Source organism: Felis catus, chromosome B4 (assembly GCF_018350175.1).
Source record: "Felis catus isolate Fca126 chromosome B4, F.catus_Fca126_mat1.0, whole genome shotgun sequence".
Classification (NCBI taxonomy): Eukaryota; Metazoa; Chordata; class Mammalia; order Carnivora; family Felidae; genus Felis; species Felis catus.
The window spans coordinates 55936113-56170708 of NC_058374.1; the positions used below are offsets into that span (position 1 = coordinate 55936113).

The following is a 234596-nucleotide window of genomic DNA, read 5'->3' on the forward strand; positions in this document are numbered from 1 at the left end:
CGTCAGGCTCTGGGCTGATGGCTCAGAGCCTGGAGGCTGTTTCCGATTCTGTGTCTCCCTCTCTCTCTGACCCTCCCCCGTTCATGCTCTGTCTCTCTCTGTCCCAAAAATAAATAAACGTTGAAAAAAAAAATTAGAATTCTGCCAAATTTAATGGAAAACATCCAGGCTAATAAAATTTATATGCTAGCCATTTTCTACGTTTAACAGTCACCTGTTGAAAAACCAAACAAACAAAAAACAGCAATAAGAGTGAAATACCACTAGATGTGGTAGTTAATTGCAAAAGTAGGGAAAATGACAAGAAGTGCATGGAGAATCCTCTACTTTCCATCTCCAGTCAGCCATGTCAAGGTAAGATAAGCTTTTTATTTTTATTTTTTTTAATTTTTTTTTCCAACGTTTATTTATTTTTTTTGGGACAGAGAGAGACAGAGCATGAACGGGGGAGGGGCAGAGAGAGAGGAGACACAGAATCGGAAACAGGCTCCAGGCTCTGAGCCATCAGCCCAGAGCCTGACGCGGGGCTCGAACTCACAGACCACGAGATCGTGACCTGGCTGAAGTCGGACGCTTAACCGACTGCGCCACCCAGGCGCCCCAAGACAAGCTTTTTAAAAAGCTTCTACTTGGGTCTGATTCTCTGCACAGTAACATACATTTGGATTATGATATATCAGGGGCTTTCAACCAAGGAGATTTTGTTCTCCAGGTGACCCTTGGCAATGTTGGGATGGAGACATTTTTGGCTGTGATAACGTGGGAAGGGTGCTACCAGCATCTAGTAGGTAGAGGCCAGGGCCAGGGATGCCTCTGTACATCTATGGTGCACAAGACTGACCTCCACAATGAAGAATTGTCCAGTCCAAAGTATCAAGAGTACCAAGGTTGGAAAGCTGTGATCCATAACTATCAACATGTACATCCTTATCTGTAACTATTTTTATATCAAGTACTTATTTGGGGTCTCTGCTTGTTTCTGTAGTTTTGATCATTGGCATTTCCTGATAACTACACTTGGTTCTGTATAAGAGACCACAGAACCCATTAGTAGACTCTTCAGAGACCGAGAAAAAATGTTTTCAGTAATCTTGAGCATTGCAGTCAGCTTCTGACTCAAGCTACGGAGCCCTGGCTTATGTAGCCACATAAACTCTGAAAAGGAACAGACCCTGTGACTGGGAATGGAAACTTCCACAGTTTTGAGGATTGCACATGTGGTCTCCACAGGAGACCTGTGGCACTTATTAAAAAGAATAGCAAAAGAAAGGGGCAAAACAGCTTTAAGTATGGAATGCCAATAGAATTATATTTTCAAATATGTGGAAACTTGGTACTTCTTTACCTGCAATAACAGTAAGTTGTAAATTGAATTTACTTTTTTTTTAATGTTTATTTATTTTGAGAGAGAGGGAGAGCATGCCGGTGTGTGAACAAGGGAGGGGCAGAGAGAGAGGGAGAGAGAATCCCAAGCAGGTTCCACACTGTCAGCACAGAGCCTGACGCAGGGTTTGTGAAGCCACAAACTGTGAGATCATGACCTGAGCTGAAACCAAGAGTTGGATGCTTACCCAACAGAGCCACCCAGGATCCCCATTAAATGGATCTTTAGACTCAGGTAATATTGTTCACCTCTGAGAGGCACTGAAAGTATAAAACTTAGGTTTACCTTGTTAAGTGGACAGATAATTTATCAGAGAAAACTTATTTTTTAAAGTTGAGAAAATCTGAAGGAGCAAAACTCTTTTTCTGACAAAAGTGTTCAAATGGATGAGGGAGAAAGGTTGAAACTGAAGAATTCTCTAGCTTGCACAGACCAGATCCTTTCTGTAAGAGAAAAAAGATAATGCTCAATTCTGAGTCATGATATTAATAATTTAAAAACTGGTTTGTATATAAGAATAAAGAAATAATTTGTTTATAATCGCTGTGTTGCTTTATGCCCATTTTAAAAAGACTTTAAAACATTTAAGAAAATTTGCTGTGTTAGACTTACGAAAACATTATGATTACAGTCTATGTTAAAATATTTGGAAATTTTAATTGACTAAATAAATAACTTTTTATTTATAGTTGTATAAAGAATGTGGGAATATTTGAAAAAAATTGTATGCAGGATTAAAAAGACATTAATTGACATACAAATTCCTCTACACACATAAAAATTCCAGAAAACTGCTTGTTTTATAAAATATCACATGGTGTCTGCCCCTACTTTCGGTCTATCTGATTATATTGTCCTAAGAAAAGGAAGAATGCATAGAGAAAAAGCAATTATCAGAAAAGATCAAAGGAGGATTTTAAAATCCTTTTCCCAGGGTGTCTGGCAGACTCAGCTGGGAAGGCATGTGACTCTTGATCTCAGGGTAGTGAGTTCGAGCCCCATGTTGGGTGGAGAGATTACTTTTTAAAAAATTAAATATATGGATATGTAAAACATTGAATTCTTTAAAAATAAGTAAATATAATCCTTCTCCCTCCAAATCATAGCATTTTGAGTCCATGTTTGAGAACCAGACTTCCTGGGTTTGAGTTCTGTGGCTCAAGCATTTAATAATGGTTTCACTTTGGGGGCACCTGGGTGGCTCAGTCAGTTAAGCAGCTGACTTCGGCTCAGGTCATGATCTCACGTTTTATGGGTTTGAGCCCCGCATCGGGCTCTGTGCTGATAGCTCAGAGCCTGGAGCCTGCTTTGGATTCTGTGTCTCCCTCTCTCTCTGCCTCTCCCTGCTCATGCTCTGTCTCTCTCTTTCTCTCAAAAATAAATAAAAAAACATTTTTTTAATAGTGGTGTCACTTTGGGCAAATTATCTTACTTATTTAATCATGCTCTGACTCAGTATATTCATTAATAAATGGGAATAATAGAACCTACCCCATAAGATTGCTATAAGGATTAAATGAAACAACATTTTAAAGGACTTGGCATAATATGTGAAAGATGGATAACATTATTATATTACTCTAAACTCTGAAACCCTTCTCTTATATCCTAGAATAGGCAGAAATTTGTTGTTGTTGTTGTTGTTGGTTTGGTTGGTTTTAGTTGTTTTACATTTAAAAATATTTTTTTAAGTTTGTATTCAAGTTCCAGTGAGTTAACATACAGTGTAATATTAGTTTCAGGTATATAATATAGTGATTCAACACTTCCATACAACACCTGGTGCTCATCACAAGTGCCCTCCTTAATCCCCATCACCTATTTCACCCAACCTCCCACCCACCTTCCCTCTGGTAGCCATCAGTTTGTTCTCCATACTTAATGGTTTGTTTGTTTGTTTGTTTGTTTATACGTTTTAGAGACCCAATCTTGAAAATCAGAAGGAGTATTGGCCAAAAATTTTTGAATTTTACCTTTGACTTCACCAAACTGTAAAAGAGAAAAAAAAAAAGTTCAGTTACTTTTAATAAAGTATTCTGTCATATTAGTGCAAAAAATTTATAGAGTTGGGAAGAAAACATAAGATATATCCCTGAGTTCTGTTTCATATTGAAATGGATCCAAAAGAGACAAAATTCAGATGAAAAGAGACATATGGATTTTTACAATGATGGTGACAGAGATGTGGGATGATTCATATTTGTATGCTTAAGGTACACCATACCCTCTCCTGAGAGTTTGACATATCCACTTAACTGGTCCCCCAAACAGCCTTCTATGTGGACACTACTTAGACGTGACATCCACTTTTGTGAATGGAAAAGCTAACACAGTGAAAGCTTTAGTAGCTTACCAGGTTGGGAGGGGTGGTGAGTGGCAGAAAAGTCACTACACCAAAAAAGTCTGAGACCTATGGCTCTGGGAACATAACCGTTTTTTACTTACTTTTATTACAGTAATAATTACTTGCTTGTATGAAACAATAAGGTTAATAAAATGTTCTTTCCATTAATCACCATAACAGGTAATACTTAATGCTTACTATGCACAAAGAGCTGTTCTAAATGCTTAATGTGTATTAACTCTCTTAACACTCACATCAACACTATAAAGTGGATTACAGTTCACTTACCCAATTTGTTAACAAGGAAACCTAGGCACAGGAAAGCTAAGTGAGTTACCCAAGGTGTAAACATGTCAGGTGAGGAAAGGGGTCAGGTCACACCATGTAAACTGCATCCAAGGAGTATACTGCCTCTTACTATGAAAGAAAGTCTCTAGTCTCTCCACTTTGAAATATTAAATAATACCTATTGTATATTTGAGAATAATGAAAAAAAGGCTAATTATGGGGAAAATAAGTTAATTCCAATACTGGTTCATAAATTCATATTTTCAATGAACTCTTTTTAAACGTATACTAAAATCATTTTCCTTTGTGACAATCCTGGCCCAGGTAACTGAGATTTATACAAATTAGATACAAAAATCTATTGGGGGTGCCTGGGTGGCTCAGTCAGTTGAGTGTCCAACTCTTGATTTCAGCTCAGGTCATAATCTCATGGCCATGAGATTGAGCCCTGAGTCAGGCTCCACGCTGGCAGTGGAGCCTGCTTGAGATTCTCTCTCTCCCTCTGCCCCTCCCCCATTCTCTCTCTCTTTCTCTCAAAATAATAATAATAATAATAATTTTAAAAAAGAAAAAATCTTTTGTTTAAAGACAGAGCCCAAGAAATATTTCTCTATTTGAATCAGATATTAAATAGATTCCTAAAAATTTCATTGTCAAAGTATACATAACATCATATCTTTTTAAACCTTTGTTTATACAAGGCCAAGTGAAACAGAATATTATTTGGATTAAATGTCTTTGAGACATGTATAAGCTTCACCATTTGCAGGGAGATCTATTTTACTGAATTTGAAAATGGCACTGAAAAACAGCAGTTGGAATGTTAAGACTTTCTATTATTTTACTCTTCAATTATTTAAAATATTTATATTCCATTACTTTTCTATTAAGGATGATCTTCATAAACTATGATAGAAACAATCTGGCATCATACCCAGACTTCACTGATATTTCAAGCAATGGGGATAAAAATAATATGGTTTGGGTTAGTTTGAGACCTTGCCTGGAGGCCACAGCTTCTGTGGCTTCTGAATTGTTTAGAAAAGAAGTTGAGGTTTGAATTACTCTTTTCCTACATTCTTTCATAAAAGGAGAGCGGAATGTTAAATGGATGATACCAATCAAAGAAAAAAAATGTTTTGGAGTTAGTCAATGCATCAGAAATTCAGACACCAGGAACCTGGAAAAAGAAGTGTTAAGGTAAGAGGGTGGTCCTCAAACTGAAAGCTGATGTGTGGTGTTCAAATTCAAGCAAGACAAGTTTTTCCCATCCCTGCACATGTAGAGCCTGGACACACCCAAGCTGACAGGACCAATTTAAAAAGAGAATGTCAGAAAAAAACTGGAGAAAGAGAGCATCACCCGAGAGTGAGAGGCAGATGCAGGCTAGAATGAGTACAGCTCTTCCTTTACTTACAATGGGCTTACATCCTGACGAACTCATCATAAGTGAAAAATATCATAAGTCAAAACGCATTTAATACTCCTACCCTACTGAACACATCACAACTTACCTAGCCTACCTTAAATGTGATCAGAACGCTTACATTCGCCTACAGTTGGGCAAAATCACCTAACACAAAGCCTATTTTAAAAGCGAGTATTGAATATCTCATGCAATTTATTGAATGCGGTACTAACAGTGAACAACAGAATGGTTGTGCGGCTACAGAGTGGTTGGCCGGTGTACCAGTTGTTTCCCTCATGGTCATGTAGCTGACCAGGAGCTGCTGAGGCCGCTGCCTGGCATCACCAGAGAGGATCATACCACATATCGCTATCCCAGGAAAAGATTCAAATTCAAAATTTGAAGTACAGTTTCTACTGAATGTATATCACTTTCACACCATCATAAAGCCAAAAAATCCTAAGTCAAGTTATAATAAGTCAGAAACCATCTGTAATTTTGATTAGCCTCATGAAAAGGCAGATCATCTTTGCCCCGGAGAGATAGATCAATACAAAAATACATTGCACCCAAAATCATGCGATACAGTTAAAGCAATGCCTACAGAGAAATTATTAGCTATAGACATCTACATTTAAGAAAGAAGAAAAAACTCAAATTAATAACCTAATCTTCCACCTTAAGAAACTAGGAAAGGAGAATAAACCAAAAAAACATAAGCAAAAGGAAGGAAGAAAACTTAGTGTGGACACAAATGAAATAGACAACAGAAAAACAGAAGAGGGGTACCTGAGTGGCTCAGTCAGTTCAGTGTCCAATTCTTAATTTCAGCTCAGGTCATAATCTCATGGTTCATGGGATCAAGCCCCACATAGGGCTCTGTGCTGGCAGCATGGAGCCTTCTTGGCGATTCTCTCTCTCTCTCTCTCTCTCTCTCTCTGTCCCTCCCCCACTCGCATGTGTGCACACAAACTCTTTTCTCTTTCTCAAAAATAAATATTTAAAAAAAAAAGAAAAGAAAAACAACAGAGAATACCAACAAACCAAAAGTTGATTCTTTGAAAAGATCAACAAAATTGACACACCTTTAAGTAGATTGACAAAGAAAAAGAGAGAAAATACTCAATTTACTAAAATAAAGAATGAAATTAAGAACATCACTACTGATCTTACAGAAATAAAAAGAATTTCCCCTCAAAATGCTATAACAATTACTTGCCAAAAAATTAGATAATCTAAATGAGGTGGATGAATTCCCAGAAACACATGAGCTATTAAAACAGATTCAAGAAGAAAAGAAGCTCTGAATAGTCATATCACAAGTAAAAAGATTTAATAGGTAATTAAAAAAAAAAAACTTCCCCCAACACTAACTCACACACACACACACACACACACACACACACACACACACAAGCCAAAAATTAAATAGATTCATTGGCGAATTCTACCAAGCATCTAAAGAATTAACACCAATCCTTCACAAACTCTTCTGAAGAATAGAACAGGAGGGAACACTTTTTCAAGTCATTCATTCCATGAGGCCAGTATTACCCTAATAACAAAACTCAGACACATCACAAGAAAAAAGACTACATGTTAATATATCAATATGAATATAGATGCAAAAATCCTCAAAAAATATTACCAAATAATCCAGAAATTCATAAAGATTATACAACATGACCAAATGAGATTTATCTGAGGAATGCAAGGTTCGTTTAACATGAAAATCAATCAACATGAAACACCGTATTATGGACTAGCAGGGCCAAACCTACACAATCATGTCAATAGACACACACAGAATAGACAAATCATTTGCTAAAATCCAATACTCTCTCATAATGAAACACTCAGTAAATCAGAAATAAAAGCAACTTTCTCAACCTGATAAGTCATCTACAAAACCACACAGCTGGGGACACCTGGGTGGCTCAGTTGGTTAAGCATCTGCCTTCAGCTTAGGTCATGACCTCATAGTTCATGAGTTCGAGCCCTGCATTGGGCTCCATACCTGCTTGGGATTTTCTCTCTCCCCTCTCTCTCTGCCCCTACCCTGCTTGTGCTCTCGCTCTCAAAATAAATAAATGAACTTTAAAAAGAGTTAAAAAAAATAGCTAATATAATTAATGGTAAAAGAATACCTTCTCCCTAAGATAATGAAAAAGAAAAGGATGTCCACTTTTACCACTTCTATATAAAATTACACTGAAGATTCTGGAGAAGAATTTTATTTATAAAAATAAAAGGTTTAATATGTCATATCAAAAATATCAAATACAATTCATATATCAAAATATCAAAAACAATTTTAAATATTTTTCTATTAATATAACCACAAACTAGAGACAGGAAAGTTGTACACAACTATAAGAGAGAGTTAACCATCCATAATCAAAATAGAAACATTTTTAACACACTTTTTTCAGTATCTGATAGAATACAGATAAAAAGAAAAGAGACTATAAAATACTGAATAGGGACTCCTGGGTGTCTCAGTCAGTTAAGCATCTGACTTCTGCTCAGGTCATGATCTCATGGTTGGTGAGTTCGAGCCCCACGTTGGGGTCTGCACTGGTTGTGCAGAGCCTGCTTGGGATTCTCTCTCTCCCTCTCTCTCTCTCTGCCCCTTCCCTGCTTGTGCGCTCTCTCTCTCTCTCTCTCTCTCTCTCTCTCTCTCTCAAAATAAATAAATGTAAACAAAATAAAATAAAATAAAATAAAATAAAATAAAATAAAATACCGAATAGCACACCCTACAAACCTGACCTAATGGAGGAATATCGAACACTGCACAAACACTGCAAACTACATTCTCTCAAATACATCAGTCATTTACATAAACTTCTATGACTTGGCCTTCAAACAACTCTCAGATAATTGCAAAAGTTTGAAGTCATATAAATAATATATTATGATCAGGGATGCCTGGGTGACTGAGTCGATTAAATGTCAGACTTTGGCTCAGGTCATGATCTCACAGCTCACGAGTTTGAGCCCCATGTTGGGTTCTGTGCTAACAGCTCAGAGCCTGGAGTCTGCTTTGGATTCTATGTCTCCCTCTCTCTCTGTTCCTCTCTACCCACACTCTGTCTCTCTCTCTCTCTCTCTCTCTCTCTCTCTCTATCTCTCAAAAATAAAGATTTCTTAAAATTTTTTAAACAAAATTTTTTTTAATAATAATATACTAAAATCATAATTCAGTTACCCTAGAAGTCAATAACAAAAATGTAACAGGGAAATAAATATTTCATGTTTGGAATAAAGAAATATCATTTCAGCTGAGTCAAGGTACAATTAATAAGTCATAATTGAAATAGATGACAAGGCAAGTAAAATGGAGAGGAAGTGTACAATAATATAGTGAAAGAAAAAGAAAAGAAGTGAAAGAAGGAGTTAGGAAAAGAAGGTACTAGGTGGGGAAAATTGGGAATATCTTTACAAATAATAGAAGCAAACATAAAATAACAGGAACTATACATTTTCAGAAAGCAAGGCAGAGTAGAAAAATGTACTATCTAATCCTGAGTTTTAAAATGCACCAATAGGAGTGCAACAAAATAAGAATTTATGGATATGTCTTTAACATAAACACCACACACAGATTTCAGACCAGTAGTCTGACTAACTTGCTATCAGAACAGAAGTCAGCAGAAAAATGAATTATGGAAAGGACCCAAATATCCACTGACAAATGAATAAAGACGATGTGGTATGTGTATTCAATGGAATATTACTCAGTGATCAAAAAGAATGAAATCTTGCCATTTGCAACAATGTGGATGGAACTAGAGTGTATTATGCTGAGCAAAATAAGTGAGTCAGAGAGAGACAAATATATGATTTCACTCATGTGGAATTTAAGAAATAAAACAGATGAACATAGGGGAAGAGAAGCAAAATAATATAAAAACAGAGGGAGACAAACCATAAGAGACTCTTAAGTACAGAAAACAAACTGAGGGTTGCTGGAGGGGTATTGGGTGGGAAGATGGGCTAAATGGGTGGGGCGCCTGGGTGGCTCAGTCGGTTGAGTGACCAACCTCGGCTCAGGTCATGATCTCATGGTTTGTGAGTTTGAGCCCCCCGTCAGGCTCTGTGCTGACAACTCACAGCCTAGAACCTGCTTCTGATTCTGTGTCTCCCTCTCTCTCTGCCCCTCCCCCACTCATGCTCTGTCTCAGTCTCAGAAATAAACAAACATAATTTTTTTTTAAAAAAAGGAGGGCACTTGTTGGGATGAGCACTGGGTGTTGTATGGAAGTGATGAATCACTAAATTCTATTCTTGAAATCATTTTTGCACTATATGTGAACTTGGATTTAAATTTAAAAAAATAAATAAGAAAGAATAAAATAAAGGAAAGCAAGTTAATTAAACTGAAGGAAGATTTTTTTAAGAAGATAGAGGGCAAACTAGAGAGACACAAAAGGGAAATTGTTTTACAGCAAAGCGTAAATAGTGATTGGAGCCCAAATAAATCTGACAAAGGAAGAGAGGTGAGGTCTCAGACAGTCATCTGGAAAAGACCCACCCCGTGTCCTCCACTAGAGACAGAGTTAAAGGTGCAAAGAGGGCATAGTAGGATCAGCTGGGAGAATTACCCTTGAAGATTGGGAGAAGTATGCAAAATTGCTGAATAAAATTTTTGGACAGATTGGGGGGGAACCAAGAATAGAGTAAAATATTCAAAGAATTATTGGGTGAGTTTCAAAGTAACATGAAGTTTATTGTAAGTGGACAATGCAAGCATTAGCTATACCCTGTGGGGACATGCCAAGAAACGCATGGAATTTGGGACTCTTAAGGAAAAAAAACACAACCAAGATGAAGCGAGATAAAAGGGAGCCAGACAGGACAACAATAGATCAAGTATAGGCCTGCATTAGATTTTTGGTGGTGGAAAAATACCTCCTATATCAGATTAACCAATTTTAAAACAGCAAGACGGATGAGGTTTGTTTCAATAGTTGGTGCTTCTAGTAGATCCGTAAACTAATGGTTTGTCTCTCTTTACAATGGGAGACTCCCACGAAATCAAGTCTGAAAGAGTACATGAGATAAGAAACAGTAAGGCTGGGAAGAAAGAAGAATTAAAAACAGAAATGCCCTCGATTTTGAGATTTTCTGCAGTAGAAAAGTAAAGGGTATGAATGATTTTTTAAAAATTTTTTACTTATCTTTTTTTTACCAGTTATTTATTTTTAAAAGACAGAGAGAGAGAGAGACAGAGCATGAGCAGGAGAGGGACAGAGAGAGAGGGAGACACAGAATCCGAAGCAGGCTCCAGGTTTTGAGCTGTTAGCACAGAGCCCGATGCAGGACTCGAACTCACAAACTGCAAGATAATGACCTGAGTTGAAGGTGGACACTTAACCAACTGAGCCACCCAGGCATCCCGATTTTTCTTAAAGTAATTTAAATGTGAGAAACTCTGCTGAGGCTTTCTTAAAGGAGTAGAGGAGGAGCAGAGGGGAAAGAAATACTTGAGATATATACCACAATTGGGAAAATAAAGATATAAGTGTAAGAAATGCTACTCAGGTCCCGAAACAAAGGCTGAGGAAAACACGTCTTGAGGAGCACATGGCAGAAACATCCATCTACCTTACACTCCCAGAGGCAACTCCTTGAGATTCAACAAGGAGAACTTCAGTTAAGGAACCTGCTGCGGCTGGGGCACCTGGGTGGCTCAGTCAGTTGAGCAACCGACTTCGGCTCAGGTCATGATCTCACGGTTTGTGAGTTTGAGCCCCGAGTCGGGCTCTGTGCTGACAGCTCAGAGCCTGGAGCCTGCTTCGGATTCTGTGTCTCCCTCTCTCTCTGCCCCTCCCCTGCTCATGCTCTGTCTCTCTCTGTCTCAAAGGTGAATAAACATTAAAAAAAGGTTTTTTTTTAATAAAAAATAAATTTAAAATAAAGGAATCTGCTGAGGCTGATTCCCTAGTTGGAAAATAAGTGGAGATTATGTGAAAATCTTCCAGTGGAAGCAGATTCCACATGCCCTTCCATATAGCAAGAGGAAGTTGAAGTGGCTTCTGTAACATGAACTGAACTTGTGGGCTCACAAAAGTATGGTAACTGTTGCCAGAGTGCCCATGCTCAAAGGGTAAATGGAACTGAAGAGGTTTTGAATATTCTTGTTGAGGCAAAAATAGAGATCCACAAAAAACCTGGTAACTTGTGGTAATGCATAGGTGGAATTTTTCCCCCATCATGTGCAAACACACAGTACCCATAATTACCTCCAGTGAACTGACATTCAAAGATCATGGATCCAAACAACTCACTTGGAGGGACAGACATTCTGATGAACCTGAAACCAAAGTTTTCTCTTTTCAGTCTATCTCCTTCACTCACAGTTCCCATCTTTGGAGTTTACCAAGCACTAGGTTCTGGGACCATCATTTTGTTTGGGATAGGTCTTCTCTCTGAGCTTGGGAATATTGTGTGTGTGTGTGTGTGTGTGTGTGTGTGTGTGTGTGTGTGTGTGTGTGGTGTGTATGTGTGGTGTGGTGTGGTAGGTGTGGGGAGCTGAAACTGTGATCGTGTTGCATAGCCTGTTATTTAAAGATGAAGCATGTTTAAATTAAATTTCTGAGATTCTGAAAGAACCACACCCATATCCATTAAAGACAGTACCCATTGAAGCTTTTCTAGCAGTGATTAAAATCACCTCCAAGCCTTTAAAAATATCCAGTTCCATAGTCCAATGATTATCAGAGTGTGGTCCCCAGACCATGACCAGAACCATCAGCATCACCTGGGAACCTTTTAGAAATGCAAACTGGGGGTAGGGTCCAGCAATCTATGTTTTACTAAACCTTTGCAGGGATTCTAAGGCACAGTAAAGTTTGAGGACCACTGGTCTAGTTTATCCCAAGCAAATGAAATCAGAAACTCAGGAGGAGTCTGGACATCAGATTCAGAATCACTGTATTAAAGAATCCCTGGGGCGCCTGGGTGGCTCAATCAGTTAAGCAGCTGACTTCAGCTCAGGTCAAGATCTCACGTTTTATGTGTTCAAGCCCCGCATCGAGCTCTGTGCTGATAGCTCAGAGCCTGGAGCCTGCTTTGGATTCTGTGTCTCCCTCCCCTCTGCCTCTCTCCGCTCATGCTCTGTCTCTCAAAAATAAATACATGTTAAAAAAAAAATTAATGAATCCCTGAATCTGGGACACCTGGGTGGTTCAGTTGGTTGAGTGTCCCACTCTTGATTGCAGTTCAGGTCATGATCCCAAGTTTGTGAGATTGAGCCCCATGTCCGACTCTGCATTGAGCACTAAGCCTGCTTGAGATTCTCTCTCTCCATTTGCCTCTCCTTACTCATGTTCTCTCTCTTTAAAAAAAAAAAAAAAAAGTAAAACAACACATTTTTGTAAATTTCAAATTAAAAAAAAAAAAAAAGAATCCCTGAATCTGTCTAGGCAGTGAACTGAGAGTCATCTGACTGAGACTGAGCAGAAAAGATATTGGGAAATTAGAATTGGGGTTGGGGGAGAAGTAATTTAAGACATTTGTATTATAATTTCTTTGGAGTTTTGAAGATCAAGTAAATTTTATTATGACTTTTTTTATTATTTAAAACTCACAAGAACAAAATCTGGTTTCAGATTTTAAATCCTGTGGACTTCAGCTAATTTGTAATAATTAGAAGAACTTGAGATTAAAGTTGTGAGACACACGCGGAAGTAGAGAGAACAGTGTAACTCACCTGTGTATTTCTCAGATTAAACAATTATCAACATTTTCCCATATTTGTTTCAACTACTCTTTTTCTTCCTTCTTTTTTTGCTTTTTTGTTTTTGGTTGTTTTTTTTTTCTTTTTTGTTTTTGCTTTGTTTTGTTCTGGGGGGAATGGGGCTACAGCATTTTTGAGAAAATCCCTGGTATTGTTTTATTTAGAATCATAGGTACTTTCCATAAATTTCACTAAAAAATAGGGCCATTTTCTTACATAACCACAATTCTATTTTCTTTTGTAACAAAATTAATAATTTTTCAGTATCATCTAACATCTTGTTTGTAATAATATTTCTTCAAACATCTTAAAAATATCTTTTGCAGGGGCGCCTAGGTAGCTCAGTCGGTTAAGCGTCCAGCTCCAGCTCAGGTCATGATCTCACAGTTCATGGATCTGAGCCTCGTGTCAGGCTCTGTGCTGACAGCTCAGATCCTGGAGCCTGCTTGGGATTTTGTGTCCCCCTCTCTCTCTCTCTATCCATCCCCGCTTGTGCTCTGTCTCTGTCTCTCTCTCAAAAATAAATAAACATTAATATATATATGTATATTATATATATTATATATATATATTGCAAATTCATTTGAAACAGGAACCACACAAGGACCACACGTGGTATTTGAATTACATTTTTTAACATTTTTGACTGTTAATTTTTAACATTTTTGACTCTCCCTTTTGTATTCATGTCATTGACTTATGGCTGAAATAAGATGGTTCTTCTGTAGAATGTCTTCATTCCGGGTTTGTCTAATTGTTTCCTCTTTGTGCTATTTAACTGTTTCCCTTCCTCTCTCCTCCCACTAAACTGGAAATTAAACGTTAGAAACTTAGATTCAGGTTCAAGCTTTTTTGTGCGACTAGTTCACATGTTCTCTGTACTTCACAAAGTCTGGTTGTTTGGCTGTGTTGATTTTAAGACTAACAAGTGCATTCAAACAATGGCTATCTGATCCTTCTGTTATAATCATCAACTTTTCTCTTCAAGATTTTGACATCCGTTAATGGTTACTGTTTGAATCGATTACTGCTTTGAACGTCACAAAATGGTGCATTTATAATGCTACTGCCCTACCTATAGTTGCATTTGAAATTCTATAAAACCAACTTACTCTCATCAACTACGCCCCCTTAGTTAACTTGAAATAGTATACAAAACAAGACGAATAGATGTTTAGCTCTTTCTCTCTTTGATAACATTTATCCAAAATTTGAGAAAACAAATTTAAGGCACACATCCTTCACTCAGCAATTATGCTTCTAGAAATGTTTCCTGTATATAAACTTAGACAAGTGTGGAAAGAAATATGTACAAAGATTTTTACTGTAGGATTTTTTTGTAATATAAAAAATAAATTTATGAAAATAACCAACATATTTCTCAATAAGATATTGCCTAAATAAATTACAATATATTTGTACATAAGAATACAATGCAGCTATTAAAAAGTGTGCTTCTCTTAAGAAACTAAGAAAAGGAACTTCCTGAATTTAATTTACTATCTATTGCAAAGCCACAGCAGTCATCTGATTTCATAAAGGCACTTCACATAAACATCATCTACTATCCCATTTATTCTTTAAAATAGTATTAAAAGCCCTGGACAACATAAGAAAAAGAAATAAGAGATGTAAGAATTGGAAAGGAAAAGACAAAATAACCAATATTGGTGCAGAGAATGAGGGAGTTCAGCAAGTTTGCTCAGTACAAGATCAACATGTAAAAATCAACAACCTCTAAAGCAGCAGCAACCAACTAGAAAATATGCCAGGAAATAGAATACCTTGAACAATAGCGATAAAACTACAAAATGTCTAGCAAATAATCTAACATATAATATATAGAATTTCACGAAATACTGAGTAAAGGAAAGGGCTGTGAATGAAAAACAAGAAAACAAAGGTACTGGTAAATATCAATGAAATCTGAAGTCAACATTTGGATGATGACATAGGTTTGGACTAGGCTCACCATACTGCTCACTGAAACTTCAGTTTCAGCCACAGATTCTAGCTGCTGCCCTATGTTCTGGAACAATGAATAGGGAAGGAGAATAAATTTCAGGTGACAAGGGCTCTTCATATATCTGCTCCCAGCTGGCTGAAGAAGGCTTTGTGTTCAAAATCTTGGCTCATCTCATGGAATGCCCATCTGCATTTCTGCCATGTGATGGATTTCGTGCTACAAGAGGCAAGTTTCACGAGTCATTAATTATACCAGATGGTGATGAAAGACTTAATAGACAACATAAATCTGCTGGAGAAACAAACATCAACAAATCACTTCAGGAAATAGCATCCGTCCCTATATTATTATGGACAACACTAGTTTTGCCACAGTGGGTATCAGACATCGAAGTTGGCTGGATAGTCATAAATTAAGTTATCCAGAAATCCAGATAGGAAATTCTTATTTTTACAAAATATAAAATCTCAGAAGATCACTTCTAGCAGGAGAAACATATATTATTCCTTGAAATTCAAACAGAAATATAACTCAGTGTGATACAGTCATCGTGCAGCTTGCTTGAAGCCCTGTGAAAACAGAAAATTGATTAGGAACATACTTGTTACAGGAGCAGGGACCTATTATCTGTGACAGGCTTGTTATTTTGAATAGAAAATGGTGCTAATGTACAGTAATGAGGTCAAAGTTCTATGGTCAATCCCCTGTGGGACAATTTTTTCTTTTTTGTTTTCAGGTTACATTGTATAATTTCCCCTTAAATAGGACAGAAAGGGGGTGGGAGGAGTAGGAATGGATAAATCTATCTCTATTACTGAAAAGACACTCAAATGACTTATTCTGCAGGTGGCAGATCAGAACCATCTTTAAAATGGAAGACAGCTGGAGCTCTGTTGGTTAACGGTCTGACTTAGGCCCAGGTCATGATCTTAAGGTTTGTGGGTTCAAGCCCCACATTGGGCTCCATGCTGACAGCTCAGAGCCTGGAGCCTGCTTTGGATTCTGTGTCTCCCTCTCTTCCTGCCCCTTCCCCACTTGCACTCTCAAACTCTCTCTCTGTCTCTCAAAAATAAATAAACGTTAAAAACTTATTTAAGATTGATTTTAAAAATAAATAAATAATAAAATAAAATGAAAGACATTCATTATGAACACAAATGATACTTGTCACTCCTATCAGTGGTGGACAATGTTAAATATTATTTCAAGCAATGTAACCTGTTGTTTTACACTTGATATGAGATATAGTACTTTAATACCATGTGGGATCTAGTAACAACCCAATTCACACTATTTTCCACAGAAAATTGTGTCTTCTTTTGAATTTTCCTAGTTCAGCATTAAACATTGAAAGAACTCACAATAGTAGCTCATGGAGAAGAAATATATTCTGATGATCTTGCTAGCTTTCCCTGGATATTACAAAACATCATACTGCTAGCTCTTTTCCATAACAGGCATTAGTACAATATTTTTAACACTTGACTTTCCCATTATGAGTAAAAGAAATAGCTATTAGAAACTTAATAATAGTAATGGTATACTTACTATTACTATTAGTATATAAACACTAGTATATTAAAAGTAATAGTATTTATTATGTTTAACAATGGTTCATTGAGACAGCTTGAAAATCTTTGTCAGTTTGTCAGAATTGCCACTAATCAAATTTGTCATATGGATATGTTTAAATAAGAAAATTAACACTGAACCTTATAAAACTGAAACTTTGATACTTGAATTTTAGTCATAAATTTTTAGAAAAATAAAGTTACTTTAGAAAAAAATGAATACTTTCTTTAGTCTAAACATCTAGCCCCTGGATATTTATTAGCTGTAGATAGAGAAAATGAAGCATAAGACAGAAGAAAATAAGGAATTACTGCTAACTTCTGGGATAAGCAAGGAAGGTTCTTCCCAGGGGACTCTATGTATCAGGCAGGATAGGCTAATTGCTACAGAAACCCAAGATCTCAGTGGCTTCAGCCACTAAAGGTTGGTTTCCTGCCCAGTTCTGCAGGGGCTCTGAATATCACTGCAAATTTTATTAGTCATGTCAAGACTCCCAACCATTCCTTACCAGGGCCATTCTCAGAGTCACACTTGCTGTGGGCAACCTTGAAAAATGAGATAATGTCTTCTCCATGACAAAGCACAGTCTTGCTTCTGCTTCCTATCAACATGGTAAATTCCCCAAACTCAGTGTTCCTTTTCCGTAATGTAGCCCACCACATGTGAAGACATCTCTCACGTGTCCTGTGTTGCATGAATGGAACTTGGGAAGCAAGAATAGATACAAGCCAATATGAAAAACTGGCTACTAGTTTTGCAAGGAATAGAAAGTACTTTGTCTCTGACTCAGAAGATTTGAGTCTTCTGCCAGGATCCAAGGAACAGTAATAAGTTTACTTGCTATCTTGCGAGTAGAGTAAAATCCTAACACTTCACAATTCTTGACAGGTGGAGATTGGGGCTCTGTCTCATGCAGTCATTCAAGGGACCCAGGCATATTCCATCCAGTGGCTGTTCCAGCCAGAGTCCTTACCTAGATCTAGCTGATGGGTGAGGGAAAGACCAACATGGACTGCATAGGAAGTTTAGGGTACTGGCTTAAAAGTGGCCTATATAATTTCCATCCACATTCCATTGACTAAAACGCAGTCATATGACCTCACCTTACTACTGGGAAGGCTGAGATATAATTTAAATGTAATTTAACTGTGTGCCCATGAGGAAAAAAAGAAACAGGGCTTGGGAAGGATATAGCAATGTCTTTGCCACAGACCATAACGCTGGTGTGATAATGGAAAATATGAAATTATTTTCTCAATGGCAGCTAGTGCCTGCACAAAATAAATTAACAAATACATCTAGAGTAATGTTTTGTTGTGGAGGAATCAGTATTTCTGCAATACCATGAGATGAGGGCAAGAGTAAGAAGGAAGGTGTAGCATTCTCTATTTTTCTAGAAAATAAAGGAGGCCTACTTATCTTGATCTGAGGCCCTTATCCTATAAAGACTTGAAGCAAAAGTGGAATTAAACTTGCCAATTAAAGGTAACTTAGGGGCGCCTGGGTGGCGCAGTCGGTTAAGCGTCCGACTTCAGCCAGGTCACGATCTCGCGGTCCGGGAGTTCGAGCCCCGCATTGGGCTCTGGGCTGATGGCTCAGAGCCTGGAGCCTGTTTCCGATTCTGTGTCTCCCTCTCTCTCTGCCCCTCCCCCATTCATGCTCTGTCTCTCTCTGTCCCAAAAATAAATAAACGTTGAAAAAAAAATTTAAAAAAAAAGGTAACTTAGGCTCTCTTATTTTTTAAAAGCCTATTTTGGTTTACCTTCATTTATTTCAGGTAATTGCTCAGTCATTTATTGTCTCCCCTATCAGAGAGTATCTGAGTATAGAGGTGAAGAGAAAAGGATTCTTGGGTCTAGAGCTCTAGGCGAGGTCCAGTATTGTGCTCCTGGCCCTCCCTGAACTCTGTGAGGCCATTTCTCATCCTGCTTGGACACTGGGCATCTTCCTGGTATCTGCTGCTGAAACTCACAGAAGGGAACTTGTAGTCTTTTTTCTGTCCTGATCAGATCCTTGTGCTGGTCCCTCAGTGATTTGAACTTGGCCTTGGTAGAATAGAAGAGGAATTGACTCCCTATACTCTGGTGAGAGCATCCCCTCAACCATTCCAATCTGTCACCTGGATGCACCTTGTTGGTTGTTCTTTTTCTTTGACAGGACCTGAAATCCCAGCCTGTGCCCAGGGAAATGAGGAGAAAGTCCATGTGCTCCCATTTACCTGAACCTTATCTGATTTTGTTTTAATGTTCCACCCTAGAACTTGACCTGGAATGGGGAAGAAGAAGTCACAGATCTGAACACGTCCCCTTCCTTCTTCCTTTCCACTTACTTCTTTTCCTGGAGATCTCCCATTCTTCCCCATGTCAACTGCAGCCTTCCCACATCACAGCTTGTATTCTCCCTCTTCCTGTGCTCCCTAGTACAATTTTAAGTTTAGACTTCAAGGAGTTTGGAAATAAAGGAATCCTCTTCTCTCTCAACAAATGTTTCCTCCCAAGAGCCTACTTTTACAAGAGCTCTAAATGCATCCATGCAATAAATAGTGTGTTCTCTGAAGCCCTGAAACCCACTGGTTCACTAGGTGGAAAGTCCCAGAACATTATAATTTAGAGGAAAGGAAAATATATCACTTCACTGTTGCAAATGTATATCTGATACATTCTCACTCTTTAAGGAAAACTGCTAAAAATATTGATAATGTTTCCTTCCCACACATACCTCCAGTATAACTTGTAATGAATATTACCTTGTGGTATTTGGGGATGTCATAGCTTTCCATTCTAGGACAACGCTAATATCTTGGATGACTTTCAAATCCAATATTACACAATCAAGTTTCAGTAATTACTTCTCTGGTCCTTTTTCTCTTATGAGTGTTGAGTAGTATCCATTGTCTTAGAGCCACACTGGGACCTTCAATGTGGTTATTTTATGTTTAAAAAAAAAAAAGAAGAAAGCCTTTGTCTTATTAGAGTTTTAATTTGTTTGGGGCCCCTGGGTGGCTCAGTCAGTTGAGTATCTGACACTTTTTTCTTTTTTTTTTTTTTTTAATTTTTTTTTCAACGTTTATTTATTTTTGGGACAGAGAGAGGCAGAGCATGAATGGGGGAGGGGCAGAGAGAGAGGGAGACACAGAATTGGAAACAGGCTCCAGGCTCTGAGCCATCAGCCCAGAGCCCGACGCGGGGCTCAAACTCACGGACCGCGAGATCGTGACCTGGCTGAAGTCGGACGCTCAACTGACTGCGCCACCCAGGCGCCCCAATCTGACATTTTTTTCAACTCAGCTCATGGTCTCACAGTTAATGGGTTCAAGCCCCTTGTCAGGCTCTGTGCTGACAGCATGGAGCCTGCTTAATATTCTCTCTCGCTCTCTCTCTGTGCCTCCCCTGCTCTCTATCTCACTCTCTCAAAATAAATAAACAAAACTTAAAAAAATTAAATAAAAAAGAATTTTAAATTGTTTATGTCAGTATTACAATTAAAAGGGCAAGTTTTCTTGATTACCATTACAATTTTTCAATGAGATTTCTGAAACAAGCCTGCTCTTTGTGTTAAAAGTCTGTCTTTTAAGGTCAGAAAAACTAAGAACTGTCTTAAGTAGACAATTAGGAAATGTAATCATAGAGGTTTGCTATTCTAAACATTCTTCATGAAGAAATTGTTCTTTGTCAGAGTCGGCAGGGTGGTGACACTGGGTACATCACTGCATTGAAGTGTGTCCCTCGATTCAGGTCCCTGTCTTAGGGGAACATGGAATAGGGCACTGGCATTTGGGCAACCTTGGGTCCAAACCCAGGTGTGGAGAGAAAGGAAGAGATGAGGAGTCCTTTAAACTAGTAGTTATACTCAAGTCATGATCCTTGGGTCATGGGATCGAGCCCTGTGTTGGGTTCTGAGCTGAGTGTGGAGCCTGCTTGGGATTCTCTCTCCCTTTTCCACTCTTTCTCACACTCTCCCTCTAAGAAAAACAACAACAACAACAAACCACCACCACCACCACCACCACCACCACCACCACCACCACCACACACACACACAAACAGAAAAAAAAACTAGTAGTTACAGATTCAAAAGCACATCCTGGCTACACCTCTGTCAGATGGACATTAGTTTAGCCACAAACTATGAGGAATATTTTGTACTTACATATCATGAAAACATTTTCTGACAATTACCTAATATCAATGTTCTGATACTTCAGTTTGTCTTTTTAAAAATAGAATAAGCTGCCTTGTGCATAGTAAGTTTCTTTTCACAGGAACTATTCAAACACAGGCGGTTGATGTTTATAATTGAAATATGAAAATAGATTCCTTAATAATTTACATTTGACAAGATCTGTGGTCCTGTGGAAACTCAGTCCAAAAGACCAAAGAGACAAAATCAGTCCTTTGAATTTGAGGATAAAAAATTATGTCATTCAAAAAAAACCTTTGCTCTTAAGAATGGAAATATATTTGAGGGGAGGAGCCAAGATGGCGGAACAGCATGGAAGTTTTTTGTGTGTCTCACGTCCATGAAATACATCCAGATCAACACTAAACCATCCTGCACACCTAGAAAACTGACTGGAGGATTAACACAATAATCTGCACAACCTGAACCACAGATTTCAACAGGTACATGGCACAGAGAGGTAAACTTGGGGAGCAAGAAGCCACAGTGGTCAGGGAGGTGCTTTTGCAGGCAAAGAGAGGACAGAGACGGGGGTGGGGGGAGAGAATACGGGAAAAGCACCCCTCCCCAAAAGCAGCTGGAGAGAAAGTGGAAAATTGGAAACAGCTGCAGGGGCTAAACTAAAAAGGGAGAAAGGAGAAAGGAGAAAGGAGAGGGTTTAAATTGCATTAAGCCTGTAAACAAGGGGAGTGCAAAGTCTGCAACTCCACACCTCGATACCTGGCAGTGCTCTGGTGGGACGGGTGAATCCCCAGGAACAGAGTGGGGTCCGGGAGGTTCTCGGGCCACACTGGGAAAAGCAGTTCCACTGCTGGAAGGACATTTGGTAGAGACTGTTGAAGCCACCTGGTCCCAGCAGACCCCAGAAAATGGCCACATTCACTGGTGCTGGAACAAGGTCATTAAGGGTGAAGCCTGGTGCCAGATGTGTGTTGTGATTTTCCGTAATCCCTGAAATGCTGCTTCTACACTATCTCATGAACTTTTTCTGGGGCGGGCTGGCACCTGGCTGCAGTCTCAGGGCACTGGCAGCAGCAGGGTCCAGCAAGCATTCCTGGGTGCAGCCGACATTCGGCCATTGCTCATTCGGCCATTGTTCAGTAAGACCCTCCCACAGAGGGGAAGAACAGGTCAAAGCCCCAGTCCTTCAGAAGTAAGGGGATGGGGAAAACAGCCACATCTGAGACAAAACTTGGGAGAGAGTTACTGCCTGGGGCCTGGTCACGGAGAGTGAAAAAGTGGGGAGTGGACGAAAGCTGAACACAGAGGACGGGTGCATGATTGCTGATCGGGGAGAACAGACTGGGTAGCTGGCTGGCGTCATTTTCACTGCTCCTGCACATGCGTGCACACACCTATGACCACTGCAACACTCCACCCCAGTAGGCTAGCAGCTCCATCTAGTGGAGAATGGAGCCACTACACTGAGCCCCACCCAATTGGGGCAACCTTGCTCTTCAAGAACACGAGTCTCACTGTCTGCTTAGTTTATGGACTAGAAAGCGCTTCATAGTCTGACTTCTAGGGGAAAACAAAGTAATTTCAGTCCTATTTCAATCTGTTAGCGGGTCCATCTATTCAATTTTCTTTCTTTTCTTTTTTTCTTTTTCACTTATTTTCTTTTTCTTGAATACAGAAAGAGAACATTTCATTTTTATTTTCAGTGTTTATTAAAAATATTTTCCTTTAATTTTTTACTATATTTTTTACTTTTGTGTAAATATTTTCAAAATCTACTTTACTTCCATCATTTTATTTTAGCCTACTTCAGTGTATTCACTTTTTCAAATTTTCAAACTATTTCCTTTTTTTTTTCTTTTTTCTTTTTTGTTTCTTTTCTTTGTCTTGAATGCAGAAAGAGAAAAACTTCATTTGTACTTTCAACTTCTACTAAAAATATTTCTCTTTAATTTTTTACTATATTCTTTACTTTTGTGTAAAATTTTCAAGTTCTATTTTACTCCCATCATCTCATTTTAGTCTACTTCAGTGTATTCATTTTTTCAAATTCTCAAACGACTTCCTTTCCTCTCCCCCCTGTTTTTCTCTAATCTCTCGAACTACTTTCAACACCCAGACCAAAACACACCTAGGATCTAGCATCACTTATTCGATTTGTGTGTGTGTGTATGTGTTTAATTTTTAAATTTTAATATATTTTTAATTTTAATTTTTTTTAATTTTAATTTTTCTACCTTCATAATTCCTTTTCTCCCTTCAGAATGACAAAATGAAGGAATTCACCCCAAAAGAAAGAGCAGGTAGAAACGACAGCCAGGGATGTAACCAACACAGATACAAGCAAGATGTCTGAACCAGAATTTAGAATCACAATAATAAGAATACTAGCTGGAGTCGAAAAGAGATTAGAATCCCTTTCTGCAGAGATAAAAGAAGTAAAAAATAGTCAGAATGACATAAAAAATGTTATAAATGAGCTGCAATCATGGACGGATGCCACGGCAGCAAGGATGGATGAGGCAGAATAGAGAATCAGTGATATAGAGGACAGATTTATAGAGAATATGAAGCAGAAAAAAAGGGAGACATTAAGACAAAAGAGCACGATTTAAGAATTAAAGAAATCATTGACTCATTAAAAAGGATCAACATCAGAATCATAGGGGTCCCAGAAGAGAAAGAGAGAGAAATAGGGGTAGAAGTGTTATGTGAGCCAATCATAGCGGAAAACTTTCCTAACCTGGGGAAAGACACAGACATCAAAATCTAGGAAGCACAGAGGACCCCCATTAGATTCAACAAAAACGGACCATCAACAAGGCATATCATAGTCAAACTCACAAAATACTCAGGCAAGGAGAGAATCATGAAAGCAGCAAGGGAAAAAAGTCCCTAACCTACAAGGGAAGACAGATCAGGTTTTCAGCAGACCTATCCACAGAAATGTGGCAGACCAGAAAGGAGTGGCAGGATATATTCAACGTGCTGAATTAGAAAAATATGCAGCCGATGGGGTGCCTGGGTGGCGTAGTCGGTTGAGCGTCCGACTTCAGCCAGGTCACGATCTCGCGGTCCGTGAGTTCGAGCCCCGCGTCGGGCTCTGGGCTGATGGCTCAGAGCCTGGAGCCTGTTTCCGATTCTGTGTCTCCCTCTCTCTCTGCCCCTCCCCCGTTCATGCTCTGTCTCTCTCTGTCCCAAAAATAAATAAACGTTGAAAAAAAAATTTTTTTTAAAAAAGAAAAATATGCAGCCGAGAATTCTTTATCCAGCAAGGCTGTCATTCAAAATAGAAGCAGAGATAAAAATTTCCCAAACAAAAATTAAAGGAGTTTGTGACCACTAAACCATCCCTGAAAAATTTTAAGGGGACTCTCTGAGGGGACAAAAGATGAAAAAAAAAAAAAAAGACCAAAAGCAACAAAGACTGGAAAGAACCAGAGAACACCACCAGAAACTCCAACTCTACAAACAACATAATGGCAATAAATTCATATCTTTCAGTACTCACTCTAAACGTCAATGGACTCAATGCTCCAATCAAAAGACATAGGGTGACAGAATGGATAAGAAAACAAGATCCATCTAAATGCTGTTTACAAGAGACCCATTTTAGACCTAAAGACACCTTCAGATTGAAAATAAGGGGATGGAGAACCATCTATCATACTAATGGTCAACAAAAGAAAGCCAGAGTAGCCATACTTATATCAGAAAATCTAGACTTTAAAATAAAGACTATCCAATGGAGTACTACATGGCAATGAGAAAGAATGAAATATGGCCCTTTGTAGCAACATGGATGGAACTGGAGAGTGTTATGCTAAGTGAAATAAGCCATACAGAGAAAGACAGATACCATATGTTTTCACTCTTATGTGGATCCTGAGAAACTTAACAGAAACGCATGGGAGAGGGGAAGGGAAAAAAAAAAAAGAGGTTAGAGTGGAAGAGAGCCAAAGCACAAGAGACTCTTAAAAACTGAGAACAAACTGAGGGTTGATGGGGGGTGGGAGGGAGGGGGGTGGGTGATGGGTATTGAGGAGGGCACCTTTTGGGATGAGCACTGGGTGTTGTATGGCAACCAATTTGACAATAAACTTCATATATTGAAATAAATAAATAAATAAATAAATAAATAAATAAATAAATAAATAAACAAACAAACAAACCAAAAAATAAATAAAATAAAATAAAATAAAATAAAATAAAGACTGTATCAAGAGATGAAGAAGGACATTATGTCATAATCAAGGGGTCTATCCACCAAGAAGACTTAACAATTGTAAACATTTATGCGCCAAATGTGGTAACACCCAAATATATAAGTCAATTAATCACAAACATAAAGAAACTCATCGATAGTAATACCATAGTAGTAGGAGACTTCAACACCCCACTCACAACAATGGACAGATCATCTAATCAAAAAATCAACAAGGAAACAATGGCTTTGAATGACACACTGGACCAGATGGACTTAACATATATTCAGAACATTTCATCCTAAAGCAGCAGAATATACATTCTTCTCCAGTGCACATGGAACGTTCTCCAGAATAGACCATATACTAGGACACAAATCAGCCCTAAGTAAGTATAAAAAGATTGAGATCATACTGTGCATATTTTCAGACCACAACACTATGAAACTCGAAACCAACCACAAGAAAAAATTTGGAAAGGGAACAAATACTTGGAGACTGAAGAACATCCTACTAAAAATGAATGGGCTAACCAAGAAATTAAAGAGGAAATTAAAAAGTATATGGAAGCCATTGAAAATGATAACACCACAACCCAAAACCTCTGGGACGCAGCAAAGGCGGTCATAAGAGGAAAGTATATAGCAATCCAGAACTTCCTAAAGAAGGAAGAAAGATCTGATACACAACCTAATCTTACGCCTAAAGGAGCTGGAAAAAGAACAGCAAATAACCCCAAACCAGCAGAAGATAGGAAATAATAAAGATTAAAGCAGAAATTAATGCTATCAAAACCAAAAAAAAAAAAACAGTAGAACAGATCAATGAAACCAGAAGCTCATTCTTTGAAAGAATTAACAAAATTGATAAACCACTGGCTATTTTGATCAAAAAGAAAAAGGAAAGCACCCAAATAAATAAAATCAAGAATGAAAGAGAAGAGATCACAACCAACACAGCAGAAATAAAAACAATAATAAGAGAATATTATGAGCAATTATATGCCAATAAAATGGGAAATCTGGAAGAAATGGACAAATTCCCAGAAACATATACACTACCAAAACTGAAACAGGAAGAAATAGAAAATTTGAACAGACCTATAACCAGTAAGGAAATCAAATTAGTAATACAAAATCTGCCAAATACCAAGAGTCCAGGGCCAGATGGCTTTCCAGGGGAATTCTACCAAACATTTAAGGAAGAGTTAACACCTATTATCTTGAAGCTGTTCCAAAAAATAGAAATGGAAGGAAAACTTCCAAACTCTTTCTATGAAGTCAGCATTACCTCGATTCCAAAACCAGACAGATACCCCACTAAAAAGGAGAACAATAGACTAATTTCCCTGATGAACATGGATGCAAAAATCCTCAACAAGATATGAGCCAACCAGCTCCAACAATACATTAAAAAAAATATTCACCACAACCAAGTGGGATTCATACCTGAGATGCAGGGCTGGTTCAATATCTGCAAAATAATCAATGTGATTCATCACATCAAGAAAAGAAAGGACAAGAACCATATGATCCTCTCCATAGATGCAGAGAAAGCATTTGACAAAATACAGCATCCTTTCTTGATAAAAACCCTCAAGAAAGTAGGGATAGAAGGAGCATACCTCGAGATCATAAAAGCCATATATGAATGACCCAACGCTAATATCATCCTTAATGGGGAAAACTCTCAGTTTTTCCTAAGGTCAGGAACAAGACAGGGATGTCCACTCTCACCACTGTTATTCAACATAGTATTAGAAGTCTTAGCTTCTGCAATCAGACAACACAAAGATATAAAAGGCATCAAAATCAGCCAGGAGGTAAAATTTTCACTCTTCACAGATGACATGATACTCTATATGGAAAACCCAAAAGATTCCACAAAAAAACTGCTGCTAGAACTGATTCATGAATTCAGCAAAGTTGCAGGATATAAAATCAATGCACAGAAATCAGTTGCATTCCTATACACCAACAATGAAGTGACAGAAAGAGAAATCAAGGAATCAATCCCATTTACAGTTGCACCAAAAACCGAATAAATCTAACCAAAGAGGTAAAAAATCTGTATACTGAAAACTATAGAAAGCTGACGAAAGCCCTTGAAGAAGACACAAAAAAAATGGAAAAAGATTCTGTGCTCCTGGATAGGAAGAACAAATATTGTTATAATGTCAATACTATCCAAAGCAATCTACATATTCCATGCAATCCCTATCAAAAAACACCAGCATTCTTCACAGAGCTAGAACAAATAATCTTAAAATTTGTATGGAACCAGAAAAGACCCTGAATAGCCAAAGCAATCTTGAAAAAGAAAGCCAAAGCAGGAGGCATTACAATCCCAGACTTCAAGCTATACTACAAAGCTGTAATCATCAAGACAGTATGGTACTGGCACAAGAACAGACACTCAGATCAATGGAGCAGAATAGAGAACCCAGAAATGGACCCACAAACGTATGGGCAACTAATCTTTGACAAAGCAGTAAAGAATATCCAATGGAATAAAGACAGTCTCTTCAGCAAGTGGTGCTGGGAAAACTGGCAGCGACATGCCAAAAAATGAACCTGGACCACCATTCACAAAATAAAATGGTGAATGGACACCATTCACAAAAACAAACTCAAAATGGATGAAAGACCTAAATGTAACACAGGAAGCCATCAAAATCCTAGAGGAGGAAGCAGGCAAAAAACCTCTTTGATCTTGGCCGCAGCAACTTCTTACTCAACACGTCTCCGGAGGCAAGGGAAACAAAAGCAAAAATGAACTACTGGGACCTCATCAAAATAAAAAGCTTCTTCACAGAGAAGGAAACAATCAGCAAAACTCAAAGGCAACTGACAGAATGGGAGAAAATATTTGCAAACAACATATCAGATAAAGGATTAGTATCCAAAATTTATAAAGAACTTATCAAACCCAACACCCAAAAATCAAATAATCCAGTGAAGAAATGGGCAAAAGACATGAATAGACACTTCTCCAAAGAAGACATCCAGATGGCCAACCGACACACGAGATAATGCTCAACATCATCAGGGAAATACAAATCAAAACTACAATGAGATACCACCTGACACCTGTCAGAATGGCTAACATTAACAACTCAGGCAACAACAGATGTTGGCAAGGATGCAGAGAAAGAGGATGTCTTTTGCATTCTTTGTGGGAATGCAAGCTGGTGCAGCCACTCTGGAAAATGGCATGGAGGTTCCTCAAAAAACTGAAAATAGAACTACCCCACAACCCAGCAATTGTACTACTAGGCATTTATCCAAGGGATACAGGTGTGCTGTTTCGAAGGGACACATGCACCCCCATGTTTATAGTAGCACTACCAACAATAGCCAAAGTATGGAAAGAACCCAAATATCCATCGATGCATGAATGGATAAAGAAGAGGTGGCATATATATATGGATATATATATGGACTAATGGAGTATTAGCTGGCAAACAAAAAGAATGAAATCTTGCCATTTGCAACTATGTGGATGGAACTGGAGGGTAATACACTAAGTGAAATTAGTCAGAGAAAGAAAAAAATCATATGACTTCACTCATATGAAGACTTTAAGAGACAAAACAGATGAACTTAAAGGAGGGAAACAAAAATAACATAAAAACAGGGAGGGGGACAAAACAGAAGAGACTCATAAATATGGAGAATAAACTGAGGGTTACTGGAGGGGTTGTGAGAGGGGGGATGGGCTAAATGGGTAAGGGGTACTAAGGAATCTACTTCTGAAATCATTGTTGCACTATATACTAACTAATTTGGATGTAAATTTAAAAAAATAGAAAATAAAATAAAAAAAAATGGAAATATATTCAATAATTGGGAAGTACTTTTATTGATTCACTTACACATTTTTCTACTTTATAACTTCCACAACACAATTATCAAACACCTCGGCTTTCACAAGGAGTATCAGCAAGACGTTACATGTAGTCAGTAAAAGACCATCAGATTTTTTTCCACATCTGCTGAGCATTCACAGTAATTTCTATTTTAGCAGCTTCCAATGATCTAACATGGAATAGAAGTCACTGCACATTTTTCTTCTGAAAAAATTATAAATATCCAAAATGTTGCTGATTCAGGAGAACTGCAGATACCCTCAAACCTTCCTACATTTTTGCATATCCCTCACCCAACTCCTAGTCCAGACACTGCCCCCCACCCCACTCACTACCTTGATGCCCTGCAGTAACACCAGTCATTTCTTGTTCTTGTTGCCTTGTGGTCTATAGTAGGCACCCCAGGGGAGAAGCACTTATTTGTTCTATACTTGCCTTTTCTGTCCTTTTCTTGTGACAAAAGAGGAAGCAATATAAAAGAATATTAAAATGAAAAAATAGGGGTGCCTGGGTGGCCCAGTTGGTTAAGCATCTGACTTTGGCTCAGGTCATGATCTTGCAGTTCATGGGTTAGGTTCTAGCCCCACATCAGGTTCTGTGCTGACAGCCCAGAGTCTGGAGCCTGCTTTGGATTCTGTGTCTTCCTTGCCCTCTGCCCCTACCCTGCTCATGCTTTGTCTCTGTCTCTCAAAAATAAATAAACATTAAAAAATATATTTCAAAAAACTTTTTAACGTTTATTCATTTCTTGAGAGACAGAGAGAGACAGCACGATCAGGAGAGGGGCAGAGAGGGAGACACAGAATCGGAAGAAGGCTCCAGCCTCTGAGCTGTCAGCACAGAGCCTGATGCAGGGCTCAAACTCACAAACTGCAAGATCATGACCCAAGCCGAAGTCAGATGCTTAACAAACTGAGCCACCCAGGCACCCAACATTTAAATTTTTTTAAAATAAAAAACAGGAGCAGCTGTGGTCATTCATGTTGGTAAAATGGAGCCATAGAGCTTTGTTGCAATGGCATTATTGCAATGAACTCAGAGAGTTTAAATTGAAATGATAGTTTTTCTAAAACTAGCTATGTGACTTTGGGGAAAATAATTCATTTTTCTGTGTTTCATGGAGAACATGACACAAAAATTGAGGAGAGTAAAATCCTTCTCTCACAGTATTGTTGTGAAAATTAAAAAGTTAACAGATAGATGTAGGGGCGCCTGGGTGGTTCAGTTGGTTTAGTGACCAACTCTTGATCTTGGTTCAGGTCATGGTCTCATGGTTTGTGGGATCAAGCCCTGTGTCAGGCTCCACACTGAGCATAGAGCCTGCGTGAGATTCTCTCTCCATCTCTTTCTCCCCTCCCTGCATCAAAGTAAATAAATAAAATTTATTTAAAAAGTTAATAAATACAAAGCATTCAGAGTAGTGTCTATATATAACAAGCATAATATAAATGTCAGCTATTTTTGCTGTGGTTTTTTCAGGTAGGAAAAAAAGGACAACCAGCATGAAGCTGATGTCCTACCTTCTCTTATGATTTCAGTGTATTTCTTGTGATTTGGTCTTCAGGAAAACTAGTGACTCACTCAATTCACCTTGAGGTACTCACGTTCCCTTTTCAATGATTGCATTTTCTTAGAGCTACCCATCAGCCAATTGAGGCAATTATTATATGACCCCTTAGCTTTCTTTACATTTACAGTTTGACATCCCTAAAACCCACCTCTTATATTTTCATAGTAAATGGAGGATTATAAAATTTATACCCTAAGGTTACAGCCCACAAATTTAACTCTAATAACACTGTATAAGCCAGGAACTGTCCAAATTACAGTCAACAAATAATAACCAAGAATGTTATTGCTAATAGAATTAGTTTGACAACCCCAAGAAAATATTTAAAAAATGTAATTTATATGTCTAAACTCCATGAAGAAATATTCTAAGAAATACTTAAATTTTCATACACTGGGAAGCTAATCCATGTGAAATACGATAATGCCCAATTAGGCAGGATTTTTTAAAACTGGCCATTTAAAGTTCCAAAATTCTTTTCTCTTTAGATAAACCCAGGTGTTCAATTTGGTCAGCATTTCCATTGTTCTAGGAAGAGACCTGAAGGCTCCATATCTCCCAGGTTTTCCACAGGAATGCTAACTGGCAGTGACAAGTAATAGCAGCTGAAAAACAAGTCTCCCAATGGACTGTGAGAGTCTTCAGTTCCTTCTTCCCCTGGCACCTGCACAGAAGAATGGCCCCTTTGCACTAAGTGAGTCTCTAGGTTCTTACATATTTGACTGATGACCTGAGAACAATCCATGATGTCCTACCAATCTGAGCAAATGGGGTACTAAGCAATTACAATGAACATTGAAGGAGATAAATGTTATGAGAAAGCCATAGAAGCCAAGAGAAGACAGGGGTCTGAGCAAAGCAGAGTGGTAAACAGTGTCCAGAGCTGCTGAGACTAAACATTGCTCAAGATGCTTTTTAATCATCTCTTGGATCTATGGTTTAGGTCATCCACCTTGTAAGCACAGTTTCCGTGGAAAGGTAAAGGTGGAATCAGATTTCCACGGATGGAAGAATGAATAGCAAGTGAGGATGTAAAGAGAGCAAAATAGGGCACCTGGATGGCTCAGTCAGTTAAGCATCCAAATCTTGATTTCGGCTCTGGTCATGATCTCACAGTTTGTGAGATCGATCCCTGCATCGGGCTGTGTGTTGAAAGTGTAGAGCCTGTTTGGGATTCTCTCTCCCTCTCTCCCACTCACATTCTCTGTCTCTCTCTCAAAATAAATATTTTTTTAAATAAAATTAAAATTTAAATTTTTTAAAAAGAGAGCAAAGTATATTACTTTCTCAAGAAGTTTGTTTGACGAAGGGAGGCCCAGTAGCTAAAGACCGACCTAGGGAAGAGGGGGAACAAGTTTATATGTTAAGAAGAAAAACAAATAGAGAGAAAGCTTGAAAATAAAAGGGATGGGCTAGAATTAGGGAGAGTTTTAGGAAGAAACTAATGGATGAGATTTACAATTCAGCAAAGGGACTGGCCAGAGAAAGAGGAGGGCTCCCCCCATCCTCTGGCAGAGTGGGGAGCAGTAGATAAAGTTTTAAAAAGCTATTGAGAGGAAGGGGAAAGGGAGCCGGTCAGAGACAGGATGAGGTCTACTATGTAATGCTCGTTGTCCAGCTCACATTGTTCCAACACCAGTTTGCAAGAAAATGGGAGACGGCTAGCCTGGTCCAGAGTTGGGATCTTGTCAGGTGGAGTGGCAAGAAAACAGATTTCAAATTTTCCTGGCCAGTCACACAATTGTGTAATTCCTAGAAATCAATGTCTTTTCGGTATGTGTGTGTGTATGTATACATAGTTAGGAATAGATCTCCTAGTAGTTCTCTTTCTCTGGTAGGTCCCTGACTGATACAGACATTAGTAGCTTATCCAAGGGCACACTGCTGGTAGGTGGTAGAGCCACTCTCCTGACGTGGGCAGTCTGGGCCTTGAACCAATGTTCTTACCCACCTCCCCACTCTGCCTCTCCTGTAATTTCCAGTCATTAGCGGTCTAATTAAATATTCAGGACTTGGCCCTGAGGGAAAAAAACAAAGAGAAACAAAGACAAATCACACCTGAATGAAGAGGAACACAGTATAAATGAGTTCATTGAGTGTAGGGATATGCAGAATAGGAAGAATAGCATTAGACCCTAGAGGAGAGATTTTGGGTTATGCCAGGAAATGAAAAGGAAAAATATGTATTTGCTTAGAAGAGGAGAAGAGCATTCCGTGTGGAGTGTATGACACATGCAGAAACCCAAAGCAAGTCACGTAGAACATGGCTATGGGAAGCCTCCAAAATGAAAGTTAATGAGCAAAGAACATGAAATCTGTATCACATATCAATTGCTGCATAACAAAGTGAGAGCTGGAATCAAGTGAAAACTCAGTCTCACACATGCCTGGCAATTATGCGGTGTCTTCACATTAGCTTTTTGAGCTTCTCCAAAACATGGTGGCCAGATCCCAAGGCCGAGTATTGAGAGGGAGAAAGAGAGACAGTCAGACAGACAGACAGAACTGACCTTCTTCTGATGAAGCCTCAGAAGTCGGGTAATATCTCCTGTACTTCTTTACTCCTTTAATTCTATTTCCAATTTCAAGTGGAAAGCAACAGGGAAAGGCGAGGTGTGGAGAGCATGTGGAACATGAAATATTGCAATGTTAATTTTGGAAAATACAATATCCCACACAATAACTCATGGCAGATTAGTCCCAGTGTGAGCTGATCCATTATCTCTTTTAAATGCTTCCTGATAAAAACTTGGTGGGGGAGGGGGAAGGCTGTATCACCCTCCTGGTTGTTTACAGAACCTTCATTCAACATTCTTCAAAAAGCGGCCTAGCTTTTTTTTTTTTAATGCTTTTATTTATTTTTGAGACAGAGAGAGACAGAGCATGAGCAGGGGAGGGGCAGAGAGAGGGGGAGACACAGAATCCGAAGCAGGGTCCAGGCTCTGAACTGGCAGCACAGAGCCCGACGTGGGGCCCAAACTCACGGACCACGAGATCATGACCTGAACTGAAGTCTGACGCTTAACCGACTGAGCCACCCAGGCGCCCCATTGGCCTAGCTTTTAAATCAAACCATTTAACTTCACACCTCGACCTCAGAGACCTGTAACACATAAGCACTTTCTGTTGATGTTCTGTGATATCACTAGTGAAGGGGAGAAAGCTCCGAGCTGAGCAAGTGAGCACAGCAGTATGGCCAACACCCAGCTCCTCTGTAGACAGGCCTTGGAGCCAGGAGGAAGCAGGTAAGGTAGTTCCCATCTGACCTAGAAAATGACTTCCATTTATTGCAGAAGCATAAACAGAATCTGAACACATATGTTAATTATTTTTCCTATGGAGGGCACATGAGCCTGGGTTTTCCACTCTCATCACCTGGTACCATGATGGCATCATCACCTTCATACAAATGAGGCTTAAAGACACAACAGGCTTTTCAATCGAAGGATGCATGACTTTTTGCTCTGGTCTGAGGCTGTTGTCTTATGATTCACAAGGTTTCCTTAAATGCAGTTTCTTCACCTTACATGAATTGAATCCTGGCTAGCTGCGTCCCTCCATCCTGCATCTGTGTACTTGGTCTTAACCTTGTTTCCAGGACTTTCTGTCTGACTCTCCTAACTGAAGTCACTGACTTTTTCATGTATTTCCTGACAGCAATAAATGAACTTTTCCCATCGATTTTTGGATTAAATTATTTTTTCAATACCCCCAACAAGCTGCATTGATTGAGTCAGGTTTTTTTTTTTATTAATTATTTCTACCAACTACTTATGCCCTAATAATCTAATGAGTTTTTAGAGAACTGACAGAAAGAAACTGTTAGGAAGTTTCTGGAAACAAGATAGAAATCAAAGGAAATAAGTAAACGTACTTTGAAAACTATAAAACACCACTATTCAAATAATCACACACATATGTGCATGCAAACATATATATATATATATATATATATATATATATATATATACACACACACACACACAAATATATATATGAAACTTCTCTGTTTTTTGTAAACTTGTAAAAACATTTATTAAATACAATGAAACCTTGGATTGTGAGTAACTTGTTCTGCGAGTGTTCTGCAAGACGAGCAAACATTTCTAATAAATTTTAACTTGATAAATGAGCAATGTCTTAACAATACGAGTAGTAAGTGATGCCGAATGTCACATGATCACCACTGAACCAAAGGTTTTTGAAATTTGCTTTTGATATACAAGTGCTTTGGATTACAAGCATGTTTCTGGAACAATTATGCCCATAAACCAAGGTTTTACTGTACTTACTATGTAAGGGATGCAGTGATTGCAGGCACCTTCTGATAGTTGAAGTAGAGGAAGCCAGGAACACTAGGAGAGAGTAGTAGGAACTAATTAGATAGGGTGGCAGGGGACAATTCATATAAAATTTTGCAGGATTTTAACTGCGTTCTAAATTTAATGAGATCTCAGTACAGGGTGGTAGAACAAATGGAGAGAGCTTGACTGGAGGAGATCTGTATTCTAGATATTTCTAATACAATTGTACCTGATTTGTTATTATTTAAGTTTTCTCTGAATTTGTTCAGGACTCCCCAGGGTTTTTGAACACTTGTACTTGAGACTAGTTTTGAATATCTTTCCCTAAAAACTACACCAAATAATGAACTTACTGACAGAAGACTGGTCTGGGGTGACCTGAAAACCCCATCCAGGCATATAATTGGATATATTATGCTTTGGGAAACTTTCATATGTGGGGAGCAGGGCATGTAGCAAAAGTTCCCATCTAATCCCCTCGTAGGTATTGCCCACAACTGGTGAGTGGTGTCTTTCATGTCCTCAACTGGGAAACACATCTCTTACCACCTCCATTTCAGGGCTGGCATCTGTACAAAATCAAAAGCAAGAAAGACTTACATTTTAACAGTTGATTCAGCATGTAGATCTCTTACTCATCCTCCATTTTACTTACTTATCATTCTCTAATAATGAATTGTGTCAAATTTTCCTAATTTGTTATTTTTCTATTTTGTAAACTTTGCCTTCACGGTTAAACACACACACACACACACACACACACACACACACACACAGCAAAAAACAGTTGACTAGGAATGAAAGATTGTTCAAAATGCTCTTAATATGTATTAGTATACATGTGTTTAAAAATGTGACAGGTAATTAGTTTTCCATAATGTAGGATTCTGGAAAGCTAGTTTACAATGAATAATGTATCTGGAAGAGCACAGCCATTAGTCTGAACCTCTAGGGCTTTTCAGTTTCAAAAGAGAAAATATATTCTGTATATAATTGCATGGCATTTTCAGTGGCTGCAGAAATACCAGTAACTAAGTACCTTTGATTATAATATTAACAAAAATTTGGCAAGGTACTTAGCAATTTTTAGTAAATGCAATACATTCATAACTAGCAGGATATTGTAAGTATTCCTAAAGTGGTCTTTAAATATTAAAATGAACATCTTTCTAATCCTTCTTTGACTCTAATCTAGAAGTAGAAATTCAAATTTTGCTAAGAAGAGAAGATTCCCACACCAGCCTAAAGGATTAACATCATACCAAATATACGAAGGAGTCTGTAGGGGAAGTTTAAGAGAGCTTCTCTCTGTGTCATATAACCAAAATGAAATGTTTCCTGAGGCATCAAACTGTGATAAATTATCTGTTCCAGAATGCTTAAAAAAAATAAAATTATGCACTGATTTTAGTTAATAATGTACTCCATTGTTCTTCCTCAGTTCTCTGGGGCGTATCTCATAACCTAGGGAAAGAAACAGGCAGGAAGCAATTAATTACAATAGAGTCAGATACTTTCAGTAGTAGAAGAAACAAAGTAGAAACCAATCCTGATTTTCCTATTCTAGTTTCAGTCCTTTGACTGATGTGCAGGAGGTCACTGTATCCAAGATAGGGCTTCCTGAAACATAGTGAGATGTATAGTATGTGTAAGGCCATGGAGATGAATTGGTGTAAGTAGCCATGCTGGGTAGAGCCTATAGATATTTTTAGCTGGGTGGTATGCATATATACAGGTTATCTGGGGTTCATGAAGTTACCTCCCCAGTTTGTAGGCATTGGCTTCTGGTTTATAAAAGAGCAATTCTGTATTTACAAAGTGGCAATTCAGTCACATCTGGAGTTAGGATTCTGAGGACTATGTACAGACAGATCTTATTTAACAACCAAGATTTTTTAATTTCTGCCCATTGGATCACCTGCAGCTAGGCCAGGTACCCCCATGTTGGATAGAGAATTTCCCATGGCTGCAACAAGAGGCCTGGTCACTGGCCCCTCCAAGTACTTTGTAACCTTGGCAATGAATTCAGAGGCCATCCCTTCTCTACATCCTGGGAACTGAGCTATATAGAGGTTAGGCATACATTTCTTCCTGTGTGTAAATCCTCTCACTGATTAGCTCCTTTCTCTCTGATGACGGTGCTCTGTGTACTATATACTAACCACCAACAACCAGGGAGAGAGAAAGGGGCCAGCCTAACGTGGCAAAAATCCTCAGGCTTCACATAACACATCTTTTGATCTGTGGTCTGGCACCTCTTATTAATTATCTGAAAGAACAGCTGAGTGGAGGGAGTCTTACTGTTTGCCCTAGAACCTTGAACCCTTGAAGAGTAGGTTGATCAGAGTTTTGGTTTTTGTTTATTTTTTAAATTGTTCAAAATAAGGCTCAAGGAAAAACTGGCTTGCTCAAGAACATGGAGAGTTGACAACAGTCATTTATTCAAGTATTCAAAAATTATTTATTGAGGGGCGCCTGGGTGGCTCAGTTGGTTAAGTGTCCAACTTTGGCTCAGGTCATGATCTGGTGGTTCATGAGTTTAAGCCCCACGTCGGTTCTAGGCTGACAGCTCAGAGCCTGGAGCCTGCTTCAGATTCTGTGTCTCCCTTTCATTCTGCCCCTCTCCAGCTTGTGCTCTGTATCTCTCTCTCTCAAAAATAAACATTAAAGAAAAAGAAATATTCAAAAACTATTCATTGAGTACCCCCAACCCTATTTTTGAAACTTTAAGATGTATATTTTTTTCACATTTTGAAATTTCTGAAATCAGGGTCGGTCTTAGAGTTGCTGTCTACTAGGCTTTGACTATCATAAGCACCAAAACTTGCACACTGAATGTCACCTTCTGGGAAGAAAATCTCAAAGACAATAATGAAGCGATCTTTCAAGAAATACTGCTTCACTGACACTCTTGATGGCACAGACAATGGTAAGGTGTGGGAAATACTGTATACTGGCAACATGTCATTGAATATTAATACTGAAAACTTGCACTTCAAGTTGTTTCAAGAATAGCTTAACCAGGGCGCCTGGGTGGCTCAGTTGGTTGAGTGACTGACTTCAGCTCAGGTCATGATCTCACAGTTTGTGGGTTCGAGCCCCACGTCGGGCTCTGTGCTGACAGCTCAGAGCCTGGAGCCTGCTTCATATTCTGTGTCTCCCTCTCTCTCTGCCCCTCCCCACTCATGCTCTGTCTCTCCCTGTCTCAGAAATAAACATTAAAAAAAAAAATAATAGCTTAACCGATTTATTTTGCTTATATTCTCATTTTTAGAGTGTGTACACTAATATATATGATAAATCTATGGTCTTTCTAAGTAAATCTAAAAGAGCTTCTCAGTAAATTAAAACAAAAAGTCTAACGTGACAAGACAGCATGTCCCATAGTTTAAATGGCAGCATTTTTAAATTCTGACATACAGGAAGTGATGGTGTATCTTACAATTGATGTCATCTTAGATTCAATGACATATGGTATATTCCTGACTCTCTTCTAGATGCTGACTGTTCAGCCATAAAGAAAGACAGATAACACCTCCGAAGCTTAAATTCTAAGAGGATAATCAAAACAAACAAGGAAAATCTCTAGTGAGTGGTAAGTGCTAGGTAGAAAATTAGGATTAGGTGATGTAAAAAAGAGGGCCTGGGTGGCTTCTTTAGATGACCAAGTTTCTCACCTTGTGGTGGTGACTTTAGGCTAAAGAAGTAATAATACTAGATGGGCAGAAGAGTCAGGACCAGAAGAGTTTCCTAAATACCAGCATTCTTGCCAACATACCTGGGCTGGATGATGGCTTAATGATTGTGCCAAAGCCTATTTTAAAATTTCACTCTGGTGGCATTATTCTTATTTCAAAGTAAATGTGGACTTTAGAGCAAACCACTGCATCTGGTCATTTTAAATGGAAATATAACTATCTTAGATAGGTGGTATTTTAATGCGATTAAACACATCCACGTTTTAATGCAATAAGTGATATTGGGAGAATGAACCTTGAACATCTTTGTGAAATGCAGAGAAAGGAAGGAAGGATGGAAGGGAGGGGAGGGAAGAAGGGAGGAAGAGAGGAAGAGAGGAAAGGAGGAAAGGAAAGGAAGAAAGGGAAAGATGGAAAGGAAAGGAAAGGAAAGGAAAGGAAAGGAAAGGAAAGGAAAGGAAAGGAAAGGAAAGGAAAAGAAAGGGGAAAGGGAAAAGGAAAAGGAAAGAAAAAAGAAAGAAAGAAAAGAAAGATGAAAGAAAGAGAGGCAGGCAGGCTTCATGTCAACTTTCGTACCCAACAATACTTTTGCCAAAGCTTTAAATAATTAGAGAAAACTAATATCATAATTGAAGATTACCAGTTTGGAGTTTGGGCAAAGGAATAATTGACTCCATTGGCTTTTTATTCTTTCCAAAATTGATTGTTGTTTAGATAGCAGATATTTAAAACCAGGATGTTTATAAAAGACTCAAATAAAACGTTCTTGGTCAGAGATCTTTTTAAAATATCACATTGAGACTCCAAAAACAAGCCTACAAAAGAATTGATAAAATTTTCAGACTTTGAAACATTGAGATCAAAGAATAAAATGTTAATAAAAAAGACACACAAGGTAATTCCTAGATAGATTAAAACTCAGATAGCATGACACTAATATGGTAACAAGGTAGTAAAGATACATAAGCACTACAAGAATTAATTGGTTTTTTAGCTTAAACATCCTTTTGAGAGAGAGAGAGAGAGAGAGAGAGAGAGAATTCACATTCATGCAAGCAGGGGAGAGGAACACAGGGGGGGAGAGAGAGAGAGAGAGAGAGAGAGAGAGAGAGAGAGAGAGAGAGAAAATCCCAAACAGGCTCCATGCTCAGTGCGGAGTCCCATGCGGGGCTCAATCCCATGACACTTGGATCACGACCTGAGCCAAAATCAAGAGTGAGACACTTTATCTTGGCCTCTAAAAAAATAGTAGTTCAATTTTTTTAAAAGAAGAAATTAAAAGTTTTCATTCATTTTACATGTAGTGTTTACTTTCCTCTCTTCTGTACCAATCACTGTGCTCATGGCAATAGAACCCTTAACATGCCAAGATTAGCTGAAAAAATATAAAAGCAATTGTAAACAGGTTATTAGTAGTTTGAGACCTAAAATCTGAGGGGTAAAGTTGTACCTGTGTCCATCCCAATGAATATCAAAGAAAATTGGTCTCTAGTTGGGACATTAAGTGGCAGTCCCTTAGGTTCATGCCTCTGCAACATGATGAGAATAAATCTTAAAGGTTTCTCTGGAAAATGCCCAAGGGGACAAATAGCAATCAACCTGCTAAACCCAGCTGCTACCCACCTCCTTCTACCCATTATGAACTGATGCTTTAGCTTCTATTTCCACCATTATAACCACTTTGGTAAATGAGGTGTTTGTGCCAAAGTGTGGAAGAAAGCCTTACAGACCAATAAGCATTTCTAATATCTATGTTGGGAACCAATAACAGCTGAGTATTTTATTTCAAAGTGGAGGATTAGGAAACTGATCAATTTAAACTCTGAGGAGGCCCATCAAACATAACTGAGTGTGACCAGGCAAAAACAGAAATAATTTCTCCTCAATTTCAGGGGGTGACAAAGAGATAGGGATGATAATCTGCAGATAACCAGTTTCTCTAAGTAGCTGAGCAAACACCACCAAGACAGACAAGAATAATTTAACTAGATGACTCTTCTATTAAAACATATGTGTGTGTGTTTGTGTCTTTGTAGGATATGGAAGAGTTAACTCCATCCTTATGCCAAAACAAATCCATCTTGTTCCCTCAACCTCATCTCTAATAGCTTCTTTGAAAATCTTTTCTGTGAGGATAAAATGCTTGGTGTGACTGATAGCAATGCAAAGGGAAAAAAATGTTTCTAACCATTATGGATTCTGGGTCATTATTCATTCTAAACTACATATGTAATCAATTTGCTAAAATAATCTCATATAAATAATTTCCTGTCAAGAAAACATTACTGCAAAGGATATCAAGTTTTCCAATTAAGCATTTATACTTAAAGTTATTTCAAAAACCATCATAATGAAAGCACTATATTGATATACTAGAGGAGAATCTTTAATTATACAATGTCTGTTTATGCTGGGGCAGTACACTTTTTATGAATTGATCTACTTAAATTCCACAGTTGAGACTTACGTCTGTGAAACATATATAATTCTATTGTATAGCAATGAAAAATAAACCAACCTTATCAACAATTCTAAATCATAATAATAATCAATTACTAAGAAGCTGTACAATTTCACCATACATAATTTGCAAATTCACTATTTTTTTTAAGACTGACAAGGATGTTGTGAATTAGGGTGAAGACTATTATTCCAATTTTCAAGTAAGATTATTATGTTAAATGGCTTTCCAAAGCCTAATTGTAATAAGTAGAAGATCTGGCATTTAAGGACAGTTTTTCTGACCCCTAATCCAGGATTATTTTCACTATTCTATTTTCCTAATGTCTGCCAAATTCATTCATTCATCCAGAGGTTCTAGTTCTCTGCTAGGAACTGTGGTACAATTCTGAGGAAAAAAACAATATCATGAACCTAAAATTCTATAATCAACTAAATTAAATTGAAAGTGAAGGTGGATTAAAAACAATTTTAGATACAAATTTTTATCGAAAGATAAAAATCGGAATAAACTAACTTCTAAAAAACATACTTGAGATGCAAGGAAAATGAACCCAGAAGAAAGGAATGATATGCAAAAAGTAGTAAGTAGACATCATAAAAGCACATTGGTAATCTCAGTAAATATTTATAATAGTCAAATAACCATAATGTGTACATTTTAAAATGTTAGAATTAAAAATCATAGACAACAACATTAAGTCCCGGCTTATTTGGGAGAAGGACAGAAAGGAGGCTCTAAGTTTAGACTTGTTGGAGAAATAAAAATGTTAACTATATATGGGCGCTAGGCTGAGTAATGGCCCTCAGAGACAGCCATGTCCGAATCTCCAGAGCCTGTGAATATTATTTTATATGACAAAGGGACGTTGCAGCTGGGATTAAGGATCCCGAGACGGGACAACACTGGAATGTTCAGGTGGGTCTTAAACGTAATCATAAGTGTCCACATAAGAAATGTGATGAGAGCAGAGACAGAGTCAGTGTAATGACCAAAGCAAGACGCTAAACATCTGCCTTTGACGATGGAAGTCTCAGAGGTGGAAAAGAAAAGGAAGAGATCCATGCCCAAGAGCACCTGGAAGAAGCATGACCCTGCTGTCACCCAGGATACTGCTATCAGACTTCTGGCCTCTAGAACGGTACAAGAATAAATGTGTGTTGTTTTAAACCCCCTAATTTGTGGTAATTGTTACAACAGCCATAGGAAAGATATACTAAAAATGTGGGCATAATAACTAAGAGAACAGATGTGGAATATACTATTTATTTTCTAAGAATACCTATGCCTCCACTTGTGTTTCTAGGGGTGATTTTTATTAAAATAGTATTCCTGGGCACTCGGGCCACTCCTTCTCACTCTTGTCTGGGAGAGTCAAAATTACTTCTCTGAATGATAGTTTAGGAAAGGCAACTTGTTGGTTTGCAAACCGGCCCCTGTACACTGAGGGCAAGGAGAGACTAAAGAAAGAGCCAGCCTACTCCAGACCGGCAGGTAACAGTCTTAATAAGCAAGGAAACCTGCATAGGAGGCTTGCCATAAGACAAGAAAGTTTCCATACCTGCCCGCCGGACTCTTAGAAGTTTAAATGGAGGATTTAACTGGTTTCAGTCATGTATACTGCCCAGATGGTCTCAACAACCCTTTACTCTCATAAGGCTATGTCCTTGGAACAACTCCCACTTGGGAATGGTGGGCAGAACATACATTCCAAGGACAGGGAGAGAGTGAGGAGCCTCTAACTGCCCAGATCCAGCTCGTGAGTCAACAGTGGTCATATCCTCTCGATGACCTCCTCCAACATAACTGAATGCTTAGCTCAGCCCCTTCTAATCTTCTTCCTCCCTTGGGATCTGCTTATCAGGAAAGAACATACATTCTGTTCTGCTCAACTTTGTTTGTCCCTGAGGAAGGAGTTCTGTGGTTACTCAGCACTACTAGGGACCAGGTAATTCTGCCTAATTCAGAGACAACAGACTTAGAGTCACATTCTCCAAAACCTTTGTTAGTAATACAGGTGGTATTTGACCTCTGTCTGCCTTACTCTCTTGTCTCTCTCTCAGTTGCTTCAGAACACACAAGAGGAAAAAGCAAGATATTACTTATTAGCTTTTTGAAATCTGAATTTTCAAACAGATAACAAAAGAACAAAGTGGAAGGACTTGATAATTCAACGGAAAACACAGAAAGAGACAACAAAAAGCAAAGGAATGGTGGACCACACATAAGAAGACACAATCAGAACAAAAATCCACAGAGCATTTAAATATATATGAGTTGGGGCAAAAAGCATACCAGCCAAAAAGCAACCCAAAGAAAAGTGCTACATCAATGTTCATATTGCTCAAAATATAAATGTGATGTTTACAGGGAATGCATTTCACATGAATACAAGATACACTTACATTGGTAAAAGATGTAAAACACAAAGATGATAAGAAATCATAAAATTACATACACCTGAATTCATAGCCTCAAACATATAAAAAGTAAAAGTACCAAAAGTATAAAGAAAAATTGACAACTGCATAATTACAGGGGAAATGTTAATGCTATGTGTCAGTTGGTTATTGCTCCATAAAAATTACCCCCAAACTCTCTGGCTTAAGATAATTGTCAGTTATTGTTATTCATGAATGTGCTCATCAGCTAATTAATTCAAGTGCAAGATGAGCAGTTAAGATGACTTATCTTTGCTCCATGAAGTTTCTCATCTTCTAGCAGACTGGCCAGGGCTTGTTTGCATGGCATGGTAGAGGTTCCAGAGAGAAAGCAGACACACACAGTACTGGGATCTAGGCTCAGAATAGGTGCATCAATACTTCTACTGTGTTCTGTTGGCCAATGAACGCAGAAGGCCTACCCAAAGTCACCACACGGGGAAATAGATTAGACCTCTTGATGGGAGGAGCTGCAAAGTCACAGTTTCACAGAGGTCATTATGCAGGGCGTTCAATGTAATCAATATACCATGCTCACCTCTTTCAGATATTGATAAATCAAGGGGACAAAAATATTGGTAAGGATGTAGAAGAGTTAATAATTAATAAGTTTGATTTTATAGATACTTGATGATAGATGATGAATAGATGATACAGAGATATACGATCTTGTATGCAACAAATAAACAAATTTTCTTTCCAAGTACATACGAAACAGTTGCACAAGTTGAACTGAAAAGCAACAGGGAATTTTCAAGAATTTCCAAAGAATTTGTCACTTAGATCACAATATTTTATTATAGTGCAACTTAATTAGATAACAACAAAGTGAAAGAAACTCATACATTTGGAGATTAGAAATACACTTTTAATTTATAGACTAATGAAGAAATCACAATGGTAACTATAATATTCAGATTTAAAATAAATAAAAATGCTGTAAAAAACTTGTGGAATGATAAAAGAACAACTTCAGAGGAGTTTATAACTTTAGATACAGTTATTAGGAACTAAGAAAGACTGACAGTAAACAAGTTAAGCACTCACCACAGGAAGTTGATAAAGCCTAAAGAAAGAAGAATGAAAAAAATAAAAATAACTTGATTGCAATCATTTAGAGAATATTCTCCAACCACAAAGTAGTTATGCTAGTTTTCTTGAAGTAAGAAATACTATAACTTATTCCTAAGTATTTCATATATTTTCAATATACAAATCTTGCACTTTTGGGATGGGGTGCCGTTATACCTAAGCACTTCATAACAACGTACTTGGGCTATTTGAAGATAGACTGTGGTAAATTAAAAGTATATATTGAAAAATCGAGGGGCGCCTGGGTGGCTCAGTTGGCTGAGTGTCTAACTTCGGTTCAGGTCATGATCTCACAGTTTGTGAATTCGAGCCCTGCAAAGGGCTCGTTGCTGTTAGCACAGAGCCTGCTTTGAATCATCTGTCTCCATCTCCCTCTGCCCCTCCATTGCTTGCACTCACTCTCTCAAAAATAAATAAACATTAAAAAAGAAAGAAAGTCTAGCACAACTAAAACTTTTTAAAGAAGAGATATCACTTGTATGTCAATAGTGAAAATAAAATGAAATCAGAAAGAACTTGAGGGCATTATGCTAAATGAAATTAAATCAGACAGAGAAAGACAAATACTGTATGACATTACTTACATGTGGAATTTTAAAAAATCAAACATGCTTCTTAATTTCCATATATGAGTGAAATCATGATATTTGTCTTTCTCTAACTTACTTCACTTAGTATTATACTAACTCCATCCATGTTGTTGCAAATAGTATGATTTCATTCTTTTTTATGGCTGAATAATATTCCATTGTGTGTATGTGTGTGTGTGTATGTGTATATATATATATATATATATATATATATATATATATATATATATACCACATCTTTATTCATTCATCTATCAATGGACACTTGGGCTGCTTCCATAGTTTCACTATTGTAAATAATGCTGCAATAAACTTAGAGATGCATATATCCTTTCAAATTAGTGTTTTTTTATTCTTTGGGTAAAAATACTTAGTACTGTGATTACTGGATCATAGAGTAGTTCTATTTTTAATTTTTTGAGGAAACTCCATATTGTTTTCCACAGTAATTGCACCAGTTTGCATTCTTGCCAAAAGTGCACAAGGGTCCCTTTTTCTCCACATCCTCTCCAACACTTGTTTCTTGTGTTTTTAAGAAATGAAACAAATGAACAAAGGTGGGGTGGGGGGGAAGGAGAGATAAACCAAAAAACAGACCCTCAACTATAGAGAACTAACAAGTGGCTACGAATGAGAAGATGGGTGGGAAGACGAGTGAAATAGGTGAAGGGGATTAGTAGTACACTTATCTTGATGAGCACTGAGTAATGTATAGAATTGTTGAATCACTGTATTGTACACCTGAAACGAATACAACACTATAATGTTAACTATACTGGAATTTAAGAAATTTTTTTAATTTTAAAAATTTGAACTTCTATAGTAGTGACTATAGGAATCAATACTGTATTATGAACATCAAATTTGCTAATCAAACTATATCTTAATTATTCCCAAAACAAACAAAAAAAAAGAAATTATATTTATGTGAGCTGATGGGGTATTAGCTAACACTACAGTGGTAATCAAATTGTAATATATAAATATATCAAATCACCATGTTGAACACCTTAAACTTATATAATGTTACATGCCAATTATATCAATAAATTAATTAATAATAAAAATTTTAAAATAAAAAAGCTGAACTCATAAAAACAGAGTAGAATGGTGATTACCAGGGGCTGGGCATTGGGGAAATGTTGCTTAAGAGCACAAACTTGCAAATAGTAAATAAATAAATCCTGGAGATCTTAGCACAGCACACTGATAATAGTCAACAATACTGTACTATAAACTTCAAAGTTACCAGAAGACTGTATCTTAATTGTTCTCATCACAAATAACCTATCTGGAAAATCCAAAATACTTGGAAATTAAACAACATTCTTTTAAATAAACCATTAGTCAAAGAGAAAGCTAAAAGTATTACAAAATATTTTTAATTTAAGGTAAATAAAAAGAAAAACAATGCATCAAAATTTTTGGATCCTATTAGAGAAGTGTATAGGGGAAATGTATCAGATTAAATGCTTGTATTAGAAAAGAAGCAAAGCCTCAGTGATGTTTTCACCTTAAGAAAGTAGAAAAATAAGGGCAAATTAAACCAAAAGCAAGTATAAAGAAGGAAACATAAGGAGTAGAACCAAATGAAATTGAAAAAAGAGAAAAACCAAGAGAGAAAAATCAATGAAGTTGAAAGCTGATTCTTAGAAAAGATCAATAAATGAGATGAACTTCTACCTAAACTGATCAAGAAAAAAAGTGAGAAGACACAAATTCCCAATATCAGGAATGAAAGAGGATACATCACTACAGAACCCACAGGTATTACAATGATAATAAGGGGTGCCTGGGTAACTCAGTCAGTTAAGCATCCAACTCTTGATTTCTGCTCAAGCCATGATCTCACAGTTCGTGAGATTGAGCCCCCCATCAGGCTCCGCATTGACAGCATGGAGCTTGCTTGGGATTCTCTCTCTCTCCCTCTGTCTCTGCCCCTCCCCAGTGTATTCTTTCTCTCTCAAAATAAATAAACATTTTAAAAAATGATTTAAGAATGTGAACAAAGTTTTAAGACTCAGCAAGGAGTATGGAGCCTGCTTGGGATTCTCACTCCCCCTCTCTCTCTGCCCCTCCCCAACTTGTGCCTGCTCACACACACACACGCACACACACACACTCTTTCTCTAAATAAATAAACAAACAAACAGACTTAAAAAGAATTTTTTAAAAGATAGTAAGAAAATAGTATTAACTTTTTGCCAATAAATTTGAAAATCTAGAAGAAATGGACAAATTCCTTAGACACGAACTACCAAAGGTTGCACAAGAAGAAAAAGATAACCTGGATAGCCCCATATCTATTAATAAAACCAATTTATACTTACAGATATTTCAACAAAGAATACTCAAATTTGCCAGTTTTGTGGCAAATTCTATCACGCATTTATGGAAAAACTAGCATCGATTATAGACAAACTCTTCTAGAAAATAGAAAAGGAGGGAACATTTGGTTTAACATTTGAAAATCAGTAAGTGTAATTCACCATATCAACAAACTAAAGAAAATTCATATGACCATCTCAGTAAATAAAGAATAAGCACTTGACAAAATTCAAAGAAGGTCTTGGAAAAACCCACAAATAACATCATATTTAATAGTGAAAGACTGAATGTCTTCCCCCCTGAGATCTGGAAGAAGGTTAGGATGCCCATTTTTACCGATGTGGGGAACAAAGGCAGAAAGAAATGCAGATAAAATTAAGTTTCCTTATAACCTGCAGCCCATAGACAAACATTTAAGACAGGCAGAATAAGACATTCCTCCAGGAGCTCCCAACTGTTTTAATGCTAATGCTTTGCTAGAGGGAAAAACAACCTTAGTCTGACAATGGGTAGGCTTCCAGGATCCTGTGATTCTTCCTTGACCTAAGAAGGTCCTATTGGAAACATCCCCTTAACTTTACTTCCCCCAACTCCCAAAGGCATAATCAATTGCTCTTCACAATCTTCAGGTACCTACATCCTGTACCTGTCCCTGCGCTATAATAAAACCATCTTTTTTGTACTCAAGAGGTCTTAAGAATTCTTTCTTGGCTGGAGGCTCTGAACCCTAACATTTCCACATCACTTAGCATTCCACATTATACTTAATATTTAAACCACTCTACATAATACTTAATATTTTAATAAGGTAATTGTTAATAAGGCCAATTAAGTATAGAAAAAAAAATAAGTAAAAGTCATTCAGAGTCTCAATGAACAATCATGACAATGAATGTCTACATAAAAATCCCATATAATAACAACAACAAAAAGCTACTAGAATCAATGCACAACATAAAAAAAATCAATTCTATTTGTATACACTAAAAATAGCCACTGAAAATTAAAATTAAGGCAGTGCACCCTGGTCCCAAAAATCTGTCTCTTGCTTCAACAATATTTAGATGAAACAAACCCAGGGCTGCCCCTTATACTAGCCTCCTGCCACCTGCCCCCAACCTTCCAGAGGCATCTTCTCTGCCACCCTCTGCCCCTGGGATCAGCCAACACCCTATTCTGAGCTTAGCTCCTTATTACCCATCAAGCATGAGCTCCCAGGTTCTTCGATATTCCACTGGTGGGGGCCACTGTCAACCACCTGGTCCACATGTACCTAAGGGCCTCCTACAGCTGCTACCATGTGGCTTGAGAGGGTGGGTGCCAGTTGGCTGAGGAGAAGTGGGAGGGCGCTGAACGTCTCTAGAAGATGAAAAACCAGCACAGAAGTGTGGAAGCCTCTTTTCCAGGACGTGCAGAAGCTGTCCCCAGATGAGTAGCATAAAACCATGGAAGCCACGGAAGCAGCCAGGGTTCTGGAGAAGAACCTGAACCTGGCCCTTCTGCATCTGCGAGCCCCAGCTTCTGTCTGCACAGATGCCCATCTCTGTGACTTCCTGCAGAACCACTTCCTACATAAGGAAGTGAAACGCATCAAGAAGATGGCCACCACCTGACTCACCTCCACAGGCTGGACACCTCCAGGCTGGGCTGGGAAGGTATCTCTTCCTCTTGGAAAGCCTCCAGAGCTCTGCAGCCTCAGAGTGCCCCTCTAGCATCCCCCTGGTGCCAGGACTTGTGCCTGAGACTCTCTCCCTTCAGCCACTAGGCAGCATTTTCAGCATCCCAGAGCCTTCTCCCAAGCTGTGAACCAAATGTAAACAAAAAAGCTCTTTACAGCAGAAAAGAAAAGATCATTGCAGCTTCTGGGTGGCTCAGTTGGTTAAGCACCCCACTCTTGGTTTCCGCTCAGGTCATAATCTCACAGTTCATGGGTTTGAGCTCTGCATGGGGCTTTGTGCTGACAGCGGGGAGCCAGCTTGGGATTTCTCTCTCCATCTCTCTGCCCCTTCCTGGCTTTCTCTCTCTCTCTCAGTAAATAAATAAACATTTTTTAAAGAAGAAAATTAAAATTAAAATTAAAATAGTACCACTTATAATAGAACCAAAAAAACATAAAGTACAGTGTGGAAAATCAAATAACTATGTTCTGGGTAAGGAGATTATAGGGAATGCATCATACTGCTTTCTGGACATGATGAAAACAGCTGACCAGTATCTAGTTTATGTGTATTTGGGGGTTGGGTCATGCCTGTGCTCATGAATTCCTTAGACTATGTGATCTATGGAATATCTTATAGTGTTCTCCACCCAGCTCTCAGCGTCTGCTCTTTTGTAGTCTCAGGAACCCCTTGGTTTTTTTTGCATGTTTTCTATGCTTTCTATACATTCTTACTGGCATGTTGCATAATGTTTTCCCTACATCGTATACCTAACATACAGGAGCTTGAGAGCAGCTTAGGGAGACTTCCCTTAGCTTCCCTCTCACCTCTCTTGACTTGTGGAGTCTTGAGTAATCCTTTCTGCCATCCTCGGTTTTGATGGACAAAGTCAAAAGCTGAACCCACAACTGGTGACCCTGACATGACAGTGATAGGTTCCGGAGGAAGCTCATCAGGTGGCAGAATCGACACATTCAGGAGAAGAAAGTTCCAGACTTCAGACAGACCTCATCCCAGTAAGGGACAGCAATACCCACTTGGGATAGCTGCCAAGGTGTCTAGTTGAGAGTATTTCTTTTCTCTTCCTTTATCATGGGCCAAAAAAGACAAAGGAACAGCTATTATATTTAAAAACTTTACAGCAGCTTTTAAAGGCAGCTCATTGTACTGTCAAAAAAAGATCAATTAAGTAAATTGTTATGAACAATATGAGACACCTGCCCCTGGTTCCCAGACCATGGTACAGTTGATTTAGATCTATGGGAACAAGTAGGAAATATTAAAAAAAAAAAAAAAAAAAACATGAAAAAGGAGAGAATGTTCCTGCTTCCATCTTAGTGACCTGGAGTTTCGTCTGAACGGCATTATGTCCCTTACGTGTTATCTCCAGAGAAGGAAAAAATTAAGAAAGATAGCCTAACACCCACCACTCCTATGGCACCTCCTACAATGGAGGACAACTTCGCTCCACCACCTCTTCCTGTCCCTATTCTTCCCAATATAAAGCCAATACCTATATTGGAGGGACATAAACCATTAGCTATGCAGCAATGTTTACAAGAGGGATATGCTGCTGGGGAGTCTCATAGTTTCCCTGTCATTACCACTGCTGGACATCACCTTAGGCATGAGTCCCTCCTTTTCACTATCTTTAAGGAATTGAAACAAAGTGTTGCTGAGAATGGTATCCAAAGCTCTTTTACTAAGGGGATCATTGAAACAATAAGAAATGGTTATGAAATGACCCCTTGGGATTGGAAGGCATTAACAAAAACCATACTTCCTCGCACCCTTCACCACCCTGCCCCAGCTGTGTGGATTTTAGAATATCAAGAGGGTTGTTGGGGCGCCTGGGTGGCTCAGTTGGTAAAGCGTCTGACTTTGGTTCAGGTCATGATCTCGCAGTTCATGCATTCGAGCCCCGTGTCGGGCTCTGTGCTGACAGCTCAGAGCCTGGAACCTGCTTCAGATTCTGTGTCTCCCTCTCTCTCTGCCCCTCCTCTGCTCATGCTCTGTCTTTCTCTCTCCCAAAAATAAATAAACATTAACAAAAAATTTAAAAAGAAAAGAAGTTGTGCCACACAGGCAATTCATAATCAACATTTGCAATTTGAGTATTCCGACAGGAGTAGAAATGCTACAAGGCATTCCCAGACTACAAAAGAGCAGATGCCTGCCAAAAGCAGGGTGGGGAACAGATAAGATATCCCAAAGATAATACGGTCTAAGGAATACATGAGCACAGGCAGGACCCAACCCCTAAATACACATTAATAGATACTGGTCAGCTGTTTTCATCATGTCCAGAAAGCAGTGTAATACGTTCCCTATAATCTCCTTAACCAGGACATAGCTATTTGACTTCCCACAGTACAGTACTTAGATATAAAGCCCCCTCACATGCACAATGTGCAAGATTTGTGTATTGAAAACTACAAAATATTGATGAAATACATTAAACAAAACCTAAATGAAGAGAAATAGCGTGTTCATGGATTGAAAGACTCAAGATTAAGTTGTCAATTCTCCCTAAACTATAGGGATCTATAGATTCAGCACAATCCCAATTTTAAAAAGCAGGTTTTATTCATATAAATATTAACAAGCTATTGAAAATCTACATGGAAAAAACAAAGGAACTAAAATTGTCAAAAATATTTTTTAAGAATGTGAACAGGGGCACCTGGGTGGCTCAGTCGGTTAAGCGTCTGACTTTGGCTCAGGTCATGATCTCACATCTCGTGGGACTGAGCGCCTTGTTGGGCTCTGCACTGACAGCGTGGAGCCTGCCTGGGATTCTCTTTCTCTCTCTCTCTCTCCCCCTCTCTGTCTCTTTGCAGTGCACTCTCTCTCTCTCAAAATAAACAAACATTTTAAAAAATGATTTAAGAATGTGAACAAAGTTTTAAGACTCACATTCCTTGATTTCCAGACCTACTATGAAATTAGAAGAATCAAGATAGTTTAATATTAGAAAAAGGATAGATATATAGAACACAGGACAGTCCAGAAATAGACCTGTACGTCTATATGTGGTCAACCAATTAATCAATTTTCAACAAAGATGCCAAGTCAATCAAATGTAGAGAAGTTAGTCTTTTCAAAAAATTGTGCTCAAGCAGTTGGATATCCATATGCAAAAAAGGAAAAAAAAGAAAATAAAAGCCTTGACCCATACTCATACCACATACAAAATGTAACTTGAAATGATCATGTACCTAAAGGTAAAGCCAAAACCTGAAATTCCTAGGAAAGCTTTGCAATTTGGGGTTAGGCAAAATTTCTTAGAACACAAGAAAGCACAGCCCCTGCTCTGGCCCCCAGTGCCGACCGAGTCGGCCTGGCTCAGCCATGATCAAGGCGATCCTCATCTTCAACAACCATGGGAAGCAGCAGCTCTCCAAGTTCTACCAGCCCTACACTGAAGATACACACAGCAAATCATCAGAGAGACATTCCATTTGGTATCTAAGAGAAATGAAAATGTTTGTAATTTCCTAGAAGTAGGATTGTTAATTGGAAGATCTGAGAACACAGAAAGTACAAACCACAAAAGAAAAAAAATGAAGACTTCATCAAAGTTAAAAAATTTTTCCCCAAAAGACAATGTTTGAAGAATGCAAAATAAGACACAGACTGAAATAAAATGTCTGCAAAATACATATCTTATTTAAAAAACAAACAAACAAACCTCATGGCATGCCTGGGTGGCTCAGTCGGTTAAGCAGCTGACTTTAGCTCAGGTCATGATCTCCCGGTTCCTGAGTTGGAGCCCCACATCAGGCTCTGTGCTGACAGCTCAGAGCCTGGAGCCTGCTTCAGATTCTGTGTCTCTCTTTGTCCCTCCTCTGCCCATGCTCTGTCTCTCTCCCTGTCTCAAAACTAAATTAAAAAAAACATTTTTAAAAAATTAAAAAAACAAAAATCCCTCATACGTAGAGTTCACAGGAAACTCTCCGCAACTCCATTGACAGTTGGGTTGAGCACTAGAAAGTGAAACTTGGCAGGTTTCCTTAGATGGAATAGGCGTGGAGGAAATAGAACTACCTGCTAAGGAGTCATGCAAACCTTTGCTGTTGTTTTGGCCACTTAGGCGTCATCACTGCAGGAGACCAGCATCTTCTACTACTCTGGGGAACCCATTCCAACAGCGACATCATGCGGCAGTGAGAAGCAAATGCAACAGCGTAACGAAGTGGTTCCTGTACTCTCTACAGCGTTGGTGGAGAAGCTGAACTTAAAGTTCTGGGGACTGCGCTGAGCCTCTAGAGTTCTTGGACAATTCTAGAAGTGGAGACGACCTCAAAGGTGGGAGATCCTGAATTTATCCTAATTAGTTGGGTGGGTATTCAAAATAATTAATTACAAAAAAGAGATATGACTGTACTTATATCCTGAGTTTGTGAAGCATTTCATATTACCATAAATAGCACTATATTGTAACTTTATGCTTTATATATAGCCATAGTTTAAATTTAGAAGAATTCGTGTTAGTCTTCTATTGCTTCCATAACTATTGCCAACTTAGTGCTTAAATAAGTTTATTATGTTACATTTCCATAGGTCAGAAATCTGATATGGGTCTCACAAGGCTAAAATCAAGCTTTGTTCCTTTCTGGAGGCTCTAAGGGAGAATCCATTTCCTTACCCATTTCAGTTTTTGGCAAAATTCAGTTCCTTGTGGTTATAGAACAGAGAACCCTATGTACTTGCTGTCAGCTGAGGGCCATTCCTGGAGTCTAGAAACCACCCACATTTCTCGGCTTGTAGCTCCCTTCCTTCTTCAAAGTGAGCAATGGCATGTTGAGCCCACCTCTCATAGACTCTCTCTAACCTACTCTTCTACCATCTTCCACTTTTGAGGATTCATGTGATTAGATCCTAGGACCCCTTCAGATAAACCTAGGTAATTTCCCTATCTCAAGGTCTTTAACTTTGATCACATTTGCAAAGTCCCTTTTGTTCTGTAAGGTAATATACTCACAGGTTCTGAAAATTAGGCTGTGGATATCTTGGAGGGAGATTATTCTGCCTACCATAGACATATCGTGTTTTTTTTTTTTCAAGGATTTTTAATTTTCAAGTAACCACACACAACAAGGGACCCGAACCCACAACCCCGAGGTCAAGACTCACATGTTCCACCAACTGAACCAGCCAGACACCCCTGGGTTTTTTAATATTTAAAAATCTAATCTTAAAAATGTCTTGACTTTCCTCCGGGGAAAAGGCTAGGTTTTTAGGATAGCATTTATGTAACTATTCCTAACTTTTACTTCAGCCTGGCTCCTCATTCCCCTGTATTCATTCTATATTAGGTTTAAGTCGGGGTCAGTTGGGTTTCAGTATTTCAATAAATCTCCTGAAGCAGTATGCAAAATTTCATGTGTATGCTTATTTTTCTGGGGAAAAGTTCCAAAGTTTAGGTCAGATTCTCAAAGTACTCTGTGAAAGACCTTCCCCTGGGGGCGAGGAGAGGGGACTGCAAAACTGCTTGTAAATAAATGTGTTGCTTTCATACAATATACATTTTCATGCTTCCACACTTTTACGCCTCCTGTTTCATGAAATTGGGTTGTGTAGTGGAACAGGCATAGGCTTTGGATCTCCCTCAGGTCTCTGACTCAAGCTAAGACTAAGTGTGATGACATTTATCTAGGAAGAAATAATGAAGGGTATCAAGTTTGATGGGGAGCCACAAGATGAGAGCAATTCAGGACATGTTGTTTGATGAACCTTCAAGATAGCCAAGAACTCAAGGGGAGATCATCTTAACTAAGGGAATCTAAGAAAGAAAAGAGTCATATTGTCCACAATAAAATTAAATGTTTGGATATGACAAAAGGTACCCTGAACTGTGTTGATGCACAACAAAATAAGGGGAAATTTTGTCACATATGTGGCAGATTATCAACAAGAAAAAGCAAACTCTAAAGAACAGAAATTCAATTTTCATAGAACAGTGCCAACAAATAAAAAATCGCTTTATTCATGAGAGCCAAAAATGTTGTCCATATATAGATGCACCTAGAAATCATTGCACAAAATAAAAGCCATCAAGCATAAGATGTCATTTACACAGAAGGGGTAGTGGACTGACTGCAAAAGAACAGTAGGGAAACCTCCTGGGGTGATGGAAATGTTTGTGTGTGCGTGTGTGTGGGGAAAATGTTCTTTTGTGTGACAGGTATGTCCTTTACCTTGGTTACACAACTGAACCCATTTGTCATAGCCCCTTAAACTGTACATTTAGATTTTAATGAATGTAAATTATAACTCATCAGCAGATTAATAGAAATGTGATGGGAAAGTGGGAGAAAGCCAGGCAAAAAGGTAGAAAGTAAAGCCACTCTATTTAAAAATTGTGTTTATGGGGGCGCCTGGGTGGCTTATTCAGTTGAGTGTCCGACTTCGGCTCAGGTCACGATCTCACAGTTGGTGAGTTCGAGCCCAGCATTGGGGTCTATGCTGACAGCTTAGGGCCTGGGGACTGCTTCAGATTCTATGTCTCCCTCTCTCTCTGCCCCTTCCCTGCTCACGGTCTGTCTCTCTCTCAAAAATAAACATTAAAAAAATTTTTTTAATAAAAATTTAAAAAATTGTGTTTATGATCCCATTTATACACTAATGAAAAAGTGTATGTGTATGTGTGAAAAAGCTTGTCAGCAATCCAATACTGCAATCCAATGCTTGTATCATTGGCATACAAAGGACAGATCAGGGGATGGAAGCCAGACCGTAATGGATTATGGAAGAGCGGGAGGTGGAGGAAGTGCTCACTGCATGTAGCAAATTGGTTAAGTTGTGTAGTTTACCTCTGGAGCAGCACTTAAGAATGAAAGGGATACATATGAGGCATGCTGTAAACACTGTAGTAAGTCCCAGCACATCTGTTCAAAATGACCATTTTTGAGGGAATCCACACAAAGAAAAGAGCAGCAACTCTTGAGGTACAGTGTAACATTAGTTTTTCTGGAAGGAGACAGCATGGACTGATTATGCTTCAGAGGTGGAGCACAGGAGCAAATGGCCCATGTGAGCAGACAGAGGGTTAAGCCTGAGTAGTTAAGGAAACTCCAGGTTTTCTAGAAATCAGCCAGGCCTGATAATGCCACCCAGTCAGTTTTATGTTTATAATGGAGATAATGCCACATAGTCAGTTTTATTTTAAGAATTAGTAATAATGTATCTCTATGCATAGGACATGGCACAACATAGATACTCAATTAGTGATATTATTATTCCTCTGCCTAGAAAGGACTCTAAAACATATTAAGCAATCACATAACAGCTGTTGGATGAATGGATGGATGGATAAAACTATGAACAAATAGTCAATTCCAGTGAACTGCACATTTTTCCAGACTGAGTTTAAATATCATTTCCTTTGGGAAGCTGGCTCCATCTCAAGCTACACACATTTTTCTCACTTAATAGTGTAAATTTCAGAGCCAGATTGCCTGTGCTTGAATCTTGGCTCTACTATTTATTGTGTCTTTGGGCAAATCAAACTCTCTACTCGGCTTCCTCAACCACAAAATGGGGCTTCACTACAGTATCTACGTCTACCTCATAGGGTTTCTGTAAATATTACAAGGGTTAATACAAAAATCTATTTGTGACGCTGCCTGGCACATAGAAAGCATTCAGTAAACATTAGCAATTGCTATAGTACCATATAGCACAGTTTACAGATTATTCACTTGTGTAGCCATGGAAGATAAGCTCCATGATCATAAGAACTTAGGTGTGCTTTGGTGACTGCCTAAAACTGTGCTCTGGGATCTAACAACCATTCAACAAACAGATGCTAAATGTGAATACCTACCAACCAAAGACCATGAAAATGCCACAGTCCCAGCAGATGCACAACAGATGTTTGCTGACTGAAGGGAGGAATGGAGACCATCGGATGGGAAGGGGTTTCAGACTACTGGCAGTACTGCACAAGGGAGGTAAGCAGAGACATAGGGGATATTCCAGTTTATAAACTTTTTATTTAAAAAATAAAATTATAAACAAAATACAGAAAAATATTGACACCTGTGATAACAAGGAATTGATTCCTAATTTTTAGGGTAGTTTGTTATCCTGAAAGAGCGAAATCATGAGTTTTATACAGAAATTTTATTGTGCAAAGGAGGAATGTACTTTTTAAGGTTCATTTGCACTAGGTATTTGGCATTGACAGAAAAGGTGTTTCTACGTATACATTCAACACTCTGCAGCATATTTACATTCAAGTTACATCTCCAAATTCTATGCCAAATACAATCTAACTTACCATCAAAAATGCCTAAGATATAAATCTGTTTATTTGGTAGGAGTGCAGTATGATTCTATTAAAAATAATTTTATACTCCTACTAGGTCAATTATATTTTAACTATTTCAACAAAACTCACTGACCTTTTTCTTCCCAGTTGAAGCCAAGCCTCTTCTAGACAAATTAAACACTAACAAAAACACTAACAAAATTTGGCCAGTTGTAAAGTTATGTAGTTAATTTCTTCCTCCCTCCTTACAAACATTATTAAAACTTTCAATGGAAGGACACTCGTTCTAATAAATTACATTTTCTTTTACAGCAGTTAGGACACAATATGGATCCAAGTTACAGTAATTTTAACTTTTTAAAAGATGGCTGAAGCACTCTTCCCCTTCAGTTGTTACCAAATTCCAAACTCAGTTATCAAAATAAAACGCATTAAGAAACACATAGATTTCTCAAAACTGTTCTCCATTTTCCCACACATTCCTCAAATCAGATTATTTATTCATTAACAATTTATAAATTTCTTGTTTAGTTTCTCTCAATTACACCAGGGTAGTTATTATAATTTCTTGATAATCTCACCATTTTGTGTTTCAAAGTATGATTTTATTAAAGTCAACATAAATTACAGACAGCTTCCATCTCTGCTACAGTTCTCTGAGAAATCTATCTGAACTTAGTGAAGGGTCAAGACTTCATGGGGCGTGGCCTGGCAAACAAAACACCATGGTTTAAAAATTCTCATGCCTCCAAGAGATTAGACACAAATCAAATCTACTCAAAATGTACCAGTTCTCTCTTAATGATCTGAAATTAAGTTCACTTTTAAAAGTCCAGTAAGATAATTAAAGACAAAACAATGGAGACAGATGAATTTCATTTAGTTGAACTCTTTCTAATTTACTTCAGGTGGTAACTTCTCCTCCAGTACATGATGGCTGGCAGTTGGCGGTAGGCTGCTGGGTTGATACCACTTCTAACTCGGATTCACGAACAAAAACCACTGCATCACCACTTACATTTATAAGACACTGTGCCTAGACAAACAACAGGACATGTTTAATCACCAACTCAATAATATGCTTACAATTTTCTGTTATATTAGGGGCAGTGTTGCATAGCTGAAAAGCACAGGCTTTGAAGTCACTAGAGAAAAGACAGACAACCCAATAGAGAAATGAGCAAATGAAAAGAAGGCAACTCACAAGAAAACTGAAAAAAAAAAAAATTAATAAGTTTTTTAAAGGAACAATACTGATAAATTTATTATAAAACTGATCCTAAGTAATGGTCTTTTGCTCCCACTAACAGAATTATTTATTAGAGATACATCAATAGGAGCGCCTGGCTAGCTCAGTGGGTAGAGCATGTGACTCGATCTAGGGTCAACAGAGCCTACTTTAAAAACAAATAAACAAACAAACTCTGATGTTATTACAGAAATAGATAAAGAGTGTGGCCCCATCGGGATGTACTCTTCACTAGTATGGCAGTTAGAACTGGACAGTTCATAGTCCAAACTAGAGGTGGCTTTCACAGTAACTTAGGAGCAAAACTTCCAGAGATATTTAAGAAGATCTGGGATGTGAAAACAGTATGTGATTTATGTATGACCATGGTTACTAATATAGTTATTAAAACATGTTTTAAACATCTAGAATCCAAAAGCTCTGAAGAGCAATTCCCTTTGGTTGGGAGATGAATGGGAGGATGGGAAAGCCACAGCGGAAATCCTCAGGTTCCCTCACTGGATGTTTCCAGCTACATCTCACCTGGTTTTTATTTGGGTTCTCCATGAAGACACACTGCTTCATTATGTAGGAGACAACAGCATTGCCTCCTAATGCAGCGACATGAGCTCTCACCATTGCAAACACTTCAGCAATGAAAGCATGGAGAAAACCACTGACTCCTCCTTCCTAAATAATAATATGCAAAAAATCAAACTATATACGTGGACATGAATGTATATAAAATGCCAAATAATATATATTAAAACATCTTAAATGATCTTAATAGATGATCATTTTAATTTTCCTCATAACAGGGATCTGTTGCATGAATGAACAAACCTTTACTGCACACATGTCTGTGATGGAGATTAGTACCCTTACGTTACAGATGATGAAACCAAAGCTGTGGCCCTGACTAGCTATGACCACATAGCTAATAAAAAAAAAAGGCAGAGCAAGAATTCAAATTGTTTCTCCATCTTCAACATCTCCATCAAATCGTTCCTATCATTCACACAAATTGATGGCAAATATACATAATAAAACTTCTCTGCTATCCATATTCCCCATCCTGAAGCATGTTCCAGGCACACTTGCCTTTTTATCAGTTTTTCATAGGTGTCAAGCACTTTTCCTTCCTTGGGGTCATTGTACATGCTGTTCCTGAAGGCTCCTCCCCAGTTTTCCACCAGAATAACTCTTAATTCCTCAGGTCCCTGTTTATATGTAACTCTCTCAGAGAAACCTTCCCTGACTATCAGATCTAAATTAAGTTTCCCTGTTATTTCCTCTGATAGCCTTTGTTGCATTTCTTTATATTACTTAACATCACTAGTAATTATACATAAGTTACATGATTATTTGTTTAATGTCCACCATGCTCCAGTTCTACCAGACTGTAAATTCCATCAGGTCAGAAACTGTCATCTGTTCTGCTCACAACTATATGCATCTGTTCTGCTCACAACTCAGTATGTGCACAACTCAGTATGTGCACATACTGAGTTTTCCATACATATTTGTCAGGGAATGAAATCCAGTAGTTTGGGGAATGTTTTGAGTGTTCGAAAACAAAACAGAAACCAAAGTCTAGCTGAGAGCTTAAAATGCTGTTCAACCTCAGCTTTATATGAATTCTACTGGAGGTTATTTACAGTCTAGGAAGAAATTTCAAACTTTAAACTGGAAGTGAATGGCAAAATTTAATGCACTGCTAGAAAAAACATTTGACCAGATCACACCTTTCTAAAAAGCAGTAGTTTTGTAAAGGCAGCTCTCTTTGTAACTGAGAAACTGAGGCATTTCAGCCTACTTCCAATTCATCATAGCTCAGGACATTTTTTCTTTCACTTATATCTGTTTCCTTCCTGCCTTTTAAATCTAGACATTCTGATGGCAGAGTTACAGAGACTACAGAGGGTAATTCTTAAAAGATTATATAATTGTAAGCAAATAACTTATCAAGTAACAAATAAATTTGGGATATTATGCCATACAGTTAATATTACAAATCTCTGTTGAAGAGAAATCCACTGTGAGGCAACATTTTGGGGCGTGGCTCTCAAGCAATAGAGAAAGCACTTAGGAAACAAAATTTTATGGATTAACATAGTGCAATAAGTACGTGCTATTAAAAACAACTGGTTGGGGCGCCTGGGTGGCGCAGTCGGTTAAGCGTCCGACTTCAGCCAGGTCAGGATCTCGCGGTCTGTGAGTTCGAGCCCCGCGTCGGGCTCTGGGCTGATGGCTCGGAGCCTGGAGCCTGTTTCCGATTCTGTGTCTCCCTCTCTCTCTGCCCCTCCCCCGTTCATGCTCTGTCTCTCTCTGTCCCAAAAATAAATAAACATTGAAAAAAAACAACAACAACAAAAAAAAAACTGGAAAGTTAATTTACCCATCCATACCAGCTTCTCACACCCAACTTTTTTCGTCAAATTTAAATGGACCTAAAAGCGTCACCTAATTCTATATTAAAAGGTTTTTGAGAATATATTAAGATAGCATCTTTTCTATCTCAACACAATGGAATATGATTTCCTAATTTATCATAAAGAAAACATCTACCTAATTAATCTGTCAGAAGTCATGCCCTCATTTACAGAAAAATATCTATGTCTATTCTCTGCCAGACACTGTGCCAGGTGCAGAATGGTGAGTATGATATTAAAAACATCATGATAGGGGCGCCTGAGTGGCTCAGTCAGTTAAGCATCCGACTTCGGCTCAGGTCATGATCTCACAGTCTGTGGGTTCGAGTCCCACATCAGGCTCTGTGCTGACAGCTCGGGGCCTGGAACCTGCTTAGGATTCTGTGTGTCCCTCTCTCTCTCTGCCCCTCCCCTGCTCTCTTTCTGTCTCTCAAAAATAAATAAACGTTAAAAAAAAAATTTTGTTTTTAAATAGCAGCCTCCCCATTAAAAAACAAAAACAAAAACAAAAACCAAAACCAGCATGAGGGCAGGGTGCCTGGGTGGCTCAGTCAATTGAGGGTCCAGCTTAGATCATGATACCAGGGTCATGGGACTGAGCAGAGCACTGGGCTCTGTGCTGAGAGTTCATTGAGCCTGCTTAAGATTCTCTTTCTCCCTCTCTTTCTGCCCCTCTCACTGGCTCAGGCTCTCTCTCTCTCTCTCTCTCTCTCTCAAATTAAAAAAAAAAAAAATAGTATAAGGGTTATTATTTCTAAGGAAGTACAGAAACACTGATGATGACACAATGGGAAAAAAAGCATAGTTAAGGCATCTTTATAATGCATAGACTTTAAAAAAAAAACAAAGTGCTGAGAGTTTATTAAGTTTCATACCTCAATAATTTAAAATTGTCCCTATTCACAATATTACTTTGCTCTAGGAAGACACAATGTAAATACAATTTTTCCTTGAGTTTAAATTCCTATGTAATGAAAGATATAATAGACTGATTCTTAAATGTGACCACATCAAAACATTATAATTACTGTTACCCACTGTGGGGTAAGAATTTGAATAAATGGCATCCTCATATACTTCTGGAGGGGGCAATAAAATGAGCAGCCACATTCTTTTTCAGGGGGAGAAAAAAAACAGACATAAACTATCCACAGACATCTATCTATAATATAGTCCCCTACAGTTTCTAAATGTAAAACCATGAAAACTGCCATTTAAATAATAGCAGGCAAATAACTACTTGAAAAAACTAAACTGTTCTTTCAGGCTATTTTAAATCTCTAATCCAACATGGATCAATTTACTTGTTTTACTTATGATAAGGGTCTGGAATCTCTAATAATAAATGAAATTAAACCCAACACAATTCTTGTGCTAATACTCGGTGCTATATGAAATTTGGTAAATCTAATCTAGAATCAATCCAGACAAATTACTGAAAAAAAGAAAAGAAAAAAGAAAAGAAAAGGTACGTGTGTGTGTGTGTGCATGTGTCTATACTTTAGCAAAAAATAACAACCTGAAATTCGTTTGGTTTTGATACTAATGTCTTCAATCAGAAAATGTACAAAAACAATGTTATAAAATTACCTACCTCACGAAGAGAAGTGGTTTCCCGGATAAAAAACATGTTAATTATCCCAAGATATTTGGTTATTTTTGCTCCAGGAATGAAAGAAAGAGGTGTCATCTTAACAACCCCAACTGTAGAATTTGCACAAGGTGGAGCAGAACGGTTCCGGAAATTTCCTTCACCCATTGGACTTGCTTTTTCAACGGTGACAGCTAAGTTTGGAGAAAGAAAAGAAAACCTCAAGATCAGATGTTGGTAACTCAATTATTCCCTAAGGTTTCCAAAAAAGTGGTGACAACATTCAGCTGTCTGTGAGGGTAAGCCATGTCATGAGAGTAAAGAAATTATCATGCACTGCATGCAATTAAAGAGAGAAAGAAAAACGTGAGAGGAAATGCTGAAATGGAATTCTTTTGGAAGAAAAATGGCATTCCTGCAAAAGAAAATGCTGATGCGGTATAGCTATGACAACACACAATGATCGTTATAAAGTGAAGAAAAAGAAAAAGCAGGAGAGCATTAAAAATTATCTGCTGTAGGAACAAATTATTACAGAGAGTGTGAAAGTTGTTATATTTCCCAGTGCAGTTTTTCCATCTGTTTCAGACAACTTCATCACTGTCAACTTGTAGATAAACCTTATGTTAACAAGTTGTAATGGGTTTCTTCTCCAAACCTTTTTGATCAAACTCATAATTTTAAAAACAAATGACCTTGGCTATCTAAAAGTTTAACTGTTTATAACATAACAAATAATAATAGCTAGCACTTATCAAGTAACTACTATAAGCCACACATGCATAGGTATTATCTAATCCTTACAACCCAGCAACATAGATATTATCCCCATTTTACACATGAGCAAACTGAGGCTCAGAGAAATTACATAACTTGCCCAAGGTCACACAGCTATTAAAATGACACTTCTAGGATCCCAAACCAGATCTGTCTGGTTCCAAATCCTGTGATCTTTCCTCTAAAACATCATTCGTTCTCTCTTAATGTACTATAAATTCTTTCACTCAAATATGTTTACCTCAAAGTCTATCAAAACACATGGAGTATAAAGAACACGTCAGTAACGATCCTGATTCTAGCAGTGAGATAAGAGTTTACTACTTTCTATCCAGAAATACCTCATTCTTTTGGCCCTCTTTATCACTCTTAGGAAACTAACAGATGCCATATACTACATAGTAGCTAGGGTCCTCAAAGAGTATCTCTTCTATAAGAGAGCTCATAATTTCCTTCCATTAGGAGGATATAATATCTATACACTTCTAAGAATACCTTCACAAAAAGTAAAATTTTTAAAACATAATTCTACAGTTAAAATGAACAAATCAAAGGCCCTTCAATAACTTTTGCTAAGTGACCATTAGAGTCTGCAGCTTTCACACTCCAATACATGATTGATCGGCAATGTTATTACAGGGTAGAAAGGTCTAGCCTTCACCACTGGGAAATCAGGGATATGCTTCTCAGATCATAATGTGGTAGAAACATCCGCCTACTTGTCTTAATTGATCCGCGCCTTATGGTCTGAGCTTTCAGTTTAATGAGCTCTATCCAGCTGCTGCATCTGTCTGCAAAGGAACTGTAATCAACTGACGTTGCTGAAAACACAGACAGAAAACAAAAGAAAACACAAAGAAAAAATATGGATGACGTCTCTTACTCGTCATAACACTCCTTCCGATGATGTACTTTAACTGTAACTTAGAAAAAGAATGGTCCTTTTCAAGTCAGATATGAGAGATAGTAAAGAGTCAAGCTTTAGACACTGATTTGTCCAAAACCAAGTTCTTAATTAGCTGGCTGAGCATTTTTGGTGATGTCATAGTTGTGTGGTGGTCTCTTAGGGGCAATGGAAGCAAGGTCTTACCAAAATATCACTGCAAGGACCATATACCGCTTTGACTAATGTTATTTCCCATTCTTTTTCTTTACAAGGTTTTAACTGTCTATATTTTAGGACTTTAATTCCTTATTTTTACCCTAAAACAAAAATAATGAAAATCAAATGCTGAAGAAGAACACATGAAAAAAAAAAAAATCACTGGTTGACTTATCTTTTATTAAAACACATTCTTTCTACCATAAGTAACAGAAAGGCCAAAGGATTATTGTGGTCAATATTCTGTTTTCACGTCTGATTTTGGTAACAAGCTTCTGACAACATTGAGTGGGGAGGCAGATGCGAGTCTAACAAGTTCTCCTTTTTAAATAAAATAGCTTTTACTACTACTAAGCTAAAAAGAATGTCAAAGAGCTAAAATTTTAGTTTGAGAAACAGGGAAACTATTAAGATGCTAAAAACTTAAATATTAGGTTAATTAATATTTTTAATGACACATTCTAACTACAATAATGCCACATTTTGGTGTTTATTCCACTGTCCAGTGCATTTCTCCAATGTCTGTATGTTTATGCACCACCACACTAGAATTTCACACCTTTGGTGACTATTTGCTTAATTAGACAAACTCACCTCTCTGTGCAGCTGGTATACCTGAGTTAGAACTTGCACTCTCCAGGTGTTCTAATAAGACAATATGAACAACATTAGCTCGGATGCTAAGTACAAGCCAGTATCTCTTCTTTGCTGTTTGTCAATACCATCTATAAGCCAGATGAATAGGAGGAAATCTTTATGGCTTCATTATAAAAGCAAACCAAATTGAAGAATTCAGGGTTTAAGTGCAGTTTCTACTGATATATGAAAACTAGCTCAGTTAATAAATAGCATGTCAAGGAAGACTGTTACTGTAACACAAGAAGAGTTTCAGAAACATTATAGACATGAGAAAATATAAACATAGTAACAAATGTTAGTAGGATGAAAGCAGGATGAGAAAACTGAGCAGAGAAATTAAAGAAAACCTGAAATGAAACTTGGAAGGGAAAATGTTTGGGGAGTGGGAAGGGTCAATAAGATTACAAATTACGGACAAGGCAATGACCTGTGTCTCACAGATAAACACAAGCTGCTTACTAACCATAACCTTCCCCCTCACTACCACAATCCCCTTCATTCAAGGACTTCACTGTCAACAGTTCCCTCTGGTGGCATTAAGACGTTGTGGAACCAAAAGTACTCTCCACAGACATGACTAGGGTCCCAAACTAGAATCACTCCCTTTCCAGGAACCTCACAAAAGGAGCATCCAGAATTTTCCCTAATATTTCATATTTTTATTATAGCTATTTAAAGTATTGTACAAATTTAAACAGCACTACAAAAACTTCTGAGAATAATTCGAGTCATCCAGTTTTTTTTTAATTACAAATTAAGTAAATACATATTTTTATCTCTGCTTAATGTATTAATCTTTTGGTAATATTCTTAAATTAACGAAGTTAAACCTTATACCAAATAAGGTTTGGACAGGTTCTTGCTAATTGGGTGCATGGAAGTATGCATACTCCCTCTCCCCATTTTTATAAGGCAAGTGACCACCAGTTAATACTGCAAAGTGTAGAGTGGCTGACATTCCTCTTACAATACAGAGCTGTTGAATAAATGGGCTAAGTAGGGTCAACAAAATGACTGTGAGGTACCATGCTGTGGGTGTGCCCCTGACCATCATGCCCTCAAGACCGTAGATCTAGACAGGAAGAGTCCTCCCTGATTCAGGATCCTGAGCTTTGGAAGTCCAGGAGGAGATGGAACCCACAGGAAGGAGACTACAACAGAACAGACACTCAGAGGCCTATCACATCTCCAGGGACAGCTAGTTCAGCACTGAAACAGACACGGTGCAGAAGGTGGGACAGCAAATGCCCATCCTAAGCCTCCATATCCCAGGTGGCTCCCAGGGCTCTCCTATGTCCTACGTAGTACAGACTTGTGGGGCAGAGACTTACAGAAAATATACTTGGCCTTAGGAATTCTGTGAAAGCTTTTAAAATGAGGGAACAGGGGTCAAAGCTTTAAAAAAATGTGAAAATTATTACCATGAAATTATCTTCTATAATTCAGTATTATCTGGGTAATAGGAAACTCCCCAGTGAGTAGCAACTACATGTAATTTAATAACAAATGTCCACCAAAAGAGCATGTAGAAAGTATCTATTACCAGCTCTAAATATCAATTTTAAAAAAAAGAACCAAAGGTACACATTGATCTGTAAAATATTTGTTTTTTTAAAGGATAAATAGTATATCTTTGCAAAGACAGACAATAAATCTGATTAAGAGTAGTTGCCTCGTGAAAAGGTAAATGAATGGAGAAGGGGGAGCTAGATTTTGGACTATTTGATTTTTTCATAAGATTTGAATGTTTCACCGTGTACATTTATTACTTTTCCCAAAAAATTTTTACAAAGGGTGGAGAAGGGGGGGGGGGGAAGAGCAAGGGAAAATGTCTATTCCCTGCCTTCATATATGTATGTATTGAATTAAAATTTAAGAAAAAAAAAAGTTTTTAAATTGCAGATATTCTTAAGGGAAAGGTTAAGGGAGATGATTTTTGATCTCAGTTCAGGACAGCAGGTTCACCCAACATGCTTGCCAAGATCTTAATTTTTCTCACAGAAAAAAGGCCCAAGATGAGGTGGTCCAGGGAACAGGTGATCAGCACCTCAGACGTTTGCACACCTCAGTTATCTAAAGACCTCAGATTCTCAGTCACTCTGCTCCTCTAATTACAGTTTGGCTTTCAAGGTAATAGGCTTTTCAAAAGAGAAGGTACTACAGATATCGGTTATCTGGCTCACTGGCAAACTAGCAATTCTGGTGAAAAAGAAATAAACACATATGCAATCTCTAAGCCAATACTTAAAAAAAAAAAAAGAGAGAGAGAGAGAACATATTTCACATTCAGTAGAAATCTTATTAAAATCTTTTGAGATTTGTTGAGTAGCTAATGCCCATTGCCAGCCATTTGTATATTTGTCTACATGTGAAAGTCTCTGCTCCACATGTGAAAGAGTTTGAGACAAACACTTCTTATGTTAGGTATCCCCATTCTAGCTGCAGAAAGTCTCAATGAAGCCACACAGTAGCCCACTTCTCTTACGATTTCCTTTCCCACTGGATACAAAAAAATGATTATTTGGCTTCATTAAAAAGTCACCAGTAAGTGATAACCCTGTTATCCACCCCCACCCCCCCCCGGCCAATGAACAATCCTAGAAAGTCAGCAAGACAAATAGAAAATAAAGTTTTATTATTCTCTTAGTACACTACAATTGTATTTAACAAGCCCTTATCAGTGTGGGGCGGGAGACTAACCTAGGTTAAAAGCAGTTGAGTGAAAATGAGCATATTGATGACAACAGAAAATAATGTGGCAAGGACTCTTTCTCCCTCAATTATACATGCTCCAATGCTTCTGAAGTTTGAGACTTCTTCCATTCTCCTAAATAACTTGTCATAACCAAGGACAAAGGTATCAGCTGGCGATGATAAAGCTCTACAATGATCAATAACTCTTCTGACAACTTATTCACATTAGAATCTACAAATCATCTTTGCTTTGAATAATTAAAAAATACTTGAGATAATCTTATCTGGTCATCTTAAGGAAATTACCAAAACTAAAAAAAAGGCCCTGAAACTTATGAAGATTCTCTGGCAGATTAAAAAATATGCAATCTGGAATGCCTGGCTGGCTCAGTCAGTAGAGCAAGCAAGTCTTAATCTCAGGGTTTGTAAATTCAAGCCCCATGATGGGCATGGAGCCCACTTAAAAAAATTCATATGCAATCTGAAGTCTTTAAAAATGTCTGCTTTATTTAGCTATTTAAACATTCTTAGTTTTAAGTTATTATGATCAAAATTTCACTTTATGTCTGTTTCAGCATTTCTGTCACTCTATAATATACTGATTAGCTATATCCTATAACTATAAAATCTGGCCTAATGACTGAGTTAAATAAGACAAATTATGTGTATAAACATTCAGTAGAAACCTTGTCCATAATGATATTCAAATACTGGTGGATTGATAATGAAATTGCCATATTATAGCTAAAAGATATTTAAAGCACAGAGAAAAATATAAATAGCTTCAATTTGGAGAGTCCACTATGGGAAAAACTCGACTACTATCACAATATGTACATTAGATGACAAAGACAATTAGCTTCTCTATTTGGATCATTAAAGCTTCCACCTTGTACAATTAAAGGAGTGCAACAGCCTAAACAACCTGTCTTCTTTAATGCCCATTTTCTGTTTTCCTGCCTGTTTCCAGGCATTCACTTCTCCCCTCCGTCCCACCCTTTATATCTTCTCTTCTAAATAACCCAGTAACCCAGTTCCATTTTCTTTGCTGTTTACTCCCTCTTCCGCAAACTCTGGATTTCACTGAACTCAAGCTGCCTTGAAGAAGCAAAGATTCCTTATCCCTACTTCTCCATCAATTCTCTTTCCTTCCTTCTTTCCCATATCTGGGATGAGTTTCTCATATATTTTCCACTCTGCAGTTTCTCTTTTCCTCTCAATCTCCTTCCCCTCAGCATCTCTCTCCTTTCAGGACCTCCCACTGATGGTTGGGGCCATCAACAACATGGAGAACTTCAGTGTTTGGTACTGTTGCTACCATTTGGTTGTAGTGACAAAATAGATTTTAAAAAGAAAGAAAAAACAGACATGCAATGAATTGTTAATACATAAAGATATTTTTAGTTAGTGTAAAGAACTATGTAATAGTTGTAAGAATTTAGAACCATTAGTTGGCAGGATAAAATAAAAGCTAACTTTGTAGTTTTTATAGGGTCATATTTCAAATGGCTAGTTTAAAGTAATGTGAGGCAAGTCATTTAATTTAAAAAATTAAACTATCTTCTAAAATCAAATTTGTCTTAACAAAGAATAACCCTTATAGCCTCAATAAAAATCAACATTAAAAAACTTCAAATGTGAAGATCTAATTATGGAGTACAATGTATTGAGGATATAAACCAACTTGTTTTTTTTTATACCGAAATCCAGAATTTGACCTCTGCTCGTCACATTAATCAGCAGCTGCTTAATGCAAAGAGTACTCTCCTTCCAGCCTATAGCTTATGCCACTGAACCTGAGGCTTTCCTCCCAGCACAAAGCAAAATGAAAGCAGGATCAAGTTAGGTACAAAAGACTTTTCTTCTACACAGTTTCATCTGACAGTACATAAAAAACTAAATTTACCTAACCTTTTAAAAGCCTTAAACTCTCATAATTTTAATGAAAACTATTATCTTATTATAAACCTATAAAGTATTTGAAATATATTTATAGTGGCATATGATTCACATACATTTGTCTGAGATCTTAAGAACCACAGTATGGTACCTAATATATTGAGATTTAGGGCTTTAGACATATATCAAAAATAATTTGCTAACCTTTTATAAAAAGTATATGCATAAAATTTTTGAGATTTTCTACAGTCTGCAAGAAAAATCCTACTGATTTTTTTTATTTTTACCCAGATTACTTTCACTCAGATTCCCCATTGTTACTGTATTTGTTCTATCCTTTTATATAAATTCATTTATATATATAGATTAATTTATATACATATATACATATACACATATATATGTGTATATATATGTATATATGTGTGTGTGTATATATATATATATATAAAATGGTCTCTTAAAGCCATTTCATAGTGTAAAAGTAAATATTTAGAAAACTAAAGTATAGATACTAATGATGAAGAAAAAACATTATGAGAGTGGTATAAAAAATTTGCCATTCTTTTTCTCATAATATAGCCTCATGTGAATATAAGTAATTTATGTTGATGGAACATCATCTATGTTCCTCATAATATTCATCAAAGAATTCTGATGACCTCCACATGATAATTTCCTGGAATAAATTACTCAGGCTCAGCACCTTTTAAAATTTCAAATCAGAAAATCAAGACACCTAGCAAGGTAATTAAACCGGCCATAAATTTGAGACCTACATCAAACTATTTTGTTACCCTGAGAAATAAAACCAAATATAACAAAATATGAAAGGACAAAAATGAACATGGATGGACAATTCAGGCCCAGGCTTACTCTACACGGTGAATTAGATTAGGATACACATAATTGAAGCATATTTTCTTCACATAATATTCACTCATTTTTCAGTAACACAAAAAGGAAAGGTTTATCTACAAGTTAAAAGATGGAAGTATAAATAAATATGCTGTGCATAGCTCTTGAAACTACTCTGTCAACATACAAGAAGTAACGATTTTTAATAAATTGCCCTGTCTGTAATAACATGAAAAATTAAGTAAAACTTGATATTAAACTTAAAATAAAATGAAGCTTAATAAAGTTTTCAGAATTTAAAAAAGGGAAAAAGCTCCATCAGCTTAGCTAACTGACCTTAACAAAAGTATAAAAACCATAAAACTATATATTTACTTATTTATCAATATTAGTAGTCGACTTTTAAGCCTCTTGTGGTTGCATATAAGAAAGTCAAGAAGTTTTTGGGCTTTCCCTAGCACTATTTATTTATTTATTCATTCATTCATTCATTCATTCATTCATTCATTCATTCCTAGAACTCTTTACCTTTCTCTCTCTTGCCTGTTACTTCTAAATTGCTAAGCTTAACTTTTGCCAGATATTTCTATTCTCTATTTAAAACTTCCCTTCACGTTACAATGCTCAATTACTACATTCATGTATTACACTCTATTATTCCACTCTTCAGACCTTTTCAAAACCCATCCTATCCTCAAATCTTCCAAAATACTTTGTGATAACTTCTTCAAGTATATTTAGTATAACCGATGTCCTCCTGAAAAGACTTGAGGAAGCAAAGACAATAAATAAGCATGCAACAGAAACGACACTTACAAAAGTATTCACAAAAAGGTACTACTAAACTTTTTAGTAGTTACTGATGATTCTAAAATGTAATATTCAAGGAAAAACACATAGTTTTTGCACATAGTTTTTGCAGTTAAGTACTTAGTATAAAAGTTTCATATATGTTAGTATTAGATGTGATGCTACTAAACATTATGAAGATGATGATGATGGCAGCATGATCTGATTCGGTGGTTTTCAAACGTTTTGAAACTCTTTCTTACAACAAAATCAGATACAGAAAATCGGTAAGTAAAAGCATTACTGAATCGAAGCTGCTCTAGTTCAGAGGTAGCGGGTCCAGAGACCTCCCCTCCCCTCACTCCCTGCCCACCCTGCCTCCTAGAAGGCCATGAAGCACCTATGAAGAAACTCCATGGCTTGGAGAAGTTGAATTTAAAAATTATTGATTTAATAGATTTGAAGCTATTCGGAAATTTTTAATTTAACTTAATTCGGAAATTTTTAATTTAACTTAATTAAACATTAGCCTCTGATTTTGATTAATTAGCTTTTGATTTATGTTTTTAATAACAGGAACATGTTAATTATTGAAGAACCATTTGCTATAGAAACCCAAGGAATGAGAGTTAAAGGCTAGAGAGAATATTAATCCTTTCACATCTTGCAGATGAGGAACTGAGGCTTAGTTGGCTTATTAGAGGTTAACCGGCCCAAGTTCTCACACTTGATCAGTCGCAGAACTGAGAAGAGAACCCAGGTCTGCTACTTTATTACTCCACTTTAGGGCCCCTCTCCACACTCCCTGAAATGAACTGCAATGTTTTAAGTACTGTTCAGATATGACTTATTCTACTCAAATTCTTCTTTCCTCATTCTACAAAGTATCATTTGTACAAAATAGACTCATGACGCCAACAAGCACTAGTTTTAATTACCTTTGAAAATACTTAGCTACTGCAGAAACTGCAAGTTATCAATATAGATACGAAAAATTTAAAGAATTTAAATCCAATTTTCTTCAGAAATCAGTAACTGCTAACAAGGTAAAATTGAGCTCAAGGAACCCCATATCCACAAGTATATATTCCTATAGATTGCCAATTGATCAAATCTTTTTGTTGTGATTACATTTTTTGGTTTTGGTTCCCCCTCCACACCCCACCCCACCCATTGCAGGGTAAGGATAAACAAAATGACACCTAAAAGTGATTTGAACTAACCCTGTGGCTAAATACAAGTTTCCTGTACAAATAGGTGTTTTAAAAAAAAATTGTATCTAGTCAGTACAAGGAAGATTCTTCACAGTTCTTTTTGTTCTAGAAGCTATATTTAATTGATAAATCTGAACTCAGATTATCTTTGGATTTGATTTTTCCTCTCTCTTCTTTCAAGGAGTTGAACTATGCTAAAATTCTCTATGGAGTTCTAAAGTAGAATTTTAACTTAAACAAGAAAGAGGACCACAGTTACCATGTTAGAAAGTTCAGAATCTGAAACGAGCTTATCTTTTCATCTTCAAAATATGAGACAAGATCTATTTATCTACATAGATAAGCAGGCCTAGTGATTTAGTAAAGACTCTATATGCAATGTGAATATAATACTATTCTGTATTATAACTAATTGGTATCAGATGAAATAACTGATAAGTACAAATCATTTAAAAATTTCTCTTGCATTATAAAATGTAAAAATTAGAAAAGCCAATTTTGATTGAAATAACAAATGCATCACTTCTCAGAATAAAAAACTATGAAAAAACAAACTACACTTATTGTATATGTAATGCTATAAAATAAAGTATAGTAATTCTGAAAATTCTTATAATAAAAATTGCCCTGAAATCAGAAGAGAAATAGAAAATACTACCTCCCATTTTTTTCCAAAGATTGTACAGATCTATGTAGATGTATTGCTATTAAGAAAGCATCATTTTGCATTTGAAAATATGGCAGTATCTTTAAGCACATAACAACGTTCCTCAATAATAACCAAGACACTCAAAAGACAGCTCATCCCTTTTTTACTTATACTACCCCCACCTAAACCTCTCCACACACCTTCTGAAGAAAATAAGTATTTTATTATCCATAAAATGTAAACATTTTTGAAAAGATTCAATCGTTGCTGGAAAAAAACCTTACCAGATAGTATCAATATATCATGTGTGAGTAGTTACTTAGGGAAATACAGATTTCTGAAGATAAAACTTTAATACATTTGAAGTGTAAGAATGGAGTATCACATGAAAAATTACCTTAATAATTTATGATGAGATTACTTGAGAAATTAAAATATGAGGAATATTACTCTCTCCCCTGTACAAACATGAAGAAACAGACCATGAGGGAATGAAGAATAAATCTTCATCTCAAGAGTAAGTAAGATTGCCTACAATGAAGAAGTAAAAGGAACGAAGAAACTAGGATTTGTGTTCACATTTCCCTCATTTAACCAACCTTTAGCTGGTGGAAAAGGATGAGAAGGAAGCGAATCTGAACAGAGCTCCAGTGGAAACTGCAGAAGTTCTTCATTATCTGTAGAGGCTTGAGAGGCAAGAAAAACACTAGTTATTTAGTAATGATCCAGTATTAATTTTTTTTAATTAAGAATCTGGGATAATATATATTTCCCCCCAATCCAATTTATTCTCGTTATTTTCTTTTTGGTTTCTCCCATAGAAACCCTTCACCTGCATAATGTTGAGAGATGCTCTCTTCCCTGCTAGGACTGTTGTGAGATTTAGAAAAACTCCTAAGTATAAATCTCTTAGCATATAACAATAAGAACTCAATAACAAATAATAGCTCCACAATTATCATTCTACTTTTTGTACCATACTAGTTCTATGATACTTAAACAGTTATTTTCTATCTTCTTAGATAAATATCTGAATGCAATCGTTAAATACATCTGTTTGACATTAATTCATGCTTTGCATGTAGAATGTAATCACCTTTAAAAATTTTAGACTAACCATGTATATTTCATTTAGCCAGGTAAGTCCTTAAAGTTTAGAAAGCATACTATTTCCCTGTCCTTTTTTTCAGAACACATAACAGTTTTTAATAATGAGTTTCTTTGGAATATATTAAGGATGGTACTTCCTAAATTTTACTGGATAAAGGACAACTCTGAGAATCTGCTGGGTACCAGGGAACCTTTCTTGAGAAGAATACATGATGTTTACTACATCAGTAGGTTCTCAGATGCCTTGAGGACCTCCCCAAAGACTCCAGGACAGAAATCACAAAATTTCTGCAGAATTAATATACTATAAACTAAGCCTAAAAAACAGCAGCATTCTTTATGGAAATAAATACCAGTGAACCACCTATTCATGTGTGAAAAATACCAAGTCAATCACATTCTTCTTATCCACCACGTTATAAAGATAGAAAAAGTGACATATCTCTTCTTCAAGAAAAAAGTCATTTATTTAATCTACCTTTTTCACTGAACTATAATGTATACAAACATGAACTATGCTCCCATCCATCACAGGTTTACCTCTTTGCAATGACTTTTCAACATGTGTTTTTGTGGTCTGTAAAGCCTGATTTTTGTCAAAAGTTATTGCAACTGCTGTGACTGTAACCTAGAATTACAGAAACAACGTGATTAGCAAACTAATCATTGCCACAAAAAGTTTCTCACAAACCTTCTTCAGTAGCATGGAACAATTTATACTAACTGGCTAACTTGCTTTTCCTGGTTAAGACTCTCAACCAGAATTGCCAATAACTATTCAGATATTCAGACTACAACTGAGTCTGACATGTGTACCTAAACCTAGATATTCCTGCAAGAGCTCAAGTACCTTCTCTAAAATATGGGGACAGGAGAAATCCCACATAAGTACACATTCTATGCTAGCCATATGATTCTACCTTTGGATTACTAGAGTTCAGAAAAATAAAACATACATGGGCTGATTCATTCTAATATGTTTAAAAATATTATAAAGCAAAATCCTTTATACTTATTCACTTATGGCAGGTTTATAATATTAAAACAGATCAGATAAAAGCTAGAATTCTTCTTCAATAATAATTGAAACTTGGGGTGCATGGGTGGTTTAGCCGCTTAAGCGTCCGACTCTTGGTTTCAGCTCAGGTCACAATCTCATGGTTTTGAGTTCGAGCCCTGCATCAGACTCTGTGCTGACTGCACAGAGCCTGCTTGGGATTCTCTCTGTCTCCTTCTCTCTGCCCCTCCCCTGCTTGTACTCTCTTTCTTAAACTAAATAATTAAACATTAAAAAATAATAATAATAATTTGAATCTTAATTACCTGTATTAATTCATCTTCAGGCAGAGATACTGTAAAATTTACATGGCAAAGGCAGCAGGGGATCATAGACCGTAGTTTAAAATACAGGCTCTACACAATAGGAAATATTAGTAATATCATTTCTTTTGATTAAAACATTTTTAAAAACTGATTTTTCACCACACACTGCATTATGGCAAAAGGGACATTTAAAAGAGTAAAACAAAGCTGGTCCACTTGTTTTGTGTATTCTTACATTAAGAATATTATTTTAAATATTTAAGCAGACAATAAGATTTAATCATAATAACCAATAAGTCATAAAAAGTAATATAGGAAAAAAGCCTTTTTTAAAATTTATGTATATACAATAGATTCATATGAAGCTTAAAACTATGAAACAACTTAAAATATATGTCATCAATAGTGTGGCACATTAAGATGGAGAGGACAACTTTAGCATTTTACCAGATGACAGAGTTAAGATTAAACTAGTATGTAAATGAAAATAATTTGGCCCACAACTGTGTAAGATATTCCAGACAACACATACACTTTCCTTTTTTAATTTCATAATTCTTAGGAGTTTTAACTAAAATATAGTTAGTCAAAAGATTCATACCTTGAGCAAATTTTCACAGAGATCATTAAAGTTCTTATTAAGGGCTTGATTAGTCAGGTTAAGGCTGCTTAATCGGATTACTCTTACTGATGTGAACATCTAAATATGGGGAGATATAATAGCATGTCATTTAATATTTTTAACTAAATAATGTAACAGTTGATAAAACTGCCAAATAATGAATAATAAATAATGTAGTATGAAAAGGGCTAATCCAAAAAAAAAAAAAAAAAAAAAGAAAGGCTAACATTTTAATTGCAATAAGGAGGTCAAAGAAAAAGCATATATTAAGAAGGAACTCGCTAAAATCACATACATTGTATTTGTTTAAAATTGTGAAAGGGAAAGGTTTACCTGTATTTCTGATGTCCAATTGTTTATACCAGGCATAATTTCTGTATTACAACTATAAAAGCCTGTTGAAATAAATCATAGTTAAACTATATGATAACGCTTCATCTATTTTTATGTTAAAGAGTAACATTTTTCAATTATCACATGGAATTCTAACTATAAGATCCATTTATTCTTTTTTCTAAAATACTATACCTTCAGTAGACTTTAGACCATCTCAATAAATTATCAGTTTGGTTTCTTTTTTTTTTTAATGTACGACCATAAAAGGATTAAAAATCAGTTCACCTAAATTTTTGTGGTTCTTTCTTTTTAAGATTTTATTTTTAAGTAATTTCTACACCCAGTAGGGGGCTCGAACTTAAAACCAGTATCAAGAGTCACATGCTCCACGTGCCTGGATGGCTCAGTCGGCTGAGTGTCAGATTCTTGATTTCGGATCAGGTCACGATCCGAGAGTCATGAGATCGAGCCTCATGTCAAGCTCTGGGGCTCCACACTGAGCATGTAACCTCCTTAGGAATTTCTCCCTCTCCTTCTCTCTCTCTCTCTCTCTCTCTCTCTCTCTCTCTCTCTCGCTCTCTCTCTCCCACTCTCCCACTCTTGCTCTCTTTCTCCAAAATGAAAAAAACAATCTTTTTAATAAAAAAAGAGTCACATGCTCTACTGACTGAGCTAGCCAGGTGCCTCCTTAGTTCACCTAAATTCTAACATAAATATTTTTAAAGTATGTTTTTAGCCTTGGAGAAGCAAAGCACATGATAGGATGTGACACTGATAAAACCTTTAAAATAACATTACTACTGTAATAATTATGAACTAAAATACTGATACGTAAAACTAGTGTCATCTCAAAAGTAAAGTTTCTTCCACTCACCTGAAGGGGGAGGAACATCAGTAAGCAGAGAATGTACATCTTCCATAGCATCTGTGTCATCAATCTGAAAATAAAGATTAGAACTATTATGTAAGTATAAATACATAGTAATTTCAAACTTTAAAAAAAGAAAAAAATCATTGTTTTTATTACTTACTAAATAGAAAATATAAGAATCAAGGAAAAATGGAGCTATTTTTTCCTAAGTTAAAATACAAAACTTGAAAAAGAAAGTTCTGATATCTGTAAATTTCTCCACAGTAATTATTATAAATACTTCTAAAAAAATATTTCACATTATAAAGTATATTCAATTAAGAAAAAGACAGCCTTCTATTAAGCCTTTATGAGGCATGTTTCAAAAAGCTTACAAAGATACATAAGCAATTATTATTTCTATTTTTATTAGCTAATAAAGAACAATTTCAAAAAAACAGGATCTTTTGCCTTAAATACAAAACTGCTTTAAAATTGAACTATATAGGGGCGCCTGGGTGGCGCAGTCGGTTAAGCGTCCGACTTCAGCCAGGTCACGATCTCACGGTCCGTGAGCTCGAGCCCCGCGTCAGGCTCTGGGCTGATGGCTCAGAGGCTGGAGCCTGTTTCTGATTCTGCGTCTCCCTCTCTCTCTGCCCCTCCCCCGTTCATGCTCTGTCTCTCTCTGTCCCAAAAATAAATAAAAACGTTGAAAAAAAAAATTTAATAAAAAAATAAATAAATAAAAAATAAAATTGAACTATATAGGGATAAAAAAAATAAAACTGAATTATATAGGGATAAAATTTAATAAATAAATAAATAAATAAATAAATAAATAAATAAATAAATAAATAACATTGACTTACATAGGGATAAATTTAAAGGCACATCTAAAAAAATAACTCCAAACCCCATTTCTCTTATATCACAATATTTCATTGTGAATAATTAATAGTGAAAATATCCAGCTAAACAAAGACTGACATTCATCTGCACGTTGGGAGTCTGACTCTCACACACTTCAATTGTCCCCTCACATTATCCTTGAAACTTCAAGAACCATTTTTAAACTTTACTTTAGAGACCCACTGTCATAGCCATACCTCAACTCATTATTCCCCAAAACATTCCACCCCAGATCCAACTACAGTGTCCTGTCTGTTCCTTCTCTTACTTCATGAATCTGCACCTTGTTCTCAGTTCTGCACAGATCTAAAGCACTTTTGTTCTCTACTTAGCCAGGATCCAAGACCAGAAAGATCAATAAATGCTCCAGATCAAACTTCAGGTAATGCTAAGAATCACCTGAAGAGTAAGATTCTTGGGCCCTACCTTGAAATTTTCATTTACCAGGTCTGAAGTGGGCCCCCAGAACTTGCATTTCTTCTAAGATCCCAGATGGTGCTGATGCTATAGGTAGTCACAGCACACCTGGAGTGACACTACTCCAAACAGTACCCTGGAACCTTTTACCTCCTTAGCCTGACATATTCTTTCACCAACCTCCATTTTTTTTTTTTTTTCATTTTCAGACTGTAGAAAAATATGAGAAACAGGCACACATCCATACAGTTTGAGTTTTCTACAAATTCACACCCTCGCCTTAGTTCAGGCTTGTGCATCTTGCATGGCTGACATCCTGATCACATTCATGGGCATTGTTCTAGATTCTTCAAACTTCCAAACTCATCCCAACACAATCTACCATCAGCTTCCTGCTTTACTAAAATAAAGGCATCTGATTTTTTCTCTCAACTGGCACCTTTCTAGAACATTTCTGTGTATCCTCATTTATTTTCCTTTCCTTCAATATCAAAGGAAGACCATCCTTCAAAGCTAACCATTTACAGAGGAGGGCAGAGAGAACAGATTTGCGAGGGAGGAAGCCCCATATATCTTCTGTGTCACATTTATCCTCCAGGAAAGTTCTGAGTGTATTTTCATAACCAAAGTTCAATTATACCTTCTGAATTCAGTAAGAAAACACTACACTCAGAATTCACAGTACTTATCATATTACATGTAAAAAGGATACAATTATAATAACATGTTATAACACATGAAGCAAGTAGATAATAATTATAGTAAGTGAAAGAACAGCATTTTAATTTCTTATTTAAATTCATTCAAGTTTACAAAAATAGCTCCAATATCTATCATTACTATTTTAAATTTTAGCATCATTTTATTTTAACCCATCCATTAATTTTTCCAGAATCACCTGCATTATTGTATCTGGTGAACAAAAAATACATTACCAAGTTCTGATATTTTCAAGTCAATGGTCATTTCTGTAATAACATTTTTAAATGGATTTATAGCAGTTGTAATAATACAAAATCACATCAATTTAGGATCCGATTGTAAAAAATGTACACCTCATCTTCCAAAAACCTTAATTAATTTAATGCAGTAATACCTCCAAAACAAAAGCATCTTTTTTCCCATGTGAAAGGTCCAATTCTGTAACTTCATCAGAGCTTTCTGACTGAGATCTTAAAAGTCTTGAGCGCTGTCTAGGTTCCGGGATGGGTGACCCTATAATCTCTTCGGATATCTCCTGAAAGAAATATAATTGCTTTATATCACATAAGACTGTCTTTTTCAGCTCTGGGGTTATTTTGCAAACTGTAGTCTTTTACTTCTTTCTTTTTACTCAAGTATAATAGAAATATAACATTATATTGACTTCAGGTATACAGCATAATGATTTGGTATTTGTACACTTCAGTTTGGTTTTAAATTTTTATATTAATAGATAAATATCTGTGGAGAAAAAAATCTGTAAAATATATTCACACTCTATATTTAATTATAACTTTTATGACTAATTAACCTTTTAGAGAGTACATGGATACTTCCTTTTATCACTAGTAGCCTTGATACACTAATCCATAACCATACACGACTGTCATGGACATAGCAGGGCAACACTGACATCTAGTGTATAGAGAGGACACCACAACGAGTAGGGAATCAGCAGCCCATCCAGTTCATGTGGTATTTTCTACCCAATATTTAAAAGACTGAACAGTCCAGAAATCATTAAAAATGTAGTTCTCCAGATGGATTCTAACCTTTTATATCTTTTCTTATCCAGTGGTAATTTTTCAAAGTGTCACATAATAAAATGAGGAATATGATAAATGTGTGTATGTGTGTGCAGACATAATACATAATATTATGCAGGGATTTGCTGTACAACTTGTTAAGCTAAACAAACTGGTAGCTACAACAACAATCTTTTTTGAGGTCAGTGTATGGTGCAATCCTATATGGGTTTGCAAGCTCTCACCTACTGTATAGCCAAAGATCAGAGGTAACCAGAGGTTCTAAATATCTGTTGGCTATAAGGACTATCAGGAGAGTGTGAATATGTGAGCACAAATAGAAAAGGCTTAGCCTATTGCTGGCATAACAGAGCTATGTTTTTTAAAAAACAAGGAATATAAGAAAATTTTTTTTCAAAATTACAGCTTTAAATGCTCATTGTTAGCACACACCTTACATAAGACTACCACCACACTTTCATAATAGCTACCTATAGAGTAATTTCACATTCATATCTCTTATTTGTACCCCAAATTAACTTGCCCTGTATAAATTTGACAGGGTTCCTATTATAATGACCACACAATGAGAAAGAGTTGCAGTTCAGAGGTAAAGCAGTTTGCCCAGGTTTGAAAACTAGTTTAAGCGATGAACCTATCTAGATCAGTTCTTTTGCTCTGAGTACAATGTTCTTCTCTTTGTAATGTTTTTAGTAGTTTATTTTTTTTTAAATTTTTTTTCAACGTTTTTATTTATTTTTGGGACAGAGAGAGACAGAGCATGAACGGGGGAGGGGCAGAGAGAGAGGGAGACGCAGAATCGGAAACAGGCTCCAGGCTCCGAGCCATCAGCCCAGAGCCTGACGCGGGGCTCGAGCTCACGGACCGTGAGATCGTGACCTGGCTCAAGTCGGACGCTTAACCGACTGTGCCACCCAGGCGCCCCTGTTTTTAGTAGTTTAAAACTTGGTTATGCCTCTGCTCACTATGTCCTGGACCTAATAAAAGCAACTATCTGGTATTTAATGTATCTTAAATTTGTAATGAGGTTCCACCACGGGTACCTATGGTATTTTGACACCTTTAGTTGACTGAATTTTCTCCATTTTAAGTGGTACTACACCCCTGCAATAGAAAGATTTTTCAATATTGAGGGAAAAAAAAGCGTATTCACTGCAGCAGGAGCTACCTTCATAAGAGAAGAAACACACTGATTCACATTTTCAGTGTGGGCATACATTGTCTTAGAAACTGAAAAGACAAAATTGTAATATAAGTGAGTAGTGGCCTACTACACTGACTTCATCAAATTCCGAGAGGTTATGCTGAAAGACTGTAAGGTATTCATTCACTACCTGAAATAGGAGAGACATATTAGAAAATCTATTAAGTAGTCTTTTGTGAAATATGGTCCTTTTCAACACATGAAATCTGTATAAGCTGAAATTTTAAGAATCATAACAGATTTATTCCCTCTAAAATGTACTTCTAAAACAGAAGTTCAATAAATATTTATTGAATAGATGAAGTGAGTTAATTCACATTTTCTAAATGTGTCTCTGACTTTAAAAGGCTCACATTATTAAAGAAAGACATGCAAAAAGTAAGTGCAGTAATATGTAACAGGCCCTAAGACAGAAGCACATACAAGTACAAGAAGAATATAAAGGAGGAGGGGTCAATTCTTTCTGTGAGAGGTCAGCATGGAAGTACTTAGTTGATAAATACCGTTAAGCAAAAGAATTCAGCTTATATCATGGAGCCCTAAAATAAAGCTCTGCCAATCATTCTCCCCAACAGGCATAAACACTCTTAGAAAATGTTCAAATATCAAAGCATAATTATAAAAAAAAAATAATGTACTGCAAACAAGCAGTAAAGTGTTGTGCAGAAAGCTTTTATAGAGGCTAAGTATTAATATACTAACACACGAATTTTCTCAGTGAATTTAAAGAAGCTCTACATTAGCACTGCTCAACAGAAATATAAAGCAAGTCACAGGTAATAAAAAGGAAATAAAATAAATTTTAATAAAATATTGTACTTAGTTCACTATATCCAAAAGATTACATTTTCAACATACTACCAATATACAAAACACTCATGAGATAATTTACATTCTTTTTCATCGTAAGTCTTCAGAATCCAATGTGTATTTTATACTCACAGCACATCTCAATTCAGACTACACACACTAAGTGCTCAACAGCCACATGCGACCAGTGTCTACCACGCTTAGCAGTGTAGCTAGTTGTAGGTCATACCTTTAAAATTCTTCCCAGCTTAACTACTTTGCTAGAAAGCTGTAAGTCGGAAGCTAGAATACAGATCACTGTCCCAGACAACCAAAATTTGATAGTGTGTATAAAATCAAATAATAAAAACCACAATAATAATGTTATCTAAATACTTTCCTTTTGCAGAAGTATTTCATTATCAGAGACTCGTAAAGACAAACAGATTCATTCTAACTCAAACACTTCTTTCTTTCAATTCAGACCCTGGCTGTAAGGCGTCCTCAGAGAAGGAGGCCCTGTGAAACCTACTGCAAACCTGGTATAAAAGACTGATTACAGAAGTGACTGGTAGGAAAATTCTCAAAAAGAAGCAAAAAGTGAAAAATGGTGTATCTTTCACATTTTTATCATAGATAAGCAATCTTTCTTTTCACTAAAAATGAACATTTAAACCATTTATTTAACTGTTCAGCAATATTTATCAAGAGGCTACTAGGAGGAACTGTCTGGGCCTCAGGAATACAGCCCCGGGGGGGCCTCATTTTACTAGGAGTAACAAGCAATTAATAGAATCAAAAACCTACTTCTTTGTGTTTATACATACACACACAGAGATAAAAGAAATAAAAAACAGTAAAACACAGAAGGGGGTTAGGGAGTATCAAAAATTGATGGGAGAGTATAATTTTCAAATCAGGCAGTCAGAGTCATCTCCCTAAAAGGAGACATTTGAGCATGAATGCAAAAGGAGGTGAAAAGAACGAGTATTGAGGAGAGCGAAATTCAACAGTGAAAAAAAAAAAAAAAAAGTCCAAAATAAGACAACTCAAAAAATATATTAACTCCTAAACAAGAACTTATTCACAATGTAAATTTATTTTACTTACCGGAGGATTAATTTCATATAATTCTTTATTCTTAGCAATTGTGTCATTTATCTTCTTTTGCATATGAGATATGTGCTGTTCGTAGGAGCCATCATTAGGAGTCTTCCCAGCAATCTGAATACCACCGGGCGTTGGTAAAGCAGCTAAATATACACCTGTGGCCGACTTGTAAAAATAATGGAGAAATAATAAGAAAAAATGTCTAAAGAATAACAGTCCTTAAATTAGGAAAGTTGCCTTTGCCTTACTGGCAAAAAGATCATTAGCATCAATGCATGCATTTGGACATGTTGAAAGAGCACAGAAACATAACTGGCAACAGGAATTGGTTGCTTTTGGTGCGAAACCTGGGTAGGTGGGGACAGCAGTGAAAGAAGGATTTACTTTTCACTGCACTTTAAAATTTTTACTTTATGATTGTAAAAAATAAGTTGCATTGAAAAACCAGTTTAGAAAAAAAGATTAAAAATTGTTAAAAATAAATTTTTTTCATAAGTGAGTAAATAATTTACCTTTAAAGTGGAAAAAATAAAAGGGAAACTTTTGTAAAGCAAGTGAAGAAACTGAACTTCAGAAAGGATAGGAAACATACTCAAGATCACACTATCAATAAATTTGGAGAAGAGATGTGAATATATTTCTCACTCTAAACCCCAAGAACTTTTCATGATACCACCCTACCTCCATAATTACCAAGAAAGAAAATTTTACTTAATACAGATTTCTTTTAAATATTTAATTGAATGACTATTAATTCCTGACCCTGTAACAATACTACATGCCATCAATACTAGAAAACTACTAGGGGAAATACAAAACATGATATGTACACATACACACACACACACACACATACACACACACCTATGTGCATTTACAGTTAAATATGCTTATATAAGCAAAACAAAAATATGTAAGTATAAACGTCAAATTGTTAACACTGAAGGAGTGGAATGCAGACCAGAGAAGACATTTCTCTTAAGTCTGGATATTTGTGCATTTTAAACTGTGTGCATTATCATTATTCTTTTTAATCAATTGCCAATTTTGTGAAAGTCCATCCTAAAAACGGTATGATACTCTATGATGATGTCTGTGCAGTAGATGAGACTGATCCTCAGAAGCTCTCTCTCCTATTTTGCTCATTAGTGTCCATGACTATGTCTATGACCCAGTCTCTGATGTTCATCCTGCCACATGAAGCCCTAGCACACTATCTCTAGCACATTCTTAACTGCTCGCGAATGAGACAACAGTTCAGAGTGGTTGAGAACAGACTCTGGAATAAGACAGGCCTGCATTTGAAATCCAGTTCCAGTACATGCAACCATATCACTTTGGACAAGTGTCAATCTATCATAGCATCCGTTTTCTCCTCTTATAAAGATAATATTGCATTCCTTCTCGGGTACCACAGTGCCAGAAACCCAGCAGGCATCAGACATCATCAGAGAGTCCATCAGAGATCAACTATCAAGGAAGCTACTCTTGGGACCTTGAGATTTAAATGCACAGGCTAAACCACAACACAAAGATCAAAATCTCAAACAGTTATAATGAGTGTCACCAGTGGTCAAGAAGGAAAAGATTGGCAAGAAAGAAAGATTTCAGGCAAGCACTGAAAAATTACACCAACACCACAAGCTAGTTTCCTGGGGCACAACTATCAGAAGTGTTTGATACGGTTGGCACAGTGTTTTTAAATCTTTGAATCTAAATCAAGCTTAGTTCCCACAGATACCCACCAATAACTAGTATTGTGTTCAGGCCAAATTATACATTTGTAATTGCTAAGCATGTGAGTTTTTAGACAAATGAATTATAATGAACACTTTTTTCCCAAGTTGATCTAGATCTCAAATATTTTAATATAAATCAGATTACTTTCATTAATCATTATAAATTTCTCTTGTCAAAAATCATGATTACCTGATTAGTTTATCATCATTGCACAATTATCCCCTACATACAAAAATTTACATATTTGTAAATGTATGAACAGGAAATAAGTTAGCATTTTATCTGCAAGTGCATACTGAGAACAAACACAAGTTCTATAAATTTCTTAAAATGTTTATGCATGTCAGAAAGATGGCAGAGAATTCCAATTTGAAAAGTGCCAGTATCACAAACATTCTAGCTAGCAAAGTGTCTAAAGTATAACAGGACTTCTATAAATACTGTTAATCAGTTTCTATCTGATCAATATAAATTTTGCCTTTGCCCAGTTCTCTGGGTCTCAGACTACTTATAAAGACAACTCTTACTTCCCCACAGACAACTTTCTAGTCAGAACACACTTTGTAAGAAGCCTAGGTGAACATAAAGCTGAGATAAAGAGCTTTCCACCACCTCACAATTTATTAGCACTTAAGAAACACATTCTTTATTGCATATTCTACTGCTGACTGCAGGTGCACATTCAGTATGAAACTTTATTCTCTGTCCAGCAGTAAGCAAGCAGTAAGCAGTGTTTCATATGTATTGCTTTATTTTCTCCATACAACTAAAGATTGTGGTCCTCCCCCTCAGAAGTGATTCTGACATCTGGTAATGTCTGGAAACATTTCTGGTTGTCACACTGAAGGGAAGCTATTAGCAACTAGTGAGTAGAGGCCAGAAAGGCTGCTGAGCACCCTAAAATGAACAAGACAGCCCCCTACAACCAAGAGTCTTCCAGTCCCAAATGTTAACAGTGCAGAGAAGAAACCCTGTTAGCAATGCTAATATTTAGCATAAAAAAATAACATATTTTGCACAAAAAATAATAAAGTCCAGAACAGTGACAACCAACTTAACTAAACAAGCCACACATGATAATTTTTAGAAACTTGACTATTGACATTATGGTCAGAATAGAAAAATACAATAATATAAATAAATTTTACCTCATAATTTTATTAATTTAATTTTAAATAATAATTCATAAATAAAGGTAAAAATAATATATTTTAAAACTTATCACAAGATTTTTCACTTCTTATAATGTCCCCAACCCTTAAAGGTCTTAATGCCCATTTCTCTAGATAAGTCTTTTTAAAAGACTTAGAATTGCACAAAACAGATTCTACTACAACTATAGAAATTATGAAACAAAATCAAAACTTCTAAACTTACCGCTAAGCCCATCAACATATTTTCACCCACTGTGATCTGAATTCTCAGTCCAAATAAAGCATTCATTCCTTTCAGTTTTAGTTTATTCATTAGCTGAGTATGTACTTCATATTCCATAAATGGCAACAGATTACTGATAGCTGTGGCATTTGCTTCTGCCTGTGCTTTCTTTTTTAAACGACATAACCTGTTAAGGAAAATAATTTAGTCACTGGAGAGTATTCTTGGTATCATCTTAAAAAATGTCCAAGTTTTAAAACTTTCTATAAGTGTGCTTAATAAAACATTGACTTGTGTCAAATGGGGTTTATTAAGTTATATCAATAACCTTTTCTGCCACTTTTTTCAATGTGTATGCTTTTGCTAAAAGTCCTATTTTAATAAAAGATAAAGAAAAATCTCAAAATCTCTGGAAATGGAAAAAGTATTGATCAAAATCACTAGAGAATATAATTTAAAATCTTAGGTTTTATAACTCCATGTGATCATACAATGAATGGATAGCAAAGGAAAGAAGTTAATTTACTCATTTAAAGAACACAAAATTTGGGGCCTAGGTGGCTCAGTTGGTTAAGCATCTGACTTGATTTCAGCTCAGGTCATATCTCATGGTTCGTGGGATTGTGCCCCATGTTGTGCTCTTCACTGACAGTGCAGAATCTGCCTGGGATTTTTTCTCTGCTCTTCCCTCACTCATGCTCTCGCTCTCAAAATAAATAAATTAAAAAAAAAAAACAAAACACAAAACTTACCTGAGTATCTATAATGTGCCAGGCACTATTCTAAGTGGTGAGTACTCATCAACAAACAAAAGAGTCCCTTTTCTCATGGTTATACTCCAGGGCAGAGGGGTGGAAATAAAGAAACAAGATAACCTAGGATTATGTTTAAGAATCAGATGTCTGGGGCACCTGGGTGGCTCAGTCGGTTGAGTGTCCGACTTCGGCTCAGGTCACGATCTCACGGTCCGTGAGTTTGAGCCCCGCGTCGGGCTCTGTGCTGACTGCTCAGAGCCTGGAGCCTGTTTCAGATTCTGTGTCTCCCTCTCTCTCTGACCCTCCCCTGTTCATGCTCTGTCTCTCTCTGTCTCAAAAATAAATAAGCGTTTAAAAAAAAATTTTTTTTTAAAAGAATCAGTGTCTGGGGTAGCTCCTGGGTAGCTCAGTCCATTAAGCATCCCTCTTGATTTCAGCTCAGATCATGATCTAAAGGGCATGGGATCAAGTCCTGCATAGGGTTCTGTGTACTCTCTATCTCTGAAAAATAAATAAACTTAAAAAAATCAGGTTTCTGAAGAAAATGGAGTAGGTGAAGCGAGTGGCAATAACTAGAGAGAAGGCCTCACAAGAGAGATGATACCTGAGCTGGGATCTTAAAGACAAGATGGAACCAAGAGCGTTGGAAAAAGGCAAATATGGAATGGAGCTGGCATATCAGAAGAGCCAAAAAGAGACTACTACACTGAAGTGAAATGAGCAAGGGTGACAATCGTATGGATGAAGGTGCAGGTAAGCAGGGGCATGATCATGTTAGGGGCTTGTGGGTCATGGTAAGGAGTTTGATTTTATTCTACCAGCAATGACAAACTCCAGGTAGGTTTTAAGTAGTAACATGATCCAATTTATGTTTTAGGATATCATTTACATTGCTACACAGAAAATGGAATAAGGATAACAGAATTGATGAGGGGATAGCAGACAAAAAGCAATTTAGGTGACAATGAGAGCTGAGACTAAAAAGGTAGCAGTAAAGATGAAGGAAAAGATCCCCAAACTGGCAAACCAGGCTATTTACACCAGTAGTTATCAAACTTCATCTTGAGAGCTCATTAAAAAACAATTACTAGTCCCCATGCCCAGAGTTTCTGATTCAACAGGTCTGGAGTGAGGCCGAGAATCTGCATTTCTATAAGGTCTCTCAAGCATCATGATGCTATTGGTTGGTCTGGGGACCACATTCTGAAAACTGCTGATGGGCACTATTCCTTCCTATCTAAAACAAACACAAAAAGCTGGATAAATTATATATTTTTACAAATCGTCTTAAAAGCTGGGGTGCCTGGGTAGCTCAGTCAGTTAAGCATCTGACTCTTAGTTTTGGCTCAGGTCATGATCTCATGGTTCATGGGTTCCAGCCCCATGTTGGGCTCCACACTGACAGTGCGGGGCCTGCTTGGGATTCTCTCTCTCTCTCTCTCTCTCTGCCCCTCACATTCTTGTGCTCTCTCTCACTCTCTCTCAGAATAAATAAACTTTGAAAAAAAATCTTCTTAAAAGCATCACAGGACCAGGGCAAGGGGTAGTGGGGTGTATAAACATAGGGAAATGGCATGAAGAAGTTCTTTTGTGATGATGGAACACAGTTTGTGTCTTCACTATGGTGGTGGTTACACAAATCTGTTTGTGGGATAAAGTTGCACAGAACTATACATGTACACACAAATACATAAATGAATGCAAATTTAAAAAAGTATAAAAACTGAGTAAGGTCTGTAGTATAGTTAGCAGTATTATACTGATGTTAATTTCCTACTGATACTCTACTATGGCTGTATAAGATGTCACCAACGAGGGAATCTGTCACCAATACAAATGGTATTATTTGTACCATTTTTGCAACTTCCAGTGAGCCTATCACAGTCTAAGGAAATGAAACACAATAAATAATAAAGAACAGAAATAAGAGAATACAAAAATATTTCAGATATTAAAATTATCAGTTAAAGAATTAGTCATAGGCTGTAACATAATAAATTTGAAAAAGAACAAAATAAAACTTCTAGAAATAAAAATAGATATCAAATATTTAAAGCCCCAATTATTGGACTTACTACAATATTAGAGACAGTTGAAGAGAGAATCAAAGAACTGAAAGATAAGAAAGTATTCAAGATATGGCATAAACAAAAATAGAAAATTTAAGAAAGTAACATACATAAAAGAAGCAGTGAGAAAGTCTAACATTTTTAATTATAGTATCAAGAAGAGAGATGAAACATGGGAAAATATCTAAAAATTTTCTAAAACACATGAAAGAATCCACAGATTCAAGAAGCCCAATATATAGCAATTAGAATAAAAAATTCCATACTTAACATTTCATAGGGAAATTGCAAAAAAACAAAAATACATAGAATAGCTCACATATAGCCTGGGGTTGAAGGGCAGCTACCTTCAAAGGAATAAAAGTTAATCTAATAGGTTATTTCTCAATAGTAGTAATGAAAATCTGGAAGGCAATGGAAGGGTATCTTCAATGTGCTGCAAGAAAATAAATGGCAGCCCAAAATATCTTTTAAAGATAAGTAAATATTTTCAGACAAGCAAAACTAGTTCACCAAAATAAATGGTCTAAAGTCTATACCTCAAGCAAAAGAAAAACAATCCCAAATGGAAGGTCTAAGATGTAAGAGGAAATTGAGCAAAAAAAGCAAAAGTAAATGTATTAGAAATACAGGCATGCCTGGGTGGCTCAGTCAGTTAAGTCTCTGGCTCTTGATTCTGGCTCAGGTCATGGTCTTGCCTTATGTGAGACTGAGCCCCACGTCAGGCTCTGTGCTGACAGTGCAGAGCCTGCTTGGGATTCTCTCTCTCTCCCTCTCTCACTCAAGATAAATAAACTTAAAAATAAAAACTAAAGGGGCGCCAGGGTGGCTCAGTCAGTTGAGCGACAGACTTCAGCTCAGGTCTTGATCTCTCACAACAAGGTTGAGTGACCGACTTCGGCTCAGGTCTTGATCTCACAGTTCATGGGTTCGAGTCCCATGTCAGGCTCCATGCTTACAGCTCAGAGCCTGGAGCCTGCTTCAGATTCTGTGTTTCCCTCTCTCTCTGCCCCTCCCCCACTCATGCTCTGTCTCTCTGTGTCTCTCAAAAATAAATAAAACGTTAAAAAATTTTAAAAATAAACAAAAATTAAAATATATATACATTCAAAAATAAAATTCAACATGACTCTGTAAAATAGCTTTGATGCAGGGAGGTTAGGAAAGAGGACAGTGCCAAAGAATACCATATTTGGCATAAAAAGTGGACAGAGCAAGGTATCATTCATTAAAATAAAGAAGGCTAACATGAAAGAAGTGGAGAAAGCCAGCAGTTCAATATGGAACAAGTATGAGTTGCCTACAAGACATCAAAATAGGGTGTGAAAGTATATGGGTCTGAGGCTCAGAAGAAAGTTCTGGACTAGAGTTATAAATCTGGGAGTCACAGACATATAGAAAGCACATCTGTAGGAGCTGATGAATTCAACCTGGAAGAGAGCTTTGAGAAGAGAGTCCAGATCCGTGGCCCTTCGAGGATTAAGAAAACGAGGAAGAATCAACAAGGACACTGAGGATTATACATAAGGTAGGAAAAAGCAGGGGTGGGGGGCAGGGCACTATGAAGTCAAAGGAGTATCAAGGAGAAGATGATCAACTGTGTGACTACTACTATTGCTGAGATGTCAAGTAAGAGGAAGAGAGAAAAGCAAATCAATGGATTTGGTAGCCTGGCAGTTGTCAGTGACCTAGACAGTTATCATTGCTCCCTATATGCCAACCACAATTTAGCATTTCCTACTCCAGTACATTTTAAAAGGAACTGTTAAGAGCTAAATTAAGTAGTAAAAGAAACAATACATAGCACTGTTCTTTAAAAGAAAAAAAGATAAATTTCTAAAATGTATTACATATTCAATGTCCTTAAAGCAGAGTCACGTTCCTAGCCTGAAACAAGTTAATTAATAATCTTCATAATAACAGATATTTGTATAGAATTGAAATGTTTACAATTGCTTTTGCATTTAAACTTATTTGAGTTTTATAAAATGGGTACTCTTCCTCCCAATATTCCATGTGACTAAATACAAGGTCCAGATAGTACTGCCCAGCCTGCCAGGTAGGAAACAGTACAGCAGATATCTGACATAGACCTATTTGACTCCATACCTCATACTTTCTCAGGGACCCCAAATATTGTTTACACAAATATACCTTGCTTGAATAAGACAACCTTTTCCAATAACTGTTGCATCTGTTGGGAGGTCAATAGTTGTAAAGAGAACATCAGGAACTTTCTGTTTCCTGCAGTTATAGCAGTATGTGAGATGAGCTGGAAATGGCATATTCAGTTCGTCATATGGTATGTGGCAAAATCCACAACCTACAGGCAAATTTTCTTCTAGCCTATATGAATACATCAAGATAAAATATGAAGCATTCTTAAAAATTCTATGCATTTTTTCAAAAGCATATGTTATACATATAGTACTAATGTATAAACTATATAACTTCTACCACTATGAGAGTTATGACAGTCCCACTATGACTATTAAGAATTAAAAATGACCATGAAATCAAAACCATACACTTTTGTATGAGATAAAAGACTTATACAAGTAGCCATTGAATTGCATCAATTCATACGTTTGAGAATGTCCCACCTGACAAAAACCACTATTATTCCAAAGCTAGTTCATAAAAACAAATGGTTAGATAATAAGGGTGACATTTTCCTACTGTCTGACAAATATAACACAAATATAATCACCAAATATAATCACAAATATAATCGTGGGTTTGAGCCCCTCGTCAGGCTCTGTGCGGACAGCTCAGAGCCTGGAGCCTCCCTCAGGTTCAGTGTCTCCCTCTCTCTCTGCCTCTCCCCCACTCGTCTCGGTCTCTCAAAAATAAAATAAACATTAAATTTTTTTTTAATTTAGAAAGTCAAAAATAGGCATAATCTAACATTTCTAATTTCCAATGACTTAAGAATTTGTCAGAATTAAACATTTCTGAGAAACCAAAACAACTGTGTTTCACAAACAACATAAACCACAAGTAAACACACAACCTTCTCAATCAGTAAAATGTTTGCTGTAGTAATGCTTATGAATTCACTTCAGAATGGTATTTTTTTCACTCATCAAATCTGAGGAAATTAGGGAAACAGAAATGGAAGAAGAAAGCTCCATGGAGAACTCCAGACATTCACACAGCCACACCTCTAGAGCTGTGGAAAGATATGGGTTCTCAATTCATTCCAATCTAAAGTGACCTGTTAGAAGCTGAAACTTGGCAATCGGACACATTAAAAAAGAGAAAGGAAACTCATACTGTATCTACTAGGAGTCAGGCTTCCTGCAGATTCCTTGTATACATTACTGCACTGAATTTCCAAAATAACCTTCTAAATCAAATTACTCCCATACATTAATTATTCTTTTGTTGGGATGGCATTCTGGTATAAGCAACAGGGAAATCAGATGCTAAGTAGAGCTGTGTGATCTTATACAAGTTATTCAATTTCTCAGAGCCTCCTCTATATAACCAGAATGACAGTATCTACCCAGAAAGGCTTTTTTTTTTTTTTTGAAGACTAAGCAGGAAAACATAGATAAACACCCCCCCCCACACACACACACAATATAATAAAAAGCAAAGAGCAACAAAAACTAGTTCTTCTTGGCCTGAAACCAACCTGAGATACTAAGTGACTTGTTCAGTCACACAAAATACAAGGCAGAAGACCTCAGATTTTAATGTTGGTTGGTTTGAACCAAAGCCCATGTGTCACAAAGGGGCACAAAAGATTGAACACTGGGGTAATTTTTAACTAAACACCTCACAGAAATTCAAACATAAATGATGCAATATCATAGGCATAAAAACAGAACTATTTAAATTCATGGAAGCATTTAAAATATGAAATATACAGAAGGGATTATCTCAATACTGAGTTTATAGGGAATGTTTTCTTCCTTCTACTCTCCCATACTTTCCAAATTTTCTCTAGTAAGCATAAATAATTTTATAGCAAGAAAAAAGACATTTTCCTCTTTTATAGATAGGGATGGTATCTGTTTCACTAGATTGGCAAATAAGAGAATTCACTGTATCCATCCAAGCCACAATACCAAAATAATCAAGCTGCAGGGGAAAGGCCATTTTTAAATCAGGCTTCTATCTACTCAATAATGAAATCCACTGACATGAGAGAACTATACTGCAGCACTGGAACAACTCAAAATAGAACACTTTGACTTTTAATATACTTTAAAATGTTCCACCTTCTTTTTCCTATTTATGCTGACTTTTAATGCTCTGTAATATATTACAGTCAAAATACCTTTTTAATACAAACTAAAGAAGAAACCGACTAAGGTCTTCTATGTGCCTACCTGAGCTAGAATAACTTTGTTATACAGAGACTTGCAAATTTATACTAAATTTGATCACATATAGATTTTTTTTGCTGTCTTCCTTAATATACAAATACTGGGGGGAGGCGGGGGAGGGGGAGGGAAGCAAATATGCACACAGTGAAGTAAGGGGTAATTAAAATTTATATTATTCAGGTACTCTGGTACCAAACTAATAGTTTTCTGTATATATATATTTGATAATTTCATCTGTTTATGGAAAGTATTTTTGACATTTATGGAAGCTAAGAGATTAAGAGATTAATAACCAAATAAACTAAAAAGTAATCTATTTTACCTAATAATTTCACTTTTACTTTCTCTTTCATACACATTAAAGTTATATTTCACTTTTTAGGAAGCTTTTATATATAATTTTGTTACAATACAGTGTTTCAATTGTTCTGTAAATTATGAATTTTCTTTATGCAAATTGTTTCATGACCTTTTTCTGTTTCAGAGGTAGACAAGGGGGAAAGGAAAGGAAGAGAAAAATCAAAGGAAATTACTTCTATACTATAACAAACAAAAAATATACACTTGAAATTCTTTCACTGATAGTTATACATGTAACTTACCAAGATACTAGAAAAATTATAACAATGTGTGTCATATAGTGCAGAACTCAATACTTCTCTGTTGCTATAGGTTACACAAAAAGCAGTGAAGTGCCTGGTCCTCATTTCTATATTAAGCCACTCTCATACAGAAGAACTATCCCAGCTCTAAAGTTACAAAAGTTAACCTCTCCCTTCTTTGCCATCATAGAAAATAAGCCAGGCTGCCATGACAACCTCTGTTCCAAACAGCCCTCCACGGTGCCATCCTGCAGAAATCTAGGGTTCAGTACAGCTGCCGTGCCGGATGCAGATAAAATACAGACCTCTTCACTATAAAAGAAAAAAACATAAAACAGTTAACATCTTCAGGCAATCTAACTTTGAAAAATGTTAAATATCAAAGTGATTACAGGGTGACAATTTAAATTCAAGTTAGACTCCACAAATATTAATGGTATCATAAGATTATCTCCTATCCTAGGATAAAAAATAAAAATAATGTTATTAAAATGAAGAAGGTGGGGTGCCTGGGTGGCTCAGTCAGTTAAGCGTCCGACTTCAGCTCAGGTCATGATCTCACCATTTGTGAGTTCAAGCCCCATATCGGGCTCTGTGCTGACAACTCAGAGCCTGGAGCCTGCTTCGGATTCTGCGTCTCCCTCTCTCTCTGTCTCTCCCCTGCTTGTGCTCTCTCTCTCTCTCTCAAAAATAAATAAACATTAAAAAAAATTTTTTTAATAAAGTAAATAAAATGAAAAGGGTAAGAATTCTTTATACTTAAAAAATTGTAAAAGATAAAGCACAATATTAATGACAATAAATTCCTTTAAAATATGGTAAACCTGATAAAGACTGAATATCTCAAAGTAGTAACAAATTATTTTGCGGAATTCAGCAATAAACCATTAAACTGTATTAAAATACTCTTTAAATGCATACTAAACTTCATTAAAATCATTTTAAAAGTGTAACTATGTAATTATCGATATCCCTATAGCTTAAAGTTAATAATCAAAAGGTATCTGAAACAAATAATACCCAAAATATACTAAATGGAGCTTAAACTACATCATTATATGTATGATAAAAACCTCACTTTCAAAAGAATTATTTGGAATTCTTTATTACATATCAACTAATTTTAAATAATCCACAAAATTACTGAATGAGATCATACAAAGCAAAAGAGAAAAGTTGCAGCCTAGGGACAAAATGTTGGAAACAGTATAAGTGGACCAGAAGTCTGAAAGGACATGAAAGAAATGGTCACTTGATCTGTAACTGAGTAGAGAGAGACCAGGCTCAAAATGTTTAAGTGGGCACTGAGAATGTCAAGGAAGAAGGTGGAGCCCCTGATGTGCTGAATTAAGGAGCTCTAAGAGCAGAAGTACATTTCAAAGAGTTTATCCAGTAATAGTACATAGGATGGATCAGAACCAAAAAAATTAGTAAAGATGGGATTTAAACACAAGATTTTTTGAGGTCTGGAGGGAAAAAAGAAGCTTGTATCAGGTGAATTCAAACTTCTACGTAAATCAATTTGACTCATTTCTGTACACTCCCGCATCTACCTGTGACCTATTTCCTGCCGCACTGAATGTACACCTCTGGCCTTCTCTGCCTGCTACTCTACTAGCCTTAAACACTCCCTTCATGCCTTTCTTCATTTATATAATTCATACTCATCCCCTGAGATTTAGTTTAAGCTTCAGTTACTTCATTAACCCTTTCTTCCAATCTTACTTCTAAACTCCAACCCTCTGGGCCCCACAGCACCCTGGGATATCTCTGCCATAAAATGTGTTCTATTTGTCATAATTCTCCAGTAAAATGTGAAACCAATAACAAAAACTATGTCTTTTAAAACCATAACCCTATGACCTGGAAGCATATGACACTAAATCTATGAATGAGCTAAGATTATCTACTGGGGAGTAAGGCAGGATAAGCATAACAAAGTTATTACTTTTAACAAGTGTAGAATAGCTACAATGGAGACAGAAAGGTGCAAGAATACCACACATGATCCACAGAGGAAAAGAAAGGGCCCTCAGAAGATGAAACAGCATGGCTCTCCACATATACCAGAGTCTAATCATTTTTCTGTAAAAATAATGACCACCACAAGCACAAGAGAATTACCCATGTAATAGATGACAGTAAGGATTAACCAAGAATAGGAGGTGGAGGTGCCTGGATGGCTCAGTTGGTTAAGTGTCTGACTCGGTTTTGGCTCAGGTCAAGATCTTGTGGTTGGTGAGATCGAGCCCCACATGGGCTCTGCACTGACAGTGTGGAGCCTGCTTAGGAATGTCTCTCCTTTTCTCTCTGCCCCTCCCTCTCCTCTCTCTCTTGAAAAATAAACAAATAAACATTAAGAGAAAGAAAAAAAAAGAATAGAAGGTGGGCAGCAAAAGGTCAAACAGTTTCTAGATGATATCTATTATAAACTTCTCAAGGGGTTGAAAGTAGGGTTAATTGATGGCAGTCAGCAAGTCAAATCAGAGCCCAACTAAGAAACTGAGGAAAATCTTGGTTAAGATAAAAGCCAAAACAAACCAGGTATAAATGTGCAAATGAGATAAGTGAAAAATATTAAGTTGTGATCCAAGAGTGAAATTTTATAGTTTCAAATTTTTAAAGGGGAACCATTTTGGGCAATAATGAAGCCTAAAATACAGTTGAAAGCTGAGGGATAGAGGAGGACATGAGAATGAGAAGGTACAAAGTCAGGCTGTTAGAAGGGAGGTAATCATGTTCAACTGGAGGAGACAGCAGAGAATTAAAAAAGGCAGAAGAATGTTTTGGAGGTAGGAAAGTCTGAACTGTGGAATGGCATGGACTTTAAAGTAAGAGAGATTGTTCAAATGAAAGGTAGGAGAAAAAGAAATGGAGAACTAGGGGTATGGAAGTCTCTTCCTAACTCGGCAGAGTTAGGAAGGATGATGTGTTGGCAGAAGAAAATTAAGTTGCAGTTAGGTAAAAAGAGTTTACAGACAAACCTTAAAGACACATTAGATCAAGGTTTCCAAATATCCCAGAAGAAAGAGTTAGTGGGGTCACAAACTGGAGTAAAGTAGGCCTAGAATTAAGACTTGCTATGTGCCAGTATCAATTCTCATTTAATTCGTCAGTAACCTTAATTGATAGATGGTTATAATTTCCATTTCAATGTATAAACTGAGGCTCAGAGGAATAGTTATTTTCTCAAAGTTTCACAGCAATTAAGTGGCAAAAATGGCATATGGACCTCAGTCTGATGTACTCCCAAGTCCATGCTCCTGGATCACTCCATAATTCTTCTTTTCTCTATATTTGCATAAAGCTTTTAACCTTTTAGATGACAATCCGTAAATTACAGCATCTAGAAAATCAAGTTATTATCATTTACCAGATGCTAGTTGATTCACTGTAGCCCACTACAGCATGACAGCCTAATGCTTTAGCATGTGATTTTATTTCTTGTCTGATTTCTGCCCACCACGCATCTCGAGTTTCTGGTTCATCTGAAAGATAAATTTTATATCAGTTCACTACTCAATAGCACATTGTTTATATGAGAAAGAAATGTTTAAAATAAACATATTCTGGAAGGCAAAGACACACTAGTCTATAACAGATTTTAAAACTAACTTCACATGTTTAAAATATTATTTCTCAAAATGCTTATTAACATTTTAATTTAATGCTACTTCTCACAAAATTTAACATTTTTAAACTTGATTGCTAGAAAATAAACCAACTAGTTTTATTTGCTTTATTACTTTAGGGGACATCTATAGGAATATATTTTATTAGATACAACTTCAAATGTAGACCCAGAGTTTCCAGACTCTAATCCTAAAACTGAGGATATTCTATGTCTCACTCACCTCGCTCAGTGAACATTGTGAGTCATATCCATACATTTAATTTAAATTCTGATTTCATTTCCTGGTACCTATTTTTTATAACCCACTATATTCTAGGTTCTTTCCAAGGCAAAGATTTGTCAATGTTAAAAAAGAGAAAGCCATCTGTAGCCATCCTTGGGGGTCCTAAAGCAAAGTAACAAGAAATGAAGGGACCAGCCAATTTAAAATAAAGAGAGCAAATATGTTGAATTTAATACAAGTAATTGGGTTAATGTAAATAAGGACAAATTTCAGGCAGTACACTGTAACTACATGTATGGTTCTATAAGTAAGAAAATGCCTTAGAATCACAGCATTGCATTTGTTTTTGTTTTTTTGTTTTTTTAACACAGAGGAATCCGATATTGTTTGTAATGGAGCATTATAAATGGAGCATCTGGCACACATTCTTCCTAATCACTTGCATTTAGCTGCAAACTACTGGTGAACAGCAGCTGCAAATAATAGTAACATTTTATGTGCAAAGATGTTAAAAACAGAAACAGTCTATAATGGGCATATCCTAATTTTTTTCTTTGTGTGGCCAATTCCATTTGGGAACAATTTGGTATAGAAAAAACTTTAACTCTAAATAGGATGCTAAACTCTCTTTGTAAATTTTCCACATAAAAGGCACTTATTAAAACTGAAAGTCAACCAATCCAAAAACTTCCTTTTTTGAATTTCAGTATATATCCAGTTTTCAAAATATGTTTTTTTTTAAATAAGTAGAATAAGTAGAATTATACTCACTAGTAAAATACTGAAGACAGCAAAGTAAAGAAAGGTTAAAAGGCTTGTTATAGCAGACATTTCTATGATGTAATTTTGTTTCCTCCACAGGGAGGAGATGAACAAAAGGGAGAAATGAGATAAATGTCATAACTACAAATGATGCCAGCCAGTTCTTGTATTAAAGTTTTGGATCCAAGACAGAGCTACCCTAAAACTTTCCTTCAGGGAAAAAAAAAAAAAAGAAAAAAGAAAGAAAAGAGAGAAAAAGAAAGAAAGAAAGAAAGAAAGAAAGAAAGAAAGAAAGAAAGAAAGAAAGAAAGAAAGAAAGAAAGGAAGAAAGAAAGGAAGGAAGAAAGAAGAAAGAAATGCAGACTCCAGGAAACTGAGGAAAAAGATCCAAGTATGAGATAAAATAAAGAAGAGAAATAGAAAAGACTACAACAATATGGTGTTAGCAATCAATATTGTGAATTAAGAAATGTGTAAGACAATTAGGTGGCCCTATTTTGCACATACACTATTATGTTAAAGAATTTCTTCATATTCCCCCTGTAATGTAGACATTAACAGCACAAATACATTTGCAAATCCTTTTTTTTTTTTTTTTAAGACATACATGTTTCCAGGCCAATTTGGGCATCTATTTAACATCGTTTCCTAATAAGGGCATTTTTATCGTAAGACAAACTTCTGTTCATGTAGTTGCTCAGACTATCAAATTATTTATGATTCTTTGAAAACAGGTATCACAAAAAATAACAAATATAACTCAGTTTAGAAAATAACTATTTTCCCTGAAAAACATTGTAAAATAAAGATTAATTTTTCTTTAAAAACCCTAGTAGAACCCGTTATTTACTTTTTATAACTTTCTGGAAGTTTAAATATTATTTGCTAAGGCAAATAATTGTATACTATGTTTTTATAAAAACAGATTTTTTCTCACATTAGATTTGCCTACATCTGTGCCACAAGTAATACATGGTAGCTTTTCTGTTTTAAAATGAATTTTATAGAAAGCAATCCATAACACTGTTTTTTAAATTAGTAAAAAAAAAAAAAAAAAAAAAAAAAAGGAGGAAACTACTTATTTTCAGTTCAGGATATATTTATTTAGAAATGGCCAGCATGTCTAAATGGAAAAGTGTGTAATAATAATCACTATGAAATACATGTAACCACATAGATTACAAAGTTCATTTACATCAAACTTACCTTGGTGTAACACATAAAATAATCAGATAATTAAACCAAACGCTATGAAAGAATAAGTGGCTGATTTAAAAAAAAATCAACACAACAAAGGGCTGACTGCAGCGCAAGTGGAGCATTCATGTTCCTCTGACGAGGTCACAAGCAGCCTTTATTCTGACACATGAGCCACACAACTGCACATGGGGATGCCATTGGTGTATTTAATAAAGTATTTACAAGTTTAATAGCTAAAGAGTTACACAACATGGGAGCTAAGGAAGCAAATGGCATATGTCCACACTCCAAAGAATTTGTTAAATTTTGTTTTTGGCTTAAGCAAAAGCTCAGAGAACAAAGGGTTTTGCAAAGCAGATTCAGCAGACAGGAGCCAGAAACAGTGGATATTTTGGCGCATGCTTGGATCAGGTGACAGTACAGACTGAAAACTATGGCAGCTCACTGAAATGGTTACAGAAAGTAATGGCCCTAGAGTCTAGGTGGAAGCAAGGCAAGCATACAGTAGGGAGCACTTAATCACAAACTAGGAACTGAATCAACAATAATTATCTACAACCGTAAGCAAGAAGCCAAAGGATGAATTTTTTGGCTATTAAATTTAGGGGTTATTTAATTAAAATTAAGAATCAATTTATTTAATATTGAAAAAATTAAATTTATCTTCAAAGCCTACATTATATTTATATCAGAGATGAGCCAAAGAATATTCACTTAGTAATTATGACTCAGCCTTACTTATTATATCTGTAAATTCAGAAATATACTATTTAATCCCATAATGGGATTTTTTCAAGCTTAAGTAAGTGCTAACTGCATTCTTATAGGAAATACATTGGTTGAATTTGAATTGTGTTATTCACTCTCCAAAAGTCAAAACTGAGGATCTATCATACTCATATAAAAGTAAAAATAAAGAGTCTGGCTTAAAAATTTATGGCAACTCTACATACCACTCGTGAAACTAGATACAATTTAGTCATTTGAAGCATATACAGCTGAGATGTGAAGGTCACAATTAAAAAACATTTCAGAGATGTCAAGAAAAAAAATCTTCACTTTAAATACCATGCTCCTCCAAATAATCTATAGAACTATTTATAATTATGAAGAGATCTCACTTTAGAGGATATTAAAATTTATGTACTATATAAATTATATTTCATACGATGTTGTATTTGTATTCTATGGGTCAAAACTCTTCATAGATAATATCACAAATCTTTTAATATATCCTTTTATTTATAGGCATGCACTGTGCTCTAGATCAATACCTCACTGATGCTTCTTTTAGAGGTACTGTCTGCACATTTGGGTTGACATCACAATTAATTTTTCTTTACTGTTACTTTTCTAGAGCATGGACATAGCTTGATATCTTGCCATCTTTTTAACATTTTGTCTTATTTCTGAAGTACAGGTAAAACTGGTAAAGATTCGTAAAATGATAATAATAGCTTATATCTCAGAAAGTAAAGAAGTGAACAACTCAATATAATATGCCTTTATAAAACTTAGTCCCTTTGAGATTTTAGGCAATCACACACTTGCAACTAAGAAAAACTGACTACCTAAAGTGTTCAATTTAATTCTATTTTTAACATAGCTCTGGAAGAGAATAATTCTTCCCTTGAGAATCTTTTAATCTGATTGAGAGAAAAGAAAATGGACAATTATTCAATCTAATTTTTAAATAAACGAGAGGAGATAAAGTGTTAGGTGGGCTCAAATAAACATTTTTAATACAACAATAATCTATCTTGTTAATGGAAGCATTAAAAAGCCACATTCTTAAATACCTTAAAGTAATATTCCAACACAAAACAACTCATTGAAGAACACAAATTTCCCTAATGAAATAGAAATTAGAGAGTTCAGGTTCAAGTGTGTATACCACCTCAAACTAGGTGGGGATTCAGTACCAACCTAGGAAGAACAGTCCCATCATACAGTAAGTGATGTGCAAATTCAGAGCAGACATCAAGCTGCAGTAATTTGGGATCTTAGGATGGTGGCTGGGATATAATCCGTGTTAGATCAAACTGGAGTCTTCACTATTCATAAAATAAGTCAGACACATAACTACTCCTTATCTGTGAGATTTCCCTCTTTATACATGGAGAGAAGATTACATATAACATTTACATACTATATTATAATATTGTAATTAACATCCAGTATATTAGACATATAAAGAGTAAAATTTCAAAAATAAGGAAATTACATGTCTGACTTTTTCTTACAGATAATAAAGAATGGAGAGTAATTGGTATCCAGTTACATTATATGCAGACAGAAAAATTTGTATTACATTTACATGTTGCATTACATATAAAGAGAAGTTCACACATTAAACATGCTATATTTACAAAGCCTTCTTGAACTCTATATATCTACTTCCTAAAACCCTCCTTAAAATACTTAAAACCAAAGTCGGCTTAACTACTTTAGGCTTAGTTTTGCACATCTGCTTGTGAGTACCTCTCAGATGGAGTAAAAAATAACTACTGAGATCATCAGTAGAATTCAAGTTCCAAGAAAGCCTATCTCCATTTAACGCCTCCTCCTCCTCCTCCTCTACACACACACACACACACACACACACACACACACACACACGCATGCACGCACAGCAAAACAGTGCAAGAAATAGCCTAGATTGGCTGTGCAAACAGGGTGTCTGCCTGGCTGAACAATCGTGTTCCCAATATCCAACATCATGTTCAAGACATGGTAGGCACACCACGAACATCCATGAATAAAAGATTTTTACTTACAACTGAAAAAAAAATTAGATTATCAGATTGATATATTCTATAAATATTTCCCTACACATTGGTTGACTCACATTTTGAATATGTTTAAAGCATATAAAATGTTTAAAGTAATAATTACACTTCTTTTTCTTGGTTTTATTATCGCCCCCGAAGTAAATATTCTAAACAATTACAATTCAGATGAGTAACAAAAAAAGAGTAACATTTTCTAAATTCAGACCACTAATCTAAAGCTTTCCTTAGCACTAGCAAAAGTTCATTTATTATAAGATTGAGAAAATCGTAAGTATAATACGTTCAAATATCTACAATCTAAAATAATAAAATAGTGGTGTCCGTGTGGCTCAGTCGATTGAGCATCGGACTCTTGATTTCGGACTCTTGATTGACGGTTCATGAGTTTGAGTCCGTCATGGGGCTCCACACTGCCAGCGCGGAGCCTGCTTTGGATTCTCTCTCCTTCTCTCTCTGTCCCTCCCCTGCTCGCTCTGTCTCTCTCTTAAAATAAATAAATAAACTTAAAAATCTTTTTTAAATAATAAAACTTCTAAAATATTCTCAAAAACAAAAGTTATCTAGTTTTAAACAAACTGTTTTACTAACTCAGTACTTGAAACATTCACTCTTAAAAATATTGTCTAAGTTTGGAAGCTCTTTCAAACTAGTACTTTTCAAACCACATTATATATCCATTTTATATTTCCTCTTGTTGCTTCCTGATAAAATATCTAAGCTCACATGCATCCTATATAAAAAAAGAATAACAAATTTTCATCAACTACACTGAGGCTATTGCTAATTAAAAATTATATCTGTATGCTATCCAGAAATACTTTCAGTGGTAAACTCAGAAGAGAGAAAAAAGAGATCATAGGCATTGAGAGACAATGAGCTAAGACTTTTAAAATCTACTCTGAAAATATTTTTTATAACAACTTTCAAACAGACTTGGGTTTCCAAAAGATAGGATGCAAACGCTCACTGGGGCTTTAGACTTGTAGCTGTGTAGGATAATCCTAATCTCTCTCTCAGCTCAAAGTTGCCAAGAGACAATTTCATTTGCCACATTTTACTAATGACCAAGTCCTGCTGATTTTACATTTAAAATATTTACAAATTTATGGTTAAGAGTGTAAGCCCTGATGCCAGAGTAGTTAGGTTCATGCTGTAACCCAACAACTACCTATTTTACTTTAGGAAAATTATTGTTTCATTTTGCTCATCCACAAAATAGGAAAAATGTCTAGCTCAGAGCTGTGTTTTGAGAACTGAATGACCTACTACCATAAAGCACTTAGAAGAGTGCCGGGCACACAGTAAGTGCTCTATAAACTTTAGCTCTCCTATCACCACCAAATCCTAGGTCACTCATCTGGCCAGAAATACTACAGTCAACTAACTAGCCTCCCTATCTCTAGTCCTGCTGCCTTTAAATCCATTCTCCAGGGGTGCCTGGGTGGCTCAGTCGGTTAAGCGGCCGACTTCAGTTCAGGTCATGATCTCGCGGTCGGTGAGTTCGAGCCCCGCGTCGGGCTCTGTGCTGCCAGCTCAGAGCCTGAAGCCTGTTTCAGATTCTGTGTCTCCCCCTCTCTGACCTTCCCCCGTTCATGCTCTGTCTCTCTCTGTCTCAAAAATAAATAAACGTTAAAAAAAATTTTTTTAATAAATACATTCTCCATGCTATAATCAATGATCTAATACAAATGTAACCATTGGATACCCTGTCTTATTCCTATGCCGGCCCTGTTCCTGGCATGTCACAATACAAGATTTGCACATGGTGTCTCCTCCTTCCTAGCAGCAAGATTCATCTTGTCTTTCTCAAAGTCTGTTACCAAGCCAGAAACATAAGAAGGAAGATAAGAAAAGGTAATACTGTGATTTTAAAATAAATTCTCAGATAATTGAAGTTTTTTTTTCCCTTCTTCCTGCTCCATAAAAATATTTTCTATCACTGTAGTTAACACAACCTAGGACAGCAAAGCAGTAGAAAAAAGGACACACACAAAAAAGCTGAACTAACCAAGACATTCTGTATTCAATGTCAAACAATAGTATGAAGTAACTATGTAAATATCAAACAAGTAATGGCTAGGATGTTGTTTTTTAACACAGTGCTAAAGTTTCAGAACTACATTAAAAGGATGTAACAACATACCTCCAAATACACTGTCTGAAGTATAAATGTTAATCTCTTATACATCCTTCAAACTGAGCTCAAGAATGATATCTCCAAGCTTCCCTGCCACATAGTTAATTTATGCTGTCCTCTTTAGTTCTGTACCTTGTATCACACCACACCACACCACACCATACCACACACCCACACCACACCACACCACACAGTAAACCATTAACATGTTTTTCTAAATCTCCCAGAATATGACCTTTTTGTGAAAACAGGGTTACTGGCATCTTTGCACACCTATCATCTAGCAAACTGGCACAAAATAAACTCTAATAAATGCTTGCATATCATATTTCATGAGATACTATTATTGTGTGATTAAAAATGTTTTCCTTGGGGCGCCTGGGTGGCGCAGTCGGTTAAGTGTCGGACGTCAGCCAGGTCACGATCTCGCGGTCCGTGAGTTCGAGCCCCGCATCAGGCTCTGGGCTGATGGCTCAGAGCCTGGAGCCTGTTTCCGATTCTGTGTCTCCCTCTCTCCCTGCCCCTTCCCCGTTCATGCTCTGTCTCTCTCTGTCCCAAAATTAAAATAAACGTTGAAAAAAAAAAAATTAAAAAAAAAAAAAGTTTTCCTATATCTTTCCACATTTTAATGTTTCTGAAATAAGAATGTCTAATAGTTAATATATTTAACATGGTAGTATTTCCTTCTCTTTCCTCTTGGGAAGCTATCATTAATTGATGATACCTTACATAATAAATGGTGTCAGAGAATCCAGGAAATACAATATTGATGAATAATTTCTCACATTAATAAAAATTGTATCAACAATTATTGTTTTTTACTGATGTGGCCAATTATTGATTTTCTACAGTAATATAGGGTAATAATGACTAAATATTCCCTAATTACAGAGAAGAATACATAAATTATTTGAATACATTTATCATATTTTTGTTCAGAAATATATTATTTTTCCTAAACTAATATGAAAATCAGTCTGACTTCTGAGTATGTTACACTACCATAAAGATTCTAATATCTTAGTCTAAAGCACAGAACTACGAGAACATTAAACTGAAAGTGTCATCTTTTATCTTTTTTTTTTCTTTAAGATTTTAAAATAATCTCTGCACCAAACAGGGGCTCAAACTCACAACCCCAAGATCAAGAGTCACATGCTCTACTGACTGAGCCAGGTGTCCCTTATGTTCTTTTAATATTTCTGTAATTCATATCCATCTTTTTTTCATACACTTACTACCTGACTTTATTTTAAATGATGGCAAGATATACTCTTTCCTCAACCATGTTTCTCCTTGCCAAATTCTGTAATTCTGCTTACAGGCAACAAAGTCTTAGACCTATAAGATTTAACTGCTTTTCTACTTTCCAAGACTGTTCTATCATCTAACACACATCTCACTCTAAACATGTTTGCCCTGACAAATTTTAAGCTCCTTAAATTATTAATGATCACTCTGTTCCCAATGTCCTTTCCCTACATAATTAGGCTTTTTCTCTTCCTATTCACTAATCTGCTTAATTTTTAAAAATATATTATGTTTATTAAATGAATCCAGCAGGGTATTTTTCCCACTAAAAACCAAGTATAACATATTCCATTCAAAATTATTATTTTAATTTTAATCAGTGTGATAATATACTGGCAAAAACTTGGACAGGAAATAGAGGTAATTTCCCTGACGACTTACCAATTGATAATCCGCAAAGATTGGACCTTATCAGATTGTTTACTAGACTGAACTTAGGTAAATCTGCATGATTAACATGAGTTACTTCAGAGTCGAACATGTGTTACTTACATCAGAACTTACATCCTGGACTCCTAACAACAAAAAAGTTTACAATATTGAAAAGATTATGGGATATTATCTAAAATGTGAGCCTCTTAGTGTTTTTGTTTCTCTGTAAATAGATATACTTTCTGACACAAAGAACTGGTAAAATTCTTTAGGCAAAATACCAGCTTCTGATACTGAATCAAAATGGTTCCATTATTTAATTCCACAAGTAACATAAAAATTTAGATATTTATATTAAGAGAATATGTTTTTATCAAAAAGAAAAATTGGCTTTGACTCTAAACCACATCATCAGCTGTAAGGTTATCTTAGTTTCTCTAAAAGCTACAAACTATATCCACAAGTAAAATTACTTAAAAAGAAAATTATATTCTCACATGGAAGGGGAAGGAAGGGAGCTCATGAAAGCTGTTCATCCCCCCAAAATCTCTTACTTGCCAAATTTTGAAACACTTCTAGAATTATAAAAAAAAAAAAATGGTAATAGTTGTACTTTCATAGTATTTATGGAATACTAAATATAGTCAAACCTAAATAAAGTTTAAACATACTTTAAGTTTATCAAGTCTAGCCATTTAATACTAATATTTAACAATTAATATTTCTTTAATCATAAAGCTAATGTCTATCTCATTTACCTTATATGAAGAAACTATCCAAAAGGTAATAAATATAATTTAAATTTAGCATTCTGAAAGCTAATTACCTAACATAAGCCATTTATAATTTATGGTATTTCTAAGGTTTTGGTTAATTCATTTTAGTTAACATATTTTTATATTTGCATTTCCATGGGAACTGTAAGAGTTATAACATATGTACTGCAGAATGTGTCTGTATAACTGAATTGATATTAAATCTATTTAATCTAGAACATTTCTAAAAACTTCACTGAGCTGCCATAATTTTTGTCAGCATATGTAGTACTGAATGACCATCAAAATACCTGAATTGAAACTATTCCAGTCTAGCAGTTTGTAAGATCTTGTGTTACCCATAATTCCGACAAAGGCTGAGTTCAAAACAGCAAATTAGTAGATCAGTTTTAGGTGCAGAATAGTAGGAAAAAAACAAAACAAAAAAAAAACACTACAAACAAGAACACAATTGACAATACCACTCGACAGGAACTGGAAAGACACAGACAGCAGAGTTAATAAGGAGTAGAAATAGAAAGAGAAGAAGGAGCATGCTATCATAATCTAACATTAACTAAAGTCTAATTGTTTGAGATAATGACCTTGATTTTTAAAACCACCCCATTCTTTTCCTTGTTGTATATATCATGTTTGCTTAATATTTAACAAAGGAGAAAATTCTAAAAGAACTCCAAGATAATAATCCATAGTTAGCAGGTGGTAGTGGTTTTAAAATAAGATTTTTTTTCCTTCTACACTCAGTGTAAAATGAAAATTTCCCGTATTCACTAGTCAAAAAATAACTGCAAGATTCATTTGAGAGTGCAAATACAGCACTTTTAACATTAGCACATGCATTTCAATCCATTTTAAGTTTCTCTCAGCAGAGTAACTCAGTGTCATAAAATTAATACATCATCATCATGGTAGATGCTAATCTAGAGTTCTTTTTGTTTCAACATTCAGCGTTTTTCAACAAATTAAATCCTTTTCATAAATAATTATTTATGAAACATTAAGAACATTAAAAAAAGTTCTTAAGAAAATGTCCTTTTTTAATGCATAATACCTACATAAAACAACCCCAAAAATGTGATATTTATATCAAAACAATGTAATATTGAAACCATTAGAATATATAGCTGATTTGTATTTAACTGAAAATAAAACAAAATTAAAATATAGCTTATATATCATGAAAGAGCATTTATATATCTATGCCCATAACCTTTTGGGAAACAGCATATTAGTAACTGAAAATTTTTGAATTTTCATGTGAATTGAAAAAATTTCTGAAAGGGAAGGAAAGGAAGAGAATGCGTAAGCTGATAATTACAATACACAAATTGTATTCTGTAATAAGGAATACTGTTTTCTTCCCTGGGCCTGGATTCTTACATTTCTCACACCACTAGAATAAACTGGCAAGTATGATAAACCGTAAAAAAGAGTTTGTTGTAAAAAGCAATGTGATTTTAAATATAGCTCTCTAGTTAACTTATTTAAATAACCCTTGTTTGTTCTCCCAGACTCTATAGCTTACTCAGAGTACATGGAAGCAACAATAAAATAAAAATGTTTTCAGTAAACAGAAGATACCACCAACAGTTAAATATACTCCTGAAACCATGTTTGGAGCTTATGAGTGGGTGCCAGCTATCAAAATATTTGAGTCAATGGTGCATAGAAACACAGGTAACAAGCCTTGGGTCACACAGTTAATGTCAGGTGTATTAACTCAGTATTTCCTTGCACTTTCCAAATAATTCAAGTTCCCAAACACAAAGATACGGAACTTGCAGTGTCTTCAATGTCTGAATACATTAAACTGGCATCATTCATATATAGAATGCCTTTAATTACTGCAGAATATACAATACTACGTTAAGAAACGACCTCAAACTGGCCAGAAAAAATAAGGAACATTGGAAAAAAATAAACCAGAGAAGAAAAAGAGAAGACTAATGCTTAAAGTATGTATTTGTTCAGCTTCAGAGTTAAATAATCCTAGCTACTATTGCTCTCCTAAAATCTCATTCAGGGTCTGGAAAAAATTCCATTCTGTTTCTCTATAACTATTAACTCAAATGACATCAAACCACTTTTACTTTTTTTTTAATTAAAAAAAACTGCATTAACTTTTTCTTTTTTAATTTAAAAGGATGGTAATGCTCTGTATCCTCAAAATCACTATCAGCAATGTTTTACATAAAATAGTTTCAAAGCATTTTATTCCTTTTGTAGCTGTCAGTACAAGCCTCAGGAAGAGGTTATTGGAAGTGACAATTCAAAATTTTCAAAAGCATGTATGCATATGTGCCAAATAAGAATACTAACATAACTTAGGTCTAAGGTATATCATCAAAATAATAAGTGGCTTGAATGAGTTACTGGGAATCCAGTCAATGAGAGATGCAAGAAAACGCTCCAAACAGAAAATTTCTACCACACTTTTCATGCTTATTTTATATTCAGAAAAACCACCAAAGCATTCCTAATCCAAGGGCCTGAAACTGAGACTGGTTTGAGGCCTTTCTTTTATAATCATGGCCCCATGTTTTAAAAGAAGTGGCCTACTCTTCTTACCTGTTTGCTTATATAGAACAAATAGCTACAGAAAAGAGGTCTTTTCTCTACGAGAAAGCAGACAGCACTTTTTTTTTTAAATTCTTAGACAATACACAATGTTTACAATTAAATTTCAAAAGAACACTTGCTTTTAGGAATAAGGAAATTACTAAAATAATCCACAAAGAGTTACTGCTAATGAAAACAATTAACATCTTAAGATAAGGGCTGCAATGGTCAAACTGTAAAAATTTATTATCTGTCTGGGTCAAATAGCAGACTCGGAAGTTAATTTAAGGATTCCCTCAAAGTGTTAACTAGGCCAAAAATGAATCAAAATTTGTTTTATATAAAAAAGCAACTAAAATATACTTCTACTTATTTGATTATTTCTAATTAAGATTACTAGAAATACTTAAAGCAACATGTGCCAGTTTATACTTTCATTTTCATTTCTCTTTTCAGATAGATTTGATTCTTTAAAACTATAAAAATCAATTTTAATAACCACAGTTAAAGCAAATGAAACACTGAAAACAAACTCTTAAAGAACATACCAGGATTGTGGATGCGGTCCAAAAGCTTCACAGAACGTGCACTAACAACACCCCCAACATGCACGAGAAATCCAGGAGGGAATGCCGTCAAGGTAAAAAATGGAAATTCCTAGTAGAAATAATGGGGGAAAAATATAACTGACCATGTGCAAAGTACAAAAAATGTGCTTGTTAAAAAGCCTGACCCCTTTAGATTATATTCATATTGTGAGATATGAATTCTATCCGTTAACAAAAGGCTACCAGTTATACCTCACTCATGCTTTGTAATTAAAAGTTTCCTTGGATGTTTGGAGTTCCTAATCCATTTTCCCATATATATCATGTTACACAGAATCCAAACACTCTTCTTATCAATTCTCAATGAAGAAAAAAAAAAAAAAAAGGTTCTCAGAGTCCCAGTTTGAGATATGTGAACACACTCTTCCTTTCTCTCAATCTCTTACACTGATGCAAAATCACAGTGAGATGAGGGGATTCCCCTGCCCTTCTACTTCGGGTCTGCTTTGCAGTGGGGCAGACACCTCCTCACATACACACACCCAATTCCAGGCTACTGGTAAAGACTCTGAAGGACTGGTGCAAGAGATCTACAAGAATGTGGGACTGAAGGAGGAGTGAGAGAATGTGCAGTGTGGGTTAAGAGATTCACAGAAAAGTGAAGGACAAATACCAAGTTGAAGTGGGCAGAGAATCACTGTGTGAGATTATTTACTCTATCAACAACGAGCAGCAGGAGAAAACTTAAGTACACAAATGGATATTAAGGAAAAGGGAGAAGTATGCAGATGACAGCAAGGGAGGCAATAAAATTCCACAAGTTCTTCCAAGTTTTATTCTCCCCTTCTCTCTCAGGGATATCTTTCAATCTCATCAATACAGAGGCAAGAGGGAAATGGTAGAGAAAGGAAATTCATTGAAATAGCACCAGGAAGAAAGGGGAGCTCCAGTGGCTCTCCAAATATGGAGGCATCTCATATTACACAAACTGGATGCAAGAAAAAAAAATTAGTATCCAATTCAAATGGCTACAAGATTAACATAGATCACTTAAACAGAAATCACTTACCAGTAGCCTCAGCTATTCAGAACATAACTTAGAACTGGAAAATAAGCCAACCAGAACTCTCAACAGTCAAAAAAGAACTGTTATAGTTCCAAGTACTAAAGGTTATGTATTTGATTCATAAGAGATCCCTATAGATCATATCCATACTATGACATACAGTTATTATAAATATACAATTATAGGAACGTATTTTAAAATCTATCAGTATCTTTTTTTCTGGACAACAGCAGATTAAATGCAGCAAATGAAAGCTGGGAGATAAAGAGATACAGAGTACTACTAGAAGCAAGCACATTAAAAGCAGCAAGTACTGACTGAGTGCTTAAAGCATGGAGAATACAAACTCACCAAAGCATAATTCACAAAGCACAGCAACTTGGAGTCATTTAGCACAAAGGCAAACAGTCCTGCACACTTCAGTAACCCATTAAGATATAGTATAAAATACATATTATACATATGTGTCTATATCTATAGACACACATGAATTTAGAAATAAATTCAGACAGAATTTGTAAGGAATCTAAATTAACAAGGGTAAGAAAATCCTAGGCTACATTAAAAAAAATTAAAAATCAATCTATGGAAATGGATAGGTTTGGCCCACCTGATAGGCAAAAGGAAAACCATGAAAAGATAGGAGAACTTCAATTACATTACTATAAAATGTTTAGTCAAAATACCTCCTTACTTCCAATTGAACTTTTTAAATGTAAGTTTTAAATGGGAAATATATAAGTAAACTTATGCTATGAGAAATTTAAGTATTTTAAGTATTTAGGCCTCTAGGATTTTTGTTTTTCAACTTTAAGTACACAGTTTTTAAATTTTCTGAAAATACTGAGGTCAAAGTATAAAAAAAACACTTTGCATTTAACCTTTATACTTAAACATTTTGAATATTCTGGACAAGAGACACTGGAAATAAAATTTTTATAAGCTACATGAAAAGCTGTACTTCCTTCTAAAACTAAGAAATAAGTTAGGTAAATTGACATATTAGAAAACATGTGCATATAAGAATTTAGGTAAGGGGTGCCTGAGGCTGAGTCGGGTAAGCATCCGACTCTTGATTTTGGCTCAGGTCGTGATCTCACAGTTCGTGAGTTCAAGCCCCATATTGGGTACAGCCTGCTTGGGATTCTCTCTCTTTCCCTCTCTTTCTGCCTCTCCCTTGCTCATGCCCTCTCTCTCAAAATAAAAATAAAAATAAAAATAATTTTTTAAAAATAACTTCAAAAAAACAAAAAAGAATTTAGAGAAGTATAAAAATGAACCTAAATGATTTTTCTACTTGAGATTCTGATTCTTCTCCCAAATTCCAGAAGACAGATAAAGGGATAAGAGGGAAAGCATCATACTAGAGCTGGTGGTCACAGCAGAAAAAGTAGGGGAACGGCTGCCCAAAGACATGGACACCCACTCTGCCAATTTAAACTCTGTCCCACACGTCCCCAGTTGATCCAATCAGCACACCTACTCTAACACCCAATATTTTACCTGGCGTAAAAAAAAAATGGCATTGTTATGGAACCAAAATGACATTTTTAGATAACTCTCTCATAAGAACTACAGATGAACCTACAGAGGACTGTTAAATACCTATCATCTCCACCCCCATCACCAGTGACTACTATGGCATACTTACAAAGTGCCAGCCCTCTGCAAAGTATCTTAAAATTATGCTTTATAATCTTTCCCACACCCTAAAGTAAGAGCTAAGAGGGCCTAGACTCTACACGAGCAACAAATCTTATCATATGGCTTCTTGTCATTTTTTATTAAAACAGTGAGGCAAGGAGCTGGTTTTAATCTCTAGTCTATCATAACACCTGATGAATTTATAGGTTTTGTTCCATTGAAAAGAACAGCTTCTGGGGCGCCTGGAAGTGCCTGACTTAACAGTTAAGCATCTGACTTCGGCTCAGGTAATGATGTCAGGGTTGGTGAGTTTGAGCCCTACGTCAGGCTCTGTGCTGACAGCTCAGAGCCTGGAGCCTGCTTTGGATTCTGTGTCTCCCTCTCTCTCTGCCCCTCCCCTGCTCAGAGACCACAGAAGACATTTTCTCTGAAGAGTCCTAATATTTAAAGTGCCTTCCCTTGTGCTACCTAGGTAAGAATTCATATGTTGATATTTTGACATAAGCCAAGTGCATACAGTATAAATCTATTTAATACTATGTGTCCAAAGACAGGCTAGTTGGAAAATCTGGAAACACAATAGGAATAATTTTTTAACATTTAAATAGGATTTTTCTTAAAATACATTTAAATCATTTATTTTTTATCAAATATATTTTTTATTATCCTGAGATACCTTGGTCAACTTTCTAGATAGAAGACCCCATGCCAGGTTCCTACTATGATTTATTGCATAATTTTACTCAACTTTTGCAAAGATCATAATTTATCAAAAGAGTTTGCTTTATATCAATGTTTCCCAAAGTATGTTCCTCACTAGCAGGTATTTTAAGTGGAATATTCTATTGTAAACTATATTTGGAAATACTAGGTTAAACCAAGTCAACCAAGTTTCTTTACTGAAGAAAAGAAAAATATACATCTCAGCATCTGAAAAGTAACTTCATTTTTCCTAGAGGTGAAAGAAGAGTCATACTGAAAAATAAATCTATTTGCTTTACATCAAATAGTTCATAGGTGGAACCTAAATTTAAATAAAACTTTTATCTCTATATCTTATCTCCTAGTAATCTGACACCTATCACCAAGATCTTGTCAAGTTATTTTTTACTGATTTTGTGAAAGAAAAAAGATAACATTTTTATTTTTGATAACTGCTACTTGAATAACTCATTAAATAAAAGATGCTGGACAAAGTTTCTCAAGAAAAAAAAAAAAAGCCATACAATTTATTAAGGGTGGCAAAGGGTAGAAAAGAATATTTTAAAAATGAATACAAAAAATGATATATCAGGGGCGCCTGGGTGGTGCAGTCGGTTAAGCGTCCGACTTCAGCCAGGTCACGATCTCGCGGTCCGTGAGTTCGAGCCCCGCGTCAGGCTCTGGGCTGATGGCTCGGAGCCTGGAGCCTGTTTCCGATTCTGTGTCTCCCTCTCTCTCTGCCCCTCCCCCGTTCATGCTCTCTCTCTGTCCCAAAAATAAATTAAAACGTTGAAAAAAAAATTAAAAAAAAAATGATGTATCATATTTGCAATTTGATCTAGTATTCAAGTTGGCAGAGTTAAGGCATATCTGAACTCATATGGGGAGAATTCTTCATACTTCTGTACAAATCTTTCCCAAAACAAAGACATACATACTAGTGGTAGCCACAGCTTTTTAGGAAAGCTAAAGATCATATTGCTTGTTCTATTTTTTATATACCCAGGATAGAGAGGTAGTTTCCTAAACTCAAGTGACTACTGCAGGGTTAGGTAACATAAATATATTGCCAACTCAGGTTTTACAAAGTTGTAAATGAAAACTAGAGTTTTCCCACATCTTTACCGTTAATTCCATGAAGAGTATCTAATAATGTATGCCTCATGTAGTAATGTGTCCAAAACTTTAAGAATGTTTAAAACCATATTTGAAAACATAAATTTTATCCAAACTAAATCTAAAATAGTTTTAACTGATTAGTATTTTCTTTTCTTTTAAAGCTAAGTGTTTTCAAAAGTTCCTAATATAGATAATGAAGTCACAGGCACAACATACAGGCAAAATCTCACATTAAACATCAAGGCAACCCAAATTTTTCTGTTCTTGTGAATTCTAGAACGATAATTACAGGAAATGCTCCTTGTGTAAGGAACTCTGTAGAGAGTGTAATACTGGGAGTGGGGGAGGAGGAAGAGCATTCTAGCCTAAAAAATGAGAAGGGAACACGCACACCTTCACTCTGACCCTCTTCTCCGTGTTTCTAGTCTTTTTCTCTATTTGGTTTTAACAAATGGTTTGAATGGTTAAGTGGGCTTTTGCAGGAGAGTAGCTGGTATGCCTGCAAGGTGTGAAAGTAGCTCAAAGGCAATTGCTGCCTGATAGGTACAAAGCAAACAACTGTGTGCAGCTAACGTCTCATCCTTCTGCTTAGCTCAGCTCTCCTCTTCCCTAGCCTTGTCTAAAGAGCAAACAGTGCATACAGGTACTTCCAGCACAGGAAAGAAAGTCTAAAAAAAGTCTAAAAAAGAAGTTGTTATATTGTTTGTAATAATAGGATCTGAAAAAAACTATTCTCAAAAGCTAAACTCTAGAGAAGAAATACCTGTGTTTTATAGAATGCATTCTTTTGTAGGTATCTACTATGTTTTATCTTTTTTTTGTAATGCTAGTATAAAATGGAACATGTAAAAGAAAATTCTATAAATGCTTATAACTTCCAAATCAGACACAATGAAAGCTATGAACTGTGCCTTAAAATAACTGACATAACATATAAGTAATCATGCACTGCATTAAAGAGAAAAAAAAATGAGCCTCATAGTGCTGATAAATTTTTAAAAATTGCATTACAGAAAGAAAAAAAGCTGGCAACATTTGTTAAAGCTTAAATAAAACTTAAATGATCAAGATTAAAACTAGAAAAGCTACCAATACAAGAAACAGGCTCTCACACATGTTCAGAAACATACCCGCCTTCTACAGAACCTATGAGGCGATCCTCCCTTAGCAATGAAGTTTATACAAAAAACAAAAAATAAAAAGAGAAAAATCATCCAAAAATTTTAACTATTCATTTTCCCATTTAACATTGTTAACTAAACATTAAACTTATAATAATTAAAGAGATGTATTCACATACCAAATAACCACAATGTTTATGTTAATCTGTAGAAATATGAATCTGTGCATTTTTTACCCCTAAGAGATTGGCCAGCCATAAGAATAATTTTAGCATATAAACATATTAATATATTAAATAATTATTTTAATATAATACAACCTAAATATTTTTTCTGAGAAAACTCTATTTCCTTTTATATACTATAATTTTAATGCAAAATTAGAAATGACTTCATCATTCAATGGATATTTCCAAATAGACTATTTCTAATAAAAGACTGGAGGACAAAACAAAAAAGTTACAGAACTATTCCAAATTAAAAGTAATTATTCATAAACAAATTACTTTGATACCTTAAATAAATTATGGACTGCAAAATTACATTATAGCTACATGATCAAAACTAGCTTATGGAAATAAGTTAAAAATGCATGGAAGCATACTAAAAAACACATTAACAGTTTAAGAATAAAGAATGTTGAGCAACTCTTACCCTTTGTTCCAGTGCTGACTGAGTCTGTTGTCTTAAAAGAGCTTTAAACGGCCCCCCTTCTTTTCCAGCACTACCACTTCCCATTCCTACAGAACATCGGTACATAAATAACAACCAAAAAACAGCTATAGAAACAAAGTTTCAATTGCATTCATCTTCATAAATATCATGAGTCGAAATCTATTAAAGTGATCCAAACTTTAAAGTACTTCATATAGCACGTATTTTACTCGATTTTATTCACAAAGTTTTCTTTAGAAGCAAGATGTCAAAGCCATACTGATCACCATTGGTTCTAGACTCAATTTGTTCTAAACCTTATTTTTTTAATTATGGTAATGTAATGAATTTTTGTATAATAGTCAACTTTGAAAAGTTGAGTCTTCTAATATAAAATAACCAAGATACTACCAATTACAGTGAGCCTTGAACAACATGGATTTGAACTGCACGGGTGTAAACGTGGATTTTTTTCCAGTAAATACAGTAGAGTACTGTTAAGTGTACTTCCTCGTCCTTATGATTTTCTTAATGACATTCTCTTTCCTCTAGCCTATTTCACTGCAAGAATACAGTATATAATACATATGTACAAAATACGTGTTCATCGATTATTTATGTTATCAATAAGGCTTCCAGTCAAAAATAAGCTATTAATAGTTACACTTTGGGGAATCAGAAGTTATAAGTTTATGTCAGCTTGTCCAGGGGTGTGTTGTTCAAGGATCAACCGTCCCTCGCTATGCTAACAATTTAAGAATACTAAAAGAATGTTTAAAAGTAAATACAGAGAGGATAAGCACTAATTGTGCTCACTTAAAATATTCCAAAATTCTCTAAAGAGCATGAGTTTTAGGCAATTTTGAAATATAGTTGTATCTATTTTCTGATAACTTCCCATTCCTAAATATATTGTTCATGACAAAACACTATTAACATTCATAATTTTTAATAATCATTTGTAAAAACCAACATAAAAGTATTTTTAAAAAGTAAAAATCACAGACATATAATAGACACATCACAAATGTACATAGTTATGGATGAAAGAATATTTCCCAAGCTCTTAGATGTATTTTTTTAAAGACTTAATTTTTCATTTATTTCCCTACTTTAATTAATTTTATTCTTTTGATAATACCAATAGACCAATTATGGTCAAAGAATTATAGAAAGCAGGGGATAGGTGAGAAACTAACACTCTACAGACTGGAATTAACAGTTCAATCCCACCTTTCAAAACTGAAGATACATACAGTCAGATTTACTGCAATGACTTCAAAAAGGAACTAATTTACCTTTACATTTTTAGCTGTTCTTGGATAAGGAAACAAATGTTAGCATGTGTATAGTCCCATTCTGTTCTTTAAAAATAAAAAAGAAACGTATTTTTCTTTTAGTAACCCAAACATGATTTTTAGAGACTATACAATACTAAACATAGAAATGAAACTAAGATCTTTATATGAAGCATACTGAAAGCCATAAAATAAAATGTAATCTTGTAGAGATAAACAAAACATAAGAAAATACAGCAGAATAATTTGAAAATTAATGCAATGGACAGAAAAAAAATGGATAATGAAAGAATACCACCAAAATGAGACTTAAACTGATTCAAACAATAATTTACTAATGTAACCATATGGCTTAGCAACATGATGGTGCAGGTCCAAAGTGAATGGAGTTGGTGTGAAGGGAAAGAAAGTAAAGCATCTAAAACAGAAACTCTAGTAATGAGAACCTAATAATCATTGGAAATATACAGATCTATGTCCTCAGACATATAATTTTTTAGTATATAAAATAATTTCAGCAGAATATTCATAATTATCCATCAAGTAATCCTCAATCACATCCTCACGATCATTCTAATCATTTAACTCTGTCCACCAATAAGAAAAATAAGATGTATGCCCTGTATAAAACACCCAATACTTCTTTACAATATGAAATAATTAATCATTTTAAAGGTGATTTAAAATAAAGGGATTAAAAAGCTGACATAATGTGATCCTACCAGAAGCAGCCAGGAACAGCTCTTCACTGAAAGAAACACTTTTCCTCAGAACTGGGCTGACAAGGCTAGAGTGATGAGGGGGAAGGCTAGACTCCGAGAGGAGGAGACAGGACTTTTTAAGATGAAGGGAACCACAAGAGAGAGAGGGGGAGCTGGGACACAGGTAAATCCTAGGCCCCTGTGGGTAAGGTGCTGTAGAGGAAAGTAGCAGAGAAAAGATGCAGATTCAGATGATCAGAAAATGCAGGATAAGGAAAGCAATGATGAAGCAAAACATAACAGTAAAAATGAATTTTAAAATGCTTACATAAATTACACTAAGCATAGGAAGTCATTAGCAAGACCATCTACCCAACATAATATAAATAAAAGGCATAGTCTAAAACTTAGCAAAACTTTTACAAACTCCACATTCATTAAAATTTTTTAAATCAGGATTTAAATTAGAATTTTATGCCATTCTAATCACTTTGAGATGATTTCTCAAAAACACTTAAATTACCTGCCCTTTTTTTTTTTTGCTTAAGAATGCATAAAGTTAAAATGTGCACTTCATAAATTTTTAAAGCCAGAAACTTGTTGCCTCAAATACAAACATCATTTAAAATGGCAAAGTTCAGTTCTTCAAATGTTACTAAAATATATCACTTATGAGTATTTTAATTGAATACCCATAAAAAAAGCAAATGACCACATTAAACAGTTGCCATCATTAATTAAAAAAATATAGACATTAGCTTCTTTCTATCCAGATTTGAGATATATGTTACTACTTTTCTTTTTCCTCTAAATTTTAAATGCTAAAGTCTGATCATTAACACTGCATTTACAAAGATTTTCATACCTAAGGTGCAAATACTCTCTAGATTACAAAAACTACAAATGGTTAAAAGCCTGATTTTTTTTTAAAGTAAAAAATTAGCTTGAGTCAGCTGTCAAATCAATATCTTAACACTAGTATTCTAAAATTCCATTCCTACTGGTTGAGTACTTGGGAAAAAATATGAAAATAAAACCTGGTAAAATGTCAAAAATTAGAAACTATAGAAATAAATCAATATGAATTTTTTTAAATGAAACCTACATGAAAAATAGATGATAGCTTTAACTACAAATAGAAAAACAACTTTCTCAGTCTAAAGCTTTATTAACTTATTCTATTTCTGGCTCCCCAGTTTACATAAATCAATCCTAGTCACCTTATCTCCACTATTTCTCAAGAGACTGATTTTGTATATAGGTAAATTTGAAGGCAGAGAAACATGAAACACATGCTCAATTATAGTTTTAGAAGTTTTAAAACAATCATAATTTTGCCATTTCAGATCTCCTTTGGAATGGCCCTCAGGAATATTCAAAGATATTTAGGGACTCATGATAAAGCCAAAAGACTAAAAATTGCTAATGTTCTATAAGTATGCTACTAAAAATAGTGAATAGCATATGATAGTAGCAAAACAAAATAATTTATTTAGAGGCAGCTGATGAATATAGACATATATGAGAATAATAACTATTATACATAAATCTTTAAAAACTAAAGCTTTGGAGCTAGAAAATAAAATGCAATAAAGTTTTCATTGATAATACAATTGCCTAAGAGAAAGCTAAGAGAATCTGATTCAGTTAATTTCTTACTTCATAATCTTTTCGTACTTGGACTTTTTGGTGAATTAAAGAAAAGGAAACAGAAAGATCAAGAAAATATTTTCAAAAATTTATCTGTGGGGGGCACCTGGGTGGCTCAGCCAGTTGAGAGTCTGACTCAAACTCAAGTCTTGATCTCATGGTTCCTGAGTTTGAGGCCCACAGCTGGCTGGCTGCTGTTGGCGGCAGCAGAGAGCCTGCTTGTTTCAGATCCTCTGTCCCTTCTCTCTCTGCCCCTCCCCCACTAGCGCTCTCTCTCAAAAATAAACATTAAAAAAAATTCATTTGTGGTATGGCAAAGAAAAATGAAAACAAGAATACTGAAAAAGTAACAAGGAATACGCAAAGAGCCAGCAGTCAAAGCCTGAAAAACGTTTTTAGGAAAACTTATTCTTCAAATACTATCTAAATCTCCTTTTTGATAGGCATGAATTTGAAGGCCTGAATCTCATCCTTTATTTAAAAATAAAAAATTTTCACTGAAATATGAATGGTTCAGTTTTTACGGCATAAATATGGTTAAGATGCCACAATCCACAGCATCAATTACTATAAAGTATCTCATGATTTTTAGATGTTATTCATATTACGTATATATATAAAAATAAAGCTATTCTTTTCAAATAATTAGGTATTCATATTTATCTTCCTCACATTTTGTGACTACATTTATAAAAGTAGATACTAAATCTACAGGCTTTCTTTTTAATGCCCTTTCTTTATAAGTAGCATTGGTTTTGGAATTGGATTGCTTTCCACTGTTTTCATAAAATCTGGGATCATTTCATAAATCTCTTGCCTAACACACAAAAGGTTATTAACACTGATAAAAACAACACAAGAACTATACAAAATGTCTTCATCAATCTGGAAAGAAAACTGTAAGACAAAGATAGTATTTACAAAAATTGCTAACTACTAACCTTTTAATTTTTGTATTTTACTTTTCTTAACAATACTGTTTTAAAGATTTGAATAACTCTACTTTAAGAAGTAATGTAATAATTTGATTTTTAAACAATCTTTTATCAGAAAACATTCATAAAAACTCACAGAAATTATTTATCAAAATATAAATAGTAGGGGGAAAATTATAAACTTCATACATTGAGAAATATGTAAGAGTAAGTAAAGCAAAAATGCTATTTTCTAACCTAGAGAGTAAGAGTAGCAAACCAAACATTTTAAATAACAAGAAGTTAATAGATATATGTACTCCAATATAACCATTTCAATTGTTCCAAAAATGTTTTCATAATAAAATCTTAGAATTAAGTTCAGAAAAACAGAAAAATGAATTCAAAAATGCTTCTACTGCATGAGGAACTGGATTGCAAGCTACTAGTGTTACTTTCTACGCAAAAGCTTTAGAATGTTATTCCTCACAATATGAGCATGAAATGAAAAACGTCTACATGCAAAAATAAATTCTGAACTTCGTATCTACACTATGATTAAATCAATAAATGCAGCTCTTTGAACAAGCTAATTTCTGAACTATATGAAATTTTCATATTTTAATGGTGGTAACTGAAAATGATCAGTATTCACATTGTCCTTTAACTTAAATGCCAAAAACAGGAGGAAAGCCTTGGATGGAAAGCTAATAAAGAACAGAAACAAATTTGAAAAAAAATAAAAAAAAAAGAAAAAGGTGGGTGGAAGCGCCTTACCAGTTTTGGGTGTCAAACTCAAATCTGTGTCAGAAGAAGAGGACTGTCGACTGTAGGACTTGGAAGGTGAAAAGGAATAAGTTTGGTTTTTCAGAGGGGTTGAGGGTCCTGATGAGTGAGTATTGGGATTGGGATCTTCATTGAAGGGAATCCTGCCAGAAGAAGGTGGAGAAATATTAAGCAATCATGTGCCAAAGGACGTGACGGAAGGCAGCATGATCCAAACACCAGGAAAGTATTGGGCAGGGCCAGCAGTCATTTCTTAAGTGTGGAGCTGGGTATGAGGTCAAAGACAACCAATTGCTATTTAACCATTCATCATTCTCCAGAGAAATAATCATCTGCACTGGAACAGTTAATAAGCCAAGTAAAAAAGCAAAGAAGCATGAGATGACAGACTAAAGGGGTAAAAAATATTAAAAGGAGAAATAAACACAAAGAATAAATACATGACTGAAAATACTTTCAAATAAACAATGCTTTTTTTAAGTTACAAAAGAAAAAATGATGCTGCAAATGGTATGTGCAAATATTCACAATTGTTTTTATATTTGCACACACTGATATCTTCAAAAGAAAAATGTTTCCTTATCCTATAGCATCAAGAGTGCCACAGCTAAAAACACAACAGAGAGAAAAATGAATACAGCTACACAGAACCATTGTATTTTACACAGAATAGTTGCTTACCTGTTTTCCAAAGCTCTCTTCCACAGAATAAAACAGACCCTACTATGTAATAGGTTTTATACATAATAAAATAAGCAAATCAGAAGACTTGCCAGCTATTTCATATAGAATCCAGTAATCAATTTTATTTCTAACCAAATGCAGAAATAATGGCAAATCCTAGAGGACTGCCCTAAAAACTTACAGGATACATACATACAATAGGGTTCTTAGAGGATCTATGGAAGAGACTTTGGAAGCTAGAACACTTTCACTTCCAAGTAGTTAGAACCTCTGCGGTGGCTAAATACTGGATTTCTTCACTGCAGCTGGACTTCAAGTGAGAAAAGGAGAAGGAAAAGACTGATGGTACCTGCGGAACCTAAGCTACCTGCCTACCTGCCTGCCTGCCTGCCCTTGGCAGCCATGCTGCCTGTGGCCTGCCTTCCCCAGCTCTGGAGTCTGAGCAGTCTCGTACCAGTATAGATGAGAGTGGGAACAGACACAGAGAAGTTCTGAGTAAGTCGTGAGCCAGTAGCAGTGTGAATTGGGCTGTTGTGAGTCGAGCGGCATCCATGGCTTGGAGGATGAACCAGCGGAGACCTGAGGGAATTTGTAGTCAAAGCGGAAGAAAAGAAAACAGTACATACAACAGATAGCAAAGTTATGTTAAAATAATTTAAAAGGAGCTTGAGTTAGAGGAGAGGAATTTTTAATCTCCAACATGCAAAAAACAAGTCAAAATTTAAAAAGAATAGCTAAATACTAACTTGACAGGATACAGTTATAGTTTTAAATGATCAGATTAATAATAATAATTAGGACTGTGAATAAGAAAAATAGCAAGCAGAAATAGTGGCATTAAATAAGAAAAAGACTAAGATTTGTATTTTAAGATGTTTAAAATGTTTTCATACCATAAAGCTTACTTACTACACAGTATTTTAGGGACAAAACACCCATAAAAGTGAAAAGTCAAATATAATGTTACTTCTGAAATTGAATGGATGTAATTAATTATATTTTTCCATAAAGAAAATTTAACAGAACTGTTTCTGTAATAGTGGTACTTAAGAATATGAGAAATGACAGCACAAAGAAAAATGAATGAAATGGATATAAGCAAATGTAAACATTCCAGTATTTTAGCACACCAAGTATATTGCTTAAAAAACAGGTTACACTGGGAAAAAAAACAAAGCAAGGGGACATTGCTTTTCAAAACACATTAATAAAACAATATAGATAATTTTTATCTAGCTGTCAAACAGAATATATTATTTAAATTTAAACAGAATTTATTAAACTACATTCTGAATTGAAATTTTGTAAGATATCAATTGACATCCTGCAAGATCATATCTATATGTATGTATAAGTATATTTAGCTCACATACACAGATACATATTCACATATAATATTTACATTTTCATGAGGACATTTTGCTAAAAGGGCACAGTTACGTTGAATGGTAGGAATGGCATATTAAACTAAGAATCCTATACTTCATATTAGCAATTATTTCACTACATACTGCCTTCACTCATGCATGAGGGAAAAAGAATCAAATGTGAATATACTCTAAAAATATATCCTCATTTTTTAGAATTCAAATTAAAAGCAGATCAAGAGCTCAACTCTTCCTGGCCTTTTCTTTTTTACTGGCCAGTGAACATTCCCAACAATCACAGTCTGTCAAGGTTCAAACATGAGCTATCATTAATGGGCAACAATAGGTCTTTCACATAGTCTACGGACTACTTTCTGAAAACATCACTGATTTTACAATAGAACAATGTTTCTGTTTTTGTTACTAGTTTAAATTAAAAATGTGTTTAATACAACTGATAAAAATCAAACATCTCACTGGTGACCTATGTGTATACAAACAACTGAGTGAGGTTTTATTTGCTTTTTCTTTCTCTGTTGAAGTGACTAATGAAGTTAAAAATTCTAAGAATCAGGGATGTACAGAGGAGAAATTACAATTAATATCTCTTAGAAAGTACTTTTTTTGTAAGTAGAGAAGCAGTAAATTGTATTTAAATGCACTTTCTATCATCAAAATACTTCAGCAAGGACATATCAAAGAGATTTACATCATGCATTACACTAACCATCTGAAAGGAAAAAAAATAAACCAATGAAGTAGAACACACCATTAATAAAGGTAAAATAAAATGAATAAAATAAAATGAGCATTGTAAAAGTTTCAATGTATGACATCTAATTAAAATCCCAAATACCATCTGTATTCTTGGAGTTCTAATTCTTATCAGTCTCCTTGTATGAAAGATTATCTTGCAATAATACCTCAGTGACATTTCTAATAATAAATCCATTCAGACAGGAATATAATCCAAACTACCTTTTATCAAATTCTTATCTAGAATCAGTTATAATTAAACATCTATAATTATTACAATCAGTTGAATCATAAAACAATTTAAACTAGCACCCAAATTGATTCATTATCAAAAATACAAAGAAGGTGGCTAAAATAAAGAAGCCTGAGTAGTAGTTTTGTTTTTTTTTAAACAGCATGACTGTGGTAGTAAGATGCCTTTCAGAAAATCTTAATGAAGCAACTTAAATTCTTCATGGTGTGAATATTTGACAATTTAAGGCAGATGGCTACAACAAAATTAGAAAATAAGAACACTTACACAATCCCAGAAGACTTACATTAATGGAACTATTCCTGAATGTAGGCAAAAAGTACTCCATTACTATCAATATATCATCCTAAGACACCAACAGATAATACAGCATTCTTTCCACTAAGTAATTTAGTGGAAAGAGGAAAACTTCAGACATCACAGCTACAAAGCCAGGCCCCTTCAGGCAACTTAGATAAAGCTGGAGGGTGGCAAGAGAAGGAGGGGCCCAGGTCTTTAATTTGGTGTGGAAAATGAAAATAAAACCTGAATCCCTCAAAAAGCTACACCTGCAATTTGACTTTACCTGTGGTAGCAGGCAGTTCATATCTTTCTAAGACATATCTTAAATGGAATATAAAGCAAATTCACTCTTCAGTTTATTTAAAACAATTATTTCACAGGGGCGCCTGGGTGGCTCAGTAGGTTAAACATCCGACTTCGGCTCAGGTCACGATCTCACGGTTCGTGAGTCTGAGCCCCACATCAGGCTCTGTGCTGACAGCATGGAGCCTGGACCTTGCTTCAGATTCTGTATCTCCCACTCTCTCTGCCTATCCCCTGCTCACTCGCTTGCTCTGTCTCTTTCTCTGTCAAAAATAAACATTAAAAATATAAGTGGCTTTCTTTAAACAATTATTTCACTTGTCAAGGGATTTCCCAAAAAAATTAGGCAATAGATAGAATACTATGCTCCCTCTTGTGACTAAAATTTAATCTAAATAACTGAAGGCTACCAGAAGGGAAATAATTAAACAAAAAGAATAAGCCTAAAAGGAAAATCTCATTTTTAAAAATATTGCTTAAAAAACAAGTTGAATCAGGGTGGCTCAGTCGGTTGAGCGTCCGCCTTTGGCTCAGGTCATGATCTCACAGTTCCTGGGTTTGGGCCCCATGTGGGGCTCTGTGCTGACAGCTCAGAGCCTGGAGCCTGCTTCCGATCCTGTGTCTCCCTCTCTCTTTGCCCCTCCCCGGCTCACGTTCTGTCTCTCTGTGTCTCAAAAATAAATAAATGTTAAAAAAAAAATTAAAAATAAATGAAAAGTTGAATCACCATATTGTACACCTGAAACTAATATAACACTGTATGTTAATGATACTGGAACTAAAATTAAATTGAAAAAAAAAAGATTCTAATTGTTTTCTAGTCAACCTCTCTTGACTACTGCTAAACTGGGAAGCATTTAGATTTTTCTGACTACAGAATCCATCCTGACTCCCTGATAATATAGGGCAGGGATCAGCAAATCATACCTTACAGGTCTGTTCTGTAAATAATCTGCAATCTGTTCTGTAAATAATCAAGTTTTATTGGAACACAACCACACTCACTCATTTGCATACTGTCAATGGCTGTTTTCATGCTACAATAGCAAAGTTGAGTAGTTATTTTAGCAAAGACTAAATTATTTACCTGTACCTTCTGGTCATTTACCAAGAAAAATTTGTGATCCTTAATCTACAAGAATCTCTAAATCAGTGATTCTCAATGGAAGTACTGTTGGCATTTAGGATAGAACAAGTCCAGGTGCGCCAACAGTTCAGTTGGTTAGGCATCCGATTCGTGACTTCAGCTCAGGTAATGATCTCATGAGTTGAAGCCCTGCACAGGGCTCTGTGCTGACAGTACAGAGCCTGCTTGGGATTCTGTCTCCCTCCCTCTCTTCCTTCCCCCACGACGCCCCTGCTTGCTCTCTCTCTCTCTCTCTAAATAAACTTAAAAAAAAAAAGAACAAGTCTTCATTGTACAGAGTTGTCCCTTGGTGTGTAGGACAGTCACCATTTCTAGTCCTCAACCATGATCTTCCTCCTCATCCCAATCATTATGACAGAAAAATTTCATTAAAAAAAAATTTCTTTAATGTTTATTTATTTTTGAATGAGAAAGAAACAGAGCATGAGCCTGTAAGGGGCTGAGGGAGAAGGAGACACAGAATCCAAAGCAGGCTCCAGGCTCTGAGCTGTCAGCACAGAGCATGATGCAGGGCTCAAACTCACCAACTATGAGATCATGACCTGAGCTGAAGTTGGATGCTTAACTGAGCCACCCAGGCGGCCCGAAAACTTTCATTTTAAAAATTCCCAGGGTCACCTGGTGGCTCAGCCGGTTAAGCATCTATCTGACTCTTGGTTTTGGCTCAGGTCATGATCTCACGTGCAGTGCAGAGCCTGCTTGAGGTTCTCTCTCTCCCTCCCTCTTTGCCCCTCCCCCACTCATGCTGTCTCTGTCTCTCTCAAAATAAATAAATTTAAAAAAGAAACTTTTAGGGGCGCTTGGGCGGCTCAGTCGGTTGAGCGTCTGACTTCGGCTCAGGTCATGGTCTTGCAGTTGAGTTCAAGCCCCACGTCAGGCAGGCTCTGTGCTGACGGCTTGGAGCCTGGGGCCTGCTTCTGATTCTGTGTCTCCCTCTCTCTCTGCCCCTTCCCTGCTCATGCTCTGTCTCTGTCTCAAAAATAAACAAACACTAAGAAAAAAATTTTTTTAAAGAAACTTTTAGGGCACCTGAATGGCTCAGTCATTTAAGCATCTGACTTTGGTTCAGGTCATGATCTCGTGGTTTACAAGTTCGAGCCCCACATCAGGCTCTATGCTGAGAGCTCAGAGCCTGGAGCCTGGTTCAGATTCTGTGCCTCCCTCTCTCCCTGCCCCTCCTCTGCTTGCACGCTGTCTCTTTCTCTCTCAAAAATAAATTTAAAAAACATTTTTAAAAAACTTAAAAAATAATGAATAAAAAATAAAAATTCCTTGTAGATCACCACCATATTGAAAATCTTCTGCCTTAGACACAAATAACAACACATAAGCCAAATCCAGCCAACCAAAGTATTTTGTTGAATCACGCTTAGTTTTTTAAAAATGTATGAGTCTAAATTCCTTTAGATCAAAATCAACAAACTCCTTTTTTTTTCTGATAAACAAAGACAGAAACTGTATGGCTAGTGCATGAAATATTTCCTATCCAGCCTTTTACAGAAAAAAAGTGTCACCATGGGCTTTACACAGTCCTCTGTACTCCCTATTTAATTACACTCAATTACTTATATATATATAAACTATCTGGTCTCTGTAGACATTTACATCTGAGACCCCTACACAAGGCCAACCTTTCCTGCTATACTTCTTCTTTCTATACTATGTTGCTAATAAGCATAGTAAGATTATCAAGTATAGTACTGGGTTTCAAGCATTTCCCAGAGAGTAAGTAAAAATTCCATAAATACCCATTTTAAGCTTTAAATATACGGTGTCTAAAGATCTGAAATACTCAGTTTAGTTTTACATTACTTAACTTGAATTTCATATTAAGACAGTATAAATAAAATATCAGGAACACCTAAATACTTTTAACCTTCAGATTTTCATGTCACCTTTAATAAAAATCACCAAAGGCAAAAACAATCACCACAGGGAAAAATGTATGTTAAACAAGTCTACTAGAATATTTCAAATCAAATGAAAGCATATAGGTAAAAGATAAAAAGCTCCATAAGAACAATTCATTGATTCATACTTACTCCTTCATTTCTTTGGATGGGGAATTACATGCAGGAAGGAATGCTGCCGGGCTACTTAGTTTATCCAGTGTACATGCTGTTCCTATGGCGCGTACCACTAACCCAGATTCGCCTTCCAGATCAAAACATTGTAAGTACCCAACAACTGCATTTCCTCTCATTTCAAGTACTTTCAAGCCAATCTTCCTCTGCAGTTCACCTACAAAAAAAGGAAGAAAACTCATTCTGCTTCAGATCTTGACATTACATGATACAAGACTGGATATGGTAGCAATAAAAAAAGACTTGGAAAAAAATCACAGATTTTTAGAACTTGAAAAGAACCTAAAAGATTATCTGCTCCAGCCTCCTACATTTCAGGGAGGTAAGATATTACTAGTTGCACTTTACAGATGCGGCAAGTTAAGATTCACTCATTCATGCATTCATTTACCAAATAATTTTTGGTTGTGTACTATGTGCCTGGCATTCTTCCTTTCTTCTAAGTGCTAGAAACACAGAGGTGAACAAAAAAGATATATTATTTAATATAGTAAGTATAACATTATATATTAGGTATAAATATATTTATACTGATTCATAAATATTGTTTGGTATATTCATTAATATGTAATATTAATGTAATATAAAGGTGTTTATAATTTATATTTAAAACAAATTTATTATGTGTAAGTATAAAATATTTATATTTATTAAACATAAAATTTATACTTATTGTCGGATATATATGTAAATTTATATACATGTAAATTTACATATACATACAAATTTTAAATGGTAAACAAGTTCTTCAAAGAAAAATAAAGAAACATAATGGGGTAAGAGTGTCAGGGAAAAATACAGGGAGCTACACCAAGTTGTCAGAGAAGGACTATGAAAAGGCAACAAAAAACTCTAGACAGATTACCTAAACTCTGACTACAAAGAAATACTAGAGGAAGGAAACCTAGAACCCAGTTCCCTACTTCCTTGCTCAGGGTTCTTCCTACCAGGCCACTTTATGAGCACAAATTCCTTTGTCTACCTAGTTAAGAAGGAAATACAAGCTTCTGTTTCAGACTTCCTCTTATAAAATGGCAATGCAGGTATGTTCAGGAAGATGGGGCCAAGGGTAGGGAATCAGTCATTCATAATTCATAGCCCTCACTGTTAACTTTCAGGTAGCATGTCAAAAGGAAGTAAAAATTGTAACAGTGTTAAGTAAATCAGTAAGAAAGTTTGTTTTTGTTTTTGTTTTTTTAAATACCTGACATTAAAGAAATGAGTCTCTGTCTGGCCTCATTTGATGCCCTTGGTGTACGAATTCGATCAATCCATTGATATTCTGGGTCTTCATTCACTACAAGCTCTTCTACAAACCCATGAATTATTACAGCTCTATAGCACTTTGGAATAGATGTTGCTGTTAAAAGAAATTACCTGTTATGCTTCTATTTATCACAAGATTAAATTCAATTTAAAAAAATTTACAACTAAGTTCTTACCTTTTGAATATATAATACAAGAATGCCTTTTACTGTAATAATTTCAATGTAATTATAATAGTTATACTTCCAATCAGTCTTCTAAGTTCCATATTATTCTTAGAAATAATCATTTTCTTTAATGAGACCTCTCATCTTTCTTACAGCAAACACAGTAGAAACAAATCGTATTTTTATAATTTAGAAAACAGCTATAGACAACCTTAAACAGCATTCAATACAAAGTTTAAAAAACCAAAATTAAAGTCATCAGTCATCTGGTTAATCATTAAAAAAATAGGCAGAAAGTGGATAATGAATACAAAACACTTTATTCAAAGTACTTTGAAAAAGTTCTGTACAACACATATTGCAGCCTCAAAAATCAAACTATTACCTTTCTGACAATCTGAGGAGTCATAAAGCCCTGCAGTTTCCAATAATCCATGGCCATGTGGCCAACTGGTTCGGCAGTCTATACTACATAAACTCATTTAATATATAGAATTTCAAATGTCATTAGATTTAAAATAAGATCTAGTCAGATTCAAAAAGGGGAGAACCTAAAACCAACAAACAAAAACAACAACAACAAAAAGGGGGGGGCGGGGGGAAAACCTGAGAACATCTACACCGAACTAGTCTCTTAAAATGGATATCATCCATGCCTTAAAGCTAACTCAACTACTTAGGAGTTTTCAATCCTATGAATCGAGGCTGGTTGTGACTGCCCACATCTGCCAATGCCGGCCCATACTACGTGGCACTTGAGGGACTGTAACTGTAGATGCCTATTGAATTCTGGATAGCACCACAAGGTTTGGCTAGAGTGCTTTGCTCCTATCTTACAGTGTCTTATACTACAGTAAAATAACAATGGATTTTTCTTTTTCTTTTGACAGTTATATATAGTTCATTATAGTCAGTCATATCTTTTTCATATTTGACAAGAGCAACTTGTTCTAATTCATAAAAGAAAAATTTAATAAGCAGTAAAATATTCATCTCTGTGAAAATAATGAAGATATGTGAAAATTATTTCAGAGCTTGTTTTTCAGAGGTTGCCCTACTGGACAAGAGTAAAATTTGCATTAGATGAGTGGCTGCAAGCTTCTCCATAAGTTTGTGTCCAATAATAATGCTTGGCAAGGCCACTGGAGTCTTCAAAATACACATGTCCACCCACCACAAATGGCTCCATATCTCTATTATCTAATTTTAGCCCATTCCGCATAATGTCACACATGTAGCCTCATCAAATTTGTTTCCCCAAATGTAGATATGAGAGTGTGGGATTTTTTTTCATTGATTGTGAAAGTACAAGTCCATCTCCCCTTATGTTGCTGCTGACTACTGACAATCAGCTGACATCAAGGTAGCATACGCTACTATTCAGATACAGAATCACCTGTTTTATAATATCATGCTTACACATAAGCAGTTCAGCAAGGTGGTGATTTTCTTTCAATAGGCGGCCTAGATGAACTGTGGACTCTTCCTGTTCACCATACAGTATAGGCAGGTGTAGTCTTATTCCCTTAGTTGTTTGGTTTTCAGGTAGGACTGTAGCAAATGCTAGCACATTTTGCATTTCCAGACCACAGTCACTAGGATATCACTTCTCTAAGGATGAATTAATTTGTAGCATTCCCGAAAAAAAACATTCTACCTGTATTTTCAAACTTGTTTCTAGTCATTCTTAGATATTTCAGAGTTGTATTATTATGTGGTGCTTTAGCAATCAATTCTCCACCTTTGGACCCAATATTTATTAACATAAGATTTAAGTAAACAAGATTAAGTTGTTTCATTAATACATGGATTGTTATTTAAAATTCTGGAAAGAATCCAAAATCTTCACCAGTCACTCTTTCTACTGGCATTAAGCAACTGTTACCAGCAATGTTTAATGTGATTCCTTCCAGAGTCTGGAGTAGAGGCTGGAGTACAAGCCAGAGTAGGGTCAGGAAGAGTGATCTCCTTCCTGCTGCCTCACAAACTCCTCTGACCTTGTAGGCATGATAACCAAGCATACCTCATGCCCCACTGGACTATTCTAACAAAAATTTCTATGAACTCAAAAAAAAAAAAAAAAAAAAAAAGATTGCATTTACTTTAAAATCAGATAAATAGTCCCCAGAGCTACAATAATTGTTTCTAAGAGATTAATAATTTTCTCTTTGGCATTAAAACCAAAGTATTATAGGTTTTCCATTAGCTTTATGAAATATTTGATTTCCTATATTTAAAAATTAAGTTTCCTGTTAAATGAGAAATAAAATGTGTTTACTTACTGCAAAAGAATTTGACTCCACATGATGACTGCCTAAATCGATTTAAATCATTGAAGAGGTCTACTTTTACAACTACATTGATTTCCCCACGGATACCTAGAATTTCAAAAGGAAATCAAGTTTCTACGTTAACAAAATAAAGCACAATTAAATAATCCAGCAAATGAATGCCAACTGATGATTCAAAGATAATGTATTAATCAGGGTGCCTGGGTGGCTTAGTCAGTTAGGGTCCGACTTCAGCTCAGTTCACAATCTCCTAGTTCCTGTGTTTGAGTCCCACATTGGGCTCTCTACTGTCAGTACAGAGCCTACTTCAGATCCTCTGTCTCCTTCTCTCTCTGTCTGTCCCCACTTGTTCTCTCTCTCTCTTTCAAAATAAATAAATAAACTTAAAAAAAATTAAAAAAATAACATATCAATCATGATAGCAATGCTTTGTTTCCTAATTATGTTCATTGTAAGTAATTTATTACATTTTCTGAAGAACATGTATACACTAAAGAATGAATAGAATTTTCATTTCTATTACAAGTCTCTACTTATTTGAATCAAGTGTAACTGGAAAGGAGCCCCATTTAAAGTGATGACAGCAATGATGATGATGATGATGACGGTAACAAGTGAGCATGGATAACATTCTAAATGCTTTATAAGTAGTATCTCAAAGTGCTCACACCAACCCAGTAAGGCAATTTCCGTAGTACTATCATCTTCATATTACAGAGGAAGACATTAAAGTTTAATAAAAGTTAAATAATTTGCATAGTGTCAATAACTAGTTAAGTAGTACAGCCAGGATGAGAAGTCAGATCTTTATGATCCCAGAGTAAGTGGTCTTAACAACTAATGGAAGAATCTGATTTAACACAAAAGAAGTTTAATTCTTTTCAATGAATGTAGTAAGTTAAAATGAGCTAAGAAATTCCAAAAATAAGGGTTTTCAACATGACCTAATAAATAAAAATGACCCAGTCTCTATCTCTTAACATTCACTAAATATTTTTACTAGACTGTCCTGACTTCATGTCAAACTCATACTTATTGAGGAAGGCCTTCTAAGAGTGACTTGCTCATTTACCCACTGAAATAATGAGATTATGTTCCTAACAAAGGGTCCGTAAACATACTAAACCCATTATAAACAGTATTTAATATAAAGTATTTAGAAAATTCATTCATTCATACTGCCATGCCTTTAATGCAAGCCCAGATTAATTCCAATTGTTAATACCAATTAATAACCAGATTCATTCCAATTAATACCAATTGTTATTGGTAATTTACTATGGGATTGGATTTTATTTCCTAACTACAAAGATAATACATTTACATAGAAAAAAGCAAAAGAGGAAAAGAAGAAAAATAGGATTACAGTCCAGAAATAAAACTATGCAAGAATAAACATTTTATTATGTATTCTGCCAATTTATCCAATGATATCACATATATGCAATTCTTTTGTTTTTAAACAAATATGGAATCATCCTATAATAATGTTTTATAATCTGAATTCTATAAAATTTTACAATTTCACAAATCCTTTTATTTCCTTATGCCATTGTATTCTTAAAACACAGTTCGTTCTGGCTGTATAATTCATGGTCTATATATACTCTTACATAAATCTCAGCAAACATCTTAATTTTCTTATAAGAAACTACTATCAATGGAATTGCCAGGTCAAAAATGTAAAACAGGCAGAAAGATGCTAGACTGTAGACAGAAACATCTGCCAGCTCTTTACGGGTCCATCTGTCACTCTAAAAGAACGGTATATTTGCAGGCTGGCAGTTCTCAAACGTTTTAATGACAGGACCACTTTTACAATCTTAGAAATTATCGAAGGCCTCAAAGAGATTTTGTTTACATGGGTCATGTATCAACATTTACCATGTTATAATTAAAATTAAAATTTAGAATGAAAATTAAAATTAAAGCTGAGAATTTTTTAAAATATTACTATAAACATTTTTATAAAAATAACTATTTTGAAAACCAAAAAAAATTAGTAAAATAGCACTGTTACATTTTTGTAATTTTCTATAATGTCTAGCTTAATAGAATACAGTTAGATTCTCATTTCTGCTCTGCATTCAATGTGTGGTAACACCATACATCATAAAACCTCTAGAAAACTCCACTGTACACTTGTAAGAAAGTGAGAATAAAAATGGCAAATGACATGTAAGTATCATATTAAAACTTCTCATCTCCCTCATAGAACCTGTGCAGGGACCCCTAGGTGTCCCCAGACCACACTTTGAGAACCCTGCTTTAGGCAACAAAAAACTTGAAGAATTTTTAAGCAGAAAAATATCAACATTATCCACTTGAAAATGTTTCAGAAACACAGTACCAATGTTAGATGATTTTTAAATAATGCATTAACTTACTATACTGCATATATTTAGAAGGAATTACTTCAAATTATGTTCAGAAAAATAACAATTCTACCAATAACACTTTATGACTATTAAAAAGAAAACATCTTTTAAAGATATTTTAAAACCACCACGTGTAGCACAAAAGTGTTTAAAGATAAAATTTTAAAAACTATGATTTATTTTCTTAAAATATACTCCTTACCATGTATGGTATCATAAATTGGAAACCACCCTGAGATGACTGTTGCAGCTTCACTGTAGAGTAAAGGGTCAATATCAATGTACACTTTACCAATGGCATCATTTGCACTGTATGTGTCATGGTCAAGAACTGTGATCTGTAGAGGTTCATCTTGTAAATCTTCATCGTCCACCTAAAAGTATACCTTAAAATTAAACCTTTTAATTTAAAAATCTTCATTACCATAAATATATACATATGACAAATGTAAAAGATTACTTATTTCTGAAAAAAAAAGTACACATTGATCTCTAAGCACAAAGGTAAAGGGATTAATCTGCACAAAAGTTGTAACCCCTTCTCCTATAAAAGATGCCAAATTTCTAAAGAAAAAAAAGTACAATTTGCCTCCAGGCACAAACATAAGATGATTAACACCCAAAAGATTTTAATTTCCTTTTCTACATAGTTATTCAGTGTTTCACTACTCTGCTTATAACGTCAAGCAAAAATGCTTAAGGAATGTCAAAACAGCTTCCATAGATTACCTACAGGAGAGCAAGGATGATAATGAGAACAATGATACCATAAAGTCTAAAGACAATTTCGCAGAGTAAAACTGTAGGCAAAACTGGGGCGCCTGGCTGGCTCAGTCTGGGGAGCTTGCAACTCTCGATCTCAGGGTTGAGTTTGAGTCCCATGCTGGGTGTGAAGATTGCTTAAAAAAAATTAAGAAGGAATTATTGTTGATAGCACTGACGTAATAATGTAACTGGATGATTAGCTTTCAAAAAAGAGGGTCCTCTAAAAATTAAATTTATGAATTTATGAATTATTAAATTTATGAATGATATTGCATAATATTTTGAATATTATTTGTAAGAAAAAACAATTTAAGTTCATGAGTTAAGTAAATGAAATGTTTATTCTCTCTCCTTTTACTTATTATCAATTACTTACCACATGCCAAGCAAGCACTAGCTACAAAGAGGGACTACAATGGAAAATGCAATGGACTAAATGTTTCTATCCCCTGAAAATCCATATGTTGAAGCCCTAATCCCCAACATGATGTTATTTGGAGATGGGGAGGTAATTAGGTCATAAGGGCAAAGACCTCATGAATGGGATTAGTATCCTTATAAGTAAAGACAGGGAGAGATGATCTCTCCCATCCATGTGAGGACATAGCAAGAAGACAACGGTCTACAAAGCAGAAAGAGGGACCTCACTAGAACAAAACCATGATGGTCCCTGATCTCAGACTTCCCAGGATCCAGAAATGTGAGAAATAAAATGCTATTGTTTAAGCCAGCCAGTCTATGGTATTCTGTTACCAGCAGCCCAAACTGACTAAGGCAAAGAATGAGGCAAAAAAAGATTTCTCCCTTATGGAAGACATGTTCACTATTTTGGCTGCCCTCCTCTGCATACCATTCCATCCTCTAACTTGCCACTTCTCCTCATCAAAGGTAGTGGTTAGATTGAACACAATATTATAGATATTAGTAAGACAAGGACAAAATATAAAAGGATTATTATTTCCTATAATTAGAATATTATACTTTTTAAATGCAGCCTATGGATGTTTGTCATTACAGCAGACACACCATACTGTTAAGACAGAGTTTGTGAGCCAAAAAAAACCAAAACAAAACGAGTCTGTGGTTAACTAAAATCCCTGTATCTTCCTTACATATGCTTTGGTCAAGTGATAGCTCTGCAGTCGTACACTTTGGTTAGTTTTTTAACTTAATTATGAAATATCATGCCTTTCCCCACCCCCATTCAATTTCTTGTTGATTTTAGGCTAACAATCCAACTTCTGAAGATTATTTTAAGTATTAAAGTATAAGAAGGAATTATTGTTGCTATCACTAATGTAATAATGTGGATGATTCACTTTCAAAAAAGAGGGTCCTTCCCTATAAGTCAGACATAATTAAAAATTTATGGATGATATTGCATAATATTTTGAATTTGCCTTGAAATATTCCTCCCACTCCACTGATCACCACCTCTCCTGTATTCCATTTTACTCCAGCTCTTTCTTCCAGCCTAGAATACTGATGTGATCACTGGAACTCCAGCTGCTAAACTGGAGGCTAATGTGACCATGAATATGGAAGCCACAGGCTGTGAATGATGGAAAAGAAAGACAAAAGGGTCCTGGGTTCCAAATGATTGCATGGAGCTTCCAAATACCATTACGCTGCCTGGCGTAATATTTCTTTTACATGAAAGAAAACTAAACATCCATTTGTTCATGATATTTATTTAAGAGTTCAGAACATATAAACTAAGGCCAATTACAACTGACAAAAAAGGTTTAAAAAGCATATAACAAACGTTAACTATAAACACAAAGTTTAAGAACATTTTTCAGGAGCACCTGGGTGGCTGAGTCAGTGAGGCGTCTTTTAGCTTTAGCTCAGGTCGTGATCTCATAGTTCGTGAGTTTGAGCCCATGCTGAGCTCTGCATTGGCAGTACAGTCTGCTTGAAATTTTCTCTCCCCTCTCTCTCTGTCCCTCCCCCAACTCAGGCTAGCTCTCTCTGTCTCTCTCACACACACAAATAAATAAACATTTTTTAAAAAGGACATTTTTGGGGCACCTGGGTGGCTTAGTGGGTTAAGCTTCCGACTCTTGGTTTCAACTCAGGTCATGATCTTGCAGTTTGTGATTTTGAGCCCCACGTCAGGCTCCGTGCTGAGAGTGCAGAGCCTGCTTGGGAATCTCTCTCTCCCTCTCTCTCTGCCCCTCCCCTGCTCTCTCTCTCTCTCTCTCAGAAGTAAACAAACTTAAAAAAAAAATTTATGAAGGAACATTTTTCACACAATATACACTATTACTAGAAGTACTAGCCAAAATAGTAAACTTGGTAAATTTTAAGGGAAATGGCTAGTAACTTCAGTTACTAAATCTCATTAATATTATAAAAATCCCTTATTTCATAAAAATACAAATATATTATTTTTCAAAGTTATCTCAGCTACTTGAGTATTTTGCAGCTTTAAAAATTACTAGTACTGCATCATCAATAAAATGAAATATTCTTATGTATTAATGCCCCATATCATGAAAATTACTAATACATAATGCCCACCTCTTCCTACCATTCCAATAAAAAATGTAATTCACCAAAAATATTTTTTTTAAGTTTATTTATTTTTGAGAGAAAGAGAAAGAGTGAGCACACAAACAAAAAAGGGGCAGAAAGAGAGGGAGAAAGAGAATCCTAAGAAGACTTCACATCATCAGCACTGAGCCCCACATGGGGCCTGATCCCACAAACCACAAAATCATGACCTGAGCCAAAGTCAAGAGTTGGATTGTCAACAACCTGAGGAACCCAGGTGCCCCCAACAAGACTATTTTTTTTTAACCATTTCTAAGGTTATGGAAGAAAGAAAAAAAGAAAAAGCCATCAAAATGAAGCTATATGAGCATTTGAATGTTTTGCTAGGATGATGAAAAACACTGTTATTCTAATTCCATCTAAAATCATGTAATCAAGTTTGTCTAACTACTTTCTCTGATTCTTATATTCCACATTTTTACCTTAATACTTAGTTTAAAATGACAAAAAAGATTTTATGCATGTGCAAACTGATGCATTTTCAAAATACATAATGTCAATTTTATTTATTTATTTATTTATTTTATTTTAAAAAAAAAATTTTTTTAACGTTTATTTATTTTTGAGACAGAGAGAGACAGAGCATGAACGGGGGAGGGTCAGAGAGAGGGAGACACAGAATCCGAAACAGGCTCCAGGGTCCGAGCTGTCAGCACAGAGCCCGACGCGGGACTTGAACTCACAGACCGTGAGATCATGACCTGAGCCGAAGTCGGCCGCTTAACCGACTGAGCCACCCAGGCGCCCCCATAATGTCAATTTTAAAACAGCAAGGGGCAAAAATGTGTATATATGTGTATATGTATATATACATGTGTATATATATATGTATATGTATATGTGTATGTATATGTATATATACATGTACATGTATATACGTATATATATGAAAGAAAACAGAAAGGGAATCAAAATGCTCCATGACAAAAAAATCAGTACAAAAGAACAAAGTTGGATTCACACGTTCTGATTTGAAAATTCACTACAAAGATACAGTAATCATAAAAGTATGGTAATAGCACAAGGATATATAAAACAATGGAACAGAATTGAGAGTCCAGAAATTAACTCATATGTCTGTGTCCAACTGACTTTTGACAAAGGTACCAAAACCATTCTATGGGAAAAGAACAGTCTCTTCAACAAATGGTACTGAAACAACTAGATTTCCACATGCAAAAGAATGAAGTTGAACTCTCACTTCACACTATTATAAAATTTAACTCAAAATGAATCAATGACCTAACAGATAAAATAACAGATAACAGATAAAAAAATAACAGATAAAATAACAGATAAAACAGACAAATAATAACAGATTATTATAATAGATAAAATAAAATCTTAGGGAAACACATGGCAGTAAATCTTCATAACCCCAAATTTGGCAACAGACTCTGATTTGAGACCGAAAGTGTGAGCAACAAAAGAAAAAGATAAATTGTACTGCAAAATTAAAAACATTTGTGCATCAAAGGAAACTACCAAAAAAAATTGAAAGACAACCTACTGAATGCAGGAAAATAATTGCAAATCATAGATCTGATAAGAGTTTAATATTCAGAATATAAAAAACTTTTACGGGGTGCCTGGGTGGCTCAGTTGGTTGAGCGACCAACGTCAGCTCAGGTCATGATCTCACAGTTTGTGGGTTCAAGCCCCGCGTTGGGCTCTGTCCTGACAGCTCACAGCCTTGAGCCTGCTTCAGATTCTGTGTCTCCCTTTCTCTCTACCCCTCCCCCACTCAAGCTCTGTCTCTGTCTCAGAAATAAATAAACATTAAAAAAAAATTTTTTTTAATTAAAAAAATAAAAATAAAAAGAACTTTTGCAAGTTAACGACAAAAAGATAAACCATCCAACTTAAAAATGAGTAAAGGAGTAGGGCACCTTCGTGGCCCAGTGGGTTAAGCATCCAATTTTTGTTCAAGTCATGATCTCACAGTTCGTGAGTTCAAGCCTCGCATCGGGGGGCTTAAAAATTTTTTTAATATTTATTTATTTTTGAGAGAGAGTGTAAATAGGGCAGGGGCAGAGAGAGAGGGAGACTCAGAATCTGAAGCAGGCTCCAGGCCCTGAGCTGTCAGCACAGAGCCCATTACGGGGCTCAAATTCATGAGCGGAAAGATCATGACCTGCGCCAAAGTTGGATGCTTTAGCCAACTGAGCCACTCAGGCGCCCCCCCCACAAATTTTTTTTTAGTTGAGCAAGGAACTTGAACAGTTTTCCAGAGAAGACACACAAATAGCCAATAAACACATGAAGAGAGACTCACCATTACTAGTCATTTCAAAATGCAAGTCAAGACCAATGACCTACAACATCACATTTACATTTTTCTATTAAGCTAGTCACCAACTCCTGTGAAGTCTACCTCCTTAATGTCATCTCTAAATATCTTCTCTGGGGAGTTAAAACATGAAGTGGTAGTTCCAAGTACAAGAAACTCAAATGGTCCTTAATCCTAAGAAATCACGTCACCTCATTCATGAGGAAAATGGATATGAAAATTACATTGCAAATGTCACTTCATACCTACTAGGATGGCTATGATTAAAAAAAAAGGGCGGGGGGGCGCCTGGGTGGCTCAGTCAGTTAAGCCTCCGACCTCGGCTCAGGTCATGATCTCACAGTTTGTGAGTTCGAGCCCTGCATCAGGCTCTGTGCTGACAGCTCGGAGCCTGGAGCCTGCTTCGGATTCTATGTGTCCCTCTCGCTGCCCCTCCCCGACTTGTGCTCTATCTCTGTCTCTCAAAAATAAATAAATGTTAAGAAAAAAATAATAACAGAAAAAAACAGGGGCACCTTTTAAGTCAATTAAGTATCCAATTCTTAATTTCAGCTCAGGTCATGATCTCACAATTCACGGGATTAAGCCTGCATCAAGCTCTGTGCTAATAGCACAGAACCTGCTTGGGATTCTCTCTCTCCCTCTCTCTGCCCTTTTCCTGCTCATACTCACTCTCTCTCTCTCTCTCTTTCAAAATACATAAACATTTAAATAAATAAATAAATAAATACATAAATAAATAAATAAATAAATAAATAGTTGGTCTTTTAAATTTAAAAAAAAAAATAACAAAGCTTGACAAAGTTATGGAAAACCTGTAACTCTCATTCATGCTGTTGGGAATGTAAAATGGTGCAGCCACTAGGGAAAAGTCTGGCAATTCCTCAAAAAGCTAAATATATAATTTATCATATGACCCAGCAATTCCACTTCTGGGCATATAACCAGAAGAACTGAAAACAGGGACTCAAACAGACACTTGTACACTAATGTTTATTGCAGTATTATCCACAGTAGCCAAAAAATGAAAACAATCTGAGTATCCATCAACAGATAAATGGATAAACAGTGACATACACATGCACAGAGGAATATTATTCAGCCATAAAACATAAAGGAATTCTAATACATGACACAACATGGATAGACCTTGAAAACATTATGCTAAGTGAAAGCCAGACACAGACAAATATTGTATGATTCCACTTCTATCTAATATAGGCAAATTCGAAGAGACAGAAAGTAGGTTAGATGTTATCAGAGTCTAGGAGAAGAGGGAATGGGGGTTATTGCTGAATGAATTTTTTTTTTTTAATTTTTAACGTTTATTTATTTTTGAGACAGAGAGAGACAGATGAGCCAGGGAGGAAGAGAGAGAGAGGGAGACACAGAATCGGAAGCTGGCTCCAGGCTCTGAGCTGTCAGCACTGAGCCAATCCGTGAGATCATGACCTAAGGCCAAGTCAGATGCTTAACTGACTGTGAGCCACCCAGGTGCCCCTGAATGAGTAATTTCTGTTTGGAGTGATGAAAAGTTTTATAATAGTGATGTTTAGACAACACTGTGAAGGTAATTAATGCTATTAAATGATACTTAATAATGGTTAAAATGGCAACATTTTTTATATATACTTTTTATTACAACTTTTAAAAAACTTAATCTGTATACTGTTCTTTTTTTTAATTTTTTTTTAATGTTCATTCTTTTTTTTTTTAATTTTTTAATGTTTATTTATTTTTGAGAGAGAGAGAGAGAGAGACAGAGCATGAGCGGGGTAGGAGCAGAGAGAGAGAGGGAGACACAGAATCAGAAGCAGGCTCCAGGCTCTATGCTGTCAGCACAGAGCCTGACGCAGGGCTTGAACTCACAAACCGTGAGATCATGACCTGAGCCAAGGCCGGACGCTCAGCGACTGAGCCACCCAGGTGCCCCTGTATACTGTTCTTAAGTGATTTTTGGTAACTGTTAAAATTACAGTAACAATAATATAATACTTCTGAGGGATTCTATTTTTTAAATGTTTTTATATTCATACACTATATTTTCTTAACATTATTTTTTTTAAATGCAATATTATTAGCAAAAAAAAAAAAAATTTTTATGGTGTAGGAAAACTACTATACCTGAAATAAAAAGTACTCCTATATTCCTAAGGGAAAAGGGTCACCTCTCACCTCCAAAAAAATATACTCAAAAATGCTGACATTTAAAAACTTACCTCAAGGAGCTTCAGTCAGTTAAGCATCAGACTGTATTTCAGCTCAGGTCACAATTTCCCAGTTAGTGGAATCAAGCCCCACATTGGGCTCTGCACTGTCAGCAAAGCCCACTTGGGATTCTCTTTCTCCTTCCCCCATCTCTGCCACTTCTCCGCACACACATAAGTGCACTCTCTCTCAAAATAAAAAAACTTAAAAAAAAATAAAAATAAAATAATTAAAACTTACCTCAAATTTAAACCATTCTGAGTTCCACTGAGGGTTGAGGGACTTGAGATACACATCTGTTTTAAAGGTGGTATTACCAAATTTTACCTAAAAACAAATAAATGATCAAATATAAATATCAAAAAATGTGAATAAAAGTAAATTTTAACATCAGGCAAGCAATGGGGGGGGGGGGGGGGGATGAATCATGAAGGAGGAAAAAAGGTAACTATCCCCTGAAATAAAAGAGAAGAAAGCACAGATAGGTCAAGTTCATAGGCTATACCTGAAATAAGAAATTACTCACTCTTCGACTAGCTCTACACAGAAATTAAAACCAGACCATTTTGTCAATATGAAGGAAGGAGTCAATATAGCCTTCAGGAATAAAAGTTCAGACAAAAGAGGAGTCTTAATGGCAGAGGACCAGCAAGAATAAAATCAGAAGGTAAAAAAGCCAACTGACCATCCTCTCACCATCTCAGCATGAGAATCCAGAACTATAGCACATTATTGTGAGAACTTAGAAATAGCCTTGTGAGGGTCTAGGTGGCTCAGTCAGTTGAGCGTCCAACTCTTGATTTCAGCTCAGCTCATGATTTCACAATTTGTGGGTTCGAGCCCTGCATCAGCCTCCATGTTTAAAGTGCAGAGCCTGCTTGGGATTCTCTTTCTCCTCTCTCTGCTCCTCCTCTGCTCACTCACACACACCCTCTCTCAAAATAAACAAACTTAAAACATATATATGTATATGCCTTGTATTTTCCAACTTCCCCGTTTTGTCATTTTTTTAAGCCCTTATAAGTGCGCACACATAATGATCAGCAGCAAACCATTATCATTAAGGGTTTTATCTTCAGGAACAATGCAAGGGATTGGATGGGGAGACTATCTTATTTCACAGCCAGTCTTGGCATACACTACATCACAAAGATCCAAAGGGCACCTCAGTGGCTCAGTCAGTTAAACGTCTGACTCGATTTCAGCTCAGGTCATGATCTCACAGTTCATGATGAGATTGAGCCCTGCATCATAAAGCCCACTTGGGATTCTCTCTCCCCTTCTCTATCTGCCCTTCCCACACTCGAGCATGCTCTCTCTCTCTCTCTCAAAATAAATAAACTTTAAATCACAAAGATCCAAAATAAGAAAGGAATGAAGAATGCAAAAAGCAAACTAAATCCCTGGGGCTTGCTTCAGACAAAGAATGGAGATTATGAAATCTGACTGAACCCGAGAAGTCGTCCAGAAGCTTAAAAGCAAAACAGCTAGGGAACTACTATTTCCTAGATGGTCTTGCCTTTCCTAAATTTGATCTCTGCTCTAATTCTATTAGTTTTTACCATTATCTTTCCTAACCTCTAAGTTCACTAAAGCTTATCCCCTTTAAGACAATACCCAGGACATAGTTTTGCATACTGTAGATTCTTTGTAAATGCTAGTTCAAGCAAATAATCTATGAAACCTCCTTTCTTTTTTGCAAGAAATCTCCATTGGTTTTATAATATTTGCTTTTGTTGTTCTATCAGTTCAGGAAATTTTCTAAAAGCAAAAAAAAAAAAAAATTATCTTCTGTATATTTTTTCCTAGGTGTTTTATCATTTAATTTGAATTACTAGGCACAATACCAAGTACTAAATATGTACTTAGGCAGCATAGTTAGAGGTTAGAAAAGGTTTAAGAAATTCAGTAAAAATAAGAACTTTTTGCATGGCAAAGTATATAAAAGGGGCGCCTGGGTAGCTCAGTCAGTTAAGCATCCAACTTCAGCTTGGGTCATGACCTCAAGGCTCCTGAGTTCAAGATCCGTGTTGGGCTCTGTGCTGACAGCTCAGAGCCTGGAGCCGGCTTCAGTTTCTGTGTCTCCCTCTCTCTCTCTGCCCCTCCCCCACTTGCACTCTGTGTGTGTGTCTCTCTCTCTAAAATAAATAAACATTAGAAAAAATTTTTTTAAAAAATGTAAGAAAGTCAAAAATAGGGGTGCCTGGCTGGGTCAGTCAGTGGAGCATATGACTCTTACTATACTTTTGATCTTAACCAAAAGGCCGAGAAGCGATGGGGAGCAAGCAACTCTTGATCGCAGGGCTGTGAGTTCAACCCCTCATTGGGTGTAGAGATTACTTAAAAACAAAATCTTTTTTACATAAAGAAAGTCAAAGATAAACAAAACACTGAGACAAAGTATTTGCTAAATATGTACCAAACAGCTACTTTCCTCAATTTTTAATGACCTCTTATAAAGCAGTATGAAAAAGATCAACAACCCAACAAAAAAATGGGCAAAGGACATGAACAGACAATTCAAAGAAACAGAAATACAGATGGTTTTTATTTATCTATTTAATATAGATGTTTTTAAAGTACAGTTAACCCTTGAACAACATGGGTTTGAACAGCACGCATCCACTTTACAGGCAGATTTTTTTCAGTAAATATACTTGAGAACTTTTTGGAGATTTGTGACAAATTGAAAAAACTCATAAACAAAATGAATAGCAAAAAAACCCCTAGAAATAGCAAATAAACTAAGAAACAGTTATGTCAGGAATGCATAAGATATATGTAAATACTAGTCTATTTTATCACTTACTACCATAAAATACACACTAACTGTAAAAAGTTAAAACTGATCAAAACATGCAAAAAAAAAAAAAAAGACATAAGAGCATACACAATGCCATTTGCAGTTGAGAGAAATGTAAAGATGCAGTGTTAAATCATAACTGCATAAAATGAATTGTAGCACACACTGTGGTACTAGAATAATTTCATATCACTTCCTATTGCCACTGCCATGAGCCCAAGTGTTTTGAGTATCCACTTAAAACACTGTACCATGCTACCTATCTCCATGTGAGCAGTTCGTCTCTCCAGTAAATTGCATACTGCAGCACAAAGTAACCTCTTGCAGTTCTTGAGTATTGTTCATTGTGTTTGGTGTAATACTGTAATCCTTGAATAACATCATGGGACCCATACAAAGTGCCACTAGGTTGCTTGAAGTGCTTCCAAGAATCAAAGAAAAGTCATGACATTAACAAGAAAAAGCTGAATTGCTTGATATGTACTACAGATCGAGTTTTACAGCTACAGTTGCCTGTTGCTTCAAGATAAACGAATCCAGCATAAGGACCACTGTAAATAGAGAAAATTCGTGAAGACACCGCTGCAGCTATGCCAACAGGTGCAAAAACCTTGCACTTTTTGAAAAATACCTTTTTATTTCATATTGAAAATGCAGCTTTTACATGGGTGTAAGATACACTACACTCTAATATGATTCAAGAAAAAAGTGAAGTCATTATATGACAACCTAAAGCAAAAGGAAGATGAAAGATCTAAAGCAGGATAATTTAATGCCAGCAAAGGATAGTATCATGATTCTAGAAAGAGGACTGGCTTACAACATGTCAAGGTAACAGGAGAAATAGCTGCCACCGACCAAAACACAGCAGACAAGTTCCCAGATGCCACTGAAAACAGAACTGAAAAGAAACCTGCCTGAACAGGTTTTTGATGCAGACACAAGCGCCTTATTCTCGAGGAGGGAAAAAAATCCCAAAAAGGGTATTTATTAGTAAGGGAGAGAAGCAAGCTCTGGGGTTTGAGGCAGGAAGGGATAGGCTAACTCTACTCTTTTGTGCAAATGCAGTCAAGTTTATGATCAGGACTGCCCTTATCTATAAAGCTGCTAATCCCCAAGCCTTGAAAGGAAAAGACAGACACCAGCTGCCAGTCTTTTGGTTATACAACAAGGTCTGGACAACAAGAATCCTTTTTCTGGATTGATTCTATTGATGCCTGAAGTCAGGAAATACCTTGCTACTAAGGGACTGTCTTTTAAAGTTCTTTTGATATTGGACAATGTCTCTGGTCACCCAGAACCCCATGAGTTCAACACCAAGGGCATCAAAGTGATTTACTTGCCCCCAAATACAACATTTCTATAATCAGCCTCTAGATCAGGGGGGTCATAAGGACCTTTAAAGTTCATCACACATGGTGTTCTTTGGAAAGGATTGTCAACACTATGGAAGAGAATTCCACGAGAACATCATGAAAAGTCCGGAAGGATTATACCACTGAAATGCCATCATTATTATAGAAAGAGCCATGAAAGCCATCAAGCCTGAAACAATAAACTCCTGCTGTAAAAAAATGTGTCCAGATGTTGTACATGACTTCACAGGACTTACAACAGAGCCAATCAAGGGAATCATGGAGGGGAGCCTGGCTAGCTTAGTCGGTAGAACATGTGACTCTTGATCTTAAGGTTTTGAGTTCAAGCCCCACAATGGGCATGGAGACTACTTGAAAAAAAAGACTTTTTTTAAAAGGGGGGAATCATGGAAAAGACTGTGGATATAGTGGGGCGCCTGGGTGGCTCAGTCAGTTGAGTGTTTGGTTCGGCTCACGTCATGATCATGCAGCCCGTGAGTTCGAGCCCAGTGTCAGGCTCTGTGCTGACAGCTCAGAGCCTGGAGCCTGCTTCAGATTCTGTGTCTCCCTCTCTCTCTGCTCCTCCCCCACTCATGCTCTAGCGCATGCGTGCTCTCTCTGTCAAAAATAAATAAACATTAAAAATTTTTTAAAGTAATAATAAAAAGATTGTGGATATAGCAAAAAGGGTAAAGGGTGAAGGGTGAAGAGTTTCAAGGTATGGATCTTAGAGAAATTTAAAAGCTAATGAACACCACACCAGAAGAATTAACAGAAGACAACTTGATGGAGATGAGGGCTTCCAAACCAGTGCCAGATGAGAAAATAGATGTAAAAGAAGCAGTGCCAGAAAATAAATTGATATTAAACAACCTGGCAGAAGGGATCTGATTATTCAAGACTGCTATTGACTTCTCTTACAACATAGACCTTTCTAGGATACTAGCACCGAAACTAACACAAACAGTGGTACTGTAAGGAAATACTTTTCGAAAAATGAAAAAGCAAAAATGTTAGAAACTGCAAATTACCATGTGCCTCCCTTTCCTGTCTCCCCTTCCAGCTCTTCCACCTGTTCCATTTCTGCCACCTGAGAGCAAGACCATCCCCTCCTCTTCCTCTACCTCTACATATTCAACATGAAAGCATTGAGGATGAAGACCTGACAATCCACTTCCACTTAATAATCATGCTGTACAATTAATAAGCGTATCTGTTGTGTGAGTGTCTTCATGTGAAAATCTAATAACTATACAGTAAGAACCGTATAAGGCATTTCTGTGCCATCATCAGATGCCTAAGTAGTCATTGTGTACTAGACTTGTATAGAAGCAGTTAGCCTATACTTATATAGATATAGGTGAGCAATAGTTAATACAAAATTAATCACATTATTTTTCTTACTGTTTTATAACTTTGCTTTCAAAGAATTATATACCACACTGTGCCTCTCTCATTATTGGAAAAACTGTGTATCAGCCTATCATCACGGGTTTTTTTTTTTTAGCTACATTTCTAATACAGCATTATTACATTTCTAAAACTGCAATACTGTGTATCATAAAAATTTTTCAATAAAAATTTTTTTTATAACAATTCATTTGTTAATGTATAAGCAAGGCTCCTGTGAAGCAATCCTATCAATTACACTAGGCTACCATAAAGCAATCATACTGCTGCTTCTTTGTTACCAATGTATAAATCATTATACTTCTAAATGAAGAAGAATTTCTTTTTCACAGTATCTTTCCATTTTTGATGTCTAGTGTTAGTAATATGTGGAACATCTACTGTGTTTTGTATCATTTAAGACAATATTGATGTAGTTATAGATGATTCACCTTGTAAACATACAGTGTAAACTTACAGTATCTATAACACAGAACAGTACTATAAATATATTTTCTCTGCCTTATGATTTTTTTATTTATTCTGAGAGACAGAAAGAGAGGGAAAGAGAGCACACACATGGGAGAGGGGCAGAGAGGGAGAGAGAGAATACCCAAGCAGGCTCTACACTGTCGGCAAGGAACCTGACGTGAGGCTTGGTCTCACGGTTTGTGAGATTTCTTCAGCCAAAATCAAGAGCTGACACAAGTCCACTGCTTAACCCACTGATCCATCCAGGTGCCCCAATGATTTTCTCAGTAACACTTTCTTTTCTCTAGCTTATCTTAGTGTAAGAATATTGTGTATAATACATTTCACATACAAAATCTGTGAACCAACTTTATGTTATCAGTAAGCCTTCTAGTCAACAGCAGGCCATTTGTAGTTCATTTTGGGGGGAGTCAAAAGTTACATGTGGATTTTCAACTGTGCTGGGTTGGGAGAGGGATGTCAACTGCCCCTAAGAGGCCCCACCCGGTTCAAGGGTCAACCATACATTAAAAGATGATCAACTACATTCATACTATAAGAAATGCAAACTAGGGGCGCCCAGGTGGCTCAGTCGGTTAAGAGTCTGACTTTGGCTCAGGTCATGACCTCACAGTTCATGAGTTCGAGCCCCGCATTGGGCTCTGTGCTGACAGCTCAGAGCCTGGAGCCTGCTTCAGATTCTGTGTCTCCCTCTCTCTCTGTCCCATCCCCACTCATGCTCTGTCTCTCTCTGTCTTAAAAATAAATAAAACATTAAAAAAATTTTTTTTAAGAAATGCAAACTAAACCAACATTTTTACTTATCACATTGGCAAAAAATTTGAAAACAGTGTTGATGAGGTGTTCTAATACTTTGTTGGTGGGAATATAAATTAAAACAATCTCTAAGGACTGTAGTTTGACAATGTATCAAAATGTTAAATGCCTATACCCTTTAACTTTATATAGAAGTGCACAATGACATATACAGGCAGCATCATGGTAGCCTAAGACTGGAAATAACCTAGATATCCACCAATTTGGAACTGGTTAAATGAAGTATGGTAAAGACACACAGTCCAAATGCTAATTAGAAGAATGAAGCAGTTTTCTGCACTGGTACAGAACAATCACCAAAATAGATCTTTCTTCAATGGAACAGCATGTATAGCATTCTTTGGGGGAAAAAATGCCAAAATGTTATAAGTCATGTAATATATGCCTACATACTGCACAGGTTATTTGAGAATGTACAACAAATGGTAACAACGGACCCTAGAAAAAACAGAACAGGTTGGTTAAAAGAAACACAGTATGAGAGGTTGACTCATTTTGTACCTTCTGATTCTGAACCATGCACATACACTTCCTATTTGTAAAATGTATTATTTTAAAATTCAAAAACATAAAAATTCAAATCATATCATATTTTCAAATATATTCAAATCATATTATATGCAAATCATATTTATTTTGATTAAAATTATAAAATTCTGGATCCACTTCCAGGAATTTATCCTAAAGAAACATTTTCACATGAGTCTCCTTCCTAAAAAAAAAAAAACAAAAACAAAAACAAAAACACCTAAAAAATCTAGTCATTCAATAGGAAAATTGAGTAAATCACATGTATCCCCATTAAAGAATGGAATTGATTTTATGCACTATCATGTGGAAACGTCAATGACACAATAACTGAAAAACAAGTTATAAAATATATAAAGCATTATTACAGTTGTTTTTTAAAATATGATAAAACTTTTTTTTTTGAAAGGAAGGAGAGGGAGTAAACAAACACATGCCAAAGAATTGACAGCAATCATCTCTGAAGAGAGGACTGACATGGTAGGAAATACAGTACAGCGTACAGCATAGTAAGTACAAAGGAAGGGGTGTTCAAGTTTTACTTCTGAATTATTTCAATATTTTGTAATGGGAGCTATTCATGTATTACTTCAATAACTTTAAATCACAAACAGTAAAGAATGAAACTTAATGGGGATGGGGAACCCTGAGAAGAACAGAAATTACTGTTCAGTTACAAATTTCATTACATTTTAATATTCAAAATATCAAGGAAATACTTATTGCTTAAATTACCCAGTAACTGCTTAATTTGAAGTAAAATGTGGTTAGGATTATAAAACTATTCAAAACCTTTCAAAAGCCAAATGTACTTAAGGATTTGGATTCAACTGCCAAAACTACCATATCATTCTTTACGTTATGAATTCAGAGCCCCCTTCAGGTTTGTCCCACTATACTGTACTGTTATATTGTGCCTTTCATTGTTTTTTTTTGGTCAACTGCCCATTCTAGATACAGTAAAGATCTGATAGCTCCAAACTGCATTAAACAAACATTTTAGAAAAAGGAAAAGGCTAAAGTGTGTATTTTTGCCAAATTGTGATGATTTCCCTTCTACTAAAGAATCATAGTTCATTTGGTCTTATTTAATTCGAAGGAGATTTTATTACCCAGCAATTAAATGAATGCCTTACAACTTTATTAAAGAACCTCAGGGATTTTAATGAGATTCCCTAGTAAAGTAAAAGCATTCTCTTTCCCCACTCATTAGCTAAATTACCTTGAAAAAGTTATTTAACCTGTTATTTAAGGCTGTTTCCTCTTCTGAAAGGGGGGTTGTTGTAGTACATGAAAAAAATGCATGTAGAGACCTAGCAAAATGTCTGGTATGTCATTGAACATTAATTTCTTTTCCTCTCTCTGTTCACTCACAGGCTCCTGGGTAAACACAAAATGACAATATACCTTGCTGAACAGTTTGTAACATGCACATTAATACCAGCATAAACTTCCATTAATACTTCTTTTATACAGAACTTCTACCTCATGTATCCTGGAAATTCCTGCAAGAATAAACATCTTTAAATACTACTTGGTCTTCACTAGCTTCCTAAATTTCTCACATCATATGTAGTAGAAATTCCCTCAACCAATGCAATCCAGACCTGTATTTTATCAGTTAATCAAATAATACGGTTAAATCAAGGAATCATTAAAAATGATACAAACTGTAAACATTTTAAGATAAAACATACAAATAAATATTCATTCCTCTATCTTTGAATGTAAGGCTGAGGCCTCTTATTTGAGTAAGGGTCCATTGTTAAGAGTTCTGCATCATCTTTTTTGCATAAGCCACACCCATAATGTGCCATCTGTGATTTCCAGTTTAGGTTTTTTTTATGATGGTAGAACTTAAAATTGCTTGTAAAAATATATGAACACAGAATCCTAGATTTTTTACAATCTTTTCTTCATCTAATTCAAGAGTAATGTTTAGTGACTGTATCCATATGTCTTTACATAACATTATCAACTTCATTTTCACACTTATTTCACCAATTTACATACGGTTTAAATACATTACAATAACAAATAGAGTTGGCATAAAACAGGTTTGGGGAAAAAAACAAAACTGCCTTTTGGTAAAGTATTATTAGCCAACTGATGGGAGAAGTACGCACACAGGCACACTGGAGAATAATCTAGCAATGTAGGTATTCAAAAATATGCTTATGGATGGGGCACCTGGGTGGCTCAGTTGGTTAAGCATCTGAATCTTGATTTCAGCCTCAGGTCATAATCCCAGGGTCCTGAGATTGAGCCCCCTCAGGCGGAGCCTGAGCATGGAGCCTGCTTAGGATCTCAGGATTTTCTCCCTCCCTTTCTCTCTCCCTCCCTCTGTGCCTTTCTCCTGCTCATGCTCTGTCCCTAAAATAAAAAAAGAAAAAAGAATAGGCTTATGGAAGGAATACAGAACACTGGGGACTGTGATGAGTGAATTAATGCAAATTTGTTAACAGAGCTTCTACTGTACAAACTTCCACCCCGTAGTTTTCAGACCATTCAATAATCTGCATCTCCCTACCTAGCAAATTTTATTCCCCACAAGAATCCTCCCTTCAATTACATATGCTCTATCTCTCTCCTTTTGCTTTTACCAAGTTTATCCTATTCATCTGAAAAATGTCCTTTTTTCCTCTCTGCCTATAGAAATTTGACCATCCTTCAAGTCCAGCACAAACACTTCTCATGACCAGCTCAGGCACCATTATCTCCCTCTCTTATGAGCTTATACAGCACTTACAGTCTACATCACACAATTTATCCCTTTATTATACAGTAATCCTTCATTATACAGTAATCCTTCATTATCCCCTTTTTCCTTCATTAATCTTTCCCTTTCTGCTGGATTTTTCCTGTTACCACACAAATATGTTCTAATATCTTCTAACTTAAGTACTGAAAGCCACATACTCCCCAAATAACACACCATTTCTCCTCTCTTCACAGCTGCGTATTTCTTTAAATAATTGTCCATTCTTGCCACACCTCTTCCTCACCTCCCTTGTACCCCTTGTTAGCCCTCTTTAACTCATTACAATATGGGCTTCCTTCACATTCCTCTTGTTGGCATCAGTAACAACCTCCATATTGTCCAATACAGTGATTTCTCTGTCCTCTTTACTTGACCCCCTCAGTGCCATTTAAATGGTTGAGGGCATCCTCTTTCCAGAAACTTCCCCTCTTGCATTTTCAGACATTACTTTCCTGATTTTTCTCTCCCCCAACTGGCTGATAATTTCCGTTTTCTTCCCCTGGTCCCCCTCCTCTAATAGACATTTAATATCAAGTTTTTTCAAGGATCCATTCTTCTCTCTCCCCTCATTCAGAGGTTTAAAAAAAGGGACAGAACCAACTCCTAAGGGAATTTTAGAAATTTCTATGGGTGTTTTTGTGGGGAACAATAGTAATATTTAGGAGGAAGGACCAGAGAAGGTAGGTGTCCTGCAATGTAAGAAATAGTCCCCTACAATGAAGACTTGCCTCATGATTTTCAAATGTCCTACCAGACAGTCACAAAGGATTAAAAACCCATCTCATTCTACAGATAAAAGTACTGTCATGGAGTTTTCATATACATAATTGTCAAGAAATAGAACCAACGTGTAAATTAAGAGAAAATTCTGCCTTTTCCCATGAGTTGACTACTTTGAAAAATCAGATAGCAATGAAGGCCATCTGAGATGTCAAAACTGCACAACTGTCTCACTCTCTACGGAGTCAGATTCATATGATTTTTATACAAAGTGAGGCACTCCCTCTCTTGTATCCTTGCTTTATTTTCTCCATATTCTCTCTATTTAACAGAGTTTATCTTTTCTTTAATGATCTTCTTTATGAATTCCCTCCTCTCACTAAAATATGAGTTCCATGATTAAAGAAATTTTTGTCTAATCCACTGCTATATCCCCAGCACACTGTATTATACTCAGTACAGTGATGGGTATATACAAAGGCTTAATAAACATTCATGTTCTCAATCTGATTACTTTGCATCTTCTACTATGTTCATGAACAAAGTACTTCCATATTGAAATACAAATTTTAAAAAGTCTCTTATCATACTATACTTAGAGCAATATATTGATTTTTAATTGTAAGGATTGTTTACATCAGCTATAAATATCATGCCAGCGTAGTAAAGAGTGGATTTCAAAACACCTGCTATATAAAGTGGGTACTGGGTCTCACGGAATTGAAAAGCACTGGCCTGTATGAGTTCATTTCTAACTCACACCTCTCTTCTAAACACCACACTCACAAATCTAACTTCCTCACTGACAACTCCAATTAAAGTTCTTAAAGACATCTCAAACTTAACACACCTCGACGGAAACTGACTCTTCACCTACTCAATCAATCTCTATCAATCCCATGGAGTCTCAGAAAATTACCCCCAAAATTCCAGAAAACTAAGAGTCATCTTTTAGTTTCCCTTTCCCTGGTCCCCTACTCCAGTCGACCAATAAATCCTGTAGAATCCCTCTTCACGGTGTATCTGGAATCCATCCACTTCTATTACCAAACCAACATTTTGGCCCCCATCTTGTCTTTTTTGAACTATTATAGAATCTCGTAATTAGCTATTTGCTTCCGAATAGCTTTCTCTTTTCAGTTCTTTCTCTTTTCAGTTCATACTCCAGGTAGCAAAAAAGAGTACTCATCTCAACAACCGCTTACTACAGAATTTGGAATAAAATCCATACTCCCAATCACGGCCTCTAAGATCCTGAACGATTGGCTCCTTGACTAACTCTACAACTTTATCTTACACCATTTTCTCCTTTACTCACTATATGCCAGTCATACACATCTCCCTTCACTTCCTAATACACTCCCTAAGCAGCTGGCTCCTTCTCATCCAGCAGGTCTTCTGATGGACACTTCCTCAGAGGTCTCCCCCAATTACCCAATCTAAAACAGATGTTCCCTGTTACTCTCTATTGCTTTCATATCACTCATCACAGTTACATATTTAATCATTTCTTTGCTTTTTAATGTCTGTCTCTTCCACCAAAATATAAACTCCATAAAAGCAGGAATGAAGTCTATTTTGTTCACTATTACGTACGCATCAGCTACACCAGTGACTAGCACTGGACCTGGCAAATAGCACTTAATAAGTATTTGCTGGAAGAAGGAATTAATAAGTCACCCTTAAATCCAAACCCTCCCTTACCAGCAAAACCATTGATTCCCAAGGCATTATTTTACCTAGGAAATGTCCCTTAAGTCTTTCTCCTCTAGTTGGTTCCCATAGCCATTCTCAACATGCATGTACTGCCTGGATAATTTTACCACCTTCTTAACTGATCTCCCTGCCTCAACTCTCACCTGTCTAGTTCATCAATAACATTATCATACAAGTCATCCTATAAACAACCTAATACAAACATCACCTTATTTCATTTCTGCTTAAAAAGTTCTCTTTGCGGGGTGCCTGGTGGCTCAGTCAGTTAAGCCACCAACTTCAGCTCAGGTCACGATCTCACAGTTCATGAGTTCGAGCCCCACATCGGGCTCTGTGCCGACAGCTCAGAGCCTGGAGCCTGCTTCGGATTCTGTGTCTCCCTCTCTCTCCGCCTCTCCCCTACTCACACTCTGTCTCTCTCTCTCTCTCTCTCTCTCTCTCAAAAATAAATAAACATTTAAAAAAAAGTTCTCTTTGCTTACCCCTGCTTATAAAGGAAAATTATTCAGTACAGAAAACAAGATTTGGCACCAACCTACCTTTCCAGGGTCATCCCCCACAACCTCCACTACTCACATATTCCCTTTTACTCCCAGACACATCCTAAACTAAGATAGTTCCCTGAACATACCATGTATCCCATCCTGTGCCTTTGACGTTCCTTCTGTCTGGTAACATCCTGAGTATCCTTCAAGGTTCAGCTCAAATGTCATTTTCTTAGTAAGACTTCCTAAACCTTCAGAGACAGAATGAAGTTTCCATATTCGACAACACTCATCACCTTGTCCAGAGAGGCAATGTTAGCACAGTGGTTAAGAGAACAGACCACAAGGCTATTTACATGGTTAAGAAATCTTAGGCAAATTATTTACTGTTCCTAGGCGTTACCTTAACTGTAATATGGGATAATAATATAATAGCAGGACTGTTGTAAAAGGAATTAAAAAGTGCTTAACAAAAACCTGGCAATAATGAGACAACAAATGTTAGCTATTAGTTATTAACCTCAACTATATGGGTCAGTCTCTGAGCTACCTAAAAGCAAAGACTATGCTTTGGTTATCTGTGAATCTCCATTACCTAACAGCTGACCCAAGAACACACACAACATGTTTTCTCAAATGAAAATGAAGTTGGGATTAAGAATAACTATAGCAATGTTTGGGAGGAAAAACTGCAATTATTAAGTCAGAAAACCTTTAGGGAACATCAAGAATATTTTATACTGAGGGGTGCCTGGGTGGCTCTCAGTCGGGTTAAGCATCGACTTTGGCTTAGGTCATGATCCCACGCTGGTTGGTATGAGCCTTGGGTGGGGCTGTGTGCTGACAGTTTGGAGCCTGGAGCCTGCTTCAGATTGTGTCTCCCTCTCCCTCTGCCCCTCCCCCATTCACGCTCGCGCGCGCGCGCGCGCGCGCGCGCGCTCTCTCTCTCTCAAAAATAAAAAAGTAAACATTAAAAAAAAATGTTTTTAAAGAAGAGAATATTTTATATTGATATGAAATCAGGTTGTATATTATCCTGTAGCTATCAACTCTAAGCATTAATAGCCCAAATAATTATTATTCTAATGCTCTGGCTCATCATGTCAACTTTCACTACAATTTTTACTTGGCTTCTTTCAGACTTTGGGTTATTACCTTCCGGGCCCTAGGCCTGTGCTAATTTGCATGAGCTTTAAACTAATCATCTGACTTAAAAAGCAATTTTGCAATTTAAATCCATGGCACTTAATTGGCTTCCTACCTCAAGGCACTAAATTACCCTAAAACAGCTCATCAGACCTACCAGTCTATACAAGAGCAGAAAGCTTTCCAGCTGTGTTTTAACTTAACACTGATGATTCAGAGAATGTTATGCTAAGGGGTGGATCGCCACGCCTTGTAGGTCTCCAAGTGCCCATAACGGACTGTATCTACATTCTTAACGTGATCTCCATCACTTCGGCGTCAGAAGCCACCCTCCTAAACAGAAGAATGTACGTGTGTGTGTTTTCGGTGGCTGAGCGGCCACGCCTCGGGATCGCTTCCTGACTGGCAGGTGGCCTGTTATGAGTCCTGACATCAGGGTCACCCCAGCATGCAGAGCAGTAACTGCCTCCCCGCGCGGCGCGCCACAGACGCCTGTGAGCGCTGCACCCATCACATGGGCTGCAATCTCGTCAGTCAGCCCTCAAGGGACGGCTGGACAAGCACCGCACAAAGGACGACAGTCGAAATGAGAATGGGCTGAAGAGCTGGGGGTGAGGTGGGTAGGATCCTTCACAGGGCTTGGCACTCCCTGTGCTTTGAGGGGCAGGACCTTGCACCAACCTCCACGAAGGCATCAGTCAGGTCACTAGCTCGGTCCATCACTGGCAAATGGCGCCCGGCCACGATTTTCACCTTCAGCTTCCCAGGCATCTTTCTCGGCTTCGGCCTCTCCTTGGGCTCCTGCAGAAACAAACAAGCGAGTCTGCGCCGAGCTCCAAGCCCGGCGGGGGAGGGGCGGGAGCGCGCGGGGAGCGGCGCGCGCTGCCGGGAGCGCGCGGGCTAACTGACAGTGGAGGGCGCGCTATGGCGCGCCGCGCCGATGGTTGCCACTCACTCTCGGATGAGTAAGGGGGCTGTCCCGCGCGGGCGCTGAAGCCTCATTCCGGAGAGGCAGCCGGAGGAGTGGTCCCGGTGGATTCTTCTACCCCAGTCCCACAGTGCTGGTAAGAGAAGCAAAAGCCAGTCAGCATCCCGTGGAGCCTCTGCCACCCCTACTTGTATTTTCCTCCCCCCAAAATGGCGGCTTTCGGGGCGTGGAGGAAACATCGATCATTCGGCGCTCGGCGCACTTTGTAGGGGAGAATTTAAATTCACGGAGAGCAGATGGAGGGGGCGGGGCGGACTTCGAGGAAGCCAGAGGGCAGGGAAATAGGTCGAGCCCTGCATCATCCACCGAGCCGAGGCTGCTTCCCTGAAGGCGACCTGACTGCGTCCTTCAGGGACGAAGCACTGGTTCGGCTCCGTGACTTTACTGGTCGCCGCCTTCCCAGCTGCAACGACTTATTCTCGAAGGGTATAACGGAAGGGGTAGCGGCGGAGAGTGCTAGAGGAGCGATTGCCATCGGCCTTTACCCGTTAGTGGTTCATAAAGTCTGGTTAGCTGGTTTCTACCTGGACGGCGTGTAGTTTTTGTTTTTATACGAAGGAGAGTAAGAAATTTCAGGGATATCTCGGGTAGTCAAATAAGTCTTCTTTAGCAACATTTTGTTATTCAGTCATATACACGTGTACTGGGTTGTAGATGTTACTGGTTAGGTCTTGGGGGAAAAAAACAAAACTTTGAAATCCAAAGCCACTGCTTGAAGAAGTCTGCCCTGCATTCTTAGATCAGGCCAGTGTGCTTAATAAGCGCAGACAAGCCCAAAGATAAGACCTACTTTACTGGCAGGAGTTCAGGACCTCCTACCCTGTGAAATTTCTAGTCAACTGCGAGAAACCAACTAGATGAGATTAATTAAACATCTTGAACAATCAACCCAATTATATATATATATATATATATATATATATATATACATAAACATGCAAAAAAGAGGCATAATCTATAGGCCCAGACCATCAGAAAAAAATTAGGGAAATTAAGGCACACTGCACAGGATGTAACCCAAATCACTCCATACCAAATATCAAAAACAGCATTAACGGTACATGCCATATCAAATACCAAAATCACCATTAACAATTCCAGTAGAAAGATTTTACCCCTGGATTCATCAGGAATGGAAAATTCCCAAAGGAAGATTTTTTTGTTTTGTTTTGTTTGTTTTTTTGTTTGTTTTTTTTTTGTTTGTTTGTTTGTTTAAGCCAATATAACTTTAGCTTTGAAAACACTGAACAGGTCCGGGTGCCAGGCTGGCCCTGAGGGTGCAGCGTGTGACTATTGATCTCCAGTTGTGAGTTGGAGCCCCACATTGAATGTGGAGATTTCTTAAAAATAAAATCTTAAAGGGGCGCCTGGGTGGCTCAGTAGGTTAACAGACTTCAGGTCACGATCTCGCGGTTTGGGAGTTCAAGCCCCTTGTAGGACTATGTGCTGACAGCTCAAAGCCTGGAGCCTGCTTTGGATTCTGTTTCCCTCTCTCTTTCTGCCCCTTCCCCTCTCATGCTTTGTCTCTCTCTCTCTGTCAAAAATAAACATTAAAAAAATTTTCTAAGGCAGCAAATCCTTCTATAGAGGGAATGTTGTTCACATTAAGTGAGAAGTTGAACTTCCAAAGGGAAAAGAAAAAGGCTTCCTCAGAATAAAAATTTTAAATATTAATCACTGACTTTTTGGAGTACAGAAAACTATCCATTCAAACTATGACTAAAGGCTAGAAAGCCACAGCTCCCAGGTAGATTTCCTTAGATCCTACTGCAGCTTTCTGTGCAATCTACTCTTAAAATGCCCTTACCAAACTCATGGTGAGCGACAGACACTGTGTGACCAGTTCATTTCGGTATGTTTTGTTTTGGTGGTAGATTTGAAATAGATTTTTTACTGAAATCAAAGTATTACCACGCTACCAATTCATTAAAAAAAAAAAACTAAAACCTAAAAAGAAAAAAATTAGAAAACTGAAGTTTTGCAACAATCTTAATGGAAAATAATGTTTTGTATTACAAGATGTTGTAATGTAAAAATATATTTGCAAATTACACAATTAGAGGTTAACAATCTCAGCCTCCTAATTAGTATCCTGTAAGGTACTTGTTCATACCTGTTGCCTCAGGCTTCATTAACAGGAGATTATAATTAAGCTGCTTCCTGAAGACTTTTTTTTAGTAGAATTAAGCCTGACTTCAGTTTGTTTTCTAATAATTGTACTGGTTTGTTTTAATTCATGCTGGGCACAGTGTGGACTTTTCCTGACAAATCTATCATGATCTGGTTCCTGATTAACTTTTGTAGCTTCATACTTTACCGCTCTTTTTGCATCTCAGATCCTACAATAAATAAAGTTAATATGTATGGAGTATTTGCTATGTACCTGCTACTGAATTCAGTGCTAGGGAGCTTTTAAAGCGCCCTAAAATCCTATGCAATAGGAATTATCAGCCTTCATTTTATAGGTAATGAATTTGAAGCTTTGCAATGCTTACTTGGTGACCCAAAGTCATAGAGCTGGTAATGTTGGAGGCAGGATTTATATCCAGGCAGTTTGATTCCAAGAACCCCTCTTTAAAGGCTGTGTGTAATTTCGGGGGCACCTGGGTGGCTCAATTGGTTAAGCAACTGACCCTTGATTTCGGCTCAGATCATGATCTCAAGGTTCATGAAACTGAGCCCCAAGTCTGGCTCTGCTCAGGCAAGATAAAAATTGCTTGGGATTCTCTTATCTCCCTCTCTCTGCCCCTCCCACACTCGTGCTCTCTCTCAAAGAAACACTTAATAAAATTTTAAAAAATAGAGGCTTATGTAGTTTCCTATAAACTATGCATTTCTCTCTGTCTAGAATGTCTTGCTCATAGTCATCCTTGCAAACACTTAAGAACTCGTAACTCAATTTAAGTATTACTTCTTTTTTTTAATTTATTTATTTTGAGAAAGAGAGGTGGTGAAACCAGGGTAGGGACAGAGAGAGAGGGAGAGAGAGAATCCCAAGCAGGCTTCATGCCATCAGTGCAGAGCCAAACTGAGGGGCTCCATCTCAGGAACCACGAGATCATGACCTGAGCCAAAATCAAGACAGAGATGCTTAACTGACTGAGCCACCCAGGCACCCCTAAGTGTTACTTCTAACGTCTTCCCTTATCTCCTTCTTGATAAACCTACACTCCCACTTCCACTGCTATGCTGCTACTAAATCCAATATATCTATTATTACACTGTCTATATGCATAATTGTTTTTCTGTGTCTCTCCCCTATTAAACTTTTGAGTACCTAGAGGAGAAGGACTGTTTCCTGTACATCTCTCAATTCTCAGTTCCCTCCCTGTGCCTTTCATGTGATCCATAAATGCTTACAGAAGTAAATACTTGTGGAATTAAATGTTCATAACGTATACATTTATTGCTTTGCTCTCTTTTCTGGCTTCCTAAAATGTTCCTTTTAATCCTTCTCCATCCTCTCAAGGTTAAATTTCTCAAGGGTTATCTATATTTGGTGCCTTCTCCTCACTTCACAGACACTCTTAAAACAATTTCTGACTTTAGCTACCACCACTCTACCAAAACAACTTTCACCAAGGCCATCAATAACTTTTGGCTGTAAAATCCAGTGGACAGTTTTCATTTTACAGGACTCAGTAGCATTTGACACTGTTAATCATGTTCTCCTTGAAATGGTCTTCCTCTTCATATTCAGACACCATGCTTCTCTTATCTGTTCTGCCATATATATATTTATGAACGTATATTTCTGCCTTCTCAGCTTCCTCGCTGTCCTTAACAAATACGAGTTCTCTTTAGGGTTTCAGTTCTTGTCCCTCTTCTAACTATAGTCTCTCCCTAGGTGGTCTCATTCATGCCCATAATTTTGATTTCTTTCTATTGAGCTGAGGATTCTAACACTTTTATCTTTAGCTCACAACTTTCTTCGAGTATCTGGACCCATATATTCAATTGCCTAGTTCCTGTTTCCATGTGGAGTATCCAAGTGACCTTAAAATCCATATCCAAAACCAAACTTATTTTCTTTACCTCTCCTACAACTGTAACAACAGCAATTACAATAACAACAACAAAACAAAAAGCCTGGTCCTCCTCTACTGTGTTACCCATCTCAGATTGCAAAACACCAGCTACCCAGTCAAGTGCTCAAGCTGAAAGTTTGAGGGTGGGTACAGATGACAACTTGAACTCTCAGGTACTTTTACTTCTCAAGCAGCAAATCAGCTGAGTAAAGGGTAAAATTGAGTTAAATTGTTAGGTAGACTCATCTTCCCATTGGTTCCCTTGTAGCTCATAAAGGAGTGTTTCATGTATGGTGGGCACAGTGGCCACAATAAGTTAAAGTTTCTCTAGATTGGAAGATTACTGAAGTGGGAACACGTTGCTTTGTATCAGTATCGGTGCATTTGGTGGGCCATGTCAACCTGGTGCAATGAAAAGGTTATAGGCCTTGACTTTCTTGTTGTGCCAGCATCAGGACAAGCCCTCCTACTTGTGCCTGTACTGCAAAGCCTAAAGTTTTCCGCTTACGTCTACTTAAGGCCCTTGTGGAAAACTCTAGCCACAATTGATAATAATCTTTGACTCTTCCTCTTCTTTACCCTTGATACCCAATTAATTTCTCAAATCCATCTACTTTCCACCATTATTTCTCACCTGGAAGACTGGAATCCCCACTTCTACTCTTGCTTTCATCTAATGCATTCACCATAAAGTAGCCCAAGTGATCTTTTAAAATCGTAATCTTTGCATTACTCTGTTTTAGAGGAATTTCTTGCCAAAGATCAGGGGATACTCCCTTATTCTTGTCAGACCCTTTTCTTTATAAGAAAGTAAAAATGTTCAGGGGTGCCTGGGTTGCTCAGTTGGTTAAGCATCAGACTCTTGATTTTGGCTCAGGTCATGATCTCACGGTTCATGGAATCGAGCCCCACATCAGGCTGTGGATTGACAGTGCCAGAGCCTGCTTGGGATTTGGTCTCTTCCTCTCTCTCTGCCCCTCCCGCATGTGTGCTGTCTTTCTCTCTCTCTCAAAATAAATAAATACTTAAAAGATAAAAGATTTAAAAAAAATTAAAATGTTCAGGGGCACCTGCATGGCTCAGTCGGTTGAGCGTCCATTTCTTGATCTCGGCTCGGGTCACGATCTCATGATTCATGAGATTGTGAGCATCGGGCTCTGTGCTGACAGCGCAGAGCCTACTTGGTATTCTCGTTCCCTCTCCTTTCTCTGTCCCTCCCTCATTCACTTGCTCTAGGCCACTCCCAAAATAAATAAATAAACATTTTAAAAAATAAATAAAATGTAAAAAGTAAAAATGTTCTGAAATTCAAGAGAGAGACATCGAAGTGGGTTTTTATTTTTGTCTTGTTGGGTTTTTTAAAGTCAGATTATACCTTCTTCCCCTGGTGTTAATCTATCACCTAACACCGAATTATTCCATTTCAAATGAATTGTTCAAATAAATTGTTTCATTTCAGTATCTACAAACTGAAGTAGGTCCCAATTCACCTCACTTCCCAGGACCCAAGTTATATGTCTGACCCTTAAAAGTTAACGCTATACTTCCTCCTATACATACCATTTTTCCTTTCCCAATTAGATGGCACTAACAGAGTTTTTATGATCCTATAAGCCATTATCTTCACAGAGACACTAACACTTACATTAATTAAATTAATTACATTGATATATAATTCCCTAACCCCTTGAGGTTAACTTCAAATCTTTTCCTATTCTTAGGGGAAGAGCCCAGTAATCTATACAATGTACACTGGAAAGCAAAGCTAGAGATACATATTTACTGAATTTGTCACTCAGCAAGATTCAGCTCCCAGTGTGGAGAAGCATTATTTGGTAGAAGAGTGCTGACAAGTGGAATGGTTGCTAATTACTGCAATTGATGGAAAGAACAAAAGTAAGCTGAGTTTATGGCTTGTGCCCTGCACAGCCTACTGTGATATGATACCTACTTGGTCTGTTCCAGATAGCTACATAAGAAATGTTTAAACCTGCTATAGGTTGTGTTGCTTCCCACAGGAGGGAGTAGTTTTACATGTTACAGGTGCTATACATGCAGACAGCAACTGCAGTTCAGATGAAGTTGAAATTTTAATAATACTTGGCAGAAACCCTATTGGAACAAGATAAGTTATATATCTTTTAATACTAAAGATGTCAAAACTTAAAAAAAGAAATCAATAAAGATGTTGGGACTTGAATAATATTCCAAGTTTAAATTCAGCTACATACCCTGGGACCTTACCCACTGTTACTCCCCTTGTGTCTTGGCCACCAAGTAGATAATCTCTATAGTGCCTCCCATTTGGATAAAGAAACTGAACCATCACTTCCCCCAGCTGAGGGAGGTTTGTTTAAACATCCCCTGGTTCCTATTACTCTTCATGCCTATTTACTGCTATTCAGATAAAAACCAAAATTTAAAATCTAGACTGTAAGAGTCTGTAAGATCATGTAATCCTACATGACTTTATTTTTCATGACTCTTCCACTGACCTATGCTGTCTGCATTGATCTCTTTTCAACTGCAAAAAAACCCACCATGTTCCAATTCTTAATTATTGATGCTGTGTGGAAAAAAGAAAAATTGAATGTATTCCTCACATCATAATGGTTGGAACTTCTATCAAAGAATGAATATCCCTGATACATAAAGAGCTTCTAAAAAAGCTAAAATCCTGGGGCGCCTGGGTGGCACAGTCGGTTAAGCGTCCGACTTCAGCCAGGTCACGATCTCGCGGTCCGTGAGTTCGAGCCCCGCGTCGGGCTCTGGGCTGATGGCTCAGAGCCTGGAGCCTGTTTCCGATTCTGTGTCTCCCTCTCTCTGCCCCTCCCCCGTTCATGCTCTGTCTCTCTCTGTCCCAAAAATAAATAAACGTTGAAAAAAAAATTAAAAAAAAAAAAGCTAAAATCCTTTTGGAAAATGGAGGAGAAATATAAACAGATGGTTTATAGATAGTTAAAGGGCCCTACAACATATTAAAGAATTCTCATAATAAGGATGCAAATTTATAACATAAGGAGTTGTTATTTCTTGCATACCAGAAAGGGCATAATCCAAAAGTTTGACAATATACTTTGTTAGAAAGGCTGTGGGGAAATAGATTCTATCATATACTGCTAGTGGGTATGCAAAATTACATAACCTATATGGAAGAGAATTTGGCAAAATTCAGCACAGTTATGTATGGATTTGTGTTTAACCCAATAATGCTACTTTTAGGAATCTACTCCAGGGGCACCTGGGTAACTCAGTTGGTTAAGCATCCAACTCTTGATTTTGGCCCAGGTCCTGATCTGGCAGTACATGAGACTGAGCCTCGTGTCAGGCTCTGGGCTAACGGGGCAGAGCCTGCTTGGGATTTTCTCTCTCCCTCTGTCTTTGTCCCTCCCTCCCCCACTTACTTTCACTCTCTCTCTCAAAATAAATAAATAAACTTAAAAAAAAGGGGGGGGGGGACTCTATCCCAGAGAAACACTAACAAAGCTCAAAAAGTTGAGTGTACAGGCTATTAATGGCAGCATTCTTTGAAATGGCAAAAGACAAAGAACAACACATATGCCCATCATAAAAAGACTGGTTGAATAAACTATGTTATTTTGCATACTTAAATAATATACAACTGTAAAATAAAAATAATATCTATATACTATTATAGAGTAATCATCAGAATATACCAGCTAAGCTTTACAAAGAAGAGGGGAGGGGCGCCTGGGTGGCTCAGTCGGTTAAGCGGCCGACTTCGGCTCAGGTCATGATCTCGCGGTCCGTGAGTTCGAGCCCCACATCGGGCTCTGTGCTGCCAGCTCAGAGCCTGGAGCCTGTTTCAGATTCTGTGTCTCCCTCTCTCTCTGCCCCTCCCCTGTTCATGCTCTCTCTCTCTCTGTATCAAAAATAAATAAACGTTAAACAAATGTTAAAAAGAAGAGGGGAAAAAAACAAGTGTCTTTTATCTAAGAAAAGGGAGGAATAATAATACAAAGAAATTGTACTTACGTATATTATTTTTATTTCTATTTATTTTTTTAAATGTTTATTTCTTTTTGAGAGAGAGCATGAGTAGGGAAGGGGCAGAGAGAAAGGGACAGAGGCTCTGAAGCCACCTCCATGGTCACATCAGAGAGTCTGATGTGGGCTCGAAGCCACAAACCATGAGATCATGACCTGAGCCTAAGTCAGACGCTTAACCAACTGAGTCACCCACGTACATCAGGCTTATATGTCTTCTGCTTTGATACAGTAAGACATACCCAGCACCAATGAAGTAGTCCTGCCAAAAAAGAAAGAAAAAAGAAAGAAAGAAAGAAAAAAATTGAGCCTGAATCTGATCAAGTCTCTCATTACCAGTTTTACAGAAAATACAGACAAACATGTTAAACAACACCATGGGGATGCAACCCAGAAAATCCAAAACATGGGCAATTCTATAGAACAAAAGACCAAGTTTCTTATACAAATATATTGCAAGGCAAAAAAAGGTGGTGAAAGTTATATATTTTAAAGAATTTAAGACATAATTCAACCAAGTGTTGTCTATGACTCCTGGGTAGATCCTTATGTAAATAAATCAACTGCAGGAACATTTTGGAAACAATTGGAAACATTTCAATTTTCATTAGATGCTGTAATTTTGACTAAATTTTGACTAAATTTTAAATTTTAGTGCTTTAATTTTTACTAAATTTTAATAAATAAATACTTATTATTTAATAAATATATAAATAAATATTTATAAATATACATTTCTCAGGCATAATAACAGTCTTATAGAAATTTTAACTCTTTATATTTCAGAGATCCATATAATAATAAAAGCTTTATTTTAAAAGTTCTTCTACCATGGGGCATTTTACTCACTTTACTATCTGGAATACTCATGACATTTGGGTTGAAATCTGAAAGATGAGTAGAAACCCAAATATTGCTACCTCATATAAACTTTTCCCGAATCCCCAGACTAGGTCAGCTTCTCCTGTTATGTACCTTAAGTTATCCTTTCTGATACTAAAATAATGGTAACTAGATAATTAATTATGCAAGTAGCTAATGTCTTCTGCCATAATATATAAGCTCCATGAAGTCAGGTACCTTCCATTTCAGCCTCACCATTGCATCTCTGACACATTATGCCCAATAAGCATTTCAGTATATTTTAATTGAAATAACACCATTACATACCCCTGGGGTACCGTGCTGGGTCATTCAACAGAGCCCGCAACTCTCTATCTCAGGATCATGAGTTCAAGCCCCATGTTGGGCATAGAGCCTACTTGAAATATATATGCGTAAGACATGGGATACCTGGATGGCTCAGTTGGTTAAGCAACCAACTCTTGATTTTGGCTCAGGTCATGATCCCATGGTCGTGGGATAGAGCCCTGCATCAGGCAGCTCTGAGTATGGAGCCTGCTTGGGATTCTCTTCTCTCTCTCTGCCTCTCCTAGCTCAAACTCTCCCAGTCTCTCTCAAAATAAATAAGTATACATTGACAAAAAAGAAGGTATTTAAAAAATGTATATGTAGATGCATATATGTATATACAAATGTAAGAAGAGGCTCTGGTGGATTCCCAAGTCCAATGGAATGCCAAGGACTCATGAGGAGATAACATCCCTGATTCAAATCTTCACTCTGTCATTTACTAACTGTGAGATTTACTCACCGTTCCTGTAAAATAAAGGATTCTAGGGAGAACTAAGATAATGCATTCAACATTTCTAGTACACAGAAGTATCCAACAATTGTTAATTATTGTTTAGTTATTCATTTATTCAGCAACATTTTTCTGTGGCAGGAACTGTTCAGGGAACCAGATATCATGATGAATTAGAAAGGTGATATCCCTGCCCTCATAGAACACATTTTAGTAGAGGAAAAACTGATAAACAAGTAAATGAATACTATAACTTTGGGCAAGTACATAGACTGTAAAGGATGATAGAAAAAGATGATAGGGAGACAGTTTTAAATTGAATGACTTGACACTAACTCTCTGGACAATGATGTCCTGAAAATAGGAAGAGAAGAGCAATACCAAGATGTAGGAAGAAAAGGGACAATAAAGAAATTAGCTTCTCCATGATAAACTATTATGTTTATAGACTGATTTATTTTCATTATAGGTTTGCCAGGTTTTTTTTCTTTTTGGTTTATGTAATTGAAGCTGTTGTTCAGAGCACACAAAATAAAATTATATATTTTTTTATATTATAAAAATGGTAAAAATTGTTTTCAACTCTTCTGTATATAATTTTTGTTTATTGTTTGTTATAAAGCATGTATTCCCCCAGAACAATGCCTCTTATAGTGGACATTCAGAGAATATTTGTTGGATAAATGAACTTGTTGAATGAAGAAAGCACTACCTGTCAGTTGTTGGAGAAATTTAAGATCTCAGGTAAATGGTAGTTCCTCAGTGTTTTAGCTGACCAGCTGTGTGGCCCTTTTAAATATATGCAAACAGCACCCCTTTCAAAGAGCTCTTAGGAACTTTTGACTACAGGGCTCTCCCTTCCCCCACCCTGCTAGATGTTTTGAGGCATTTCCTCTCCTGCTAACCACTAGGCAACTGGGAGATGGGGAGGAGAATTTAGGTGTAAAATTGACCCTGGAACTGGCGAATGGTGATAATTTGCCTCTGGTCAGTAAACATTCCCCCTCTTTCCTTCCTGTAACACAGTTTTTTTCTTTTCTTTTCTTTTTCCTGTAACACAGTTTTTGCAAACAACAAAGTATTTTTAAAATTCTATTTCTGTGATCATATTTTCCACAGCAGTGTAAAAGCCCTGAGGCATAAATGAACATCACTGTGCCTTGGAGAAAAGCAAGCGAGATGAAGAATGGATAGCTGAGTGCTGTTGTTGTTGTTGTTGTTGTTGTTGTTGTTGTTGTTGTTAAGTAATTGAATTGACCCTTTATTTGATATTATCTTTCCCATTTCCGGAATAAACCATACATATTCTCATTTGTTACTGCTTTTCCTCTAGAATGCACCTTCTCTCCCTACCTACTCAAATCTCACTGCCTCTTTCAATATCAATATTTACTGTGGGACCCAAGGAATTTAACAAAAATCCCCTAACCCTGGACAAGCAGAGCAAGACTAACTCCATTTTATGCTACATCCACCATCTGATGTATAACCCCCACGTGACCTAAGACACTCCCCCACCCTAGTCAAGCCGCTGAGCACACCCTTACTGGAAACCGGCTCAAATAGGAATGCGGAACCCCTAATCGCCAAAGAATGTAAACCCCACCTTTTGCCCGCCAAACTTGCACGCCAATTCTGACCAGAGTGATAGGCTAGTTCAAACAGTTACTATAGGGTAAATTGTAATTTAGTTGGCCACCTGCGTGTGGACTGACATGACTATGCAACTTTCTGTGTGTGTTACAATCTCATTGGCCACTGGTCCCTATAAAACTGCTACACCTCGGGGCGCCTGGGTGGCGCAGTCGGTTAAGCGTCCGACTTCAGCCAGGTCACGATCTCGCGGTCCGTGAGTTCGAGCCCCGCGTCGGGCTCTGGGCTGATGGCTCAGAGCCTGGAGCCTGTTTCCGATTCTGTGTCTCCCTCTCTCTCTCTGCCCCTCCCCCGTTCATGCTCTGTCTCTCTCTGTCCCAAAAATAAATAAAAAACGTTGAAAAAAAACTGCTACGCCTCTTAACCTAGGGGTCCAAGTCCCTGCTCCGCTGAGTCAGGTATACTTGGGCCCAAGCTCGAGTTTGTAAATAAACCCTCGTGCATTTGCATCGGTATCCGTTCCTTGGTGGTCTCTCAGATTCGAAATTGGGGGCATTACATTGCTAATAACACTTTATATAAGGCATAAAATGTAGACCTTGATCTCCAGAAGGCTGCAATTCAGGTGTGTAGATAAAACATTCATACAAAATAAATGTAACTGTAACAAATGACCATAGTGGGTATTAACTGAATGGTTTGGACAATAAATTATTAAAGGAGTTCGAAAAAATAATTCGGGAATAATTAGAAAAGAAACCTCATATAGAAGGTAAAATTTGAATGGGACATTTCTAGATAAGTGGAAAGTCATTTGAGAAAAAAATCAACAGCAAAAATGTTAAAGAATGCTTATGGCATAGTCTAGAAAGTATGATCAGGCTAGTTTGGCTGGAGTTGGGATTTTTTGGAGAAAGATGATAACTTGGGAGAAAGATAGGATATATCTGGAAATATATGTAGCAATCAGAATTGGGAAGGAGGTGATTCAATAGATAAGGCTGAAGATAAAGAACATTCTTGTGTAGTCAAAAGAAGCCATTTAAGGATTTTTTTCTGGTGGAAAGAAGCCTAATTGGAACAATATTTTGCTACAATAAATTACATGAGGATTCAGGACCTCATAAATTGAACTGCTGAAGACTGAAAGCAAAAAAAAATCCCTGCTGGGAGCACCTGGGTGGCACAGTCAGTTAAGCATCTGATTCAGGTCATGCTCTTGCAGTTTGTGAGTCCAAGCCCCGCATGGCCTCTGCACTGAGGTTGCAGAGCCTGCTTGAGATTCTGTCTTTACTTCTCTCTGACCCTCCCCCACTTGTGTTCTTTCTTTCTCTCTCTCTCTCTCTCAAAATAAACGAACTTAAAAAAAAAAAAATCAGTGCTGTACTTCAGTCATTAAATTGGCATGAGGGACGCCTGGGTGGTTCAGTCAGTTGAGCACCCAACTCTTGGTTTTGGCTCAGGTCATGATCTCATGGTTTGAGAGGTGGAGACCCTGTGTCGGGCTCTGGGCTGACAGTGTGGAGCCTGCTTAGGATTCTTTCTGCCTCTCTCTCTGCCCCTGCCCCACTCACATGCACACACACTCTCTCTCTTTCTCTCAAAATAAATAAATAAACATATTTGGAAATAAACATATTTCCTCTCCAAATCTCCCATATACTTGTCTGCTAAATATAATAGGAAAGAGGTGAGAAGGAAATTCTTAAGGAAGAATTGATGAGAATTAGACACTGTATATCAGGGAAAGAAAGAAATGAAAAAAAAACATACCTCTGTTTCAAAACAGAGTAAAAGAAATGATGGCATAGTGGCATCATTACTAGAAAAAGTGAAGTCTGGAAGTCAAGAAAAATAAGTTTAGTTTTGTCCATGTCGGGTTCTGTGAAGTCTTCCTGAACCATTTTAATCTGCTTTGACTACCCCAAAACTTGGTGATATGACAAGATTCATTATGCTCACAGTTTTGTGAGTTGATTGGATGGTTCTGAGAAGGAAACTAAAATGTCTTCATTTTTATTTATTTTTTCACTTTTTTTTTTTTTTAATGTTAGAGAGAGAGAGAGAGCACGTGAGTGGGGGAAAAGGGTAGAGGGAGAGATCCCTCGACCCCCCTGGCCTTAGCTGAAATCAAGCGTCAGATGCTAGACCCACTAAGCCACCCAAGTGCCCCACAACTTCATGTTTAGAAAGGCTCCATCTTTGCTGGTTTTCTGCTGGGCCTCATTTCTTCATGTTTTATATTTCACCTTGCATCTGAATCAACCAAAGAAGCTATGTTCCCACTCTGAGGGGGAAGCAAGAAAGTTAATGATTCTCCGAATTTCATCTTAGGCCCCCAAACACCTGATAACATCTAAGAAGAACCGGATTCCAAATGTGTTCCAGGACATTAGCTTTGTGGGTTTTTTTTTTAATGTTTATTTATTTTTGAGACAGAGAGAGACAGAACATGAACGGGGGAGGGGCAGAGAGAGAGAGAGGGAGACACAGAATTGGAAGCAGGCTCCAGGCTCTGAGCCCTCAGCCCAAAGGCTGACGCGGGGCTCGTACTCACAGACCGCGAGATCGTGACCTGAGCTGAAGTCGGATGCTTAACCGACTGAGCCACCCAGGCACCCCCCAGGATATTAGCTTTGAACAAACATCCACCGATGCTGATATCAATATCCCCTACCTGCAATAATTTATGAAATAACACCGATTGTTCACCTGTCATTTGCTTTGATCAGACCCTCCTGTGAATTCCTGAAGGAACACATAACCTGGACCTCTTTCCGATACAAACCCCTAACATCACACAACGAAGAGACTCACTCTCCCTTCCTTTCCAAATCTCCCATAAACTTGTCTGCCATACTCAAACACTTAAGCTATTCAGTAAACTCTGCTTTCACTTGCTCCTGGCTCAAGTTTGATTTCTATTCTTGGCTGGTCCTGCAGGACCCTCACTGGGTCCTCTGACCCAGGCTGTCTACGTTACTTCTATAGGTTTTGCTGGGCCCACTCATGTGACTGCATATAGGATGGTTACACTGGAATGTGCTCTTATAAATCTGTCAGTTCGGCACTGGCTGTCTGGTCTCAGGCTCTTCTGCATTGCCTGCCTTCCTATGGCAGGATAGATTGACTCTAACATGGTAGACTCAAGAAGCATTCCAATTGGGCAAAAGCTATCTTCTGCTGAAATGTATTGCCTTTATTGTTTCCAAAGTTTGAAGAGTACACCCATGGTCAGGACCCATCGTCATGAACTAGTCACTTCTTTCCATGTAAAGTGACCTTGATGGCTCAAATGACATCAAACTAAAATGTTTTGTTTTTTAGTTTTAGGGCCACGAAAGGTGGGCATCCTTTAACTGATGTGTTGCATAAATACAAATATTCTCGTGACACAGAGTAAGCTACAAAGACAAAAACACCCTTTATACTTTTTTCTGTCAACCTTGTCTTAGTTTTTAAAAGTTGTATATTGAGAATCAAATAATCCTACCTTTGGGGCACCCTGAACTTTTAATGACAATGTATCAAATCCATCTCTTTCCAGATAAAAGATTGTCTAATGTTCCAAGAGCACTTGTTATCCACAACTTTCTCCACTTTTTGGTTTTCTGACTCAGAAATAAAAATAATGGTTTGAGATGTTCCCTGAAGATTAGTAATTTTGTGAAAAACAAGCAGGGATTAGCAGAATGAGGACACCTTAGTCCACTTCCTCAATTATTACAGACTTAGGAGTAGCAAACCATGAAGTTTTAATAACTAAGATGTAAGGAAAAAATAGCTGGTAGACAGCATTGGAAAGTTGCCTGGAAAATTTTTGCTTGGGGTCAAATAGAAAAAATAAATTAGAGAACAAAGTTGATCACAGAATATAGTACTTTTATGTGATGCTTCACTATGTAACAATCTAAAATTTAAGTTTAATAGTTATTTTAAAATACTTTTTGTCATAATTGACAAATCATAATTGACTGAATCAAAGGCTCATTTCAGCTCTCTTCCTACCTTGCCAGGGTACAACCTATCCACACAGAGGAAAATACTGATGGGCCTTCCTTGTCACATGGTGATGGTGACTGGAATCACAGAAATGGTGTCTAGAAGAAAATAGGTAACTCGCTCCTTGAGGCTTCTTTTTTAAATTTCTTCCTCTGTTAAGTGGTCACAACACAGTGTTGTTGCTTAAAATATCTGCTTCTCTGAATAATAGAACAAAAACTTAGCAAAAGCTTTGGATTTCTAATCTTCTAAACAATGCACAAACTCCAAAATACGAATAGCTGATTTACCCACTCGGTAAAATCTAGAAATTGCTACTTCAGCTGGGGAAAAGCCTGTCTGGAGCTTTTTGCTCATCACTCATTGAGCTCTTATCAGATTTCCTCACTTAGGGAATTCCAAACCCAACTTCCTACTTTTCAACCTTCCAGTCCTATCTCTGGTCATACTTTTTTATTCTAGAAAGAGCAAAACCAGATAGTCTGATATGTGGCATCTATAATTTGACACCACACTAAAAACTGGATTGTTTTACTTTGAAGTTTCAGTTTGAGATGAAACTTGTAGATTCACATACAGTTACAAGAAGTAAAAGAAGAGTCTCATGTACCATTTACCTAGTTTCCCCTAATAGTAGCACCCTGTAAAACTCTAGCATAATAACATAACCACCAGCTGATATTGTTAGCTCTCCAAAAGAATGTTAATTTTGTCTTATGGATTAGCTAGCTCATGTGAATTCATTGGCCAGCAGGGTAGCCTGTGCAAGCTAATTGTGTAACCAATTGAAGTTAAGAGTCATGCAGGAAGAATTGGATTAGTTATATTAATCACACTGAATGAAATTAATTATGTAATTGTGAGTTGTTCAAATTCAGTGCCATTAAAGGAGTGGTTCTTTGTGGGAATATAAGGAAAAGTACTGAGAAAAATCTTAGGTTTTTTTGTTTATTTGTTTTCAAAATACACTCCCATTCTGATCAACTTTGATGTGTAGTGCTGGGGCGGGCAGAATTCTAAAATGGCACCAAATTTTTCACCCGTATGTTGTGTATGCTATTCGTAGGACTGTGTATATGATGACTTTTCCTCTTGTGATTATGTTCTTATGTGGCAGAGGTGACCTTGAGATGTGGAGATTATCTAGGTAGGCCTGACCCAAATACATGAACTCTTTAAAAGTAGGGAGTTTTCTCTGGCTGTTTGCAGAAGGCAAAGTCTGGCTGGCCTGGAAGAAAGCAAACATACCATATTGTGAAGTAACAATGGTGGCCATGGGAAAAGACCTAACAGCAGCCTTTAGTTGCTTAGAGCAGGTCCTAAGTGACAGCCAGCAAGTAAATGGGACTTTACTCCTACAACTACAAGGAACTGAATTCTGCCAACTGCACCGGAGAACTTGGAAGTTAATTTTTCCTTAGAGTCTCCAGACAAAAACTTGTCCAGCTAACTCTTTGACTTCAGCCTTGCAATACCAGACTTCTGAACAGTTGGGAAGGTACAAGATGAGACAGAAACTCAGGTGACTCTGTAAGGACCCCCACAATTCTGAGAGGCCTCTGTTTTTCATAATCAGCATATTAAAATTACATTGTGCAGGCCGCCTGGCTGGCTCAGTCAGTAGAGCATGTGACTCTTAATTTCAAGGTTGTGAGTTCAAGCCCCACATTGGGTCTAGAGCCTACTTAAAATAAAATTAAAAATTTGGGGCGCTTGGGTGGCTCAGGTGGTTGAGTGTCCGACTTCGGCTCAGGTCATGATCTCACAGCTTGTGAGTTCGAGCCTCGCATCAGGCTCTGTGCTGACAGCTCAGAGCCTGGAGCCTGCTTTAGATTCTGTGTCTCCCTCTCTCTCTGCCCATCTTCTGCTTGCACTCTCTCTCTCTCTTAAAAATAAACATTAAAAACAATAAAAATTAAAAAAAATTAAATTAAAATTTAAAAAATAAAGAAATAATATAAAATTACATTGTGAAACTAGAGCACACCAAAGATTTACAACAGAAGGAAAATAATAAATAAAATGTCATGTGGCCCTGACTCATGTTGGAATCATATCCAATAGTAGCAAGCCCAGTACAGTCACATTTAATTCACTATTGTCATGAACAAAAACTTATGGTAGCTGGCACGCATGTCATGTCGAAGCATATGTCTCATTATGTAAAAAACTTAGACGTCCCTGTTAAACCTCAAAATTTCTTAATTATTTCACTCTCTCTTGCTTTGCTACTTCATTTCTCTAAGGAAAGCAGATTTCTCCTTGTTGTCAAGGTAACCACTTTACTTTGATGTTCATGGGGCACTTAGGAAAAAGTCCGCTCTGTGCATTGATTTTTTTTTATTGTTCTTGCTAGGAAGACCAATTCAGTTGCATTTAAAACGTACTAGTCACTCCACGTGATTTATTATAAATACATAATCTTAACCCTTTTTGAGGGTTCATTCATCCAACAAATACCTACTGAGCTGCAGCTCAGCAGCATCTTTAAGTTAGGCTCTGGGGAAGAAGAGGAATAATGTGATCCCTGTTGGAGCAACACACAGCTTTGCGGTAGAGATGGGCTTCAAACAGGGAAATGCAATGCAGCAAGGGAAGTGCTGTGGGAAAGGTAAGGACAGGGAATTGAGCAAACATTGAGGAGGAGTGGCTAATCCAGTTTGGGGAGATCAAAAGAAAGGCTTCCCTGAGGAAGTGTTTCCTATCGCTGTGGTAACAAATTGCCATGAACTTAGTGGCTTAAGACAACACACATTTGTACAGCATGGTGACTATACTTAATAATACCATGTTGTAGGGAAGCCTGGGTGGCTCAGTCTGTTGAGTGTCTTACTTTGGTTCAGGTCATGATCTCATGGTCTGTGAGTTTGAGCCCCACGTCAAGCTCTGTGCTGACAGCTCAGAGCCTGGAGCCTGCTTCAGATTCTGTGTCTCCCTCTCTCTCTGCACCTCCCCCTACTCGCACTCTGTCTCTCTCTGAAAATAAAATAAAGACGTTAAAAAAAAAAAACTAAAAAAAAAAATACCGTATTGTATATTTGAAAGTTGTTAAGAGAGTTCTCATCACAAGAACAAAGAAACGTAACAATGTATGGTGATGGATGTTAATTAAACTTATTGTGGAGCCCTGGGTGGCTCTGTCGGTTAAGACTTCCGACTCTTGATTTTGACTCAGGTCATGATTTAGAGATTTGTGAGATCAAGCCTAGCGTGGGGTTCTGTGCTGACAGCATGGAGCCTGCTTGGGTTTCTCTCTCTCTGTCTCTCTCTCTCTCTCTCTCTCTGCCTTTCCCCACTTTCTCTCTCTCTCTCAAAATAAATAAACATTAAAAAAAAACTTATGGTGATTTTACAAGACATACAAATATCAAATAATTATGTTGTACACCTGAAACTAACATGTTATATGCCAATTATATATCACTTTAAAAAAAAAACAGCACAAATTTACTTTCTTGCAGTTCTGGACATTAGAAGTCCAAAGTCAAGGAGTCACAGGATTGTATTCTATCTGGATGCTCTGGGGAAGAATCTGTTCCTTGACCTTTCCTACTTCTGTTGACCACATATATTCCTTGGCATATATGGATGTCCTTGTGGCAGAATGGGGCATTATTCAGCCTACCACAGGAAGTAACCAGAGAAGAAAACCGAAGAGTCTTCCAGGCAGTGGAAACATGTGGAAAAGCCTAAAAGAGACCTAGATGAAGGGAATTATAGAAACTCATAGTTAAGTGTCTTTGCCTATGAAATGATATATAAATAGAGTGATAGTAGTTACCCCACCTTATCATATGAGATAATATATGTAAAGTTCTAAAAACAATGTGTTCATTCTGTGCTCACGCATAATGGTAGTCATAGTAATGATAAATAAAGGAGGAAGAAATCTACAAAAGAGGCTAAAATAGTAAGCAGAGACCATTAAGTCTTGTTGAATTAAACTGAGAGGGATCCATTGAAGAATTTTAAACAGAAATGTGGCATGACTACATATGTATTTTAGTTGACTCTCTGCTGAATGGAAAGCAGATTGCAAGAGACAAGACAGAAGTAGTTAGTAAGGCTGGGACAAGGGTGAAATGAATGAGCACTTGCTTTGTAGGCACAATTTAAGAAGGCACTAAAAGACTCAGTACACAAGATAAATGATATTTTATTGCAATATATTTTTTAAGATTTTATTTTTTTAAGTAAAATGTACATCCAAAGTGGGGCTCACACTCACGACCCCAAGATCAAGAGTTGCATGCTTTACTGACTGAACCAGCCAGGTGCCCCAAAGCAATATTTTTTAAAAGTCAAAATTGGGGCGCCTGGGTGGCTCAGTCCGTTAAGTGTCCGACTTCGGCTCAGGTCATGATCTCGCGGTTCGTGAGTTCAAGCCCTGTGTCAGGCTCTGTGCTGATGGCTCAGAGCCTGGAGCCTGTTTCAGATTCTGTGTCTCCCTTTCTCTCTGACCCTCCCTCGTTCATGCTCTGTCTCTCTCTGTCTCAAAAATAAATAAACATTAAAAAAAATTTTTTTTAAATAAAAGTCAAAATTAATGCAAAACAACATGAAATAGCTTATGAAAATTGTAAATAATCCTAGGGTTATTAAGGAGATTATTGAAAGGATGTTATAATAATCCAAGTGAGAGATGATGAAAGCCTGAAGCCAAGGAGTAACAGGGGCTGTAAAGATGGATGGATTAAGGATAGCTATGAAGGGAATTGTGGCAGGAAGGGTTGGTCCTTGTATGAGAGTGTACTCAAGGGGAAGCAAAACGTTTAGATGGGGGAAATGGTAGAGTGTGTCAAGGAGGAAATTAAGTTCTATTTTGGACATAGTGAGCTTAAGAAGACTCTAATACATTTAACTGGAGATTTCAATAGGCAATTGGAAAGTGTGAATATAATGAAGCAAAAGTTTTCTGCTCCTTCATCTGTTAGCCTCTAAGGTTCTTCATGATTGTCTTCCTGCGAGATCAGTTCTATGGCAAGAAAGAAAAGGTTCTTGAAGGACCTGATTCTTTGGGGTATAGGAGCAACAGGTTAGAAGCTACTTTTTGAAAGGGAGATAACCAGGGAGTGTCAGCCATGTGATAGAGCAATTGATGGATCTTCCCTTTGTCCCCGAACCATTTTCAGGTCATTGCATTTTCACTCTCACTGTTCCTTTATGATTCATGACCTCAACCTCTAACCTTTGTTGATACTATCACTTATTGACAACTTGGTCAATTTCCTCTTTCTCATCAAAGACTTTGACCCCTGGGTGAGCTGTCCATACCCTGTTACCAACATGGAGCTCTTTCATTCTTAAAATCTTACATGCCAACATACCACTCCAAGACTTTGATTTTCCTTCCGATTCTTCCCTTAGTCACTTCTGTTATCAATCGGTTCCTTGAGGTCATTAAGACTTAACTGTCCTTGGGGCGCCTGGGTGGCTCAGTCGGTTAAGCGGCCGACTTCTGCTCAGGTCATGATCTCACGGTCCATGAGTTCGAGCCCCGTGTCAGGCTCTGTGCTGACAGTTCAGAGCCTGGAGCCTGTTTCGGATTCTGTGCCTCCCTCTCTCTGACCCTCCCCTGTTCATGCTCTGTCTCTCCCTGTTTCAAAAATAAATAAAATGTTAAAAAAAATTAAAAAAAAAAAAAGACTTAACTGTCCTTGACCCCCCGGATTAGGTGTCTATCAGCTCCTTTCCACCTTCATTTCTATTTCTATCCAGTTTATACTGCAGTGGTGCATTTTGTACCAGTATCCTCAATGCCCATATTTTGTTTCCTTTTGTTATATCACCCAACAGACTAACTGCAAGGACCATCACATAAAGAGATCCATATGGTATATTACACAAGAGCACCCTACAAAAGGAACAAATAGAAACCAACCCAAGCTCCATTCAAGGTCTTGGGGTAGTCCTTCCCTGAGGGTGCAACTTTTTCTAATCTGCTGTGGTCTAGAGCAGAGGTTCACAAACTATGGGCACTGCAGACCAAATCTACCTGCTGCTTGTTTTTGTGTGACTCACAAGCTGATAATTATTTTTACATTTTTAACTAGTTAAAAAATTCAAAGTAAGAATATTTTATGACACACAAGAAATTGCATTAAATTCAAATTTTAGTGTCCATAAATAAAGTTTTATTGGAATACAGTCAGGCTCATTCATTTACATATTGTCTGTGGCTGATTTCACACTACAAAGGCTGAGTTGAATAGTTATGATAGAGACCATATGGCCCACAAATCCTAAAATATGTACTGTCTCTGTCCAGCAGGTCTGTTGTCTCTGTTATCTGTGTACTAACATGTACTAACACCTGAACTATTAAATATTTGCTAGAGAAGAGCCAACAACCATTATACAGATTGGTGCATTGGACAATATATTCATGATCCTAAACCCCACCTGGAAAATCAACATTACGTAGATTTCCTTCTAATTTCCCTAGTCAGCTCTCTTTTCTTCAGCCTTTCATTTTTTCACTCCTCTAAGCCTCCAAACATTTCACCCCCTCATCCCAACAGATGCCTCACCTCCTACTTTTAAGTGAAAATAGAAGCCATCAGATTGGTACTCCCTCAGTTTCCTGCTTCTGCACCTACAAATTTGGCTGCAGTTGTCCTCATCCTTTATTTACTACTTCGTGTTTCAGTAGAAGTAGAACTATTTATTTATTTACTTATTAAGTTTGTTTATTTTGAGAGAGAGAGAGAACAAGCAAGGGAGAGGGGCAGAGAGAGAGGATCCCAAGCAGGCTCCACACCATCAGCGCAGAACCCAACATGAGGCCCGAACCCACGAACTAGAGACCATGACTGGAACAAAAATCAAGAGTCAGACGCTTAACCGACTGAGCCACCCAGGCACCCCCTTTCCACTCATTTACAGCAAAATCTTCAACCAGTGCTCTGGATACTGTCACCTTCCTCTTCTCCAGTGTCCTATGGCAAATGATTAGTTCTCCTCTCCCTTGAAGCTTAACATTTCCCTGTCTATTGGTTTCTCATCATTAACATTTGACAAGATAATTATCAATGGACATAGCTAACCTCACACCCTCTTCCCTGAAAGAATTTCTTGACTTGGCTTCCGGGGGGTCACATTTCTAATTTTCCTACTTTCTCATGAGCTGGTCCCCTTGTCTCATTTGCTGGTTCCTTCTCATGCCCCCAACTTTTAAACCAGTAGTTCTCAAACTTTTTAGTCCCAGGACCACCTTTACACTACCTTAAAAATTATTGAGAACCTCAAAGAGCTTTTGTTATGTGGCCTGTATCTATCAATATTTACTCTTCTGGAAATTAAAATTGAGACTTTTACAAGAATTATCTATGCCAAAGCATAAGAGACTCTTAAAAACTGAGAACAAACTGAGGGTTGATGGGGGATGGGAGGGTGGGGAGGGTGGGTGATGGGTATTGAGGAGTGCACCTTTTGGGATGAGCACTGGGTGTTGTATGGAAACCAATTTGACAATAAACTTCATATATTGAAAAAAAAAGAATTATCTATTGATTCATTTGAAAATAATAATTATACACCAATTACATGTTAATAGAAATACCATTTTTATGAGAAAGAAAACTGTATTTTCCAAAACAAATTAGTGAGAAGACTGACATTGTTTTTACATTTTTTTAAAATTTTTTTTAACGTTTATTTATTTTTGAGACAGAGAGAGACAGAGCATGAATGGGGGAGGGGCAGAGAGAGAGGGAGACACAGAATCTGAAACAGGCTCCAGGCCCTGAGCCATCAGCACAGAGCCCGACGTGGGGCTGGAACTCACGGACCATGAGATCATGACCTGAGCCGAAGTCGGAAGCTCAACCGACTGAGCCACCCAGGCGCCCCTGTTTTTACATTTTTAAAAATCTCTTTAATGTCCAGTTCAGAGGCCTAAGGATGCACAAAGTACAGCCTATTGGCCAAATTCAGCCCACTGCCTATTACTAGAACACAGCCATACATATTCACTTCTTTTTTTTTTTTTTAATGTTTATTTTATTTTTGAGAGAGACAGCATGAACGGGAGAGGGGCAGAGAGAGAGAGAGAGAGAGAGAGAGAGAGAGAGAGAGGGAGACACAGAATCTAAAGCAGGCTCCAGTCTCTGAGCTGTCAGCACAGAGCCCGATGCAGGGCTCAAATTCATGAACTGTGAGATCATGACCTGAGCAGACGTTGGACGCTTAAGCCACCCAGGCTCCCCTTTATTCGTTTACTTCTGTATTGTTTATGAAAGCTTTCTCACTACAGTGGAAGAGTTGTACATTTGTGGCAGAGATTGTGTGGCTTGCAAATCCTAAAATATTAGGTATCAGGACTTTTATAGAAAAAAAATTGTCCACTCCCAGTCTGGTGAAATAGAGAACAGCTGGATCCTCATTTCTGCTTTTCATTCAACCTAATGTAATAGGTTATTTTCACTGAAGCATATGAAGAAAATCTGACCTCACCAGATATGTGTTTGGAAAAGGAAGGAATATTTTAATAGCCTTTTCAGATAATTCTGGACATTTTCCTTTGATCCCACATCTCAATTCCAAGAAGTGGTTTCTTGAAGATTAGTTGTAAAGTGTAATCTGAAATCTTACCAATGAACTTTTTAAACTTACATTAAAAATCTATTCATCTATCTTGCACTTGGAATGGCTCTTTTAGATGCATGATTTGCTAATGTTATAAATTGGTCATTTGGAAAATAATATTTCCCTAGAGTGCCTGGCTGGCTCAGTCAGAAGAGCATGTGACTCCTGGGGCGCCTGGATGGCTCAACCAGTTAAGCCTCTGACTTTGGCTCAGGTCATGATCTTGCAGTTTGTGACTTGGAGCCCCAAGTCAGCTCTGTGCTGTCAGCTCAGAGCCTGGAGGCTGCTCTGGATTCTGTGTCTCCCTCTCTCTCTGCCCCTCCCCTGCTCGCGCTCTTTCTCTAACGCTCAAAAATAAATAAACATTAAAAAAAAAAAATAAGAAGAGCATGTGACTCTTGATCTCAGGGTCATGAGTTCAAGAACCATGGTGGGTATTGAGAGTACTTAAAAAAATAAAATCTTAAAAAAAAGAGAAAATATTGTTTCCCTTAATTACGCAGATCTTCCAAATGTTTACACATCTCATTATATGATATCAAAAAATCATATTTGTTATTATTACAACCCACCTCATCAAACAAGTATTGGGAACCTATCAAGCTTGGTAGATATATGTCTTCCAAAAGTCTAAGTTTTGCTTGAATGCTTAAATTTTATCACTGGCCACAAATCCCATCCGTTTATTTTCCTTGAAGTGGCAAGGTCACTTGGTTCATTTTCAAGAAAATGTCTGCTAAAAATCCAAGTCTATATAAAACCATAATCTTTTCTGTTAGTCAGGTTTTTTTTTTTAGAAGATTTTATTTTTTAAAGTAATCTCTACACCCAATGTGGGGCTTGAACTCATGACCCTGAGATCAAGAATCACATACTGTACTGACTCAGCCAGCCAGGCGCCTCTGTTAGTCATTTATTTTTCAAGTAAAAATTGTGTTCCATGAAAAATATCAGTTAGTTTGACTTGCAATTCAAACAATGGCACACGTGTCTTTTCTTAAGACAAGCACAGTTCTTTGGCTTGTACTGAAAGTTCTTTAAAAGGACTTTCCATGTTGATGGACAGAATGTTAAATAAATATGTACGGAAGCATTGAGAACCAGTGAATAATGTTTACCCTGTCCTCAAGAACATGTTTCAATGAAACTGCACCTTTATTTTAAATACAAGAACAAAGATGAAAAGTACAATGTTTTCTAATAGAGTTTGATGACAGTGTCTTGATTTGTGCTAAAGTGGCTGCAGGTTCACCCACCATTGTTTTTGTATTTTCAATGCAATTGTTAATATAGTATATAAAAAAAGACAAATAATGTTTGTGTACTACTACAAAAACAGTTCTGACCTCCAGGCCTCCATGAAAAGATCTCAAAGAACCCCATGGAGCCACAAACCATAATTTAAGAGTAGTTGCTCTGAACACTCAAGTATCACAGGACTTAATCTTTGTATCTCCCATTTTCAGTTTACTGTCAGTTCCTAGAAGATTCTTCATCTCATGGCTCTAAATTATATATTCTTACAACTCCTAAATTTATGTCTCTTGGCTGAATATTTCTCCTATAGACTGGATGTACATAGGTGTGATATTTTGATTTATAAGAAATATATATTGGGTCTTCATCTCATTTCTGGCATAGAGCTCTCAAAACCATTGGAATTTCCTGAGTAGTAAGAGTAATAAGTGTGTCTTAATATTCAAAACAAACATCTCACAACCACACCTACATTTATGTTAATGAGGGTACTTTTGAAAACACCTAAGAATGGGGGCTTCATGTAAGGGGAACCCACCTGGTGATTGGATGGTTGGAATTTTCAGTCCCATCCTCCTGACCTCTGAGGAAGAGAGGCTAGAAGTTGAATTGATAGCCAGTGATTTAATCAATCGTGCCTACAGAATTGAAGCCTTCATAAAAACCCAGAAGGTCAGGGTCAGAGAGACCCCAGGTTTGTGAACTCGTGGATATTCGAGGACACTCCTGGAGAGGACACAGAAACTCCATGTCCTCTCCCATATACCTTGTCCTATGCATCTCTTCCATCTGGCTGCTCCTGAGCTATATATCCTTTCATAATAAGCTGGTGATCTAGTAAGTAGATGGTTCTCTAAGTCATGTGAGTCACTCCAGCACGTTAATAGACCCAAGGAGTGGGGCTGTTGGAGTCTCCAACCTATAGTCATTTGGTTAGAAACACAAGTGACAACCTGGACTGGCACTGCCATCTCAAGTAGGGGAAGGGCAGTCTTGTAGGACTGAGTCCTGTGGGATCTGACACAATTATCAGGTAGATAGTGTCAGAAATGAGTTAAATCATAGGTACCCAGCTGGTGTAGAGAATTGTTTGGAAAGAGTCCACACATCAATATTGGGTGCAGAATCATAATAGCTACTTCAAATCTAATATTCTTAGGGTCCCTAGGTGGCTTAGTCAGTTAAGCAAATCTAATATTCTCAAACAGAATTCTGATCTTACTAGTAAGTCCTCCCCAAATTGCTATTTGCATTCTTCCCCATCTCATTAAATGATCTCATCCGTCTGCTTGCTCAGGCAAGAAATCTTTGAGTTGTCCTTGACTCTCTCTTTCTTTTGTACCTCACGTTTGTCAGCAACTTTGTTGATTCAGAAATCAGATTCTTATCATTTCTCATCATCGGCATAGCTACTACCCAAGTGGTCCAAGCTACTATTATATCTTATCTAGATCATTCCACCACATTTCCTTTTTATTTTTTTATTTTTTTAAATTCTTTATTTTTCAGAGGGAGACAGCAAGACAGAGTGTGAGCGAAGGAAGAACAGAGAGAGACACACAGAATCTGAAGCAGGCTCCAGGCTCTGAGCTGTCAGCACAGAGCCCAACGAGAGGCTCAAACTCACAAACTGCAAGATCATGACCTGAGCCGAAGTTAGACATTTAACCAACTGAGCCCCTTTTCTGCCACCTTTCTTGTTTCTTCCTTTGTCTGCCTATGGGTTTTCTGTTTGTTTTTTTCAATGTAGCAGCCAGAATAATTTTTTTTGAAAGGTCAGATCATGTTGCTCCTTGGCTCAAAAATTACCATGTTCTGGGGTGCCTGGGTGGCTCAGTTGGTTAAGCATCCAACTTCAGCCTAGGTCATGATCTCGTAGTTCCTGAGTTCCTGCCCCGCCTCAGGCGCTGTGCTGGCAGCTCAGAGCCTGGAGCCTGCTTCAGATTCTGTGTTTCCCTCTCTCTCTCTGCCCCTTCCCCACTCATGCTCTGTCTCTCATTCTGTCTCTGTCTCTCAAAAATAAATAGACATAAAAAAATTAAAAACAAAAACAAAAACAACTAAAACTACCATCTTCCTATCTGTATTAATCATCCTGCGCCACCATAGCAAAATGCCATAAACTGGGTGGTTTAACCAGTAGAACTTTGTTTTCTTGCAGTTCTTATAGTCCAAGATCAGGGTTCCAACCTGGGTGGGGTTCTGGTGAAAGGTCTCTTCTGTGAAGACTGTCTTCTCACTGTATCTTCACCTGTCAGAGAAAATGTGAAGAAGTTCTCTCGTGCCTTTTTTTTTCTTTTCTTTTTTTAAAGATTTCATTTTTAAGTAATTTCCATCTCCAATATGAGACTCAAACTCACAACCCTTAGATCAAGAGTCACATGCTCCAATGACTGAGCCAGCCAGGCACCCCTCTGGTGTCTTTTCTTATAAGGATGTTAATCCTATTGGATCAGAGCCCTATCCTTGTGAACTCATTTAACCTCACTTATCTGTATAAAGTCTCTGTCTTCAATACAGTCACATGAGGTGTGAGGTCTTCAAAATATGAATGAGGGGTGGGCAGGGAAGAGAAACAATTCAGTTCATAGAACCATTTCATTCAGAGTAAAAGCCCAAATCTTCACAATGATGCTTTAGTTATGCATTGCTGCATAAAAATCAGCCCCCAAATGTAGTGGCTCAAAACAATATCCATTTATTTGCTCATAATTCCATGCATCACACAAATCTGGGCTGGGCTTAAGTGGGAGATTCTTTTGTAGCTCTTGCTTGGGGTTACTCTTGTGTTTGCAGTCATCTGGTAGCCTGACCGGGGCTAGACTATAAGAAGACTTCACTCACTAGCGAACCTGGGTGGCTCAGTCGGTTGAGCATCCAACTCTTGATTTGGGCTCAGGTTACAATCCCAGAGTTGTGGGATCAAGCCCCACATCGAGCACCACACTGAGCATGCAGCCTACTTAAGATTCTCTCTTTCTCCTTCTGCCCCTCTCCCCCACTTGTGCACTCTCTCCTTCTAAAATAAGAGCTCTAAAAAAAAAAAAGACCTTGTTACCAATACTATTGAGTTTTAATAATGCATATACAAGTTGTGCCAGGCTATCTCAGTGGGAAGAACATGCAATTCTTGATCTCAGGGTCATGGTTCGAGCCCCACATTGGGTGTAGAGATTACTTAAATAAGTAAAACTTGGGGCGCCTGGGTGGCGCAGTCGGTTAAGCATCCGACTTCAGCCAGGTCACGATCTCGCGGTCCGTGAGTTTGAGCCCCGTGTCAGGCTCTGGGCTGATGGCTCAGAGCCTGGAGCCTGTTTCTGATTCTGTGTCTCCCTCTCTCTCTGCCCCTCCCCTGTTCATGCTCTGTCTCTCTCTGTCCCAAAAATAAATAAACGTTGAAAAAAAATTTTTTTTAAATAAGTAAAACTTACAAAAAAAAATAATGTGTATATAAGCTTCAAGCATCACAGTTTTATTCCTTTTTAAATTAGCATTTTCTTTTATGTGATAGTAAATTAAGAGAGGTTTGCATTATATGGTTACCTCTAGCGCATGGATTCAGCTATTAGTTTTCTAGGGCTGCCGTATAACAAAGTATCACAAACTGGGTCACTTGAACAACAGGAATTTTTTGTCTCACAGTTCTGGAGGCTAGAAGTCTGAAATCAAAGTATTGGGACGGTGAGATTTTTCTGAGGGCTGTGAGGGAGAATCTATGCCCATCCCCTAGCTTTTTGATTGCTAGCAATCTTTGGCATTTAGAAACATCACCCCAATCTCTTTCCTTATCTTCATACGATATTCTCCTTGTGTGCATGCCTGTATCCAGATTTACCCTTTTTATAAGGACACTAGTCGTATTAGATTAGGGGTCCACCCCACTTCAGTATGACCTCATCTTAACTAATTTTTTTTAATTTTATCTATTTATTTTGAGAGAGAGAGAAAGACAGAGGGAGAGGGAGAGAGAATTCCAAGCAGGCTCCACACTCAGTGCAGAGTTCCACTGGGGGCTCAGTCTTAACTGTGAGAACATGACCTGAGCCAAAACATAGAGTCAGATGCTGGATTGACTGACTCACCCAGGTGCCTCTCATCTTAGCTAATTAAATCTACAAAACTCTAATCCCAAATAAGAATACATTCTGAGGTACTGGAGGCTAAGACTTCAATATATATGAATTTTGGAGAGGAATTCAACCTGTAACATGCATATTTAATGAAAAATTAAGTACTATATTACCATTGATGATGGAAGTGTAACTTACATAATGTGTTTGCCACTATTTACATTCACCATGGGGGCCATAGTGATAGTAATGACTATCGAAAATCCAGAAGTCACTAATCAGTTTAAGAAGCATTGGCATCTACTTCAAAAGTAAGTACTTTTTTTTTAAAGCCTATGCTGACAGACAAAAATTTAACATGAGCAAATGTAGAAAGCCCATTTACTTATCACTATGTGATGCATTAGATCAAATGACTGTTTCAATTAATTTCACTTATTTTTTATTGGATCCTTTTCTGTGCACTTATGAAAAGTGGAACAATAGTTATTAATGTGCTGTATCAAATAGCAGAACGAGAACTTTACAAACAGTTAAATGATGCCTGTTTCGTAAAAAAAGTTTTTTGTTTTTGTTTTTTTTTTTTTTTTTTTTTTTAACATTTATTTTTGAGACAGAGAGAGACAGAGCATGAACGGGGGAGGGGCAGAGAGAGAGGGAGACACAGAATCGGAAGCAGGCTCCAGGCTCTGAACCATCAGCCCAGAGCCCGACGCGGGGCTCGAACTCACGGATCGCGAGATCGTGACCTGAGCTGAAGTCGGACGCTTAACCAACTGCGCCACCCAGGCGCCCCTCGTAAAAAAAGTTTTTATATATTTATTTGAGAGAGAGAGAGTACAATCAGGGGAGAGCCAGAGAGAGAGAGAGACAGAGAGAGAGAGAGAGAGAGAGAGAGAGAGAATCCCAAGCAGGGTCCACACTGACAGCATGAAGCCTGATGTGGGGCTTGAACTCATGAACTGTGAGATCATGACCTGAGCGAAACCAAGAATTGGACACTTAACCGACTGAGTCACCCAGATGCCCCAAATGATGCTTGTTTTTATGCCAGTGTTATCAGATGCTTCAAACAGAAAATCCATTCATCTCAATAATGTTTTTTTTTTTTTCATCTAATTCATGGAATCAAAGTTAAGCTTTTGGAAAGTCATTCTGTCTAAGGTGTAACATCTGAGTATATGACATTGTGAAGACTATTGTAAATTTCATTTACAAATTTCAACATTGAAACCTAATTTTTCGAAGATTATGCAAATACAAATGCTGATGAGTCACAACATCATGGTAAAAACAATGATCCAAGCCCCTCCCCCCCCAGTCATGCTCTGTCTCTCTGTCTCTCTCTCTCTCTTTTTCTCTCTCTGTCAATGTGGGGCTGTCTCTCAAAAGTAAATAAAAATTTTTAAAAAATTTTAATAAATAACTAAATAAAGTTTATTTTTAAGTAATTTCTGTACTCAATGTGGGACTCGAGCTCACAACCCCAAGATCAAGAGTTATATGCTCTACCGACTGAGCCAGCCAGGTGCCCCTGTACAGCCATTTTAGATTATTTGGCAGTTTCTTATAAAGTGAAATATACCTTTAACATATAATTTAACAATCTCACTCCTAGATGTTTACCCAAATGAAATGAAACCTTGTGGCCATACACAGACTTCTACATAAATACTTATAGCTTTATTTTAATCACCCAAAATTGGAAACAACTCAATGTCTATCAGCTAGTAAATAGAAAATAATTATGGTACATTTAATGGTACATCCATATGATGAAATATGACTTAGCAACAAAAGGAAACATATTTGTGCAATCCCTATCAAAATGACACTAGTATTCTTCACAGAGCTAGAACAATCAATCCTAAAATGTGTATGGAACCAAAAAACACTCCGAATAGCCAAAGCAATTCTGAAAAAGAAAACTGAAGCTGGAGGAATCACCATTCTGGACTTCAAGCTGTATTACAAAGCTGTAATCTTCAAGACAGTATGGTACTGGCACAAAAACAGACATTCAGATCAATGAAAAGAATAGAGAACCCAGAAATAGACCCACAAAGCTATGGCCAACTAATCTTTGACAAAACAGGAAAGAATATCCAATGGAAAAAAGACAGTCTTTTCAGTAAATGGTGTTGGGAAAACTGGACAGCGACATGCGGAACGAACCTGGACCACCTTCTTACACCATACACAAAAATAAACTCAAAATGGATGAAAGACCTAAAGGTAAGACAGGAAGCTATCAAAATCCTAGAGGAGAAAACAGGCAACAACCTATTTGACCTCTGCTACAGCAACTTCTTACTTGACATATCTCCAGAGACAAGGGAAACAAAAGCAAAAATGAACTATTGGGACCTCATAAAAATAAAAAGCTTCTGCACGGCAAAGGAAACAATCAGCAAAACTACAAGGCAACCGATGGAATAAGAGGATATTTGCAAACGACATATCAAATAAAGGGTTAGTATCCAAAATCTATAAAGAATTTATCAAGCTCAACACCCAAAACCAAATAATCTAGGGAAGAAATGGGCAAAAGACATGAATAGACACTTTTCTGAAGAAGACATCCAGATAGGTAACAGACACATGAAAAAATGTTCAGCATCACTCATCATCAGGGAAATACAAGTCAAAACCACAATGAGATACCACCTCACACCTGTCAGAATAGCAAACTTGAACATTCATGCAGCAACAGATGTTGGCAAGGATGTGGAGAAAGAGGAACCCTTTTACATTTCTGGTGAGCATGCAAACTGGTACAGCCACTCTGGAAAACAGTATGGAGTTTCCTAAAAAAATTAAAAATAGATCTACCCTATGACCCAGCAATTGCACTACCAGGTATTTACCCAAAGGACAAAAATGCTTATTTGAAGGAGCACATGCACCCCAATATTTATAGCAGCACTATCAACAATAGCCGAAGTATGGAAGGAGCCCAAATGTCCACTGACTGATGAATGGATAAAGAAGATGTGGTATATATATATATATATATATATATATATATATATATATATATATACATACAATGGAATATTACTCAGCAATCAGAAAGAATGAAATTTTGCCATTTGCAACAACATGGATGGAATGAGAAGGTATTATGCTAAGTGAAACAAGTCAATCAGAGAAAGAAAAATATCATATGATTCCATTAGTATGTGGAATTTAAGATCCAAAACAGATGAACACAAGGGGTGGTAAGCAACAATAGTGTACAGAGAGGAAGAAGAATGATAAGAGATTCTTAAATACAGAGAACAAACTGAGGGTTGCTGGAGGGGTTTTGGGTGGGGGGGATGGGCTAAATGGGTGAGGGGCATTAAGGAGGGCACTTGTTGGGATGAACACTGGGTATTCTATGGAATCACTAAATTCTATTCCTGAAATCATTATTACATACTATGTTAGTTAACTTGGATTTAAATTAAAAACAATACAAATTTAAAAAAAAAAGAAAACATTTGTTTATCCATTCACCCTTTGATGGACATTTGGGCTGGATCCAGCTTAGAACAATTAAAAATAAACTTGCTATAAATATTCAGGATCAAGTCCTTATGTAGGTGTATGTTTTCATTTCCTTGGATAAATACCAAAGAGTAGAATTGTTGGTTTGTGCTATAAGGGTATTTTTAATTTCATTTTTTTTTTAAATGCCAAACTGTTTTCCAAAAGAGTCACTCCAGAAATCTTTGAATCAAGTTCCTTCATATTCTCTCCAACATGACGTTATCAGTTTTTTTGGTTTTTTTTGTTTTTTTCATTTTAACTACTGCAATGGATGGGCAGTAGTATCTTATTTTGGTTTTAATTTACATTTCCCTGATGACTTATGATATTGAACTTTTTTTTCATGTTCACTTTTAAAAAACAGACTCTTTCTTTCTTTCTTTCTTTCTTTCTTTCTTTCTTTCTTTCTTTCTTTCTTTCTAGAAAACTTTTATGTTCACAGCCTTCCCTGGATTCTCTGCATCCTCCCCTGATCTCTTACATACTGATTTTCTAAGGCTTTGTCCTGGGCCTTCTTTTCTCTACAGTCTCTTTTCTCTTCAGTCTTGTCAGATCAAGTCCCTTTACTCTTTGGGCTTCAGATACCATCCAGATGCTAATGATTTTATAGTATTTAATAGTAGTAACAGTGAATAGTTAATAAACAAAATGTCATATTTCTGCTACTACATTATGATACTTTTGAAACAGGAAGAGTGTCTCAGAGTCCTCACATTGCCTAGCAAAGGATAGGTAGACATCCAATTAATGCATAAAGTTAAATGCTGTATGCTTCCTTCCTTCAATACGTGACTTTGTGTTATATTTAAAAAGAGATACAATTGATCCAAGGAAATAAACAATAGATATAGACATATATATGTCTCTATATATATACATAAAAAGACTTCAGATAGAATGTTCAGTGAAAGATCTAGGAGGTGATAGCTCTTGAACATGGGCGTAAGGGGAAGTGCAATTTGAATAGGCAAAACAGGAGGTGCCTGGGTGCCTCAGTAGGTTGAGCGTCCGACTTTGGCTCAGGTCATGATCTTGTGGTTCATGAGTTCGAGCCCCGCGTGGGGCTCTGTGCTAACAGCTCGGAGCTCGGAGCTTAGAGCCTGCTTCAGATTCTGTATCTCCCCCTCTCTCTGCGCCTCCCCCACTCATGCTCTGTCTGCCTGTCTCTCTCTCTGTCAAAAATAAATAAACATTAAAAAAAATTTTTTTAAATGAACAGGCAAAACAGATAGAACAGCATATTCCTGGTTTAAGGGGTGCTGTGAGTGTGTTAGGTATTAGGGAACAGTGTCTATGTGATGAATACAATAGTACCTCACCTCTGAATTATAGAGATCTTTCACATCCACTTGGTTCAGCTAAATTACAACATGACTTGGTCTGGTTGGCACAGTAAGCTGTACTATCTCCACTTTACAGATGAGTGAGAGTGAAGTAACGTGGCAGGTAAAAGGCAGAGCCAGGACTAGAAACCTCTCTTTAGCCTTCTTTCTAAAACTACTTATCACTCTGGGGCATTTGTAGAAACTGAAGTCCATATCCTTCGATTTTTTTTCCAGCTCAAGATAGGTTTACTCTTGAAAACTTTGCATTAAAAATAAAGGCAAGTTGTTGGGGGAATGGGTTAAGTGGGTGACGGTGTGGTAGGGACCCCTCCCTAAAGAAAAAAAAACAACAACAACCCAAAGACAACCTGACTATACGCTTATGTGACAACATCCCTCAAGACCTTGTAACATGAGACCACTTAATCAGACTACATGTTTGTGTGTTACCATGTGTGGGAGACAAAGTAGTAGAAAATATATAAAAAACTATGCCACGTGGCATTTGGGGCTCAATTCTTTGGGTACGAACCCAACTGAGCAGTGCTGGCATGAATAAAGTGGCTTCCTGGAAAGAAAAGCCTAGGTGTCATGACTCTGTGTGAGAATCCTGCTACAATGGGCAGTAAGGAGGGCGCTTTTGGGAATGAGCACTGGGTGCTATATGTAAGTGATGAATCACTAAAATCTACTCCTGAAACCAATACTACATTGTATGTTAACTACCTAGAATTTAAATTAAAAAAAAAAGAAAAGAAAAGAAATATTGAGATAAGACCGTGTGTTTCAACAGCAAAAATAAATAAGATAAAAATAAAAATAAAGATTCAAAATTAAAAAAGGCAAGTTAATCACATAAATGAAATGGGATTATACAGTGCAAAAACACATAATTTGCAGCAATAGCCACTTTTATTCCAAAGATATTTTTCAGATCTTTCATAATTTGCTGATAGGAATGACAATTTCTAACTTAATTATTTTAGGTATCTTTCTAAGCTTCTTATATTCCATTTATACCCAATTGTGACTGCAGGGCTATTTCTTACACTTCCATTGTATTTGACCAGGATAAAGTTTCAAATTAATTTTCTCTATAGCTGCATGTGAAAGAGATGTAGAGTAATAGCACTGACTCAGCACATAAATAGTAGAACTTAAAGAGGGTAAAAGTGAATTCCACAGTGGTCATCTGTCATGGTTAAGGAATAAGATTTATTTGAGAAATAAAAATGAAGGGTCAGCAAAAGGAGATGTGTAAACTTCAGGCCCCACAAAAACCTACATCCAGCCCTTCCTAGAGATCTTGGAATCTACCTCATTTGCTGAGGGGTGCCTTGGGCTCAGTTGGGTGAGCAGCCAACTCTTGATTTTGGCTCAGGTCATGATCCCAGGGTCACGGGAGCCTGCTTGAGATTCTCTCTCTCTCTCTTTTTCTCTCTCTCTCTCTCCCCCTCCCCCCCGCCTCTCTCCCCAACTCATGCTCTCTCTCTCTTAAATAAAAAATAGAGTCATGAAGACAATCTGTAAAATATTAAATATTTCAAACTCCTTAAAACATTAAAATATAAAACATTCAAATATACCAAAGACAAACAGCTTATTTCCAAACATACCATAAAAATATTAATACTATGATTTTGGTTTGCTTCATCATCTTAATATGTATTTCTTAATAGAATTCTGCATTCTTGTCAAGGAAAGACAATTCCTATATGTTATACATTTGTCACAATTTGGTCTACGACTTACTTTGACTGTAAGATATCATTGATATCAAGTCTGTTAGGAAGGGAGGAGAGGGGAAAGTAGAAAAATAGCCCTGCCTACCTTAAATTGGTAGATGCTACCAATATTTACAGAAATATTCTGAAAATTACTGACAGGCTAAGATAATTTAAGTCGTCTTGAAACACATTGTCATTCAACCCCTGCATACAGCCCGGCACATAATAGATTATCAGTGAATAATTATTGTATAAATTAGTGTTTAAGTTAGTGTATAAATGAATAATCTTGTTTTACTCTTCTTAAAGGTGTTAGAAATTTGGCAGCAGAATATTTATTTATATAGCCCACCCTGATCTCAAATTCAGCATGTTTGAAGCCGCAGTTATAAATCATTGTTTCCCTAAATGTGTTCCACCATCCCCAAAATGTTCTCCTGTATCCTGTTTTCATTAATTATTGTTGCATAATAAACCACTCCAATAATTAGTGTTTTTTAAAAGCAGTCATTTATTTGTTCATGATTCCGCAGTTTTTTGGAGGGCTCAGTGGCAATGGGTTCTCTGTTCATATAGTGTCAGGTGAAGTCGTTGGTGTATCTGGGAGCTAAGCCAGGCTAAAATATTCCAGACTGCCGTCCTCATACATCTGGAGCCTTGGCATGGAGTGTGGAAGCCAGAATTTCTCACTTGAAGCCCCTGGTCTCTTACTACTCAGTAGTCTAGTCCAAGCTTATTTACGTGGTAGCTGGATCCCTTCAAAGCAGAAGCTTCTGAAGGTTTGTGTTTGGGTGTTCTAGAATGTCCCTTCTAATACATTCTGTAAATCAAAACAAGCCACAATCTAGTTCAAGTTCAGGGAGGGAGCAGGGAGGAGAATTGGATTCTACTTTTGATTGGTGGAGTGACATGCACATGCAAAGTTAGGAGGGATTGTTGGCAGCTGTCTTTAGCGGTCTTCCCACAGTCTATCATCTAGAATTTATCTTCCACTCATATGCAAAATACATTAATCTACCCCGCTCCCCCCAGATTTCATCCCATTACTTTGCTAGCCCAAAATCCAAGATCTTGTCATCTGTACTAAATCCAGATGAGGATGAGACTCCTCAGGTTCAGTTAACCTTGATCTGGAAATCTGCAAGTTAAAAACACCTGTCTCCCCACCGCCCATCCTGACATGGGTGAGAAAAGGATAGAGCAACTGCAAGAGAAACTCATGTCCTGAAAGCAGGAAACATAAGACCACATAGTAGTCATGGTCCATTTCTGAAACCTGGCCAGCATACGTGGCCATGCTCCAAACTCCAGACATGGGTCCTAGTTCCGTTCTCCGGGAATTTTCTGAATTCACTGTTCTATTGATTCTTGGTTTTGGACTCTTTGGGATCTTTGCTCTGCCTAAGTTATCATTTTTTTGTTTACATAAGTAATTCTCACAGCCTGCTTTCTTCCATTAGAAGTTTAGGGTCTAGAGGCTTCTTTCAAAGTGAACTGTCTTTGTTCCTTGGTACAAAGGAAGATGATGCTTGGAAGGAAGATGATGCTGTCTTTGTTCCTTGGTACAAAGGAAGATGATGCTTGGAAGGAAGATGATGCTTGGAAGATGATGCTTTTGCCGGGGCAGTTCTTTTAATGACTTTGGAAGTTTTATATAAATCATTCTGGGGTTCACTCTGTGCTTCAAAAGCCATATTGATAGTTGTTTCCAAGACAACCCTCTCTCTTCTTGGGGCACATTAGGCTACCATGGGATGATGTCCTTAGGATTCTTAGAAACCTTCCCATGGAACTCTATGGGTTTGTATGACACTTCCTTAAGTCACTCTGAAGTCTTTTTTTTTTTTAATTTTTTTTAACGTTTATTTATTTTTGAGACAGAGAGAGACAGAGCATGAACGGGGGAGGGTCAGAGAGAGGGAGACACAGAATCGGAAACAGGCTCCAGGCTCTGAGCTGTCAGCACAGAGCCCGACACGGGGCTCGAACTCACGGACTGCGAGATCATGACCTGAGCCGAAGTTGGCTGCTTAACCGACTGAGCCACCCAGGCGCCCCATGTCACTCTGAAGTCTTAACAGAAGTTCTTACAGCTGCACCATTGACTTGATCATGACTGCATTTTACTGGCAGAGCTCTGAATTTTAACTTTGCCCTGAGAATATCTCTTGCCTTGAGACATTTTTGCCTGCTGGGAAGACTGTCATAGACTGTATATGTCCTCTAAATTCCACTTGAAAATTGAACAATCCCTTTTTACCCTCACCTTTCTCTTGAATACTTTATCATATGTTTTTGCTAAAAGAGACCGATTGACAATTTTAATGTTCTGTCTGGAAATCTGCATAAACAGATCTATAGGTTCACTGAATACTTTTTCTCTTCCAAGCTACTACAGTTAGCAGACTTGCTAATTGTTCTGCTACTACACCCATACATACATGGTTCCCCTTCCAATCTCCAATAAATTTTATTTTTGCTATTTCTCTTATCTTTTTTTTTCAACGTTTATTTATTTTTGGGACAGAGAGAGACAGAGCATGAACAGGGGAGGGGCAGAGAGAGAGGGAGACACAGAATCGGAAACAGGCTCCAGGCTCTGAGCCATCAGCCCAGAGCCTGACGCGTGGCTCGAACTCACGGACCGCGAGATCGTGACCTGGCTGAAGTCGGACGCTTAACCGACTGCGCCACCCAGGCGCCCCTATTTCTCTTATCTTTATTGATGAGATAAAGGCTGCTTTTCTGGCCTCCCCCAATAGTCTCCTTGTATCTGTCCATTCTCTGTCCACCACCCAGTCCAAAAGCTAATGCTGCATATCTTATGCTTTTTGTTGTAACTGAATTCCATACTCAGTACCAATTTCTCTATGAGTTCTCTATTACTGGCTCCCAAACTATCCCCAAACTTAATGGCTTAACACAATTATTTATAATTTCTCATGATTCTTTGAGTTGGCTAGGCTCAACTGAATAGCAAATCTGTTAACATGGTATTTGTTGACTAGGATTACTCTTATGGCTACATTCAGCTGGGAGCTCAGATGAAGCTGAAACGTTCAAGATGACCCCTTGAAGGAAAGGTCCATAGCTGTACAGCATAACTGCACAATATAACTTTTGCTATAGTCCATTGGTCAAAACAAGTCACAAGGCAATATGGATGAGAGGAGCAGCGTGTGTTGTAAGAAGAATTGTTGACAGTCATTTTTGGAGTTTAAGATTCTGCACTCAATTTCAATTATGTGGGAGTTTTTTCTCCATACCAAGCAAATCTCTGACACCAGCTGGGTGTCCTACAGTTTAACTCAACTCAGTTCAATTCTGACCCTATCCACCTGCAGTTAGCATGCGATCCCACAGTATAAGGGCTTTGTCCCACAAAACTACTCCCACCCAGTTCAGATATCAATCACAAGTGCAGGTTGTCACCTGTGCTTCTGACCAGCAATAAATCTGAGGTTCCCATGACCCCCTTTCTCATCTCAGGTTCAATTAATTTGATAAAGTAGCTCACAAAACCCAGGGAAACATGTTTACCAGTTTATTAAGTGGTGTGATGAAAGATACAGATGAAAAGCCGGATGAAGAGATATTATATTGCAAGGTATGGAAGCATCCTGAACACAGGAGCTTCTGCCTCTGGGGAACTGGGGTATGTGGATGTGAACACCGACCCTGGAAGCACTCTGAACCCCATACTATAGGGATTTTCTGGAGGCTTCCTCATGTACTAACGATCATTTATTAACTCCATTTCCAGCCTCTCTCTGCTGAGGTATGGGGTGTGGGGCTACAAATTCCAAACTTCTAATCATAGCTTGGTCTTTCTGGTTATCAGCCTACCTCTAGGGCCATCCAGGAGTCCACCTAGAGTTGTCCCATTAGAACAAAAGAGTCTCCCAGTGCTCTCATCTCTTAGGAATTTACAAGGGTTTCAGGAGCTCTGTGCCAGGAATGTGACAAAGACCAGATATATACTTTTTATTTTAAATCACAATATCATAAATTATTTCTCAGACCCCCCACAGCTCTTTGGCTTTTGTTGATTGTACTGTTCAAGAAGTCACATTAGGCTTGCATACAAAAATATCTTGGATTTATCCATCTCTTAAATTGAATCCAATTATTTATCCAATTATTTTATTAATCGTTTCTGCAAAATAGCTATTAAATATGTTCTTTTATTTCTATTCTCCTAGCTTCCACTCTAGTTTAGATCATAGATCCCTCTAGTTATGAGCAAAAAATCAAATTGCATGACAAAAATCTATAAACGCTCAGTATATAAAACCTTCTTCTATAACTAAAATAACACAATTTGACATATTTAATGATATTTGTGGTAGTTACTGTGCCTAGAGATTGGGAATCATAAAAGGAAAGCAGCCCACACAAATAGCTGTAATTTATCATATACAATAAAAATTTTAATATTTTCCTCTTTTGTTGATTCTTCATCTTTCTCAGCAGTAACAATGTTTGTGATTTTTTTTGTGTGTGATATCTTGTAGCATTTCATCACTATTCATCATACCACTGCAATGGGTCCTCCATATTACTTCCTGATAGTTGATCTTTTGGGGGTACTATCCCATCTTCAATCATGGCCAGAGTTTAGCTGTTCTTTGTCCTACCCTTGGGAATCTCTTCTTTCTATTCTTTTCCGTGCCTTTTTTCCTGGGAATCTTGATGTAATACGTTAATGCTCCACAAAAAATTCACTTCATTTCCCTTCTAACTTGGCTTAGACTCTATTTTCCTGTGCTACTGACTTGGGGCTTGGCCATGTGACTTGCTTTAAACCAACAGAATATGATGTAATAGGAAATTACGTGAGCACAGGCTTTTCATGTGCCTGCAAAGTTTATCTTGTTTTCTTGTGCTGTGGTGATTTGACCTGAGTGGCTGCTGTAGAAACGTGGAGCACACCTGAACCCTAACCTGCAACATAGACTTGGAACCCAGAGTCTAGAAATAAGAATCTTGCCTAGACTAGTAAAGGAGCAAGCAACCTACAGATCCTTAAGAGAAAAATGAATGCTTGTAGTTGTAAATTAATTTCTTTCTTTCTTTCTTTCTTTCTTTCTTTCTTTCTTTCTTTCTTTCTTTCTTTCTTTCTTTCTTTCTTTCTTTCTTTCTTTCTTTCTTTCTTTCTTTCTTTCTTTCTTTCTTAAAGGTAATCTCTGCACCTAACATGGTGCTCAAACTCACAACCCCAACATCAGAGTCACATACTCTTGCAACTGAGCCAGCCAGTCATCCCTATTTATTTATTTTTGAATGCTTGTAGTTTTAAACCACTGAGTTTGGAGTGGTGTATTCTGAAGCATTATTGCAGAAATAGCTGATTAAAACATTTGAGCAGTTACTCTCTTTTCCCTGGTCATAATCCATGAGTCTTGGGACCAAAGAGTTTGAGACTCCAGAACCTTTGTGCCTAGAAGTTGTATATCAGTGGTTTGAGGTGAATACATAACACCAATGATGCAGGATTGGAGAACTGGAGCACCAGGATAAAGCACCGGAAGGGGGAGATGGCATTTAATAATGACACTCAGATCTCTGACGTGTGGACATCTCAGGGGTAGGGAATATGAAAGGATTGTGGGCTGGGATTAAAGAGAATACCAGTTCTGAGCCTATTGTATAGTACACTTCCAATATTTCCAATTGAAAATATTAATTAACTGATCTCTCTCCCTTGAGGGCAGACACCATGTCCATCTTAATTATATGTCCCCAGCACATATTGACTACTCAGTAAATATTGGTAGAATCTTGAAAATCTTGAAAAATTGAACAGAAAGCCAAGATGTCAAATGTGGCCTAAAATGGGCATACATATCCCAGAATACCTTGTAATCCACCCCTTTGTATTTAAAGTCGCTAAGACCTATATCTGTTCAGCAATAGTATTAGGTTTAATTTAATATTAGGTTCGAGCAAAACATCCACTTAATAAAATGGAAAAAAACCCAAGTCTTCTCCCTTCCTGTCTTTGTATTAATTAGATATAAAAACCTTTAAATCCACAAGTAGAAATAAAAAGTCTAGATAAACACAGACATTACTTAGATGCAAAGGAGGTTTGTTCAAAGTTGAAAAGGTCTGTCACCAAACTAAGAGATGCATATTACAGAAAAACTATCTATACAAAACTTTTTATTATTATTATTATTTTTTTTATTTTAAGTAGGCTCCACACCCAATGTGGGGCTTGAACCCATGACCCTGAGATCAAGAGTCACATGCTCTATCAAAACTGAGCCAGCCTGGCACATCTATGAAAATGTTTTTTCAATGATTAGGAAAATTTAAATGTGGAAAGGATATTAGATATTACAGAATTATTGTTAATTTTCTTAAGAGTGATAATGTAGTTATACTGTGGAATGTCCTTATTTCTTTGGAGATACATGCTGAAGTATCTACGGGTGAAGTTTCATGATATCTGTAACTTACATTCAAATTGTTTAAAAATATTGTAGAGGGCAAGATGGAGTCACTTACATCAAGCAGTGACTCATGTCAGGCAACCAAGAGCTAAGACCAGATGATGCTGAAACCAGCACAGACTGATGATGCCCAGAACTGATGACCAGCAGAACCTGAAGAGGCCTCGAATGGCCCAAGGCTGATTAAACTCCTTTAAAAAGGGGTGACTTTTGCAGCAAACTGTCAGACTCTCCAGACACTAACCCTTTCCCATCTGACCACACTGAAAAGGCAACTGGTGCCAAAGCTCTGGCTGACTGGTCTCTGAGCATAGCAGAGATCCTCCACTGCTAGAATATAATAAGCAGTATGCACGGAGAGCTGACCAGACCAGACTGAGGCCTCATCTCTACTATGCATTCATAGATGGACTTTGAGTTGGGTTTCTCAACTTCTCACCTCTTGCTGTATCTTGTTTGTAGTGTGCTTTACTTTGTGTGATATGTATGAAACCAAGTTAAATGTGTAACAAAATGGCATTGAGTTTGGAATCTTGGACCTGCTTTACAATTATGTTAGCCTTGTTTTGTGATTGAATAAAGCTAACACTGTGGAAAGACACAACTCATGTCTGTGCACTCATAATGTGCTTGTGACAAACATATATATAAATAAAATAGAGATTAAGCAAATGTTAATAATTAAAAATTTTTTAATCTACGTGGAGGGTGTATAGGTATTGTACTATTTTTTCACCTTTCCTGTATGTTTGAAATTTTTCAAAATAAAAATGGAAATAAAGGCTGAAAGATGCAGGTTCATCAAATGGGAGAGAAGAGGAGGGGATGTTTTAAAAATTGATAGAAATGAGAGTGTCCTAGGGGTATCTGGGTGGCTCAGTCAGTTAAGCGTCCAACTCTTGATTTCGGCTCAGGTCATGATCTCACAGTTGTGAGACTGAGCCCTGTGTGGGGCTCTGCACTGGGCATGTAGCCTGCTTAAGGTTCTCTCTCTCCCTCTTCCTCTGCCCCTCCCCCCCACACATGCATGCTCTCTCTCTTAAAAGAAAAAGTTAAATTAAAAAGAAAAAGAAATGAGAATGTTGTAAAGACAGAAATAAATTTTACCTAATTCACAGCTTTGTGGTGAGCTAATTCCCTGTTTGCAATTTATTTATTTGTTGTTGTTTTTGTTTTTGTATTCCCTGTTTGCAATTTAAAAATATATTTCATCTAACTAAAACATATAAAAATGCTGAAAATACTTATCAAGTTTATACATTAGGAAATGCTCATGGAAACCCACTGTCTGATATATCTGTTCATAAGTTAGAACTTGTAAAAATTGCGGTGTCTGGGTGGTTCAGTCAGTCGAGCATCTGACTTCCGCTCCGGTCATGATCTCGTAGTTGGTGAGTTCCAGCAGCTCATGGGGCTCTGTGCTGACAGCTCAAGCCTACTTCAGATTCTGTCTCCCTCTCTCTCTGCCCCTCCCCCACTCACGCTCTGTCTGTCTCTCAAAAAATAAACGTTAAAAAAAATTGTAGAAATTATTTTTTCTTATAAGAGCATGAAGGATATTGCCAGTTGCTAATTTATTATGTAATACAGTTATATTTGGAAATGTGGCTGCCAGTTAAAGACTGCTTCCCAGCTTATGTTGTAGCTGGATGCCTCCATTGACTAAGTCCTATTGAGCAGAAGTATTATATGCCACATTCAGAACAGAACTTTAAAACGTGGAGTGTGCATTTTTTCAAGTTCTTCCCCTTTTTGTAAGTGAGAACACTGCCTAGGACTCAGCTTCAAGCCAAAGAGACACTTAAGTGCAGGGGTTCTTAATCTCAGGTTCATGAACTTGAATGGGAAAATATTATATCCTTGTCTTCCCTAGCTTCTAGCTGAAATTAATATTTTCTTTAATTATGAATGTAAACAGCAAACCACACTGTAGTATTAGCAATACCTATGAATTTTCCACCCCAAAAATATTTTCATATCACATTACAATTTTTTCAGATCTCTCTAAATATCATTTATGCTCAACCGTACTTCAAGGTTATGGTGGTTATTAGATCATTGTTAGATTATGATGCTTAATGAATTAAGTATATTTATTATTATATCACTATTTAGAAAACTATTTTGATAACTGTAATCTGGTATAATTTGTTCCCTTTATTTTTTTACATGTTTTTATTTATTTATTTTTGAGGGAGTGAGTGTGCAAGTCGGGGAGGGGCAGAGAGAGAGGCAGACAGAGGACCTGAAGCAGGCTGTACGTGGACAGCAGAGAGCCTGATGTGGGGCTCCAACTAACAAACTGTGAGATCATGACCTGAGCCAAAGTTAGACGCTTAACCGACTGAGCCACCCAGGTGCCCTTGTTTCCTTTATTTTTTTTAACTTCTTTTTAAACTTTTTTTAAAAAGTTTATTTAGTTTGAGAGACACAGAGACAGCACGGGTGGGAGGGGGCAGACAGAGGGAGAGAGAGAGAGAGAGAGAGAGAGAGAGAGAGAATACCATGCAGGCTCTGCACTATCAGCGAAGAGGGCCTCCAACCCATGAACCCTGAGATCATGACCTGAGCCAAAACCAAGAGTCGGATGCTTAACCGCCTGAGCCACCCAGGCCCTCGAATTTCTTTCCTTTATATCTAAATGTATTTCATTTTATGCATTAAAAAAATGTATTTTATTTTATGTATCATTTTGAGAGTTGGTCTGTATGCTTGAATAGAGTGCCAGAGGAGTTTATAGTGCAAAAATGGTTAAGAACTATTGCCCTAACCTGAAACTAATACAATATTGTATACAATTATTTTTCAGTCAAAAAACAAAACAAAAAAAATAAAGAACTCTTGCCCCAGGAAATGGTGGAGACACAGGATGGAAAGTATAAGATTCGTTTAATGACTGTTTACCCCAGAACCTGCAGGAAACTCGGTTCAGTCACCTCAGGATTGTTACCTAAGAGCACACTACATAACATTTTAAGTCATTGTATGTTGGGGTGTCTTTTAAATAAAAGTTTGCCCTAAATACACAGGGCATAGATGTGGCTAGAAAATATAAAATAATACACCTGAAATTTTGATGTTTATGTGGTTAAATGGCATAATAAGGAATTGGAGGAGTTTCAGAAAGACGGTATACTCGGACTAGTGTTTGAAGAGATAATAAGCAGGATAGCCTAGAAATGAAAAAAGTCATGAATCTTGAAAATCAGGATATATACCAAAGTTCAAAATAAAATACTGTAAAATAAAAATAAAATAATCTACACCAAGGCCCATTATAGTGAAAGCAAAACTAGATCATCTTAAAAGAAAAAAAAAATGCAGTACCCCTGTAACAAAAATTTTCTACTGATATTAGAATAATATTCAAGATATATCATTAATTTAAAAAGCAAGGTCAAAATAACACATAAAACATGCTACCCATTTGTGGAGTGTGTGTGTGTATTATTGTAGTTAACAACCAGCCCACAAATTTCATGGAGGTTAATAAACGACTCTTCTGAACCAGTATAATTTGGCTCCAGGATACCACTGATTGTAACTAAAATAGAATGCAAATCCACAGTGATGGCAAGAGATTTTTTTCCTCCTGACACCAATACATGGTATCTTTCCCAATACAATTTCTCCAACTCTGCATCAACTAAGTGTATTACAATTCAATTCAAGGTAGACACTAATTACCCAGTCCTAATGTCAAACTCCACAGATTTAAGTGATCAGTCTCACAGGAGTGATCACACTTCTTCTTCTTCTTTTTTTTTTAAGTATTTATTTTTGAAGGAGAGACAGAGCATGAGCGGAGTTGGGGCAGAGAGAGAGGGAGACCCAGAATTCGAAATGGGCTCCAGGCTCTGAGGTGTCAGCACAAAGCCCAATGCAGGACTTGAACTCACAAACCATGAGATCATGACCTGAGCTGAAGTCAAACGCTTAACCGACTGAGCCGCCCAGGCGCCCCTAAGGGGGGATCTCACTTCAGATGCCAGTCACAAGTATCAGGTCCCAGGTTAGCCACACTTCTGTCTAACTTGGCTACAAATACCGGGGTTCCCTCAAGCCCACCCGACTCAGGTTCAACAATTTGCTAGAACAACTTGCAGAACCCAAGAAAATGCTTTACTTGCTATTACAGTTTATTATAAGAGATACAAATGAATAGCCTGATGAAGAAGTACAAGGGTTTGGTCCAGAAGAGTACTGAACCCATGAGCCTGTGGAGCTGGGTGTACCACCCTCGTAACATGTGGATGTATTTACCAACTTGGGAGTTCCCCAAACCTCATCATTTGCAGGGTTTTGTGGAAGTTTCATCTTATGGTTCCTACGTTCAAGCCCTGCTTTGGGCTCTGTGCTGACAGTGAGGAGCCTGCTTAGGATTCTCTCTCTCCCTCTCTCTCTTTTTCTCTCTCTCTCAAAATAAATAAAATAAATAAAAAATGACTAAAATGGGGGTGCCTGGGTGGCTCAGTCAGTTGAATGTTCAACTTTGGCTCAGGTCTGATCTCCCAGTTCGTGAATTTTAGCCTCACATCAGGATCTGTGCTGTCAGCACAGAGCCCACTTTGGACCTCTGTGCCCCTTTCTCAGCCCCTCCCCTGCTTGTGCTCTCTCTCTTTCTCAAAAATAAATAAATATTAAAAATGATTTTTAAAAAGTAAAAGCATTTGAAAAATCTAAAATATCAACAAAGAATACCTCAGTTTTTTTATTTTTTATGTTTTATTTTATTTTATTTTATTTTATTTTATTTTATTTTATTTTATTTTTTAATGTTTATTTATTTTTCAGAGACAGAGTGTGAGCTGGGGGCAGGGGGGCAGAGAGAGACTGGAACCGAGGATCTGAAGTGGGCTCTGTGCTGACAGTAGACAGCCTGATACAGGGCTTGAACCCATGAACCCTGAGATCATGACCTGAGCTGAAGCTGGCTGCTTAACCGACTGAGTCCCTCAGGTACCCCTTCCGTGTTTTTTGAATGTGAGAAAAATTCTGTTGTAATCAAGCTGTTTTAGAAATAGCAAGAGTATTCAAAGTATTCAAAGTATTTTAGAAGGCTCTATAACCTTGGTAACAAAAGTAAGGAACACTATAAGAAAATAACATCATAGACAAATCTCACTTATGAATGTAGACCCAAAGTCATAAATAAAACTTGAAAACAAATCATGACCAGATAAGGTTTATTCCATGACTATAAGCATGGTCTATCTAACATCAGAAAATCTGTAACAATTTATCGTATTAACATTATTTCATGTTCAAATATTTACGCTAAAAGGATTCTCCCACATGTCAAGTCATGTACAAAGGTCTTCACTGCTGCCCTTTTAGTTTAATTTTTTAAAAAATGCAAGTAATCTTTTTTTTTTTTTTTAAGTAAGCTCTATGCCCACCGTGAGCCTCAAACTCATCACCCTGTGATCAAAAGTCCTAAGCTCTATGGACTGAGCCAGCCACCAGGTGCCCTCCCCAAAACTAGAAATAATCTAAATGCTTTTCAATAAGAGAGTAGATAAGCAAACTGTATATTATTCACTGTATGGATTCCTTTGCAGCAATTGGATTGAATCCATTGCATATATATGCATGTTTAAATCTCAGAAAGTTTTTAATGAAAAAGCAGTGTGCAGAATACTATGTATAACATTTGTGTAATATTTGTAAGCGTGAAAAATAATATTATACAGTATTAATGGATACATACAAGTATGGTAAAATATATAAAAACATGGATAGGAAGAATATACATATATACATATACATATCAATTTCGGGATAGCTGTTCTTCTGGGGAAAGATAAAGGCAAACAAGGTAAGAGGATTTCATCTCTATAATGTTTTATTCCTTAGGAAATATGACTGAATTTGCTAAATCTGGATTATGTGAACATGATTGGTTGTAATGTTGTTCTTGGTACTCCTCTAGTAAGTTCTCATTATTTCATTTTTAAAAAGTTAGAGATGTTTGCTTGATGCGACTAAAATAAAATGTTTGATTATAAAGAGGGCAATAATAGCTCCTACTGAGACCATAAAGACACAGTTAATTATACAGTAGTTCTAATATTGACATATGATTTCAGTTTATATGGAAATGTACTGTTTTAGGACTGCCTCCTTAGTTTCATTCATTACCATATCAAAAGCGTATGTCTTCAGAGTTTGTATCCTTGGGAACCTTCCTGGTTGCTAGGTAGACCAATAAAAGCCCTAAGATTCACATTCAGTTGTCCATGACGGTTACTAAGCTAAAAAGAACCAAGGAGAGATAGGGGAGGAACTCGTGTGTTCTGACCAAATTAGAGTTTTAGTCTAATGTTCAGCCGAGATCTAAAATACCACATTAAAAAAATTAAAAAATAAAATACCACATTAAGTCCCTTGAAGAGTACAGAGAGATCTAGAACAGTCACTGCTCTCAATTAAGTTCCATTTTAGTTTATTCATTTAAAATGTAACAATACAGTATGACAACGAATGGTAAATATAATAGGAATTCAGAGGCAGAAAAACATCTCTGTGAAGTGAGATGCTTGGTGAGATTTCATGGGGAAAATGAGGCCCTAGGTGGGAAATAAAGGGTGAGAACTGTTCAGAGAAGGGAGCAAGGTGGAACCAAGTCAGGGTTTAGGAAGAGGAAGTCAGGGGCCATAGAGCAGAGTGTATGAGATTTGAATACCTCTTGCTTTGTCCACTACAATATATTTCAAATTATTTTCCTTTATTTTTAAAATATAAGCAACACTATTTTATTTTATTTTATACATAGGTAATTTTCCCAGTTAAGTAGAGATATGTGTAAAAAAATAATTTAGAACCGAATTGCCAGATAATTTCAATGCAGTAGAAGATGAAGGATGGGAAAATCCAAAGTGAGGTAAAAGTTTTGTCTTGCTTGAAGGGAGGATGTTAATGATCAATTAATTCTTTATGTGAAAACAGTATAAATATGTTTCTTACTCTACTTCTTTTTTTTTAAGTTTTTAAAAATTTTTTACTTATTTATTTTTGAGAAGGGTTGGGTAGAGGGGCAGAGAGCAAGGGGATCCCAGGCAGGCTTAGTCAGCATGGAGCTGGACGTGGGGCTCAAACTCATAAACTGTGAGATAACGACCCGAGTCAAAATCAAGAGTCAGCCGCTTAAAGGACTGAACCACCCAGGCACCCCAAGACTTTTTAAGTAAGCTCTGCATGCAATGTGGGTTGGATGCCAAGTGCCCCTTACTCTACTTACTTCTGTATTATTTATGTGTCATGAGTTAGAGCTACCAGTCCAGATCAACTTCTTTCTCTACATTAATTTTTTTAATGTTTATGTATTTTTGAGAGAGAGAGAGAGAGAGAGGGAGAGAGAGCACACATGCATGCACACAAGTCAGGGAGGGGCAGAGGGGGTTGGGCAGAGGATCTGAAGTGAGTTCTGCACTGACAGCAGTGAGCCAGATGTGGGGCCCGAACTCATGAACTGGGAGATCATGACCTGAGCCTAAGTTGATGCTCAACCGACTGAGCCACCCAGGCTCCCCTCTACATTAATTTTACTTTAGGAGACGTGCTGCCTATCCCTACCACTGGCCCTTGAATGAATGAAGCCCGCCTTCTCCATTCCAGAACCATTCTCTAATTCTGCATCTCAGAGAGGAGGATGTAGGATATCCTCAGAGAGGATATTTAGGATGTATTCTCTCACAGAGGTCCCCGAGTGCCTTATGCAAATTCATCTACTTCTACCCTGTGGGTAACCAGCTTTACATTTCCGGAGTCACAGTGAGTGACAGACCTGATGGAGCAATGAAAGATATTTGCTCTGCTCTTTAAAGATTTCTGCCTGCCTGACATTTGTATAAAGAATAGGGCCATTCAATGTGGTGCCTGCATGGCTCAGTCTGTTAAGTGTCCAACTTGGGCTCGGGTCATGATCTTGAGGTTCTTGGGTTTGAGCCCTGCCTAGGGCTCTGTGCTGACAGCCCAGAGCCTGGAGCCTGCTTCAGATTCTGTGTCTCCCTCTCCTTCTGCCTCTCCCCTGCTCTCGCTGTCTCTCTGTGTCTCTCAAAAATAAATAAAACATTAAAAAATATTAAAAAATAAATTAATTAAAAATTAAAAAAAGAAATATATTCAAAAATAAAACTCAACATGGCTTTGTGAGATAACTTTGATGCAGGGAGTTTAGGAAAGAGGACAGTATCAAAGAATACCATTTTGGCATGAAAAACTGGACATAACAAGCCTGCTTCAGATTCCCCCTCCATCACTCTCTGCCTGTCCCTCACTCACACACTGTCACTCTCTCAAATATAAATAAACATTAAAAAAAAAAAGGGGCGCCAGCGTGGCTCAGTCGGTTAAGCGTCCGACTTCGGCTCAGGTCATGATCTCACGGTTCCTGGGTTCTAGCCCCACATCTGGCTCTGTGCTGACCGCTTGCCGTCTTGAGCCTGCTGCGGATTCTGTGTCCCCCGCTGTCTCTCTGCCCCTCCCCCACTCGTGCTCTGTCTCACTGTGTCTCAAAAATAAATAAATGTTAAAAAAAAAACAGAATTCTAGTGACTTTTCTTGCAAACAATATCAAAACGTCTCTCACTCTGCTATATGTAAAATATCCGTAATATCTCCTTGGTCCATAGAAGAGGTCTCAAAACATTTTAGTTCCTTTGTCTTCTCTCTTTAGTTACCACCACTCTTATTATTTGTCCTAGTTCTTTTAAAATTCTTTTTTGATCCAAGAGTCTTTTTCTCTTGGATATTATGTAGCTTATTTTCCATCCAAGTAGATCAATGAGAGCAATAAAGTAAAGGAACAGGGTGTTTAAGGGTAAATCCGAGACTAAAGCACGCAAGCAAGAAGAGGAGGAGTGGGGTGGGAGGTGGGAAAGAGCTAGTACCTGGGTATCAAGGAGTATTTGGACTTTGTAGTTGTGACAAGTACCAATCGGTGTTACTGTTAAGTATATCAAATGTCAGAATGTCTTGAATCTGATATTTATCATTGTCATTGCATATGAGTTTTGTTTTTTTGTTTTTTGTTTTTTGTTTTTGTCTTTGATTACTTAGAAAGTTTTCAGGTATCAGAAATTTTTAATACTATTCTGGATAAATCAAGATGCAACCAAAAACCTCTTCATTGGCAAAATATGAAACTTTATTCTTTATTTTTTTTAATATATGAAATTTATTGTCAAATTGTTTTCCATAGAACACCCAGTGCTCATCCCAACAGGTGCTGAGAGACTAAAGAAAATTTATCAGGTGTACCCACAACCGCAAGGAAAAGACCCCCCCACCCTTCTCCGCCGTTCCTGGAACCAGCCAGGGCGTGCCTGGTTGTGGTTTGACCTAAAGGCGGGAACCAATCAAGTTCTGCTGAGTGTTCAAATTTAAATGTCAACCAATAACAGCTCTGTAACCTCGAAAAATCCCTAACTTCCCCATAACCTGTTTGTGCCTGTCTATAAAAGTGCTGTAAAAATCTTGCTCGGGGCCTCTTAGCGTCACCGGCAACGAGTGCGAGGAGGTCCGGGTTCGAACCTGCAATAAACGACCCTTGCCGCTTGGCTTTGACTCTGGACTCTGGTGGTTTGTTTTCGGGAGTCTCTTGAATTGGGGATATCAGTGCCCTCCTCAATACCCATCACCCACCCTCCCCTCCCTCCCACCCCCATCAACCCTCAGTTTGTTCTCAGTTTTTAAGAGTTTCTTATGCTTTGGCTCTCTCCCACTCTAACCTCTTTTCTATTTCTTCCCCTCCCCCATGGGTTCCTGTTATGAAATTTTATTCTTTAAAGCGAAGAGCTTGGGGAGCCTGGGTGGCTCAGTTGGTTAAGCATCTTGATTTCAGTTCAGGTCATGATCTCACAGTTTGTGAAATCGAGCCCCACGTTGGGCCCTGCACTAACAACAAGGAGCCTGGTTGGGATTCTCTCTCCTCTCTCTGCCCCTACCCCACTTGCTCTCACTTGCTCTCTCTCTCTCAAAATAAATAAGTAAACTTTTTTTTTAAATGTTTATTTATTTTTGAGAGAGACAGAGACAGACTGTGAGCAGGTTAGGAGCAGAGAGAGAGGGAGACACAGGATCCGAAGCAGGCTCCAGACTCCCAGCCGTCAGCACAGAGCCCGATGCGGGGCGCCAATTCACGAGCTGTGAGATCATGACCCAAGCTGAAGTCGGAGGCTCAATCGACTGAGCCACCCAGGTGCCCCTAAATAAGTAAACTTAAAAAAAAATAATAATAAAGCTAAGAGCTTGCTTGATTGCCTTCAATGTAACTATTGATTTTAATCTTATTATGAAAAATTCCTAATACTCACAAAAGTGAAGAGACTGATACACTGAACCCTAATTAATACATGAAGCACCCAAATGTAAAACTGATAATTATTTTGCCACACTGGTTTCATCTACCCTCTTTTTCTTTCTTTTTGTTGCTAAAGTATTTTGAAATAAATCCAAGACCTCATGAGACTTCATCTCACCTACTTATAATTCTTCTGATTTTTAATTGAATTATCAAGCAGTTAACAGAAAACAGGATATTACAGGAAGTATCTAGTGAGGTACAAAGTGCAGTAATTAATCTTTTCTCATTTAATCAAAGCGAGCAGCAGGGCTCTAATAATATCATTATACTTAGAAATGGAAATTAAAAAAAAAAAAAACAAGGAAGCAGTTTTAAGTACTTTTAAGCCCTACTTCTGTTTTCCTTCCTCTTGACCTATTCCCTATTAACAACTGGCCACTGGGTACTCTGGCCTCTCAGTGTAACTAGGATATATGTGAATCATACTTATGTAATCCATCAAGTGATTGGCAGGATCCTAGGACACAGTTCAAATAGAAGTTTTTATTTTTACAGCAAAATCCTGGCCCTTCTCTCTGGGACATCTTTGAAGTCCTTTTTATTTTAACACTTCCATTTATGTTACTATTATTATAAGTTTGTATCAGTATCTTAGAATAATTGTTCTTAGTTTCACACGAAAAAAAGATGTGAAGAAATAAAATACCCAATGTTGATGAAGATATAGATGATGAATTTCCAGTGGGAGTATGGGTAAGTTGATGCATGGAAATAAAAACCTGGTTTGGTAATAATAATTGAATACCAAGTTGCAATATTTGGTATTTAAAATTCTGTTAGCCTGTTCATAATTGAACAGGAGAAAAAAAAATTCTTAATGTAGGAATGAACTTCCCTCTGCCAAAACTTGGAGTGAAAATGGTGACTGCTTTTTTTTTTTTTTTTTTTTTTTTTAATTAAGCTTATTTACTTGGGTTGGGGGGAAAGGCAGAGAGAAAGGGAGAGAGAGAGAAGCCCAAGCAGGCTGTGTGCTGTCACCTCAGAGCCTGATGTGGGGCAGGATCCCATGAACCGTGAGATCATGACCTGAGCCAAAATCAAGAGTCAGACACTCAACCAACCTGGCCACCCAGGCGCCCCTGCTTTTTTTTTTTTTTTTTTTTTTTTTACCATTCCAGCTTCCCATGCTTTTCCTCCAGAAAGATCACTCTGCCAAGACTGAAATGAAGGACTTGTGAGATGCAAAATTTGAGATTAGAAAGGGGTGAGGAAAAAAAAAGCAAATTGACTTAGAGTCATTTAAAAAACAAGTGACAAATTGGGGATGGAAAAAGGGAAAACAGTTGAGAAAAGGGAAAGAGAATATTGATTGTGGTCTGTCAGTAAGGGGCTCCAGAATAATGTGGGTTTATGGAAAATTGAAAGAAGAGAAAAAGAGATGTGGGCAGTGTTGGTGGGTATGTGAATCGAAGTTTATTAACAATTTTAGATGAGAGACAAGTTAATTCTTAGAATCCCCTCAAAAATATTTTGGCTGTTGGGCACCTGAGTGGTTCAGTTGGTTAGGTCTCCGACTTCAGCTCAGGTCATGATCTCATAGATCATGGGTTTAAGCTCCACATCAGGCTCTATGCTGACAGCTCAGAGCCTGGATCCTGCTTCAGGTTCTGTCTCTGTCTCTCTCAGCCCGTCCCCTGCTCATGCACTCTCTCTCTCTCAAATATAAATAAACATTAAACAATTTTTTAATATTTTGGCTATTTGAACTATACTTCTTTGAGAATGTCTCCATTCATCAACAAATATATTTCTACGCTGGTACATCTTATTTGAAAATTCCTTTTTGATGAAAGCATAAGTTTCTACCAAGTGCATATGTTCGAGTTAATATACCATTCTTCTATAACTGTGTTCATATTATTTCCATTTTTCTACTACTTAAAAACCACTGTGATGAATATATTTGTACTCATGGCTTCTTTCCTGTTTAAGATATTTCACTAGCATAGATGCACAGAAATAGAATTACAGAATGAAAATTATAAATGTTTTATACTGTCAAATTGGTTTTTTTTTGTTTAAATGTATCAACTTATACACACTCCCACTAGATGTTTTTTAAGAACAGTCATATATACCTTCATCAACACTGCATGCTTACTTTCTTCCTTCCTTCCTCCCTTTTTTTTTTTTATAGTCTTGAGGTTTTTTATTTTTTCTACACTTATGCCATGAATTCATAGGGAATGGGTTCTGGCAGCTTAGACTCCTTTCAATCGGCTCTCATGAAGTGTGTTTCTCTGGGTAGAGCAGGTGCTTCAGTTGAACCCAAGTATCTTTCTCTTCATTTTCCTTCTTTTTCTGATCATTCCCTTCAGGAAGCTATCTCTGCTCTTTGTGTGCTTAACATACTTAATACATACATTAATTCTATTGGCACGAATCTTGCCCTTAACTTGTGTGTTTACAACAGTGCCAGCCAACAGCATGCTGGCTAACACTGTAGGTTCTTTCAGTTTTGCCACCATAACATTTGTGGGGCATTCCTTTTTGAACAGTGCCCATTCCCTTGATGTCTACAATATTATCTTTCTTGCAGATTCTCATATATGTGGCCAAAGGAAGCACTCCAGGTTTTCTAAAAGGCCTAAAGAAGGTAGCAGGTGCTCTTTCTCTTTCCTTTTGTGTTAGTCATTTTGGGGAATTGCTGGAAGATGGTGGTCCCTGGGTGTTTTATTTGTTAGTGTCTTTTTTCATGTGATTGTTTCAATGATTTTTATTATGCTTGCCAAATCATAAGATTGGACAAATTTTCCTATTCTCATCAGAAAATAATAGCTATCAGGGCATCTGGGTGGCTAAGTTGGTTAAGCATCCGATTATTGATCTCAGTTCAGGTCTTGATCCCAGGGTTGTAAGTTCTAGCCCCATGTCCAGTGCAGAGCCTACTCAAAATAAATAAATAAATAAATAAATAAATAAATAAATAAATAAATAATAAAAATAATAATGACTATCATCTTTGAAAGAAGACTACCTCCTTCCATTTTGACCTCAAACTTTCTAACTGATTAAGTTCTTCTTTTCAGCTTATCTCTTAAGTCAGGCAAAAGACCCTGTGGGCAAGTATCCCCTTGAGGACTGCCCTGGGCCAGCAAGACGCTACCCATGAAAATGATGACCTGACCTTTACTGCCTCCCAGAATATACCCACCGACCTGTGTCCCACATTTTAAAAATATAAACCTGGAAGTATTTTCAGCACTTTGGACATTAGTCCACCGTCTTGTTGGCCTTACTGAAATAAATTCCTTTCTTATTTCACCACCACTTCTCTCTGTACCTTTGGGTTCTGTGGGCAGCAAGTGGCTGAACCTGGTCTGTCTAGGACTACTGGATCCGGGAGTTATATTGCACCCCTGTGTCCTGGAGGCTACATCTTAGATTACTTTGCATTTTCTTCTTAAAGTAATTTTTTTTTAATTTTTTTTAACGTTCATTTATTTTTGAGAGACAGAGAGAGAGACAGAACGTGGAGGGGAGGAACAGAGAGAGAAGGAGACACAGAAACCGAAGCAGGCTCCAGACTCTGAGCTGTCAGCACAGAGCCTGATGTGGGGCTCGAACCTGTGAACCACGAGGTCATGGCCTGAGGTGAAGTCAGTTGCTTAACAGACTGAGCCACCCAGGCGCCCCCTCTTAAAGTAATTTTGATAGATTATCCCTTATGTTTTTTCTATTCTCTCTCTCCTTCTTTCCCCCCTTCTGTTCTCCTCCCTCCCTTCTTCCATTCCTCCCTTTCTTTCCCTAGTTTCCCCTAATTTTTTGGTAAAGCTGTTTTATATATTTTTTGAAATATATTTTATTTTTATTTTTTTAAGTTTTTTTTTAAGTTTATTTATTTGAGAGAGAGAGGGTGTGGGAAGGAGCGGGGGAGGGCAGAGAGAAAGGGAGAGAGAGAACCCCAAGAAGACTCTGTGCTGTCAGTGCAGAGTTCAACGCCGGGCTCAAACCGTGAGAATCATGAGATCATGACCTGAGTCGAAATCAGGAGTAGAATACTTAACTATTGAGTCACCAAGGCACTACTGAAATATATTTTAAAAGGACAAAAACAAACTCTCTACCCTGGTAATGTTCACCTTGAGTGCTTTTAGCAATGCAAAGGGACCTCATTCGTTCACACACTCTCTTTCCATTTCCTATTTAGTTTATCTTGTTTTTGCCTTGAAGCAGCACGAAAAGATCTAAATCTTCACTAACCTGTTCAACCTCCTCCGAACATACTCTTCATTCTCTTCTAGAACTGACAGCAGAATATCAGGTGCGGTGTTCAAGTGTGATGTGTAATGTGAGTTACACATCATTTGTACAACCGCCAGGCGCTCTCTTTGGATGGGGGCCTGAGGCACTGGCGGGGAAAGGATTCACCCAAGTTAGACCAAAGGAGATAGAAGTTTATTGAACACATCACAGGGGAGCTGCAGGCAGGACAGCAGAGGAGACACCATCGCTATGAGGTGGTGTTGGGGGGCCAAAGTTAGAGGGCGGAGTGAGAGAATATGGGGATTACTGACTTAATGTAAATAGCCTATTGGTTAGTCGCTTATTGTGTTTAATTGTATTCAGTTCGGTGGGGTGGGTGCCATAGGCCCTTTTGCCTTACTCAAGTTTCCATTACTCAAGCCTGTTGCCTAAAAGCAGCCTTTACAAAAACCACAACAGAAAATAATGGGAATTATCTCTTAATAGATTTCAATTGCCTTATACTGTTAAGTTTTAATAAAAAGTTTATCTCTCCTTGAAGAGAGCTACATACCTCATCATGGTGTTCTCTCAAAGTGTTTATGAAGATTAGTGATACTCATACAGTGTGTAGAACACTGGCTGACATAAAGAAGTGTTCAAAAAACATTAGTTGTATAAGTTCCCGGAAGGCACGTGTACAATCGATCAAGATATTCTGGTTATATTTACCCACACCCTCATTAAAAGAGTACTATTCTTTTGCATTTATTTTTGTGACATTACAAATTAATAGCAATTCTATAAGGGTCTGATTTGAACTCAGTTCAGCAGAGATATTACTTTCTTTCATTGAGAAACTCACCCATGTTTGGTAAACATAGTTATATATCAAAAACAAAGAGGATTCTTTAATTGCAGGTCAGCTCAAATATTCTTAAATTGTTTTTTTAAGATTTTGTTTTATTTATTAAAAAAATTTTTAATGTTTATTTTTGAGAGAGAGAGAGAGAGAGAGAGAGAGAGAGGGAGAATACAAGCCAGGGGAGGGGGGGCACAGAGATAGAGGGAGACGCAAAATCCAAAGCAAGCTAGAGGTTCCAAGCAGTCAGCACAGAGCCCCAAATGGGGCTTAAACCCACGGACTGTGAGTTCATGACCTGAGCTGAAGTCTGGACGCTTAAGTGACTGAGCCACCCAGGTGCCCCTTAACATTTTATTTTTAAGTAATCTCTACACCCAGTGTGGGGCTTAAACTCACAACTCCGAGACCAAGAGTTGTCCACTCTTATGACTGGGCCAGCCAGGCAGCCCAAATACTCTTAAATTGTAAAGTAATTAGTTCAGGTTCTTTTTTTGCCAGGAAACAAAAGATGAACAAGACAGACATAAATGTCTAAATTGTTGCTAAGCTGGATTTTTACTTAATACTACATCTGAAAATATTTCACCTGAATTTGAGGAAATTTTATGTTCACATTAAACAATTTACCCAAGTTAACAGATAGGAGGAGACATGTAGCCAGACTCATAAAGCTGAGAAAATAACCATATCAATGCCAATGTTATTTTACTTAAAATCTTAAAGGTATGCCATCACATATAAGAATCTAAACTAGGGGTGCCTCGGTGGGTGGCTCAATCGCTTAAGCATCCCACTCTTGATTTTGGCTCAGGTCACAATCTCATGATTCATGATATTGAGCCCTGTGTTGGGCTTTGAGCTGACAGCTTGGAGACTGCTAGGGATTCTCTCTCTCCCTCTCCTCTGCCCCTCCCCTAATGGTGTTCTCTCACTCTCTTTCTCATAAACAAACAAAACCAAACAAACATACAAACAAAGATTTTAAAAAATCTAAATTGGAGTGCCTAGGTGGCTCAATCGATTAAGCATCCGACTTCAGCTCAGGTTATGATCTCTCACAGTCCGTGAGTTCAAGCCTTGCGTCAGGCTCTGTGCTGACAGCTCAGAGCCTGGAGCCTGCCTCAGATTCTGTGTCTCCCTCTGTCTCTGCCCCTTCCCCACTCACGCTCTGTCTCCCTCTGTCTCTGAAAAATGAATAAACCTTAAAAAAATTTTTTTTCATCTAAACAAAATTAAATTTGCTTTTTAACAATGTTTTTTAATCACTGTATCACTATTTATTTCTTTGAAGAATATTTCCAAGCACATATTTGAGTATGTGCCAAGTTGAAAGTCCCACTCTTATGAGAAATGAATCACAAAACAAAGTTCAAATGAAAGTTTTGCAACCTTAGCCACAGTACATTTAAGATTGGAATAGTTAAACACAAAGGAAAATTTCGAGGGAATGTCTCAGTGAATGAAAGACAACTCACAAGAAGTAGAGCCCTGTAAGAGCATAAAAGTATGAAGAATTTCCTATTTCCAAAAACATTTCTTAGTCTAGTTATATCAAAATTGTCATGCACTTTATATTCGTAGTACAAATAGTTAATGAGTTACTTGAAGAAGTTAAACAATCGTGTAGAATTGCAAGCCTCAGGTCATATTCCACCATCTAGCTCACTATCACCTTACTGGGAAATTAAGATCTCTTAGAACCGTTCATTGACTTCACAGTAATAAATTTGTCAGAGCCTGAAGTAAACAAAGTGATCCTTAGAAAGCCAACACAATTTAGATGTTTTTCATAATTTTAACAGGTATATTAGTGTCAGCAATTTGGTGAAAAATAAAATCAATTATCAGCTCTGTTAGGTAAATCTCCTGTAATCTTATGAAAAAGGTCTAAATAACCTGGTACATTCAGCACTTTATGCTCAGGAACATCAATAACTTTTCCAAAATGTGCTAGCCATCCAAAACTTAACCTCAACTTTCATGATGAGAAATACATGTAACTTTTTAAATTCTTTAATTAATTCAATCATTTTCTAAGTGACTACTATGTGGCAGGCATTGTGCTGGGTAGGTGATACAAAAATGTTTAAATATAGCTCCTATCTTTACAGAGCATATACCTAGTTAGGGGAAAAGAACCATAAACAGATAAGTATAGTAATATGATATGGAAGTATATTATTTGCAACTTTATTAAAGGCAACATTTGTACTGGTCTTTTACTTTGTTTTTATTAAAATTAAATTGACATAGCAAAATTAACCATTTAAAACTGAACAATTGAGGGGTGCCTGGGTAGCTCAGTAAGTTAAGCATCTGACTCTTGATTTTGGCTCAGGTCATCTCATGGTTCATGAGTTAGAGTCTCGTGTCAGGCTCTTCCCTGAGCATGGAGCCTGCTTAGGGATTCTCTTTCTCCGTTCTCTCTGCCCTCTCCTGCTCGTGTGTGTGTGTGTGTGTGTGTGTGTGTGTGTGTGTGTGTGTGTAAATAAATAAACATTTAAAAAAATGAACAGAGGCACCTGGGTGGATCAGTCTGTTAAGCATCTGACTTTGGCTCAGGTCATGATCTCACGGTTCATGGGTTCGAGCCCCACCTCGGGCTCTGGCTGACAGCTCGGAGCCTGGAGCCTGCTTCAGATTCTGTGTCTCCTTCACTCTCTGCTCCTCCCCACTCTCACTCTCTCTCTCTCAAAAATAAATAAACATTAAAAAAAAAAAAACCTGAACAGTTCGGTGGCATTTAGTACATTCACAATGTTATGCAATTACTATCTCTATCTAGTTCCAAACGTTTCCTTTTCTTTTTTTTTTCTAGCTTTACTGAGATATAATTGACATATAATATTGTGTAAGTTTAAGTTGTAAAATATGATGATTTGATATACATATATATTGTGAAATGAGGTTAGTTAACACACATAAGGTAGTGAACAGAGCATCATTTCATATAGTTACTTTTTTGTATGTAATAAGAACTTTTAAGATTTACTCTTAGCAATTTTCAAGTATACGATACAGTTTTGTTAACTATAGTCACCATGCTGTACGTTAGATCCCCAGAACTTGTTCATCTTACAACGAGAAGTTTACGCTCTTTTACTGCCTTCACTTATTCTAACTCTCATCCCCCCACCACCCAAGCAATGACCAGTCTGCTCTCTGGATGTTAATCCTTTATCAGATATATTGTTTGCAAATATTTTGTTCCATTCCATAGATTGCCTTTTCATTTTTATTTTTTTTAAGATTTTATTTACTTTAAAATTTTTTTTTAATGTTTATTTATTTTTGAAAGAGACATAGAACACAAACAGGGGAGGGGCAGAAAGAGAGGGAGACATGGAATCTGGAGCAGGCTCCAGGCTCTGAGCTGTCAGCACAGAGCCCAATGCAAAGCTCAAACTCACAAACTATGAGATCATGACCTGAGCTGAAGTCAGATGCTTAACTGACTGAGCCACCCATGTGCCCCTTTAAGATTTTATTTTTAAGTAATCTCTACACCCAACGTAGGGCTCAAACTCATAACCCCAACATCAAGAGTTATGTGCTCTACCAACTGAGCCAGCCAAGCACCTGTGCCTTTTCATTTTATGTTTTAATGATAAATCATTAATCACAATTCACAAGTGCTAATTCTAGCATGATAAAAATAAGTAAAATAAATAAGGTAACACCCTTGGTATACTATTTATTTGCTACTAATGCTAACGTTAGGTGATTCATACATATTATAAGTTATTCTGAAGTATACTATGGGCTTCTAAAATCTTTAAGGGCTCTAAAGGTTTTTCAAAGTCTTTTTTGCCAGAAAAATATACATAACTAGTTTAATAAGCAGTCTCCTCTCAGTACAGCATAAATATAAAACTTCTATTTTTTTAAATGACTTCAACGCTCCTCAAAGTCCCAATTCATCTCTTAATGACATCTCAGTCAGAATCCAAGCTTCCCAGTCATATTTGGTTCAGCTTAGGGGCACCTGGGTGGCTCAGTTGGTTGAGCATCTGACTTCAGCTCAGGTCATCATCTCACGGTTCATGGGTTTGAGCCCCACATCGGACTTTGCACTGACAACACGGAGCCTACTTTGGATCCTGTGTCTCCTCTCTCTCTGCCCCTCCCTCGCTCACACTCTCTCTTTCTGTCTCAAAAATAAATAAACATTAAAATAAAATAAAATAAATTTCAGCCTAGTTTGACCCACTAGGTCTGGGTTCTGCTCATCTGAGAGTCTCCCTTTCCTGATGTTAGCCAGTTTGTGGCCTGAGAGACTTAGAATGGGAAGGAAAGCTCTGTGCTTTTTTCTCTTTATTGGACATCTCACCAGCTAAGTATGGTAAGATGTTCTTCAGCACAACTCTAATAAAATATATACTGTGGACTCTACTATTTGTTTATAGGAAGTCAATGAACTCATTAACATTTTAGTATCTACCATTATCAACCAAGGCTTTCAGTGATATCTGTCTTGTATGGACTCAGAATCAACATTTCATAATTTGAAGCACGTGGTTGCCTCTTTATAACTTTATAGCACTGTTCATTCAAGAAATGTTTGTGGATTATCTACTCTGTGTCAGACACTGTGTTTACAAACCATAGCACAAGGAACAAATGGGTTTCTTTCGAATATATTATTTTTTTAAGTTATACACATAGTCCTAGACTACATAGTGTAAGCAGATATTTTCTTTCCTTTTTTTTTAATGTTTATTTATTTTTGACAAAGAGAGCATGAACAAGAGAGGGGTGGAGAGAGAGGGGGGCAGAGGATCTGAAGTGGGCTTTGCACTGACAGCAGAGAGCCCAATGTGGGGCTCAGATTGATGAACTGTGAGATTATGACCTGAGCTGAAGTCAAAAGTTCAACTGGCCAAACCACCCAGGTGCCTCTTTCTTTTTTTTTTTTTTTAAGTTTATTTTTTATTTTGAGAGAAAGAGCACATACAAGTGCACACACACACACACACACACACACACACACACAGTGGGAGAAGGGCAGAGAGAGAGAATTTCAGGCAGGCTCCACACTGTCAGTGCTCCTGACAAACCATTAGATCATGACCTGAGCCAAAATCAAGAGTCCGAGGCTTAACTGACTAAGCCACCCAGGCGCCCATCCCTAAGCAAATATTTTCTTTTTACTGATGCAAAATCTAAGTTGTTTCTAACTATTTCAAGGTTCCCGCTGGGATTGATAGTTCAGGTTGACTTAAACTGATCAATACTATTAACAATAGCAAACATACTTAGTAGGTACTATGTGCCATTATCGTAAGTGATTTACATGTTTTATTTAATCAAAGTAATAATCTGATGAGCTAGTTAGTAATATTATTCTCATTTTACAATGAGAAAACTGAGTGTGAATAGTCATTAAACTAGCTTTTTTTACTTATCTGCTAAGTAAGACTTGACCTCTGATTCAAAAGTCAACTGAGCTAGTCCAGCTGTCCAACTGGAGCCATGTTTTGAATCTAGGCTTTGCCCCTTACTAGCTTTGCAAGTTGTTCACCTTTCTGTGTGTCAGTTTCCCCATCTATAAAATGGAAATAACCACTGTGCATTTCTTATAAGTATTGTGAGATGAATTAAGTTAAAATAAAGCATTAGAGTCAGAGTATACTTGATAACAAAAAAAAAACCTTACATATTACAAGCCCAATACCCCTTATCAGAAATCTATGAGGCTTGATGAGTTTTAGAATTCATAATTTTTCAGATTTAGAAAGGTAAATGAGAGTAGATAGCAAATTTTATACAATATTTTCAGCAGAGTCTGGGAACCTCCCTAAGGCAAATAAATGAATATACCTGATTTAAACTTATGAATTCATACGAAGTGGAACAAATGACTATAAGTAATTTGATTTTGCTTCAATTCTGAATCTGTCACTCAATTAGTCTATGGCAAACATCAAAAAGAACTTTTGGCTTTTACAGCTTATGAGATTTGAGAATTTTGGTAAAGAACCTGTTATTAACAAGTGATATAACCTAACCCATAATGGTCAGAATCATTTTTACTTCAGGGTTTATAATTTCAAATAGGACTTAAAGGAACATTTCCCATGTAAATTCTCTTTACTGGTTACTTGGCAGAATTTAACATTCAGTGATATCATTTGACACCCAATTTCATTTCATCTGCTTCACAAAAGGTGTCTTAATTGTGTTTCCATTTCAGAAGTTCTAAAAGACATTTTTAAATCATTGTAAAATTTCGACTAGCTACCCAATACAAAGCTTTTGATTCACATTTAGGTTTCATTTTTTGCCTTGAATTTTAAAAGGCCATTTGAATGCTTCCTAAACCTTAATCATTTTGGTGCAATAATCTGAAAAGACTTTAAGTCACAACAATCATTCAGAATAGGCTGGATCTTATTGCAGTTAACATACAGCTTCCCAAATCTTTATGATTTAAACAATAAATAAAAATAATATAAATAAATATTGAGAAATTGCTCAGTGGGGCATCATATTTGAAAATTAAAGTTACTGGAAATATGTTTTGGCCAATTGACATATTGATTAAATTATTTAAACCAAATCATCTGAAGCTAATGTTATTGATAGTCATTGCTGAATAGGAAAAAATAGAGGATTTTTCTTCATACATATTAATATTTTATAGTTTTAAGAAATTAGTATATACTATAGGAAAAAGAATTCTTACACATCTTTATTTCTGGGTAATTTATTCTTTTTGCTGCAGTTGCCAATATAATCTTTAAAAACTTTTTTTCTTCCAAACTAGTTATTGGTGGTGTGTAGAATCCCATTTACATTTCTATATCCCATTATAACTAAGGTAGACTTGGCTGATCTCAAATAGAGATTGATTTTATGGATCTCATTGTGTCCCCCACCTTCCCTTCCCTAGGGTGTTCTTATTTTTTATTCATTTTATATTTTTATTTATTTAATTTTTATATGTTTGTTTTTGAGAGAGAGAGAGAGAGAGAGAGAGAGAGAGAGAGAGAGAGAGAGAGAGAGAACACACACAAGTGATGAAGGGGCAAAGAGAGGGAGACAGAGAATCTAGAGCAGGCTCTGAGCTGTTAGCTCAGAGTCCAATGCGGGGCTCAAATCCAAGAACAATGACATGACCTGAGCTCAAGTTGGACGCTCAACCATCTGGCCACCCAGGTGCTCCCTTTAGGGTGTTTTTAAAAATGAGGAATGCCTGGGTGGCTGTCAGTTGAGCATCCAACTCTTGATATCCACTCAGGTCCTGATCTTGTGGTTGTGAGACTGAGGCTAAGCCTCCAGGGGGGCTCTGTGCTGAGTGTAAGCCTGCTTGGGATTTTCTCTCTCCCTCTCTCTCTGCACCTCCCTCAGTCTCTCTCTCTCTCTCTCTCTCTCTCGAAATAAATTGTTTTTAAAAAATATATAAAATGATAAAGTGCTTATTATCTCTTTTCCTATTTTTATTAAAAAATTTTTTAAGGTTTTTATTTATTTTTGACAGAGAGAGAGAGAGAGAGAGAGAGCGCGAGCATGAGTGGGGGAGGGGCGGAGAGAGAGGAAGACACAGAATCTGAAGCAGGTTCCAGGCTCTGAGCTGTCAGCACAGAGCCCAACGTGGGGCTGGAACTCACAGACTGCGAGATCATGACCTGAGCCGAAGTTAGATGCTCAACTGACTGAACCACCCAGGCGCCCCACTTTTCCTATTTTTATGATAAAATTGTTATAAATTGACCTACAAGTTTGCAGTCCACCTTGTGTATATTGTTTTCATATCAATTATTTCCCAAATATTGTTCATGTATTTTAAATTTCCTTTTTGACTCAGTTTTTATTTAGAAGAATGTTTCTTTGTTTCTTAATTTTGGACCTTTTTTTTCAACCACAGGCTAATAATTTTGATTTTGTATGACTTGGCATGTGTCCTGTCTTAAGGTTTATTATTTTATGACCAAGACAAAATACAATTAACATTAAAAGAATCAACTTGTATCTATACAATACATAAGTTTTATATTTCTTTTGTGGGTAACTAGGACACTTTAAATTAATCAGATTTTTGTTTACCGTTCTGTCTCTTCTCCTTTTTCCCACCTACCTTTTAAATTTTTTCTGTCTGAAGATCTGTGCATTGGTCACCTCTCATATATTTTTTTCAGACATACGGCTTTGGGCCAAGATGGTGTAACTTAGGGGGTGCCTGGTGACTCAGGCAGTTAAGCGTCCAACTCTTGATTTCAGCTCAGGTCACGATCTCAGGGTTGTGGGATCAAGCCCCATGTTGGGCTCCACACCCAGTGTGGAGTCTGCTTAAAATTCTATTTCTTTCTCCTTCTACCCCTCCCTTATGCTCACTTGCTCTCTCTCTCTCTGTCTCTGTCAACTTAAAAAAAAAAAAGTGTAATTTGATTTGGCTATTACTATTTTTGAGCAATGACTCAAAGTTGTAGGAGTGGGTAGAAACTACTACTGTTTTTTGTAAAATATGTCATACATGTCATAGATTAAAAATCCTTGGGGACTGATCCTTAAATAGCCCGATTTGGCACATTTCAACAGCAGTGGTAGTGTAAACCATTTGGATAAGATATTCAATTTCTGTCTAATGTATAATACTTGGTTCTAGACCATATGGTCCTAACACGTTGACAGGAAGAAAGAATCACATTTTACCAAAGTCCAAATACATGAAATCCAGTGTTTCCTCATCACTAATGGTCTGACACCATCATAAAAGTTAATTAATTAGTACAGTAGGCTTTGTCCTTTTTAACCATCAGGATTTAGTCTCACTATACTTTAAGCTCTTCTGGATTGTTATATTACTCGATTGCCTGATAAGCTCTTATCTAGTGGTTACTTAGGTATCCTGGTTTATCTTGCCAGTTGACAATTAATAGGACTCATTCCGCCTATCTTCATTTAAAAAACAAAACTAAACTAAAACAACTGGTATTTCATTTAATTCTTCAGCATCAATCTTCAGAATTTTCGTATCCATAAATCCTCCAAAATAATGGCCAATCTCTGCATCTGCTCTGGGTTTAGGTGGCTTGAGACATTATCACTATGTCACTCCTCATTCCTCGCTATTGTGCTCTCTTTCCAGGTCATGTTACTCAGGGAAGCTTTAAAATATACAATGAGAAGAAAAGGAGAGAAACATGAGCAGACCTAGTGGATTACAAAGGACCGGAGAAAGTAGGTCCTTGATCTTCTCCTTACCCAGAATACTCTCCTTTAAGTCCTGATAAATCTATCCCAAGGAAAGAATAGAGGAACATCCTTGGGGTAGGCAGACCCTGAAGCCATAAGTCAGTTTGGGGGTTTGAAACCCACTTACTGAACTAATGTGAAAGCATTCGAGCAATTCCCCTGGATTAAGTTAAGAAAGTCTTTTACCTTCTACCATCTAATAATAATGGCACCATCTCGTTTAGTAATAACTAAAAAAAATTTTTTTAAGTTTGCTTATTTATTTTTATTTATTTACTTTATTTTTATTTTATTTACTTTTTATTTTACTTTATTTTATTTATTTCAGTGTATATTTATTTACTTATTTATCTTGAGAGAGACGGAGAGAGTGTGATCAGGGGAGGGGTAGAGAAAGAGAGAGAATGTAAAGCAGGTTCTGCATAGTCAGCACAGAGCCCATGTGGGGCTCAAACTCACAAAACCGTGAGATCATGAACTGAGCCAAAATCAAGAGTGATAATAACCTACTGAGCCACCCAGAAGCCCCAAATAGTAACTAGTTATAATGTACCATTTCATTTAATTCAGATAAACATTTAATAATAACTCAAAACATATTTGAGATTTGAGTCCTTATAAGGGCCACTCATTATTTTGAAGATTTGACAATCATTTATTTAAATCATCTTGGCATCACTGTTATTATCACTGTTTTGCAGATGAGGAAACTGAGGTTCAAAAAGATTAAGTAAATTGCTCAAATTCTATAGCAGGATGTCTAACTACTAAACTCAAAACCTTTTAATATCATTTATTACCTCTCTAATCTCTGTGTAATACGCCTTAAAGAGCTAGAAATCAAAACTACACCCTTTGGAGCAAGATACAGTAAAATATGAAGCTGAGTAAGTGGCCCTTATTTGATGTGTGTTTTTCATATGTTGTAGTTACACAGGGAGTAGATATTAGTCTTTTGTAGTTTGGATGCACACACAATTACTCTGAAATCCTTGCCTACCATTATCAAGATATTGCTTCAAACACTCTTTATGGGGTATGGAATAGGCATAAGAAGGGAGATATTAGGGGCGTCTGGGTGATTCAGTCAGTTGAGCATCAATTCTTGATCTCAGCTCAGGTCATGATCTCATGGTTCGTGGGTTCAAACCCCGCACCGGGCTCTGTGCTGACAGTGTGGTGCCTGCTAGAGATTTTCTGTCTCCCTCTCTCTGCCCCTCCCCTCCGCACTCTCTCTGTCTCTCTCAAAAAGAAATAAATAAACTTAAAAAAAAAAAAGAATCGAGGGGTGCCTGGGTGGCTCAGTCAGTTAAGCGTCCCACTTTGACTCAGGTCATGATCTCATGGTTCATAGGTTTGAGCCCCGCATTGGGCTCTGTGCTGACAGCTCAGAGCCTGGAATGTCCTTTGGATTCTGTGTCTCCCTCTCTCTCTGCCCCTCCCCTGCTGGCACTCTGTCTCTCTTTGTCTCTCAAAGATGAATAATAATTAAAAAAAAAAGAAAGAAAAAAAAAGAATTGAGATATTAAATGTTTAACTTAGGAATTGGTGTTAAAGTAATTGGGTTAAGCATAAGAGACTGTTAAAAACTGAGAACAAACTGAGGGTTGATGGGGGTGGGAGGGAGGAGAGGGTGGGTGATAGGTATTGAGGAGGGCACCTTTTGGGATGAGCACTGGGTGTTGTATGGAAACCAATTTGTCAATAAATTTCATAAAAAAATAAATAAAAAAATAAAGTAATTGGGTTTGTCTGGTAAAGTTGGAATGATACTAAAACAATATAGAGTGATTATTCAATTCAGTATACCTTAGGAGTCTGAAAAATTTGTTTTTGGGTGCCTGGGTAGCTCAGTTGGTTAAGCATTTAACTCTTGATTTTGGCTGAGATCATGATCTCATAGTTCGTGAGATCTAGTCCCACATCAGGCTTGGTACTGACAATGAGGAGCCCGCTTAGGACTCTTTTGCTCTCCCTCTCTCTCTGCATTCTGGCATGTGTATATGCATGTTCTCTCTCTCAGAATAAATAAATAAACTTAAAAAAAAAGTGAATGGCCTCACACATCTTGTAAAAAATTGTTTTAAACTATAATGCAGAACACATTTACCCTATCACCCATTTTATTATCCAACAAAAAATTGTTGTCTATTGAATGCCAATCATCATCTAAATCCTGGGAAAAATGGATTTAAAAAATAAACAGGGTTTAAGTAGGCTAATTTTTTTTTTTTTTACCTATAAGGTGATATTTTTGCTTCTGATGTACATAGAATTAAGATGAAATGGTCAGCACTTGTGAACATTTAGTTAATTCCATTTAAATAACAATGACTGCTAAACCCACTTTATCAAATACTATGAAAAATGTGATTTCAGTATTATTTTAAAATTTATCTGCTCTCTCCACTGATTTTAAATATTACCTTTATTGCATACTAATTATCCATATATACTTGGTTTTCTTTCTCCCTCTCTTTCTTTCTCTTTTGATTCCTGTGTCAGCCTCACAATTTATGGCTTTATGAAATGGTTCAACATTTGGTAAGGTGCATCCCCATTTCATTAATGATTCTTTTTTAAACGATGTTTTATTTTATTTTATTTTTTAAAGTAATCTCTCTCCCCAGGTGCCTGGGTGGCTCGGTCAGTTAAGAGTCAGACTTCTGCTCAGGTCATGATCTCCTGGTTCATGAGTTCAAGCCCCACGTTGCATTCTGTGCTGACAGCTCAGAGCCTGAAGCCTGCTTTGGATTCTGTGTCTCCCTCTCTCTCTCTCTGCCCTTCCCCCACACCCACTCTGTCTCTCTCTCTTTCAAAAATAAATAAACATTAAAAAAACTCTATTTAAATGTAATCTCTCTGCCCAATATGGGGGGCTCAAAATGACAACTCCAAGATCAAGAGTCACATGCTCTACCAACTGAGCCAGCCAGAAGCCCCATTCCTATACAAATTTTTCTTTAAAGCTTATTTATTTTGAGAGAGAGAGAGAGAGAGAGAGAGAGAGAGAGAGAGAATGTGAGTGGGGCAGGGGCAGAGAGAGAGGGAAAGAGAATCCCAAGCAAGCTCCGCACTGTCAGGGGCTCAAACTCACGAACTGTAAGATCATCACCTGAGCCACAATCAAGAGCCAGACACTTCACTGACTGAACCACCCAGGCATCCCTGTACTGGATTTTTTATTAACTTTTTCCCCTTACATATTTCAGATGGTTAAGTTAAAATTTCTATGTTCAATTCAATCCATATTTGTAATTTGCACTATGCAAGACACTGCCTTGAGACCAAGGAAGATGTAAAGAGGAAAAGAATTCTTGTTCTCAAGGAGTTCTCTACTGTATGAAATAACTGAGTAATACTCTGATTCTAGGAATACGAAAAAGAGGCAAGCTAGAACCAGCATGAATAGACATGTTTTATAGAGTTAAAAATTAGCTCTTATAACTGAGCATGCATATAAGTAGCACAGCCTTTCTTAGATGTTTAATGTGGCTGTTGTGGTAGTTTTACAGGCAGCCAGACCCCTAGGCTATCTTAAAGTTGTGAAGTGCATGACAGGTGCTGCCTCATTTTTATGTAGCATCTCTTAAAATCTAAATAGAGACTCTTCCTTTTTCTTTTTTTCTTTTGGTGGGGAAACAGAAGAGCAGAATATTCATGTCCTTTACATTTTTTAAAGTTTATTTATTTGTTTATTTATTTATTTTATTATTTATTATTATAAATTTGCTTATTTATTTGTTTCTTTGTTTATTTATTTATGTAAGTAATCTCTACAACCCAGTTCAGGACTCAAACTCATGACCCCGAGATCAAGAGTCACATGCTCTTCTGACTGAACTAGCCAGGCGTTCCCAGAGTGCATTCAAAAAATTTTTTATGAGGGCGCCTGGGTGGCTCAGTCAGTTGAGCATCCGACTTTGGCTCAGATCATGATCTTGCAGTCTGTGGGTTCGAGCCCTGTGTCGGGCTCTGTGCTGACAGCTCAGAGCCTGGAGCTTGCTTCAGATTCTGTGTCTCCCTCTCTCTCTGCCCCTTCCCTGCTCATGCTCTGTCTCTCTCTCTCAAAAAATAAATAAAAACTTAAAAAAAATTTATGTTTATTTTTATTTTTTGAGAGACAGAGAGAGAGAGAGAGAGAGAAGGTTGGGAAGGGACAGAGAGAGAGGGAGAGAGAAATCCCAAGCAGGCTCCACACTGTCAGTGCAGAGCCTGAGGCTGGGCTTGAACCCACAAACTGAGATCATGACCTGAACTGAGACCAAGAGTTGGACACTTAATCAACTGAGCCACCCAGGAGCCCCAGAGTTATTCATTTTATTTTATTTTATTTTTTTAAACGTTTATTTATTTTTGAGACAGAGAGAGACAGAGCATGAACGGGGGGGGGGGGTCAGAGAGAGAGAGGGAGACACAGAATCGGAAACAGGCTCCAGGCTCTGAGCTGTCAGCACAGAGCCCGACACGGGGCTCGAACTCACAAACCGCAAGATCATGAGCTGAGCCGAAGTCAGATGCTTAACCGACTGAGCCACCCAGGCGGCCCCAGAGTTATTTATTTTAAACATGTTTTCAATTTGGTGGTCAATGTAGCTATTAGACATGACCACATAACCTTGTTACACATAATATTTTCTTCTGTAAATTCTTTACGATATTACTCTGGTAACTAAAGTTAACTCCACTGTAATTAAAAAATTTATGACCAAAGCCTCTGGATTTACATTCAGTGATCCTTTCATTTCCTCATATATAATGCTCATTATGTAACAAGTTATAAACGTTTTACTAGTCTTTTATGTGTAGCACAATCTTTATGACTTAAATCTACAATGTGGGTGGCATATGGCAGAATTTGTTAGGTGTTCTAACAGATGTATAAAAGGGAGAAGTAAATTTGGACTGGGAAAATCCAAATAGGCTTTATAGAGATAGAAAGTGTTTCCCTTTTTCCCTTCTATGGTTCTTTGGCTGGTCTAAATTAAATTGATATAAAACAGATTAACAGGAGAAAAACAAACAAAGTTGTGTATAAGGGAGCCCCATAAAGATTGGAAGACTCAAGGAACATCCAGGTAATTGAGGCTTATGCAACATCCTGAGCTAAGGAAATGGGTAGTGGTTTGGGGATACAAAAAGGAGGAAGACCTTTCGTTGGAAGTCACAGAGGATGTTTGGAAAACAAAGCTTACCCTGCTTTGCAGATAAGTTTCTTAGGGAAAAAGGTACCTCTGGAATGGCTCTCTTTCTTGTACAGGTCCCCTTTCCAATGTAAATTTAGGCAATTGAGGGGGAGGTAAAGAGCTTTCCTGAATCTGCTGGGTTTTGATCGTCTTTAGCTCAAAATAATCCTCATGCCAAAGTGACATATTTTGAAATGGTAAATTCTGCTCCCCTTCAGCTCCATGAACATGATTGCTGTACAGTTAAACTCTGAAGGATGAGTGGGGTTTCAAGAAGCAAAGATAGGAGGCAGGTACTGGTGACCCCAATGTCCCAAATACAGAAAAGGGACTAAAATACGATGGACATTTTATATTGATGTTATATCTTCATAACTATCTTCTATCTTCTAGACATGTTGCAAAGTGCTGAGCAGATTTACTGATACCCTATAGCTAAGACTCTGTTCAAAAGCCAGAGATAATTTATGGGTTGGCCTGTGGCCTAGGAAGTAATCAGTAGGGCAGCTCAACATAATCAGAGTACTCTAGGGGGATGAGCAAATACAACCTTTGACTGAAGGCTATTCTTATGTGAGACTGGCAGACTATCAGGAGCTAACTAGGTGGGCTTAAGCATTTATTTATTGGGTACCTTTTAAGTTCTAGGCACTATTCCAGGCGGTGTGGCAATAGACAAGATAGACTATGGCTTTGCTCTCCTGGAGTTAACACTGTAGTACAAAACATAGATTCTAAGAGTAAATACGTTGATTTTAAAGTAACTTACATAGGTAATAACTGATACTTAAAAAAATAAAACAGCTTGTGTAGGAAGCAGTGGAAAGGCCACCCTAGGAGCAATTTTTGGGTAAGACCTGAACGATAGAGACAATACATGGAGAGAAACCAGTAGGCAGAAATCACAAGGAAGCAAAAACAGATAATTAGGAACACAATAGAGATAAAAACAGGTGGAGAGAGAAAAGACAGAGAAGCCAATTGTTTTCAATTAACCAGAGGTGCTGTTGGATTCCCAGAGCAACTGCTACAGCTTGATTTCTGACTTCTAGTGCCATTATTGTCTCCTGAATATATGCATAAATACATGGATATTTTCCACCTGTCATCCTTATTCTGTTGTAGGATATTCCTATCTATCATCTATCTATCTATCTATCTATCTATCTATCTATCATCTATCTACCTACTTACCTACCTATCTACTCATCTATCTTCATCCAGTCATTTTCCTAATGAGAGACAGGCTGTTGACACTTAGCTATCATGAACAAGACTGCAGTATATATTCTTGCACACTTTCTCATGTATATGTGGGGGATTTTTGTGTATACCTGGAATTGAAATTTGTGGGTGGTAATGAATACTTATCTTCAGCTTTATCAAATAGTGTAATATTGCACTCCAAAGTTTTTTTTTTTTCCAAATAAATTTACCTTCCCATCAATAATATCCAATTGGTGTTACAGGAATTCAATTGTTTTTCAATTTAATGGATATAAAATGGTATCTCATTGTTGCTTTAATTTGCATTGCCTTGATTATTTTCATAAGCCTAATGGCTATTCAGATTTCATCTCTGAGAATTGATATTCTTTGCCTATTTTTCTGAGCAGTTTGGCTTTCTTATTAGTGGTATTCTGAACAGTAGTTCCCTTTTGATCATATACATATGCAGTTATATTATAAAAAACTTATCAGTCCTTTTCTTTCATTGTGTAGCTGGGGCACAGGGTGCAGGGGCACAGGGGTGCAAGAGTACCTGGCTCCAGGGGTCCCAATTTGGGACCAGTCCAGATCTGGCCACTTGTCCTGACAAAATCCAAAGGCAGAGAAATGAGTGGTGGTGAAATAAGAAAGGAATTTAGTTCAGTGAGGCCAACACTAGGAAGACTGAAGACTAGTGTCTCAAAGATTGTCTCCAAAGTGCCAAACTACTTCCGGATTTATATAAGGCAAATGGGGGACAAAGACCCATGTGTACATGCAGGTGGGCAATAAAGATCAGGTCATCAATTGTCACGAGTGAAGTATTGCTGGCTCAGAGCAGTCCTTATTGCTTGATGGGGTAGTTTTGGTTCCCATCAGGGGATGCTTTGCCCCCATGGTCTTTTGCCTAAGTTAAGAGACAAGTTGGAAAGAAGAACTTAATCAGTGAGAATGTTTGAGGTCAAAATGGAGGTATTTGAAGTCCTCTTAAAATTTTGAGTGCTGTACGAGTCTTGCTTAGGACATCCTTCCTTCACTTATAATTGTAGAGATCTGATCCCACATTTTCTTATACATTTTTTATTCATTCATTTACATTTTTTGCATAACTACTATAGTAAGGCAGGATGCTGATTACTAAAGATATAAATATAATTAAAGTCCATAGTTTACATTTATGTTCATCTTTTTGTGCTGTACAGTTCTATGGGTTTTACAACCCATAATGTCATGTATCTAGCATTACAGTATCATACAGAATAGTTTTACTGCTTTAAAAATCTCCTGTGCCCCATCTATTTATCCCTACTTCCCTCTATCTAAACACCTGGCAACCACTATTCTGTTTACTGTCTCTACTGTTTTGCCTTTTCTAGAATGTCATATAGTTGAAATCATACAGTATATAGCCTTTTCAGATTGGTTGCCTTCACTTAATACTATGCATTTAAGATTTTTTCATTTGTTTTTCATTTTTTCACGGATTGATCGCACATTTCATTTTATTGCTGTATAAAATTCCATTATGTAGATGTAACACTTTTTCGTTGTTGTTGTTTTTTTGTTTTTTTTGTTTTTTTTGGGGGGACAGAGAGAGACAGAGCATGAACGGGGGAGGGGCAGAGAGAGAGGGAGACACAGAATCGGAAGCAGGCTCCAGGCTCCGAGCCATCAGCCCAGAGCCTGACGCGGGGCTCAAACTCACGGACCGCGAGATGGTGACCTGGCTGAAGTCGGACGCTTAACCGACTGCGCCACCCAGGCGCCCCTGGTTTTGTTTTTTAAATCTAAACTGTTGAAGGATATCTTGGTAGCTTCCAAGTTTTGGCAGTTATGAATAAAGGTGCTATAAACATTTGAGTACAGGTTTTTGTGTGGCTGTTAAGTTTTGAATTCATTTGGATAATCAAAGAGCATGATTTCTGGATAGCATGGTTAGACTATGTTTAGCTTTATGAGAATCTGCTAGACTGTCTTCCAAAGTGACTATACCATTTTGTATTCCACTAGTGATGAATGAGAGTTCCTGTTTCCCAACATCTTCAGCAAAGTTTGGTGTAGTCAACAGTTTGGATTTTAGCCATTCTAATAGGCGCGTAGTGGTATCATTGTTGTTTTAAGTTTCAGTTCCCTAATGACACATGGTGTGAACATGTTTTTGTGATTATTTGCTATCTGTATGTGTTCTTGGTGAGATTCTGATCCTCTGCCCATTAAAATTTTTTTTTCCTTTATTGTTGTAAGAGTTCTTTTGTATATTTTGGATACAAGTCTTTTATCAGATATGTGTGTGTCTTGCAAATATTTTCTCCTAGTCATGTGGTTTGGCTTTGCATTCTCTTAACTGTGTTTTTCCCAGAGCAGAAGTTTTTAATTTTACTGAAGTCTGACTCACCAATTTTTCTTTCATGGATTGTGCTTTTGGTGTTGTATCTAAAAAGTCATTGCCAAACCCAAGGTCATCTAGATTTTCTCCTATGTTTTCACTTAAGAATTTCATAGTTTTGTTTTACATTTAGGTCAATAACCCATTTTGAGTTAATTTTGTGAAAGATATAAAGTCTGTGTCTAGATTCATGTTTTCTTATATGTGGATGTCCAGTCGTTCCAGCACCATTTATTGAAAAAAATAGCCTTTCTCCATTGAATTGCCTTATGTTCCTTTTTCAACAGTTAACTATATTCATGTGAATCTATTTCTGCACTATCCATTGTGTTCCATTGATTTGTCAATTCTTTACTAATACTTCACTGTCTTGATCACTGTAGCTTTATAGTAAGTGTTGAAGTTGGGTAGTGCCTATCTTTGTTGTTGTTCTTCTTCAGTATTTAATTGGTTATTCTGAGTCCTTTTCCTCTCCATATAAACTTTAGAATCAGTTTGTCAAA

At 37.0% G+C, this 234596-nt stretch overlaps 1 protein-coding gene, 2 long non-coding RNA genes and 1 pseudogene across 30 annotated transcripts; 1 reads left to right on the forward strand and 3 right to left on the reverse strand.

The window, feature by feature from the left end:
* Positions 1-13781: 13781 nt before the first annotated feature.
* Positions 13782-52810, reverse strand: LOC111561335. Of its 4 annotated transcripts, none has more exons than XR_006600585.1 (5): positions 52750-52810; positions 49019-49200; positions 34779-36254; positions 32997-33058; positions 13782-15350 (listed from the first exon to the last, which is right to left on the reverse strand). It is a non-coding gene; the product is annotated as an uncharacterized LOC111561335 (long non-coding RNA). The 4 variants fall into 4 exon arrangements; XR_006600586.1 differs by lacking the exon at positions 52750-52810 and adding an exon at positions 49886-51820; XR_006600584.1 differs by lacking the exons at positions 49019-49200; positions 52750-52810 and adding an exon at positions 39129-39583.
* A 4225-nt stretch (positions 52811-57035) lies between these two features.
* On the reverse strand, positions 57036-158578 carry C2CD5 (C2 calcium dependent domain containing 5). 25 transcript variants are annotated; one of them, XM_019834675.3, is made up of 30 exons: positions 158436-158578; positions 158162-158281; positions 143510-143596; positions 135653-135824; positions 133064-133159; positions 130553-130708; positions 129307-129505; positions 122464-122615; positions 119144-119335; positions 117124-117209; positions 116479-116511; positions 110818-110926; positions 108001-108066; positions 97877-97991; positions 94720-94815; positions 91719-91910; positions 86741-86927; positions 83624-83788; positions 79869-80009; positions 77471-77534; positions 76594-76655; positions 76240-76338; positions 75639-75728; positions 74856-74943; positions 73805-73891; positions 65058-65108; positions 64081-64152; positions 62588-62778; positions 59105-59251; positions 57036-58369 (listed from the first exon to the last, which is right to left on the reverse strand). In XM_019834675.3, the coding sequence occupies exons 2-30, from the start codon at positions 158249-158251 to the stop codon at positions 58238-58240; spliced, it is 3417 nt and encodes a 1138-aa protein (XP_019690234.1). In that variant the 5' UTR covers positions 158252-158281; positions 158436-158578; the 3' UTR covers positions 57036-58237. The 25 variants fall into 25 exon arrangements, with proteins under 25 accessions (XP_019690234.1, XP_019690233.1, XP_019690240.1 ...); XM_019834674.3 differs by having other exon boundaries at positions 64081-64182; XM_019834681.3 differs by lacking the exon at positions 119144-119335 and having other exon boundaries at positions 64081-64182.
* LOC109501490 lies at positions 131083-133055 on the reverse strand (annotated as a pseudogene).
* On the forward strand, positions 158406-201486 carry LOC102901630. Its single transcript, XR_440729.4, has 3 exons — positions 158406-158544; positions 173759-173856; positions 200735-201486. It is a non-coding gene; the product is annotated as an uncharacterized LOC102901630 (long non-coding RNA).
* Positions 201487-234596: the final 33110 nt, after the last annotated feature.

Bases quoted from the DNA above. Each gene is read 5' to 3' on its own strand.
- C2CD5 (XM_019834674.3), bottom strand. From the start codon at position 158,251: ATGCCTGGGAAGCTGAAGGTGAAAATCGTGGCCGGGCGCCATTTGCCA. The intron at 116,512-117,123 runs GTAAGAGTTGCT...TTCATTGCTAAG, and splicing joins AGTCAGCACTGGAACAAAGG to GGAGGATCGCCTCATAGGTT. The intron at 62,779-64,080 runs GTAGGCGGATGT...CTCCAAACTTAG, and splicing joins GCGCGGATCAATTAAGACAA to CTGTCACCGTTGAAAAAGCA.